This window comes from Perna viridis, chromosome 7, assembly GCF_037379345.1.
Source record: "Perna viridis isolate PV_CMFRI_1.1 ecotype Kerala chromosome 7, ASM3737934v1, whole genome shotgun sequence".
Classification (NCBI taxonomy): domain Eukaryota; kingdom Metazoa; phylum Mollusca; class Bivalvia; order Mytilida; family Mytilidae; genus Perna; species Perna viridis.
This window is the reverse complement of record NC_142451.1, coordinates 21,199,223-21,404,554: the sequence shown is the minus strand read 5'-3', so window position 1 is coordinate 21,404,554 and position 205,332 is coordinate 21,199,223. Positions and strand designations below refer to the sequence as shown.

General features: G+C 32.5%; 5 protein-coding genes and 2 long non-coding RNA genes across 17 annotated transcripts; 2 read left to right on the top strand and 5 right to left on the bottom strand.

The window, feature by feature from the left end:
* Nucleotides 1-29,516: 29,516 nt before the first annotated feature.
* LOC148611774 (thrombospondin-2-like) lies at nucleotides 29,517-45,632 on the bottom strand. Of its 4 annotated transcripts, none has more exons than XM_088592656.1 (4): nucleotides 45,431-45,632; nucleotides 30,831-31,040; nucleotides 30,203-30,376; nucleotides 29,517-30,027 (listed from the first exon to the last, which is right to left on the bottom strand). In XM_088592656.1, exons 2-4 carry the CDS (start codon nucleotides 30,994-30,996, stop codon nucleotides 29,777-29,779), a joined length of 591 nt encoding a protein of 196 aa, XP_088448782.1. In that variant the 5' UTR covers nucleotides 30,997-31,040; nucleotides 45,431-45,632; the 3' UTR covers nucleotides 29,517-29,776. The 4 variants fall into 4 exon arrangements, with proteins under 4 accessions (XP_088448782.1, XP_088448785.1, XP_088448784.1 ...); XM_088592659.1 differs by lacking the exon at nucleotides 45,431-45,632 and adding an exon at nucleotides 44,582-44,659; XM_088592658.1 differs by lacking the exon at nucleotides 45,431-45,632 and adding an exon at nucleotides 44,499-44,567.
* On the top strand, nucleotides 45,583-55,299 carry LOC148611773 (uncharacterized). The gene is made up of 3 exons (XR_015924207.1): nucleotides 45,583-45,937; nucleotides 52,595-52,623; nucleotides 53,125-55,299. It is a non-coding gene; the product is annotated as an uncharacterized LOC148611773 (long non-coding RNA).
* A 2,049-nt stretch (nucleotides 55,300-57,348) lies between these two features.
* LOC148611772 (uncharacterized) lies at nucleotides 57,349-125,731 on the bottom strand. Of its 4 annotated transcripts, none has more exons than XM_088592636.1 (44): nucleotides 125,501-125,731; nucleotides 106,636-112,685; nucleotides 105,973-106,094; nucleotides 104,518-104,829; nucleotides 103,674-103,881; nucleotides 102,179-102,438; nucleotides 101,531-101,744; nucleotides 100,646-100,891; nucleotides 99,619-99,753; nucleotides 98,386-98,589; nucleotides 97,146-97,403; nucleotides 95,213-95,420; nucleotides 93,979-94,145; nucleotides 93,059-93,223; nucleotides 92,548-92,673; nucleotides 91,710-91,835; nucleotides 90,936-91,067; nucleotides 89,936-90,052; nucleotides 89,337-89,603; nucleotides 88,934-89,065; nucleotides 87,764-87,889; nucleotides 87,379-87,504; nucleotides 84,984-85,115; nucleotides 84,347-84,604; nucleotides 83,922-84,035; nucleotides 83,521-83,649; nucleotides 82,805-82,939; nucleotides 82,246-82,365; nucleotides 80,684-80,935; nucleotides 79,993-80,259; nucleotides 79,132-79,395; nucleotides 78,700-78,825; nucleotides 71,126-71,320; nucleotides 70,738-70,755; nucleotides 69,418-69,453; nucleotides 68,202-68,317; nucleotides 67,646-67,716; nucleotides 67,181-67,356; nucleotides 63,594-63,702; nucleotides 62,584-62,736; nucleotides 61,811-61,974; nucleotides 61,144-61,220; nucleotides 60,535-60,585; nucleotides 57,349-60,107 (listed from the first exon to the last, which is right to left on the bottom strand). In XM_088592636.1, exons 2-44 carry the CDS (start codon nucleotides 112,646-112,648, stop codon nucleotides 60,081-60,083), a joined length of 12,654 nt encoding a protein of 4,217 aa, XP_088448762.1. In that variant the 5' UTR covers nucleotides 112,649-112,685; nucleotides 125,501-125,731; the 3' UTR covers nucleotides 57,349-60,080. The 4 variants fall into 4 exon arrangements, with proteins under 4 accessions (XP_088448762.1, XP_088448763.1, XP_088448761.1 ...); XM_088592637.1 differs by lacking the exon at nucleotides 125,501-125,731 and adding an exon at nucleotides 119,248-119,320; XM_088592635.1 differs by lacking the exon at nucleotides 125,501-125,731 and adding an exon at nucleotides 117,672-117,980.
* On the top strand, nucleotides 113,692-136,942 carry LOC148611771 (uncharacterized). Its single transcript, XR_015924208.1, has 2 exons — nucleotides 113,692-113,885; nucleotides 135,960-136,942. It is a non-coding gene; the product is annotated as an uncharacterized LOC148611771 (long non-coding RNA).
* Nucleotides 135,573-151,698, bottom strand: LOC148611770 (protein mesh-like). Its single transcript, XM_088592654.1, has 15 exons — nucleotides 149,864-151,698; nucleotides 149,282-149,578; nucleotides 148,565-148,699; nucleotides 147,725-147,887; nucleotides 146,245-146,502; nucleotides 145,690-145,838; nucleotides 145,016-145,164; nucleotides 144,447-144,707; nucleotides 143,952-144,235; nucleotides 142,472-142,609; nucleotides 141,816-141,965; nucleotides 141,314-141,463; nucleotides 140,577-140,702; nucleotides 137,364-137,603; nucleotides 135,573-136,280 (listed from the first exon to the last, which is right to left on the bottom strand). The coding sequence occupies exons 4-15, from the start codon at nucleotides 147,804-147,806 to the stop codon at nucleotides 135,682-135,684; spliced, it is 2,586 nt and encodes an 861-aa protein (XP_088448780.1). The 5' UTR covers nucleotides 147,807-147,887; nucleotides 148,565-148,699; nucleotides 149,282-149,578; nucleotides 149,864-151,698; the 3' UTR covers nucleotides 135,573-135,681.
* A 136-nt stretch (nucleotides 151,699-151,834) lies between these two features.
* Nucleotides 151,835-162,490, bottom strand: LOC148611769 (protein mesh-like). Its single transcript, XM_088592653.1, is given in 15 exon segments — nucleotides 151,835-152,948; nucleotides 153,645-153,890; nucleotides 154,578-154,703; nucleotides 155,427-155,576; nucleotides 155,987-156,136; nucleotides 156,524-156,661; nucleotides 156,873-157,156; nucleotides 157,705-157,965; nucleotides 158,929-159,074; nucleotides 159,337-159,482; nucleotides 159,735-159,992; nucleotides 160,329-160,491; nucleotides 161,177-161,311; nucleotides 161,553-161,849; nucleotides 162,201-162,490. Coding segments are annotated over 15 exon segments (3,573 nt in total). The 5' UTR covers nucleotides 162,417-162,490; the 3' UTR covers nucleotides 151,835-152,091.
* Nucleotides 162,491-165,632: 3,142 nt separating this feature from the next.
* On the bottom strand, nucleotides 165,633-188,416 carry LOC148611768 (uncharacterized). Of its 5 annotated transcripts, none has more exons than XM_088592645.1 (31): nucleotides 188,149-188,407; nucleotides 187,417-187,713; nucleotides 187,093-187,227; nucleotides 186,466-186,628; nucleotides 185,380-185,637; nucleotides 184,874-185,016; nucleotides 184,525-184,673; nucleotides 184,083-184,343; nucleotides 181,875-182,158; nucleotides 181,487-181,624; nucleotides 181,073-181,222; nucleotides 180,667-180,816; nucleotides 179,890-180,015; nucleotides 179,467-179,712; nucleotides 178,961-179,091; nucleotides 178,312-178,338; nucleotides 177,615-177,770; nucleotides 176,109-176,405; nucleotides 175,752-175,886; nucleotides 175,215-175,377; nucleotides 174,298-174,555; nucleotides 173,792-173,934; nucleotides 173,446-173,594; nucleotides 172,986-173,246; nucleotides 171,084-171,367; nucleotides 170,703-170,840; nucleotides 170,277-170,426; nucleotides 169,547-169,696; nucleotides 168,614-168,739; nucleotides 167,178-167,426; nucleotides 165,633-166,840 (listed from the first exon to the last, which is right to left on the bottom strand). In XM_088592645.1, exons 1-31 carry the CDS (start codon nucleotides 188,374-188,376, stop codon nucleotides 165,924-165,926), a joined length of 6,462 nt encoding a protein of 2,153 aa, XP_088448771.1. In that variant the 5' UTR covers nucleotides 188,377-188,407; the 3' UTR covers nucleotides 165,633-165,923. The 5 variants fall into 5 exon arrangements, with proteins under 5 accessions (XP_088448771.1, XP_088448773.1, XP_088448772.1 ...); XM_088592647.1 differs by having other exon boundaries at nucleotides 170,304-170,426; XM_088592646.1 differs by lacking the exon at nucleotides 178,312-178,338.
* Nucleotides 188,417-205,332: the final 16,916 nt, after the last annotated feature.

The following is a 205,332-nucleotide window of genomic DNA, read 5'->3' as shown; positions in this document are numbered from 1 at the left end:
AATTTTCTCCTCCAAATTGAGGAATTGGGTTGTCACATGTTCTGTTTCTACTTCGTGTTCCACTACCACAAGACACAGAGCATGACGACCAGTCAGACCAATCCGACCAATTTCCATTTACTGAAACAAATATAATTATTTTATTGTTAAATGTTCAATTCAATTATAGAAACCCTCTCTACCAGCAATTAAAACAACTTTATCAAAAGCATAAGTATGGAAAAAGACACACATCTCTTTGTTTTATTCAAAGTGACCACGAATTCCATGTTGCACAACCTAAACGATCTGTACCTGAACAATATCCTTGGTTACAAGTCTCAACTTCTGTGTTTTCTCCAGTGCAGTTTTCTCCACCAAATTGAGGATTTGGGTTGTCACATGTCCTGTTCCTACTATGCGTTCCATTACCACCACAAGACACAGAACATGACGACCAGTCTGACCAATCCGACCAATTTCCATTTACTGAAACACATATGCATATTTAGCTTAAGAAACGCAAAAATTACATTTACCAAAAACTATCAACGATTAAATTAAATCAACGAAATAAAAGATTAATCAAAGGAACCAAGATTCTAGCGGAAATCAAAAGAATGTATCCAGAAACACAAACACACACACACAACACCAAATATAAATAACCAAAGGAATACATACAGAGAAACCAATATCAATTTATTCAAATTAAATTACCTCCATTATGTGCTTGCAAATGAATAAGAATTGACCAATCAAATAAGTTTGCTTTTGATGAAATTAGACAGACTGCTCAATTTCATTACAGGAAAGACTATTATTGAAAATTCTAATGTATCTTAGCTTATTCAAAAACATACGTATTTCAACAACAAAAATAAAATAAAATAAAAACACTGATACATTAAAGTGACCACACGTTTCGGATAATCAAATGTTTTAATTGTGATTGTGATATTTTCTTTGTATTATGTTTGTTAAGGTAATCTATATGTTCAATCTATTCATGACGTCATAGGTTGTCATGTAATTCTCGTACTTTTAGCATCTTGATTGGTATATATTATTATTGTGAAAAATTGTTCTATTGGAAACTCCATTCTAAATGCGTGTTATTGTTTGTTCCAGGCTTTTGGTCAAGTCCGAATCAACAGAATACTTTTTCACGCATGAATTTCATTAATTAATGATCCATCAACCAAATAACGAACAACAGCCACGACCTTGCGATCGATTTCCAACAACTAATAAAGAACAAGTACTTGAACAATTTCCTTGGTTGCAGGTCTCAACTTCTGAATTTTCTCCAGTGCAATTTTCTCCTCCAAATTGAGGAATTGGGTTGTCACATGTTCTGTTTCTACTTCGTGTTCCACTACCACAAGACACAGAGCATGACGACCAGTCAGACCAATCCGACCAATTTCCATTTACTGAAACAAATATAATTATTTTATTGTTAAATGTTCAATTCAATTATAGAAACCCTCTCTACCAGCAATTAAAACAACTTTATCAAAAGCATAAGTATGGAAAAAGACACACATCTCTTTGTTTTATTCAAAGTGACCACGAATTCCATGTTGCACAACCTAAACGATCTGTACCTGAACAATATCCTTGGTTACAAGTCTCAACTTCTGTGTTTTCTCCAGTGCAGTTTTCTCCACCAAATTGAGGATTTGGGTTGTCACATGTCCTGTTCCTACTATGCGTTCCATTACCACCACAAGACACAGAACATGACGACCAGTCTGACCAATCCGACCAATTTCCATTTACTGAAACACATATGCATATTTAGCTTAAGAAACGCAAAAATTACATTTACCAAAAACTATCAACGATTAAATTAAATCAACGAAATAAAAGATTAATCAAAGGAACCAAGATTCTAGCGGAAATCAAAAGAATGTATCCAGAAACACAAACACACACACACAACACCAAATATAAATAACCAAAGGAATACATACAGAGAAACCAATATCAATTTATTCAAATTAAATTACCTCCATTATGTGCTTGCAAATGAATAAGAATTGACCAATCAAATAAGTTTGCTTTTGATGAAATTAGACAGACTGCTCAATTTCATTACAGGAAAGACTATTATTGAAAATTCTAATGTATCTTAGCTTATTCAAAAACATACGTATTTCAACAACAAAAATAAAATAAAATAAAAACACTGATACATTAAAGTGACCACACGTTTCGGATAATCAAATGTTTTAATTGTGATTGTGATATTTTCTTTGTATTATGTTTGTTAAGGTAATCTATATGTTCAATCTATTCATGACGTCATAGGTTGTCATGTAATTCTCGTACTTTTAGCATCTTGATTGGTATATATTATTATTGTGAAAAATTGTTCTATTGGAAACTCCATTCTAAATGCGTGTTATTGTTTGTTCCAGGCTTTTGGTCAAGTCCGAATCAACAGAATACTTTTTCACGCATGAATTTCATTAATTAATGATCCATCAACCAAATAACGAACAACAGCCACGACCTTGCGATCGATTTCCAACAACTAATAAAGAACAAGTACTTGAACAATTTCCTTGGTTGCAGGTCTCAACTTCTGAATTTTCTCCAGTGCAATTTTCTCCTCCAAATTGAGGAATTGGGTTGTCACATGTTCTGTTTCTACTTCGTGTTCCACTACCACAAGACACAGAGCATGACGACCAGTCAGACCAATCCGACCAATTTCCATTTACTGAAACAAATATAATTATTTTATTGTTAAATGTTCAATTCAATTATAGAAACCCTCTCTACCAGCAATTAAAACAACTTTATCAAAAGCATAAGTATGGAAAAAGACACACATCTCTTTGTTTTATTCAAAGTGACCACGAATTCCATGTTGCACAACCTAAACGATCTGTACCTGAACAATATCCTTGGTTACAAGTCTCAACTTCTGTGTTTTCTCCAGTGCAGTTTTCTCCACCAAATTGAGGATTTGGGTTGTCACATGTCCTGTTCCTACTATGCGTTCCATTACCACCACAAGACACAGAACATGACGACCAGTCTGACCAATCCGACCAATTTCCATTTACTGAAACACATATGCATATTTAGCTTAAGAAACGCAAAAATTACATTTACCAAAAACTATCAACGATTAAATTAAATCAACGAAATAAAAGATTAATCAAAGGAACCAAGATTCTAGCGGAAATCAAAAGAATGTATCCAGAAACACAAACACACACACACAACACCAAATATAAATAACCAAAGGAATACATACAGAGAAACCAATATCAATTTATTCAAATTAAATTACCTCCATTATGTGCTTGCAAATGAATAAGAATTGACCAATCAAATAAGTTTGCTTTTGATGAAATTAGACAGACTGCTCAATTTCATTACAGGAAAGACTATTATTGAAAATTCTAATGTATCTTAGCTTATTCAAAAACATACGTATTTCAACAACAAAAATAAAATAAAATAAAAACACTGATACATTAAAGTGACCACACGTTTCGGATAATCAAATGTTTTAATTGTGATTGTGATATTTTCTTTGTATTATGTTTGTTAAGGTAATCTATATGTTCAATCTATTCATGACGTCATAGGTTGTCATGTAATTCTCGTACTTTTAGCATCTTGATTGGTATATATTATTATTGTGAAAAATTGTTCTATTGGAAACTCCATTCTAAATGCGTGTTATTGTTTGTTCCAGGCTTTTGGTCAAGTCCGAATCAACAGAATACTTTTTCACGCATGAATTTCATTAATTAATGATCCATCAACCAAATAACGAACAACAGCCACGACCTTGCGATCGATTTCCAACAACTAATAAAGAACAAGTACTTGAACAATTTCCTTGGTTGCAGGTCTCAACTTCTGAATTTTCTCCAGTGCAATTTTCTCCTCGAAATTGAGGAATTGGGTTGTCACATGTTCTGTTTCTACTTCGTGTTCCACTACCACAAGACACAGAGCATGACGACCAGTCAGACCAATCCGACCAATTTCCATTTACTGAAACAAATATAATTATTTTATTGTTAAATGTTCAATTCAATTATAGAAACCCTCTCTACCAGCAATTAAAACAACTTTATCAAAAGCATAAGTATGGAAAAAGACACACATCTCTTTGTTTTATTCAAAGTGACCACGAATTCCATGTTGCACAACCTAAACGATATGTACCTGAACAATATCCTTGGTTACAAGTCTCAACTTCTGTGTTTTCTCCAGTGCAGTTTTCTCCACCAAATTGAGAATTTGGGTTGTCACATGTCCTGTTCCTACTACGCGTTCCATTACCACCACAAGACACAGAACATGACGACCAGTCTGACCAATTCGACCAATTTCCATTTACTGAAACACATATGCATATTTAGTTTAAAAAACGCAAAAATTACATTTACTATAATGCATACAACGATTAAATTAAATCAAAGAAATAGAAGATTAATCAAAGGAACCAAGATTCTAGCGGGAATCAAAAGAATGTATCCAGAAACACAAACACACACACACAACACCAAATATAAATAACCAAAGGAATACATACAGAGAAACCAATATCAATTTATTCAAATTAAATTACCTCCATTATGTGCTTGCAAATGAATAAGAATTGACCAATCAAATAAGTTTGCTTTTGATGAAATTAGACAGACTGCTCAATTTCATTACAGGAAAGACTATTATTGAAAATTCTAATGTATCTTAGCTTATTCAAAAACATACGTATTTCAACAACAAAATTAAATAAAATAAAAACACTGATACATTAAAGTGACCACACGTTTCGAATAATCAAATGTTTTAATTGTGATATTTTCTTTGTATTATGTTTGTTAAGGTAATCTATATGTTCAATCTATTCATGACGTCATAGGTTGTCATGTAATTCTCGTACTTTTAGCATCTTGATTGGTATATATTATTATTGTGAAAAATTGTTCTATTGGAAACTCCATTCTAAATGTGTGTTATTGTTTGTTCCAGGCTTTTGGTCATATCATAATCAACAGAATACTTTTTCACGCATAAATTTTGTTAATTAATGATCCATCAACCAAATAACGAACAACAACCACGACCTTGCGATCGATTTCCAACAACTAATACAGAACAAGTACTTGAACAATTTCCTTGGTTGCAGGTCTCAACTTCTGAATTTTCTCCAGTGCAATTTTCTCCTCCAAATTGAGGAATTGGGTTGTCACATGTTCTGTTTCTACTTCGTGTTCCACTACCACAAGACACAGAGCATGACGACCAGTCAGACCAATCCGACCAATTTCCATTTACTGAAACAAATATAATTATTTTATTGTTAAATGTTCACTTCAATTATAGAAAACCTCCTCTACCAGCAATTAAAACAGCTTTTTCAAAAGCATAAGTATGGAAAAAGGCACACATCTCTTTTTTTTATTCAAAGTGACCACGAATTCCATGTTGCACAACCTAAACGATATGTACCTGAACAATATCCTTGGTAACACGTCTCAACTTCTGTGTTTTCTCCAGTGCAGTTTTCTCCACCAAATTGAGGATTTGGGTTGTCACATGTCCTGTTCCTACTACGCGTTCCATTACCACCACAAGACACAGAACATGACGACCAGTCTGACCAATCTGACCAATTTCCATTTACTGAAACATTTATAATTATGTTATTGTCAAATGTGCAAACCAATTATAGAAATAATACTCTACCAACAAGTTAAAGAACTTTATTAAAAGCATAAGTATGAAAAAAGACACACATCTCCTTGTTTTATTCAAAGTGACCGAGAATAATATCCTGACAAGCCTAAAAGATCTGTACCTGAACAATATCCTTGATCACAAGTCTCAACTTCTGTGTTTTCTCCAGTGCAGTTTTCACCACCAAATTGAGGATTTGGGTTGTCACATGTCCTGTTCCTACTACGTGTTCCATTTCCACCACAAGACACAGAACATGACGACCAGTCTGACCAATCTGACCAATTTCCATTTACTGAAAAACATATTCATATTTAGTTGAAGAAACGCAAAATTCCATTTACTTTATTATATTCAGCGATTTAACTCAATCAAAGAAATACAAAATTACTCAAAGGAACCAAGATTCTAGCGGGAATCAAAAGAATGTATCAAAGAACAAAGACTAAACATGGAAAGCAGACACACACAACACTGAATATAAATAACCAAAATAATACATACAAAGTAACTATAATCATTTCATTCCAATTAATGTTACCTCCATTATGTGCTTGCAAATGAAAAGGAGATAACCAAGCCAAGAAGTTTGCGTTAGAGGAAATTAATGAGACTGCTCAATTCATTATAGGAAAGCCTATTATTGAAAATTTTCTAATGTACCTCAGCATATTCAGAAACATTCGTATTTCGACAAAACAAAATTCAAAAGAAACATTGATATATTAAAGCGACCACATCTTTCAACTTATCAAATGATTTAATTTTGATATTTTCTTTGTATTATGTGTTTTTATGTTAATCTATATGTTCAATCTGTTTTTGACGTCATAGTGTGTCACTGTAATTCCTGTTCTTTTCTCACCTTGTTTGGTATATATTATTATTGTGAAAATTTGAAATGTTAGAAATTTTCTACCGAATGTGTTTTTTTTTCTTTTTTGTATGTATGTTTGTTTGTTTGTTTGTTTTTGTTTTGTTTCTCCTTTAAGGCTTTTGGTCATGTCAGAATAAATGAAATACCTTTTCACGTTTGAATTTTGTTATTTAATGACCCATCAACCATATTATGAACAATGGACACAACCTTGCCATTTGCAACAAATAATAGAAATGCAAAGTACCTGAACAATTTCCTTGGTTACAGATCTCAACCTCTGAAGTTTCTCCAGTGCAGTTTTCTCCTCCAAATTGAGGAATTGGGTTGTCACATGTTCTGTTTCTACTTCGTGTTCCATTACCACCACAAGACACAGAACATGACGACCAGTCAGACCAATCCGACCAATTTCCGTTTACTGAAACATATATAATTATGTTATTGTCAAATGTGCAAACCAGTTATAGAAATAATACTCTACCAACAAGTAAACGAACTTTATTAAAAGCATAAGTATGAAAAAAGACACACATCTCCTTGTTTTATTCAAAGTGACCGAGAATAATATCCTGACAAGCCTAAAAGATCTGTACCTGAACAATATCCTTGATCACAAGTCTCAACTTCTGTGTTTTCTCCAGTGCAGTTTTCTCCACCAAATTGAGGATTTGGGTTGTCACATGTCCTGTTCCTACTACGTGTTCCATTTCCACCACAAGACACAGAACATGACGACCAGTCTGACCAATCTGACCAATTTCCATTTACTGAAAAACATATTCATATTTAGTTGAAGAAACGCAAAATTCCATTTACTTTATTATATTCAGCGATTTAACTCAATCAAAGAAATACAAAATTACTCAAAGGAACCAAGATTCTAGCGGGAATCAAAAGAATGTATCAAAGAACAAAGACTAGACATGGAAAGCAGACACACACAACACCGAATATAAATAACCAAAATAATACATACAAAGTAACTATAATCATTTCATTCCAATTAATGTTACCTCCATTATGTGCTTGCAAATGAAAAGGAGATAACCAATCCAAGAAGTTTGCGTTAGAGGAAATTAATGAGACTGCTCAATTCATTATAAGAAAGCCTATTATTGAAAATTTTCTAATGTACCTCAGCATATTCAGAAACATTCGTATTTCAACAAAACAAAATTCAAAAGAAACATTGATATATTAAAGCGACCACATCTTTCAACTTATCAAATGATTTAATTTTGATATTTTCTTTGTATTATGTGTTTTTATGTTAATCTATATGTTCAATCTGTTTTTGACGTCATAGTGTGTCACTGTAATTCCTGTTCTTTTCTCACCTTGTTTGGTATATATTATTATTGTGAAAATTTGAAATGTTAGAAATTTTCTACCGAATGTGTTTTTTTTTCTTTTTTGTATGTATGTTTGTTTGTTTGTTTGTTTCTGTTTTGTTTCTTCTTTAAGGCTTTTGGTCATGTCAGAATAAATGAAATACTTTTTCACGTTTGAATTTTGTTATTTAATGACCCATCAACCATATTATGAACAATGGACACAACCTTGCCATTTGCAACAAATAATAGAAATGCAAAGTACCTGAACAATTTCCTTGGTTACAGATCTCAACCTCTGAAGTTTCTCCAGTGCAGTTTTCTCCTCCAAATTGAGGAATTGGGTTGTCACATGTTCTGTTTCTACTTCGTGTTCCATTACCACCACAAGACACAGAACATGACGACCAGTCAGACCAATCCGACCAATTTCCGTTTACTGAAACATATATAATTATGTTATCGTCAAATGTGCAAACCAGTTATAGAAATAATACTCTACCAACAAGTAAAAGAACTTTATTAAAAGCATAAGTATGAAAAAAGACACACATCTCCTTGTTTTATTCAAAGTGACCGAGAATAATATCCTGACAAGCCTAAAAGATCTGTACCTGAACAATATCCTTGATCACAAGTCTCAACTTCTGTGTTTTCTCCAGTGCAGTTTTCTCCACCAAATTGAGGATTTGGGTTGTCACATGTCCTGTTCCTACTACGTGTTCCATTTCCACCACAAGACACAGAACATGACGACCAGTCTGACCAATCTGACCAATTTCCATTTACTGAAAAACATATTCATATTTAGTTGAAGAAACGCAAAATTCCATTTACTTTATTATATTCAGCGATTTAACTCAATCAAAGAAATACAAAATTACTCAAAGGAACCAAGATTCTAGCGGGAATCAAAAGAATGTATCAAAGAACAAAGACTAGACATGGAAAGCAGACACACACAACACCGAATATAAATAACCAAAATAATACATACAAAGTAACTATAATCATTTCATTCCAATTAATGTTACCTCCATTATGTGCTTGCAAATGAAAAGGAGATAACCAATCCAAGAAGTTTGCGTTAGAGGAAATTAATGAGACTGCTCAATTCATTATAAGAAAGCCTATTATTGAAAATTTTCTAATGTACCTCAGCATATTCAGAAACATTCGTATTTCAACAAAACAAAATTCAAAAGAAACATTGATATATTAAAGCGACCACATCTTTCAACTTATCAAATGATTTAATTTTGATATTTTCTTTGTATTATGTGTTTTTATGTTAATCTATATGTTCAATCTGTTTTTGACGTCATAGTGTGTCACTGTAATTCCTGTTCTTTTCTCACCTTGTTTGGTATATATTATTATTGTGAAAATTTGAAATGTTAGAAATTTTCTACCGAATGTGTTTTTTTTTTCTTTTTTGTATGTATGTTTGTTTGTTTGTTTGTTTCTGTTTTGTTTCTTCTTTAAGGCTTTTGGTCATGTCAGAATAAATGAAATACTTTTTCACGTTTGAATTTTGTTATTTAATGACCCATCAACCATATTATGAACAATGGACACAACCTTGCCATTTGCAACAAATAATAGAAATGCAAAGTACCTGAACAATTTCCTTGGTTACAGATCTCAACCTCTGAAGTTTCTCCAGTGCAGTTTTCTCCTCCAAATTGAGGAATTGGGTTGTCACATGTTCTGTTTCTACTTCGTGTTCCATTACCACCACAAGACACAGAACATGACGACCAGTCAGACCAATCCGACCAATTTCCGTTTACTGAAACATATATAATTATGTTATTGTCAAATGTGCAAACCAGTTATAGAAATAATACTCTACCAACAAGTAAAAGAACTTTATTAATAGCATAAGTATGAAAAAAGACACACATCTCCTTGTTTTATTCAAAGTGACCGAGAATAATATCCTGACAAGCCTAAAAGATCTGTACCTGAACAATATCCTTGATCACAAGTCTCAACTTCTGTGTTTTCTCCAGTGCAGTTTTCTCCACCAAATTGAGGATTTGGGTTGTCACATGTCCTGTTCCTACTACGTGTTCCATTTCCACCACAAGACACAGAACATGACGACCAGTCTGACCAATCTGACCAATTTCCATTTACTGAAAAACATATTCATATTTAGTTGAAGAAACGCAAAATTCCATTTACTTTATTATATTCAGCGATTTAACTCAATCAAAGAAATACAAAAGTACTCAAAGGAACCAAGATTCTAGCGGGAATCAAAAGAATGTATCAAAGAACAAAGACTAAACATGGAAAGCAGACACACACAACACCGAATATAAATAACCAAAATAATACATACAAAGTAACTATAATCATTTCATTCCAATTAATGTTACCTCCATTATGTGCTTGCAAATGAAAAGGAGATAACCAATCCAAGAAGTTTGCGTTAGAGGAAATTAATGAGACTGCTCAATTCATTATAAGAAAGCCTATTATTGAAAATTTTCTAATGTACCTCAGCATATTCAGAAACATTCGTATTTCAACAAAACAAAATTCAAAAGAAACATTGATATATTAAAGCGACCACATCTTTCAACTTATCAAATGATTTAATTTTGATATTTTCTTTGTATTATGTGTTTTTATGTTAATCTATATGTTCAATCTGTTTTTGACGTCATAGTGTGTCACTGTAATTCTTGTTCTTTTCTCACCTTGTTTGGTATATATTATTATTGTGAAAATTTGAAATGTTAGAAATTTTCTTCCGAATGTGTTTTTTTTTCTTTTTTGTATGTATGTTTGTTTGTTTGTTTGTTTCTGTTTTGTTTCTTCTTTAAGGCTTTTGGTCATGTCAGAATAAATGAAATACTTTTTCACGTTTGAATTTTGTTATTTAATGACCCATCAACCATATTATGAACAATGGACACAACCTTGCCATTTGCAACAAATAATAGAAATGCAAAGTACCTGAACAATTTCCTTGGTTACAGATCTCAACCTCTGAAGTTTCTCCAGTGCAGTTTTCTCCTCCAAATTGAGGAATTGGGTTGTCACATGTTCTGTTTCTACTTCGTGTTCCATTACCACCACAAAACACAGAACATGACGACCAGTCAGACCAATTCGACCAATTTCCGTTTACTGAAACATATATAATTATGTTATTGTCAAATGTGCAAACCAATTATAGAAATAATACTCTACCAACAAGTAAACGAACTTTATTAAAAGCATAAGTATGAAAAAAGACACACATCTCCTTGTTTTATTCAAAGTGACCGAGAATAATATCCTGACAAGCCTAAAAGATCTGTACCTGAACAATATCCTTGATCACAAGTCTCAACTTCTGTGTTTTCTCCAGTGCAGTTTTCTCCACCAAATTGAGGATTTGGGTTGTCACATGTCCTGTTCCTACTACGTGTTCCATTTCCACCACAAGACACAGAACATGACGACCAGTCTGACCAATCTGACCAATTTCCATTTACTGAAAAACATATTCATATTTAGTTGAAGAAACGCAAAATTCCATTTACTTTATTATATTCAGCGATTTAACTCAATCAAAGAAATACAAAATTACTCAAAGGAACCAAGATTCTAGCGGGAATCAAAAGAATGTATCAAAGAACAAAGACTAGACATGGAAAGCAGACACACACAACACCGAATATAAATAACCAAAATAATACATACAAAGTAACTACTATCATTTCATTCCAATTAATGTTACCTCCATTATGTGCTTGCAAATGAAAAGGAGATAACCAATCCAAGAAGTTTGCGTTAGAGGATATTAATGAGACTGCTCAATTCATTATAGGAAAGCCTATTATTGAAAATTTTCTAATGTACCTCAGCATATTCAGAAACATTCGTATTTCAACAAAACAAAATTCAAAAGAAACATTGATATATTAAAGCGACCACATCTTTCAACTTATCAAATGATTTAATTTTGATATTTTCTTTGTATTATGTGTTTTTATGTTAATCTATATGTTCAATCTGTTTTTGACGTCATAGTGTGTCACTGTAATTCCTGTTCTTTTCTCACCTTGTTTGGTATATATTATTATTGTGAAAATTTGAAATGTTAGAAATTTTCTTCCGAATGTGTTTGTTTTTTCTTTTTTGTATGCATGTTTGTTTGTTTGTTTGTTTGTTTGTTTGTTTCTGTTTTGTTTCTTCTTTAAGGCTTTTGGTCATGTCAGAATAAATGAAATACTTTTTCACGTTTGAATTTTGTTATTTAATGACCCATCAACCATATTATGAACAATGGACACAACCTTGCCATTTGCAACAAATAATAGAAATGCAAAGTACCTGAACAATTTCCTTGGTTACAGATCTCAACCTCTGAAGTTTCTCCAGTGCAGTTTTCTCCTCCAAATTGAGGAATTGGGTTGTCACATGTTCTGTTTCTACTTCGTGTTCCATTACCACCACAAGACACAGAACATGACGACCAGTCAGACCAATCCGACCAATTTCCGTTTACTGAAACATATATAATTATGTTATTGTCAAATGTGCAAACCAATTATAGAAATAATACTCTACCAACAAGTAAACGAACTTTATTAAAAGCATAAGTATGAAAAAAGACACACATCTCCTTGTTTTATTCAAAGTGACCGAGAATAATATCCTGACAAGCCTAAAAGATCTGTACCTGAACAATATCCTTGATCACAAGTCTCAACTTCTGTGTTTTCTCCAGTGCAGTTTTCTCCACCAAATTGAGGATTTGGGTTGTCACATGTCCTGTTCCTACTACGTGTTCCATTTCCACCACAAGACACAGAACATGACGACCAGTCTGACCAATCTGACCAATTTCCATTTACTGAAAAACATATTCATATTTAGTTGAAGAAACGCAAAATTCCATTTACTTTATTATATTCAGCGATTTAACTCAATCAAAGAAATACAAAATTACTCAAAGGAACCAAGATTCTAGCGGGAATCATAAGAATGTATCAAAGAACAAAGACTAGACATGGAAAGCAGACACACACAACACCGAATATAAATAACCAAAATAATACATACAAAGTAACTACTATCATTTCATTCCAATTAATGTTACCTCCATTATGTGCTTGCAAATGAAAAGGAGATAACCAATCCAAGAAGTTTGCGTTAGAGGATATTAATGAGACTGCTCAATTCATTATAGGAAAGCCTATTATTGAAAATTTTCTAATGTACCTCAGCATATTCAGAAACATTCGTATTTCAACAAAACAAAATTCAAAAGAAACATTGATATATTAAAGCGACCACATCTTTCAACTTATCAAATGATTTAATTTTGATATTTTCTTTGTATTATGTGTTTTTATGTTAATCTATATGTTCAATCTGTTTTTGACGTCATAGTGTGTCACTGTAATTCCTGTTCTTTTCTCACCTGGTTTGGTATATATTATTATTGTGAACATTTGAAATGTTAGAAATTTTCTTCCGAATGTGTTTTTTTTCTTTTTTGTATGTTTGTGTGTTTGTTTGTTTGTTTGTTTGTTTCTGTTTTGTTTCTTCTTTAAGGATTTTGGTCATGTCAGAATAAATGAAATACTTTTTCACGTTTGAATTTTGTTATTTAATGACCCATCAACCATATTATGAACAATGGACACAACCTTGCCATTTGCAACAAATAATAGAAATGCAAAGTACCTGAACAATTTCCTTGGTTACAGATCTCAACCTCTGAAGTTTCTCCAGTGCAGTTTTCTCCTCCAAATTGAGGAATTGGGTTGTCACATGTTCTGTTTCTACTTCGTGTTCCATTACCATCACAAGACACAGAACATGACGACCAGTCAGACCAATCCGACCAATTTCCGTTTACTGAAACATATATAATTATGTTATTGTCAAATGTGCAAACCAATTATAGAAATAATACTCTACCAACAAGTAAACGAACTTTATTAAAAGCATAAGTATGAAAAAAGACACACATCTCCTTGTTTTATTCAAAGTGACCGAGAATAATATCCTGACAAGCCTAAAAGATCTGTACCTGAACAATATCCTTGATCACAAGTCTCAACTTCTGTGTTTTCTCCAGTGCAGTTTTCTCCACCAAATTGAGGATTTGGGTTGTCACATGTCCTGTTCCTACTACGTGTTCCATTTCCACCACAAGACACAGAACATGACGACCAGTCTGACCAATCTGACCAATTTCCATTTACTGAAAAACATATTCATATTTAGTTGAAGAAACGCAAAATTCCATTTACTTTATTATATTCAGCGATTTAACTCAATCAAAGAAATACAAAATTACTCAAAGGAACCAAGATTCTAGCGGGAATCAAAAGAATGTATCAAAGAACAAAGACTAGACATGGAAAGCAGACACACACAACACCGAATATAAATAACCAAAATAATACATACAAAGTAACTATAATCATTTCATTCCAATTAATGTTACCTCCATTATGTGCTTGCAAATAAAAAGGAGATAACCAATCCAAGAAGTTTGCGTTAGAGGAAATTAATGAGACTGCTCAATTCATTATAAGAAAGCCTATTATTGAAAATTTTCTAATGTACCTCAGCATATTCAGAAACATTCGTATTTCAACAAAACAAAATTCAAAAGAAACATTGATATATTAAAGCGACCACATCTTTCAACTTATCAAATGATTTAATTTTGATATTTTCTTTGTATTATGTGTTTTTATGTTAATCTATATGTTCAATCTGTTTTTGACGTCATAGTGTGTCACTGTAATTCCTGTTCTTTTCTCACCTTGTTTGGTATATATTATTATTGTGAAAATTTGAAATGTTAGAAATTTTCTACCGAATGTGTTTTTTTTTCTTTTTTGTATGTATGTTTGTTTGTTTGTTTGTTTCTGTTTTGTTTCTTCTTTAAGGCTTTTGGTCATGTCAGAATAAATGAAATACTTTTTCACGTTTGAATTTTGTTATTTAATGACCCATCAACCATATTATGAACAATGGACACAACCTTGCCATTTGCAACAAATAATAGAAATGCAAAGTACCTGAACAATTTCCTTGGTTACAGATCTCAACCTCTGAAGTTTCTCCAGTGCAGTTTTCTCCTCCAAATTGAGGAATTGGGTTGTCACATGTTCTGTTTCTACTTCGTGTTCCATTACCACCACAAGACACAGAACATGACGACCAGTCAGACCAATCCGACCAATTTCCGTTTACTGAAACATATATAATTATGTTATTGTCAAATGTGCAAACCAGTTATAGAAATAATACTCTACCAACAAGTAAAAGAACTTTATTAATAGCATAAGTATGAAAAAAGACACACATCTCCTTGTTTTATTCAAAGTGACCGAGAATAATATCCTGACAAGCCTAAAAGATCTGTACCTGAACAATATCCTTGATCACAAGTCTCAACTTCTGTGTTTTCTCCAGTGCAGTTTTCTCCACCAAATTGAGGATTTGGGTTGTCACATGTCCTGTTCCTACTACGTGTTCCATTTCCACCACAAGACACAGAACATGACGACCAGTCTGACCAATCTGACCAATTTCCATTTACTGAAAAACATATTCATATTTAGTTGAAGAAACGCAAAATTCCATTTACTTTATTATATTCAGCGATTTAACTCAATCAAAGAAATACAAAAGTACTCAAAGGAACCAAGATTCTAGCGGGAATCAAAAGAATGTATCAAAGAACAAAGACTAGACATGGAAAGCAGACACACACAACACCGAATATAAATAACCAAAATAATACATACAAAGTAACTATAATCATTTCATTCCAATTAATGTTACCTCCATTATGTGCTTGCAAATAAAAAGGAGATAACCAATCCAAGAAGTTTGCGTTAGAGGAAATTAATGAGACTGCTCAATTCATTATAAGAAAGCCTATTATTGAAAATTTTCTAATGTACCTCAGCATATTCAGAAACATTCGTATTTCAACAAAACAAAATTCAAAAGAAACATTGATATATTAAAGCGACCACATCTTTCAACTTATCAAATGATTTAATTTTGATATTTTCTTTGTATTATGTGTTTTTATGTTAATCTATATGTTCAATCTGTTTTTGACGTCATAGTGTGTCACTGTAATTCCTGTTCTTTTCTCACCTTGTTTGGTATATATTATTATTGTGAAAATTTGAAATGTTAGAAATTTTCTACCGAATGTGTTTTTTTTTCTTTTTTGTATGTATGTTTGTTTGTTTGTTTGTTTCTGTTTTGTTTCTTCTTTAAGGCTTTTGGTCATGTCAGAATAAATGAAATACTTTTTCACGTTTGAATTTTGTTATTTAATGACCCATCAACCATATTATGAACAATGGACACAACCTTGCCATTTGCAACAAATAATAGAAATGCAAAGTACCTGAACAATTTCCTTGGTTACAGATCTCAACCTCTGAAGTTTCTCCAGTGCAGTTTTCTCCTCCAAATTGAGGAATTGGGTTGTCACATGTTCTGTTTCTACTTCGTGTTCCATTACCACCACAAGACACAGAACATGACGACCAGTCAGACCAATCCGACCAATTTCCGTTTACTGAAACATATATAATTATGTTATTGTCAAATGTGCAAACCAGTTATAGAAATAATACTCTACCAACAAGTAAAAGAACTTTATTAATAGCATAAGTATGAAAAAAGACACACATCTCCTTGTTTTATTCAAAGTGACCGAGAATAATATCCTGACAAGCCTAAAAGATCTGTACCTGAACAATATCCTTGATCACAAGTCTCAACTTCTGTGTTTTCTCCAGTGCAGTTTTCTCCACCAAATTGAGGATTTGGGTTGTCACATGTCCTGTTCCTACTACGTGTTCCATTTCCACCACAAGACACAGAACATGACGACCAGTCTGACCAATCTGACCAATTTCCATTTACTGAAAAACATATTCATATTTAGTTGAAGAAACGCAAAATTCCATTTACTTTATTATATTCAGCGATTTAACTCAATCAAAGAAATACAAAAGTACTCAAAGGAACCAAGATTCTAGCGGGAATCAAAAGAATGTATCAAAGAACAAAGACTAGACATGGAAAGCAGACACACACAACACCGAATATAAATAACCAAAATAATACATACAAAGTAACTATAATCATTTCATTCCAATTAATGTTACCTCCATTATGTGCTTGCAAATGAAAAGGAGATAACCAATCCAAGAAGTTTGCGTTAGAGGAAATTAATGAGACTGCTCAATTCATTATAAGAAAGCCTATTATTGAAAATTTTCTAATGTACCTCAGCATATTCAGAAACATTCGTATTTCAACAAAACAAAATTCAAAAGAAACATTGATATATTAAAGCGACCACATCTTTCAACTTATCAAATGATTTAATTTTGATATTTTCTTTGTATTATGTGTTTTTATGTTAATCTATATGTTCAATCTGTTTTTGACGTCATAGTGTGTCACTGTAATTCCTGTTCTTTTCTCACCTTGTTTGGTATATATTATTATTGTGAAAATTTGAAATGTTAGAAATTTTCTACCGAATGTGTTTTTTTTTCTTTTTTGTATGTATGTTTGTTTGTTTGTTTGTTTCTGTTTTGTTTCTTCTTTAAGGCTTTTGGTCATGTCAGAATAAATGAAATACTTTTTCACGTTTGAATTTTGTTATTTAATGACCCATCAACCATATTATGAACAATGGACACAACCTTGCCATTTGCAACAAATAATAGAAATGCAAAGTACCTGAACAATTTCCTTGGTTACAGATCTCAACCTCTGAAGTTTCTCCAGTGCAGTTTTCTCCTCCAAATTGAGGAATTGGGTTGTCACATGTTCTGTTTCTACTTCGTGTTCCATTACCACCACAAAACACAGAACATGACGACCAGTCAGACCAATTCGACCAATTTCCGTTTACTGAAACATATATAATTATGTTATTGTCAAATGTGCAAACCAATTATAGAAATAATACTCTACCAACAAGTAAACGAACTTTATTAAAAGCATAAGTATGAAAAAAGACACACATCTCCTTGTTTTATTCAAAGTGACCGAGAATAATATCCTGACAAGCCTAAAAGATCTGTACCTGAACAATATCCTTGATCACAAGTCTCAACTTCTGTGTTTTCTCCAGTGCAGTTTTCTCCACCAAATTGAGGATTTGGGTTGTCACATGTCCTGTTCCTACTACGTGTTCCATTTCCACCACAAGACACAGAACATGACGACCAGTCTGACCAATCTGACCAATTTCCATTTACTGAAAAACATATTCATATTTAGTTGAAGAAACGCAAAATTCCATTTACTTTATTATATTCAGCGATTTAACTCAATCAAAGAAATACAAAATTACTCAAAGGAACCAAGATTCTAGCGGGAATCAAAAGAATGTATCAAAGAACAAAGACTAGACATGGAAAGCAGACACACACAACACCGAATATAAATAACCAAAATAATACATACAAAGTAACTACTATCATTTCATTCCAATTAATGTTACCTCCATTATGTGCTTGCAAATGAAAAGGAGATAACCAATCCAAGAAGTTTGCGTTAGAGGAAATTAATGAGACTGCTCAATTCATTATAGGAAAGCCTATTATTGAAAATTTTCTAATGTACCTCAGCATATTCAGAAACATTCGTATTTCGACAAAACAGAATTCAAAAGAAACATTGATATATTAAAGCGACCACATCTTTCAACTTATCAAATGATTTAATTTTGATATTTTCTTTGTATTATGTGTTTTTATGTTAATCTATATGTTCAATCTGTTTTTGACGTCATAGTGTGTCACTGTAATTCCTGTTCTTTTCTCACCTTGTTTGGTATATATTATTATTGTGAAAATTTGAAATGTTAGAAATTTTCTTCCGAATGTGTTTTTTTTTTCTTTTTTGTATGTATGTTTGTTTGTTTGTTTCTTTGTTTGTTTGTTTCTGTTTTGTTTCTCCTTTAAGGCTTTTGGTCATGTCAGAATAAATGAAATACTTTTTCACGTTTGAATTTTGTTATTTAATGACCCATCAACCATATTATGAACAATTGACACAACCTTGCCATTTGCAACAAATAATAGAAATGCAAAGTACCTGAACAATTTCCTTGGTTACAGATCTCAACCTCTGAAGTTTCTCCAGTGCAGTTTTCTCCTCCAAATTGAGGAATTGGGTTGTCACATGTTCTGTTTCTACTTCGTGTTCCATTACCACCACAAGACACAGAACATGACGACCAGTCAGACCAATCCGACCAATTTCCGTTTACTGAAACATATATAATTATGTTATTGTCAAATGTGCAAACCAATTATAGAAATAATACTCTACCAACAAGTAAACGAACTTTATTAAAAGCATAAGTATGAAAAAAGACACACATCTCCTTGTTTTATTCAAAGTGACCGAGAATAATATCCTGACAAGCCTAAAAGATCTGTACCTGAACAATATCCTTGATCACAAGTCTCAACTTCTGTGTTTTCTCCAGTGCAGTTTTCTCCACCAAATTGAGGATTTGGGTTGTCACATGTCCTGTTCCTACTACGTGTTCCATTTCCACCACAAGACACAGAACATGACGACCAGTCTGACCAATCTGACCAATTTCCATTTACTGAAAAACATATTCATATTTAGTTGAAGAAACGCAAAATTCCATTTACTTTATTATATTCAGCGATTTAACTCAATCAAAGAAATACAAAATTACTCAAAGGAACCAAGATTCTAGCGGGAATCAAAAGAATGTATCAAAGAACAAAGACTAGACATGGAAAGCAGACACACACAACACCGAATATACATAACCAAAATAATACATACAAAGTAACTACTATCATTTCATTCCAATTAATGTTACCTCCATTATGTGCTTGCAAATGAAAAGGAGATAACCAATCCAAGAAGTTTGCGTTAGAGGATATTAATGAGACTGCTCAATTCATTATAGGAAAGCCTATTATTGAAAATTTTCTAATGTACCTCAGCATATTCAGAAACATTCGTATTTCAACAAAACAAAATTCAAAAAAAAAAATTGATATATTAAAGCGACCACATCTTTCAACTTATCAAATGATTTAATTTTGATATTTTCTTTGTATTATGTGTTTTTATGTTAATCTATATGTTCAATCTGTTTTTGACGTCATAGTGTGTCACTGTAATTCCTGTTCTTTTCTCACCTTGTTTGGTATATATTATTATTGTGAAAATTTGAAATGTTAGAAATTTTCTTCCGAATGTGTTTTTTTTTTTTTTTTGTATGTATGTTTGTTTGTTTGTTTGTTTGTTTGTTTCTGTTTTGTTTCTTCTTTAAGGCTTTTGGTCATGTCAGAATAAATGAAATACTTTTTCACGTTTGAATTTTGTTATTTAATGACCCATCAACCATATTATGAACAATGGACACAACCTTGCCATTTGCAACAAATAATAGAAATGCAAAGTACCTGAACAATTTCCTTGGTTACAGATCTCAACCTCTGAAGTTTCTCCAGTGCAGTTTTCTCCTCCAAATTGAGGAATTGGGTTGTCACATGTTCTGTTTCTACTTCGTGTTCCATTACCATCACAAGACACAGAACATGACGACCAGTCAGACCAATCCGACCAATTTCCGTTTACTGAAACATATATAATTATGTTATTGTCAAATGTGCAAACCAATTATAGAAATAATACTCTACCAACAAGTAAAAGAACTTTATTAAAAGCATAAGTATGAAAAAAGACACACATCTCCTTGTTTTATTCAAAGTGACCGAGAATAATATCCTGACAAGCCTAAAAGATCTGTACCTGAACAATATCCTTGATCACAAGTCTCAACTTCTGTGTTTTCTCCAGTGCAGTTTTCTCCACCAAATTGAGGATTTGGGTTGTCACATGTCCTGTTCCTACTACGTGTTCCATTTCCACCACAAGACACAGAACATGACGACCAGTCTGACCAATCTGACCAATTTCCATTTACTGAAAAACATATTCATATTTAGTTGAAGAAACGCAAAATTCCATTTACTTTATTATATTCAGCGATTTAACTCAATCAAAGAAATACAAAATTACTCAAAGGAACCAAGATTCTAGCGGGAATCAAAAGAATGTATCAAAGAACAAAGACTAGACATGGAAAGCAGACACACACAACACCGAATATACATAACCAAAATAATACATACAAAGTAACTACTATCATTTCATTCCAATTAATGTTACCTCCATTATGTGCTTGCAAATGAAAAGGAGATAACCAATCCAAGAAGTTTGCGTTAGAGGATATTAATGAGACTGCTCAATTCATTATAGGAAAGCCTATTATTGAAAATTTTCTAATGTACCTCAGCATATTCAGAAACATTCGTATTTCAACAAAACAAAATTCAAAAAAAAACATTGATATATTAAAGCGACCACATCTTTCAACTTATCAAATGATTTAATTTTGATATTTTCTTTGTATTATGTGTTTTTATGTTAATCTATATGTTCAATCTGTTTTTGACGTCATAGTGTGTCACTGTAATTCCTGTTCTTTTCTCACCTTGTTTGGTATATATTATTATTGTGAAAATTTGAAATGTTAGAAATTTTCTTCCGAATGTGTTTTTTTTTTTTTTTTTGTATGTATGTTTGTTTGTTTGTTTGTTTGTTTGTTTCTGTTTTGTTTCTTCTTTAAGGCTTTTGGTCATGTCAGAATAAATGAAATACTTTTTCACGTTTGAATTTTGTTATTTAATGACCCATCAACCATATTATGAACAATGGACACAACCTTGCCATTTGCAACAAATAATAGAAATGCAAAGTACCTGAACAATTTCCTTGGTTACAGATCTCAACCTCTGAAGTTTCTCCAGTGCAGTTTTCTCCTCCAAATTGAGGAATTGGGTTGTCACATGTTCTGTTTCTACTTCGTGTTCCATTACCATCACAAGACACAGAACATGACGACCAGTCAGACCAATCCGACCAATTTCCGTTTACTGAAACATATATAATTATGTTATTGTCAAATGTGCAAACCAATTATAGAAATAATACTCTACCAACAAGTAAAAGAACTTTATTAAAAGCATAAGTATGAAAAAAGACACACATCTCCTTGTTTTATTCAAAGTGACCGAGAATAATATCCTGACAAGCCTAAAAGATCTGTACCTGAACAATATCCTTGATCACAAGTCTCAACTTCTGTGTTTTCTCCAGTGCAGTTTTCTCCACCAAATTGAGGATTTGGGTTGTCACATGTCCTGTTCCTACTACGTGTTCCATTTCCACCACAAGACACAGAACATGACGACCAGTCTGACCAATCTGACCAATTTCCATTTACTGAAAAACATATTCATATTTAGTTGAAGAAACGCAAAATTCCATTTACTTTATTATATTCAGCGATTTAACTCAATCAAAGAAATACAAAATTACTCAAAGGAACCAAGATTCTAGCGGGAATCAAAAGAATGTATCAAAGAACAAAGACTAGACATGGAAAGCAGACACACACAACACCGAATATAAATAACCAAAATAATACATACAAAGTAACTATTATCATTTCATTCCAATTAATGTTACCTCCATTATGTGCTTGCAAATGAAAAGGAGATAACCAATCCAAGAAGTTTGCGTTAGAGGAAATTAATGAGACTGCTCAATTCATTATAGGAAAGCCTATTATTGAAAATTTTCTAATGTACCTCAGCATATTCAGAAACATTCGTTTTTCGACAAAACAAAATTCAAAAGAAACATTGATATATTAAAGCGACCACATCTTTCAACTTATCAAATGATTTAATTTTGATATTTTCTTTGTATTATGTGTTTTTATGTTAATCTATATGTTCAATCTGTTTTTGACGTCATAGTGTGTCACTGTAATTCCTGTTCTTTTCTCACCTGGTTTGGTATATATTATTATTGTGAACATTTGAAATGTTAGAAATTTTCTTCCGAATGTGTTTTTTTTCTTTTTTGTATGTATGTTTGTTTGTTTGTTTGTTTCTGTTTTGTTTCTTCTTTAAGGATTTTGGTCATGTCAGAATAAATGAAATACTTTTTCACGTTTGAATTTTGTTATTTAATGACCCATCAACCATATTATGAACAATGGACACAACCTTGCCATTTGCAACAAATAATAGAAATGCAAAGTACCTGAACAATTTCCTTGGTTACAGATCTCAACCTCTGAAGTTTCTCCAGTGCAGTTTTCTCCTCCAAATTGAGGAATTGGGTTGTCACATGTTCTGTTTCTACTTCGTGTTCCATTACCACCACAAGACACAGAACATGACGACCAGTCAGACCAATCCGACCAATTTCCGTTTACTGAAACATATATAATTATGTTATTGTCAAATGTGCAAACCAATTATAGAAATAATACTCTACCAACAAGTAAACGAACTTTATTAAAAGCATAAGTATGAAAAAAGACACACATCTCCTTGTTTTATTCAAAGTGACCGAGAATAATATCCTGACAAGCCTAAAAGATCTGTACCTGAACAATATCCTTGATCACAAGTCTCAACTTCTGTGTTTTCTCCAGTGCAGTTTTCTCCACCAAATTGAGGATTTGGGTTGTCACATGTCCTGTTCCTACTACGTGTTCCATTTCCACCACAAGACACAGAACATGACGACCAGTCTGACCAATCTGACCAATTTCCATTTACTGAAAAACATATTCATATTTAGTTGAAGAAACGCAAAATTCCATTTACTTTATTATATTCAGCGATTTAACTCAATCAAAGAAATACAAAATTATTCAAAGGAACCAAGAATCTAGCGGGAATCAAAAGAATGTATCAAAGAACAAAGACTAAACATGGAAAGCAGACACACACAACACCGAATATAAATAACCAAAATAATACATACGAAGTAACTATTATCATTTCATTCCAATTAATGTTACCTCCATTATGTGCTTGCAAATGAAAAGGAGATAACCAATCCAAGAAGTTTGCGTTAGAGGAAATTAATGAGACTGCTCAATTCATTATAGGAAAGCCTATTATTGAAAATTTTCTAATGTACCTCAGCATATTCAGAAACATTCGTATTTCGACAAAACAAAATTCAAAAGAAACATTGATATATTAAAGCGACCACATCTTTCAACTTATCAAATGATTTAATTTTGATATTTTCTTTGTATTATGTGTTTTTATGTTAATCTATATGTTCAATCTGTTTTTGACGTCATAGTGTGTCACTGTAATTCCTGTTCTTTTCTCACCTTGTTTGGTATATATTATTATTGTGAAAATTTGAAATGTTAGAAATTTTCTTCCGAATGTGTTTTTTTTCTTTTTTGTATGTATGTTTGTTTGTTTGTTTGTTTCTGTTTTGTTTCTTCTTTAAGGATTTTGGTCATGTCAGAATAAATGAAATACTTTTTCACGTTTGAATTTTGTTATTTAATGACCCATCAACCATATTATGAACAATGGACACAACCTTGCCATTTGCAACAAATAATAGAAATGCAAAGTACCTGAACAATTTCCTTGGTTACAGATCTCAACCTCTGAAGTTTCTCCAGTGCAGTTTTCTCCTCCAAATTGAGGAATTGGGTTGTCACATGTTCTGTTTCTACTTCGTGTTCCATTACCACCACAAGACACAGAACATGACGACCAGTCAGACCAATCCGACCAATTTCCGTTTACTGAAACATATATAATTATGTTATTGTCAAATGTGCAAACCAATTATAGAAATAATACTCTACCAACAAGTAAACGAACTTTATTAAAAGCATAAGTATGAAAAAAGACACACATCTCCTTGTTTTATTCAAAGTGACCGAGAATAATATCCTGACAAGCCTAAAAGATCTGTACCTGAACAATATCCTTGATCACAAGTCTCAACTTCTGTGTTTTCTCCAGTGCAGTTTTCTCCACCAAATTGAGGATTTGGGTTGTCACATGTCCTGTTCCTACTACGTGTTCCATTTCCACCACAAGACACAGAACATGACGACCAGTCTGACCAATCTGACCAATTTCCATTTACTGAAAAACATATTCATATTTAGTTGAAGAAACGCAAAATTCCATTTACTTTATTATATTCAGCGATTTAACTCAATCAAAGAAATAAAACATTATTCAAAGGAACCAAGAATCTAGCGGGAATCAAAAGAATGTATCAAAGAACAAAGACTAGACATGGAAAGCAGACACACACAACACCGAATATAAATAACCAAAATAATACATACAAAGTAACTATTATCATTTCATTCCAATTAATGTTACCTCCATTATGTGCTTGCAAATGAAAAGGAGATAACCAATCCAAGAAGTTTGCGTTAGAGGAAATTAATGAGACTGCTCAATTCATTATAGGAAAGCCTATTATTGAAAATTTTCTAATGTACCTCAGCATATTCAGAAACATTCGTATTTCGACAAAACAAAATTCAAAAGAAACATTGATATATTAAAGCGACCACATCTTTCAACTTATCAAATGATTTAATTTTGATATTTTCTTTGTATTATGTGTTTTTATGTTAATCTATATGTTCAATCTGTTTTTGACGTCATAGTGTGTCACTGCAATTCCTGTTCTTTTCTCACCTTGTTTGGTATATATTATTATTGTGAAAATTTGAAATGTTAGAAATTTTCTTCCGAATGTGTTTTTTTCTTTTTTGTATGCATGTTTGTTTGTTTGTTTGTTTCTGTTTTGTTTCTTCTTTAAGGATTTTGGTCATGTCAGAATAAATGAAATACTTTTTCACGTTTGAATTTTGTTATTTAATGACCCATCAACCATATTATGAACAATGGACACAACCTTGCCATTTGCAACAAATAATAGAAATGCAAAGTACCTGAACAATTTCCTTGGTTACAGATCTCAACCTCTGAAGTTTCTCCAGTGCAGTTTTCTCCTCCAAATTGAGGAATTGGGTTGTCACATGTTCTGTTTCTACTTCGTGTTCCATTACCACCACAAGACACAGAACATGACGACCAGTCAGACCAATCCGACCAATTTCCGTTTACTGAAACATATATAATTATGTTATTGTCAAATGTGCAAACCAATTATAGAAATAATACTCTACCAACAAGTAAACGAACTTTATTAAAAGCATAAGTATGAAAAAAGACACACATCTCCTTGTTTTATTCAAAGTGACCGAGAATAATATCCTGACAAGCCTAAAAGATCTGTACCTGAACAATATCCTTGATCACAAGTCTCAACTTCTGTGTTTTCTCCAGTGCAGTTTTCTCCACCAAATTGAGGATTTGGGTTGTCACATGTCCTGTTCCTACTACGTGTTCCATTTCCACCACAAGACACAGAACATGACGACCAGTCTGACCAATCTGACCAATTTCCATTTACTGAAAAACATATTCATATTTAGTTGAAGAAACGCAAAATTCCATTTACTTTATTATATTCAGCGATTTAACTCAAAGAAATAAAAAATTATTCAAAGGAACTAAGAATCTAGCGGGAATCAAAAGAATGTATCAAAGAACAAAAACTAGACATGGAAAGCAGACACACACAACACCGAATATAATAACCAAAATAATACATACGAAGTAACTATTATCATTTCATTCCAATTAATGTTACCTCCATTATGTGCTTGCAAATGAAAAGGAGATAACCAATCCAAGAAGTTTGCGTTAGAGGAAATTAATGAGACTGCTCAATTCATTATAGGAAAGCCTATTATTGAAAATTTTCTAATGTACCTCAGCATATTCAGAAACATTCGTATTTCGACAAAACAAAATTCAAAAGAAACATTGATATATTAAAGCGACCACATCTTTCAACTTATCAAATGATTTAATTTTGATATTTTCTTTGTATTATGTGTTTTTATGTTAATCTATATGTTCAATCTGTTTTTGACGTCATAGTGTGTCACTGTAATTCGTGTTCTTTTCTCACCTTGTTTGGTATATATTATTATTGTGAAAATTTGAAATGTTAGAAATTTTCTTCCGAATGTGTTTTTTTTCTTTTTTGTATGTATGTTTGTTTGTTTGTTTGTTTCTGTTTTGTTTCTTCTTTAAGGATTTTGGTCATGTCAGAATAAATGAAATACTTTTTCACGTTTGAATTTTGTTATTTAATGACCCATCAACCATATTATGAACAATGGACACAACCTTGCCATTTGCAACAAATAATAGAAATGCAAAGTACCTGAACAATTTCCTTGGTTACAGATCTCAACCTCTGAAGTTTCTCCAGTGCAGTTTTCTCCTCCAAATTGAGGAATTGGGTTGTCACATGTTCTGTTTCTACTTCGTGTTCCATTACCACCACAAGACACAGAACATGACGACCAGTCAGACCAATCCGACCAATTTCCGTTTACTGAAACATATATAATTATGTTATTGTCAAATGTGCAAACCAATTATAGAAATAATACTCTACCAACAAGTAAACGAACTTTATTAAAAGCATAAGTATGAAAAAAGACACACATCTCCTTGTTTTATTCAAAGTGACCGAGAATAATATCCTGACAAGCCTAAAAGATCTGTACCTGAACAATATCCTTGATCACAAGTCTCAACTTCTGTGTTTTCTCCAGTGCAGTTTTCTCCACCAAATTGAGGATTTGGGTTGTCACATGTCCTGTTCCTACTACGTGTTCCATTTCCACCACAAGACACAGAACATGACGACCAGTCTGACCAATCTGACCAATTTCCATTTACTGAATAACATATTCATATTTAGTTGAAGAAACGCAAAATTCCATTTACTTTATTATATTCAGCGATTTAACTCAATCAAAGAAATAAAAAATTATTCAAAGGAACCAAGAATCTAGCGGGAATCAAAAGAATGTATCAAAGAACAAAGACTAGACATGGAAAGCAGACACACACAACACCGAATATAAATAACCAAAATAATACATACGAAGTAACTATTATCTTTCATTCCAATTAATGTTACCTCCATTATGTGCTTGCAAATGAAAAGGAAATAACCAATCCAAGAAGTTTGCGTTAGAGGAAATTAATGAGACTGCTCAATTCATTATAGGAAAGCCTATTATTGAAAATTTTCTAATGTACCTCAGCATATTCAGAAACATTCGTATTTCAACAAAACAAAATTCAAAAGAAACATTGATATATTAAAGCGACCACATCTTTCAACTTACCAAATGATTTAATTTTGATATTTTCTTTGTATTATGTGTTTTTATGTTAATCTATATGTTCAATCTGTTTTTGACGTCATAGTGTGTCACTGTAATTCGTGTTCTTTTCTCACCTTGTTTGGTATATATTATTATTGTGAAAATTTGAAATGTTAGAAATTTTCTTCCGAATGTGTTTTTTTTCTTTTTTGTATGTATGTTTGTTTGTTTGTTTGTTTCTGTTTTGTTTCTTCTTTAAGGATTTTGGTCATGTCAGAATAAATGAAATACTTTTTCACGTTTGAATTTTGTTATTTAATGACCCATCAACCATATTATGAACAATGGACACAACCTTGCCATTTGCAACAAATAATAGAAATGCAAAGTACCTGAACAATTTCCTTGGTTACAGATCTCAACCTCTGAAGTTTCTCCAGTGCAGTTTTCTCCTCCAAATTGAGGAATTGGGTTGTCACATGTTCTGTTTCTACTTCGTGTTCCATTACCACCACAAGACACAGAACATGACGACCAGTCAGACCAATCCGACCAATTTCCGTTTACTGAAACATATATAATTATGTTATTGTCAAATGTGCAAACCAATTATAGAAATAATACTCTACCAACAAGTAAACGAACTTTATTAAAAGCATAAGTATGAAAAAAGACACACATCTCCTTGTTTTATTCAAAGTGACCGAGAATAATATCCTGACAAGCCTAAAAGATCTGTACCTGAACAATATCCTTGATCACAAGTCTCAACTTCTGTGTTTTCTCCAGTGCAGTTTTCTCCACCAAATTGAGGATTTGGGTTGTCACATGTCCTGTTCCTACTACGTGTTCCATTTCCACCACAAGACACAGAACATGACGACCAGTCTGACCAATCTGACCAATTTCCATTTACTGAAAAACATATTCATATTTAGTTGAAGAAACGCAAAATTCCATTTACTTTATTATATTCAGCGATTTAACTCAATCAAAGAAATAAAAAATTATTCAAAGGAACCAAGAATCTAGCGGGAATCAAAAGAATGTATCAAAGAACAAAGACTAGACATGGAAAGCAGACACACACAACACCGAATATAAATAACCAAAATAATACATACGAAGTAACTATTATCTTTCATTCCAATTAATGTTACCTCCATTATGTGCTTGCAAATGAAAAGGAAATAACCAATCCAAGAAGTTTGCGTTAGAGGAAATTAATGAGACTGCTCAATTCATTATAGGAAAGCCTATTATTGAAAATTTTCTAATGTACCTCAGCATATTCAGAAACATTCGTATTTCAACAAAACAAAATTCAAAAGAAACATTGATATATTAAAGCGACCACATCTTTCAACTTATCAAATGATTTAATTTTGATATTTTCTTTGTATTATGTGTTTTTATGTTAATCTATATGTTCAATCTGTTTTTGACGTCATAGTGTGTCACTGTAATTCCTGTTCTTTTCTCACCTTGTTTGGTATATATTATTATTGTGAAAATTTGAAATGTTAGAAATTTTCTTCCGAATGTGTTTTTTTTTCTTTTTTGTATGTATGTTTGTTTGTTTGTTTGTTTGTTTGTTTCTGTTTTGTTTCTTCTTTAAGGATTTTGGTCATGTCAGAATAAATGAAATACTTTTTTACGTTTGAATTTTGTTATTTAATGACCCATCAACCATATTATGAACAATGGACACAACCTTGCCATTTGCAACAAATAATAGAAATGCAAAGTACCTGAACAATTTCCTTGGTTACAGATCTCAACCTCTGAAGTTTCTCCAGTGCAGTTTTCTCCTCCAAATTGAGGAATTGGGTTGTCACATGTTCTGTTTCTACTTCGTGTTCCATTACCACCACAAGACACAGAACATGACGACCAGTCAGACCAATCCGACCAATTTCCGTTTACTGAAACATATATGATTATGTTATCGTCAAATATGCAAACCAATTATAGAAATAATACTCTACCAACAAGTAAAAGAACTTTATTAAAAGCATAAGTATGAAAAAAGACACACATCTCCTTGTTTTATTCAAAGTGACCGAGAATAATATCCTGACAAGCCTACAAAATCTGTACCTGAACAATATCCTTGATCACAAGTCTCAACTTCTGTGTTATCTCCAGTGCAGTTTTCTCCACCAAATTGGGGATTTGGGTTGTCACATGTCCTGTTCCTACTACGTGTTCCATTTACACCACAAGACACAGAGCATGACGACCAGTCTGACCAATTAGACCAATTTCCATCAACTGAAAGGTATAAATATATAATTATTTTTACAAAATGTGAACCATTGATACAGAATTGTTGTTATTGGCTCCAGATCACAAGCTTTTAGAAACGTCGGCACTATAGACAATGAATATGAAATATTTCTGGAAAGGCATTAAAGTTTTAGATGGAATGTTAAAGATTATATGCATTAATTTTAATTTGGAGTTCAAAATGTTTTTTTGTTTTTTTGTTTTTTTGTTTTTTTGTTTTTTGTTTTTGTTTTTTTTTATGTTAATACTTTGTTTCATGTTGCTAGAAAGGCCATTTCAGTATACCCCTCTGGAACTTACTGATAATTCATTTTTTTTGCTTGTATATTAAAGCTTTTGTTGGTGTCACGCATATTGTAGATTTCATTGCAAGTGAACAGCAGCATGTTGATTACTTTTGTTTAACCGTATAACCAGTTCTACTGCAACCCTGCTTTACCTGTTGAATCTGTAGTTGTTGTTATCGTTGTGTCAGTAGATGTTGAAGTTGAACCTGTAGTTGTTGTTATCGTTGAGTCAGTAGATGTTGAAGTTGAACTGTGCACAAATGAGGTTCGAAACATCAAAACTAAAACTGATGTTTTAAACAGGAGTGTCAAATTCATATTTAGTTTTGACTAGATTCCAACATGAATATATTTTGTGTTCCCTGCAAAAAAAAACAACTAAATTCCGACATGCATTGATTTTGTGCTCCTCGCTCTCCTTATCATATAATATCAAGGTTCTGTTCTTGTTATATGGGATATTATCTTGAAAGGGATATTTTTGAAATAAGTCTTTCGATATCAAGTATGAAAATGTAAATATGGTTGAATATGATTATCAGGAGTATATCAGATAATTGTTTTTTTTTTCAATTTGCACTCTAGAATAATTAAGGTTAACAATTCAATTATTCAAATTATTGTTTTAGATAAAGGATTGGTTAAACAAATTACATAAAATAAATGTCCATTTGAAAATATTCAAACAACTAAATCATTTTCATTTTATTACAGTTTATTACAAAAAGTTGCCAATTCCGGTACCCACTTATATAATTACCGAACTTGACAATATTTGCACTACTTCCTTCATTATGTTTTGTGTGTGGTATTATTTGAGATTTGCAAGACGCCCCACCACAAAATCTTCTACCTGCTGTTAAGTTTTGTGCAATTTTTTTTCTTCTATTTATTTTCTTGTTTTTTGAAGGGTGATTTTATAATGTTCCTACCAATGGAATACCTACTTAGCAAGACAGAACGGTCGACATTTTACGCTTTTTTATCCAGAGTATGGTTAGAAAACATATCATTTTTGTACCAAGCATGATTTACCGAGAGGCTAACTTTAGCCATTATAGATCATTCTCATGTGATCAGTACAGGACATTTAGTCATTACTTTATGGTTAGCTGGCTATTTACACGTGTGACATAGTCAAAGAGGCGGTTATTGACATCTAGGAAAAAGAGTTTTATACTACTGCAAGATATGAAAAAATCAATTTCATGTAAATATTTGATAAAAAAAAACTATTGTACAGCTGGTAGATACGGAAAATACATTCCTATTCTCGACCAATGTCTCAAATGGGTATATTTATATCAATGTGTATGTATAATTAAAAAATATATTTCAATTTTTTACGATTCATGCTAAAGTTTTTCATATTAAGAAAAAATGTTGGCGAAATCTGGCTGGCTAGGGGTCATAATCTACATAGATGTACGTCAGTTTGTCTCTGGTAAGACTATCATCTGTAAACCAGAAGTGGTCGGTTAAAATTGGTACCAATTTTACAGTATCAGTTTAAATCATGTACACTGTATTAAATGTCGTTAATGCACGCGTGTGTGTGTGTGCGTAATAGTGTATGTAAGTGTATTTGTTTTAAACTCATTGCAACTTATCCATAGGGTCAAGAACATGTGGCACGACTCAATGAAAAGCTTGATTTCGTTTTCTTCGCTATTCGCTATGAGGAACTTTCGCATCATATGATGCCAAAAGTGTGTGGATTTCACCTACTTTTAAAACTGATATTTCTTTTACCCTGCCAGATATAACCAATTTAAGAACTTTTTTCAAAGATAAATATCAACTTTTATTCAGACTGAAGAAGTGAATATTGGTTTAATGCGATTCAGAACGCTCGGGATTGTGACGCAAAAAACTTATGCATCAAATCTTCATATAGCTAAATTGATAAGAAATGAAACATTTTTGATCATTTTGTTATAACTTACAATAAATTAATGAACTGTTCAGATGTTTGTGTTTAATGATTTACATTAAACATGTTGTATTTATCCGTTAAAAGAGGAAACAAATATTAGATATTTCATATCTGTGTAAAAAATATTTATCCTGGTTATACATATATGTTATTTTTTTAATTGTAAAAAAATAAAAATTCGAAATTGAATATTTGGTGAACATTGCATAAAAATCGAAAAAAAATTAATAAAACTGGATGTTAAATTCTTAAGTTATCAAAGGATTTGAATTATATTAGTTTATATATTTGTCAGAAACAATTACACTATGTTGAAGATATGAATTTATCGCAAAAATTTACATGAAATAAATTATGAAATATCTTATTTTATACCATAATGTGTGTATATGGAGTGTATTTTGCGTTTCAGGATCATTGTTAGGAAATAATCATAATTAGTGACATTACAAATAAACTAAACTTTTCCATTTCAAAATTATAAAAATATAAAAATTGCCTATTTTCAAGATCTGTGGCCACAAATAGTTTTAACGGAAATAAGGCACATGTTGGCCTTTCAAATTTTTACCTTAATACATTAGTATAGTTCAAGTTTGTCCAGTTTAAGCGTATGTTAGCTAAGTTAATTAAAATGTTTTGTCCCTATCGGACTATTTTTAAGAGGGGAATTAAGATTTTGATTTTTGTTTCATTTTTTTTTTATCAAGAAGTAGGCTTTATTTTGTATCCTTATAGTTAAGAAGAATTTATTTTTATAATCAAACGTATATGTTTTTCGTGGGTGAAAGCAGAATATATGAAAGCCAAATACTTAGAAAATACCTCGCGGGCTACTTTTTATCCTGGTTTATATGACAAAGTTGCACTTCTTTTTGACAACCAGGCGGATTTGTGTTCCAGTGTAAATGTTTATCCACCTATAAAGGTCTGCAAATAGGGTTTCCTTTTATGGCCCATGTGCTATTGAGTGTGGCAACTAATTCAACATTCATGAATTATAGTCTATTAATTGAATGAAGACCAGGAAGTCGGAGGACATACCTACTGATAATGAAATATAATTTTTTGCTGCTTATTAAAGATGTAAAATCGCTGATTTAAATATTCAAATTAAAGGTCAGGTTTTTTTTTTTAAAAGACCGTTATATCGCAAACGCCTAATTCTGTCAGGTTGATTGACGATTTTTATAGCATTGTTTTTCATTGATCTTGCATCTGTCAAGTTAGATTAAATCATTCATATGACCATTGTTAACCTATTCTATTTGTCCAGTAATAATTTTCAATTTATTATCTTAGGCTTATCTAGCTTTGTGATTCAGTGAGTGTTTTCCCTTGTTTATGTGTGAAGTTTTCTTTGTATTTTAAACTGAGATTACACATGACATATTTATCAAATGCGATTGTTATTGCATAACATTTGGTAATATTAGAGGGATACCTTCTGATTAAACATTTTTAATTGACACGATATTCATTTATATGGAAAATAATATACGGCACACCCTTCTCACATGTTGAATCTTCACGAGACACTGATACCAAGGTGTAGTATGATACTGTATTTGTCATGTCAAATTTGTTTCTAAACACTGACTTGCAATATGTTTGCATTTCGTTCTGATGTCATATTTTCAAGTCATCATTACAGAAGTTTTATGGTCGTCATCATGAACTCGTGGATCGTTATGGTGTAACCATCTACACCATGAAAACTGATTTATTCAACGGATGATAGTTTTCCTTTCCTCGTTTGTCTACCCCCGGATTTAACTTTTTATGAGCAACTCGGCGGGTGTTTCTAGAAAAGCAGAGGACGCTTACCCTACCGGTGCACCTGGTCCATGCTCCCAGTCTTAGTGGAGTCCGAATTGGTCATTTGCTTGTGTTACTTTGTATTATGGTTTTAGTTACTTTATGTTCTTTGTTGTGTATGTCTAGTTTCTATGTCTGGTCTTTGTCCCTGGATTACATTCTTTTGATTACCGCTATAACCTTGTTTCCCTTGATTACTTTTTTACTAATACAGATATAAGTGCAAATCCATATAAAATTTAGACACCGAGTGGTAGAACAGATTATTGGTACATAAAAAACCAAACAAACGGATCTGCATACGCCATATATTTACGTTTATAGCTCTTGCTGTATACAGAACTGTACTTTAGAGAAAACCATCCTTTCATATCCTACTTAAATCAAACAAATCAGGCACGAAAATTCCTGCAAAGTGCCAATATCCTACACAATCTATATGTTTTGTTTTATCTTCAAAAAATCAACAACCGAAAGTAACGACCGAAACTAAGACTTTGAACACGTGGACTGTAACTGCTTCTGAATAAAAAATGAAAGGGCTTCGTTTTAACAAAAATTCATGAATCACATCCTTTCTGATTTGCAAAGACTGGTACTTAACAAAATACAAAGACTATCGTCTTTGAAATTAAGGAAATTAAATGAAACTACCAACTTGTCGATAAATGACATGATGTATACACTGAAAACAACTAACATTAGATGAAGTTATTTTCTTGTTTTACAGATTACAGTCTTCGATTGACTTTGTGAAAGAAGAGTTAATGAAGGTTCCTCAAATCTGCGATTATACTATAACTTTAAGCTTTGGAAAATTAGTTTCATGCTCTTTTTCAAACATAACATTTGCAGTTGCCAACGTAATGTGGTACCCCAGGGCTATTCGTAATGAATATTTCCAATAATAATGGCGGATATCTGTTATTCTAAATTTTGATTTCAATTTCAACATCTTTTTAACAATCTTGACATAAAACATTTCGAAAACCTTGATCAAAGATAAGAGCGACCAGTTGACAGAAGTGATTGTAAGATACTTTACCAAATATATTAAGTTCTTGACTATGGTAAAAATATATGATAAATGACCATATAGTACTCTCGATATAATTTGGTTAGTTTTTTATGTCGAAAGTTCATAATATTTATTTTTTCGAAAAATTCTTTGCATGTCTGTGTCAAAGAGGGCACAATCTAATGTTAGATGTCTACTAAAAACTGTGATTGGTGCTTATTGTAAAACAATGCAAACAGATTGAATAAAGCAAAGGCTTAGAAGACCAGATACTGTTAATAATGAACCTACGCGTTGTCCCCTGATGTCATATTTAATTTGATAGCTTACTGTCATTTGTATGCTATACTCTGATATAAAATAACAACAGTAAACATATTACGAGTTACTTATGACTCAAAATATTTCTCCGTTAACATTTGCAGTATATATAATCTGACATTTTAATGTTAAAAAAATAACGTGAATCTAGAATGTAAGCCATATAAAATTGATCTTTAATTTCAGATTTCTAAGTTTTTTTTTACTTTTATAATCATAATTCATGTTTATCACATGTGACACCCGAGTCTGTTATATCATATATATTTGTAAGTTAATATTTTGTTGAATAAAGTCTGACTTCTCAATGTTTACATTTGATTCTATATTTAGACGTATAGTTATTTCGTGTTATTGACATATCATTGTATCTGTATTTTAAAGATATGAATAAGTTATACATGCATGTATGGAGGTTAAATTAGGAATTACATAATTCACATCGTAAAAACAGGCGTGTACAATTTATCTGTCTGTCCACAATTATGTTCTTGTTGTACATTTAAATTTATGTCAGTTTTGAGAAGATATGTATATATATTTAAAATAACTAAACTAAGTGATGTTTATTAAGGATGCATGTACGCTTCAAAATATGTATGTGAAAATAATGTGCTACTTAGATTAAACATGGTGAAAATGACTGTCAGATTACTAATATGTTTTATCATATAAAATGCAGTTTAATCAAATAAATGTATATTGCGTTGATCTGGTCAATATCTTGGATGTCTTAATTGATTAGTAATTTATTTATTTATTTTTTTTTTTTTTTTTGGTTTTGTTGATATATGGAGACTGTTTCCTTTGATTTGCATTTAATAGATTGATTTGTCATCATAAACGGTGAGTGTGTTTTTTCATAAAATTTAGAGAATGGTCAATTACACGGGCGTCATCTTGGTTTTCCCACTTTTAATTGAATGTTCAAATAAACATAGGGGTTGTGTTGTTTTAACAATTAAAGTTTGTTTCTGAAATGTAGGTATAATTTTATTTGCAAATTTATGATCAACTATTAAATTAAGAGCAATATGCATTTTTTTGCAAGAAATCTTTCCTCCTCATCAGCAATTCTTTATAGCCCTTAGATAGAGGTTACAAATACAAACTCGGTGTAGGATTAAACAATGATGATAGAAAAAAACAAATATAAATGAATAAATAAAAAATAGAAAAACATGATAATAACAAATGTGCATTATATATACACTATCTTACTATGCAGTACTAAGCAGTAAGAGAGAAAAATAAAATATATAGCACCATGTCTTGCTAACATCATTAAATGCAAGCAGTTGATGTAACCTAAACGTATTTCAGCATTAAATTTTATTCAGCTGCAGCACGTATAACATGTATATAATGAAATCAAAATCATCAAAGATTCATAGAAGGTCTCCTCCCAGCAAGAATAAAATATAGCAAGTTTGTATCAAAATAACTTAGTTCAACATACATATGTAAAGGGAAGTCATATGAAAAAAAGTCACACGCAAAATGTCGCGGAAAATAAAGTCACAGTGTTTTACATAAGTGGAGTCTTTATGAAAAATATCAATTGTAAAATATAAATTTGTACTTAATAATTCATTTTGTATTATTTTATACTGTACCTAAATATCTTTATTATTATATAGGCATATTGATGTCTGATAAGTTTGATTTTCAAATTAAAAATAATTAAATAAAAATACTTCCTGAAATATGAAGCCATTTATATATAAAATATATTTTGAAAATCTAAATGAATGTCATCTTAACGGAGGAGAGTTGATTCATTTTATTATACTTTATGTCAGTTTGCTGAATTTTGATTTGTGCAATATTTTTTTTTTGTCTATTAACGTCTCGTGAAGAGCTAAACTGGTTCAAGGAAATATAAGGTACCAGTATTAGTCAGTTTTGCGTTTGATGTAACCAATATGTGCTACGTCGATCCAAATTAATAAGATCATTACATGAAATTCAACAGATGTTTTTTGTAGTTATGATGCTTATTTCAACTACTGTGATATGTACCCAAACATTTCTTATTGCATTGTCAAATTAAAAAGAGAAAGAGATTGGAACTGGACAAGAAAATGTTCTGATGAGTAAAGCAAATGATTAGGAATCGGAATTAGAACGAGGACGGGGTAGTTTTTTTTTTTTTTTTTATCAAAAACTAGAAATAGATTAAATGTGGAAAACAATAAAGAAAATTCAAATTATAGTAGTACAGCGTATTGATGTATAGCATAGTTCTGTACCAGCTTTAGACCAGGATCTTACAATTAATCATTTTCTCTCGTGAATTCCATCCGGAGAAATTGCTTGTAATTTTTTTTCTTTCACTAGCTTTCCCCAGACAATTTTCATTTTTTGACCAGTTATTATAATGATCTATGATTGTTACAACAATGTTGTGGAGATCCTCTTGATGGTGTTCGGCAGATCTTAGATGGCGACTTAGAGGGAGGTTTGGTTTACATTTGTAGTCACTGCGATAATCATTCATTCGACTATTGAAAGATTGCTCTCTCTCGCCAACGTAATGCATACCACATCCGCACTGGAGAAGGTATAAGGTGTTTTCGGTTTTGCAAGACACGTTGGAAAAAAATGGTGTATTCCTTTCCAGTGCAGTAGCTTTTAAACGTTTGGGTATGCAGTATCTGGATACAGGTCTTACATCTTTTATCTCCACATGATTGACACTGGCCTGTTGTATTTTGTTTGGGCGATTATGAAATCTCTGCTCTTTAAGGGCATCTCTTAGACTCCTAGGTCTGTCTACGGAATGCAAGAACATGTGCTTCAGTAAAGACTTTTGAGAGCTGAGGTAGTTTTTGAATGGCTTCTCAATTTGAAGGAAGTAGCTGGTGAAGAGTTTCCCAAAGACTGAATGGTAAGTCAACACAAAAGGAATCCTTTTGTTCTTTTTCTTGGGTTTGTAGTCGACGAGATCTATTCGGCTAATGCTGTTAGCACGTTCAAACCCCCTGATCTACATCTTTTGATTTGTAGCCATGCGATAACAAATTACCATGAAGTTCATTTAGATGTTTGTTAGTGGTATCGTCAGATGAGCAAATGCCCCGAATTAGGCTTTATGGCATGCTTTTAGCACAATGTTTTAAATGGGGTTGCTATCAAGATCCATTGACATTTCACCGTCTCTTACAGACGTAGTAGTGTCCAAAAATGTCAGAAATTTCATTGGTGAATTTGATTGATGGATGAGCGTTGTTGGCATGTACAATATTTTTTCTACGTCGGCATTATCGATAAATCGAAACCTAAAAGGGAGTTTCGATAAAGATGTTGAAATTATTTGATTTCCCAATTTACCCATGAAGATGTTTGCATATGAAGGAGTTGTTTTCGTTCCCACAGCTGTACCAATGATTTGGATGTAGTGTTTGTTGTTGAAAGTAAAAAACTAAAGAGTAGATTTACTTGGTAGTCAGTAGGTGATCCAACATATCTTGTGAGTCCCACGCTTCTCTACAACCTTCTATACCGTCATCGAATGGGATATTAGTATAGAGGAAAGTGACATCAAGGGAGACTAGAAGTGTTTCAGGAGGGAGAGGATTCATTGATTACATTTTTTCTTAATTAATCCGTGGTGTCTTTTAAATATGACGGGAGCTTTTGAACAATGAGTATGATATGGGAATCAACAAATTAGGATATTTTATTCGGTTGGATGACTTTAGAAGAAACTATGGACAGTCCAGGAATATCTTTTTGTGAATTTAAGGCAGAAGGTTAAAACATCCGGGTCTTGGATCCTTTGCTTTCAGGTATTCTAACTGATCTACAATTATGCTTCCATCCTTGCACATTTTGTTCAATTCTGAAGTCATTTTTACTAAAAGATTTAGTTGGGTCGCTGGGTAGCGTTTATAAAATCTTTGATCCGAAAGTTGATGCACTGCCTCTTAAATGTAGTTAGTTTTATCCATGACTACTAAGACACTGCCCTTATCTGCTTGTTTTATAACGATATCGTCGCGGTTTTTCAACGATTGTACCGCTTTTTTCCCTTCGTGGAAGAAAGGTGGTATGTAGTCGTTGGATAATTGCTTGACATCTGATTTTATTTTGTCAATAACATTTTCTAGCGTGGCACATCTTTTCGGTTTAGAAGCCCATGGATTTTTCTTTTTGAATTTTCGAGGGTATTGATCACTTTCTTCCTGGTCGGTGTCAGAACTATTAGGGTCTACATCCTGGTCTTCCTTTTTATTAGCAAAGTGTTCTGAGGGATCTAGCAAATTTGTCTAGGCCTCCTTCAAGTTGAACTTGAAAAAATTCAAACCTTTAGATAAAACTGTGGTTACAGTTTCAGACTGAGTAATAGATGAGAGTTTGACATAAGATATGTGCACACCATCTCGTGTGAAGTTGTTCACTTTTTAACTTTTCGGATTTCGCGTCATCGTCTCTGAATGTCACCAAGTTCAAGATCCCGTGGTAATAGATGAAGCCTTCAGTACAAGGCCTTGTGGAATAATTCCATGGCGTTAAATATGTTTCTAAATTTGATATATAATGTTCGGCTTTACAGTTTCAGAGCTCGAAATTTCTTGAAATAAAAGTTGGAATTGCAAAGAATGATTGGATCGTGTCGCATAATACGATACAGACCAACAAGTTAAAAAAATAATCGTCTGAATAAATGTTAGCAATCACTCTCATGGGGTGATGGACGATGCGGAACATACCAAAAAATTAAATAAATATCTTAATATATTCTTAATCACCAAATGATGGTAAAATTTACATTGAATATTGCAGATAACCAATATCCTTCTTTAGCATCAAACTAACAGAGTTCAAGATCAAAATAAAGGTTTAAATGTATAAAACAATTAAGAAAGGTAAAAAAAATACAATTTAAATAAATAGTAAAACTATCTGAAGCCCACCAAACTGGGACGTCCGTTCGAGACCCGACATGGTAGTCAAGGACGTGAAAAAACCCTTTGTTAGAAAAGTCAAATTATAGTAGTTCAGCGTATTGATATATATCATAGTGATGTACCAGCTTTAGATCAGAACATAACAATTACTTATGCGACTTTTTCAGCTCTCCGCCTTTTAGTCGTCATTGATTAATTTGTTCCCAAATCAATAAAGTAATTAGTTGAACTTAATTACTTTATTATGGTAAAAAAAATCAATATTTTGAAGTAGTAATGATAGTAATCAAGGGAATCAAGGTTATAGCGTTAATCAAAAGAATGTAATCAGTGGACAAAGACCAGACATGGAAAACAGACATGCACAACAAGGAACAAAGTAACTAAAATCATACATACAAAGTAACAAAAGCAAAACTAGGACTCCACTAAAAACTGGGAACATGGACCAGGTGCCTCGGTATGGTACGCGTCCACTGCTTTTCTAGGAACAACCGCCGATTTGCTCATAAAAAGTCAAGTCCGGGGTAGAAGGCAGAGGAAAGGAAAACTATATACAACTCCCAGAAGACCTCAATTTGTACAGCTGTTTACAAGATAAGAACACGACTAAACATTTTAGGGAGTTCTTGCCATAAAAGGAGTTGATCATAAATGCGAATGACAAATAAGATACATGTGACACTATTTACGTCTCAGAATGGGACGACTCTATTCGTCACACTGTTCCATCTGATACAGAAAAATAACATTAGCATAGAAGGGTCACTTTTGGTCGAGACTTATAGGACACAAATATATACTCTGCATATTACATGAGTGAAATTTAAAATAAATTGGCAATTACAAATTGTCTTAATTACGTCACATTATATATAAGATATTTCAGACAACAATAAATGAACAGCGTTTCAATATCCCCTGCTGCGTTCTATGAATATTTATAAACATAAGGGCGTGATGGATTACCATGTCGCTCGAATGAAAAAAATTAAGTAGGATTTTTTCCGAGTACAAGGACATTAAATGTTGGTCAGCTTCTTCCTCACTTATCCAATGTATTGGTAATAACTCCTTTAGCATAATCTTATTTAAAATCATAAAGAAACAGAAGCACGAGAGCGCTTTAAATGTCATACGGTCGGAAATAAGTGAGATTTTTCTATGTTTGAAGGACAATTAAGCTTTTAAAATCGATCGACAAGTTTTGATATTGTCCGAGTTACTAGTGGTTAAAACCTTTATATTTTTTTTTATAAAACATTGGTCAGTATTTAGGCGTCGTCAGAGCTGTCACAATGTTCACACAGACGAACGGACTGTTGTCTGCCATTTGTATGTCCCTGCTTTGTATTGCGATGAGAGCAGTAATAATTATATGTTTTATATACTTTCAGACAAATGATGATGAATGTGCTTTTTAAAAATCAAACGATATCGGTAAGCATTTAATGATCTTAGAGAAGACCCAATAATAAGGAATAATTTTACCTGCCATTAAATTGTGGAATGCATCCATTTAACGAACAAACATACGGTGTACAATGATGAAACGTGACTCTTATGTAGAAGATATGGGGCTCTTTAAATTTAGATTAAAAACAGATAACCTTTGGTAAAAGATACTACATCTTCTTTAGGTATCATTAAACACTAAATAGAAAAGTATTTCCCAACAAACATAATATTTCTTTGCTTACGTGTTACAGACAAAAAAAAACAGTTTAAATGCAATTGAAAAACGAGACAACGTGTAAGGATGTAGAAAAAATGATTATTGCACATGTATATACAGGATCGATAGGTTCTTTTAATCATTCTGTTTTATATTATTTTATCTTTACTTTCCTAAATCAATTGACACAGAAAACAACAAAAAAAGGATTAAATGATATTCATCACCTAATTTCTGATTGAAAATAATTGACATGATATGCATTCTATTTCTTCAATTTCTGTCTACTTTTGCACAAAGAGTATGTAGTCATAGCTTTGGTCAATAGAAACTAACTATTGATGGTAAAATATCGGATACTACAGGAAGTTTACAGATGGATTTGGAATGTTCTGCATTCCATATTCCACATTTGCAAAAAATACCTATGTATTGAATAAAAAAGAGTTATAATTTTGACAGAGGAATACACTTTGGACATATATAAAAAAAGTTCTTGAGTTTACCTTAGCTTGAAATGCACTGTGGCTGGTTAAGGAAACTGTGTCAAAAATCAAGTTTCCAGTTTACACAGAAAAATATGCACTGAGACTGGTAAATGGGATCATAAGAAAATTTCAAGAGGCAATTGTTCAGTTTATACAGGCTAAACACTGAAACCTGTTCGGCCAATGTTTTTTAATATATAGTGTTCGGTTTAAAACATGTTTTATAGTTTACAAAATAGAACAAGACAAAGACAATGATATTATAAAATAGAAAGTGCATCAAGGATCAGAAATTGTAATCTAATTACAATATTATACTTCATTAGAAGAACTATTGCATGCTGTATACAATATACCAATATCTTATTCAAACTGTATCAAAAGGGCCTTTACAGTCGTGTAGTACATGTTAACATCAGATGATACTATTTTTCAATGTGAACATTTGAGGTGATATGTGTCCACACTTTTAATAGAAATAAGATTCTATATAAATGTTTTTTTGCAAAAACATCAAGAGTAAGATACATTTTACCATTTACGAGGACCATGTTTTAATAATTCATAAGGAATCATCACTACAGAGGAAGACTCACTTAGGTGTTTTAATGTAACAATAGAATTTCAGTTAGTTGCTGACGAAAGTCTTACATATGATGATATGATGAAAACACAAATGTGTTTGCGTGTGCATCACTTTATCAAACAAACTAAAAGGTTTGAATAATATGATATGTGTATATAAAATGACGATCTCTCCCTCTCCCCCGTCATTTTTGCAAGATCCCCCCTTTATTCTATTTCCTTGTTCTAGTTTCATATCGTTCATGTTAATTTGCATTGCCTTTTCCTATTTTCTTGGACGCTTACCCTAAAGGTGCACCTGGTCCATGCTCCCAGTTTTTAGTGGAGACAGAGTTGCTCATTTGCCTTTGTTACTTTGTATGTATGATTTTAGTTACTTTATGTTCTTTGTTGTGTATGTCTGTTTTCATGTCTGGTCTTTGTCTCTGGATTACTTTCTTTTGATGAATGCTATAACCTTGGTTCCCTTGATTACTCTTTGATTACCGCTATAGCCTTGGTTCCCTGGATTACTCTTCGATTACCGATATAACCTTGGTTCCCTTGATTACTCTTTGATTACCGCTATAGCCTTGGTTCCCTGGATTACTCTTTGATTACCGCTATAACCTTGGTTCCCTTGATTACTCTTTGATTACCGCTATAGCCTTGGTTCCCTGGATTTCTCTTCGATTACCGCTATAACCTTGGTTCCCTTGATTACTCTTTGATTACCGCTATAGCTTTGGTTCCCTTGATTACTCTTTCTATTATTGTTACTTTTAGTTGTATTTAATTGCTGTCATTATGATTATTACAATTTTTTGTAATCATTGTTTATATTGGAGTGGACCTCCATAATGTTGTTATAACTTCAGTCGAAAACCCTTTCTTGTATTCTCGAGCAAATAAATATGATTACACTTATAGAAAGGCTCATTGTCTTATATTATGTAAAATCTACGTCTTTATTTTCACCATTGAAACGTTGTTGCATTTTGGAACATTTTACCTAACAACGCGCAACACATAAGCATGATTTTGTTTTCTTTTTTAAAAAAAACCTATCGCATTAGCTATCATTTACCTTGAATGATTTAATCAGAAAGATCTTCATCCTATTATATCAAACATGAATGAACACAAGGTAGGAATGAGTTTTAAAAATACCTTTGTTTATTATTGACAAATCCATAGAAATACACCCAGGTCTAACTTATGCCATTTAGACCCTTAATCATGAAGAGAATATTTAAAAACAACATGTTTTCCGTGCATATATAATACACTGATATTGATTTTATTCTGCAATGAAGAAGGTTAAAATTGATTTTAAATAGACCGTATAAGTAAGGTTAATTATGATCTAGCAATATTGAGCCTCTTGAAGTTGATAGTATGTTTCAGGCAAGGTAACGCATTAAACATAAGGTATGGTGGAATCCCGAGCTTCATAGCATGGATAAAAATGCAGACAAATATGTACATGTACACACAATAAAGCATAGTTTTATTTAGCATATTATAGTCGTCGCGTATTAAGGCAATGATAGCAGGATGAGCATATATTTGATATGAGATATTAGGGTTTTAGGGTATTTGACGGCAAGTAGTGGGCATCTGTTTACCGCCATAGCGTGACTATTTAATGTTTATGCGCATTTCGATATGATCTCATTTATGCATATAGCATTTGTTTTATGAACGCAATGCTCGTGGTCACGTATATTTTGTGATTGCTAATCGCAAGTGCCTCTATACCCCCTTTTCTAATCTACTCATATATCCATTGCCCAAAATTGCTTAAGTCTTACTAAAACATGCAGTAAAATATTGTGAACATCCAAAATATTTTTAAGGAATAATTAAATAAGCCTTCCTCGTATTCTTAGTACACAAATCCGACTGGTGTACTGGTGATATAAACTTTTTCTTTTAAAATTGATCAAGAAAGTAGTTTCTTTTTCAAATATATAAGCAAATAGTTGATTTAAAAGCTAATGAAATATATCTACATACCCTGTAATTACGAAAATAAGGAAGTATTCCAAACCATTGCATTACCAAACATAATATATGGGAAGTCATGCACAAATTCAAAAAATTTTGGGTTCCGTTTACGGTTTATTGTTTATGTAATCTAAGAAGCCTTTTTAAAGTCGTCACAAAAGTGTCGGCGGATAAGTCTGATTTGCCTTATCTAAAGATACAGAAATGTGAAGAACTGCGCAAATACTGCGTATAGATGTACAGCAGTTATTGGATAACTGTGATAAAAATGTGATAAAACTGCAAAAACAGACGCTATTGACAGTAAATAAGGCTTTTAAAAAGGGTCAAAAGAATATACTTTTTCCAAAACTTAAAATATTTGTGTCAAGATGGTGCTAGAATGAGAAAATAAATACATATAACCCAACGGGAAATTCAAATTGAAGTTGTTTATAAATTCAAATGTGTTTAGTTATTTAGATTTTCACTTGACTGGAAGGACGTATGGATATACAAGAGAAGATTTAAAGATAAGTATGTTTTGTACTTTACTTTTCTAACTTAATTATATGCGTGCATGGTATAAAAATAATGAAGATGCTACATTTTTTTCTGTACTGCTTTGGGAATAAAACATAGTTTGAATAATACAAACTTAAAAAGATTCATTATCACATATTTTGACGTTTTTGCTAGACGTTATATAACGCCGGAACTTGAAAGCCAGTATATCAGCAATGGTTTCATAATGACTGAAAGTTGAATATCACAATTAGTTTTTTTTTATTTGTGATAAAATATATATATATGATGAAATTGCATTGTTCCCCAAATTAACAAATGTAAACGAACAATCCCGATTCGATAAAGGAAACAAAAACTGGGAGCGTGGACAAGGTGCACCGGTAGAGAAAGGGTCCTTGTCTTTCTGAACTTTTAACTTCTATACTCAGAGCTCTCAAAGAGGGTCTCCAGTCCTACCACGGCACTTTTTACTCTCGTAGTGGTATTAAGTCAATGTGGATTCTGAAAAATTCGAAAAATCTTCTGGAAAATCTTTGTTCAAGATTGTCATCAGAATATTAAAATCTATGATTTTTCAACTCTTTATACTTCTATTCCCCATACTCAGTTAAAATCCCAACTCAAAAGCATTGTACATCGTTGTTACTATAAAAACAACGGCACACCTAGATGCAAATATGTAGTTCTTGGTAGATTTTCTTCTTACGTTGTAAAAATAAATCCAAATCAGCTTCCAAATATACCGATGATGCTTTCAAAATGCCGACAGTTTTTATCGACGACATATTTGTCAACAATTAGTCAGCATTCCAATTGTGCAACTCTACTTGCTGACCTATTCCATTACTCTAATGAGGTTGACTTTACTGCTGATCTAATCCAAAGCAAGGAACATCGTTTAGCTACATCCTTTAATCCTAGTGTCCGCAATATAGATGTAGTAATATCGCCAAACAATCCTAGTTTCGGGGATTTGATACATTGTATCTACTCTAAAGAAATTGAGATAAAGGATACTACAGGCACTGTAAAGTTAGCCTCTTATCTTGACCTAAATTCAGAGATCGATGGTAATGAAAACTATTGACCAAAGTACACGACAAACGTGATGACTTTTCATTCAGAATTGTCAACCTTCCTTTCATCTGTGGCAACATTCTTTTGGTACCTGCATATGGAGTTTTCATATCACAGCTCATACATTATGCCTGCAGAGCTCACCGTAACTACGCAGACTTTTTGTATCGTGCTAGACTTCTTACAATAAATCTCCTGGAACACGGTTATGTTGCTACAAGATTGAAGTCATCACTACAGTTTCATTGTCATTACATTGAACTCCGTTCGTTACGGTGTATCTTTCTGCACCATGAAAACTGAATTATAATTATGTTTACATGTTCATGTTGCTAATTGATTTTTTTTTCATATGCTACAATGTTAGTTTTTCATAACGCTATGCAAAATGCTAGATTATAGTGAAAAATTCCCTTGTTATCTCTTTAATCAGTTTAAAAGTTTATTTACTTTAGTAATGAACATCAAGCTTTTTAAATCCCATTGTCAACCTATGCTGAATGTTCCTTTATACTTGAAACTTTTTTTATGTTTAACTACATTTGAGATTATACTTAAAAATTGAGCAACTATTGCAAAATTTGTAAAACTATTGGCAATTTATAAGTATCTTCCATGCAAATTTAGATATATCTACCCGATTAGTCTTGTGAAGTAAAACAACACCAAACCCAAAGAACATGTGAACATTAAATCCATATCATTTCGCTCAATCATTATAGTTGTTTTCCTTTGGTGCTATCGTATGTTCATGAGCAAAAAACATAATTTATTATAAGGTCAGTTTGAGTAATCCTGAAGGATCATCAAGTAATGGACCAATGTAATTCTAGTCATGTGCCACAAAACTGGCCAAATAGTCGCAGGAATATAAGAATTATAATTGGTAAGTGTAAATTCTTGTTTATATACAACCAACTGTTGTAAGTTAGTGTCCAAATTGAACATATTTGTTGTCTTTGCCAGTCACTTTTACTAATTTCTAGTACTATGCGATTCTTCATTTTAACTTGGAACTTTCTTTTCAATTGAGCTTTCTGATTTTCTAAAAATTTTCTCTGGTTGTTAAAGAGTTACAGCCAGTTGATATACACAGGGTTATGATAAGCGTCAAGTTTTTCTCTTTTTATAAACTTCTATGTTTTGCTTTTTAGCAGCAGTTGTTCCTCTTCTGTTATGGAGATCTGTTTAGTAGATTTTACCTAACTTACACGTACGTTATTGTCACTTTGTCTTTGATTTTAAACTTTGTTTTGTCAATTTTAAATAAATAGGGGAATAAAGTCATTCTTCATCTATAAGGTACTGGAGGACGAGTTTTTCCTCATCCAAAGAAAAAAATATTTTCTGTAAGAAATCAGTTAATTGTTTTTGATTTATACGAAGAAGTAAATCATGGACTGTTGACCTGAATTAGCCTATGTGCAGATATCGGGGTTCATTTTCTTAGAAGATCATCAGGTTCAAGGTTTATCTAGATGTGTTAGACATTTTACTTTTTTTTAAAATTATCTGTCCTTTATTTTCAGGAAAGGAGTTTGGTTCTTTGCAGTTTGGTTCTTTGTAATTGTTAACCAGACTGTTGTTGACATCAGAATTATAATTTACCGATCAATGTCTTATCAATATCTTGAACACCTGTTTATGACCTTTTTTTCGTGTAAGGTCACATTGAGAGTGGTTTTTAGCCTTCATATGTTGTCTTGGTTATCTTCAGTAATTTTCATATGTCATATTTTTGCTGCTGTTTCATATTTATATAAATTCAGTTCTTAGTCCTATGGTATTTCAGTTATTTTTCTTTTGGACTACATTGTTAGTCTTATTTTAAAAACCTGGTACAAATTGCACTTTCATCATTTGTTTTAACTCAGCTTTGAATTGAATAATGAGACATCAATAAAGTATATTTATTTATTAGTTGTAGTAACAATCATGCAAATTCTGTAAAATGTGATACACCGAAAAAAGGCTACATATTTTTATTTTTGTTATTAAGTTGCTTTATAGGTCTATATAATGAAATGTATAATTATTTATTCCAACTTGTCTGCTCTTAGCAGATAATCCACATTGAAAATCAAACAGCTTCTATTGTATTTTACTGTCATTTACAGAGTTATCTCCAATAAGTTGAAATTGTACAGTATATGCTACATGATTTTTATTTCCTAACAGCACAGATTATATATGAAAAACCACATATTAGTTTATGTTTATTATTACAATTTAAACAAAACATCAAATATAAAAATATGTAGGCTTTCCAACCATGAATCACATTTTGCATGATTCTTATATGGGGTACTACTTAAATTAATTAAATACGAAACAGTAAATGCAATATTAACACAGAGAAGTTTAAAAAAATAAATACTAAACTTATCAGTTGATTTAAAGTCAAAATTCAAAATTGAAAATGTAACAAGACATACCGATATTCAACTACAAACGAAGTTTTAAAATATGGTCTGCCTGAAAAATACTCTTATGGAAAGTTTATCGAATAATATCGTCATAAGAAACTTCTGTAAACTTTCTTTCCATAATTTGAAACGAAAGTCTACAGCAATATAATTTGAAAATGTAATATCTCTGAGTTGATATTTTACGTCACTATTTAAGAGGTTAAGGGAGCTGATGTATATAAAAGAAAAATACTAAACAAAAAAAAATAGCTGTGATATTGAAAGCATATGTGTTGAATCAGACACACGATATACTCTGCTACCAATAATGTGCGCGTAGATCGTCTGTTTTTCCCGTTTTCTGTTTCCCAGTTTCTGAGATGTCCTCCTGTTTTAAAGCTTAAGAATTTTTGCCGATTTATGAAATCAGTCTATATAAGATGTAACACTTCATACTTTAAAAAAACCGTTCAATCATACAAAAAACGCAGTTTACCAATGATATGTATTATCAATGCATTTTAGGGGGTATTTCGAATACTCACATAAATTGACTTGTTATTTTAAATGACAATCAATTTACTCCACGACTATTCTGTATGTTTGAAAACTGTTTATATTTTCATGTACCATATTTTACGTGGATACTATATGAACTATATGAACATTAAAACATACATTGTATTAATATTATAGTTCTTCTAGAGTTAATTATTAATTTACCAAGCTTTCTGTAACTATAATAAAATCAAGCAATAGAAATTCATTTTTTTTTAATTTTGACTTATTTTGATTGGTATTGCCAGAAAGTGTTATTTTTTTCAAACTCAATTCAAACACTTTGGAAAAAATCTATCAAAGACAATAATGCAATTCTATAACATAGGCAAAGAGAAGCATGCCGTGCTGCTCCTTGAAGATTAAGTACGATTAAAAGGAAAGACAGCCATGACAACCATTTCCGAGGTCATCTTTTCAAACATGACTTCCATAAACATATTGTATTGGCAATATATTTGTGTCCTTATTTCAAGATTAAAATCGAGATACGAGAATCAAATGTCACTGTATCTGTGGTGTCCTTTGCAAATATATTTCGAGCTCTTTTATGAGAACAGAGATGAAGATATTATTCTTTAGATAAAAGAACTGTGTGTTGAAGTAAGTTTTGGATGGGTGTAGTCCGGCTATTCGGAGAATAGGATTAACTTCTTTGAAATGTTAATAATATTGTATTTAATCTGAAATTGATTTTGGTAATAGAAATGACAAAGTGCTTGTGATTCGATTTTCAATACCATTATCTCAACAAAAAATGAACCATAACTATCGTATTAGTTCACATATAGAAAGAGTAATCAAGGGGATCAAGTTTCTAGCGGAAATCGGAAGAATATAATCCAGGGACAAAGACCAGGCATGGAAAACATCCACACTCAACAAAGAACATAAAATTACCAAAATAATACATACAAACTTACAACAGTAAATAGGCAACTCGGACTCCACTAAATACTTGTATTATGGACTAGCTGCATGGGTTAGGATAAGCGTTAAGTGCTTTTCTAAATACATCCTCCGGGTTGCTCATAAAAAGCAACGGGAAAGTCCGGGAAAGACAAAAGAGGAAAAAAACTATGACACGTTGAACAAATCGATTTTTGTGGTGCAGATCCACGACTTCATAATAATGACCATAAAACTTCTGTATTGATGATTTAAATCTTAAAGCAACAAAACCCTTATTTTAATAAGTCTAGGGCCATACAAAGTCTTCGTAGTTCTGGCATAACGTATGCACATGATATGAAAAATTCATACGCAAATGCTGAAGGGATGTTGCCACAGATGAAAGGAAGGTCAAGGTATGAGGCTGACTTCACAGTTTCTGTAGTACCCATTATCTCAAGTAGGTAGATGCGATGTATCAAATGCCCGCAACTAGGATTGTTTAACGATAATTAGTCATCTATATAGCGGAAATTCAGATTAAAGGATCTAGCTAAACGATGTTCCTTCTTTTGGATCGGATCAGCTATAAGTTAGCCTAATAAGAGTAAAGGAATAGGTTAGCAAGTAGAGGAACACACTTTGTTACCAATGGAATGTCGACCGTTGTAAAACGCGTCCACCACACTGAACAAATCTTTTGTCGATCGAAAATTTCAGCATTTTGAAAACATCTTCTTCAGTATATTTCGAGGATGATTGAATCTTTTTTTTACAAAATATGGAGAATCTTTGCCAAGAACTACATATTTGTATTTAGATGGACTGACGATGCGTTATGTTTTTGACTGAGTACGGGTAATAGAAGTATAAAGAGTTGACAAATCATAGGTTTCTAATACTATTGTATTCTGATAATAATCTTCAAAGAAGAACTTTCGAATCGAATTTTTCAGGAACCACGTTGAATTAATATCAATACGTGAGTTACAAATGTCGTTGTAGGGCTGGTGAATCTCAGCTGTGAGTATAGAAGTTAAAAGTTTTGAAAGCGGTTTGGTGGTACATTTGTCAAATCCAGCAATGTAGTGTTGTTTGTTTGGATTCTTGTTGAGTTAATGAATACTGTACATAGACGGTATAAATCACAATCATCGTCTTTAGTACCCGAATTTCTCAATTTAAGCAAATTTAAAACTGATAACGTATATTATATGTGTCAGTGCATGTAAGAACTTTCTATACCAGTTGACTATGACCATACCGAACCGTCTCTTTTTATCAAAATTTAGTTGTTATTTTTATATTATCATAGATTTCTCTCAAAATGAATATGTCATTCCTTCGGTTTCAGAGACATGCATTGACAAAACTTCTTTGGATAAATTTATGAGTAGATGTTGAATAAAATATTGAATCCAAAACTACATCAAAATGTCAAAGAAGTTATGCTTTTGACGACTTCACTGCTTAGTCATAATCTTTTCCTAATAAGGTTAAGAAGCAGCCACTTTTTACATAAATTAGATTTGCTTTTGTAGACCTTGAAAGTACAGCTTCTTAACTATTTTAAATACTTAAGAATCAAAAAGGAGTACTTGAATTTTTATTAGAATTCTGCATGGTGATTACCTCAATTTACTCCAATATTGATAAAATGTTTGGGCTGAACTTGATCTCTGAAGAAATCTGTTTATGTATTGTGAGAATTTCAACATTATTTTTTTTTCAGCGGTATTGAAACATGCATTGAGTAAACAGGTAGGGGCATAACTTATGTCGGGTTTTATTTTTAAAAGTAACACTATAGACTTGTATTTAATAAGGTCTATGGTAACACCATCTGACTTCTATTGTATAAGCAAAAGAATTTAACCACAATTGGGGCGTCGACTCAAACTTTGACTAGATATGCAATAGATTTCTTTTTTCGGTGCGTAGTGTCAGGGACCATTTTGTCGTCTTGAATATTTTCACACTCACTTACGCGAATGTTGTACTGAATTTACCAGAGTATCTCATATCAATGTACGTTTTCAATTTATACTTTCTCGATCTGTTATATTTCCTTAAAAAATGTGTTTTTTTAATGTTACTCGATGTATCCGCCGTAAAGGAAAGGGGCGAATATGTGTGAACTCTTTTTTTTTTTCTATACTTGATTACTTTTGACGTTAATATCGACAAAAATATAGAGGCATCAAAACAGAATAAAAATTCCGACATAAGTTCCTGAAGAGTAAGCATATCCTACATTTTCAGCGGCACCCGTCACATTACAAGGGAGTGAAATTTGGTGGGTTGTCCATACGGTAAGACGTAAATTCCAACCGAAAATATCTTGTCTCATCTGTAATATTGGAAATCTTATCGGTCTATTAAATTATGATGGAGACCATATAACTTCTTCAATACTGAAGGAAATAAAAGAAGAATTTACTCTTGTCTTATTGGACAGAACCCACGCTCTACTTTGAAAGTAAGTTTTCAAATCATATGCAAGACAGAAATTAAAAGAATCCATTGTTATACTGGATATTGGTAAATGTTCACTTATAAGAAAGTGGGCATTTTCAATTGGAAAACTAGAAAATAAAAATAATCACGTTTTTCATAGATTGGTTTTTACATCCTGATTCGTTTATGTAAGTGTTAAAGACTAGATATATTGTAAACTGTTAAAATATTAGATGTTTGCCTTTCAAGGGTAAAAACTCTAACAAGGAGTGGTTTAAAAACTTTGATCTCCACACCTTTGTAGGCCTTATTATATGGTTCATTTCAGCAATTGAAAGTTTCATTCTATCTATCATAGTTTTTACTATTAACTGAACACTAAAACAAAACGTCATTTTTCACCTTTCAAGGGCAATAACTCTTACATGGAGTCATCAGACTTTGATCCCTTGGAGACTTTTGTGGGCCTAATGATAAGGACCATTGTAGCAATATAATTTAGCTAAAATTAACGGTTTTGGAGATGTGCACATGTATGAGAAAAACTTCTGACAGACCCCTTTGTTCTATTTTTAGTAACAGCAGCTATGTTTTTGACGGAGCAAAAATACCCCCATATCAGCTCTATGTAGGATACTCAAGGAACATTCAAGTAGTGTCAGAGGAGAAGATTTTTGAAAGCAAAACATTAAAAAAAAACAAGAACAAATCATCGAAAAAGGGCACTATCTCCAACATGGCTTCACAGATGAAAACGAAAATTTCACCACACATAGATATTGTCATACTGAACACTTTAATCCACGTCTGAAATTGGCTAAATCTAACAGCTTTGGAGATATATGCGAAAAACTACTGTCTGACCCCTATGTTATATTTAAGGAAACGTAAGTCCTACATCAAATGATGAATTGTTTTGAAAATTTCGGCTATAAGGTCCGTCTTATAATGCTGAACAATATTACTCTGCCAGAACTTTGCTAAAGGCAACAACTTTTAAGATATTTTGCACAAAACTGCCTTCTGACCCCTATGTTCTAATTTTAGAAACAGGGGCCATGCTATTTCATGGATCAAAAATCAAAACGGTCATTTTGTGCCAACTTTTATTGAATTCTATAAGATGTCTTTTGAGAAATATATATTCAAACTTGTAAATATGAAAAATGCCCAAAAAAACTGTTTCAGGGGCACAACTCCTACATCGGTTGACAAATCATTTTACAAACTTCAGCACAGGTCCCTCTCCTAATGCTGAACAATTTTATTTTGCCAGAATTTGCTAAAGGCAACGCTTTTTGAGTTGTTTGCAAAAACGCCTTCAGAAAAAAGTTCTATTTTTAGTAACAGGGCCATGTTTTTATCACGGATCATAAATCCCAACGGTCATTTGTGGACAATACTATAAGGAATAATCATGCCAAGTTTACATCCTATCAGAGGAGAAGATTTTCGAAAATTTGTCCACGACGACGACGAACGTCACCGACGGACGCTAAGTCATGTCATAAGCTCACTTTGCCTTTCGACAGGTAGGCTAAAATAAAATTTGACCTTCAGGTCAAAATTCAAAGTCGTAAGCAACCATCTATGGTACCTGACACATCACCTTCAAATGATCTACCCACATGCCCAATATTAAGACAAAAAAAGTTACGCCGAACAGGAGTTTGACCCGGAAAAACAAGAATTTGACCTTGAGGTCAAAGTTCAAGGTCATTGGCCTCTTTACATGTTATGTAACACACCGTTCTTAGGTGATCTTCCAACAAGCAATATACTAATAGCCTAAATCGAAAGACAAAGACGTTACAACCTGAACACAGTAAGCAACGACTGGAATCACGGACAGAGTGATAAAAGATTATGTAGCACTTAAATTTCACATTTTGTAGTTTTTCTTTTAGACATGGATTTTAGTAGTCATGATTTTGATATCCTGATATGCTAGAAATATTAGGAATGCTATAATGTTTACTTGAAATTTGAAAAAAAATGAGGCTCAAGACAGCTTGAAAAGCTCACATTATTAACTTGAAGAACTTAAGGAATGAGACAGACTACAATTAACTGAATCGTCAAATTAAGGAAATGTTTTAATATCATTATGACCTGAACCATTTCAATCACAATGCACTAAAGAATCAATATGCTTATTTTTCATTAAATGATCTAAGTTTGTTTTAGAGAAGAAGATTATCAAATTTGTACATGTGGAAAAAAAAACAAAACACAACAAAAATATTCAGGGGTATAACACCTACATCGGTTGACGAATTGTTTTGAACATTTCAGTATAAATCAATAAATGTTAAATAACATAAATTTTGCTAAGGACAACGATTCTTGAGTTATTTGCAAAAAAACTAGTAACTGTGGCCATGTTACTAAAAACCCCTAGTCAATTTGTGTAGGATAGCCTAAGGTACAAATATGCAAACTTTCATAGAATTCTGAACAATAGTTTTTGAGAGGTTTCGGGCCGCAACTCCTATATCAAATGATGAATTATTTTGAAAATTTCGGCATAGGTCCGTCTCATAATGTTGAACAATATTTCCCTGCCAGGACTTTGCTAAAGGCAACAGTTTGTGAGTTATTTATAAAAAAACTGCCTTCTTACCCCTATGTTCTACTTTTAGTAACAGGGGCAATATTTTTCATGGATCAAAAATCCTAAAGGACATTTTGTATTGGAACATATATGCCAACTTTCATTGAATTCTGCAAAATGGTTTTTGAGGAGATTTTGAAACTTGTACAAGCGAAAAATTTGGAAAAAACTGTTTCAGGGGCCATTACTAATACACCAGTTGACAAATTGTTTTCAAAATTTTAGCAAGGGTTTGTCTCCTGATAATGAACAATATTACCCTATGCAAGAATTTTGCTAAAGGCAACGGATTTTGAAATATTTGCAACAAATGTCTTCAGACCCATGTTCTATTTTAGTATTGGCGGCCATGTGTTTTCACGGATCATTAATCCAAACATTCATTTTTTTGGCAAAATACTTAAAGGAATAATCGTGCCAAGTTAACATCCTGTTAGTCTAATAGTTTCAGAGATGTTCGTAAATTTGTCCACGACACATTTAGACATATTTTACCATATCTGATAAAAAATCTAATTAATTAATTAATAAATTCATGTGAGGAATACTTAAAGTTTATAATTTACTATTCTGTGCTTTATAATCTTTAGAAATACATTTTTTTCAAAATCCGTTTTATTTTACTCAAATTAATACAAATCTCCAAAAACATACTTTCAATTAATTATCTGGACTTCACTCTAAATGGCTCTTTTTTGTTTATCAGTGATAGAATCAGAATCAGAAGAGGGGTCAATTTCACAAGAAGTCGTAAGCGTAAAGTTGATCATAAGTAATGACGTCACAACCAAAAATAGCATTATGACGTCATAATTTATGATCAATTTCACACTTACGACTTCTTGTGAAATTGACACCTGAATCTAAAACATGCCGTATTTGTTATGTGTGACCACAAATTTGGCTAAAGGCTGTGTGTAAAACTTAGCAATGTTAACAAAGCTATTTAGGATTTAAGATGAATTAGGCATTTTTAATTTCACATAATTGCCTCATTGCAAGAACAAAAAGACGGGAGAATGAAAATGTTAATATCTATTTCAGTACTGGCTGACAAAACATTACAGGCATAGGACCCCCCCACCCCCCGAAGTTGTTGATTTATACAGTATGAATTATGCAGAGTGCACACCAAACTTTAAAGTGAAATGTTTTATAAATCTTATTACTTGCATTAATACAATGCTTAAAACAGCATAAAAATACACTTGCCTTATAAATTATCTAATTTAGAAAGAACAGTTATTTACTGAATGAAGGCACACCGTTCCTTTTATGAACTAGATTTGTAAATATCTAAGCAGAAAGAAAAAGAACACCTTCCTAAAAAATTCGTTTCGGAGTAAAAAAAAAATACCGTTTTATAGATTTAATGTGGAAAATTAATGTTCTCCCTATTTTTCTAATTTTTCTAATACAAAATACCTACACATAGATGAATATTATTTATTGTATAAAATATATGCTTTTATAAATATTATTTTGATTCTTCATTTAAATGCTTTAATAATATAATATATATTCTTACATCACACCTGAAAAAATTTCTGAATTGAAATATTCTTCATACACAATTAAAACTCAAGTTATAAATTTGCACTCAAAATACAAATCATCTCTTATTTAAAAATGCAATATTCATGACTTTCTTAATAATATTTTAACAACAAAAATAGGAAAAAATTGCCTTTTTTATTGTTTCGGGAGATTAAAATGTAGACATATTTTTTTTTAAAATTATAACTGTCAAAAAGAACTTGACAGCAGGTTCATTAAAAGTGTTGAAGCTTTATTAATATATATTTCTGAACAATAATATAAAAACTAAATCTGCATATAAACGCTATGCATTTAAGCAGGTTTTGGTGTGCTAAAAAGTGTTCAAAAAGCAAACGTTACATTAAAAAAATGCTGTTAGTGCAAAAATGATCTTATTAAAATCTATGTGCTTTTATTTCCAAGTTAGAAAATGTCAGATATCCAAAACCATCAAGAAATAAATATTGCACTTCAATATGGAAACAATACATTTAAACAGACAATAAAAAATAAAACAGAGACAAAGAAATACAGTACAAAACTAGGCATGAACTATGATAAAAATTTATCATTACATGTATGATTCTCTTTAAAGTTTTAAGACTTCAAAACCATTTAAAAACAGTTGATTTGGAAAATATACTAAAATTATAAATGAAACCGAGATAAAAATAACTTTTGAAAAATATCTCTTGAAAATCAAATTTATAAAAAAAAAAATACTGCCTCGGACAGAAAAATATCAAAATGAATATTTGAATTTAAATAAGATGAAAGCACTGAAATGTAAATACATGATTTTTTTTTCTACATCCCTGAGTTAAAACCATGCACAATCACGTGATCCTTTAATACTGAAGACACAATGACAGCAAAATGAAGACTGATTATGCATTTTTGTTCAAACAAATCTTTTTCCCAAATGCATATTTTGAGTAACATTTAAAGCTTTTTAAATACAAAAATCAGAGCTAGAAATTCTGCTTGAATAGCAATTTGTTTAAAGTGTAAATAAATTTTATTTGTACCTAAAACATACACCACAATTTTGCTGGGACTATATTAGAGTAGTGTAATATCAAATTCTTATCATTTCCTAAAAAATAATGTTAATATACTTAACTACATAATAATCTTTAAATATTTAACTATAAATATTGAAACAAATACATATAGCACCAATACATAAAAAATAATCATTGATTTATATCCCAAAAAAAGGAAACCAGATTTAAGCCACCATTAAACCAATATGTCAAGACAGAATTTGTGAATTAGGAATTAAATGAAATCATTTAAATTTTCAAAAATAATTTTCCACATATCTGTTTTTTTGGGGACATGTTTGTGCACTTGAAAAGAGCTTAAATAAGTAGGTAATAATTATCATACAACATATTTGTCTAGGGCTTGCCCAATGATATATTAATGTCACACCCAAAATATGTACATGACCCTCCATTCACACCGTCACACACACACATAAAATATACAATTTCACTTATTTTTGCTACAAATTTCCAGCACACATTTCAGTTTACTTCATTTAACAAAAAAATCATGTATCAGTCTCTTGCATTCATAATTTTACAAAACTATACTAGATATGAAAATTATATTCAAACATACACACGAGTACAAAATCTCTATACATGAAAAAAATCTTCTTTCTTCAGAAAAAAAAACCCTGCATATAGATTTATATATACAAAATAGTCATATTTGGCATGAATGAGTTGCAAACCGTGTCAAAATTTTACCTTTGACACTTCTATTATTCCAATAAATCTAAATTTGATTGCTCACCATTGCTTTCACAAGCAAGGATTTTCTTATAGCTGATTGTCAAAAATTACCACCAAAAGTTAAATGCAAAATTACACATGTTACAAGAACAGTGAAATTTGAAATTTGCTCTTCAGAAAAAAAATGATAAATGAACTGACCAACATTTGCCATTTATCAGAGAAATAAAATGTCACAACATGGGAGGTAATTACACTTCAAAATAATATTTAAGTAGTAGTCTTTATAAAAATCAGATAGGTGATGCATATCAAAAATCCTAAAAATTTACTATTCTAATTCAGAAACAGTTATATACCACATAATCAGTCTAGGTTTGTCATTCATACATTGAATTTATTAGATCAAATTACAGATTGTGTATGATCTCGAAATTGGCACTTTGAAAGAGATCATTCTTAATTTGGTTGATTTATGTAGAAAATGAAAGCATTGTTCTCTTCAAAATACAGACCTGTATGCTGCAGAAAAGACCACAGTTAAGTATTAAAATATGATAAATGTAGACCAATAAAGCATTGTTTATTTAGTGGGTTATTCTGTACCATGAATCACCTCTACCATTGGCAGTGTCTGAATTTTATATAGATTAGCACACAAATGGGAAAAATAATGAAATCACTATCAGTTACCCATAACCCTTATCAATTATAACAGCAACATAAACTTAACAAAAGTCAATAAAAACAAATATTCTGCCACTCTATGTAAAGATCTTCACTACTTCCTGCTAAAATTGGCACATTAGGAGGTTTTGGAAGCCCTCTATGAGGAAATTGTTAACTAATCCTACATCATTCTATTATGCATTTGTTGAGGGACCTTTTTTCTGAAAATAAAAAAAAATATATAAATCCAACCACCAGGTAAAATCTAAAAATAGATGAGCAAACATAAAATTTTAGTTCCATAGAGTTCTAAAATGATTTTAAAGATTTTTTTGTGAAAAGGATAATTCAGTGATCCCATAGACTTTATAAAATCAATATTTTTAAAAACATGTCAACAATGTCTTATGGGAGACAAAGGGTCATAACTCTGAAATGCAAGCGAAATACAAAAAAAAATCAAACTGGGCCTGTTGTTTCGTAAGTGGTCAAGAAAAACCTAACACAATTATCTGGAAACTCAAAAAGTGATAGGCAAATAGACACAAGGAGGACTTAATATTCACAACTCTCCCTCTGATGTGTGTAAAAACAGCTGGAGCTGCACTACTGTTTTGATTGTTATCAAAATTCCTTCTATATACTTACTGAGAACACTGGGTTGGGTTGACTTTCAGTTTCTGGTCTCTTTATACGATACTGCAAAAAAGTATTACTGTTAGGCAAGACTTGACTTTGTACAAGACCTTTTTTCTTTTGGTATATACAGACATCTTTCTACATTTTGTAAAAAGTATTATAAAACAATATTGACATTAATTAAAAAATAAATTCATGAGATTTCAGTAATCTACAGGTATAATCCAAAAGTGTTTATAAATATTGGCAATCAATGTTGGACTCAAACATAAAACACTGGAATGTTATTAAAATTACACAAGCATATATTGTTCACATAAAATTCATATATTGAGCCTCCCATCTAATTCACATAAACTTAACGAGATATTTGTGTGACTTCAATGTGAAATTCATATGAATTGATTTTCCCATGAAATTCACAAAAACTTAATGAGATTTTTGTGTGATTTTCATGTCAAATTTATATTACATAAATATCATGTAAAAAGTTCAATTTCAAGTGAAGGATCCATCAATAAATTTGAACTCAGTTCAGGTGAAAGTCATGAGCACATGTTTTACCTGTGTATATGTTATTTGCTAGATGACATACTGGTAGTTGATGGTATTACTTACTTGACCTGTAGCAGGTAAACTTTGGAATATAAAATCCCATGAGAAGTGAGATTTTCCTCCTTTATTATTATCATATACTGTAATGGAAATAAAAATAATCTTATGATTGTACTATCATGGCAACACACTAAGCACCTAATTTAAAGATTTTTTCCACCTTATAATTTATTGCAAAAAATGTAAAACTAAATTCAAAGTTTTTTTTACCATATAATTCATGTAATACATGAAGGTCTAAATTCAAAGTCATTTTTACCATATAAGTCATTGCAATATATATGTAGATCTCAATTCAGTCTTTTTTACCATATAAGTCATTGCAATATATATGTAAATCTCAATTCAGTCTTTTTTACCATATAATTCATTGCAATATATATGTAAATCTCAATTCAGTCTTTTTTACCCTATAACTCATGGCAATACTTGTAAAACTTAACTCAAGCATTTCTAAATACACAATTATAAGTTGGCATTATTTAATATTATCAGGTACTTGTTTTCCCAGAAAACTTTTTAATAAAAACAATTTTTTTCTCACTTATGAATTGATAGAGATAATAGAAAATAGAATTGCTCATAAAGCCTAAACAGAGTGGACAGTTGTTTCTGTAATAATTTGCCTGTCAACTGCTCAAATCTAAATAACAGCAATTATGCGACATACCATATGGATCTTTAGATCTAAACATTTCATTGTCATAAGCACCTCTATCTGATTCAACAGACTCGTCATCCCAATGACCATTAAAATACTGAGATGGCCGATTCCAGCTATTGAATCTGCCTGGTATAGCACCAGTAAAGAATCCTTGATCAGGAGGCATTGTTCTGTAACATAGATAACACAAAATACAGAATGATTTTGTTCAGACCAACTTAAATGTAAAGTTCTTTGTTCTCGGACCCTTTCCATCTCTATGGGTGCTCTGATTTTGATCCTAATATCAATAAAATAAAAACAAAATAGCAACTACTTTAATTTTTTTAAATGACCATTTAAACAATGTATAAAGAATCTCATCATTTCTTGTAGCAAATAGATAACACTGAGATGAAATCCATCTCTGGAGGGCCCTGCTGTAGTACAAATGCTGTACATTAATTTGACCTTGAGGTCAAGTTCAAGGTCAAATGTCACAAACCATGGTACACAACACATCATCATGAACTGTTCTACCCTTATAATATAAAAATCCTGTACCAAAAGACAAAATATATGTCATCTGTTTCCATGAAAAATTTCTAGATAAACCTAATCAGTTTTATAGAATTATTTTATTTTTTTAATTTCTATCTGAATTATTAGATTTTTAGATTAAGTAAAATCAATATTTTCGTCTCTTAAATTTGTAGTTTATCAAACTTGTATTGAATTTGAATGAAAATATTTGTAATACAACTTAATTGGTAACTTGACATTTAATATAATCTAATTACCTATCTAGATCATCCTCATCTACATATTGATTCTTCTTTCTCCTTCTATTATATATACAAAGCACCACAATTAATGCCACTACTATGAAAAACAATGGTATACCAACTCCTAAACCAATTATCAATGGGAAGTTATCTGTACTTGGCAGAGGTCTGAAAACATAAATATGACTGTTTTGTAGAAAAACTTACTTGCAATTAAATCATGTTAAAATACACAAATTACAATAAATTTGTTCACCATTTGCAGTATGTTTTGACTCAATAATGGATTAAACTGGTCAAACCTACCAAACTAGACCACTAAGGGGGTTTATACATTTTTTGGGACAATCAAGAAATTGTATCATTGTGATATAAATCACAAAATAAACCTTAACTAAATTCTACTACAAAGCAGACTCTTTGTAAGATACATATATAGATAATCTAAAATTCATTTTCATTAATAGAAGTGGTTAAAGTGTGATGTCAATGTAACTTTAGGGGGTAGACCTAGGGTAAAGGACACAACTCTTACAGATCATTGGAACGTTTGTATTTAGGACTTTACATCAATCTTATGTAAGCATCAAAGTAACTTGGATTGATTCCATACTGTTTCAAATGAAATCTTGATAGGCTTTGGTGAAATTGAATATGATACAAACATATCACTGATTTCATGAGTTATTTCCCTTACCCTAGATCTACCTCCTTAACCTTAATGAAAGCAAGTTTTACACTTTAACCAGAATTGAGAGAAATCTTGGACACCAAAGGTCCTCTAATGAGGCTCTGAGATTTCAGACTGCTGCATTTTATTGCAGACTGTTGGAATTTTTTTCTCACTTTTACGATAGATTTTAATATTAGTATGCCAATTAAAAACGTTGTGCATGCCAATAAATTTCCTTTGAATTTACAATTTTGTAGTGCTTTATATCTCACTCATGGGTGAAAAAAGGAAATCTCACATGGCTGAAAACAGAAATATTCTTGTCTCATTTAGTGAGAAAACTTCTACTTACGAACAATAAGGTAACTCGTTGGTGCTATTTATAGCACATCCTTGGTTGATAGGACAAGAGTTCACTTTGTTGAACGCATCACAGGTTGATGAAGTTTGAGTCATAGTAACTGAAAATATAAGGATAATACAATATAGAAAATACAGAAATTATAACAAATATATAGATCATTCTACATGTTTTCATTATCTTTTTAAAATTTCACTTCAGCATTCTTGTGCAAAGCTTTCAAATGTATCAGAAATTCCTTATTAGGTTGCTCCCTTCCCATACACATGGTAAAGCATGCTGTAAAAATTTAGTAGTAACAAGTGGAAGAGTAATCAAGGGAACCAAGGTTATAGCGGTAATCAAAAGAATGTAATCCAGGGACAAAGACCAGACATGGAAGACAGACATACACAACAAAGAACATAAAGTAACTAAAATCATACATACAAAGTAACAAAAGTAAATGAGCAACTCGGACTCCACTAAAAACTGGGAGCATGGACCAGGTGCACTGGTAGGGTAAGTGTCCTCTGCATTTCTAGAAACACCCGCCGAGTTGCTCATAAAAAGTATATCATATGTCAATGGAAAGATTAATCAATGTAGTTTTTGAATATCATTCTTTTCTAACTGAAAAGTGGTAAAGTTTTCTGCTATTTTGCATTAATTAGAGGAGGGGGTCAAAGATCAATCGACCCCAATAGACTTTGATAAGTAATTAAAGTTAAATTGTTCATTGTGGGTATCGAAAAACAAGTAACATGTAAAGAATGTAAAAAAAAACTTTTTCCAACAAAAGTTGACTATTTTATCACTGAACAAAAATGCCCCTAAAATTGGTTGCATTTCAGTGCATTTTCAATGATTATGAGATAATAAGACACTGTAGAATATTACAATGTATATCTAAATATTTTTTACTGAATAACAAATAAAATAAACACAACGTTCTCAATTCGATCTACGAGATGGGCTTTGCAAAATGAGTTTGAAGTTGCAAATTTTCACATATTTAAACTATTAATTGTACTAAAATTGTATTACACGGAATCATGTCTGGACATTTTTTCTAGTTCCGAACTGTTTTATGAACAGAGACACATGTAAAGTATCGTGTCTACCTTACATTTTGATGAAAATACTTAAGGTTTTGAGATTTATTTTTGTACATATAAAAATCTTACAAATTTTTGGCATTTTTTTTTTTTGCATTTGTCTTTATATGTTTGGACTCAAACGTTAAAGATTTAACCACGAATCAGGCATTCTCAAACAAAATATGTGACATGGGGGTTCATGAAAAGGCTGGATTTCATAATAAATTTGACAGTACATAAACTGTGAAGTTTGAACTTTGCATGGAAGCATGTACATGTATGTTGTCACAAATTTTATGTCTTATGATGTTTAACTGTGCACCAGGCTGATGCTTGCAATGCAATATCCTCTGCCAGAGCGGATCCACTCTGTGAAAAGGAGGGTGCCACCCAGGGTTCCTCAAAAAGGGGGTGGGTGGGGGATGCTAGGGCATCATTTACCATTTTTGGCCAATTTTACACATGAAAATGACAAATTTTCCGATAAAAATGCCAACTCCCTGCACCCCCTCAGGATCTGCCGCTGCTCTGAATGAAATATATTAAGTGAGTTGATAAAAACAAACCAGGTTCCTTGTAAAAATTCTAACACAAAAAAAGAAAAAAGTTTAGATGCAATAAAAACTGCTAAGAATTGTTTACCTCTCCAAAAAGACTCCAGTTTTAGTAGCCATATGAAAGGACACAATGGTTATATAGTTGTTATAGAATATTAGATCATTGTCCAGGGCAGGGGTGGATCAAGAATATAAGAAAAAGAGAGGGGCTCTGATCACGAAGTTTAACAGGGGATACAATCTATCATTTGCTATTTACTGTCTATAAGTTGTTATAAACTCACTTTTTTTGCGGCGTAAACATACTTGTACAGAGCAGTTGTAGTAAATGGTTTGTGCATTGAATTGTGCCTTACTTCTGCTGTCATATTTGACAAGGTAGAAAAGTTGTTCTGAACATTTGCAATGTCATAATTTTAATTTTCGGGCAGCCAATTACGTCAGTCTGCTTCACATAAAGAATGAATAAGTGAGCCACTTTATGGTTCACTTCTCAAACTCTGATTTGTTATAATCTAAATGCCAATAAAAATTGAACTGAATCTGGAATTTATCACAACTGTAAAAGAATATTTGCTAGCCAAGGGTTACGGTTTTGCTCCCAACCTTCACACAATGGGAGGGGCAGGACTGCAACCTTTGCCTAGCGAAGATGCTGTAAAAGCTAAGAATCGTAAATAAGCCACTCGAAATTTGGAAATTTTTCATCAGTCTATATGACAGTAAAGGCCGATTTTATTTGAAATCATCCATTTACAAAAAATCTTTGTAACATTCTCTTTTTCACTGTCACAATTACTACATGACTTTTAAGCAATGCCAGAGTTTCCCTCCTTCGTTTAAATCCGAAATGACATCATTTATATAAGAACAGATCAACAGATGCTTGAGGGCAAACAGAGAAAAGGCGTTAAAACTAAAATCCTACCAATGAACATGGTCCAAACCCTCAGTTTTTTTTATCAATCCTGGGTTGCTAATTAATTCTTTGAATTTAAAAATGTTATTCTTATGACTATTTTTGTATTTTTTGCTGCTTTGTCTTAACTATGGATATCCCGTTCTTCATTCAAATTTCCTTCAAAACATTGGTGAGGGCTCAATTATTGAACAACAGAAAAATATGTCAAACTTTAATCTAATATCTGCTTAAAAAGCACTTAAATTATTGATCATGTCATAACATACATTACTTTGGATAATATTCATGCTTTTCTGTTGTAGTAACAGTTCAGAAACAGAACAGGTTGTCCAGAAGTTGATTTCATACTTTACGATTTTAGTACAATTAGTAGTTAAAATATGTGAAAATTTGCAACTTCAAACTCATTTTGTAAAGCTCATGTTGCAGATCGAATTAAGAATGATGTGTTTATTTATTTGTTATTCAGTAAAAGATATTTAGATATACATTGTAGTATTCTACAGTGTCTTATTATCTCATAATCTTTGAAAATGCACTAAAATGCAACCATTTTCAGAGGTAATTTTGTTCTGTGATTAAACAGTCAACTTTTTTCAGAAAAGGTTCCTTTTTCACATTTCTAAAATTCCATACATGTGATTTTTACATGCTACTTGTTTCCCAATACCTACAATAAATGATATAACTTAAATTACTTATCAAAGTAAATTGGGCTCGAATGAACCCTGACTCCTCCTCTGATTAATGCAAAATAGCAGAAAAATTAACTGTTTTTCACTTTGATAAGTACGATATTCAAAAATAACATTGATTTATCTTTCCATTGACATATGATAAAGCCGTATACCCTCTAGGCTCATTAAATTTGAAAACTAAAGAACTTCTTGATACCGGTCTAGAGCACTATAAGTAAAAAAATAAAAATATCAACTAAAACCTGTATGTTAATTCTCATGATTTGTGAAGGTACAATTAATACCCTCCATTAATATGTTAATTGTTATTAACAAAACAAACCAGTTTGTCCTTTAGAATTGGTTAGTTTAGACTGTGTAGCTGCAGCATCTGTTCCACCAATATTTACAGTTCCACTTCCCTTGAGGAGATTATTCTGTGCAGCTATCACATTATTCTGGCTATTACCACTATTTGCTTTCATCACAACATCATGTTTTGCAACCAAACTTCCCTTGCTGTAAACAATATTTTAAATTTCATGGCCTTTAATTTCATTCATATGGTTATTACACTTGCAATTTTTTAGGATAAAGCACTACCAGTTTTCCAGAATTTATTGATTTTTAAAATTGAAAAACTCACTCACAAAAATAGATATAGTGGCTATGTTTTTTTTTAATATATAAAAAAACAAATGAATTTTTTGTGCTGGATCATGACCGAAGGAGCATTCCAGCCAACTTTCATTTAAATCTGTGGAGTAGTTTAAGAGAAGATGGTTCTTCTTTCATAGTTTCAACTTACCTAATTTCGTATAAAACAATTTTAACATATCCATCTTTAGTGGCTACATTTGACCTGTAATAACTGTCCAGCTAAAAATAAAGTTTTAAAGTATATGTATGTATCTTCTTACGTAGTCATGAAGGGATTATCAGTTTCTCCAATATAATAGTTAAATGACTGCATTATTTTTAACACAAGCTTTTGAACATTTTGAGTGTATATATGATGATTATTATTATACACAATGTTTATATTTAGTAACAACACATTTCACAGAATGCCTTTTAAATTTTAAGACAAATTAATATTTGGTAATTGCTAGTCATGTCCACTTTCTAAATTTAATGGAATTAGAAAGAAAATACTTCTGTTAAGATTTCCTATCTTTATTTTCAGGGATATAGTTCTGAGTCAGAGAATTCAGTAGTTACATCTTAACATACTGAAGCCAAATAAAGATTTCAAATGTATATAGCGCTCAGTAAAACTAAGTTTTCATTACAAAAAGTGGTTTATGTAAACAATAAAATTCAATTAATTTCAGTGAAACTGAATTATAAAATGAAATACTTACACCAGCTTCTGTGTAATTAAACAAATCTTTGTAATATTGTGTATTTTTATTGGTCAAATCATCATTACTAGCAACTGTATATTTAAGTACCAAGGTGATTTGAACTTTTTCTTCACCTAATAAATGAAATCAGAAGCATTAAAATTAAACAACGCTCAATTTTCATTTTGGAATTTAAGTAAAGCTGTTGAAAAACAATCGCTTTTCCATTCATTTGTAAAAAGTTTATTTCCCAGATAGTCTTAAAAACCAAAGGGTATATCTGTAATTAATATTTAAGTACTTCTCCATCTAAGAATCAAGCAATATGTGTATAAGGTGTGGCACATGAAGGGAAAAAACACAGAGTTTATTGCATTAACCAAGTATTTATACTTGATAACCTCCAAAAATAACCATCAAAGTGTTTGTACAATTTGCCTTTTTAAGATATTGATAGGTCAAATTTAGTTAAAACGCACTTTGGAAAAATGGCGGGAAAATTTTCCTGCAGTTTTTCCTTATATGAGCAGTCAAAAAATATCTACATCACAGATGCTTCAGGATAAATTTAAATAGCTTTTCAGTTGTTTTCTAGATGTATTGAATATATTTGTGGCAAAAAGAACCAAATAGAGAAATATGACGTGCCACCCATTGCTTGATTTTTACACAGAATGGTACTTAAAGATAAAAATCATTCCAAATTTCAATTTTTGTCTTAGGTAATAATAGAATTAAGTCTTTATCCAACACATCCTGTTACATATGGGAAAGAGCATCCCTGTACAGCTCCAACAAACTACCATTACAGGAAGTAGCATTGATACATTGATATATCACCCCTGTTAAAGATAATCCAAGTAATATTACTGATAGGATTATGTTTTGATAATCAGGGAAAGATAACTGTTGATTCAATTTCCAATTTCATCAAAAATCAAAGCTTTTTTTTCACGAAGTATTCTTAAGTACTAACCATTTTATAAGTAAGGGAGGCCTGGGATGTAAATGAAACCATTCCAAATTTTACCCCCAAAATATTTGTACTCAGCCATTGACAGAAAACAGAAAAAAAAATTCTACCATTATTTTTTCAAATCAAATTTTTAATCTTTGACTGCTGCTGAAAAAAGAAATCATTTCCGTGCTCATATGCACCCACACCCCCCCCCCCCAACCCCAAAAAAAAATAAATGGTCTGTGTCTTATATATGCCTATATAATTGCTACTCACCTTGTGTTGGTGCATAGGTAGTAGTTGGTGCAGAAGCTGAAACAACAAATGAGAATAAAACATCATTGCCAGGTTAAGCTATCTTTACCAATAATGACACAAGATAAAAATTCATTTACATAAGACTCTTTTCCATGGTAAACTGCTAGGTAAATAGCTAAATCAAACCATGTCAGTAGCTCCTACAGAAACATACTGTTCAATGTCATTTATGAGACACATTTTAATGAAGATCAAAATATTCGCCATTTTAATGAATGCCAAAGTAAAATTATGGAGAGAGAGATAGGCTTTGACTTTAGTTTCATGGAGATCAAAGCAAATTTTATTGTAATATTTGAATTTTTACATGAAAACCAATCTTTACAGAGGTCTATCATTATATATTGACACAAGATGATTTTACTTGAAAATCAAACATCACAGAAACAAACTTCATTGTCAGGGGGTATAATAAATGGTTAATAAACAGCTGTACATTTGCTAACTACATAATATTCTTACCACCCTACCCACCTACATACAAATCCAATGACTTTAACATAATTTGATATTCAAAATGATAATGGAAGAAGCTTCCTTCCCAATGACTAAAATAGTAATGAAATATTTTACTCATTTACTAATTATTCTCTCATATAAAAATGAAAGCTACAAAATGTATTATATTGAGCATCATAAGAACTATAAATATAACTACAATACAGTTTTATTGCTGGTAAAGAATTGTATATTGCATGTGTGATATGGTTCTACTGTGTGATTATATGTACAAGATGGTGGAAAGTTTATATGATTTAATGTGACTAGGGAGGAAAGTAGAATAAAAAACCTGTAAAAATAAAGGCAATTAAGTGGTTACAGCACAGGCATAAAAAAATTATGACAAATACAATATTTAGAAATTAAAAAAATTAGAAAACAAGCAGGTTTGTTATCTGAAACATAGGAATCATCACCAAGTTGATTATTCAGAAAAAATTAATTTCACATTAAATAAGTCATCTGACGGAAATTTATAAAAAACATGAAAGAAAAAATATAACAAGTTGTGAAGTTATTACATGTACAGAAAGTGTAAATACATAACAGCTGATGAAATTCATAGTCCAGATATAATTAAATAGCAATATTGTTATAAAAATGCTAAAAAGAAAATACTTCAACTTAGTTATCAATTCATGTTGCTACTATATGTACAATGATTTCATCGTTGATATGATATTCTGGTTTTAGACATCTAGACTATAAATTCATCTCACAGTTAGAGCTTGATAGTGGCAGAGGAGAAGGCAGAGGTCTATATAATATTACCGGTACCTGTAGTTTGAGTTGCAGCTACAAATTTTACAGTACATTGATGAAATACAGTCATAAAATATCATCTTTAAATTAATATCAACAATCTAAACCACTCACTCAATACATACATAATACAATACATAATGGTTCCACTGTCTATTTAACATGTAGACAGAATATTGAAGTACATACATTTCCCTATTCATTCATATTCATTGATTTATATTTTATCATTTATATCCATGGTTACAGATCTAGATAGTCAATGGTCAATTTAAACATATTTAGAAAAATTAAATTATTTGTTGGTTTCATTTTTGTAAATCAAATTAACAACTTATAAAATAACATAGTATAAATTACTGCTGAAACTTGGATAAGGAGGATTGTAACATTTCACCAGTACCTGTAGATGCTGCACCAGCAGTGGTTTGTGAGGATCCTTGTGTGGTAACAACACCTCCTTGAGTTGTTACAACAGCACCAGTGGTTGTCTGAGGCACTCCTTGTGTTGTGACCACACCCTGAGTTGTGACCACAGTCTGAGTTGTGTCTTGGGCTCCTTGTGTTGTAGTCACTGCATCACTTGTTGTTTGAACTTCTGAATTCATGAAAATTTGTGATGAAATCAAAAACAGACTATCAAAATATGTCAATGTATTTTCATGCACAAACATGAATGCATAAATTGCAGTGTTATCTAAAACATGTCCATGAATATCCAAAATGTGATCAAATCTAAATTTTAGTGTGTCTTTCATACCATGCATTACTAGGGATAATATATAATTAAAGAGCAACATACATAACACATGGAAAAAAATGTCAAACTAAATGTTTATTCATATGGAATAATTCATTCTTAAACTACCAGTCTGTACAACACATCACAATTTGTTTGTTTGTTTGTTTGTTTGTTGGGGTTTAACGCCCAAGCAGCAATATTTCAGCTATATTCAGGCGATGAACATGAAAGGGATGATAAAATGAACATGAAATGATGATGAAATGAAAAATGGGATGGGACACAAGGATAATGGGGTTGACAAATTTTGATTGCCACTGGAAACAGGGAGAGGTGGGTAGGGTCGGGCAATTTAGCCTCCTGTGGCAGAGCCCTACGGTTCCTACTCCGAGAGAATACCACAGTAGGGTTTTTTAACGTGCGAGGACGTGCATCTTTCCCAACATGGTGCACCACTATGATTTGCGGTCAGGTTTTCCATATTATAGCCTGACAACCCCAGCATGTAACATACCAGGGGTACCCCATTCCACCACCAGGGGCACACAACCCAGTTGCTCTGTGGGCTAAGGTTCTGAGCACTATTTAGTCGCCTTTTACAACAAGCTTAGTGCTGCCGCAGACCTATTCTTTTGACACCCGGACCTGCACAGGTCCATCACAATTAGACGAATCCTGTTCTGAAATTCTGATAGAATTGGCACAGTAAGCACATTGATGTCATTTCATTCTTGTACATTGCAAAAGAGGTTGTAAAAAATTCAGAGAGAAATTTATTTGTATATTCATGTAAGTTCTATATATATATATATATATATATATATACCCACAACAACAAAAAACAAAATGATCTCAAATTAACACAAAATCAAACACATGGAAGACATAGACACCAGGATACAATTAGAAATGTTTAAAGGAAATAAAGGTTAATTAATGAGGTTAAAGGGAAACTCATCCAAAACAATAAGGATTTCTCAAACCATATATAGGAAGAGGTTTCCATTCGATGGCAATGTAGTTAACAGGACCACATGTTGATTTATTTGGACACCATTGAAAAGTGAAGATATGTACGTAACTGACTCAATTATTTTATTCAAACACACTAGATACTGATTAAATAATTGTTGAAGTCAATCACGAGCCATATTTATATGAGGATTATCATGTATTAATTGAGAGGTTATCTACACATACAACATTCCATCAATCCAAAGAAGGTAAATTATCATTATACAGACAGAAATGGATTTTTTATTCTTATGAGTCATGACTGAGACATCAATTATTGTATCCAGGGAATTTTTTATAAAATAAATTTGAGACAGAAGTACAGTGAAAAGTGATAACAATTTAAGTAGTGTCTTTGTAAGAATCATGCAAAATCTGAAAAATGTGATGCATCCCAAAAAAGGCTACATATTTTTATTTTTGTAATTAAGTTGTTTTATGGGTCTACACTATGAAATGTTTAATTATTCATTCAAATCTGCCTGTTCTTAAGAGATAATTGACATTGAAAATACAGTAGATTCTATTGTATTTGAGTGCCATTTACAGAGTTATCTCCCTTAATTTTGAAATCTACAGTGCATTCGATACAATTTTTATCTCCTAAGAGCATGGGTTATATGAAAAACCATGTTTATTTCTGTTTACTATGACATTTCAAACAAAATATCAAAAATACAAATATGTAGGCTTTTTACCCATCAATCACATTTTGCATGATCCTTAGCTGGAGTGCTACTTAAGGAGTGATGTGGAATCAATTCTTCATTTTCAATAGAAAGATTATAACTGCTACCTTGAAAAGACACTTAGCTAGAATAATAGTAGTGACTTAATTTCATTTTTATTTAGGTATCAAATACTTTAGTCAAATTTTATTATTTCACTGAATAATTTTAATTATCAATTTCAAATCATAACAAATGAACATAACAGAGTATGTTTCATTCAATTTATTTTCTAATGTAAAGTACATGTGAACTTCATATAAAATCTAGAATAAAAAAAGTCAATGTACAAAATCAATGAACAAGATTTAAAAAAAAAAAGCACTGAAAGCAGAAGAAGCTGACTCCAATTCAGAAAGATATTGTGAGTTAAGGTGGCCTAGTATGGACTAAGGAGAGTGTTGGGACTGGTGGACCAATTTTTACCTGTTGTTTGGGCTGCAGTAACAGTAACTACAAAATGATACAGAATAACAAAATGTGGATACAAATCAAATTAAGTAAACAAAACCACAAAATGACAACTTAAATACATTTAAATATCTTTAATTCTGAATAAAACAAAGAACAAAGCAAAAATTAAACAATACAGAACATGAAATTGATTATTGAAAAAATATTGAAAGTAATTCTAGATAACAAAAGAAACATTTAAAAATTGATATAATACTTAAAAGAAATTAAAAATTAAACAAAAGACCACCACAACAGAACAATGAAATAATACCTGTTGTGTCGACAACTGTTGTTATGGGTATAGCTTCTGTTGTGGAACTTTCAACAGTAGTGGTCTGTGCAGCCCCTAAAGTTGTTTGGGCAGCACCCTGTGTTGTTGTACCCACATCAGTTGTAGTTTGGGCAGCACCCTGGGTTGTGACGCCATTGGTTGTGGTCTGAGCAGCCCCTTTGGTCGTTGTGACTGCATTAGTTGTGGTCTGGACAGCCCCTTGGGTTGTTGTTACTGCATTGGTTGTTGTCTGAGCAGCATCCTGGGTTGTCCTGCCTGCATCAGTTGTTGTCTGAACAGCACTCTGGGTTGTTATGTCTGCATTAGTTGTGGTCTGAGCAGCACTTTGTTCTGTCGTGCCTGCATCAGTTGTGGTCTGAAAAGCACTCTGGGTTGTTGAACCTGCATTGGTTGTGGTCTGAGCACTTCCTTGGGTTGTTGTGCCTGCATTGGTTGTGGTTCTGACAGTCCCTTGGGTTGTTGTGCTTGCATCAGTTGTAGTCTGAGCAGCACTCTGGGTTGTAGTGCCTTCATTAGCTGTGGTTTTGTCAGCCCCTTGGCTTGAAGTGGCTGCATCAGTAGTAGTTTGGGCAGCCCCTTGGGTTGAAGTGCCTGCATAAGCTGTAGTCTGAGCTCCACCTTGGGTTGTAGTGCCTACATTGGTTGTGGTCTGAACTCCACCTTGGGTTGTAGTGCCTACATTGGTTGAGGTCTGAACTCCACCTTGGGTTGTAGTGCCTACATTGGTTGTGGTCTGAACTCCACCTTGGGTTGTAGTGCCTGCACTAGTTGTAAGCATGGATGTTGTATCTGTATCAGTTGTTTTCTGTGTAAAACTTTGGGTTGTAATTAGTGTTTCAGTTGTTGTTTCATCTGATGTTAGTATTGTAGTTTCCTTTCCTGTAGTTCCTTGGGTTGTTTCAATACCTACATTTAAATTTTCAGTTACAACAGATACCTATATACTTCACAATGTTATAACTATTACTATTATGCCAATATGCCAGGTACAAATTAAATGTGCATGATACACAGTTTTATAACAAAAGCAAAATATATCGTCCTGAAAACAAACAATGAAATATTATATGAGGTAGTTTACAATATTTACAAAATGCATCAACTATGGGTGAAAAGTGTTTGCTGTAAAAAAAAAACATAACAACAAGATATCTTAAAATAAGACTAAAACATAATTCATAACATTTTGTTTTTTTCTGATTTTTAAACTCACAATTTATTATTTTATTTAGTTCTAGTCTTTAGTAACTTGGACAAATAAACTTCTTTGATTCATTCTGAACTGCAGTAAATTATTGTCTGTCATCAGAGAAACCATGGAGATCAAGAAGTCAAGGAACCTTAAGCTTAATTGTATCATTCAAATACCACAATAGGAATGAACTGTTCTCAAGTTCCACAATAGGTGTAATTATAATGTGTACATCAAAATGGAAAATTTAGACACTCAAAAGGAATATTATGCACCAAGGCTAATCAGCAGTAACCTAATTTCTTGAATTATTAAAGTGAATATTTTGTCATAAATATATAACGTTTTTTTCACCTTATTTGAAAAGCAAAATCTGCTGTAAAAATCAGCAGGTCAACATAACAGTATAATCAAAAATGCTTTTAATAGGGCATCAATCAGTATGTATATAGGCACCAATAATATATTTCACTCTCACATTTAATTAATAGTGAAGAGGCAAAAAAAGTGTGGGTAAGAACAAAATGTGAAAATTGTGAATTAACTGATCAGGAGGAAGTGACGAAAGGAACTTATAATTCAGTCTGTGCTTGAGGCCTTGTATCAAGTGCCAACTTATTATCCATGAAAAGTAAATTTAATATGAGACCGAACTAAGGACAATTAAATAAAACTGTATCTGAACATTGAATACAATGGGGGAATATAATTGCTCAGACTACAGAAGGTAGTAAGCAAAGTTACGGTAAATTAGGTTGATACACAGGAACCAGTAAAATGGCAAAATTAAAACATAAAAAATATAGTTATTTTTCTTTTTTACTCCACTTTTTACCTTTGTAAAATTGTATTTCATTACTTATCTGGGCATAAATAAAATATTTAGTCATTACTAAAAATAGCTCATCAAATCAGGCAGAAGAAATAAACTTCTCCAAAAGACATTGTATTAGTAACAGTGCAACAATCCTGCCAGGGTAGAAATGGAAGGGACATATCATTACCTGTAGTACTGAACAAATCTATAAATCAATACACAAATATACATTACACTCTTATAAATCATACACAACAGAATAACAACATTGACATGAAAATATAATCACAATTTATCACAAATAAATAAAAAAAAATCACTGCTACAGGTTTCAAAACCAACATATTTCAATTTATTTATATAACAATACATGTAACCATGCACATCTGCATCGAAGTCCTTATTTGTTTTTAAACTTGAGAGACCTTTAAAATTTTTAAAACACTTTTTTATTCTGTATAAGACTAAACAATAATTCAAATATTATCAAGTTACAAAGAAGACCAATATTTGTCAATAATATTTAAATAGAATACAAAATTAGAAAGAAAATCCAATTGTACCTGTTTTAGCAGTTGATAAGGGGTTATCTTGTGTTGTAAATTTGTTAAATGTGGTTTGGACATCATCTTGCGATGTAACTTCTGCTTCAGAAGTGGTTTGTAATACACTGGGTGTTGTGAAAACTGCACCAGTTGTGATTTCTGAGACATCCTGTGTTGTGGCAATAGAACCAGTGGTGATTTGTGGAAGGGCATCAGTTGTGGTTTGTGTGGCATCTTGTGATGTGACAGCTGCACCAGTTGTGGTTTGTGGAACACTTTGTGATGTGATAGCTGTCTCAGTTGTGGTTTGTGGGACACTTTGTGATATGATTGCTGCACCAGTTGTGGTCTGTGCGACACCTTGTGATGTGACAGCTGTCTCATTTGTGGTTTGTGGAACACTTTGTGATGTGATAGCTGTCTCAGTTGTGGTTTGTGGGACACTTTGTGATATGATTGCTGCACCAGATGTGGTTTGTGTGGCATATTGTGATGTAACAGTTGCATCAGTTGTGGTTTGTGGGGCACTTTGTGATGTGACAGTTGCATCAGTTGTGGTTTGTGTGGCATCTTGTGATGTGACAGCTGCACCAGTTGTGGTTTGTGGGACACTTTGTGATGTGACAGCTGTCTCAGTTGTGGTTTGTGGGACACCTGGCGATGTGACAGCTGCACCAGTTGTGGTTTGTGGGACACCTTGTGATGTGACAGCTGCACCAGATGTGGTTTGTGTGGCATCTTGTGATGTAACAGTTGCATCAGTTGTGGTTTGTGTGGCATCTTGTGATGTGACAGCTGCACCAGTTGTGGTTTGTGGGACACTTTGTGATGTGACAGCTGTCTCAGTTGTGGTTTGTGGGACACTTTGTGACGTGACTGCTGCACCAGTTGTGGTCTGTGCGACACCTTGTGATGTGATAGCTGCACCAGTTGTGGTTTGTGGGACACCTTGTGATGTGACAATTGCTCCAGTTGTAGTTTGTGGGACACCTTGTGATGTGACAGCTGCACCAGATGTTGTTTGTTGGACACCTTGTGATGTGACAGCTGTCTCAGTTGTGGTTTGTGGGACACCTTGTGATGTGATAGCTGCTCCAGCTGTAGTTTGTGGGACACCTTGTGATGTGACAGCTGCACCAGATGTTGTTTGTTGAACACCTTGTGATCTGGCAGCTGTCTCAGTTGTGGTTTGTGGGACACTTTGTGATGCAACAGCTGCCTCAGTTGTGGATTGGTGGACACCCTGTGACGTAACAGATTCTTTGATTGTGGTTTGTGGAAGACCTTGTGTTGTGACTATTGCATCAGCTGAGGAAACTGATACATTGTTTGTTGTGGCAGATGCCATTTGTGAAGTAACTGTTGTTGAAACCACATATCCAGTAGATTGAGCATTACCTTGGGTTGTAAGACCTAAATCAGTTGTTGTTGAATCAGAAACTGTTGTTATTCTTTGGGTTGCTTCATCTGTTGTTACAGCCTCAGAAGTTATTACTATAGAGTACAGTGAGACATACAAATGACGACAAATTACAATGACATTGTTAATATATTTAAACATATTTTTCTCTACACTATTCAATATGACAAAAGCAAAATATTTCTATTGCAATATATTATACATCTACCTCATTTTAAAAGAATAATCATATAAAATAGAATCTACCAATATTCTCATTCTTGAGAAATAAAGATTGCTCTTAATATACACAGTGAATATTTTTCAAAATATTGAGTTTGTATCATGAGGAAAACCATGAGAAAAGGAAATAAAATATGTATCTGCCAAAAGTATGAAAATGTGAGATATTTAAAAAAAAATGAACTTAAATAAAAAACAAGTTTCTACATAGTTGAAATTCTATGTTTCAGTATTCTGTTCCAGAATGGCAATTTTTCGCATACATTATAATAAAAAATTAAAAAGCAAGAGTCAAATTGTAAGAACTAATAGCATATCAATTAAAAAAAGCCATAAGTCTCTTTTAAAGAAAAAGAAAAATCAATAAATACATGCAATAATTATGCAAGATCAGATATTTTGCTACAAAGTTAACTGTTTTGAAAAAGAAGTTCATGCTAAGAGTTTCCTTTAAGCTGGAAGTTAAGAATGTGTAAAAATCATTGCATTAAAAAAGCTCTAGTTAAAAAATTAGCTTTATTACTAGTTGTGTAATAATACAAGACTTACCAGTGCAGGAGGTATTTCCAAGTCCTTCGAACCCTGAGTCACAGATACAGTAGTAGCTACCATCTGTATCCATACAAGTTGCATTCTGAACACAGTTGTTGGCATTGGTAGTACATTCGTTGATGTCTGAAACAGTGAAAAAACATTACCAAAGTACAAACATATAATTTAAACAATGTTGTTGTATTTTGCATTTATAGATGTCATTGTTGAAAGACTTTCAAAGGTGGATTTTTTCATCAATTCAAATGATCAATAATTGACCATCATTAAAGTGTTTATATAATCTTCACAAACTTAACACCATCATCCTCCTCATACACACCCTACCCCTAAAAAAATTTCTCCCTCAAAATAATCCCTGACAAAATGCATAAATTACCAAGATGTTCAACCATTGAAACAGAAAAAAATCGCTAAAATAAAACTTACTTTCACAAAGATTTGATGCATTTTTAGTGTATCCTGAATCACATACACAATCATAACCACCATTATTATTTTGACAGGATGAATTGGGAACACTGTCACAAATTGTCAGATCAAGGCATTCATTGATGTCTTCATCACAGTTTGTTCCATTCCAGCCAGATTTACATGTACAAGATCCATTAACATTGTTACAATTAACTGTATTGGCTGCAACACATGTACAAGGCTGACTACAGCTGTCCCCAAAGGTATTACTGGTACATTCTGAAGAGTACAAAATAAAATTCAAAATTAAAAGTTAATGTCTTACAAAACTTATTGTGCATAAAGGAATATCATTAAAATGGATGAATTTTAATCAACCAACCAATAAGAAAAATGTAATGGACTAACAGATTAAATAACATAATGACTACTCTATACTATCTCACTTTCCAAGCAGGTAATATGCATAAACTACATACAGAATTATAATAACTCTTTTCTACTACATCAATAGATTGACTGAACCTTCAAAACTTGTTTATGTACCTTGAAGAAGTCAATAAACCAAACTGTTATTATTTGTGACTCTCCTTCTTCATATGATAACATGCAGAATCATATGAATCATATAAAATATACAACATATAACTGTTAACACATAGTATTCCCAAAGTGTTGTAACAATAAGAATACCCAAATAAATGGTTACTAAATGAAATTAAAGGTATGCAGAACCAATAATAATCACCCCTTCTCCCATTCCACACAAAAATAATGGGAATAATACACAATATCATAAACCTTACAGAACTCCTTATAAAAAGAAATTATTTCAAGCTTAAAAATTAAAACTTCTTATAAAATCTGACATATTACCTTCACAAGTACCATCAGCCTTCTTCTGGTATCCAGTATCACAGCTACATACAAAGCTGCCATTAGTGTTCTGACAATCAGAATTAGGGGTACCAGCACAGATTGTTGTGTTGAGAGTACATTCATCAATATCATCAGTACATGTAGCCCCTTCCCATCCATTGTTACATGTACAGTTTCCATCCACATTGTTACATGACTGAGTGTTGGCTGATTCACACTGACAGGTCTGTGCACAGTTTGTTCCCCAGGTGTTAGAGGCACAAGCTTAAAAAATAGAGATAAATATAAACAATGTCACTCACTAAGTTTCCCACAGAAAGTAAAAAAGAAAATAAAAACACACACACACACAAATATATATTAAAAAAAAATAATCTCACTAAATGAACCAGTTATGACAAAAAGACTGATGCTCTACTTAAATAATTATACTTGGATCATAGCTCTCCAGTTTGGCAGTATGATTAATTTGTTGCGGACTTGGAAACAAAAGGAGAATTGTTATATTGCATTATAGTGAAAAAAAAACCTGCAGCAGTATATTAGAATTTTGAGATTACACCACAGGCAACCAGAAATAACATATTAATGAAATTCCAAATGTACCTACATGAGAAATAAAGTATCAAAGAATCATCTGATATGTAAAACAAATTTAATAACAAAATACAAACTATTTGAGACTTACCAATGCAGACATCATTTGAGTTGATGTATCCAGGATCACAGACACAGACATAAGATCCATTAGTATTCTGACACTGTGAGTTGGCCTGACATGGGTTAGTATTACATTCATTGACATCTTGTCCACAGTTATCTCCCTCCCAGCCAGTCTTACATTCACATGTTCCATTACTCTTATGGCAGGTCTTTGTATTGGCCTCTACACAGGTACAGTTCTCAGCACAGTTCTGTCCCCAGTAACCACTGTCACAAGCTGAAAAATAGATAGAATATGTACAAAATACATTTCACTTTCATATTTATTGACAACATTATTTTTTTTTCCTTCCTTCAATATTGTCTGATATTCTTTACCTCTGGTTACTGCTAGAAAAAAATGAGCTTTTTCAAACAACAGTTTTTAAAACTGACTGTGTAACTAAGGTTGTTTGGAAGGTCTTGACAAAAACGATTTGCCAGATGATGATACTGGTAACGCTTTCTGTCTTAATTTCATAACTGCCATCATTTATAAAAGACCCCAATGTGATTAACACTCACAAGATGCCAACACAGCAAACCCATTTTTGGCTTGTGTTTAAACCTTTGCCTAAGACAAAAAGATCCAAGTATTTATCAACAGATGTCTGAAAAGAATACAGCAAAGCAAATGTTCTGGCAAAATTACATTACCAACTATTATCTCTGGCAGAATACAAACAACTTTTACTTCCAATGCAGAATCAGAAAGAAAATGGACCAAGAAGCAGACCCAAAACTCCTGGAGAAGGTCAACAACAGTGGAGATGATGAAGGCAGGAATAATTGGCATGAGATTGTTTGTCATGCCCAGAATAGAATAAGACAGAGGATGATTGTAGGTGGCCTATGCTCCTCTCAAAAGTAAACAAGCTTAAGTCATAGTCATTTTTAGATATACTTCTAAAGTCAAGTACTTTCACTTTCAGTGGTCATTGAAGTTTCAGAAATCTGTAATTAAGTATCAGCTCATATTAAATTCAGACACTATCTAATATAGAGGTGATACATGGCGTAGAAAAAACACTGAACAAATGACAGGTTTTTGGTCTGCATATAATAAACCATTGAGAACCAATAGTCATTTCTGTATTCAGATCTGTACTTTTTTGAAAAGAATACACTGATCTCCCACTAAAATCAACCAAATCAAACCAAATCAAGAACTGTAACTCTTGGAAAATGTCCATTTCATACACCTATATAATTTTTATCTCAAAGGTGCAAGAACCAAATGACAAAATTAAAACAGTTTTGTGGTCTGTTACCATTACTGAGTTAGAAATATTTGTGAAATCAGTGGGTTTTTGACAGGCATGACCCACATCCTGTCTGGTTTTTTATAAAGACTTCCACTTAAATCGACAAAAGTAAAGAGTTTCATTACTGAATGTACAATTTTTTATTTTTATTACTTTAAGGTGTAGTTCAGATTGAGATGATTGGCAGTAATATAGTCTTGTAAGAATGTCTTGATACATCTGGAATGCAAACAGCTTATTTCATTTGAAGTATTATGCATCACAGCCATGATTATTAACTCACCAGTACAAGTTTTTTGGTCAGCAGCCAGTGTTGTTCCATTGGTTGTACAGGAACATACATATCCTGGTGTTTTATCAGTACAGTTGTCATCACAGGGGTTACTGTCACATTCATTGATATCTGAAAAAATAAAATTAATTGTAGTAAGACATCATTGTAATAGGCCCAATTTTACAATTTAAAAAAAAAATAAACAAATAAAAGTGGATACTGGTAAAATCTAAAGTAAACATGCAGAGAGACCCCTTCTTTCAGAGTTTTGAATTTGATTAAAAGGTCAGATACTAGCAATGAAACATCCCTTCTAATTACCACAAAGCAGACAAGCTGCAATTCACATAGATACATGTCTATTTTGTTGTCCTAGTAAAAATATATAATTTATTGTACTGATTTTAAATGTGTGCAATAAATTAGTATTGTAAAATGCAAAATTCTAGTGTTTTTCTGAAAGATATGTTTACTGATGTTATTAACATGTACTTTTTGTATAGGTACATAATTTCCATAAAACATGTCAATCACATTTAACTTCACAGGGTATTAATGTTACACTTACTTTCACAAAGACCAGTTGTATTATCTGTCATTGTCAAATTGTACCCAGTTGGACATGTACAGTACTCTTCTCCATTAGCTCTCACAGCACAGGAACCAGGTGATGTACAGTTGAAATTGGAACATTCTGTCTTTACTTCAAGTAGATACAACTACATTTATTACCTCCATATATAAATATATTTCAATAATCCATTCAAAGAACTTGTAAGTATAATGGCTGTGATTTTATACCAAAAATTGCCTACTTGTCTGTGGAAAAAAAAATCTCTTTCACACAACAAAGTGAATGACTTCTTAAATTGTGATATGCTGTCCAAGCTATTTAAAGTCAGAGGTAAAAACTACGGAAATTTATTGGTAGACTATCTTATATCACCTAATTGGTGAAGTCAACATCTTTATTAAGTTTTAAAAAATTGGTAGCTATGGTTTTAGAGAAGTTGATCTTTGAAAATTGACAAACCAGGACGTGAGAGTCTCTGATCATCTTGTTTGATCAAATACAACCAAAAGTAGACTGTTTGTAGAGGTTTATTCATATATCTTTCCTGCAAAGTCTGATCAAAACCAATTCAGGGGTTTTCATGTAATTGAGAAATTGGACAACAGATAACAGACAACTAACACAAAGTCATGGCATTAACTAAATTGGACCAAACCTACTTGATATTAATGCACATTACTAAAACATCACAATATCTACCACCAACATACCATTACAAGTTCTCTGATCTGACTGACTAAGTATGTAACCATCATTACAGGAACATTTATAACTTCCCACAGTATTGAGACAGTTCTGGGAACACAGGTTTAGTGTACCAGAGTCACATTCGTTGATATCTGAAAGAGATATTGTTAGAATATAAAACACAATAATTTGTAATTTAGACATTTCTTACATGCAAACTATCTTGTTAAGATTTTCAAGCATTAAATTTTGAAGTGCAAAAGCAGACATACCACATTTTCTGGTTTTAGAAACTGAAATAACATAATTTGTACAATTTAAAAGCTTAATATAGATACCGGTATTTATAATTTATATTTTCCCCTAGCTTTAAAGATCATATCAATACATTGTACAAAAATTTTCAAAATAATATTGCACTCACCTTGACATTTCTGATTGGCATCTAATAGGAATCCATTTCTGCAGCTACAGGTATAACTCCCTGGGTCATTGGTACACTCCTGCTCACATGGGTTTGTCAGACACTCATTGATATCTGTAATATGAATATTTCAAACAAAAAATAGGAAACCAAATTTTCAAAAAAGAAGAACTATCCAGGTTTTCCTCTTAAAAGTATGTGAACTAGGATATAATACAAAATTGTATATGCACAAATTACTTCCACATTGTTGTGTTCAATCTTAAGAATACCTATCCTGAATTGGAACAGAATTCTGGACAATCAACTTGACTGTAATATCTTTTAAATGGATTAAAATAAGTAATAGGGTCTTTATGACAAAGGACTGATTTATTTTTATTGTGAAAGCTTGACACGGGCATGAACCTGATCTGTAAACTCACCTTGACAGGTACCAGAAACATTTTGGTAACCAGTTACACACTGGCACACATAAGAACCAGGTGTGTTGACACACTGTTCATTGGCTGCTGTATCACAAGGATTGTTCACATTGTTACATTCATTTATATCAGCATCACATTTGGTTCCTTGCCAACCAGATTTACAGACACAGCCTGTCACCGGGTCACATCTCTCTGCTCCAGGACCACAGCCACACTCATTAGCACAGTCAGCACCCCAATGGAACTGGTCACAAACTAAAAATAAAAAACAAAAACAAAAATAAGTTTCTTCCTTTTCAAATGAAAACCCTACTGATATCTAAATACATTCATGTCTATCATAACAAATAAGATATCTAACATATAACTCTAACAATAATTAGATTATCTCTATTAAAATATTACTCGAATTTCTTAACCAAGTTACAATATCTCATGAAGGAATGTGTCATATCTAAACATGAATTTTAACAGAATTAAAACTGCAAAACAATAAAATAATCAAGAATAGGTTAACTGCATGAATTACAGTAGTCATAAAAGATAACCCATCTTTTTATTTCATGGAATAATAGCAGCCAAATAAAACAGTCCAATAAAAAGATCTTCAAAGCAAACTCAATGACATTATCACCTGTGCAAGTTCTTTGATCGTTTTCTAAGAACTTTCCTGCAGGACATCTACACTGGAAACTACCAGCATTATTTGTACATGTCGATTTGTCAGAGCAGAGATTAGTACTGTCATCTGAACATTCATCAATATCTGAAATGAAGGAGTTAAGATAACAAAAGCAGAACATGGGAAAATATGGTATAGTATACCACCAGTACATGACACTTACCAAAAAAATAAACCTACCAGTACTTTTTTCTATATTTGTTATAAATCACAAACTTATTTGGAGTTTGTCTTGTCTGTTTGGTACAATTTCTAGTCATTTTGTGTTGTTGTTTTAATTGTGCAGTAAGTTTTGTAAAGTTGAAAATGCTTTTGTATAAGATCTGATTGAAGCCTGAGAGTCTCAAGCAAAGGTCCAGAAATTTTGACAGGCCATGCCGGACATTTTATCAAACTTCAGCAGATGTTTTTGTCCGTCTTTTACATGCTCAGATAAAAAATAAACTTAAAAAAAAACATTTGTACGTAGTTATTTTAAGATAAATATTGGAAAGTGTGTTATTTTATAACATACTCAGTTTTTTACAAACTATCAGAACGAGTGAACGGGTTGAGTTTCAACCACACGTGGACGTTCCAGCAAGTAAACAAAACATGATATCTCTCTGACTTTTTCATCACATAGGCAAACAGCCAAATGCTTCCGAGTGATGAAAAATGCTGATTATTTATAAAAGAAAATCATGAACACATTGTGTATAGTATTTTAAATGGTCTGTTGACTTCTGTGTTAAAACAATTCAATCAATGAATTAATAATTACAAACTACATGTACGACTGATTCATAGTTTCAGTTCCATTTGCTTTCGTTACCTCCGAAAGATCAGCGGGAAAATGGTGGACTTGTCAAACTTTTTTCTTAATTAATAAATGTATGAAGATTCTCCGAGTTACTTCAATTAATTCATATATGCAATGGGGCTGCACGTGTATCGTTAATTCAATTATGCAATCAACTAATCAGTTACAGGTAAATCACAGTCACAGGTGGCTGCACATCGGCAAAAATTGACACATGCCTGTCAATTGATTTCCAATAAACAATTAGGAGACGTGTAGACAGAATGTTTATACACTAATAAAACCACGCAGACTAATTTATAAGGGTTGACAATTTTTTTTATGTCCGATATTGGAAAACTGTCATCGGTCATTTGCAAAATTTGTTGATCAATGACCGGCATTTTTTACCGTTTCTTGATCCATGGTTGAAAGTCAATGCAGAGCTTCTGCCATCTATTTAAGAGGGTGTCCACACAAAAACCAGGCAGTGGGTGGCACATGACAAATTTGGTTGTAAATTTTTTTTTATTGCTATTTCATATCCCAAATGCATTCTTTCTCGACGTTGAATGTTGGTTTTTGATTAACAGCAACAGTCAAAGAGAAATAAATAAGACAGGAAGAACTGAAATTCATTAAAAAGGGAGATAACTCTTTCATTTTATGCAAAATTTTGTTACTTTTTTTGTGAACTGTAAAATTGTTTTCTAACCCTCCACTGTTCATTGAAATATCTAGGTACTATTGGACATACATATAATATAAACATTAAACTGGAACAAAATATTCCATGGATATAAAGTTTACCATTTGCCATCCATATCATAAGAACTGCCTGGTTTCTAAATGGACAGTCTTTTATAATATATTTAATGTACAAGTAGTTTTACCCACATATCTTTGTTTTATTCTGATTTACAGTCAAACCTCAAACCTCGGTAGCTCGAACTCCAAGGGACCATTGAAATGTGTTCCAGTTATCGACTTTATTGTAAGAAATTGCTTACTTCCTGAAGATTTGTTAGTTCCAGGATATTTTTCATTCAATTTCAGAAGGTTATGTTGATTTGTTTACATTAAAAATGCTGTGTTTGCTTATAAAAAAACCTTCAGAGCTTGAGTGCTTGGACAATAATTTGTTGACATTATATTTTCTTTCATGCTTTCATCATGCCGACTTTGGAATCAGTACAATGTTGGATTACTACTATCTAATTAGTGATGACTTAAATATTACCTATAATTAACTTAAAAGACACTTTAATTAATGATAGGGTTTCAGTTTTTCACAGATTTTATTACCCAAGCTGACAAGCTGACGAGTTTGATTTGGTGAGGTTTATTCTCTACGATTTATTACTGAACGGACAGACTAGTCAGTTTGAGTTTCCGAGAAATTGAAGTTCCAAAATCCAAGGTTATTTATGTGGATTGTATAGGAGAAAAGTTTGAAACTTTGAATTGTTTTCAATAAATCCCGGGTGTTAGAGCCATCCGAGTTCAAGCGAGTGAAGTTCAACAGTACTTCAAATCAAGCCAAATATAAAACAATATTAATGTTACCTGTACAAGTTTGTTTATCTCCCTGGAGCTGGTATCCTGCCTCACAATAACACTCAGCAGAATTACCATTGAGTTTACAAGCATAACTACAGGTCAAATTACCAAAACTGGCACAAGGGTTAGAAACTGCAAGGAACATAACAATAAGTATGAAAGAAAAAAAATATAATACATCAATAAACAGTTTATGTGATTGAAAGTTGAAGTTATTGCATATTTTTCTATTTTTTAAGAAAAAAATAATAATGTCCTTCTTTGTATACAAGTTTTTTTTTGTACATTTTCAATTGCAACAACATTGAGATTAAAGTAAAGGCAATATATTCATATAACTTTTGATTGCATTTGAAAAAAATCTATAGTTCTCTTTGTTGAAGAACTTTACCTTGAGTACAAGTTTTACGATCAGCATTGAGTTCAAAACCAAAGAAACATCTACAGTTGTAGCTTCCTACTGTATTAAAACACTCCTGTTGACATTCATGAGTTCCAGTTGTACACTCATTCACATCTAAAAAAAAAACAACAGAGTTTTAATTCATTTACCATTTTCTATCTTATCCTTTGTAACAAAACAAAAAACAGATGCCTAATACGCATTGTGTATTGTTTCTTACTGAGTTAGAGAACCAAACAAAATATATTTTAAAACTAGATTTTCTGTCAGACACACATCTCTACAAAATTTTAACAAGAAAAGGGCTCTAGAAAACTTGAGTATTACAAAAATTTGCCTGAATAGTTGTCAGTTAGGAGATGACTGCATTGTATTTGAAAATTTGGAGGCATCAATCGTGACCTTGACCAAGGAAATTGGTTTTACTATATAGTTATCAGATGCTTGTCATCATCAAATCAAGATTTACAATGGTAAGTCTTCAAATCAATACAGTTGTTTTTACTTTAATGGAACTGTCAAATATGTCTATGATAATTACAAATCATTAAAAATAGCAAAATAACTTAAGCAAATGTGTCAAATAATTTCCTGTAAATTGTGGAATTAACTCCTAGAATTTTAAGGTGCTGTAACAACACTGTTGTCCAATGATGTAACTCCATGTTACAACAAATGTTGCATAAAAATTTGAATTTTTATCAAAACTACAGTGCAAGGCTCCAAAAGTCATCTATTTTTTAATAATCTTTACATTTTGTTAATTATGTAGACCTAGGGAAAGGGACATAACTCTTTAAATCAGCGGTATGTTTGTATCATATTCAATTTCACCAAAGCCTTTCAAGCATTCCTTTGAAGCAGAATGAAATCAGTCCAAGTTACTTTGACGCTTACATTAGATTTCTGTAAAATGGTAAATACAATCGTTCCAATGATTTGTAAGAGATGTGTCCTTTACCCCAGTGTCAACCTCCATAAATAATGTACTTTTAAAACCTGAATTTTAATTCGAAGACTTGCAAATCATTTTTTTTACATTTTGACTATACATGTATAAGTATATATAATCTCTAGAAAGAAAGAAAGAAACTTATGCCTATCCAATATTAATTTACATAGGCTACAGGACCTGTTAAGATTATTCCCAGATTTTACCTTCACATTCATAAGTATTTTTCTGTAGGTATCCAGTATTACATGTACATGTATAACCACCCCCAGTGTTGCTACATGTAGATGTAGTTGTAGAACAGTTGTTTGAAGTAGGAGTACTGCATTCATTTATATCTAAAAGAAAGACAGAGAAAAAAAAAACACCAATGGTATTACTCTTATACAAACATGTCAATCATATTACTAAATTCATCTAGACAAACCTTTAAAAATAAAATTCAACCAAATGTAATCAATTTGGAATTAAATAATTATTCCACACTAATGTGGAGCCCAATACTAATGAAGCAAATTGTCTTTTTTAAAAACAAATAAATAAACAAATGTTTAAACCTAAACAAACTCTGTTGTTTTCCATTCAGTTTAATCTTTTTTATTGTATTACCTGAACAATGCACACTATTATCATCCGATACTTTCTCATATCCGGCATTAGTACATGAACATTCATAACCACCATTAGTGTTGGTACAAGTCTTGTCGTTACCACAGATACCAGGTGTGGTAGTACATTCATCAACATCCTGATCACAGTTAGGTCCTGTCCAGGCACTATTACAAACACATCCTCGACTGGGATCACATCGTATGGCACCTGGTCCACAGGAACATATCTGGGCACAATTGTCACCATAGTTTGGAGCTTGACAGGCTAAAGAAAAATTTAAAGGAATAAGTACATTCCGTATTTTCTGACACATAACATGGACTTTCACAAGCTACAAAAGACCCACATGTTTCATCTCTTATATCTTCAAAATAAAGATGCATCATATAGAAAATCCCAACAAACCACCTAAAAGAATTTCACTTTTTACCAAAAACTGCAGCTTCTTTTTATTACTGAGACAAGGTGAAAACAATTTGAAACAGACATGCACTTATCTGAATTTGAAAGATTTTCATAATAGAAGGTTTCAGTAGTTTATTTTTAAGTAAATGTCATTATATAATACAAAAAAACCAATGAATCAGTTCCCATACCTGTACATGTGGTACCATCAGCTGTCAGTTTATACCCAGTAAAACAGGAACATGTATAACTTCCTTCTGAATCAGTACAGTTCTGTGTACATACATTTTGCTCACATTCATTGATATCTGAAATATATGAAATTACAAGTATATAGAAAATTATTTTATTTCAATTCAATCATAAACATTCCTCAGAACAAGGTTGAAAAATGTCTGAAATGTTACAGAATTTTTTATCTTTAATCCATGAAGTGATCCAAATATTCAACAATCAAGTCTACAAATAAATTGATAACAAATTGCTGAAATATGGAAGAACAAGTAAGTTTGTGTTGGAAAAGATTAGATTTTTTATCATTTCATCCATGTTAAGATAAGTCATTCAGAGTAGACAAGCCAATTAAGCAGTTCCATAGAGTTTATAAATGATGGATATTTTCAGAGGATACTTTATCAAAAATATACTGTGACATAAATAAAATACCACAAAAATGATCATTAAACAATATTTCACATTGTAAATGGTCAGCAAATTCCTTGGCCAATCACAACAGAAGTACAGAAAATTACCTTAAAATCCTCATGTGGCAATTCATTATTAATTGACTAATATACAATGTATGACCTATTCTTAGTGTATAAAAAATGTAATATGATGCAACAATTTTCATCCATTACTGTCTGAATATTTGTATGCAATATAAAGCATGTATTTCACTACCTCGGATACTTCAACTTTTCAACTACCACCTTTGATGTCAATAAATAAGAATTTTAACTGACATTTCTTTGATCATCAAAAGCTTTTTTTCACATCATACACCATCCAATAATGGAAGTGAAAATTTGTACAATATTGTTGAGAAAAAGGTAAAATAATTATATAATTGTACAAGAAGTAAACCAGACATAATTTTCTAAAGTGGAAATTGGCTAAATCTGAAGTAAACCATGTCTGGTAAAAACAACACTGATACCACAGAAAGGTCCAAGGCAATGCCATACTTACTGCTACAGTTGCCATCATTTTGAACTTGATAACCCTCCCTACAGATACATTGCCATGTACCATCAGTAGAAGTAGTATTGTCACAGCCGTAAGAACATGTCAAATTCTGTAACTCGCACATGTCAGTTATGGCTAAAAGGTAAAATCAAATATTAATATAACCAAAATGTATGATATCAAAAGTAATTATCATGTTTTAGATTTTGTTTCTGCATTTCATATAAATGCTTGTATGCAAAAAAAAGCGCTGAAAGAGCTCGGTAAATATTTTCAGTATTTACATTAAAAAGGAAAAATGTTTTAAGTACCAGTCCACATAAAATTCAGACACTACCAATGGTAAAGTGATTCATGGTCAAGAAAAACCCACCACACAAACGATGCTTTTTTAGTCTACATATGCTATACTTTCACATAACAACAACCTTGTCTGTCTTCAGATTTGCTCTTTTGAGAAAATCATACATTTATTTCCCACTAAAAGCAACCAAATGAAGCCAAATCAAGAACGATAACTCCTGCAAAGTGCAAATTTCATGTACAATGTATATAATTTTTGTCTCAAAAGCACAAATGAAAAACTAAGACTGGTTACATGATCCTATTTATCAACACGAAATAAAACTAAATTTGGTGGGTTTTTGACTTGCATGAATCACCTTCTGTCTGATTTTTCGAAAGACTGATACTTAAATAGAGTATCATATGTAAATACTTACAGCATCATAAATTTAAGAGTATACTTCATCATAAAGAAATCACTTATCAACTTACTTTGGTTACATGTTTTACCATCAGCCAGTAGTTCAAAACCATATACACAGCTACATGTAAAACTCCCATCAGTGTTGGCACAGTTCTGATCACAGCCACTTGTTCTCTCTGTACATTCATCTATATCTGTAAACAAATCCATGAATCTATATTTACTTTCAATTCACAATGATAACATATCCTCAAGTGGCAAAGGTTTTGTGTCATACTTTCTGAAAAGTTGTCTGTCTGTTCATTTGTTCCCCCCCCCAAACATTTTAAAGATGATAACTTAAAAATGTATCAATGAGTTTTTTTTTTTTTAAACTTTGTATAATCGTTAAATAGTTTGTTTTGAGTTAAGCCATTTTGAAAATTTTGCCATCCCCCTATTTTTACCACTATGAGGCAGGAGATCACTTAATGTTCCATAAATGCCCATTTTTTCCTTAAAAAGTTCAAGATTTCCTACTCTTGAAAGAAAATTTAGGCATCTGACATAATTGTTCCTCAAAGAAATCAATTTAATTCCCTTACATAGCCAAATGCGCCACATATGATAATCATATGGTGCTCGATTCATATGACAATCATATGGTAATCATATGAAAATCATATGATATTTATCATGTGGTAGTCATATGATTATCATATGATTCTCATACAATAACATTGCTTGAAAACATATGATAATCATTTGTTTGTGAAAAACCATACAATTATCATGTTAACTGAAACATATGATTATCATATGGTGCTCGGTTCATATGATGCAAACCATATGATTCTCATGTGTGGCCCATTTTGTGTGAGTACCTTGGCATACTCCAACTTTCTGAAGCCACTTAAATTCCCTTACCTTGGCATATATCTCCAACTTTTCTGAAGCCACTCACACATGAACAGGTATAACTTCCTTCGGTATTACTACAGTTACTATTAGCTGGACAGTTGTTCAAAGTTACATTTGAACACTCATTTATATCTGAAAAAAAATTGTATCAATCATTAAAAAAAAAACAATTCCTTTTAGTTTATCTGATTACAAAAATTCAGACTGCTTATCAGTGATACATATAAATAAACATTTGTAGTTCTAAATTCAAGCAGTATTTTGCAGATATCACATTCCATTTAAAGACCAAAGACGGCAGATTATAATCTTTCCTCGGGAATGTCAAAGACCAAGTGACTGCTATAAGATATTGTTGGAAAAAAAACTGTTACAGAATTAGTTAAATATTAAGACATACAGACAAAGGTAAACAAGTATACCCTGTATCACCCTTTGGAGTAGAGAGTTTTTTTCTTTTCTTATATTTCAAAACATTGACATCCATGTATAAATAACACTTTTTTCATTTTCCTACCTTCGCATTTTTCATCAGAAGTTACACTGTAACCAGGTGGACAGTCAGAACAGTTGTAGGACCTGTTAAACTGAACTTCTTGGTCTGGTGTAAGGTCAGTACAGTTACGTCTTAAAGCACATGGATCATCAGCACATCCATTAAAGTCTCCCTCACAGTCATCACCTAGTGAAATATAAAATAGTACTAATTAATATTACAAAGATTGGTAAAAAATGTGAATGGCAAAATGACATACTGACAAATAAAATCAGTCATGTCCTATTAATCAATGTAATACTCTAAAATGTTTCCTATACATCCTTTTAAATAAAACCATGTCACTTTATCATATGATGACTATGCTGTATTGGAATTGCATGACTGTAACAGCGACACGACCCTAGAAAAATCTACGTTATAACTAATTTGTAATTTACCTTAGTATCCAAAATTAAAATTACTTGACAAGAAACCTGTCAGTCACATAACAACTGACAGAATATCAATTGTTTCAGAAACAAAATAATTCCCAAATGTATCCAAAATAACAGTCACATGACAACTTACCCATGTATCTAACATTACAGTCACATGTCAACTAACCAATGTATCAAGCATAACAGTAACATGTCAACTTACCAATGAATCCAACATAACAGTCACAAGTCAACTTACCAATGAATCCAACATAACAGTCACATGTCAACTTACCAATGAATCCAACATAACAGTCACAAGTCAACTTACCAATGAATCCAACATAACAGTCACAAGTCAACTTACCAATGAATACAACATAACAGTCACATGACAAACTACCTGTATATCAAACATGATTACAATCGCATGAGAATTAACCACTGTATACAACTTCAAATGCAGTCACATGATAATTTACCAATGTATTCAATTTTACATGCAGTTACATGACAACTAACCTGTGTATCCAACATTACAGTCACATGATGCTATCATGAAGTTAGGATTGGTTTCATTCCTCAATACTTCATAGTTACACGTCCCGTTACCATTACATCCACTACACATTTTTATGACAACTTCAATAGATTCGGAAGTGAGTCCTTTGTCATCTTTAGTAGTTACACTAATGTATGAAAGAAATGAAGCACAGGATTAATGAAAGAGAGACACATATTTCATTATTGCTGTAAAAGAAAAAAAAACAATACAGTATAGCATCTTCTAAACTAGTAACAATTTGACCCTTTGATTTAAAGGTTCGACCTTATCTTGGTCAAAATTCATTCAAAGAGGTTGATTTTTGATTCACCAAAAATTTGACTGATAATATAACAGATACTGTTCTTTAATCCGCTGATACAGGTACTCATTTTTGTGGGTTTGGGAAGAAATATAAGTTCGTGGATTTTTTAATTAGTGGTTTGAGGATTTTCAGTATACACATTATTAAAAATTTCTTTTTCATTGGGAATCAAATTTTGTTGTTTTGCCTTCCCACAAAAACTACAAATATTGGTACCCCACGCATAATAATACTTTCACAAAAGTAAGAATTTACATCCTTTTCTTAACATGCTGGCAAGGCAGAGAAAAAATAAGTATTAAAGTTGTTTCTAATTTTTTCATAATTCATTCTACAGAATGAATAAAAGAACAGTGTCCTAAGTTTCTAGGTTTAAATGGCAACAATGATATCAAAATGATCAATCAGTCCCTTTTTCTTGCTTGTCAGAATAATTGGTCATGGAAAACGTTCATATCCAAATGAATTAAAAAAGCATAAAGAAAGGTAGAGAGTGCTAAAAATGTTTTATGGATGGAATAGGCAAGATATTCTCATTTTAAATAACTCAAATAAACTCAATTTTAATTAAAAATGGGTCAGCAACTTGTGTTGAACTTGTCAGAGCTGTTATCAGTAACAACCTTACGAATGATTCTACAGAAAGAAATGTAGGCTGAGAGTGCTCACCATGTTCAGGGGAATGGACACACAGACAGAATGAGGCCCAGTATATCTATGTATCTGCTCTTTGTTGTTGTTGGGGATGAATGCACTTCATATTGTAGGAATTTAAAAATTAACATCTTGAATATCCCTAAAGAAAAAAACTAATGAAGAATATCCCTAAAGAAAAAAACTAATGAAGAATATTCCTAAAGAAAAAAAAAACTAATGTATAAACTTACAGAATACTCTCTGTATTGAGATCAGATGGTGTCCATGTTAGAGTGAGATTTCCTGTGCTATCATTAGCTGTAACTCCTGAGCTTGGTTGATTTATGATATCATACACAAATGTATTGCTATCATCTGATCCAAAATAGTTCAGTGTAACTGGACTTCCGACTACAGCTTCAATGCTTTCATCACCTCCAATAGAAGGAGCTTCATTCTCTGTGAACAAAAGTTAACAGCTTTGCAACTTCGAATCAGTAGTAACTAAGTCTCAAAATCTGACATATTTTGGTGGAATAATATCTTATACAAATGTTTTATTCATCTCCTATAGTAGGTGCTGCATTATAATTATTTGAAAGAAATTAATCATTCTATATAACAATATTTCACTATTAAAATCACCACAAACAAAACAAAACACGAAATTGTACATTTTAACAAAGATTTCTTATGAAATTAAATTTTATTCTTTCATGCCTGATGAAAGTGGAACTGAGTAATTATAAGATAATTAACTGGCAAGCATGAATGACTAAAATAAGATAAAAAGTCCTAAAGAACACGCATGACCCAGATTTAATGGGTGTTTCCCTTTTTCACCAAATAGGAGGCCTTTTGCGTCACAGCTCTTTTGCACCAGTACTCTTTTTGCATCAGTTCACTTTTCAATTTTCATAGTTTAATCGCACAAATAAATCAATGATTCTTTTGCACCAAAATACAGGTAATTTATATTTTATTGGTTATTGTATCCACTTAAAATGTACATCAAAAATCTTATTTACAAGTATTATGCATATTTTTTTTTAATTTATTGTACTTACCTTTGATGAACACTTTTCAATTATACATGTACAATGGCCAATGCTATGAAGTCAATCTAAAACTTACCAGACTAATCCAGATCTGTCTGGTCAGGTTCAGATATTAAACAAATTTTAGATTTTTTTCAAGAATGATAAAATTAAAATGAAAATTAAAAAAATAAATAAATTATTATAATGAATAATTTATATTTTTTATTCCAGATACATTTTTAAATATATATATATGTATTTTTATATGTTTCTTAACTTTAAATTATTCATTTTTAACTTACTTTTTTTTTTATTCTATGATCGTTTTACTTCAGATTTTTACCTTTTTGATATTAAATTTCCTTATTTGTAATTGGCAAAAAAGGTAGTCTTTACCTGGTGGAATAGGACTACACAGAAACATTTGTTTTGAGCAAATCAACTACATTTTTTTAATTCAATTGGCGCAAAAGGAGGATGCCAATTTAATGAGTGTGTGGAATTGTTCTGTGTGCCAGTTAATTCTTCAAGTGTTCTTGGCATTAGTTATTACATTTTGGTTAGTCACCATAGCCAAAGTACTACCCTATTTACTATAAAGAATTTCCTGATATATTTTTTTTGGCTTTTTCTCACATAACTTTTAAAATTTGTGCTTTGCAAATAGATATTCAGATTGCTTTGTTTGGGACTGTGAGAAAGTCTGAGAGTTAATTCCAGAATTTATTTCACATATAAATTATTAAAATTTATTTTACTGAGAACATTCAATAAATTGCTGCTATCTATTTAATAAGTGGTATAAATTATAACTGTTTTACTTCTAGTCTTTAAACAGAACCAAAAACACATGTTTATCCAGATTTTGGCATGCCATAGTAAAAGTTTTGCAAATCATCAATCAATAACCAACAGTGTGAGTGTAACCCATGATCAATCCTGACAGATTACCCAATGGCGTGAGTGTACCCCATGATCAATCCTGACAGATTACACAATGGTGTGAGTGTAACCCATGATAAATCCTCACAGATTAACAAATTTTGAGAGTGTAAACCAGGATCAATCCTGACAAATTACCACTGCTTATTTTCCACGATGTTGACAATTCTTGATGATCTTTTAAATGCTCATAATGACTTACTAAGCTGTTCAGTTTCAGCTTCAGCCTCTGTATTTGTGGACTGAGTGTCTTCAGCAAAGGACTGGTCCCCTGTTGCCAGATAATCAAAAATACATGCTTTGTACTGATCACTACTTCCACCACACACAGAGTAGGCCTGATCTAATGTAGTTTGGTTAAATTCATCAATAAATAATGGAACAAAGTCTGGATGGCTGTAGTCAAACCATGATTTACCATCATCGTAGGTAAACAACGAAGTCTGGTTATTTGTCGACCCTACAATGAAATCAAAGCATTTTCAAGCTAAATGCAACTTCTTACCACTTAAATTTTGCTGAGGCTTTTTTAAGATATGACACCACAATTTTTTCAAGTACTGAAGTACCAAAATTAACTTTGAAACAGAAAGTCATGTGACCTCATCAGGCAAACTATGGTTGCACATTGTAGAAAGGTCACTGCAGATGATATGAGGAAATAAAGCTATAATATAGAATCATTCAAAAAGGCACTTCATACATTTTTTCATTGAGAATATTCATTTTCAAATCCTTACATTATGGAGATCCAAAAAAAATGATGAATATTCTTTTATATTTAGTCGTAAAAATCTGGTACAAATTATGGTAACAAATGAATAAAAAAGAGTTTTTATGACAAGTTTTGGGTGTCTCTACCAGACTGATTGTCCAAAGACAGATTCTGTGAAATATCAAGCAGTTAAAAATTGCCTCAAAAAATATCCATTGCATGGTATTGTGGTAAAATAAACAAAAAAAATTAAGAGAACTATTTTCTACACATTTTCAGGATTTTAACTCTTACAGTTAGTGCTTAATTATGCATTTTTGAGAAAAAGTAAGCTGGTAGAGGAGAGAACCCAATCCAGTTAGGATCTGAAAATTTCCAGATAGCTTATGGCATGCATGCATTTTACACTACACCTCTTTATCTTCACAACTATTGCATCTATTTATATGTATGTATGAATGCTCTACTACCAACAATCAATATTTCCACCCAGTTTTATTTCGAAGTTTTACTAAAATTAGACAAGGTCTACCTTGTGTACGAAACAAGTGCACCCTTATTGTATCGGCATAGTGCAACCTAAAACCTTGAATATAGAACAATTTTGCCGAACTTAACTAGAGCTAGACCAAACTCAATCTAGTTTTTTTTTCATTTGAACTTGAGACAACTAGAAACTGTACTGCCAATAATGAGCTGCTGCACTACAGGAAATTTAAATACTCACATTTTTGACCGAAATTGTTATAAATTTTCCTCTCAGAGTCAACATCACTGTCTGGGAGCTGAGTACCATCAGGTAAAATAAACTCATTTGTTTTGTTATCATCAAAATTTCCCATAAGTCCTTCCACCATTCCTTTAAATGAGGTTGGAATAGAGGCTGACAATGTTAACTGTCTTGTTTTTACCTGGATGGTTAATTGGATGCCTGAAAGTAAAAATTGAGAATACATTCACCTTGTAATTCACAAAGAGATAAAAAATCTATTTGAAATATATAATAAAAATAGCATCACATTTTAGATTGTCAAATTAGTTATGATTCTGTAACAAAGGTAATTTTCAGTTGTTTGTGGTTTGATATCTACTTTACTTTAAGCGTAAAATCATTGTAAAGGTTACCAGTATTGCTGCTACCAGTTATTTTACTTTCAAATTTGAAAAATTCAATGATCATTTTTTGACAATATCGTATCACTTTAAAAGAGGAAATAATTATAAAGTCTTTTTTTGTTTTTTTGTTTTTTTTTGTAAGGAATTATAAAATGTTGGTTTATTAGGCAAATGAACCATAAATACTGATGTTTTTGTTTTTAAGAGGTGTACTCATAACAAAAGATGAGATTTATAGACAACTCTGACTTGAAAATAGACTGCTTAATGAGTGTGAATACAAACATCTCAAACTGATCACTTCCTATCAACTATTGTCCAGGCATGACATCAGGTTTACTTTGCATCATGTAAATTACTTAAAGTGAAGCTGACACCGAGACCTATACATTAACTACCCATGTTTTGGCTACCCCTACTGACCCTATTTTTTTGTGCCTACCCTAAAGTTTTTTGGCCATTTCTTGACAATTTTAAGCATTGAATCTCAAAAACAAAAACAGTCCATAACTTCTGAAAAAATAAAAAGTTTTGCTTACCAACTGACCCTAGTTTTTAGAGCATGTTTTGAGAGATTGATAGTAGAAACAAAGCTATTTTTTTCTTTGCCTGTGCATGACCTCATAGAGTGAAACCTTGCCATCAAGTAAACAAATACACTTTTTACACTGTGCATTACACTAAATTATCTCTCTTTGCAATCAACAAACTCTTATTACCTTCTTTTATGCACATGCACCTACATATTAAATATCCAGCCTTCATATTCATGATCAGAATGCAGGGGATGTGAATATGACTAACAATTATATAAATGACACTGATTCACATAAAACACACTTACCAGAAGCAAATGCAGCTGTAAGAGTAAAATTTTCCTTCCTTTTGAGAACTAAACCACTTAAGTACTCGGTAAAGTTTGTAGATAAGTCATAAAATCTTACAGTGTAGTCTATCCCATTACCAAATACTGACATACCTGCAAAGCATGGAAAATGTGGAAATACATTAATATGAATCAATATTATTGAATTTGAATAGTTCATATTGAAAGATAGTAAATAATAACAATATTTAGAAGGATTTCATCCTGATCATATGAAAACAAGAAGACACTAACTGGGTTTCCAATGATTGGTGACTGTCCAAAGAATATGGTGATTTTTGTCACAAGTTCTATTAAAATAAAAGATCTACTTTCCTGTAAAAAACTGCACCCTTAAGTAATATTTAGTTAATATTCATAAATAGTAAATTATAATGCATGTCTTGGCATCTGACTAATCTGAGCTATCATCAATACTCTAAAAAGCTTGGTAATATCAGGAATGAGAAGGTAGGATCTTATTCGATACCAATAATACACCCAAAAAGAATAGTGGATTCCTAAAGAAAATCCTAATTCCAAAAGTAATGTCCCTCCTCTATTCTATTAGCAAATATAAATAAAGATACTAATCTGAATTCTATGAGAAAGAAAAAAATTCCTTTAGTAAATTTTCAACAACAGTAGAGTAACACATAAAATCACAATGTTCACTGTGAGAGCTTTCAGCCTCTTGGCTCTTCAGACAGTTAATGAATGCCGTTAATGGGAACAAAGTGGTCATTGTAAAAGGTCAAAAATAATATGTGTGTCTCCTATTTACATCTTTGATAAAAAATAGGGTATATATAAAGGGATTATTTTTTATACTATTTTTTTACATTGAGTTAATGGGAGAAACATTTTAACTTTAACAGTGCTTATGGAAAAATAACAAACAAAATTTTAGGATACCTATTTTCAGTTGAAAAAAGAGGGTTGCTTGGGTTAAAGAAACACACATCATCTTTTTGGCCCTATATTATATGTAAAGGTATTGACTTACTTTTTAGATCACTTGTTAATTCTACTTGCAGAGTGGAATTTTCTCCTTCCTTAGCAGCAAATGCACTGAAAACTGTTGCATTAATTATCTTTGTTTCATTACCAGTCACAGAAGTGGCTAAACTTGTCCTGGCCTGAACTTCAAATGTGGCATTGTCTATCTTCATCATTGTGTACTCTCCCCAACCATTAAATGTGTACTGGAAGCCATCCAGGGTATCAATATGTGGATCACCAAATGAAAAGACTGCAAATTTTAAAACAATACAGGATAACATAGTAAATTTTATGCTTTTAAGGTTTGATTTTCACATCTTTGACTAGTGCCAGTAGCGGTGTGAATGAAAAAAAATTGTTTGTCTGTCTGGTCATTGGCCTGTGAATTAATTGTCAGTTTCAAATTAGGGCTATTCCAGAAATATATGGGGGGGGGGAGGGGCAGTCAGAAGGCACTTTTTATTTGACCCCACCATGCATACAATTTAAATTGATATTTCATTTCATTGTTCAGGTTAATTATCTTAAATAACAATCACCCATCAAATCTTAATACAGGTGCCTCCCAATACCCCCTATACAATTAATTCTGACATAGCCCTTAATTGCAAAGGAAGTATACAACAAAAAGGAATATTTTACAAATCACTGATAAGAGCATCAAGAGTATCAAATTCTTGCATTGTACTTTGTATAGGATTATACATCACAAATTTGAATGCAATCATAAATTATATATGAATTTGACATTTGACAATAAATTCTATATTTAAACTATCTTGATTAAAGAAAGTGCATAGTTAATGTCTTGCAATACAAGAATCTGTATTTATTTTGGAAAAGACCATCAAAATTAATTTGAATTCAAAATGAAAATGAGTACACTTACAAATTCCAAATGGTGTTACCACGTAGCATATTCCAGTTGGACGAACACTATAATACAGACTACAACGGTCAGATTTATAACAACAGTTCTCCTTAGGAACAACATTATCACTGTAGTATTTGACAGGATCTGTTCTGGGGTTGGCCGATACCATACTACCAGCAGTAGGCCTACCTCTCATGAAAAATCCATAGAATGGATGGTAACAACATATCTATAGAAGAGAGGGATAATGTCATTTAAAGACCAAGTAGGCCCTATAATATTACATACATGCCGTGTAGATGTACATATGTACATTCTCACATTATCAAAATTTTAGTTTACACTTAAGCACAGGGACAGTTTTCATGAGGTCAACAAACAAAGTGGAAATTGCCAAAATCTGAAGTAAATATAAGATAAAAAAAGGAATTGTAATAGGGTAAAATTTTGTTGAACATATAGAAAATATTGAACTAAAATATGGTCTGGACTACCAGCATGTATTTCCTAATTTTTACCCCTAGGCTACAAAATGAGAGAATTAAATTATCACACATGCCTCTTTATGAGAAAGTAATCAAGGGAACCAAGGTTATAGCGGTAATTAAAAGAATAATGAGGAAAGACAAAAGAAAAAGTTATCAGAAATCAAATGAAACTTACATGACTAGGGATAAGGCCACCGAAATCATTATTAACATAACAGTCTCCATTTCCATCTGTATCTACAGGTTGGAATCTTCCATCAAATGACATCATGAACCTATTACATGGACAAATTGAATTAAAGTTAAATCGTCCATTCCTTAATCTAGTTCTAGTATTATCTGCTATGTTCTTCCAGTACCAACGAAGACATAGAGCTGATGGTGAAGGATTAGGTGATCCTTGGTGTAACGTCATGAAAAATATTCCATTGGCAGCTGAAAAAAATATTGATAAAGGAAGGACTTAGAATTTACAATATTGATGACACTTTCTTATATTCTAATTTTTACTGTAGTGTTAATTTTGCTGTAAAAACATATGACAAGACTGAATAAAATTCAAAATACCTGTACATTAATTTTTTAAGATACCAAACAAAATTTAAATATGATATTGGGTATACTTCAGATTAAAAAAAAATACTTATTGGGTCAAATAAAATTATTAATAAATTCACTTCTCCTCCGACCCTAAAAAAAATGAAAAAAATAAAAATAATTGGGATGGGAATTTCAAAATCAGGACTTTTTTATTTTTTTGTGTTAGTTTCTTGTATTAAGTTACATGTACTATAACACAAAAATTTTTCATTTCTAAGTGAACTGTAGTTTCAAAATGTGGATTTCCCTTTAATTTTGAAATTTTTTGTGCATGATAATTTCTCTTTGGTTAGTAAGGTCTTCAATTAAATGCTATCAATGAAGAAAACTTTTTGTTGATAAAAGTTTTTATTATCATGCTATGCCATGGTAACATTTATGCCGTAAAAGGTACTAACCTGATGCTGAGTGTAGTAAAGTTTTATAATGGTTACTGAAAATTTGGGGAAAAAAGCATGAGTTACTTTTATAGGAAAGCATGATTAAGTTTATGATTTAGGCTAGTACATCGTAGCTGACGAAAGTTTTTAGCATTTGTCATATAGAGTACTGGTTATCAAGAGTTTGACTCATGTATTTACCATACCAGACGCGGCAAACTTTCAATTTGACCAACACAATATTTGGTCAGACATTTAAAAAAAAATTGTGATTGGAACTAAAAGTGTTAGCCCTTTCCTATTTGTGTAGAGACCAGTGCAAGGTATGACGTTAACATTATGTGTAGAGACCAGTGCAAGATATGATGTTAACATTTTATCAATCAAACTAATGAAAACTTTAAATCTAGGTTGTCCATGAGTAAATGCATGTTGAAAAATGAATAAGATTTGGTTCACACAGTCCTGCGAGCAAGTATAAGTTAGCTTTTTCATGACCGAATGATAGTTTCACTTGTCCAGGGCAATAGGACATCCTTCAACATCATACCCTGCAGTGGTCTCAAATCTGCAGGATATTCAGTCACACATCTTGAATACCCTGTCTGTTCAAACAGATATTTTTTTGTCTGGCAGGTCAGACGGTCCAGCACATTTCAAATAGTCTGCTATACCTACAAGAATACTTACAATCAAATGTATTGCCTCGGTATTGTGACATTGCAAATCCGGCATCTAAGAAAGAAAATATGCTAGACTTAGAAGTCCCTTCACCAGCATAACCAATAGCCACCTTTCTTCCTTCTGGGGGAAGAAGAATATTAACATCTTTGTACACTGCATAGGCAAATGTTTTTCCACCATCTGTTGCTAGTACAAATTGAAACTGGACATTGTCCTGAAATATCAAAAATTAAATGATATCAAATGCACCTGATATGAGGGTCAGTCAGTAAAGGAATTCTTTAATCTTAATTAAAAAACCAAATGTGTTTTCAAGTAGCACTCCACCTAAGAATCATGCAAAATGTGATTCATGGGTAAAAAGCCTACATGTATTAATATTTGATATTTTGTTTGAATTCCCATAGTAAACAGAAATCAACATTTAGTTTTTCATGTAACCCGTGCTCTTAGGAGATAAAATTATATAGAATGCACTGTAGATTTCAAAATTAAGGGAGATAACTCTATAAATAACACTCAAATACGATAGAATCTATTGGATTTTAAATGTTGATTATCTCCTGAGAGCAGGCAGATTTGAATGAATAATTACACATTTCATAGTATAGACCCATAAAATAACTTAATTACAAAAATAAAAATATGTAGCCTTTTTTGGGGTATATCACATTTTTCAGAATTTGCATAATTCTTATAAAGACAGCTACTTAAAACTTGTCAAGACACTTGTAGTCAATGCTGTTGTGTCAGATAAGACAAATATGTCTGAAATAGTACTTTCATAATGCAGTGTATAAATGGAAAATGCCATAAAAAACAGTCATGTATAATGTAATAATGTACTTACATTTGTGTCATACAAATCCACATGATCCCAAGTAGCAACATAAACGCATGATGCTTTAAAGTCTTTGGTTTGGCCATAATAATTAACTGTGGTAGAAACTTTGTTGATCATAAACTCTGTCTGAGTATTATTACCATTGCTATCACCCTCGGAGTATACATGGTAATACATGGCTCCATTCCCATACGTAGTTGGATGCAGGTCTGTCCAGTATGGGGCAATTATATTATACCGGCCTGTGTATCTGTCCATCTGCACGGGTGAAAAACTTGAATATGTACACCCTACACAAACCAAGCCATTGGTTGAAATCTGAAATAGAAGAAGGAACTTTCATTACATAAGTTACTTAAATTATAGAACAGATGTTCCAATTGTTTTGTATGTTTTTGTGGTACACATAATGCATGTAATGTACAAATAGACCGAATTATTCTGTTGTTTAGAAAATCATGCATGTTTCATGGTCATTCTACATTCATCTCATACTAATCAGACATTTTTTATTTATTTTCATTTTTTATGCTGTTTTCTAAATGGCAGAATAATTTGGTTTAATGTGCAAAGTATACAGTGATAATATGTGGTATATGAGAAAGACACCAGAGCCCAGTTGTTCAAATATCTGCATGTAGTTTGGGTATAGTTGACAAATTTTATCCAATGGGTAAATTTTTGAACAACTTTGCCCATGTACATCAAGCTTATTTCAAATGATATTTAGTAAGTGATCAAAATGTTAACTAGGACTTTTTTTCAAGCTTAAATACTAACAAGAATGTACATCCTCTTACACTTAGAGTTACAGGACACAGGCCCCCATTTCAGGCAGAGCCTCACGTCGTAAGTCGTATAACTCAGGGGATGAGTCTCTGTCCCAAATAGGGGCCTGTCTTACAGAATCAAGAGACAAGTATGCAGTAAATCTAGACTATAAATGAGGAAAAGGCCTAAAAATGTCTGAAGCACAAGAACTGGATTCAAACAAAATTAAATGGCTTTCTCTTTTATGAAACTCAGACTATAGTATAGTGGAGAAAGAGCCTTGCATGCCTATAGTTACACTGTTGCAGCCGTCGCAGGTGCCATGGTGCTATTGAGTGAAAATGCGACAATCAACTTTAGGATCAGTCGGTCTTTATCAAAGAACCACGACCTCGAGCACACAACAATCGGCATAAAATTAAAAAAAAATGTTTCAGTAACAATCCTTATAATATATAACTTACAATGCGCCCCTGTTTTCCAAACAAAAAATAATCTTTGGCATTATGTGTTGACCAATTGACGTCAAAATCCAAATTCGGAATATTAACAGATTGAAGTCTCCACAATATTCTTTATAAACACTAAAAATCAAACAATTCACATACCTTCCAAGTATTTAAATGTAATTCTGATTTTAACCCATCATATAGGACTAAGTTATCACTTCGAAAAGCCTGTGTAACTTACCGTCAAATAGCTGAATTCACTACCGAGGAATGGAATGGACGAAAAGCATCGAAGATTTCTGGTTGATGTGTCGTCACCAATAAGCCTTGAATCCCCTTCCGTGGTGCCGAATGCAAGTAGCTCTGAAAATTTAGAAATAATTTGTACGTGTGCTGATAAAAATATATTGATGAGAATTAATTAAATTAAAGAGGTAGGTAAGGGACATAACTCATGAAATCCTTGATATGTTTGTATCATATTAAATTTCACCAAAGCCTATCAAGCTTTCAATTGAAACAGAATGAAACCATTCCAAGTTACTTTGATGTTTACATGAGATTGATGTTAAATGCTGAATACAAACGTTATTATGATTTTTAGGGTTGTGTCCCTTACCCTAGGTCTACCTCCTTAAATGAAAAAAAATGTCAATTTAGCTGATAAAGTGATTTTAAAAAGGACAGACACAGTTAAACACCCAACAGGCGATACACAGCACTGACAAAACGGTAAGCATTACTCTTAGACTTGAATTATAAAAAAAAACTTGAGTTTAACCGATGCTACATAATAATGCTTAAGATAATGTGTTTTACATCAAATCACTTTAAAAAAAACAGGTATTAGTAACAATTTAAATTGTATGCATTTAAGATATTGAATCTACTGGACAAGACTTACCTGGCGTTTGTGGTCCTGTTGTTGTTGTTGGTTGTTGTGTAGTTGTCGTTGTGGTCGAACTGGTTGTACTTTCAGTTGTCGAAGGAGTTGTAGTGACGGTCGTCGAAGGGGTTGTAGTTTCAGATGTCGAAGGGCGTGTAGTTTCAGTTGGAGTTGATGTTGTTGTAGGCTCTATTGTAGTAGATGATATTGTAGGAGGGTCAGTTGTTGTAGAACTGGTAGTAGTTACAGTTGTTGTCGTTGAAGGTTCAGTTGGAGTTGACGATGTCGTTGTAGGCTCAGTTGGAGTAGATGATATTGTAGGAGGGTCAGTTGTTGTAGAACTGGTAGTAGTTACAGTTGTTGTCGTTGAAGGTTCTGTTGGAGTTGACGATGTCGTTGTAAGCTCAGCTGGAGTAGATGATATTGTAGGAGGGTCAGTTGTTGTAGAACTGGTTGTAGTTACAGTTGTTGTTGTTGAAGGTTCAGTTGGAGTAGACGACGTCACAGGAGTTTCAGTCGAAGTAGATATTGTTGTAAGAGGTTCACTTTGAGTAGATGATGGCAATGTAGTAGTAGGTTCATTTGTGGTTGATAATGTAGTTGTAGGTTCTGTTTGAGTAGATGACGTTGTCATTGGTCCAGTTGTCACAGACGACATCGTAGAAGGTTCGGTTGAAGTGATCGACGTTGTTGGTGGTTCAGTAGAGATGACAGATTGAGTGGTGACAGTAGTAGTTTCTGTTTCGGTAGAAGTAACTGATGTGGATGGAACGCCTGTTGATGAACCTGACGTAGTTTGCGACTCAGTAAGAGTCGTCGTTTCTGGTGAAGAAGTTATTGTAGTCTGAGTATCAATTGAAGTGCCTGGTGTACTTTGTAAACTAGATGATGTAGCTGAGGTAGTCGACACACTATCGGAAGTGACCATCGTAATCTGGACATCGGTTGTAGTAAATATGGTTTTTGGTAAGACAGTTGTTTGCGTTGATTCTGAAGTAACTACCTCAGTAGTTGTCCCAGCAAAAGATGACGTCTCGGTGGTTAGTGCATTAGATGTAGTCATTGCTGGTGAAGACGTCTCGGTAGTTAATAATTCAGTTGTTGTCATTGCTGGGAATGAAGTTTCGGTAGTCAGTGTTTCGGTTGTTGTCATTGCTTGGGATGACGTCTCAGTTGTCAATGCTTCAGTTGTTGTCATTGCTGGAGACGACGTCTCAGTAGTAAGCATTTCAGTTGTTGTTATTACAGGGGATGACGTCTCAGTTGTAAACGTTTCAGTTGTTGTTATTGCTGGCGACGACGTCTCAGTTGTTGTCATTGCTAGGGAGGACGTCTCAGTTGTTAATGCTTCAGTTGTTGTCATTACAGGGGACGACGTCTCAGTTGTCAATGTTTCAGTTGTTGTCATTGCTGGCGACGACGTCTCAGAGGTAAGCACTTCAGTTGTTGTCATTGCAGGGGACGACGTCTCGGTTGTCAGTGTTTCAGTTGTTGTCATTGCAGGGGACGACGTCTCTGTAGTTAATGCTTCAGTTGTTGTCATTGCTGGGGACGACGTCTCCGTTGTTAATATTTCAGTTGTTGTCATTGCTGGTGACGACATCTCAGTTGTTAATGCTTCAGTTGTTGTAATTGCTGGCGATGACGTCTCAGTTGTTAATATTTCAGTTGTTGTCATTACTGGCGACGACGTCTCAGTTGTTAATGTTTCAATTGTTGTCATTACTGGCGACGACGTCTCAGTTGTTAATGCTTCAGTTGTTGTCATTGCAGGGGACGACGTCTCCGTTGTCAATGTTTCAGTTGTTGTCATTGCTGGGGACGACGTCTCAGTTGTTGTCATTGCTGGGGACGACGTCTCAGAGGTAAGCACTTCAGTTGTTGTCATTGCAGGGGACGACGTCTCAGTTGTCAGTGTTTCAGTTGTTGTCATTGCTGGGGACGACGTCTCTGTAGTTAATGCTTCAGTTGTTGTCATTGCTGGGGACGACGTCTCCGTTGTTAATATTTCAGTTGTTGTCATTGCTGGTGATGACATCTCAGTTATTAATGTTTCAATTGTTGTCATTACTGGCGACGACGTCTCAGTTGTTAATGCATCAGTTGTTGTCATTGCAGGGGACGACGTCTCCGTTGTCAATGTTTCAGTTGTTGTCATTGCTGGGGACGACGTCTCAGTTGTTAATATTTCAGTTGTTGTCATTGCAGGGGACGACGTCTCAGAGGTAAGCACTTCAGTTGTTGTCATTGCAGGGGACGACGTCTCAACTGTCAGTGTTTCAGTTGTTGTCATTGCTGGGGACGACGTCTCTGTAGTTAATGCTTCAGTTGTTGTCATTGCTGGCGACGACGTCTCAGTTGTTGTCATTGCTAGGGAGGACGTCTCAGTTGTTAATGCTTCAGTTGTTGTCATTACAGGGGACGACGTCTCAGTTGTCAATGTTTCAGTTGTTGTCATTGCTGGCGACGACGTCTCAGAGGTAAGCACTTCAGTTGTTGTCATTGCTGGCGACGACGTCTCAGCTGTTGTCATTGCTAGGGAGGACGTCTCAGTTGTTAATGCTTCAGTTGTTGTCATTACAGGGGACGACGTCTCAGTTGTCAATGTTTCAGTTGTTGTCATTGCTGGCGACGACGTCTCAGAGGTAAGCACTTCAGTTGTTGTCATTGCAAGGGACGACGTCTCAGTTGTCAGTGTTTCAGTTGTTGTCATTGCTGGGGACGACGTCTCTGTAGTTAATGCTTCAGTTGTTGTCATTGCTGGGGACGACGTCTCCGTTGTTAATATTTCAGTTGTTGTCATTGCTGGTGACGACATCTCAGTTGTTAATGCTTCAGTTGTTGTAATTGCTGGCGATGACGTCTCAGTTGTTAATATTTCGGTTGTTGTCATTGCAGGGGACGACGTCTCCGTTGTCAATGTTTCAGTTGTTGTCATTGCTGGGGACGACGTCTCAGTTGTTAATATTTCAGTTGTTCTCATTACAGGCGACGACGTCTCAGTTGTTAATGATTCAGTCGTTGTCATTGCTGGGGACGACGTCTCCGTTGTCAATGTTTCAGTTGTTGTCATTGCTGGGGACAACGTCTCCGTTGTCAATGTTTCAGTTGTTGTCATTGCTGGGGACGACGTCTCAGTTGTTAATATTTCAGTTGTTGTCATTACAGGCGACGACGTCTCAGTTGTTAATGATTCAGTCGTTGTCATTGCTGGGGACGACGTCTCCGTTGTCAATGTTTCAGTTGTTGTCATTGCTGGGGACAACGTCTCAGTTGTTGTCATTGCTGGCGACGACGTCTCAGTTGTTAATGCTTCAGTTGTTGTCATTGCAAAGGACAACGTCTCAGTTGTCAATGTTTCAGTTGTTGTCATTTCTGGGGACAACGTCTCTGTAGTTAATGTTTCAGTTGTTGTCATTACTGGGGATGACGTCAGAGTTGTTAATGCTTCAGATGTTGTCATTGGGGACGACGTCTCTGTAGTTAATGTTTCAGTTGTTGTCATTGCCGGGGATGACGTCTCAGTAGTAAGTATTTCTGTTGTTGTTATTGCTGGGGACGACGTCTCAGTAGTAAGCATTTCAGATGTTGTCATTGGGGACGACGTCTCTGTAGTTAATGTTTCAGTTGTTGTCATTGCCGGGGATGACGTCTCAGTAGTAAGTATTTCTGTTGTTGTTATTGCTGGGGACGACGTCTCAGTAGTAAGCATTTCAGCTGTTGTAATTGCTGGCGATGACGTCTCAGTTGTTAATATTTTACTTGTTGTCATTGTTGGTGACGACGTCTCAGTTGTCAATGTTTCAGTTGTAGTCATTGCTGGGGACGACGTCCCAGTTGTTAATATTCCAGTTGTTGTCATTGCAGGGGACGACGTCTCTGTCGTTACACCTGCAGTTGATGCGGCTGTAGGGGTAGTTGCCATGAAAGTTGACCCATCAGTCGACGATGCTGCAAAGGATGACGTCTCTGCTGTTACACCTATAGTTGAAGTCACAGGTTGAGAAGTTGTTATTGTAGTTGAACCGACAGTTGACGATGCTGCTATAGATGACGTCTCTGTTGTTACACCTGCTGTAGAAGTCGCAGCTTGATAAGTCGTAATTGTAGTTGAACCATCAGTTGATGATGCTGCTATGGATGACATCTCTGTCGTTATACCCGCAGTTGACGTCGCTGTAGGGGTAGTTGTCACTAAAGTTGACCCATCAGTCGACGATGCTGCTACGGATGACGTCTCTGTTGTAATACTTGCGGTGGAAGTCGCAGCTTGGGGTGTTGTAATTGTAGTTGAACCATCAGTTGACGATGCTGCTATGGATGACGTCTCTGTCGTTATTCCTGCAGATGACGCCGCTGTAGGGGTAGTTGTCAATAATGTTGACCCATCAGTCGACGATGCTGCCACGGATGACGTCTCTGTTGTAACACTTGCGGTGGAAGTCGCAGTTTGGGAAGTTATTGTAGTTGATCCATCAGTTGATGATGCTGCTATGGATGACGTCCCTGTCGTAATTTCTGCAGAAGACGTCGCTGTAGGGGTAGCTGTCAATAATGTTGACCCATCGGTCGAGGATGCTGCTACGGATGACGTCTCTGTTGTAACACTTGCGGTGGAAGTCGCAGCTTGGGAAGTTGTAATTGTAGTTGAACCATCAGTTGACGATGCTGCTATGGATGACGTCTCTGTCGTTATTCCTGCAGATGACGCCGCTGTAGGGGTAGTTGTCAATAATGTTGACCCATCAGTCGACGATGCTGCCACGGATGACGTCTCTGTTGTAACATCTGCAGTAGAAGTCGCAGTTTGGGAAGTTATTGTAGTTGAACCATCAGTTGATGATGCTGCTATGGATGACGTCCATGTCGTTGTTCCTGCAGATGACGTCGCTGTAGGGGTAGTTGTCAATGAAGTTGAACCGACAGTTGACGATGCTGCTATGGATGACGTCTCTGTCGTTACACCTGCAGTTGATGCGGCTGTAGGGGTAGTTGCCACGAAAGTTGACCCATCAGTCGACGATGCTGCAAAGGATGACGTCTCTGCTGTTACACCTATAGTTGAAGTCACAGGTTGAGAAGTTGTTATTGTAGTTGAACCGACAGTTGACGATGCTGCTATGGATGACGTCTCTGTTGTTACACCTGCTGTAGAAGTCGCAGCTTGATAAGTCGTAATTGTAGTTGAAACATCAGTTGATGATGCTGCTGTGGATGACGTCTCTGTCGTTATACCCGCAGTTGACGTCGCTGTAGGGGTAGTTGTCACTAAAGTTGACCCATCAGTCGACGATGCTGCTATGGATGACGTCTCTGATGTAACACTTGCGGTGGAAGTCGCAGCTTGGGGTGTTGTAATTGTAGTTGAACCATCAGTTGACAATGCTGCTATGGATGACGTCTCTGTCGTTATTCCTGCAGATGACGCCGCTGTAGGGGTAGTTGTCAATAATGTTGACCCATCAGTCGACGATGTTGCCACGGATGACGTCTGTATTGTTACACTTGCAGTAGAAGTCGCAGTTTGAGAAGCTGTAATTGCAGTTGGGCCATAAGTTAATGATGCTGTTTGGGATGACGTCTCAGTCGTTACACCTTCAGTTGATGTTGCAGCTTGGGAAGTTGTAATTGTACTTGAGCCATCAGTTGACAATGCTGCCATAGATGATGTTGTTACGCCTGCAGTTGACGTCTCTGTAGGGTTAGATGCTATTGTAGTTGAAGAATCAGTTGATGCTGCAGCTTGAGTTGATGTTACTGTTGTCAAACCATCAGTTGACGATGCTGCTATTGGTGACGTCTCGGTCGTTACGAGAGCTGTTAGCGTTGGGATATATGTCATTATAGTTGAACTGTCAGTTGAGGTCGTTGATGGTGTCACGGTGGTGACACCTGCAGTTGATGTCATTGATATTGCTGTAGGATCAGTAGACGTTGCTACTGTGATCGTTGAATCTGTAGAACTTTGTGCACATAAACATCTAAGCGTCAAAATAATCACAAATGTCTTTAAAAGAAATGTCCAATCCATATTTACTTTTTATTTGGTCTCGAAATATATTTGTTTCCTGCAAAGAAAAAAAAAGATATCACAGTCAGCATATGAAAAAGATTGGCCATTGGTAAGTCTTGTAGAATTAAAATGCTTTATAAAATTACCTAAATTTCCCACTTATCGTTAATTCCTTTGTGGTCATACGAGTGTTCAATTAAGCAAGTTTATACTAATAACCTATTTTTTTGTTTTTTAGTCTATTTATAAGGCTCATGAGGTAATAGCGAGTTTCCTCTTTCCTATTTCCGACTGCAATGATATGATACTATTAAACCCTTTCGCGTTAATTGTTAGATAGTCGATAAGCATGCTTGACGAATTTTCGCGTGTGTAATAAACATGCCCAACAACTATACCGCAGTTAGCACAAAAGTGTAGTTTGAAAACTGATTCTTACAAAGACTTGTCTATCAATAAAGCCTTAAAACACAGAAGAACACTGAAAGATGGCAACAATAGCAGTTCTTTATGATTTCGTCATCTTACATGTTCTCACATTTAAAAGTCCAAGGTAATTTCAATGAAGTAAAGTTGTTTTCATTTTAGATTATTTTCATTAATTCATATACGAGATATACGAAATATTATGACAAAATTTTGAAATGTTTGCTCAGAGGACATAATTAGAAAGTGGTCAGATACGTTATCTCTTTTAGATGGTAACTCTAAAGTGACATTCCATTGAATTTAATATTAGACATCAATTATCGGCATACGTATCAGAATCTGTTAGCGGGTTGATTACAGGGCTAGTTATATCATAGTTCTTAAACTTTGTATTATGGGAAGATTTTTGCGTTTTTGAACAAAATTATACAAAATTCCAAATGCAAAAATTTTTATAGCCAAATAATTACAAGAGGTTAAGGAAGATCAAGTATATTTGTAGTCCTCTATGATTGGACCATTCGTTTTACCAATAGCAAAAACATTTTGACAGACAAACTTATTTATATAACTTGGAAGCATTTTCAAAATAATAAAAAGAACATGTAACAAATAGTATTTGTTTTGTATGTTATCATGGTTTATCATTATTTCTAATGTTCTTATATAATACTTTAGGTATGGCTGATCTTATTTATTGGATATATATACATATCAAAAACAATGTGAGCATGCTGTATACTTGGGTGGCTTTTGCATACCGGTATAATATCTAATTAACGATATTATATAAGTACTGTGACTTGTGAAAAAGATCAACTGAAAGGTAAGAGGTCAATCGGTAAACAGTGGCGCGTTTGGTACCGATAAGTTTATATATTTATATTTCATCTGTTGTATGTTCTGATAAGTATTAAGAACAATGAAGAAGTTAGTATTTAACTGTTGACAATTCCTCCGACCTTGAATAACAAGGGATTTCTATGACAAAATCTATAATGTATGGATATTTGAATGATATTAAGTTTGGTCTATTGCATAATCTTTTTAAACTAGTAATATCTGATGTATTTTTCTCTTCTAAGACTTTCCTACTTAGAAAAGTTATTTATATTTTGATTTACAATGTAAAAGTAGGCATTTTAAAACTTTTATTGAGATTTACAGCGATTTACAAAGAAGTCATAAACATTTACTATTTATGACTTGATATTACATGTTTTTTTTGTGTGTGTTTGTTTTAAGTGGGGTGGTAACTATACTTGAAATGTCCATGTGTAATGTAACTCTACAACTCTTCTACAAAATACGGTTAATATTATTTCTTTCAGCATGCCAGACCCATGTCTGGGCGGAAAGGAGTCTAAAAACCTAAAGTCTATCGAAAATAAGATTTTTGAAGAGAATTTTTACTGCAACCTCAGAGCCATTCCATTTATGTTAAACAAGTGTTATTATATTTTACAACCAAGCAGAAGTGTATTTATTACCCTTAAAATGTGCATCACGTTCGATTAAAGCGTTTTCACAATCCTTAACATGTCACTTCATACATCAAGATAGTTATGTCTGTGTTCAAATAGAGGATAGTCAATTAAAACCAACTTTAAATATTTTCAATACTAAGTGTCTTTAAATGAATGGGTTATTGTAGTTAAGGTATGTCGTTTCCCATGACCTCACCCCCATTCACCCGACCAAATAAGTGAGTACAGCCATTCCAAACGTGTTTCATTGCCGTACAAATTAATTTAAAACATTTTATCTGCCCGACATGTATACCAGCAATATTTCACACAGGTTAAATTTCTCTATTTAAGAACAAATTTTCGGAACGTCATTACCTTCATTTAAACCGCATTTATCTTGACATGTGTTTCATTAAAGGGTCAAAGGTCTCTCGAAATCTACCCGTCTGAACCCTTCATAAAACCATTGGACCAGATCTAGAGAATGGCATTCTAGGTCACAAAAAAATATTACCGATGAAATTATTTCCTGTATGAAATTTCATTTGAGTCTATACCCAGTAGCCGTATTAAGATCAATATCATGTTTTAACACGATCACCCTTCATTGGCTCTCAACAAGATTGATCACTGATAAAGTAGCATTTAAAATAGTTTAGAAAGAAGATCGGTCAGAAAGTAATGCCTGTCTTTTATTTAAACAGAGGCGATGTGTATTTATATTCAATATCACCACTTTACCATGTCAAACAATGCTTCGTCATGATCGACTCAATTTGTGTCGATCGAGTCGAAAGTTTTGTGAAAGAGAAGCCCAATTCTGCCTGTCCTGCAAACTAGAGACAGTTTTGCAACAAAAGATTGTAGTCTCTTAAAAATCACACAAACGCACGCACAAAATAAATAAAAACACTGACATAACGATAGTTTTTATCCGGGTACGCCTATCTCCGGGGTACGCATATCTCCATGACCGAGACAAATATTATCCTGAGCATTACTGGGAAAGCTAAAGATTAGGAATATCTTAAATTTTACAGATTTTTTTTTCTAAAATTAATGCATGTAATGATACGAAAAGCGGATCAAGTGAAAAGGGAAATTTAATACGTCGCCGCCTTACTCGTGCATTAGTCTGAAGAATTCGTGATTGCTTTGCATTAATATCAGCAAGTATCAATTACGTTCTTTATCTTGTAGGCTAAAAATCACTAATTCCACTTCCCATAGGCTTCTATGCTAATTTCACAATATTCAATGGCTTCTCTGGACTTTACCTTAACTTTAACCTGCAGATGACTATATATCAGCATGATTCTACATATGTCAGCTCACAATCCTCAGAATGGCATGTGGGGTTAGCAGACTTGCAGTGCAGTACTGGTCACCGGAAGTGAAGGGTCTATAAATAGCATGGGAAATCCCAGTGTTTTCACAAGATAGGGGTATATTTAAAAATCATTATGGAGAATAGGCTTCACATCACAAGAAGCAAAATGCACCTATAAAATGTACAGAAATGTTTTTCCTTTCAGAAACTGTTTAAATTTTTAAAATAAGATGAGAACTTTTTTCACAGCACTATGAGGAACAGGGGTAATTTCTGCGTAGGACTATTTTTGCGTACGTTCCAAATGCTCATTGGTTGAATTGGTGGTCTGTAACCTGTATGCCGTGTTAAGTATCGTCCTCCGATTTTTTTTTCAACTAAGTTACTCGAAAGAAGCCAAAATTACGAAATGGCTATATATATACATGTATATCTCTTGGATAAACTATATAATAGCTGATTTTTGTAATATATATGTGATTAAAATGATCACACAAAATGCAATGCCGATAAATCTTGTATCGGTTTAACTGATTTATTCGGACCTTTTTCAAAAGTCGTGTATTGCAAACATTAATTTCTACTGTATGATATATTGAGGACATTTAACTCTTTTGATTGACTTTAAGAGACAACTTTGGGTTGGTATTTCGGAAATGAGATTGGAGTTGTTGAGTCGTCTTGGTAATTTTGTAATATATCTTACAATGGCTGTATAAATTTTAGTAAATTGTCCTTACGTATTTAATAAAAAAAAATAAATGTCAACAATATCTTCACGTGTGCGGTTTAATTATAGAAAATAAAAGAAGCGTTACATGAGAGGGCAAACTTAATGCAGACTATCCTTTACATGACAAAAAAGACGTCTTTCGTTATTTTTAAACCACTTTAGGATAAAGGATTGTAGAAAATTAACAGGTTTTCGTGTCTTTGGTTTATCCCCAGAGTACTGACAGCTTCACACAACGGTATTTAATTCATTTTTAAAAACATAATACTTAACTACTATAGTTCTAATTACAGGGGCCTTTCCTGTTTTCTAATACAATGCCATCTTAATGAGCTAAACATCTACGTTTGTACGATCAAAAAGAGATTAAAAGTGAAAATTAAATGTGTTACTTATAAAAGTCATATTTACGCAATATATAAATACAATATTTACTATATTGTATAGGCTTAGTGGTGAATTTATATTTTTCTTAAATTCAGAAAAGTTTCAAACAGTTTGAATTTTTGTAAAATAAAACAGTTACCAGAAATCTAGCTACACTTTATATTACGTAATCTCCTATCTTTATTCTGTCTTATTTTTCTATCTGTATCAGGATCATAGAGTGCACAGGTTGATACTGCATGCAATATAATTATTATGCACGATCCCCCTTTTCGGGTCTTGTGGAGGATAGTACTTCCTTGTTGCGACTTCAATCATTTGTAATTATATCTTATGTCATTGTATAAATTGCTTAAACTAATTGTTGTCGATTTGTCGAACTGTTACGGAGTCTTGATAAGAATGTTTTATATTGCAAATGCAGACCGAAAGCTGTAATTATTCTTTCATGACAGTTTCGTTGTAATAAATGTAACCTTTTCAATACATGTAAATAAAGAAATGGCAAATACAAATGTTTCCTGATATATTTGCATTTTCTGCTAAAAGGCAATATAGCAAAACTGCTTTGAATATACATATACACGAAGATATGACCAAATCAACAGTCATCAAAAACATATCCATGAGTTCATTAAAATATACGGTATCAAATAGCCGGCACATGTGAAACTTAAAAATAATAAAACTCACCTTTAAGATATATATTCTATATTATCCTATACAAAAAAAATCACTTATATCCAAAATGATAAATGGATGGAATAAAAATATGTAAAATTATATTCCAAACGAAACATTTATTAGAAACATGTTCACTATTCTATTTCACTATTATTCCATTTTTTTATTGACCCACCCAGTAATTCCTTGATGGAACACGCTACGTTCGGGGTCTCTCGTTCCTTTTCGTATGTAATTAATTTCGGGCAGTTTGGGTGTGCTCAGGTATAACGAAAAGGAATATAGTACATTGATAAAGTCCTTTGAATGGTATCAGGGTATTACCGAAACAATTATGTTTGCTGAAGTTTTACATCTTAAAATATTTTAACAATATGTTGGCGAAATGGATTCTCCCTGCTATTGTATTTGACCTATTTAGTACTTGTCAAACAAGTTTTGCATGAAATGAAATTTTTAAATGACCAATGAACTGTTATAGAGGATTTAGACTTCTACACTTCCAGACGGTATTATGATATTGAATTCCTTTTTTAAAACAGTCTTAGATGTGTACTATTACAAATTAACAGCCTTATTTTACAGGATACAAACATATGAACATCGCTAATTCTACCAGCAACATTATTTGTCAAGGAATGCATGCATGGATTTGAAGCATATTTCTTAGAATTATCAATTTTTGTGATATATACAACTCAGTGTTCAAATGAACTACAGGTGAAACAATAGATTTTTATAGAAAATTTGTATAAGGACAAATCAATTAGACAAATAACATGGTTATTCATCATTCAAAGCACGTTGTGAAATAAAAGTAAGGGAGAAATTGCTGGACAACGGAGCACATAGTTGACGTTTACGTTCTAAAGCCCTGGCTTTTGTGGACGGAATCCCTTTAAATTGTATCTATTTATAAGGTACTCCCTGTTGGCGAAAATGCAAGAAATCTTTTTTTGCTGTTTTAAAATTATTTACATCAATTTGCGGAATTACAAACACAATATGGAATACTTGTGGATCGACTGATATGTTACATAGGAAATTGCATGTATTCTGATATAAAATATTTTTTATTAGGGCAAAATAAAGTTTCGACATTTTAATCCATAGGGGTTCCTCCTTTATTCGGATACAATATAGTGAGATCTTGTCTCAAATACATGTGCTCTAAAGTGTAAAAGTCTTCAATGATAAATGTAGTTGAGTTCAAATGTTAAGATGACAGGACAACTTTTTTGTATCAATACATGTACGAAACAAGTTGTATGTCTCACATACGGTATCCCTAGTGGCAAAATACAGAAAAAATGTGCAAATAGTGATCGAGATTAGTCTTGATCTTCTCAAGACCGTAGTTGTAGAATTGGTTTTCGACATTATACAATGTAACTCGCCCGATTTTAACCACCATGACAATCAATTTAATACAATATGACCAATATGCATGCATCTACTTACTAATTTTCCACTGTTTACGATTTCGGTTTAACTGACAACTCTTTCAGTATGCTTGTATCAAGTTTGAAGACGACGAAATAAACATAGGGCCAATATACAAAAAGGATAATATCAGTTTACATACCGGTAGGAGAGAAGGTCAATAAATGTAGAACTTGCACACAATTTTCACACCTTTGATCAGCGTTTCGTTCTCGTAAGCAGCATGCGATAAGACATGTGACTACTGTGACAAATTCAAAATAAAATCCCGGAAGTTTAAACCCTTTTTGGTGCGCATTTTGTAATATTATAAATGTGAAAACAATGAAATGGTAATCAAATTAGCCGTAAAATAAATATTCCAAAGATTATGTCGTTATTCTTTTCCGTAAGTGATCTCGTGGTAGCATGTACTTGCAGCTGACTCTTTGGTGTGTATAAGCAATTTTGACATGTACAAGTGGTTTAACAGGTTCTGGGAACGCGCGTGCAAATGCTGTTAGAAATTTGAAAAACAAATTACATCTGTACTAGCACTAGCTGCCCCGTGCAGGTCCGGGTGTTAAAAGAATAGGCCTGCAGCAGCGCTAAGCTTGTCGTATAAGGCGACTAAATAGTGCTCAGAAACCTAGCCGGGGGCTAGGCGCTCTGCCCACAGAGCAACTGGGATGTTTGCCCCAGGTGGTGGAATGGGGTACCCCTGGCGTGTTACCTGCTGGGGTTGTCAGGCTATAATACGGAAAACCTGACCGCAAACCATAGTGGTGCACCGTGTTGGGAAAGATGCCACGTTCCTCGCACGTTGAAGAACCCTGCTGTGGTATTCGGTAGGAGTAGGAACCTTTGCGCTCCGCCACAGGAGGCTAAATTGCCCTACCTTACCCATCCCCCCTTTTTCCAGTGGCAATCATAATTTGTCGACCCTATTATCCTTGTGACACATCCTTTTTTTTTCATTTTATGTTCATTTTATCGTCCATTTCATGTTCATTGTCTGAATATAGCTGAAATATTGCTGCTCGGACGTTAAACCCCAACAAACAAACAAACAAACAAACTAGCACTAGCTAAAATAAGGAGGTTTCTCTATTAAAAAAAGAAGAAAAAAATGTTTTATTTGTTTTGTTTGCAGTTCATTTATTTCTTTTAAGGCTAAAGTAAACTGTTATTTAATTAAGATACCAAGACCAAAATAAATAAACTGGATAAAACCAAATCAAACATAGAAGCAGACATTCCTTTTAAAAATTTTGGTTTCAAAAATAGAACTGATATCTACAACTGCTAGAGTTTTATTATATTGATTTTTACACAGGCCCTTGAGACCAGGAGTTTTAAAAACTTTAATCACAAAACAAACACCAAATCATGTGTGTGCATGTTTAAAATTTGTAAAAAAAAAAAAGGAATTCTGGTCCAAAGGATTTGTGGATTTATAGTCAATGTGTCCAACACACAAAGTTTCATACACGTACATTGAATATTCAGTTGAAGCGTGATTAGTTGCTTAATTAACTCCTTTTTCTTAATGAAATGGACAATTCTTTTTACCCTGATCGATTGAAGGAATAGAGAAATAGGAAATCGAAACGCAAAAGACCAGGGTCATCTAATGACATCAAAGTAGTCAATTACCTACTTAACTGTAACAGATCAAAACCTGTATTGATTAACCAGAAAAATAGTTCCTTAATTTTTTTGTTATCTTTTGAAACTGGTTTAGTTGAAACAAATGTTTTTCATAGCGTATTTTATCATTTATTTTCCTGCACGTTTTCCAAAAAAAGGAATAAAATAAGTCATCAAACACAAGCAACGAGTAATCAAGGGAACTAAGATTCTAGGGAATCAAAAGAATGTAATCCAGGGACAAAGATCAGATATGGAAAACAGACACACAACAGAGAGCATAAAATAACCAAAATAATACATACAAAGTGACAAAAATTAATGAGCAGTCCGGACTCCATTAAAATTTGGGATAATTTACCAGGTGCCCCGGTAGGACAAGCGTCCTCTGCTTTTCTAGAAACACCCACCGAGTTGATCATAAGAAAGTCAAGTCCAGCGTAGACGAAAGAGGAAAGGAAATCTATGACAGGTTGAATAAAAATATAAGAAATTGCCATTGCAATTTTGAATCTTCGTATTTACCATGTATGTGCTGATTTGTCTCTCATTAGGTCAGAAGCCAATAGATCTTTGGAAGCCAAATTGATAGACAAATGTGATATACATGTACTCCAATTTGTACCTACTCGGCTTTGTAAGGGTCGGTATTTGACACAAGACCTGCTTAAGATTAGAATATTTTAACATTTTTAAACACAAACTGCGTTGGTTTAACCGAAAATGCTAGTCAAACCATTATAACCCTATCTCTAATCGTTTGTTTCAAACGCCCAATTTTTGCTGTAGAAGTAATTTCATAGAAAGTTTAAAATCTACAACTGTCCTTTTTGATAATGTCAATAGAATATTTCGTTGCTTTTAAGTCGACGCTATTGATAAAATACTTTGTTAACTTCCAAGTAATTGAGTAATATCTAAGATGTTAACCTACCTTGCAGTATGAGGAATTTTAATTCATTACCAAAAGTAAATCCGTTTACAACATTGAGAATGATTACCTACATGTATTTCATAAAGTCGCATTTAAAAAAAAAACCTGTTTTTTATCAATCTAACATTTTGATTTATTTCCTGTCAACGCGATGTATAGAATTCTTATTGGGGATTGAAAAAAAGATTGTAGTAATCATCAACTTATTTTGGAATATATGTCCATACTTTATTTTGATATTATTATACCCCTCCCAAGTGTTAGAGTGCTCCATTCGTCCTTACTTAAGTGAATAAGTGAAAGGCGGACTGCTGCCACTTTACATTGACTTTAAGCTGCAATCAGGTCATACAAAATTACCTAACTCGCTAGTCAGAAGCCTTGCAAAACATCAAATGAAAATGCCTATCATGGTGGATATTTTGAAAAATATGTGAATTTTACAATTGGAAAAGATAGAAAAAAATTTAGAAAATAGTATTTGCATACCCACCCAATGACACATATGATTAATTATGTAAGCGGTTTTGATATAAAATTGGAGTCTTATAGACCACAATGTTATCTTGGAGAGTATGCATGTGAATATTTAGACGAACATCCTGGTACAAACAAAACAGAGCAAAAATTGATATCTTGAATGGCAAACCCAGATGTACATATTATGTCGTGGAGTGATAGTTTGCAACCAAAAAGTATCACGCAGTATAAATACATGTACTTTAAAAACATATATGATTTCATTGGTAATGTCATTTATATTGTCGATATGGATACACATGTTCAACCTTTCTTTATAGTGTTATAACACAAAACGTGGGTTTTGTAGTGGTATATTAATTTTTTTTTTTAAATATTCTTGGTTACACACGACAAAATTAAACAGAAAAGATGTGTTTGTTTTGTTTTATAGTTTATCTGACTTCTATATTTATTTAAGGAATGACTGTTATATTTCGGTCTATGAAGAAATAATTCAATCACGCATGTTATTTTCAAGTGTTCGTCACAGACATTGCATGAAGTTATTTCAAATAGACTGAAAAAATACAACAGCCATGCCTTATAATTTAATTCCAATAGCAAAATATTAAAATAAGGTTGATGACGTATACATGTATTACAAATTCTCAGTCATATTACAAAATTTAGTTCATGAGATGATGGACAAAATTATTAAACCAAACAAAAAGCGTGTTTACTTCTGAAATTAAATTAATATCAAGTAAATCGAAAATGTTTATGGTATAAAAAAAAAAACCTGATACTCCAGCTATGTCTAAATATAGAGTCAGTGCACGCGGACGAAACGTTTGAAACGGCTATGAGCTAAATGGGAATACATGTATCTAACTTTGCTCATTTTGGTCTCTTTCAATGAAGCAGAAAACCCACAGAAGAAAAATGACCAAGTTTAACAAAAATTCTTATAGAATCAGTAAACTGTAAATCCAATTTCCGTCGTCACAATATTATCATTTCAAATAATTTTACTATTTCAATTTCACACTAGTTTTAACAATTCAAACACTACAGTGTCAATATTTTCTAAGATAACAACATTTTAGCATATTTCGACATGCTTTTGCCTCAAAATATTTATTCATCTTTTCATGTTAAATTATAGTCCATTTTCTGTTTGGGTTGATCTTGTCCCGATCCGACCAGTTGATACAAACTTTCACTTGATCTTTCAACTTTGGATTCAAGTACAGACGAACATTTTATTTAGCTGTCTGGCAAAAGTTGTTGTATTGCAAGGTTATTTAGTTCTATTTAATATTTATTGTTATTTCAAAAGTTCTATGAACGTCACCGTGGCCTAATGTTTGTTTCATATCCACCAACTGTCATATAAATGCCCTTCCTCCTCAACAAACATGGTCTTCTTCATATGCTTACTTTCCGAGCACCTGCGTTTAACCCCTCTTTAGTTTTTTGTGGGTTTCTGCTATTTTCTGCATGCACTTATGTCGTTTCTTTTGTGTTGTTCGGTCTGTGTTTGTGTTGTTCGGTCTGTGTTTTTTTGTGTGTGTTGTTCGGTCTGTGTTCTTCTTGTATTATAATTTTGTGTTGTGCGATCTGTGTTTTTCTTGTATTATAATTTTGTGTTGTTCGGTCTGTGTTCTTTTAGTATTTGTTCTTTTATTGTTTCTGGTGATCTCCCTGTTCAAGGATTTTTCCTCGTTTACTTCTTGGTATTATTACTTCGTTTCAACAGCCATTATCACTTGATAGAATAGTTGTTAATATTTACACTGAAGGGGTAGCTTTTACTTCGTAAGTACAAAGCAGTTGAAGCAATATCAAAAGTTATATAGCTAAATACATATTATATCATTGTAAAAACGAAGATCAACACAATGACAAAACAACTATACTAGATCTAGTAATTAAAAGCAAAAAATCAAATGGTCAAATGATGAAATTGAGACCTGGCACAAAATATAGCCCCTTGTAAAAGTTATAATCGATTCCATATTGTTGAAGTCGGACTGAGTAGAACCATTCTGTAAAACGTTTCCCGGGTATCCACCATTCGAAAGGAGAGAACGTTTTCGGATCATATTACGTGTAGATTGCACAATTCATTAACATATTTTTTTATTATTTAATTGCAAAAATAATAATAGTTTTAATTGTTTTGAATGCTAAATTATTGTGTCGCATTGTTTGCTACTCATTCTCTTAATACATGTATTCTGTGCTCATGTTTCCATCTTTTTTTATCTTTTTTTTCTAGAGTAGATGGGAAATGAACTCGGTATTAATTTGGCATCCTCATTTTGTTATCCAACATGTTTACAAAACTTACCCTGTCATTAATACTATAACGCCATTGGTAAACGATGTAACTCCAACTTTATGCATTTTATAGGAAGCTCTATGTTTTTAGTAATAATATTAAATGGTATAAGCTTTAATAATGTAATACATCATGATGTCTTTTTAGAACTCAAAAGCGAAAAATCAGTGCCTTTGAAAATTACTGCGCGTGAAACCGCATACTGTCAAATTATCGTCTTAAATGAATTCATGACAAACACTAGGTTTCACCTAGTTACATATAGTAATGATCTAAGGAGACATATTCGTCCTTTAAGTAACGAATGCGATCATTGCTATTTTTTCTACAATAAAAAAGATACAACCACTCTGTCTTGTAATGTTAATTCGTTTGAGAAAGTGGTCGTCAAGAAGAGAAAAAAAAAAACGAAAGCAACAAGCAAATTTCTCGCCATTCTAGGGGAAAACGAGAGCGGAAAGTAAACACTGCATAACATTTTATCGCATGTAGAAAAGGTAACTTTTGATTCTTACATGTACATATATATAGCATGGACTGACCCAGAAATTTAACAAAGAGGGTCTGATCCACAAACTTATAAAAGGGAGTTCACGTTAAGGATATCATTTGCTCACTCATTTTTGTAAGATTTTGTACTAAGTCGATAATATTTTCCAAAATTAAACTAAACCAGAAAATATCATAAACCTATAATTTAAGCACCCTAGAGTCATCGCCTTACAGTGGCTTGCCCAAACAATTAATTCTTAAAAAGGACATTATGTAGAGCTGCACAGAGCACTTCTGGTAGTCAGAATTATGTAGATTCATTTGGCGAAGGGCAGATGGTATACCTATTGTTTGCCAAGAGAGCTAGACCAGCAGATAAAATTTTAAACCTAATTTTTTACAATTTACGCAAGCCGTATTTTGTTATTTAATTGGGATCACTTTATGGTTTCGCCGTTATTGCCCCTTGAAATACGATAGTCGAAAACGACTGTATATAAAATTTACTTTCCTGTAATACACTATTATACTTACTTTAGTTAGATACCGTACCTTTAATACCACTACATCGTCTTAATAACTGAGACATTTAAAATGATTTATGTAAAAGACTTCATTCATGTTTTCTCAATGCCAGAGGCATAGTAGTAGTAAAGCGTATTGATCCAATTTTTCACCATGAATGTTTTTTATCCTTCTTAGCCCACAATCCCATTATCTTAAGAAAGTATTCCAAGTCTAAACCAATCCCCATAAGGAATTGCTTTTAAGCTGCATTTATAAGCAGATTTGTGTATTGTTCTTTGGAATTTTAGTGGTTTTTGAAATTGCGGGCCATTCAGTCAATGAATCACGTGATACCCCCAGCAATGATCTATTTTAACCCGGGTATATAAGACCGTATATCTTCAGTTTAGAAATATTTCAAATGGTAGCGAGTGTATAGAGTTTAAATCGGCGTCATGAAGCGTAAAGGTATTATTGGCAGTATGTTCAATTGTGTTGACTACTTAGTACCAGCATGATAGGGAGGATATGTATTCGGATATACAAATAGCCTCCATTAGGCCAAACAAAAAGTGTTTGCTTTTAAATCTTTATTTGCCAAGGTCATATTTAAAGGTATTGATCTCACTTATTGTAATAGTTATGATACTCGATGAACAAGGAAATGTAACAGGTCAATGTCTACATGTGTCTACATGTTCAACTAATACGGGGCATTGTATGTTTCAAATGAATTCGTTGTTTAAGCAAACATGGCATGTTATAATGTATGGCCTTTTTGTCCGCCATTAAACTTATTTCTATGCATTTTTAAAAAAGATTTTGAACGTGAATTTTGCAGTAATTGGAGTACATTTTGATTGACTCTTATTTGATATAAGTAGCATAGGAAATAATTGTATAGAAACTGGAGAGTAAAAATTAAGGTTAAATTTTGGTTTTATTGCTTTTTATTCTCAATGAGATAAATTGTGTGTTGGTATTGTCGAAATATACACGTATATCTCTTCCTCTGTTTTGTTAAGCGCTGAAGCTTTCAAAGCCACATTTATTTATTTTTTTTACAATTTTCAAACTTTTTTCAAAATTTTTAAAATTATCAATTTTACATCCGCTAAAATACCCTATATACAGTATATATGGTTAGAGAAAACGATAAAGTCTTGTAAAGTGATAGTACGCCATTGCTTCATTTACATTAACAGTCGAAGTATTTGTACTGATGGACAAGATCAATTATAAGAAATTATTAAAGAGTAAACAATACAGGATTGATATATCAAGAAATAAAAAGGCAGGACAGCCCTAAGAAAAAATAAAAAAGGCATGATCCATTATTGTTCTAATAATTTTTGTTTATACTTAAAAAAATCAGCGCTTTGAACATACATGTAAGAAAAAAGGCAGTACCTATTATTTCTCAAAATAAAAAGGCAGGATAAAAATAATTTAGCCCTTGTAAAAATCAAATGGTTGATTCCTTATTGAGACAATAATAGTTTAATCACACTTTTTAAACTATCTAATCTATCCTCTATCCGTTTGCTATAACTCTTTAAGTTAGGTTTCCATTTCTAATTTTATATTGGACCCCGACAACCTTTATTTAGATGCAAAATCCCATAACCAATAATCATTGTGACTGGGCAAATATAATAGGCTAGAGAACCTTATAGTGAAATTGTACTATTTATTTCCTTTTATTGGGTCAACACCCTTCTAGTTTATGTGTATAATCATCAGGTACACAAAATGTAAAATTACTAATGTAACACGACACCTATTTACAGAGAAAAATTACAAATACCTCCGCGATCTTTTGAATTCTTTAACTTGAAACCCAACACGTTTGAAAAGGCTTAGAATTCACGGTTGTCACGACATTGTCTATTGTCCAAATAATTTTTCGTTTTATATCAAATAAGCGATCGAAAATACAGTCTCCAGTACTTTTTTACACAAGCAAGAAGTTGTTTTTCCAGATATGAGTTATTTTTTTCACATAACATAAAAATATTGCATCATCAATCGTGAGGTTTTACCTTCACAATAGTTTGTAAGCTGTGGTTTTAACCGTGTTGCTCAAGCATTCCCAATTCATTTGATTACATGTTAATTTTTTAACTAGAGGCAGGATGAAGATCGCATTTTGCAGACAAAAGCCGTTATTGAACTTAAAAATAGCATAGGAAAAAAAGAAAATCAGAACCTAAGATAAATCTGGAAAACTGAATATCTTGTATTATTAAGATATGATAAATTTAATCTTAAAGTTTTTTCTATTTTTTCGAACCATTATCCATTTATGTTTTAAAAACCACACACGTGTTTTAGTAAGCAAATAGAATCTAATTTGCTGACGTTTTCAGAGTGTAATGTTTCACCTTCATCATATCAATGGGAAGGAAAACTAATGAAAAATATGTCATAAAATGACATCGAGAACAAAATAATATCTAAAGATAGGGTTCTATAATTCACATAATGATCTTGAAATCACGCATACATGTACCATCTACTTAGTCCTTATGCACCAATCTAAATAAGGTATTTTTGATAGTGTAGTTAAGTATCCGTCATGCCCAATGCGTCCATTTATTTCAATTATTCATAGCGTTAATGTAACACCATCCAACAATAAACGATTAACTATCTCACATTGTTTTTTTCTCACTTTTTAAAAAAATATATTTGACCTTAATGATAATCATCACAAAATGTCTGTTATTTTGATACTTTGTAAATGTTGCAATTTACCACTAAAGGGCGAAATCGGTTACACTAGCACAGATGTAACACATAATTTCCTACAATGCTTAAATTCCAACATTTGCATAAATTGTATTAAGTTCATAATGTATGCTTTTAACTATACACACTAAAAAAATCTTTCTTTGTGAATGTAAATTTGAGAAGTGCAAACAACTTTATGTATCGATATGACACAATAAGCAGTAAAGAGTAATCAAGGGAACCAATATTCTAGCGGAAATCAAAAGAATGTAATCCAGGGACAAAGACCAAACATGAAAAACAGATACATTCAACAAAGAACATAAAATAACCAAAATGATACATACAAAGTAACAAAAGTAAATGAGCAACTCGGACTCCACTAAAAACTAGGGGCCTGGAACAGATGCACCGGTAGGAATACTATTACACGTTGAAGAAACGATATACCGTAACGATCCACGAGTTCATGATGACGACCATAAAACTTCTGTAGTGATGATTCCAGTCTTGTAGCAACATAACCCTAATCCAGCAATCTAATTGTTAGAAGTCTAGTGCGATACCAAAAGTCTGCGTAGTTACGGAAAGCTCCGGCATAACGTATAAGTTGTGATATGAAAACTCCATTCGAAGGTGATAAAAGGATGCTGCACAGATGACAGGAAAGTTGACAGTACGCAATTAAAAGTCATCGCGTTTCTCGTACAGTTTGATCAATAGTTTTCCTTTACCATCAATCTCTAAGTGTAGGTCAAGATATGAGGCTGACTTCATAGTGTCCCTAGTTCTTTGGGGTAAATAAAAAAAATCGAACATTTTGAAAACATCGTCTTCGATATATTTGGAAGATGATTTGGAATTGTTTTTTTTTAAAGTATGAGGAATCTCTATCAAGAACTACATATTTGTATATACAATGTAGGTGTTCCGTCTTTTTTTTGGGGGGGGGGGGGTAACAACGATGTCTTAAGTTTTGATTTTAACTGAGTATGGGGAATAGAAGTATAAAGAGTTGAAAAAATCATAGGTTTTAATGCTATTGTATTATGATAATAATCTCGAATGGATAGTATCCAGAAGATCTTCTGATTTTTTCAGGATCCACACTGAATTAATACCACTACGGGTATCCACGGTGTCGTGGTGGGACTGGTTAAGCCATCGGAATGAGGAAATTGATAGTTTTCAAGGACCTCTTAAAACAACATATATAATCAATCTCTTAATTGATCAGTCACTCATAAAACATACGCAAATGCTTACAATTTCGAAAATTAAAAATAAAAATCCGAAGAGGTGTTTTCAAACTCTTATTTTCCTCCAAATCATCGGAGCGATCGTTCTTCACATATTTGAAAAATATCTTTTCAATATCCGAAATCTTCTGTAAGAAAAAATTCATGTTCAAGAAGCGAAATTTGGCAAAATCAATGGTACGGAATTGAACGCGAAGTCGACCAGTAAATGTTTTAGGTTGGCACTTAAATGTAATTAAAGTTATTTTCGCTGTAAAAGCTTTTGACAACGTTTTTTTTTTTTCTATGCAGACATTTCATTCAGTTTTGAGTACTAAGTATCAATGTCTCGAAATCAAGCTAACACCCAAAGTAAACACACGTACTGTATCTACTTTATAAATGTAATCCCGATGAGTGTATTGGGTTTAAACTTTTCAATTTTAGATTTAATTTTACTCAAATAACGTTGATTTAAAAATAAGATCATGATATAAGAGCATGGACGCCTTGATTAATATTTTTTCTAAAACATTTGATACGAAAAAGTACGTAATTTGGTTAAGTTAATGTACTATTCTTATATTCTATGACGCTATTAAGCGCATTTAAAGTATACAGAACTTAAAATTTCGAAGGTTTCCGACTGGTTCTTCTTAAAGCTTACGCCTAGTATCTTGTTTTCGATGTTATGTATTAAGTTATGTTATGATTAAGACACGATTCCTTTTATTATAATGTTATGAAATCTGTGATTGATCTAAAGAAATAAAGATATACATATTTAATTTTGACACATTGAAGGAAAACATTTTTTCAATATGATTGACCTTTTTGAGATAGTGTCGTATTTATCAAAGTCACATTCAGTAAACTTCTAACCGATTTCAAACGTCACCGATGTAGCAATTTATTATTTGTTATAAATGTATTTTTTCATTAACTATTTCTAATTGGATTGACGTTTTTTACGCAAGAAACACACAAACACACACACACAGTCCGTAGTAATAATTGAAAAAACACAACAAACAATCCACAAAAAACAATTATTTAGTACCAAAATATATATATACCATATATATATGGTAGAGGTGATAATCCGGTGCAGAAAAACACGCGACAAACGATGCTTTTTTTCGGTTTACGTATGCTACAATTCTACGAAATGACCGTCCTTTCTGTATACATAAAAAAAGCAACACATACTGGTAACCAAATCAAGAACGATAACTCTTGGAAGGTACCAATTTCATATACAAATTATATAGTGCAACAACTGGATAACAAACTGAAACTGTTTATGTTTCTGAATCTGAAATAAAGGTGGTTTTGATTGATTTGTTTTTACATGCATGAATCACTTCATGAGTAATTCTCGAAGGCTTCTACATAAGTAACCACTGTGAAGTAACATGAAAGCACAACCAATATTGTAGGGACATAAATAAGGGAAATAAAGCAGACAACGGCCTGTATTTCGAAGGAGATACATTAATGTATAAAATTCTGTAAGCTAGAATAGCCACTTCTGTATAATGTGCATTTGACAGTGCCAATCGATTGTTTCCTTTCTATTTTATTTGCGCAGAAACTGAGACCTCGGGGCAGTAATTCAGAAATTCAAACGCAGACAGCGGATTGAGAACTATTTTGTCGGTTGGAAGTTAAGGTTCCGCTATCTAGAGTCAAAATTGTGGACACCACTTATCAAAATATATTAGTCATAATTAATCTTACTTCAATCTTTATAACATATGCATTTTTCATTTGTCAGTAATACTTGCACTTACAACAATTTAAAGACGACAATAAACGTTTAATCACAGAAATTTGAAAGTAGTATACGGATAAACCTTTGGAAATATTATGTAGCGTAAGTGGGAGTTTTTGTAAGCGTCAGGCAAAACGAGGAAAATCAAAAATAAGCATGTCGACAATATAATTTCACTCAGGGATACTTTTTCTATTTGAATAGACCATCATTTGATCTCTGCATCGCTGGATTTGCTCATTAATTTTTTCTGTATGATGTTAAAAAAAAAAGAAGAGATTTTAGACATAATTACTTGCCCCTGAAATGTTCATTTTCAGTGCATTTCAATGAAATTAAGACTCAATTTACCAAAGTGATATGGAAATTATTTTCCCCTGGATTCTGATGGTGCTAATAGTCAAATTAAACTTTTAAAATTGTGTTTTTATACCATGTTTCACACACTACCTTATTTTTACAGAGACTGACACTTAAGTGCAGTCCCACTATCTTATTTTTACGGAGACTTACACTTAAGTGCAGTCCCATTACCTTATTTTTACAGAGACTGACACTTAAGTGCAGTCCCAGATATATACCACTGACTGTAAAAAAAACTACCAGAATTTAATGAAAACATTGATATTTTGTTGTTTTTTCGGGTTTTGGCAATTGTCTGGATTACAGGAAAAAATGTCTTAATTCTCCAAAATATGAAGAAATGACTAACATATTTGTTCTAGCATAATTATCTTTGCTAGCTTGATACAGTTTTGAACAAAATAAATGATCTTAAGACTTTAGTTCTGATTGAAGAAATGTATAGATTTATTGTTAAAGATTTTGTTGTCTATGAAATAACATATTCCCAAAATTTGACATGAATTGTGCATTTATTTTGGATAATAAATTCGGGTTCACTGGACAAGATCTCAAAGCCTCATTTAGTGCATTTTAAAATTCATGAATAAAAACGCATTTTTCACTTCAACGGAAATATCACTTTCATGAGTCTCTTGACTTGATTATATATTCCAATAACATACATAAAGCAGACAAATTTGCAATGCATTTTACGATATACTATTTCAGTGATGGTAATAAAGACACATCTTAAGAAATATTTATTTTTTTATGTACTTCAACTAGTCGTTAAATGTAAATATTTATTAAATTCTGTATGTCTAAACACGGAAAAATGATTGAAAGGGTTATTAAAAAGAAGACATCTGAGTATTACAGTTAACACCCATATTTAAAATTCGATGGTTCTTAAACCAGTCTTAATAATTGCTTATTTTTTTTTTCAATTTAGAGCATTACGATGCATTAAAACTAGCTTGTTTTATACTATCACATTAAGAAAATGCTTATTTTACTTTTCATGATTTCCCGTATCATTAAAGTAATACTACAACAAGAGCTTCAATTTATGATGAAATTAAAACAGTAAAATATTTAAATGGCAATTTTTATAATGTATATTTGTACTGTTATAAATATCTTTCGAAAAGGAAAAAAATGTGTATGCTCATCCAACACCAACAGAAAGAAGAATCAGATTGATGGAATTTCATGGTAAATTGTAAAAATAAAGGAAGAATCTTGGGAACAATATGCCAGTCTATGTCCTTTAAGGTTTATTGGAGTATAATTCTTACAGGTTACCAGGGCTTCGACGTTCGACGGATTTATCCGTTGGATAAAAATCATCCACTGGATAAATCTAATACAATATATACAAGTTATCCAGGGGATAATTTATCCAACGGATAAAGTTTTGAACAACTGGGCCCAGGAGTATAAGTCATCAAAAATTTAATTCTAAGTTAAATGCAAATATTGAATAAGACATGCACGGGTTTAATTCCGACTACATGGGTTTAATACCGATTACCTTCTTCTTATGTTTCCACTTGAATTCCGAAAGCATATAATTGCACGGATATTTAACATAAAAAGGAGAGTGTAATTTATTTGTTTTATACAAATGTTTGTGTTGTTATACTATGGTTTATCTGTACAAACCATCTAACACTGGACAATAGAGACACCACGAAAAGAGGATTAAACCTATATAATTAGATTGTCCACCTTACAAACAGGTGTGGGGTTTCAAGGGTCAAATATCACCTTTCCACAAAGGTAATTACATGTTAGTCATAAGATAACCTTAATTTACCAAATCTGGTGGACAAAATATGAACGTTAAGACGAATACACCGTGGGTGTGGTACGTCGTAGGTGATTAGTACTATGAGTTATGTAATAAAAGTTTCCCTATCGACAAATTAGCACGAATTATATAAACTGTCAATTTTATGGATAAATTGAAAGATTTTGAAGTTTCGGTTTATTTTGTACGAATCAAATTAAATTATATGTTTTAATTACATTCTATTAACTATAGAATATTTGTCGACAATGAAAGAAAGTTTTCATTTGTGTAAAAAATTCAATTTTATGTTAATGGGCGTTTGTCAAGTCGGTTATTTCGTGAGCGTCCGCGATATTTAATAGTTAATGTCACGGACTAGACGGGGAGCTATACGGAGTGCAGCAGACATAATTTGTTGTATTTGAAAGCACCATAATTTTGTTATGGTGTTAAACGATGCTGTACGAAGTACTACATTCGCATGTTTTGGACATTGTAAAACGGACATATTCTGTATCACCACGTCTCAATGCCTCTAATTTAACCAATTATTTCAGTATTTACATAATGTTTTACTTGATGTAATAAATACGAAGGAGTGCAAATAATATTCATGGTAATTTATTTTAATCAATTTGAATTTAACGGTAATTTTGTAAATCGGTTTAAAAAAACCATAAATCAATTTGCAACTTTAAAACATGTAAAGAAGTTATATGATATTAGAAATCAGTAAGCAATCATTTAGTTTGCTACTTAATAAAGTTTGCACACCAAGTTAAATTAACTTCTATACCATACTATTAACACATGAAAGCATTTAATTTTATTGCTTTCTTTAGAGAAAATCCCATTTTTAAACGGTATAAGTTTTGAATTAAGATTTAACCATGTCTACTATTCCAGTCCTTTATATAATAGCTGCCTGTGACATTACAGTCTTTTGATTCAAATTGGAATATTGTTATTTAGAGTAAATAGATTATGTAAATGATTTATGAACTGTAAACGTCTGTGAAGTTTTCAAAGGCGAATAGAGGGAAAATCCCATTATAGAAAGTACATAGATATTGTTAATTTTCGTCAGACACAACGAGCATATGGACAAGAAACTTAAGACAGACTAGGAGCTTTGTTTTTGATTCATAATCATGTTTTATTTGACCATTATAATGCCATTCCCTGTTCATTATTAAGATAAGCCTTTCAAATTTTCCTTTATTTGTTCTACTTTTTAATATAGAATATTGTTTCACTATTATCATACTTTTTCATACTTCCAGTTGCTGCTGACATATTTACATATTTCTTTGTCAATTGTTGCGTCATTTAATGAATACCATAAACTGCATGGATATATATATATATATGTTATAAAAATCACCGAAATTCACACGGAAGTTTAGACACAATTTTATACAAGAATATTGTAAGGGTTGGAATGTTTCACATGTTCACCGATCTGATCATACCATTCAACCATAATCGCTTATAATAGCCATTTAACTCACCATATACTTCTTAGTAAAATAAATAATAACAAACCAACAATAAGACCTGGAGTGTTACATCGGTTAGTGAAATATAATTGTTATACTAATATTGATGTTATGGCTGCTATATCAAAATAGTTTACAAAATGAACTCGGTGAACATTACTGCCTTTATTGAGACTTTTTATTCCTATATCAAACGAAGCGGAATGAACCCCTGACCGATCCGGGGATGTAAAGACCTTTTCATCATTTTACAATAGATATCCAGGCCCCCTTCCCTTCGTCCACATTAAACATGCGTCACGTATGATTGAGCGACACATTTTTTCATTTATTTCAATCACGATAAATGGAATGACCCGATGATATTTCTGTTAACATGATGAGTTTTTGAACTATTAAAAGCACGTTCTACTTCTATAATCCATGAAGTAATTATAGAATGGTATATAAAGGAGAAACTCGTCAAAACGAATGATTCACTGGAAAGAATCACGTACGTAGATCAGTCACGACAAACGTATTTTAAAATGTCTTGTTAGTATCTTAAATATTGGTGTAGAATAACAAATAAATTAATTTAATGTATAGATTTATAAAAATGAACGTACATTTAAGTAACAAAATAACAACAGACCAGTAGCCCTCCGTTATAAAACTAAATTATTATAGGAGGACAAAGCTGCTTTAAACATATAGGGCATAAATATTCATTAGATCATTTTTATACAATTTATGTTATAATTTACATAAAAACAGCATTCATATATAAAAATTGATACAGTAATGAAAAATCCTGTTTGTGTAAGGTTGTATGTTTGTAACGCTTAATCCTTGTTGAAAACTGCTTGATTTATGATCAAATTAGTATTGTCTCCCCCAGATCCGCTGGATAGAGAGAGGTTCTCGAGGTCATTTGTCTTGCTTGTGGCCTTAGTTTTGTTATGGTGTTTGTAAACTTTACCCAGCGTAACGCATACAGTAGTCACTGTAATGACCATACCTACCACAACAACGACACAAGTGATCATGATCGCTATAGTAACGTACGATGAAGAATTCGATAGAATACTATCTGAGGAACTCATTGATGTTTTCATTGTAGGTTGCAATGGGAGTGATGCCGACTTTGTAGATGTTCGGATTTCAACATTTCTTGAACTTGATGTAGGGAGAACAGTAATTGAGCCCGTTTTAGACGTGGAAAGAACTGTTGTTGATGAAGTTTGAATCCGTACTGATTGCGTACTATGAACAGATGAGTTTATACCAATTACACTCGACGATTTATCAGTTGAACGATCCATACTTGGTCTAGCTGATGAAGATGTAACCGTTTTCGGCCGTGTACTGTCTGTTAAAACTTGGGAGCGAGATGTCGAGTGACCTCTGGAATCTACTGGTGGCATGCTAGTAGTATTAGCCCCTAAAACGAAAATGAAATTCTGCTTTAATATTGCCAGAAAACAATATAAATGCCCTCAACTCATCTTACATCCTCAAGTTTGACTGGATTCTGTAAAATTTGTCATACTTATCATTGTAGAATAAGACATTAAGTAGCACTCCAGCTAAGGATCATGCAAAATGTGATTCATGGGTAAAAAGCCTACATATTTTTATTTTTGATATTTTGTTTGAAATGTCATAGTAAACAGATATAAACATGTGGTTTTTCATATAACCCGTGCTTTTAGGAGATACAAATTATATAGAATGCATTGTAGATTTCAAAATTAGGGGAGATAACACTGTAAATGGCGTTCAAATACAATAGAATCTACTGTATTTTCAGTGTCGTTTATCTCCTAAGAGCAGGCAGATTTGAATGAGAAATTACACATTTCATAGTATAGACTCATAAAACAACTTAATTACAAAAATAAAAAATATGTAGCCTTTTTTGGGGTGTATCACTTTTTTTTCAGATTTTGCATGATTTTTACGAAGACAGCTACTTAATCACGAAAAAGAACCTACATCCTGACTTTTTTACTGAAAAAAAAAAACAGATTCTGCATGCATCTATCAAATTGATGAAACTGGCAGTTTCTTACAATAAAAAAATCATTAAATGTAGAAAAAAAATTAGATTGCTTTGACTTTCAGCATTATAAGGTTTTATGAGTTAGTAAAAATGTACACTTAACTATCAAAATACTCTTAACAAACATATTAATTGCATTTGAATTATCATTTATTCAATGACAGATAGATCATATTTAAGAAAAATCAAAGTCACATTGAGATGTTTTACACCAGAGGCGTATCGAAAAAGGTGAGGGGTGGATGTATCCGGGGTTTGGTGACCCCCTTTTGAAAATTGTCGTTAATTGCGTGAAAATTTATGGCAAAAATGAACAATAAGTAGTCTGAAACACCGTGTTCCTTTTTTTCTGAAACGTATCCGTAACCACCCCACCCCTTTTCAAACTTCTGAATCCGCATCTGTTTCTAATTCAAACAAATGCACATTAACTATATGAAGGCATTTTACGCAATTATTTACTTTCAAATGTAGTAGCTAGGGTATCAAACTCTTGAGATGAACTAGCTGACATCTGAGCTAAATCATGATCCTTTGTAATATGGAGATCAAACTGACAATCTCTATTTGAGCCACAAACTTCCTTTATTTCAATGGTGATGACAGGTTCTATAAAACTTGGTACAAAATTTGGATTTTGGAAAGAAGCATAAGAATGTCCGCCCTCGTAAGTGAATAATGTTTCCCTCTCGTGTATTCTCCCTGCAATGAAATAAAAATTTGAAGTGCGCATGCTAATCAACCCGATCTGATGTTACACAAGTTTGCTATTCATTGCACAGTGTCATGTATTACTTTCTGACCTAAAGAAAAAAAACTTCTATTCTGTAAACACGAAGATCTTTTTAAGGAAACTGAAATGGAAACAATAACCCGATGTTCCTGGATGCTGTGGCGTCAAAATCTTTTATTTGATAAGAATGCAACTTTTGCGGTCTAATATATGTCGGTGAAACACAAGAACGATTAAACGAAAGAATGTGCTGTCATCGTTCGGGAATAAATACCACCAAATTCCCGACAGTTTATCAACATTTTAATTTACAAGATCATTCAATCCTCTCTATGAAAGTTCGTATTTTAGAAAAAAAATTACCATCCTACGAACAGTCCCATTCTAAGTAAAAACTATCGTAGGGAAAGAGAGGAGTACTGGATATGCAGACTAGGTACTGCAATACCTTACGGATGCAATGACAACATCAAAAGTATAGGAAACCTTTCAAACCAATGTAACAATAGCATAAATGTGATGAATTTATTTGACAAAACTCCAAGTAGGGAAAGTAGTCATGGCCATCGCTACTATACGTCACCTAAGTTACATGATATCTCAATAGATGGTCTCCTTCCTTTCATACAAAAACCTCTTGGACTTCATCACATTAGAACCAAACTCTAATCTATACCTCTCATCCTACTACAATCCCTTTATAAAACAAGTCTTTACACTCCTGTTTCTGACATTACCTCATCATTATACAGACTTGTTGCCATCATTTTAGATATTGATTTCCACAGACTCTTTAAACCAGTTTGTGTGAAAAGTCAAGATGAAGAAAAACGATTATTTCTTCCACTACCGTTTGTCAACAAAAATATAGATGCAATTAATTTAACTAACATCCCCATCACAAAAACGTTACCAACAAAATTCCCCCATACTTCAAAGACAAATCCATACCAATTATTTCATATTCCTATACTTCACCCATTGCATCCAAAATTTTCAATTAAAAAAGGCTATTGCAGAATCTCGAGATTGAGGACATCAAGGCTAAACCACATGACTGTTCTTGCAAAAACTCTCCATTCAAATATGGTCCTTCCGGTCACGTCGTTACGGGAGATTTGTCCATCATCGGAAACGAATCTGCGTAATATCCTTTCTAAAGGTCCCAAGTACCGTGAACCACGCTCTATAAATTGGAATTATAACTTTAAAGTTCTTATGGACGCGTGGAGGACTACGCAAGAAAATGGATAAAACGAGAACAAGAAGACATTGATTCTCTGTCAGAGTGGTTAAAAGCCGTGATGTCTTAAATTTTGAAACGAATGAAAGTTTCAAGTAGGTCAATGAGTGCCAATGTTACATCACTTTTCAAACACCCCGATGTAGCAAAAACATTGTTTATTATAAATGACAAATATGTTGTCGTACCAGCAGACAAAGCACACAACAACATTGTTTTTGACTGCAAAACGTTTTATATCCAATGTTTATTGTCAGAGGTAGACGAAGAGAAAAATACCAGTGCTAAGATCTATACTGCTACCACACTCTTCAATGAAGAAATTGTGGAAAACCATAAATCTGTGCTATCCTCTTTTGGTTTCTCTACCATTTACGATGACTGTAATTTACCGTCTGTGTACAGGATTCCTAAGCTCCACAAGAATCCATACAAACAACGTTTCATAGTTTTATACATCGTTGTTTTTCCAACAAAAAGATGGTACACCTAGATACAAATGTATAGTTCTTGGTAGGGATTCCTCATACTTAGTAAGAAATAATTCCAAATCATCTTTTAAATATACAGAAGATGATGTTACAAAATGTTGGAATTTTTAATCAACAATATATTTGTCCAATGTGGTGGACGCCTTTTTTTTTAACAAACGGTCGGCATTCCAATGGGAACAAATTGTACTCCTCTACTTGCTGACCTATTCCGTCACTCTTATGAGGCTGACTTTATAGCTGATCTGATCCGAAAGAAAGAATATCGTTTCGCTAGATCCTTTAATCTCAATTTCCGCTATACAGATGACGTATTATCTTTAAACTATGCTAATTTTGGGGATTTGGTACATCGAATCTACCCCAAAAAACTTGAGATAAAGGATACTACAGACACCGTGAAGTCAGCCTCATATCTTGATCTATACTTTGAAATCGATGGTAAAGGAAAACCATTGACCAAATTATGACAAACGTGATGACTTTTCATTCAAAATTGTCAACTTTCCTTTTATCTGTGGCAACAGCTCTTCAGCACCTGCATATGGAGTGTTCATATAACAACTCATACATTATGCCAGAGCTTGCCGAGACTACGCACACTTTTTGTATCGCGCTTTAATTATAACAAATATGCTTCTGGAGCAGGGTTATGTTGCTACAAGATTGAAATCATCACTACAAAAGTTTTCTGGTCGTCATCATGAACTCGTGGATCATTACGGTGTATCTATCTGCATCATGAAAACTGATTTGTTCAACGCGTCATAGTTTACGTTTCCTCTTTCGTCTACCCCGGACTTGACTTTTCATGAGCATATCGACGGGTGTTTCTAGAAAAGCAGAGGACGCTTACCCTACCGGTGTACCTGGTCCATGCTCCCAGTTTTTAGTGGAGTCCGAGTTGCTCATTTGCTTTTGTTACTTTGTATGTATGATTTTAGTTATTTTATGTTCTTTGTTGTGTATTCTGTTTTCCATGTCTGGTCTTAGTCCCTGGATTACATTCTTTTGATTAGCGCTACAAACTTGGTTCCCTTGATTACTCTTTAAAGATATTATAAAATGTAAAAAAGTATCTAGAATGTAGTCATTGTTTAAAAATTTGTGTAACGTATTGTAGCGCAGTTTTGTGTAGCTAGGAGATAACAAAACTAGATATGAATACAGATGTTTTTAACATAGATTCAATTTCTTCAATAACTTACATGATGACCCGAAGTCGTGATGGATACTGGACATGTTTGCATCAATACTCAAAAGAATGTCGTTTTTGGTCCGGAGGTCGTTTGTCACATTACCGTCATTGTCACCAAACAATCCACTCATACGACCTACAAGTATTGAGAGCTTACAATAAGTGATGAAAAAGAAAGATCAAGGAATATATTAAAAAAGGAATTAACAATTACTTACATTAGAAGTTACATAATGTGGTTCCCTGATCAGTATCATAAGCGACCCTAGGACTGCGTAAAATTATCTTTGAGAGAAACTTGTGGAACAAAAATATTACCCAGGATTCCAGGTTATTGAAGTTAAATTGCTAAGGACCAAATTGAAACCAAACTAAAGTTCTTTCTTTCACCACAGTTGTCCTTTTTCATGGTATATGAGATGAGGAATTTAGATCGGTGTTTTTTTTTTGCGAGCCATTTATTTTCGCGCTACATTTGTGAGCTAGAAAAAAAAACGCTAGAAAACATCGCGAGATGAGAGAGATTAAAACGCGAAATTGAATAGTCGTGATGTTGATTTGACGTCCTAACTCACAAAAAAAATATCCGCGAAAATGTATTGGTTTACACTACATTTTTATAGTTTTCCTGTTCATTTTTTCGTTGCTCGTTGCTTTTGTATAGGTTGTTTTGTTTCGACTTTATCCCTTGAATCATTTGGCTTTTACATTGGTGTTCTGAAATAGCCGAATTCAACATTATATTACCACTATGTGATTCAGATGAGGTTAACACAATTAGATTTAATACAGCTGTATTAAGTGTTGTTCCACTGACTGCTTTTACAGAAATGCCCTCCTCCGGAAAACGCAGTTCTACAGTTGGGGGATTATTTGATGTCTTTTCTATCATAGCACCTTAAACGTTTAAAATAAAACTAGAATTGAGTAAATTCGCCTAAAAGCAGTACCATTTTAATTTTCAATTTTTACAACAAACCCCATCATACGTGTTTGAATCACAATATCCAGTATATTTAACTTTTTCATTATACTACATTCAATCTTCAAGTAGTTTTAAACAGTTTAAATAAAAAGAACAACATTTTAAATTTGATGCTTCAATTGTTTTTGGTTGTTCAATAATTTTGAGAAATATGAAAGTTAAAACTTGAAAAAAATATCAGCAATAATAATGCCGACCGTAAAAAGTACTCCTAGAAAAGTATGGTTTATCGCCATTTGTTTGTAATTTTCATAATATCATTACCAGCAACTATGATAACGTCACTTATTGCTGAATCAAAATCTAATAACACTCCATCAACTAACACGTCTATACCACGTATACTGTTCCCTCTTACTTCAATGATTTCTGAATCTGGATGAGGTCTACCGACAAACGATGTCACAGAACTGGCTGGAAACATATCAAAAGTTAAATAGAAGCTTGTGACCTGAAATAACTAAAATAAGTTTTTTTTTGCAGATACTGGAATGATTAGAGCGACTGCTGCCAGGGCGTTCTTCGAGAAGCAGAGGATGCTTATTCTATCGGTGCAATTTACATTGCGCCAGTCCATGTTAAATTATCTTGCAAATGAGTATTTATTCTCCGGTTCAAAATTTTAAAAAAAAGGGTTTTTAACTCTTTATTACTCAAGCAAATGGTTGTTTGTGTTCAACCTGTTTAATATTTTATTTGCTTTTCGTGTTATTTTTAACCTTTGGGTATGAACATGACAAGCAAGTTTCCATTTTTTTACTTTCAGGAACATCAAGTGCAGCAGCATATAATCGGATTAAATAACACAAGTCCCTCACATGAATACAAGATGAGAGCAAAATGATAAAATCACCAGAGAGGATAATACCACAACGAGTCTCTATAAAAATGAATAAACTATTTTTTTAAAAAATTGTTACCTGGTAAATCTCTTATTTGTTCTATTCTGATTTGTAACGTAAAACTACCACTGGAAATGGCGGTAAATTCTCCAACAGGATTGAATGTGTAGTATTGTCCATCAAAAGTTAGAAAATGAGGATCACCTGAAACTCTAGCTGTAATATGTAACATCTTCATTATGTTTTTCAATAGGACATCACATTGTTTGAGAATTTAAAACAAATCTGTCTATTTAAGTACCAGTGCATATTAAATTCAGACACTGCGAATGGTAGAGTTGATTTATGATGTAGAAAACTCCATCGAACAAATAATAGTTTTTTCCCAGATGCCATATTTTTTATGAAACAGAATATATATCATACATTCACCTCACATAACAATCAACCAGGTCAAAGCTAATCAAGAACGAGAAATCCTTCAAAGTGTTAAATCATGAATAATCTCTGTAATTTTCATCTCAAAAGTGCAACAACCTAATGAAAATTCAAACGTGGTTATTTGGTCTGTAACTGATTCTGAATAAGATATAAATTGAAATTGAAATCGGATGGGTTCTTGACATGCATGAATCACCTTCTGTCTGATCTTTATAGACTGCTATTTAAGAAAAAGATTGTAAGTATCAGATTGGATGGGATACAAAAATGTCAAAACGTAACAAACAATCAATTTCAGAAATAGTAACAGATTACTTAGTTTGTCATTCGGTTTTTGCTTGAGACAAAAAATGTATATATTGGACATGAAAATGGCACTTTGCAAAGGTATAAGTCCGATTTAGCTCAATTAAGAAGATGAATGCATGCTTTTCTCCAAAATACAGATCTGTATACAGAAAGTACATGTACTATAGTTACGTAAAGAAATGGTGTATGTAGATCCAAAATGCATCGTTTGAAGTTTTGCGTTTTTCTGCATCTTGTATATCCTCTACCACTGACAGTGTTTGAATTTTATATGGACTGGTACTTAAAAACAAATAAGCCAATTAGGACACATAGTTACACATATCAATATACAAAACGTGGTCAGACATGCTTAATTGCAACTTAAAAGTTTGATGGTAGCCATAATTGTCTCAGAAATAGATACGACTTGAACTCCGAAGAATTACAATCATTTTGATATATGAGGATATTCAAGCATACGCTCTGTGGTACAAAAAATGGTAATCACCATGCTACTTTTCCTTAACATTGAAATCTACGGAGAGACACTGCGAGTTATTGTCAACCATGTGTATAGTGTAAAAGACATTACATGAAATGAATTATTTTTAAGAGGTACTAGCGGTATGTTAAATAAATTAGCTTTTTCAATAAGTCTGTTTCCCTTTCGCCTTTAAATAGTTTATCTATGAATTTCATTTTCGCTACAAATGATGAAGAGACGTTGGTGTTATTTACAAATGAAAGATACTTTTACATGCAATTGATATCACTTTTTTACATCCTTTTGATAAAACTATGTAATACAATGTAGTTCCATTGTTACCTGGACGAGGCGGAACGTAGTTAACACATGAATTAGGTGGTCGTCGATTGAAAAATATCTTGCAGCGCTGGTGAGATGCATGACTATCGTCCGATTTGAACAGACAACAATGTTGATAGGGCAGAATGTCATAGTAAAAGTTTGACAGATGTGGTAGATTTTCAACACGACCACCTTTGTAGTGGTAGCGGTTGATGAAGCCGCTGCCACGACCCAACGGTTCGTCTGGATTTGTTAAAGTTCCATCCTCGTTGTAACAACATTGGTTGTCGTAACCAAACAGTCTGTATGAAAAAAAAAAGTTTGTATATGATATAACGGCTTTTGAACCCCCTTCTAAAAGTTTCATTTGGTAAACCTCTAACAAACATTAAAATTATATGTTTTAAATAGTTTAAATTCTGTATAACTTCACAAAAATGACGTTCAGTTCTTTACTTATTTTTTATTATACACAAAACATTGAAGCCTTATTTCAATACTAAGCTAACTTACGACGCAGTATTTAATTTGAAGCATCGTTTGGCAAAGGGCTGAAATCGACAACTTTGAGGCAAGTTGTTATATCTGCATAAGGGATCTATCGAGTATCTCGAAATGTCAATGTCTGCCACATCGAGATTGCACGGGCATGGAGTAACATCTGCTGAGGAAATGACTGGATGGCGTCTATCGAAGACTTTCCATTCCTCGCATAATGCGTGACTATGATGTACACTAACATTTACGGTAAATACATCCGACCAGAAATAAGGTCTACAATGAAACATGCGTCATAGTATGACAAAAACAAAAAGATGGTGAAACGCAACAACTGCACTTGCGTATAACATAAACACAAAACAGTAAAGACTACCAAGCAATTTGACCAAACATCGATGGGTGTCTCTCCATTTGAATAAGTTACACGTTAAGATTAAGAGTTTATTTTTGCACTAAGGAAAATGATGTATTAAAGTAAGCCATAATACATTGATAATCAGTAACAAACACAGCAGTTTTTGTAAGTTGGCATATATTTCTAAATCGACTTAAAATGTAATACAACCCATGTTTCAACTTACCCTCCATCTTCGGAAGTCGTTAGTCTGATAATAGCTGCCTTCCCAGTAAATTCCAAGTCGAAACTGAATGTTCCAGATGAAATACTCAGAAAGGTGTTTCTGGTTATTTTGGAATGATAGTCAACTGTTATTTGGTGGCTGTTGTTTTGCTGTATATGTTAATTAAAAGTGTTTTGAAAGGTATATGCAGAAAAATATGATTGATCAAGAAATTTAAGCTATCTAGGTTTTCTTCATTAACGATTTTGCTTGATATGGTATGACTATTAAGTATTGTTCTATAATTATATACATGTATTAAATATTATGTAATAAGAGTAATTCATTACAAATTTCAGTATAGACGGAAGGTTCAAAAGAACAACAACATACCTCGCATGGATAAACTAGAAACAAAATGGGTAATGCATTATGCATGTAATCTTTTCTACATAATGACATGTTATTAACTGGTGCAGATACAAACTTCAAAGCTTTGGTAAAATAAGCATTCTAAAGTGTATAACACCAATTGAGAGATGAATATAATCTAAGCCCAACTAGAAAAAAATTCTTACTATGATCTCCTTTATTCAATTATACACTTTTTAAAAGATAACAATTCAGGGTACAGTTTTTGTTTTTGTTTTTGTTTTTTTTGTTTTTTTTGGCCACTTGGTATGAACATCTATTACCTGTAGACTGTACAGTTCTAAATGTAAGTTGGAGTTTCCCCCCAAAACACGTAATAAATCATTGGAATTCCAGTGGATGCTGACTCTAGACAGATGGCTCCAAACTAATGGTGTTCTTTTAATGACATGTTTTGTCAAACAGTGGTTAACTATTCAAAATAAAAAAGAGTTAATTTCTGTAAATTCATTCTATATAAAGATCTTTTAACAATTTATACAAACACATTATGAAACACGTAAACTTAAATTGTTGGTACTAACTAACACTACCTAGCCTGCCGCAGGTGAACTATCTAGTCGCTTGCATGCACGGAAATACATGTACATGGATGCGATTATTTAACATATTTAATAATTAACATTATTACTCGTTCAGTTGAAATTCGGCCATGATCGGGGTAACATAACCAAAAAAATTGTATCCTTTATACTATAAACTCAATGATCCAAATGCAGGTCCTCTGCTGCAGGAACATGCTGTTTTGCTTTTTGTAATCCTAAATCCATTTCACGTTATTTTAAAATGTTTCCGACATATACATTGATGTTACTCACCAATTGAGAGAGAACCATCAAACGATGACTCTGTGTTGTTTTGATGTACAACTTTGAGTAAAACCGTTTCTTTGCCCGTTCTGTACAACAGAGGCGATATACATGACACACTTTTTCTTGTAAACATTTTACATTCCACGGTTTCTCCTTTAGACAGGTGTAAAGTTACTGTTTTAGCCAGTGCAAAACATGGTCCAGAAACTATAAGTTTCGTTCCTCCTAACATCGTTGCTTCTCTCGGAGTTATTGTAAGAGTCCCTAAGTGATTGATTAATGTTATACATTATTTGATTCTGATATTTATGGAATGCAAGCCATTTGTAGCACGTTTTTCAAAGGGACGTAATCCACCAATATTCGACAACCTGGTTGGCGGTCTCATTGGGGAAAGGAAAAACAGTAATGATTTTTCTGAGAAATTTAGACTATTTTCACTTTGGTAAGTTCTTGACTGGTTTGAAATAAGTCATTTAAAAGTATCCAAGAACTGACCGCTGCTTTAATAAATTTATTTTTAAAATTTGAAGTTTACTGCTGTCCACTGATCCAATTTGAGAGTAAACCAGTCTGTCGAATGACAAATATGTAGAAATTTGTTCCCCTTTGCTTAAAATCGAAGCTAAAGTCGGGAATATGAAAAAAAAAACTATTTAAGTAGATTCTTTTTAAATATCTGAAAAGAGTTGACTTGAATTTCAAAAGAATTACTGTTTCTGTTACCCAGAAACAGTCACAGACCACATAACCAGTATATATTTTTTCATTCTGTCGCTGCACTCATGAGATAAAAATCATTAAGGCTGTAAATTGTAACTTTGCAAGAGTATCAATCTTGATTTGTGTTAGAAAAAAACATGTTTGGTTTTCTTACCCTACCGGTGCACCTAGTCCATGCTCCCAGATTTTAGTGGAGTTCGAGTTGCTCATTTGCTTTTGTTACTTTGTATGTATGATTTTAGTTTCTTTATGTTCTTTGTTGTGTGTGCCTGTTTCCATGTCTGGTCTTTGTCCCTTGATTACATTCTTTTGATTACCGCTTTAACCTTGGTTCCCTTGATTACTCTTTCTCCATAAAACAGGTCTGTATGCATAAAGAACTATAGTTACGTAAAGTTATGGGGATTGCAATTTAAAAAAAAGTTTGTTTGATGCATCATGAATCACCTAAACTATTGACAGTGCCTGATTTTTATATGAAATCGTACTTAACTCAACTTTCGCAAATTATGCGCACGCCTTCAATCGGATTTCGCTATCTTTCCGCCTTAACTAGAAGAACATTATTCATATTTCATATAAATAACAATGTCGATATCTTACCGCCATAACTATATGAGAAAGAATCGGGGTATAAACATCGATAGACATAAATGAAATACAACGAAGAAAGTACTGTTCATATAGATTTGTAAAATCAATGGACAAAATGAGCAGAGATGCGTTCTAGACGTTTGTCTAGACAACTCTGTAAACCATTTACCTTCCACGTTGCAGCCTCCAGTCTTAATGGTAGACGAGTCTACCCGAAAAATAAACATTCCAGGTTTATGAATGTTTGACATTCCGGTTACATGTATGATTGACGAGGTTCTCGACGCATCCAACGCAAAATAGTTTAGACCATCTCCAGCATCAAATCCAACCTATGCAGTGATATAAAATCAAAATATATAAATACATAAAATATTAGATATCAGCAAAAAAATTTATATGCTGTGGTCTACAGTCTATGAACAATACCTTGTAGAGAGAAGGTACTTCCAAATAAGCCTTTAAGACAGTGGTATGCTTAATCTTTGTTGATATAATGACTATGATTGACTATTATGAGGTTTCTATCTCACAAATGTGACAGTACATATTCAGTTAGACCGGATTGACAACACACCAAACTTGAGTTCATTGAATTAAATTGAAATATTACGCGGACAAGGATATGCTTACCCTTCACGAGTACCTGATAATACTCCCTGCTTGTTATGCGTGTTTGTATTACAAATGCTTTAGGTTTGTTCGACTGCTGTCAAGTTTTCTTTATCTGTACTCTTATATATGTTTTTATATTTATTATTTATAATTTTGATGTTTCTGAATTATTCCTCTATTTTAATACCTCAGTATTTTTGCCAATATTTATTATTTTTTTATTTATTGGTGTAGATAACTTTGAATGAATCAGTTTTGTTTTGTTTGTTTCATTCAATTCAGCCAACTCATTGACCAGTATTTCCTATTCAACGTGAACGTAATTCCAAATTTACCAAAATTACAATTCTGAATGCAAAACTTTTTTGTAAAGAAGCATTGAAATTCTTCTTACTTGCGCTGGGGTCCCACCAAGTCCAAAAAAATCACCATCACTTGCCGTTCCTGTCGTTCATTCTATTTTGTTGTACATATACTTTGTGAAAGAATGGCGGCCGTTAGTTATCAGTAGACACTGGAATGTGCATCTCTAGGATAAAATAGAATATTTTTCATGAACGTGTAGTTTAAAGAACAAATTAAATCATAGAGCGGATTCAATATAAAGGAACCTCTTTCTAACATAAAAATGATCAAAAATTTTGGGTTGATAAATAGATGTCCGCTTTTAAAAGTCGATTTGATGAGCTGTCGCAATTTTTTTTTCAAGTTCAAACCTAATAAAGATATTAATTTTATCCCATGCATGTTTCGCATACAAAGTTCATTTACACACGATTTCTCCTTTTCTCTTATTTTGATCGTGTTAGCTTGCTAGACCATTAGGAGGTCCTTGTCTGTATATTTGTTTATTAGTCTGTTTTTGTGGCTTATGTCATATTTTTATTGGCAATAATTATTTACACGAGATAAAACTAGCAAACACAAACGTCAGTAATAACCAGATAATAATAACTAAAATAATAGATATTGATAAAAATACTATTTCTATTCAGTGATGCGATCTCCAACGTTCTTAACAATAATTTATGGCAAACAATTTGTAAGGCAAAAGTTTTTTTCAATAATTAGTAATCTTTATAAAACGGAAAAGTTAATTACGTTTTCTTACTTTAGTTCTTTGTGTTGAATTTGTGGCTCCATAAAATGCAACATTATCCCATGTAGCTATAAACATCCAAGTGGCTTGAAAATTGAAATATTCCGGAAACAAATCCCGAATCTCCTCTGATTCTTTTTGTAACATTGCTGCTTTTGTCGACTCTCTATACCAAATGTCTCCTCCATTTCTCGTGTCTATATCTGCCCAATACGGAGCAATAAGTCTACGTCTTGAAACAAGTGGAAATGAGCTTGGGGTATATGTAGACATTGCCCCGAGGAATGATATAACGCCATTTGTGTTAACCTTAAAACATTAACATTTTAATTATTCTTTACCTCCTCTACTATAATGATATATCAAAGGATTATGTTCAGATCAGGCGACAATAAAAAAAACTGAACACCATAATCTTAAAAGTAATGAACCTAATTATAGCCATGATACACAATTTCGTAAGAGTAACCACATTTGGAAATAGTTTCGGGATCCTCCCTCACCAACCGATTTTTGTTACTATATATGTGCTAGAATGGCACGCAAATTGAATACAGTTTTCAATTGGACAATTTTCATTCTTGTTTTACTTACAATAAGTGAGTCGTGCTGGTGGTTGAAAAATGGGAACCGGCTGCTGATTGGGACTGTCGATGTTGACCCATCATCGTTGGTCGGAGCGCGTGTGTCTCCATGGTCAGATCCAAATGAATAAAAGTCGTTGAGGGGTACACTTTTCACAATACGAGGTAGTATTATGAATAAAATAAGCGTTTTCTCAATCGAGCGCATTACTATTCTAACATTGAATGACTGAAATGAAGATATATGTTTTTCATTGTCTTCCTTCTAGATTGTGATTGGATGAAGAATCTTAAATATACAACATCTTTGTAAACATTTTAGTATTAGATTTGTCATTTTTAGCTGGACAATTGCGCAATGTGTCACTTATTAACCGTGTTTTAAAGAAAGAAAATCCGTCAATATTTGTGTTACTATAAACATCAAACGAATGATATAATTTCTGCAAATGTCACATCATCATTTCATTGAATTATATCGTAAAGACATACAACTGTTGCATGCATCAAAAATATTTATAGGGAATAAGCAAACTTCCTTTCGTTTCGATACATTTAAAGCAAATCTACCAACATGATGCAAACAAGATCTTTAATGCACCACTGTTGAGCTGCAAATATACAATTTAACAACAAACAAACAAGAGCATAAAGGCACACTGGAGAATAAGAGTAAACAGGATCGAGCTGGAATGAAAATAGGAACATTGCCAGGTGCATTTGACATTAATAACTATTATTAGGGGAAGAAAAAGGAAAAAAAAGTATTTTCAGAAAATGAAGTAACTACAAAGGAATTAGGTCTTTAAAGTGTAAGTTCGCGAATTTTACAAGTGGGGTTCTATCGATTCATTTATACACTAACAGCAATCGCGCAAATTTATATTACTATACTACGAATCATAATGGAGAAATTGACATGAATTTATATCATTTGATGTACTTGTAAATGTACATGTACTTCACTTTACACGGTAGTTCGTAATGTCTTGCGTTTCATATCGGAAGATATTTTTTGCATGTTGTATATTATGTTTGAAATACTGAACGGCATCGACCGTTTAAGTGAAATTTCCTTTTTATTTTTTCTACATCAAAAACGTCATAGTTCATAACATGCTGCTTTGTTTGATTTACAATCAGGAACACCGTCAAACCATGTGCTCTACATTATTACGATAAAATTTAAAAATCACAGCGAAACGAATGTAGTCGTTGAAATATTCTTACTATCATCTGTTTGATGTTTCATTAAATAGTCAGATACCATTACAATTCATCTTTATTTAAAACAAAAATATATCAAAATATCCGATATCACTGTTAGTGTACATTCCGACGTGTTATTAATAAAATTTGTTTCTTTTCACAACACGCGCAATTTTAAATTAATTAAATAAACAAATCAAACCATAAATATTGTCGACAAATTAATTTTAAAAGCCACACTAATCGTTGTTAACACACACTTCGATCATGGTTTGTAATAAAGCAGTTTTCCGACTAATTAGTTGGCTTCGATACATCAGGGTTAATTAACCTCGAAGTCCCATCGAGGGGACTGATTGATTACCTCGAGTTATCCGAGATTTCGATTCATCCGAGTTCGAGTCATCCGAGGTCAAATTGTATTAGATTAAGGGGAGTTTTGCTGGGACTTTTTAATTAGTTCGATTTATCCGAGATTTCGACTAATCCGAATTCGACATATCGAGGTTCGAGTGTATTGTAAATATGCTTAATTTAGTTTTCATTATAGTTTATATCTTTTTATTTTTTATTTGTAACTTAACCTTATAGTTATGCTTTTTAAATTTTAATATTAGATCTCTTTAACATTTTTCTTTTTTCAAACAGCCTTAAGACACATATATATAATTGCAGTGATTTTTCAGTTATTTTTGTACTAAAGGTTCTGAAAATGCTGCGGCAATGCATAAATGGATTTATTTAAATGCTTGTGTTAATGATAACTTACAAGTGATAAAAATAAATATCTGGTTACTTATGAATTCAATTCATTTCAACTTATTTAATTACACAATCACAAATACATATCGACATTATTGACATAATACAAACAATGAAAATTAACTGATGCACCAAATCACAATATTACTTGATTAAACAAAATAAGACTTATAAGTCGGTCATGCAACTTAAACAAATATAAACCAAAGATACATACTGGCTCTTTTTTAACAAACCGTCTTGCAACTTTATTATAGTCCTGTAAATTTAAGACGTCATCCTGTTTCTTCCATCGCCATACGAATTTGAATTTTTGTATTGGTAAGGTTTAGACTGAGTATCCATCAAATTGACCCAGTCTGGTCGACAAAGCGGCCTTTTAATGTGAATACTAGAAATTCCGCCCGAATCATTTGATTCGGATATAGCTTCGAGATCACTGGATTGGCGTTTAATGGTTCCGTGTCCTTTACGTCTCTGCATTCTTGACATGGTTACAAGGACTACGACGACAATAACTATCACACCAATCACGAGAACAGTTCCACTAACGGTGATTGTTACAGTGGATAATAAGTTCTGATTTGAGGACTTTTCAGCGGAAGAAACTCCGGCAGTTGTTGTCTGCATTGTTCCTGAAGCAGATTTTGTATTGGTTGTCGGTGTTGTTGTCGTCTGTTTCGTCTTCGCATCAGTTTTTAATGTGGTAGAACTTTGATTTGTCTTTGATGGAGTATTTGTTGAAGTTTTTGACTCTTTTGTGGACGATACGGTCAAAGGAGTGGGTGACTTTGTAGACGATTGTGTATTGGTTAAAGTTGTTGTCGGTGTAATAAAATCCGTTGGCGTTAAAGTCTGTGATGTAGAAGTAGACTTGGTCGTCGTTTTATGGGCTGTTGAGAATTTCGTTGTTGGTATTGTGCCGTCCGACTTGTCTGTTTGTTGTGTGGTTATTATTGTAGATGGTGGTGATGAGTTATTTGTTGTTAAAGTTGTTGCTACTGATGACGAGGTCGAAGACACATTACTCAGCGTAATTGTCGATGGTCTTGTGGTTGATTCTAAGGTTGTAATAGATGTGTTCATCGTTGAAGTATAATTCATTGATGAATTTGTAGTGCTATCTACAACATAAAACTTATTAAAACTTCTATTGCTTTACAATGAAATACGGTAGAAAATCAGACTTGTGGGTTTTTCTCAAAAACTAAAGATGTTCATTTATTAGTAATATGTAAGTACAAATAACTGTCCCCTCCCACAAAGTGACAGAGGAACATGATTGTGGTAGGTGTCCGTCCATAAGATTTTGTAATTGTAACACCTCTTAAACCGTTTGCCGGATTGTTTTGATATTTTGTAAGGTGTATTGTTATGAAGTGGATGAAATACTGACTTTAAAGTGGATGACATACTAACGTTTTGTTTCTGTTATTTTTTGTTAGAACTATGGAAATGTTTTCAGCATGTCTAACAATACAAAAATCTAGTAGATGCAACTCCTCAGAAATCGCTAAATGAAGTGAATTTAGTTTGATGTATAGTCATAAAGTGTATAGATATGAATACTACACTGACATTTAGTTTCAGGAAATTTTGTTGTAGTTATAGTACGAATATGTTGTGGACGCAACTCCTCTGAACCTTACACTATAATGTTTAAATCTAAACCATGTACTTCTAAATTTTAGCTTTGTTTTATCCTTTCTATTTTATTAATACGCGTTGTTTATTATAGTTGTATATTATCTTAATCTGTCACGACAGGAAATATATGGCTATGCATTGCTCTTATGTTTTTACTTCAAGTAATTACTTACCGTAGTTTTCAAGAATATCAGCGACATATGAAAAGCTTTGGGACGTTTCTGCAGACATGATTGCAAAGCTACGGTCTCCAGTGACCATAAAATCAAACTGACAATTTTTGTTGTCTCCACATATATCTATGGCATCATCAGTAACATTCGGATCTTGAAACAAAGGTTCAAAGTTTGGATCTTGGTACGAAGAGAATGACCGGCCACCTTCGTAAGTAAACAGTGATTCGCTTTCCACAATTCTCCCTGCAATGTAAATTGATAAGTATGATAGATTCAACCATTAACGTCAGTGAACTTAATCTTATTTAAAAGGAGAATATCCTCAAGTTGTGTTGACATTTAGTTATTTGGTATATTGCTTTTCCATAGTTACTTGTCCCGTGCCTCCCCTTTTCAGGTTTGTCGCTTATCTAATTCTTATTTACTATTAGATTTAGTAATTAGTTATATAATGGAAATTTTCCTCACAGATTTCTCAGCTTTTATTTAGGGAATGCCTTGATATTGCATTCCCTAATGACTCTATACCTCCAATTTCCAGGATCGTCGCTTTCCTAATACCTGTTAATCGTAGATGGTTAGGTTGGTGTATCCTTAGCACGACGTAACTTGTGACATCTTGTTTATATTGAAGCAAGCATAAGTGATTGGGTCTCTTTTGGAAGCATATTTTATTTTGTATACAATAACACTGATTTGGTACACACTCTACAATTCAAGTAATCCAAAACTAAATTACGTTTTAATTTGAAATCAAATCTAAATTCATACTGCATTCGATAGGAAATGAAGTCATAAAGACTTCACAGCAGTTTACGCTAGTTTATAAACTGCTTCGCAATTCATACTGCGTGAACTGTCCTTAAGTCGATATATAACAATTAGTAAAGATTAAAAAAAATTCTTAAGTAGGAAAATTGTATGTATTACATGTTGAACCAAACTCGTGGTGGACACTTGATGTAGAAGCATTTCCATCAACAATTAGGTCTTCCTTAGTCCTGAAATCGTTCGTACTATTTCCATCGTTGTCCCCAAACAAACCACTCATATTACCTAAAACGAAATTACTTTTTAAATATAGAATAAAGTAACAAATCAATGTAATTGTCATGCAATGCACTAAAACAGATCATTTCCGCATCATTTACTTTATCCACTGCATTATACTTTATGAAATTGAATGAGATCATCCAAGTTGAACTGATTTGATAGGATCCCTTTGTGATTCGTGTTGGGAAGCTGCATTATTGTTGGTAGACTATCACCGGATTATATTCACTTCCAATTTAAGGTAGCCACTGACGGAGCACGCCATGCTTAATTTTCAGGAGCACCTAATGTAACTCCTGTTTGTTTAGGGTTTTGTTACTTATTTTGTTTTGTTTTTGTTTTTTTGTTTTTTTGTTTTTTTTTTTGGGGGGGAGGGTTATATTGCTATTTGTTTCTTTTTTTCCTTATCTAAAGTTTTTATATGCTATCTATTTCATTCGTTCCGCCACATTGTATGTATAGATCATCTTTGTTTTCTGTTTCCACATTCGGGTCCATATACTTGGAATTTGACGTATTTGAATTGTCCCATTTTGAACGTTTCGGTATTTTATTACTGATATCACTGTATGCTGACTTGCAACACAGCATGGTCTATGATAAGTAGGAATCATCATACTTAAAATGTTTACATTGAATATTATTAAAATCGTTCAAGACTTCGTTTGTTACCATACTTAACGTATTGGTATATTTTGTGTTCTGAAGAAAGTGCTTAGTGCTTACTTTGTTTGGTTTGTGACGATGAAAAGATTAACAAATTCAATACGGTTCTGTTGGTTGTCGTTCCACTGGTTACCTTTATTGATATGCCCTCCTCAGGAAAACGTAGTTCTACTGTATGAGGATTATCGGAGGTCTTCTCTATCGATGCTCCTATAACAAACTACTTGTTATTCGTACTGTTCATTTTCATCAGGACAACGATAGCAATGATGATTAAATTGAAATGGAAAGTGTGTCAAAGATAAATATTATTTAGACTTATACTATCTTTTTTACAATAATAACCATGTAAAAATAACACTGGAAGGTTTTTTTTCTTTTAAAAAATGGTCTAAAAATTAATATCTTAATTAAGTCTTATTTTTTATGTTGTCTGCAAAAGCCATCGTTGACATTTTTTTCCTACCATCATATTGCCGTCTTGATAAAAGTTACCTGAGTGCAGTCATCAGATCCTTTTCAAATTTCAAGAAATAAACAAAAAGCATGTAAAATAATATAATAATACAATTCAATAAAAGCAACCAGCAGAAAGAACTACAATTTTAGATCAACGTTACCATCGACATGTAGTGCGTCAATTATAGACCAATCTATCTCATCATTTGTCCCGTTGACTATCACATCTATACCACGTATACTGTTCCCTCTAACTTCGATTGGTTCCGACTCTGGACATGGTCTAGCAACAAACGATGTAACAGAACTGGCTAAAAATGAGAAAAAAATGATGAAATGCCATAACTATGGCAGTAATGAAAAATGTTTTTCTCTATTTCACCATAAGACGTGTAATGCGACAATTCATTTGCGAAATATTTGCTTTACAGATTATTTCATACAATTTCAAGATTGAAAGGTTTCGCGAGAGTAGATTGACCATGACCATTACATAAAACACGATATTTTATTTGTTTAAAGTATTCGGTCAAAATACGACTGAATCAAAAAAAGATTAAGATAAAAGACCAAAGCGAGAACAAAAAAGGAAAGTATTTTACTGCATACAATATCGTTATATAGTGAGAATTTTTTTCATGTGAATATCAGAAATTCTATCTATCAAGAGCTGAGGGAATTTTTTAAATGAACATTACCTAATAAATCTCCTACTTGTTCCATTCTCAGTTGTAGGGTAAAGTTGCCACTTGAAATTGCCGTAAATTCGCCAACAGGATTAAAAGTGTATCTTTGTCCATCGAATGTCACGAAGTGAGGATCACCAGACACACCAGCTATAATGTAATAATATTAGATTTATGTGGTAGTTATTTATGAAATTCGTAGCTTCAGAAAAAAAACATCGAAGTGATCGAAAAGGTCTACATTTAATTTTTTTTTAATGAAATAAAACAACTTAAGAAATGCATTTCTCACATTGTGTGAAAAGAACTGAATAGTCAAAAACTTCCAGTTCTAGACATAAGCTACGAAACATCAGCATACCTGGACGCGGTGGAACGTAGTTCAGACACGTGGTTGGTGGCCGCCTTTCAAAAAAAGATAAACAACGCTGACGAGACTCATTGCTTTCATCAGAATTTTAAAAACAACAATGTTGGTAAGGAACAATGTCATGGTAGAAGTTTGACAGATAAGGTATATTTTCGCCTTTGTCGCCTGCCTAATGAAACCGGTTTGCAAAACCACATCCATGTAGGAAAAATCCATTTGGATTCATCAACACTCCGTTATCGTTGTAACAGCATTGACTGTCGTATCCTAGGAATCTACGAATACTGAAAAAGCTAAAACAACTCTGTGTTTCATATGATTCTGGTTATGAGCAACTGATATTGATATACAGTTTGGAATCTGTTGAGATCAAGTATGTTGCCTTGAAAAATGTTCGAATAATAAAGAACATTCCTTTTAAATGAAAGCTGAAAATGATGTTGCACTAAATCTGAACGATGTTCCTTTAAGTACATTGCCATTATCATGAAAATAGCGCTGAACAAATTAACTTACAAGGGACTTACTGCTACAAACAAAGTACTAATATTTATATAATGTAATATAAACATCCCGGACCCACGAAAAAAATGGGACCATGGACCAGCTGCGGATCTTTTACTCTTTTAGATACACCCACTGACCTACTAGACTAAACAAAAAATTTCGGCACATTTCGATGTCGACACAACAAAAACATTGACTTTATCATTATTTGAATTGTCTTTCTCTTGAACTGTGGGTCGCGTCTTTCGAAAATATGTTAAGGGAACAGAGATCTTCAATTGCCATTTTAACACTGTACAACCTAAAACAAGCTTACGATGGTGCATTCAGTTTGAAACATAACAGGGCGTGCGGTTGGAAACTACATCTTTGTTGTCCATCGTTGTTTCTGCACATAGGATCTATAGTATATCTTGAAATATCAATGTTTGCCACTTCAAGCGTGCATGGACATGGGGCGACATCTGATGAAGAGATATCGAGATAAAAGTCGTCTTTCTCCCTCCATTCACTACAAACTGATCGACTGTGTTGTTTGTTTATATTTACAGTAAAGACGTCAGACCAGAAGTAAGGACTGAAATTGACAAATAAGGTAATTGTATTTTCTATTCATCAGTACGTTATTTTCATTTTTATTGCCATAATAGATCTAATATGGCTAAATATGTGAAAATTTAAAAAGTTCTAAATAATATACTAAGTACAATAAAGTTTATCATATTTAATAACTGTAGCAAGAAGAAATGCGTACATTAGACACAGATACCTCTGCCTTCTTCTTTTCTCAAAGGAACATTAGCCAAGGGCTGTATGTGGAAGTGAATTACTGCACAATACACTAGTTTATATTTGTGCATCAGAGCAAATTTCAAAGATTTCCAAAGAAATTTTATTGATCAAATCACATGTGACTGTGAAGAATTGCAAATATTTTTACAAAATAAATACATCAATTAACGAGTTAATGTGCGAAAACCTTACCCTCTGTAATGCACATTCCTATGATTTTACGTTTTGCTCTACAGATGTTTTTTTCATGAAATAATACTAGATTCAGTTATTACCTTCATCTCATCTTACTTAAAGACATTGAGATTAACGATAGTACAGACACGCTAAATTCTTACTCAACTTCTCAAAATTGGCAAAAGATGTATTGCTGGCTACATTTTATATTGTGCATAATATCATTTTACTGATTACTGTATTAAAAGTGTTATGTTGCGCAATATGATGAGGCACAACCTGTTAATCAGTTTAATTTAACCACTTTGTAGTATCCTTACAGTGGCTCTAGTTTATTAAGCTTTTTTTAAGCTTTTATGCCTTTCTTATCATTGATACCAATACGCCAAATTCCAAGAAACAGCTCAGCGACTTACACATTTTTTAGACAAGCATATGTTTATATATGTCCCTTTAATAATTCTTCTGTACTCCCTCATTAAACCAATTCTTAATAGCAATTTGCATAACGCACTTATGACGGATTGCTGAGATCTCAATAACATCATGTGAATAGTATTAATTAACCTACCCTCCATCCATTGATGATATTTTAATGAGACCAGCTTTACCAGTGAAGTTCAGATTGAAGGTATGATTTCCCGACTCCACGTTCAAGGCACCATGATTAGCAATTCTTGAATGGTAGCTCACAGCAACTTGATTGCCATTGCTTTCCTACAAAGAAAAATGTATCAAGAAAAATAAAATATATCAAATCAAGCAGTTTGAGATATTTCTTGCAGATTTTAAGCCTATGAATGATTTACTACAGTTTTCATGTACAAAATATTTTTTTTGCGTTTGTTGTTATTGTTTTATAACGAATTAATTTGTTATGAATTCCAATTCAATATTACAAAAATATTTTCTAACAATAAATTTATCAGTAAGATGGACTTGCTCTATGTTTATTTTTGAAAGCAATATATAGTATTACCTGAATTTGGTACATTTCCAAGCTTAAAGATGCATTTCTTATAAATGTTTGCAAATTATTTGGATTCCAGCTAACAGAGACATCAGTCAGATGATTCCAAATCATTGGGGCTCGTTTGAGTAAATGTTTTGTCAAACCATGATTTACTGTGATCAAAATATTAAATAGAAGATATATTATTGAACAATTGATAAATAATTTCCTCATATATGTTTTTGCCTCACCGATTTTCAGTTGTTATAAATTTCGGTGACGAGTGTTCATTTTATTTCATTCCGCCCATGTTTTAACTTCAGTTTGATTGTCTTCTGGTTTTTAAGAGAAATAAAACAATACATATTTAATATATAAAATTAATGTTAGCAATCGAAAACTTGTTCAAACATTTAAGTACTCACCGAATGAAATGGAACCAACGAACGACAACTCTGTATCGTTTTGTCTAATTATGTTGAGTGTGACTATATCTTTCCCTGTTCTATACACGAGTGGTGAAATGCAGGAGACACTTTGCTTAGTAAACAATATACATGGAACACATTTTCCGTCAGCCAGATACAACATTATATTTTTCGCATGATCAAAACAAGGACCAGAAATTATAAGTCTTGTTCCACCAAGCATTGTCACCTCTCTTGGGGTTATGGTAAGAGTACCTAAACGGAAATATTTCAAAGGTTATCAGCTTTCTTCCAGTCTGTATGTAACATTTTGTGTATATTGTTTAAATGTAGTAATTAGATCACTGTTTCTATATAAATATTTTTAATTTTAGCATTTTGAATTAATTTGTTTTGCCGTCATCCTCATATTAAATCACACTTCAATATTGAACAGCTTTTTTCTATTGTTTTTTTCTATTTTTTTTTCAAGTAAATTATATGAAATGACAATTTAAATTGCGAAACGAAATATACATGTTCATTTGTCCTCTTATGTATGATTAAAAAAAATGGAAACATATCAACCTTTATAATCTATTGAAAAATTACCTTCAACGTTACACCCTCCTCCCTTTATTGTTGTTGAGTCTACACGAAAAATAAATTTTCCATCTTTATCAATGTTTGACATTCGCGTAACATTAATGATTTCTGGGGTTCTCGATGCTTCTAATGCATAAAAATTTATTCCATCCCCTGCATCGAAACCAACCTGAAATATGTTTCATACATTTTTTATTAAATTTTGTTTTGTTTGTTTTCTTTGTCAAACGATTTTAGTTAATGGCGTGAAAATCTGAAAAAAGTTTAGATTGATTTTTTTTGTTACCCTAAATTTGATTTCCACATTCGCTCACAATTCTTAAATTCTAAACGTTATGTTCGAAATATTATTCTATGTCTAAGGCATCGATATCGATGTAAACCAGTCCAGAGATAATCTTCAAATGATAATCACAGTGATGGATAATGACAGGTTTTCCCAGATAAACGTAGACATTTAGTCATGAGACGGTAATAAAATGTCACGTATAATTGTAAAAATCAATAAGGCAAACTCTGGTCCAAATTTCGGATTTACGGTTATTGTCTTGACAAGTAGAAATAGAAGGAGCGATTTCATCACATAATACTTGAAATTGGGTAAAAAGGGTTGTTTCGGGAATGGAAAGTAGAATGGATATTGATCAAATCAGAAGACTTCTTACTTCAATTTTCATCACAAAATATATAATTTAATATACCTGAGGCAAACTAGTTTTCATGATTTAACATGATTTTCTGCTGTAGATTTCATATTGCAACCATGCTCCTTTGAATGAATACCGATATTCAATATGCATCAAAACACATATCTTAATAAATATTAATATTTCTATCATTATTTTATTCCAAACCTGAGCAGGAGTACCACCAAGTCCCCAAAAATCTCCACCGCTAGCTGTTCCTGTTGTCCATTCTATCTTGTTATACATATATGTAGTAAAAGAATGACGACCATTTGTTATCAAGAGGCATTGGAAAGTACATCTCTACAATTTTAAATAATTTCATTTAGTCTTTTTTATATAAAGATACATGTAAAGGAAAATTGCTTGAGCTGATGTCAATAGCAATAAGCATGTATAATGTAGGGTTAATTATACAATACATGAATTAAAATTAGGAACGGCTATTTAGTTATTGAAATTTTATTTCGAACCCATAAATTTATTTCTATACACTCAATAAATTAATTCATTTTGCAAACTTAATCATCAGATTGTAACCTACTTTAGTTCGCTGGGTTGAATTTATAGCTCCATAAAAAGTTACATTATCCCAAGTTGCAATAAATATTCACGTGGCTTGGAAATTGTAATATTCAGGAAACAACTCATGGATCTCATATGATGCTTTTTGTAAAAGTGATTTGTTAGTTGACTCCCTGTACCAAATGTTTCCACCATTGTTTGTGTCAATGTCTGTCCAGTAAGGTGCTATTATTCGACGTTTAGAGACAAGTGGAAATTCGCTTGGAGTGAAGGTGCGCATCGTCCCAAGGAAAGAAATGACTCCATTTGTGTTAACCTATGATATATTAAATATGAATGACAATGATGAAGCCAACACATTAAAAGACAAGACAGACAATCATTCAAAAATGAAATAGCTGTAAATGTATGGTGTGGGCATAGTAGTTTTGGAATAGACTTTTGATATTTGTCTTGAGGTTAGATCAACTCAATATAAATAATTTTATTGTGACAAGTCAAACTATGTCTCATCTGCCACTTTATAGTGTAATGGTCAATACTATTATTAGTCAAACAAATTATCATCTAAACTGTCTAAAATAGACAGAATATTTTGAACCCCACTGTTTTTAGTACTGAAACTGACACAAACTTTTATGAAAAAAATTTACAACAAAGTACTTACAATTAAAGTATCATGCTGGTGGTTGAAAAACGGAAAAAGACTACTGACAGGAATAGGGGAAGTTGATCCATCATCATTGATCGGCGCTAATACATCACCTTGTTCAATTCCATATGGAAAGAACTCATCCAGTGAAATACTACTCACAAAACTTAGGAGATAAAAGGCACACACATGATAAAAGCATATTGCTTGAACACTAGCTAGGAGCTTCATCTCGAATATGGGATTGATTTGGGAATAGTCAAAGCGAATGTTCCTTAAATATGTTTTGCAGTGTCTTCCTTGTAAGTTATGATTGGGCGAGAGAGACTACCTTTAAACTTTACTACACTTCAAATTTTGTTTCATAAATGTTTACCTGACATTGCCAATCCTACAGGGTTAACTGGGAATATTTTATTTCATGGCCATTGTTCATAGTTGCATATTGATTTCGTTTTCTGTCTTTTCAGAATGTTGATTTATTGGTTTGTGGTATCATTTTAGCACTGTTTGTTACTGATTTTATAACGCGTTCGTATTGTTCAATATTTGTACAAAAGGTAAGCACTATTTGAGCTTTCTTTTTCAACAGAATAAATAATTGACATTACTTAGATAAATACACATGTAATAATATTTTTTATATGAAGCTTTCCCATTTTAACTTCATATTTATTGAAGTTAAGAGAAAGAATACTTCTGACAAGCTGTTTTGAGAAAGATGAGGGTAAAAAATGTGAGCAACCACACAAAAAGATATCATACAACACTTTAACTTTAAGATATCTTTGCAATGGCAATAGTCTTCATTTAAGGACACCTATATTTATTATCAAACTTTTTCATTAATCTTAATAAAGATTTTTCGACTGACTTAGTAGGAGTTGCCCCTAAATGATATGAACATGTGAAACATAAGTTGGATAATTGCCCGTGCAGTAACCTGACATTCATCTTCTGTCAGGAACAACTGTATATGACGCTTAACCTTGCAGTAAAGCTACATTTAAATCAGTTGAGCGGTTTCTGGTGATTAAAATAGATTAAAAAGCTAAATGGAAGATGGAAAGAATAACTTTTTATATATCCGTAGACACATATTGGTATTAATTTCGCGCTAGAATTCTAACAAATAGGATCCTGGAAAAGGGTTATGTGGCTACAAGATTGAAGTCATCATTACAGAAGATTTATGGTCGTCAACATGAACTTGTTGATTGTAATAATATATCCATCTCTGCGCCATGAAAACTGATTTATTCAGCGTGTCATTGTTTACTTTCCTCTTTCGTCTACCCCGGACTTGACTTTTTATGAACAAATCGGCGGATGTTTCTAGAAAAGCAGAGGACGCTTACCCTACCGATGCAACTGGTCATGCTCCCAGTTTTTATTGGAGTCCGAATTGTTCATTTGCTTTTGTTACTTTGTATGTTTGATTTTAGTTACTTCATGTTCTTTGTTATGTATGTCTGTTTTCCATGTCTGGTCTTTGTCCCTGGATTACATTCTTTTGATTACCACTATAACTTTGGTTCCCTTGATTATTCTTTCAGTTGTATCATGTAAGGCACTTCATGATTCTTAGGTGTGAAGCACAAATGTTTCTCTACAAGAAAATTGTGTTGGATGTTTTGTTTGTTTGCTTTAGTTTTCGTTTTCTTTCTTGTTCTGTTCTAAACAAATCCTTTTATTATCATTGTTTTGTTTATATTAGGACCAATTAAATTCTCATTAGGGAATAAAGTCTGTGAAAAAAAACAGCTACAGGCAGTCATATGGTATTCAATGATCTTTGAGCAACCCATACTAAAGACTGGGAACATGAGCCAGGTATACTCGTAGGGAAATGACCTCTTGTTTTCTAGAAACAACCAGCGAGTTGCTCATAAAACGTTAAGTACGGAGTAGACGGAAGAAGAACTAAGACACGAAAAACGAATCGTCCACATATATGGATACACCATATTGCTCAAATAGTTCATGGTGACGACCATACAACTTTTGTAGTGATGACTTCAATCTTGTAGTAACTTAACCCTGCCTATTTTTAGAACTTTAGCACGGTACAAAAAGTAGGCGACGTTTAGATACGTAAACATTAACTGAAACATGACTTTGATCGGACAAAAACAAAAAACAAAAAGGAAGACCATAAAACGTAAAATCGTCCGATTCATTGTGTATTATATTGACAAAGTGTTTATAAACCATTTGAAATATTTGTATGTACCAATGAAAGTTGGAATACTCAATTGAATTTAAAATACATGTCATGATAGTATAAACATATTCAATATATTACAAACGTTGAAAACATGTTTAAATTACCACTGCGCAGAAGGAGACATTTTTACGGCTAAGGTTACACGGTTACACCAAAGAAAATCGACATATCAAGAGTGAGAAAACATATTAGAGAACTTGATCTTCAAACAAAAGCATCCAAAATGACATTTTAATGGACCTCCATCTTGAATGTACATCTATGGACACTATTGCTGAGTTGAATATTTGAATGTCTAAGCATGCAACGGAGTTAGCGATGTTTAATGTCCGAGTTCAATTTTAGACGTTCTTATATATTGAAGTAAATATTTTTATGAACCGTGACACGCTAAGTTTTTAATTTTTCTATTCTCAAATTCCTATTTTCAACATTACATTGAAGGGTTATTTTTAGTCTGTATCTTCATATTTATCTTTTTTTTATACTCAGGGAGTAAATGGTACAGTTTTTTCACTGAACACAAAAAAGACGATACTTAAATGGAAAAAGATGATGATGATGATGATGATGATGATCAATCGAAGAAATGTACCTGCAGTCTTTCTTCATCATGGCGCGGTGCAAATTTCGAAAAAAATAACATTTGTTTTATTTCATTTCCTTTTTGTGTTGTTTGGTTTTCTTATTTTTTGTTGTGGTTTTTAGTAATATGAAGCCAGTTGGGCCATCAATTCTAAAAGGGACAAAATCATAACTTTGTCAATACGAATGCAAATTTGGTAGTTTGATTTTGTTTGTTCCCCTTTTGAATTTATTAGTACTTAAGGGTACATATCTTAATTTAGAATAATTTTGCAAGTTATGGGTCCCTGAAATTCAAAATATCTTTAATTTGTTTAATATATAAGAACATAGGATGACATATAAAAAATATGGTAAAAAGAATTTATTCTACATGGAATTTTGTACAACCAGGGCAATATCAATTTTGGGTAGGTTTGATAAAGAATAATTATTTTGGAAACATTTCAAGAGCTGTACAACCTTGTATTCCTCATACAAAACTGCATGTTTTATATCTTACCATAGTACAATTTAAAACTTGTTAACTCCTCTTTTAACATTACCGTTCTGAAACCTTTGCGTTTATTTCTAAGACAACTAGAACGTATACGACGTAACTCGCACATTTTCTACAATACAAGTCTGATATTTGACGGCAGAATATGTTACAAATGTTATTTTCAATACTATTAGACGCATTTTGTATATATTAGGTTTTTTCTTACAGTATGTATCAGTACAACAGAAAACATATAGTCAGTAAAGTCAGAAATCTATAAAAAAAAAAAAAAAAAAAGTAATGCATACATACATACATACATACATACATTCTGTTTCTACTAGCACCGCTAAAATCAGGAAAAAAACCATAAACATTCATCAAAATAGTACAATCATATACAAGATACCAGTGTAAGTGTATTATTCGTCTCTTTTGAAAACATTCAAGCTTGATTGTTCATCCAGTTTCTTTTGTCTGTATACATATAATCTGGCAAATGCTCTTGATATGTTTTATTAAGGTTGCTAGCAGTACTGACCCAGTCACGACGGAACAATGGCCTCTTGATATGGAAATTGAAGCTATCGGCTGAATCACTTGACTGCGAGATTGTTTCATGGTCTTTGTGTGTAGGTTTCTCCATTCTTCGTTGGCGTTTACTGACTCTTCTCATAGTTACAACGACAATGATAACAACAATGATCACACCTATAACAAGAACAGCACCAGCAACTGTGATGGTAACAGTTGTTAGTAAGTCCTGTTTCGATGTTTGAGAATCAAATGAACTCTTGGACTTTGTTGTAGATTTAGTTGCAGTGGACGGTATAGTTGTAGTAGTAGCTTGTGTGGCTGTAATTGTAGTAGTTGGTACAGTTGTAGTTGTAGAAGATGATGCAGTTGAAGTTCTAGAAGTTGATGCAGTTGAAGTTGTAGTAGTTGGTGTAGTTGAAGTTGTAGTTGGTACAGTTGTAGTTGTTGAAGTTGGTGCAGTTGAAATTGTAGTTGTGACAGTTGAAGTTGGTGCAGTTGTAGTTGTAGTAGTTGGTGCAGTTGTAGGTGTAGTAGTTCGTGTAGTTGTAATTGTAGTTGTTGGTGCAGTTGAAGTTGTAGTTGGTACAGTTGTAGGTGTTGAAGTTGGTGCAGTTGTAGTTGTAATAGTTGGCGCAGTTGTAGGTGTAGTAGTAGTTGGTGCAGTTGTAGGTGTAGTAGTTGTTGTTAAAGTTTTATGTGCATTAGCCTGTGTAGGTGCAGTAGTGACTAGTTCAGTTGTAAAAGTAGAAGATATCTCAGGTGAAGAAGTAGTTGTTGATTCAGATGAAGTAGTAATTGTTGCAGTTGAAGACGAAGAAGTTGTAACTGTAAAATAAAAAAAGTTTTATTATCTACTGATGAGTTACACTCGAAGTCTGAAATGTAGCTTTCAGTGAATTCAGAGTCTTGATAATGGTGTGATTATGATCAAATCCGCACGACGTGCAGTTTTGCTCAATTATGAAAGGATGACACTTTAAACATCTTAACTTGCCGTTATCGCAATTTATTTTCAGTTCAACACGAAGACTTGTTTTTAGGTAACCCCTTTTCTTCAAAATTTCCTATGGATATAAGAATATTTTGTTATAAGATGAGATTCAAAACGGACGCTGTGCTGAATGCAAATAAGTTATTTTATTACTTGTGTTTTAACACTTACATTCACTATGTTCTATTGCGTCAGACATCTCCTCAAACACCTGTGAAGAGTTTGACGACATCTCGGCAAACTCACGATCTCCAGTGACATGGAAATCATACATACAATCTTTATTATTGCCACAAGTTTCTATCAGTTCTTCAGTAATAGTTGGTGCATTGAAGTTAGGTTGAAAACCTGTGTTTTGATATGATGAAAAAGATCGTCCTCCTTCGTACGTGAACAATGACTCACTTTCCGGAACCCTCCCTAACATTTAAAAAGATTTGATCTTTAAAGTAGTCAGGAAAGTAATGATTCGTTTTCATTTCTTTTATATCAGACGAATTTTTATTAGTTTCGTTAAGCCTAAGCAGTGCACTTTGAAATTAACGTTAAAATGTAAGATAACACAATGATCATAATCTTCAAAATGTGTGTTTCTATTATAACCCTTATAATCATACAGTCTCTAAGTCAATCGAAATATGTTTTAATGTTACGTCTGTAGTAAGTTTAACTAGATTCACGTAAAAGTAATTATGTTTGCAAAACTATAATAGGATATCAAAATAATGAAATAGATTTGAACAATGGAAGCATGTGATATCTTAAGTGCATTGTTAACAGAGTGTTTGGTCCATGTCAGACGTCTCTAATTTAGTTGATCTGTATTTGAAAAAAAAAGAAAATACTGTCTAGGATAAGTGATCACCTAATCCATGTTAGATGTCTTAAATCAATGTTGTCTTCAATTGTTGGTTGCATTATTGGATATAAACGTCTTAGGGTCGGTCTACCCTGAGTAAACATCTTCAGTGTAAGCCGACACTATGGCAATTATATCAAATAATCGTACAAACAACTGAAAAAAATCTTATATTTTAATTAAAAAAAAACAGAAAACAAAAATGATATAACTGGAAAGTAGTTTTTTTTAAATATGAAAACAACATTTTTAACGTGGATCAATACTGTCAACATCATCAATCTACATGTTGACGAACTCCCATATAATTAGAGTAGGAAAGCGGTCTCTGATCCACGTGGGATCTGGAAGTAGGCCAGGCAGGGCAACGCCATCAAAACCAGTTGGATCTACCGACCACTAACATCGACCATGAGAGGCCTGTATTGGTATTCAAGGTCAAGGTCGTTATCATCCCCAATCATCGTCAATATCATCTGATTGTGCCACTTGTAATTTAAAGAATGATTTTAGTGTATTGGGATACCATGGAAGTGGTTTCATAGTTATGAGGCGTGGCTAAAGTATCAATTTAGGTCATACAAAGTGGAAAATGTTTCTGGATATGTCTGAATTATTTCAGAATTTCTTGAAAAATTAAATATCTTGAAATATTTATATTCAGCTTACCACTGAATTTTTTTATTATATTAAAGAAAAAAAAACGATATCCTACATGGATATAAAAATAATATAACGAAAAACTTACATGTCGAACCAAACTCATTATGTATGCTAAATAAAGATGCATTTCCGTCTATAACAGTGTCATCTGCTGTTTTCAGATCATTTGTACTATTACCATCATTGTCACCAAACAGACCAGTCATATTACCTGAGAAAAATTATAAACCCTTGTATCTCAACACTCTCATTTACGTTGTTTTTTTTTTACATAAGACTAAAATTGATTCAATATTATTTCATGTTTCACAGTTTATGAAGATCAGTGTTTCATATTTCGATGTCATCTTTTAATTTAAATGTGAAATTTCTTAAAATAATGTTGAATTATTGGTCAGAATCACATTAAATTTAAACATCTTGTAATAACTATCACGGAAACACAACTATGTCATCATTTGTTTTGTTTTCTCTATAATAATTGTTCTTATAAAATTACACTGTTAAATCTATAAAATTTCAGAAAGATATACACTCGTTTTTAATTCTAAAACAAGACCATTTTGAGAACAATCACTCAACGAATCCCCATTCAATACTAGGACAAAATTCGATTGGAAAAAAAGCAAATAAACTAATTATTTGATCACCAGTGCCGAAGTATGCACAGATTTAACGAATCAGTGGAACTTTTGTCCGCGCATGAATTCGATTTTCAAGGTTCTTGGTGTCATGTTTAAGTTATTCACGATCATCAATTGATTATCCTATCTATTTTATAGATTTTCTTCATAATTTATGTATATTTTCAACTTTATAATTTCTGATCTGCAGATTGATATCCGTGATGCGACGTATTGGTGGGAAGAAAGTCCGAAAGTGAAATTACAAAATTTAATATACAATTTGAATTCGATAATTTGCTGCTATCTATATGAGAACATAAATATTCATCAAATCATCATTAACATTTTTTTTCTTTTACAATCACCCTATTTTACTGTCTTACAAGGGTTACCTTTGTGATTTTCTGATGAGGTAAATATGAATAAATTCAAGACAGTCCGGTTGCTTGTGCTTCCACTGACTGCTTTTATAGAAATTCCTTCCTCTGGGAAATTTAACACAACTGTTGGTGGTGTCTCTGAGATTTTCTCGATTGTGGTACCTAGTGAAAATTTCCAGTCGTGATAATAATTGAAAAAAATTATGTTAACAACTATACCGTTTCACCGGCATATTTTTATGAAAAAATATTACTAAACCCTGACAAAAAGATGAATAACCTATTTCTGCATTAGTGTGTCAAAATACCGTCACAAAGCATCGTTACATTGCCACTTTCCTCAAGGATTTACGTAATAAAAAGGATTGAAGATAGTTTTTTTACCAGGACTTTACGGCAACATGCTTCAACAAACTTAAAAGTTTATCAAAAATACTTTTATGATTTTATATTTATGCTATGGCCAAAACCTCTTACAAAACAAAATGTAATAAAATCAAGTGCTTTCCCCAGTTTGGAATGATTTCCATATTTTGGCACCATTTTGTACTGAGATTTCCGTGTTGCGTATGAAAAACTGCGCACAAGATTTATTCTAGAAAAGCACTTATAAATACCAAATTTTGTCCACTATTATTAGTGATCTGACCTACTTTTTCAATTTCTATCTCTTAATCTAAGGGTTTTTTTCAACTAGTTAATTGTTAGGTTTAAATAAGATGAGAACATCAAAATATATTACCGTCTACAATTATATTAGTACTTATACTGTCGTCGAAATCCTCCATTGTCCCATTAACTAATACATCTATACCACGAATACTATTTCCTCTGACTTCAATAGGATTAGAGTCGGGATATGGTTTAGCAACAAATGATGTTACGGAACTCGCTAAAAAATATTCCTCATATTCAATCTTTATATTCTTTTGGAAAATGAAATTCCGTTGTCCTTTTTTTTCTTTTTTGATTTTTTGTTTGTTTGTTTTTTGTTTGTTTTGTTTGCTTTTGTTTCAAACACGCACGTTTAATGTGGTCTCAACTTTAGTTCAAACAAAAACTACCCATTTCCTTTTTCGTTAAATCAAAGGTATATTTTATGTAGAACTGTCTTAGTAAAAAAATAGCAAAGGAAGAGTATTTCTTTATTCTTAAAAACAAATCTCACCAGGGCGCTCTTGTATTTGCTCCATGCGCAGTTGCAGAGTAAAATTCCCGCTACTTATTGCTTTGAATTCCCCAACTGGATTAAATGTGTATTTTTGTCCATCAAAGGTGACAAAGTGTGGATCCCCTGATACTCTAGCTAGAAACAAAAAACATGGCTAAACATAAAACTTCACATTTTATTATTTTATTGATGTGCATACCTCAAAACTTTATGAGAAATGCATTTAATCTTCAAAAAGACATTAAAGATTTGATAGAAAAAAAATACACTTATTTTTATTGTTGCATACAGAATGCTTCAGATTTGCATATAGAAAAATGCTAAGGACACATTCTCAACTTCCACTGAAAATACTAGTAATTTAAAATTCTAATCTACCTGGCCTAGGAGGCACGTAATTCCAGCAAGAGTTTCTTGGTCGTCTATTGTAAAATGAGGAGCAACGTCGTCGAGATTCATTGCTTTCATCAGACAGATAAAGGCAGCAATGTTGATAGGGAACGATGTCATGGTAGAAGTTTGATAAAAATGGTACATTAATTGCATTATCCCCTTTGTAGTGGTACCGGTTGGCATAGCCACTACCATGTAGAGGAAAATCATTGTGATTCATCAGATCTCCACGATGGTCATAACAGCATTGATTGTCATATCCTAAGTCGCTACAATAAAAAGAATCTTGTCGAATAATGGAGCTAATATTTTATGCAAAATTTAGCTAAGTATATCATCATAAATATAAATGGAGAACAGATTTCATTTATAGAAAATATGACTTGGTGCTACCTTTGGCATTGGTATTAGTATTCCATATATTCAGGACATATATAGACTGAAGCATATTTTTGTTGAATAATCAATTCAGAAATTTTATACATCGCATCTACCCCAAAGAACTTAAGATAAAGAATACTACAGACACTGTGAAGTTGGCCTCATATCTTGAGACATACTTAGAGGCCGATGTTAAAGGAACACTATTGACCAAACTGTAGGACAAACGCGAGGATTTTTCATTCCGTATCATAAACTCTTTTCATCTGTTGAAACACCCCTTCAGCAATTGTGTATTGAGTATTTGTCTCGACTGGATTACATTCTTTTATTTCGCTGAATCTTGGTTTCCTTAATTACTCTTTCTGAAAATAACAAACACCCTTGGTATTGTTCTATAATGGGTTAAAACAACAATTAAAGGCAAATTACAGGACAAAGAAATATGCATCAGTGAAATTGTGAACGAAAAATAGCAATATTTGCAATGCAAAAGAAACATGCATAATGCATTTGGAGATCATTAGGAATAAATTGAGTAAGTGCACAATGTAGGCAAACAGTTGTTTATTTCTACAAATACCTATTTTTGTTAATTACTGTTAGAGGAAGATATCTATTATTGTATTTCGAAACTGGCTGAATCTACTCAAGATAGACGTAAAAAATTCTTATAGGAGTCTCCTGCATAAGTAATATATAGCCTTCAATAATTACAATTCGAGAAATCAAGATGAATATAGGATACCGATCTCAATGTTACAACTTTATTCACATTTCTTTCTTCCTTCTGCCATTAACTTGTATGTTCGAACGTTCGAAACTTCTCTTCAGTTCATATTTTCAAAAGGACAATCGATACTGCTTTATCAAAACCACTAAAATATTTGGATATTGGAAATAGATTATTGAATGTTGTTCATACGCGTTCAAGACACAAGTGTAGTAATCTTAATGCAAACCTCTTTCAGGTAAATTTGACCATTAATACAAAATGTTTATGCTGATGGGTAATACAGAATTCTATTTACTATTTTTGGAATGCCCACTTTATAATTGTTTAAGATTTAACTTAATTCAAAAGATAAAATTATTTGTACTTAATGAGATAAAAATAGAGACTCTTTTATTAACTAATGATAACATTTGGGATGAATACAATGAACAATTTTCAAATTTGTGCAACAATTTATTGAGATACGAGATAACGTTGATAAGTTGAAATAACTTTTGTCCGATCCCTTTGCTTTTCATGCAATAAGATATGTTCAATTCAATCATACCTGTTATGAATAGAATATTTCCTTTACTTTGATGAACAATAAAGTAGAACAGGAATTTAGGTGATCGAAAGTGGTAACTTAAATATGATGCAAATTTAATTACATATTCTTAAATCTTCAGTGTATATGTATGGTTTACATACCAGTCATATATGATTTGTTTTTGTTTTTTTTTATTATTATTACATAAATTCCTGTGATCACCATTACTGAACAAACTTACGTTGGAGAGTTTTGTTTGAAGCAAACACGTGCAAACTGCTGAAAAGTACATGTTTGTTCGGAGTTGCCGTCTCTACACGTTGGATCAACTGAAAACCTTGAAATATCAATGTTTGCAACTCTAAGTGAGCACGGACAGGGTGAAACATCTGAAGTTGAAATGTCTGGGTGGATTGCATCTTCATTGTCCCAATCTTGGCATATATCATCACTGTGTTGTCTACTTACATCGACGGTGAAGACATCAGACCAGACGTATGGGCTTGATATAAAAAAAACATGATAATAATGTAAAAACGTTTAAATGAAGATGAGGAATTAAAATCAAAATTATGTATTCCAAAACGCAATCTAACAGAAAATATACGAATGACAGTTCATTATTTAAATCTCCTACGCATAAAATGTGCCAAACTTTAAAACAATAAGTTTGTGTTATTATATTGTATCAATTTACTCACCCTCCTTGTTCAATTGACGAAACTTTGATGATAGCAGCTTTACCAGAAAAGTTAAGTTGGAATCCGAAGAAACCAGAATCAATTCTTGGCACATTTGATCCAGTGAGTGTAGAGTGTAGTTGTAACTGAATCCTGTTGGTATTACTTTTCTGTAAAATTTAATAGACTGCTTATAGTCAAAGATTAATATTCAATAAAACAAATAGAGAAAAACATCATCTATATACATATAAATCTTTGAAATATTATTTGTAATTTAATGTAATAATACTTATAAAATTGTATGAAATTAATTATACCTAAAAATTTGTGAATAATGAGACATTGAAATCTTTTGATATTTTACCTGCATATTGAATATCTCCATGCGTAAGCTAGAATTTCCAAGTATTTTTAAATCATTTGGTTTCCAAAGTATGTTTACCATTGATGAATTTTTCCAAATCAAGGGCGAACGTCTTACTACAAGCTTGGTCAATCCGTGGTTGACTATATAGCAAAATATAGAGAAAAGGAGGCACTCTTTAAAACGTGGGATAAAAGCAAGTATTACTATATACACAAAATAGTATCGTATATTATATTATACTATTCCTAGGTTTTAGTTGAAATTCAGTCTCAACCACACTAAATATTACTTCACTAAGATGCCATTAGCTTTGAAAATATAAGTGCATTAAATTCTTATTAATGAATTATCAACATTCAATAGATACCAAGAAACCATGTGATTTATGAAAATATTATGAACTGGTTTCTAAAAGTATTTATAAACATTCCTACGAATATTTAACTACAGCAAAAGATTCATACGACTTTTAACACAAAATGTAAACAGAAGATGGAACGTACCAATGGATAATCCTCCAACAAAAGAAAATGTTTCCCCGCTATGCTGAACGGTATTAAGTGTTACTATATCCTTCCCTGTTCTGTACAGCATGGGAGATATACAAGATACACTGTTTTTGGTGAATGGTTTACAGGTGACGGATGTTCCATCTGCTAACTGTAGAGAAGATGTACTTGTTTGGTTGAAGCAAGGACCGGAGACTATAAGCCTTGTACCTCCTAACATAGTCGCTTGTCTTGGGGTGATTGTTAAGGTACCTTAATACACAAGATAACAAAACGTTTTATTCATTTTGAAAAGTGCGTAATAATACTTCTACATATAATAGAAGTATTAGTCATAAAGCATATAAGCAATATTTACACGTGTTGCAATACGATAGTTTCAATGCATCGTTATGTTTTCAAACTGCGCAAATTATTATGTATAATGCGTAGTAAACATATTTTGCCAGGGTTACTGTTATTACTGGGTAAAGAAGTTACAAAATACTTGTCGTCAACAGCTTTGATACCACTTTGTCGTTAAATTTGATAAATAACATGATAGACAACGACAGTTTAGATTTAAAAATGAGTTATCTAATTGGTAATTGAAATGTCGGAATTATTTTATTTCAAAGTGTCAAAAACGGATGACGATTATGATAAAGCTATATTTGAATATTAATTAATATTGTAACCTATGTATTGCTTGTCAGACTCATTCTTACAGTAGAAAAAGCTAGTGTTAAAATGTGATAAAAACAATCTGTCTAAGGGGTTATAGACCCGAATGTTTATCGGCAGCGATGTAAATTATGAATGTATTCATTTTGTGTACATCGGCAGTGGTCTAAGGCCTAAGTTATAATTCTGAGTTGCAGAATAGAAGCAAAAACTACTTTACTACTTAATTTGATGTTAGATAATAGTACCCTCGACATTGCAGCCACCCGCTTTAATTGTAGTTGAATCGACACGGAAGACGAATTTCCCAGGCCTATCTATGTTTGACATCTGTGTGACATTGATTATGTTAGATGTTCTGGACGCTTCCACAGCAAAGTAGTTCATACCATCTCCTGCATCAAATCCTACCTGTAAATTGATGATACATTTTTAATTGTTCTGATATAATGCTTACATACGAAAAATTACATATGCGGATTAATGTTATTTCAATCAAAGGAATATGTTTAAAACATTCACACATCTCATACATTAAATATAGCCAAAAACGGGTCGGAAAATTTCATTACATCTACATCTACTCAGATATTTTCAAATAATTGATCACCTGAAAGAAAATGTATATAATATATTTTATTTTCTTTCCCAGGAATTTATTCAAAAATTTGTACTCTTACTCGTAAGTTGTGTAGTTTGTTTCAAGTATGCTGATTAACAGTATTGCTTGTTTTCTTTTTTAACACTGTCTATAACACTTCAAATATAAACTATAAAATGCAAACCTGTGCTGGTGTTCCCCCAAGACCCCAAGAATTCCCACCACTTGCTGTTCCTGTGGTCCATTGTATTTTATTATACAAAAACGTGGTAAAGGAATGCCGTCCATTCGTAACCATTACACACTGGAAAGTATTTCTCTGGAAGATAGGGCGATACAAATATGCAGCCTTATCCTTATGTATTTTCTTTAAACATGCAAGCATTTTAATTATCATTCTAAACCAATAAATTTTAATTTCAAACAAAAGTGCATAAAAAATACTTTTATGGGGTTTAAAAAAAAGTAATGCAAGATTTGTCGAAAAACAAAATAACTTTTTTATGTTTTCGAATTTGAAACATAACACAAAATAGCTTACTCGATTCACTCGAGCGGGGTACGAAGCTCCGTAAAATGCAACGTTATCCCATGTTGCAATAAACATCCAAGCGGCTTCAAAATCGTGATATTTAGGAAATAGTTCCTGAATATCTACTGATGCTTTGGCAAGTAACGTCATATTGGTAGTCTCTCTGTAAAACACTTGTCCACCGTTTCTCGTATCTATATCTGTCCAGAAGGGAGCAATAAGTCTTTTCTTCGATGCCAAAGGAAACGGACTTGGTGTGAATGTACTCATGGTCCCAAGAAATGAGATAACTCCATTTGTATTAACCTAAAACAAAATGGGATCAGCAAATAATCAAAAGTACGAATCAACCAGTACTAGTACATTTTTGACAATGTTTCATCCTGACATGGTTTATGAGACTATGTATCTAGATTGTAATTGAACACTATTCGAACTGTTGCTGTTCAAAAACTAAAATTTTGTTTGATAAGTTTATTCGAAAGTTGAAAGATCCACGGAGCTGTATTAAATAATTAAAAAGCTTGCTTTTACTTGAAATCTAATGTTGTTACTACACAAATGATATTGTAAAGGGCTTGGGCCAACTTTCTCAGTATTTTGTTCATTGAAACGTGATGACAAGTAAAGGATATAATCAGGTATTTAGGTACGTCGCAAATGGATGATATATTTGGTTGACTGGGTAGCACCTGGAAAATATGTGACTTTTAACTTAACTTTTAGATATACCAAATTTCCTGTGATGACATATGACTAATCAATTATCGAAAATAAGAAATGGCATTTTTACCAAAAAATTCAATACATAATTTTCTTTTTCCCATGTCAGACTACAACCAAACACCTTCGCATTAATACTTATGCAGAGTGCGACTGTCAAACTAGTTAGGCTAGGACATTACATAATAATATGGTCGTAATAAGCTACATAAGGTTAACCGTTTGAGTGTTTAAATTTTAAGCGATAAAGTTCCTTTTTTACCTAAAAGCACATCAACAATCTTGTGCCTATAGAAAATCTTTCTTTTTTTCTTGAATCACACTACGCAAACATCACTTTGATGGTTGTTAATTGCTTCTATGGCATTCCCGACTCAAAGTATTCCATTCAGACCAAAAATGTCGAAAATGCATTTTCAACGAATTTTGTTGCAAATTTTTATACTTTTCATTTATCCAAATTTTCACAAATTTGCATTTTTGGGACCAATAAGAATTTTTTTTCTAATCACTCAAATGAACATTCGGGAGATGTCCCAACTTATGGTCAGAATTTTATGGGAAATGGCCAAAGTCCTTTTCTTTAACAAGTTAAGTTAAAAAAAATTGGAATCGGATTAAACAATTTCTTCTCAGATGTTTGTAATTACACAACGCAAAACTTTTTTTCTCTTGAGCATTCCACAATGAAAAGGAGTTTAAATAAACGCCGATGAAAAATTTTCTCATTGGTATATTCTTTATTTGTTATATCCGAAGTCGAATATTTCCGCTAAAAACATCAATACTTACAATTAGTCTATTATGTTGATGATTAAAAAAAGGAAACAGGCTGCTGACCGTAATGAAAGGAGTTGATCCATCATCATTTCTTGGAGCTTCACTATCCCCATTTTGGATACCATATGGGTAAAATTCTTCTATAGGTATGCCATTACCAGACATTGCCTGTAATTCAGAAATAAATAAAATACCAGGCTAGACACAAGACACTACGATTTAATTTCTGTATCTTTTAAGTTTGAAAATATATTTTATAAATATGTTGAATATGTAGATCTAGTCATAGACTTCGGCAAAAGTAAAAGTATAACATTTGCATTCAAAATTTTAATTTACTGAGATATTACTTAGATTTCATTTGGGAATGAAAATTTGCATAATTTCATTACTTCGTTTCAATTTTGTTTGTATGTCACTGCTTAATTTATCTATGTACATGCTTAATTCGTTTATTATAGGTATAAATCTATTAAATTTGTTTATTTTTGTTTCCGCGACTTTGGTGGGAAGGCATACTGTTACCAACTATCTGTTCGTTAAACTATTTTATGCCCAACTAATCGGAAACTACTACAAAGAATTTCATGAAAGGTATTGAGAATACGATATTTTGTTGGGCACATTACCAGGAATCATTGATCTATTAAGTATTGCGGGAATAATAAATAAAATGCCTTTTTGAATTATGAAATTGTTTTAAACATACCTTTAAAGCAGTTTCTATGGGCAACTCCTTGAAAAGAGCTAAACCACATTTCATGATATGTTACATGTAGTTGGGACATGACATGTTGATATGGAAAAAAAATTAGAAATTTTTTATCATTTTTTTTAACAGAAGCAGCATAGCAAATTATTTGAAATTACTCAATCGAATTGCATTCAACTTATATCAATGAAAAGTATCTTTGGTTTGGTTATAGCTCTTGGTGTTTCGCAAATAACTAAGGTTTTCATTGTTACTTAATGCGGTTCAATTTTAATATTATCTAAATAGATTTTTCATCTCGTTCCTATATTTCATGGAACAAGGAACACACAGTTTTTGTAGACGAAACAAACTTCTACTCAAGGTATGTTTGAAACATAACTACTCAAAAATAGCAAGATAAAGCGGATGAGTTTTAGAACGGTGAATTGTTAAGTCTTGATATGGTAAAGCTTTTGTACTTAATGAAAACTGTACTATAATTGTCCACAGTATTGATAGAAATATGGACACATAATATCCATAAAGCGGATTGTTGTTTCTCATGTGCTAGGTGATTTCTCCAACATTACAGTAATTCAAACTCACTCCGTACCCCGTTCTAATGTTAAATTGAAGACGAAATTAATACAAGATTGGTTTGTACCTGTGAAGTTGCGGTAGTTGATACAGTAGTAGTAGTCGTTGTAGTTGGTGCAGTTGTAATCGTAGTAGCTGTTGCACTTGTTGAAGTTGTTGAAGTTGAAATAGTTACAGATGGTGAAGTTGTATTAACAACTGTGAAATAAAGGTTTTATTAGTTGAGGATACAATGATAAGAAATTAAGCGTTCCTCGAAGAATGAAATATTCAATGATTTAAAAATTAAAAATAAATAGGTCAGTAATTTTTTTATCATAAATCACGATGTCATTCGCTCGTGCAACTGTTCTCAGATACCATTGAAAGTATTTTAATATTTTAATTATTATTACTACAACATTTTATGTTAAGTCCAATACTAATATTCATTTTCAAACACCCCGCCTTTCTTCAAAAATTTCTTGTATGAATTAAACTTTTCGTTACAAGGTAAGATTAAAACAGACGTATATTCTATTACAATGTAAATATAATATAAAGTTGTTTTTCACATGTGACATTAATGCATACTTGTTTCTTCTATGACGACAGAAAGCTCCTCGAACACTTCTGAAGAGTTTGACGACATCTCAGCAAATGTCCGATCTCCAGTAACATGAAAATCATACATGCAGTCTGTATTATTACCACAGGTTTCTACTAGTTCTTCAGTAATAACCAGTGGATCCAAGTTAGGCTGAAACGCTGTGTTTTGATATGATGAAAAGGATCGTCCTCCCTCGTATGTGAACAAAGACTCACTTTCAGGGACCCGCCCTAACAAAAAAATCCGCAAAATTAAGTCAGGAAAATATTATGTCTTTCTCATTGCTTTTATATCAGACTATTTCTTATTTGTATTTGTTAAGCATAAGCAGAGGACTTTGAACTCAATTTTAAATGCGGCTGGATGCAATGATGAACACCTTAATAAAAATGATAATAAGAACTTACATGACGAACCAAAGTCATAATGTATACTGGATAAAGATGCATTCCCATCTATAACAGTGTCATCTGCGGTTTTAAGATCATTCGTTGTATTCCCATCATTGTCGCCAAACAGACCAGTCATATTACCTTATGAAAAGTTTAAAAAAATTATTTTACAATTATCTGAATATGGCTGAATGAAACGGAATTATTTAGTATTAAATACGTCAATTAATACGTTTGAAAACCTAAACATGTTTCTGTAACCCAAACTTTTACGACACCTTGTTTCTGTTACTGTAAAGAAACGGTGAGATAACTATGTTGAATCATGTGTTAGAAAGAGTAATGAATGGAACCAACGTTATAGAGGTAATCAAAAGAATGTAATTAAAGAAAAAAAAGATAACTTAATTATGATTGGTGGTAATATATATAATATGGTATTTAATTCTAGTCATGAACTACTTTAGTCAATTTTATTATGTTTTAAGCATTAAATATGAGTGCATCAAAGAAGATTCAAACATATTATTCATTTTACAGTGTCATAAAAACAAGAAATATGTGGAAAGCAAAACGTATTATTTTGGTTTCGTGATTAGTTTTTAGTGGAGTCCGATTCGCTCGTTTTTACCTTTGTTACTTTGTATGTATCATTTTAGTTATTTTATGTTCTTTGTTGTGTATGTCTGTTTTCCATGTTTGTTCTTTGTCCCTGGATTACATTCTTTTGATTTCCACTAAAATCTTGGTTCCCTTGATTACTCTTTCATGGAAACTTCAAACGATACTAACCTTTGTGATTTTCCGATGAGGTAAAAATGAACAAGTTCAACACAGTCCTGTTGCTTGTGCTACCACTGACTGCTTTTATGGAAATTCCTTCCTCTGGGAAATTTAATACAACTGTTGCTGGAGATTCTGATGTTTTCTCGATTGTGGCACCTAGTTAGGAAATTTAACCTAACTTAAGCACATAAGAACATAAATCACACTAGATTGGTGTCGCAAGTGACGACATTGTCACGTGCATTTGTACTTACAAATAGAGCTTACACTAATAATGCTGATTCACTTCAATTATTTCCGAAGTGCAATACATTGTAGTTCAACTGTTACATATTATATTCATCAAAATTGAATCGAATTGATTTTTCATACTGTTAAGGTTTTAGTAGTAGAAAACATAAAGATATACTACCGTCTACAACAACAATAGTACTGATACTGTCATCTAAATCCTCCATTGTCCCATTAACTAATACATCTATACCACGAATACTATTTCCTCTGACTTCAATAGGATTAGAGTCGGGATATGGTTTTGCAACAAATGATGTTACGGAGCTGGCTAAAATATTTTTTCATATTTAATTTATATATTCTTTTAGAAAACTAAATTCTGTTGGTGGTTTCTTTTTTCCTTTTTCCTTTTTGTTTGTTTTGTTTTGTTTTGTTTTGTTTCAAACACGTAAGTTTAATATTGTCTCATCATTGGTTAAACAAAAAGTACCCATTTCCTTTTTCGTTAAATCAAAGGTATATTTTATATAGAACTGATTTGTAAAATAATAGCAAAAGAATAGTAATTCCTTATTCTTAAAACAAAACTCACCAGAGCGCTCTTGTATTTGCTCCATGCGCAGTTGTAGAGTAAAATTGCCGCTACTTATTGCTTTAAATTCTCCAACTGGATTAAATGTGTATTTTTGTCCATCAAAGGTGACAAAATGTGGATCCCCCGATACTCTAGCTGGAAACAGAAAAAAAATTGTCTGAATATGAAACTACACATTTGATTATTTCAATGATATGCATACCTCAAAACTTTTTGAGAAATGCATTCGAGTATTCGTTTTAATCTTCGAAAAGATATTTAACATGTGATAGAAATAAAAATACATTTCTTTTAATTGCTGCATACATAATGCTTCAGGTTACAATATTGAAAAATGCTAAGGACACATTCTCAACTTCCACTGGAATTTGAAATAATAATTTACCTGGCCTTGGAGGCACGTAGTTCCAGCATGAGTTTTTTGGTCGTCTATTGTAAAATGAGGAGCAACGTCGTCGAGAGTCATTGTTTTCGTTAGATTGATAAAGGCAGCAATGTTGGTAGGGCACGATGTCATGGTAGAAGTTTGATAAAAATGGTACATTAATCGCATTATCCCCTTTATAATGGTACCGGTTGGCATAGCCACTACCATGTAGAGGAAAATCATTCTGATTCATCAGATCCCCACTGTGGTCATAACAGCATTGATTGTCATATCCTAGGTCGCTACAATAAAAAAGAATCATGTCGGAAAATACAGCTGATATTTTATGCAAAATTTAGTTAAGTATACATAAAACTGGAGAACAAATGTTCTATGAAATGAAGCTTATTTTCGTTAAACAATCAAGGTTTCGGGAACTTCATACATCGCATTAACCCCCAAAGAACTTGAAATGAAGAATATAACAGACAATGCTAAGTCGGCCTCATATCTTGACACATACTTAGAGATCGATAGTAAAAGAAAACTATCGACCAAACTATAAGACAAACGCGATGATTTCCGTATCGTCAACTTTCCTTTCATCTGTGGCAACATCCCTTCGGCACCTGCATATGCAGTTGTTTTCATATCACAACTCATACGTTATGCCATAGCTTGTCGTAACTACGCAGGCTTTTTGCATCGCCTAGACTTCTGACAATTAGGCATCTGGAATAGAGTTATGTTGCTACAAAATTGAAATTTTATGGTCGTTATCATGACCTACTGGGTCGTAACGTTGTATCCATCTGCAACATGACAACTGCTTTGTTCAACGTGTCATAGTCTCCTCTTCCTCTTTAGTCTACCCTGGACTTGACTTTTTATGAACAACTCGGCGGGTCTTTTTGAAAAGCAGAGGACGTTTACCCTACCGCTGGACCTGGTCCATGTTCCCAGATTTTAGTGGAGTTCGAATTTATCATTAACGTTTGGTACTTTGTATGTATTATTTTGGTTATTTCGTGTTCTTAGTTGTGTGTGTGTGACTGTTTTCCATGTCTGGTATTTGAACATCCCCCCGGACTACATTCTTTTGATTTCCGCTGAATATTGGTTCTTTCGATTACTCTTCCTAAAAATAACAAACACATTTGGCACTGCTCTATAATGGTTTAAAAACCACAATCAAGAAGAAACTGGTTGAATCTTTGCCAGATAAACGTAAAAACAGAACACTTATCGTGATGAATATAGGATACCGATTTCAAGGTTACAACTTATTCACATTCCTTTTTCCATCTAACATTAACTTGTGGAATAAATTGGATGTTCGAACGTTCGAAACTCCTCTTCAGTTCATATTTGCAAAATGACAATCAATACTGCTTTATCAAAACCACCAAAATATTAGGATATTGGAAACAAATTATTGAATGCTGTTCATACGCGTTCAAGACACAAGTTTAGTAATCTTAATGCAAACCTCTTTCAGGTAAATTTGACTAATAATCCAAAATGCTCATGCATTCCAAAAAATAGTGATCAAAATTCTATTCACTATTTTTTTTTTTTTTTTTTTTGAATGCCTATTTTATAATCGTTTAAGACTTCATTCAAAAGATAGTTTGTCTTTCCTTAATGAGATGAAAATAGAAACTCTTTTATTAACCTTGGGTATGAATACAATGAACAAATTCTCAAATCTGTGCAACAATTTATTAGGCAAACTAGGTGTTTCAATGAACTATTATATTATATTATCTATATATTCATGTTTAATTTTCCTGGATAACCTATATTATATGTAGGCGCATATGTACATTATGTTTGTATATATTGTTCGTTTTGTTTCGTCGTACATTGTGTAGTTATAATTGTTGATGCATGCAAAATATTGATGTAGTTACTTATTGATGTAATATGGGAGAGGACGTTTATAAGTTGAAATAAATTTTGTCCGATCTCATTGCTTTTCATGCAATAAGATATATTCAATTCATTCATATCTATTATGAATAGAATATTTCCTTTACTTTGATGAACGATAAAGTAAAACAGCAATTTCGGTTGTCGAAAGTGGTAACTTAAATATGATACAAATTTAATTACATATTCTTAAATCATGAATGTATTTGTATGGTTTGCATACCAGTCATATATGATTTGTGATTTTTTTTTATCACATAAATTCTTGTGATCACCATTACTGTAAAAACTTACGTTGGAGAGTTTTGTTTGAAGCAAACACGTGCAAATTGCTGAAAAGTACATGTTTGTTCGGAGTTGCCGCCTCTACATGTTGGATCAACTGAAAACCTTGAAATATCAATGTTTGCAACTCTAAGTGAACACGGACAGGGTGAAACATCTGAAGTTGAAATATCTGGGTGGATTGCATCTTCATTGTTCCAATTTTGGCATATATCATCACTGTGTTGTCTACTTACATCGACGGTGAAGACATCAGACCAGACGTATGGGCTTGATATTGAAGAAATAATAATGATATAAAAATGTTTCAATGAAGATGAAGAACTAAAATTAAAATAATAGAAAAAATACGAATGACAAATGATTATTTTAATCGTCTACGCATAAAATGTGCCAAACTTTATTAAAATTCGTTTGTGTTAGACTTACAATATTTTATCTATTTACTTACCCTCCTTGTTCAATTGACGATACTTTGATGATAGCAGCTTTACCAGAAAAATTTAGTTGGAATCTGAAGAAACCAGAATCAATTCTTGGCACATTTGATCCAGTGAGTGTAGAGTGTAGTTGTAACTGAATCCTGTTGGTATTACTTTTCTGTAGAATTTAATAGACTGCTTATAGTCAAAGAGTTATATTCAATAAAACAAATAGAGAAAAAAACATCATCTATATACATATAAATCTTTGAAATATTATTTGTAATTTAATGTAGTTATACTTATAAAATTGTATAAAATTAATTATACCTAAAACATTTGTAAATAATGAGACATTGACTTCTTTTGATAGTTTACCTGCATATTGTATATCTCCATGCGTAATCTAGAATTTCCTAGTATCTTTAAATCATTTGGTTTCCAAAGTATGTTTACCATTGATGAATTTTTCCAAATCAAGGGCGAACGTCTTACTACAAGCTTGGTCAATCCGTGGTTGACTATATAGCAAAATATAGAGAAAAGGAGGCACTCTTTAAAACGTGGAGATAAAAGCAAGTACTGCTATATATACAAAATATTATCATTTTATACTATACTACGTCCTGGTTTTTAGTTGAAATTCAACCTCAACCAGACTTAATATTACTTCATTACGATGTCATTAGCTTTGAAAATATAAGTGCATTAAATTCCTATTAATGAATTATCAATATTCAATAGATACCAAGAAACCATGTGACTTATCAAAATATTGTAAACTGGTTTCCAATAGTATTTCTAAACATTCATTCTAATGTTTAATACAGCAAAGTATTCTTACGACTTTTTAACACAAAAGGTAAACAGGAGATGGAACGTACCAATGGATAATGCTCCAACAAAAGAAAATGTTTCCCCGCTATGCTGAACGGTATTAAGTAATACTATATCCTTCCCTGTTCTGTACAGCATGGGAGATATACAGGATACACTGTTTTTGGTGAATAGTTTACAGGTGACGGATGTTCCATCTGCTAACTGTAGAGAAGATGTACTTGTTTGGTTGAAGCAAGGACCGGAGACTATAAGCCTTGTACCTCCTAACATAGTCGCTTGTCTTGGGGTGATTGTTAAGGTACCTCAATACACAAGATAAAAAAACGGTTTCTTGCAAGTTCATTTTGATACCAGAGTCAAGCGTGCAATGTCGACACATAACCACAAAGCATTAAATAACTGTTTAAACGTTTTGCTAATCGACACTTACACTGTAGTGTATACAGGTTCAGTGGTATCGTAATGATTCCACAAGCTTATAGTATTATGAATATTCAGTTCGAATGCGATAATAAACTGTAGTAAGCGAAGTAAAAAGAAATACTCAAATAAAACTGGGACGGTATGAGACCACTGTTGTAGTAAAAAATAAACAACGAAAGCCTAGATTTACAATACTATTTGATTTTTATTAGTTATTATTTCGTTAAAAAAATCGTCGAAATTGCTCTTTATTAATCAGCGACTTAACATAATTTCACTCCTTCTAACGTGTGCATTACCATGAAATGAGCATTTATGCCAAATTACTTTTTCCCGAGCAATGATGACAGGTATACTATGCCATAAATAAGCGGCCCGAACTTAAATGTCAAAAATTGATTTCAGCTTTGATAAGGCAACACTTTGAAATTGTTTTACATTGCAAACTATGTATTAGTCGTCAGACCCGTTTGCTGTTAAAAGAAACAAATCTTCTGTTAAGCCCTTAAAAATTGAACATAAACCTATCTTTCTACGACGGTGTAGATCTGGCCGTTTAGTAACAGCGACGTAAATCATAAATGTATTCCTTTTTCACACCTGCAGAGGTCTAAAGCTGAAAAGGAACATCATATCATAATTTTCAGTAAAATGGCAAAAGCGAAAACATACATTATATATGTTTATATTAGAATTGAAAAAAATACCTTCAAAATTGCATCCACCCGCTTTAATTGTAGTTGAGTCAACACGAAAAACGAACTTCCCAGGCATATCTATGTTTGACATCTGGGTGACATTGATTATACTAGGTGTTCTGGAAGCTTTCACAGCAAAGAAGTTCATACCATCCCCGGCATCAAACCCTACCTTTAAATTGATTATACTGTTAAAAAACTGGTCGCATATTTGAATTGATCTCCATTGTTACGTTATGCTTTGCGTTCTATACAAATGATGTGCTTTAAAATTGTAGATGCAGTTAAATATTATTTCAGTCAAATGTATTTAAGACGTTTCTACAATATTATTATATAAATGATATTGTCAAAAAGAGGTAGGAACATTTCAATTCATTAAAAGCTACTCAGAAATTTTCGATTAATTGCAAAACGTAATTGTTGTAAAGATGAAAATATCCTACTTTCTCTAAAATCAAAACAAAGATTCAAAGATCCTTACTGTCATTTGAGCCTCGTAATATGATTCAATAGAAGTTGTTTGAAAGACCTTTAATCTATTATTGTTTTTTATTTTTTTTGTTTTTTTTTGTTTTTGTAAAACAGTTGTATGTAGCATTTTATATAGCATAAATGTGAAACAAAAGAGCAAACCTGTGCTGGTGTTCCCCCAAGACCCCAAAAATTCCCACTGCTTGCTGTTCCTGTTGTCCATTCCGTTCTATTGTACAAAAACGTGGTGAAGGAGTGTCGTCCATTTGTAACCATGACACACTGGAAAGTATTTGTCTGGAATAACGGGAAATACTAAAATGAAACATTGTCGTAACAGTATGTATTTTAACGTTTCCTTGTCATTCTAAACCACTGATTTTATTTCTTAACTAAAATATGTAAAGACATATAATGTGTGATTTTTATTAAATAATCACTATTTTTGTACTTTTAATGTCTATGCCTGTAGTGAAAAAAACTTACCAGATCCCTTTGTGTATCATTGTGTGCTCCATAGAATGCGACTTCACTCCATGTTGCAATAAACATCCACGCGGCTTGAAAATCGTGATATTTAGGAAATAGCTCGTGTATATCTTCTGAAGCTCTGTTAAGCAATGTTCGATTCGTAGTCTCTCTGTACCACACGTTTCCACCGTTTCTTGTATCTATATCTGTCCAGAAAGGAGCGATAACTCTTCTCTTTGATACCAAAGGAAACGGACTTGGTGTGTATGTTCTCATGGTCCCAAGAAATGAAATTACTCCATTTGTATTTACCTATAACAAAGATATTTTGAATATAATAAAAGCAATTTGACAATTCATAATAGTGTATTTTTTAAATGTTTTTTTTTCAATCACATGAAATGGAAAGGCCTATGGGACTTCTCCAATAAGCAAGTAGGAACTACTCGGACCTTTTCTTTACACTGCAAATAAAAAAAAAATATTATTTTACTAATAAAATTTATTTACATCGGAAGATATGTATAACCAATAGTTCCTCGATAACAAATTAAACAATCCAGGTTTGTCAATGTGCAAAAGGGTTTTTCAGTAGCTAATGGTTAAAATCATTGCCAGACAATGTCATTTAATCAGTTTATTATATTTTTGAACGTTGTATTTTTGATTTTGCAACATTAGCATAAACCTACCTAAGTAAGTATTTTTTTCATTAAAAATACCGATTCTAATAATATTAATACTTACAATCAGGGAATCATGTTGATGATTAAAGAAAGGAAACAGACTGCTGACCGGAATAGGAGGGGTCGACCCATCATCATTTGTTGGAGCTCTTTTATCACCATGCTCGTGACCATATGGATAAAATTCGTCTAAAGGTACACCACTACCAGATACTACTTGTAATCCAGATAAAATACTTAGTAAGACAATGACAACGCACATTGTTTTAGTTATGCGTCTTGTTATCATTTTTTTCAGATATTGATAGATTTGTCGGTAGATGAAGGCATATGTCTTTTATATTGGGAGTTTCTGAGTGAGAATGCACTATAAACCTTCCTAGTGTAAGCTGATTGGCTGATGTAATTTCTGGACCTCCTGCTTTTTTACGAGAAAATCACCTTAATAATTGCTTATCATGCCTGTTGCAAGTTTGAAAATACCATATAAAGATATTAAATCTAATCTAAGAATAGGGCAAACAAATAAAATTTGCTTTTGAATTTTTAATGTGCCTTTGTTTTAAATTCTATTTGCATTTTGAATTTTATTAAGTCCTTAAATTAAATTGGACATTCTTAAACCATTTTAGCAAATCACAGAATGTAATATAGTTGGCTTCATGACGAATTAATGGAGTGAAGATATATTCTTTTTTGTACTGTCCGCCTGTCTTTCCTTTACACTTTTGTAAGTACAGGTCCTCGGGAACTTCGAATTCTGAAAATTCGTAGATTTGTTGTAACTTGGACTTCAAATTCTCATTCATTAGAAGGAAATATTCTTATGAATGTGGTTTAACATGCTAAATCATTCATTTAACATTCTAAACAACAGACAAAAAACTTCTCCATATCAAATTTCTTAGTCATGCACAGGGGGGGGGGGCAAATGTTGGTCCATTCGTGCCTTGTCCTTTCCAAAAATATTCAACTGTGGAAGCTTGTCATCGCAACTTCTCTGATAGTACTCGACCGAATCTTATGAAATTTTGTAGGTAACACAGTATCGAAAAGTTCCCGTGGCCTTGCTATAGCACTTTGTGTTTTACGGATTAACAGTTTTTAATTGTTACTTATTTAGGTTCATTATTGAGAATTTTAACAATAGTTCATTAGAATTTTAATTATCTGTTCTTCGTTTTGGGGAACGAGGGAGATGTTTTTGAAGGAAAAAAATAAACTTCTTATTATTCTTCTCAATGTATCATGAATGTATCATGAAAACTAATAATGAATTAAGTTTAACTAATTATTAATTAAAATTGATGAAACTACGTTTCGCGATAGTACAAGGAAACTTTCTAACCGAAAAACTTTTGGGATATAAAATTTGATTGGTTTGCCAAATACATTTAAATTGATATAAAGACTCTTCAAAGTGCTTGTTTAGACACAGTTTTCGAAAATTTGAGAGTCGGTTTCGACAGGTTTCACTGTATAACATTAAGTGTTAAGTGTTAGTCTATGTATGAATAGGGTATGTAAGTCTCGTCACGTTACTCCGTGATTTTATGAGAATGGATCCTCGTCTACCATTCAAATGCATTGAGATTCGTATTAACACATCAATGGGTTCAATATTAAAAGCAAAATTTTTTGTGTGCATACATACTGATAAAAAATGACAAATATCTAGTTCTACATAACAAAAATGTTAAGAAAAGCATAACAGAAGATTTTGCATTGTGATTACAGCGTTTCGATTTCCCCGGAAGTAAACAATAAAATGCAGATCGGTCTTCGGATTTCAATACGTTCAACATCAGAAATTCCGGAAGGGAAACTGAAATCAGAACGAAACTTACAAAACCTATCACGCAACAGGTGAACTATGGTATGAAAAAACCATCATTTTGAATATTTGCACCATTAAAATCAAGGAAAAAGGAGAATATTTTCATGTTAGTGCACTGAGATAATTCTATTGAAATGCGCTGCAAATGGACATTTCAAGGGGAGATAACTCTGTAAAAACCTCATTTTTTTCTAACATTCTATTAATTTGTTAATGAATCTATTGATGCAGAGATCAAATAATGGTCTTTTTCAAATAGCGAAAGCATCCTTGAGTGATATTCAATTGTCAGATCGTTTCGGTTTTGTCATGCATGCTTTTTTTTTAATTTTCCCTGATTCTTACAATCACTTACACTTAAAGCTAAATGTTTACTTTTTATTATTAATACTTTTGAGATAGCACCTATTGGTTGACATTGACTAAGATATTGCAAGAAAACAGAAATAATAAAAGTAGCAGTCTTTATTTCTTACCAAGGAAAGTAACAAAATTCGAACATATTTAAAAATAAAAGAGTAATACAAAAATATTTCAGGGTATGTTACAAAATGGACAAGAAATTATAATGAAAAACTACAGGGCTACTCCTGTGAAAATGCAAAGAAAAATTGGATCAGAGGGAATTTTTGTCAAAGGAACATGACCTGAATGGCTCATATCATAGAAACTTATAATGTCGTGAGAACGGAACAACATGCCAATGCAATAAAGAATACTTGAATGTAGACAGAAACAGAATGTCGACATGGAGGTCGGTTTTTCCCTACTCGCTACGTGATTTTTCCAACATTATAGTAATTCGAATTTCCCCCATACCCCGTATATTTATCGTTTTAATGTAACTAGGAAGAAGAATAATCTAATTCCACAAAGTTTCTACCATTACATTGTCAGTATTGTTGACATGTTTATCGATAAAAAAAGATAAAACTGATAAAAAATGTATATATCTTTTCTAAAACACGGAAGAATCATTTTAAAATTGTGTCAATAATGTTTATCGAATATTTATATATACAGGAGTGTAAACAATTTTAAAGCAATACTTATTTGATTACGTTCTTTTTTACATAATTGATGTGAACAGGTTGACAAGGCATAAACATGACGTAGACGATTTTGGTCTGATGAGAAAAGAACATAATCCACTTCAAATTTCCTTCGATCAAAACATTAAAACATTTGTTTTGACAATATAACACCATCCTTCCTAGCAACTATTAGTATACAGAAATAAGATAATTCAACAAAGTTAAATGTACTTTTATTTATACTGTTCCCATGTATTCCCAATTATGAAAGCAAATATGGTCTTTTTCTGATACATTGCTTTTTGCTTTACGAAAACTGTTCGAATTTAATTCTACTGCGACTCTTGATAGTAAAACAATGAGAAAGGTATTTTGCTACAAGCGCATTCTGACTTCCTTACATTTCAAATGTACAGCATAAACATCAAAATTAGTTAAATATCGGCTGTGGCCAAAATGTGAAAACACGCAACATAGACGATCTGCATGCAAAATTTTACAAACAGACTTGATGTACTTGCTGATCTACAAATGTTTTTTTATTGCATTGGTTGAAAGAAGTCGCTTAAAAGATCAACCCCGGTTTGAAATTATTCTTTTCCAAAAAACATTATAGTTGGAAAAACTTGTAAAATAAATTTGTATTTCTAGTCCTTCAATTAATACAGAAGATCTGTCTTAATGATAAGCAAATATGTGTGTACATGAAAAGGATTGTTGAATGGATTATAAATTTTAACGTTAAATAAAACTTTGACACAAACAATGTGTTGCCAGGGCTGTGTATAGAAAGTTCTATTAACAGTAAACTCCATATCAGACACTGAGAAGTATAAATGAAATTATGAATATGGAGACTATATTGATTCAGATATCTTAAAAGATATATATGTATTATGCCTTTTACAGTTTTGCGTCAACTGAGGTTTATGTTTAATCCTCGTAAAAGATACGACATTAGTAATGATTCTTACTCGGTATTGCAGGTTAAACTGGCAGACTGAACTTTTGGGCTCTCAATACTTCCAAGGCCAACTGCGTGTATCTACACTGGCATTACTGTTGCCTATTTTTACTCATACCTCCTATGTTTTATTAGAAGTTGCACAATCAGTACTCCATTATTTTAAGACGTTGGACCATCTGGAATAAACCTTTTGTACCACTTAAAGTAATGAAAAGTTTGACAGGAGTCAATTAGCTTTGGTCCTTTAATTTGACATAATTGGTCTTTTGACATTGTTAATTAGGTTGTTTTTACAACTGAGTTTGAATCAATATTGTAAAGAAAATAATATATGGAATATATTTTTTGTTTGTAGGGCATTTGTATGACTTTGTATATTAAGCCAACTAAAATAGTTACTTGGTTCGCAAGTCCTTACCTATTTGTAAGTTTATTCGCAAGAAACAAATTACAACATATCAATGTGCCTTCATAATTGTTTATGAGTAGTGTAAAACAAAAATACCGGTATCTATCTAACAATGCAGAATTAAATTTGCAGATTTCCATTCCTTACCATCCCATCATTGCTCATTTGCATTTGTTACTTTGTATGTATGATTTTAGTTACTTTATGTTCTTTGTTGTGTATGTCTGTTTTCCATGTCTGGTCTTTGTCCCTGGATTACATTCTTTTGATTACCGATATAACCTTGGTTCCCTTGATTACTCTTTTAGAAGGTATATATTGTTTTATGTAGTTTGCACAAAATTGTTTTAATTTTGTTGGATTTTCAATTAAATTCAATTGAAAAATAGAACCATTTCACACACACCCACTTTTTTCAACGTAAGTGGATGTAAACCTAAAAATCAAATTTAGTAAGGCCTTATAAGTTTGAAGTGGTAACAATTGTCATAGTTGGAAATATTTCATATATCCATTTTGAAACCGTACAATGAGTAACAGTAATGCTATGTGATTCTTTGTTATTCCCGAACTGCATGTTTTTGTTTTTATAGCAAATCCATTGATACATCTAATGCCAAAATATAGCACAGAGATAGCTTTCATAAACATGCTTCAATTTTCCATAGAACATATATCTATAGGTTACTTTAAATACTTGGTACGTGTAAGACATGTTCTCCATTTGTTATCCAATGAAGAGACATTCGTCATAAACCCTTTACAGGATGATCTTGACATTCTCATGCTATTAATTCGTGCATTACATGAAAAGAGAAAAACATTGGCAAATATAGATGCACAGTTTGTACCTATCGAGATACCTTTTGTCTGTTAAACCCAACAGGACAGGCCAATTCACATTCGAACAAAAGAAGATTAACATAGTGATAATTTGATCTTCTGTATACTGTTTTTTCTATAACAACAGCAAGGTTCTGTATTTTACGTTTTCTTAATCAAAAGTTGATTTAGATATTCAAGTTCTAGAAGACGTTGGGGATGTGTGATATAAACTAGACATGCAAAAATCTGTGTCCTTCAGTACATCATTTATTCATCATAAATGTAACATTCGCTGACTTTATCTTTGCATATGCTTAATTTTTTTAGTACAACAGAAAGGAATAACGCATATGTCACAATATATTAATTTTTATATGGGTAAAATGATTAAAAAAATCTACTCTTAAATCAAGCAACGTTAACAAATTGAATAAATAAGTATAAACATAAAAAACTTGAAATACCATGGAACTGACTGAAATAAGAATCAGAAACTACTGGACACTATTTTATAAAGAGTAATCAATGGAACCAAGATTCTAGCAAAAATAAAAAGAATGTAATCCAGTGACAAAGACCAGACACGGAAAACAGACAAACACAATAAAGAACATAAAGTAACTAAAATAATACATACAAAGTAATAAAAATAAATGAGCAACTTCTATTCCATTAAAAACCGGGAGCATGAACCAGGTGCACCGGTAGACTAAACACCTTTCGAGTAGCTAAAACTACGTCCAATGGTTTCGGGAAGATTTTTGCTGTTCATGTTATACGTGTTTTAATTCTGTCAAAAAAGGTAACGATGAGGAGGGTTTTTGTCATAGTTGCACTGATAAAAAAATAAGTAATTCAATGTGTGTTACTAGGAAGAAGAAATCAAACCCACAATCCTGCTTCGTGCCATAACAATGTCAGATCTTTGCATTGAATGAACCTATTTATAAATGTCTTGTCAAAACACTGCATATTGCTTTTTTTATTTTTTGTATTTGTAATTGCTTTAACAATGTTTAACGAATACTTATATATTTTAGGAGTGTAAACAATATCGAAACAATTCTTATTTGAAATACGTGTTTAAGGTCTTCAAATAATTTAAACAGTTTACAATTTTGACGATTTTTTATTTGTGAAATAAATAACCCATTTAATAAATTTCATTTGAGCAAGGCATTAAAACATTATAATAACCCCCGCTTGAAAAGAATGAGGTATATAGCGATGATGGTGTCAGTCCTATTGTCAAGTCAGTTCATCAGTCCCCAGTTCAGGACATCGTTTCACAAAGCTTAAGTACGACTTACGTGTATATTAGTCCCTTTGGTTTGTTAAGGATTTACAGGTACGTTGCTTTATGCAACCATCCCCAGATCCGCAACTCCTCTGATGCCGCTAAACGGAATTTGGTAAAACTTTCACAGATTCTTAATTGGAATGTATCACCGTGCACCTTGTTTTCCATCTGAATGCATCTGAAGGTTCCACTATATAGATAGGTCACTGCAGATAACTTTATGACAATTTGTGCAAATAAAGCTATATTGAGACACTTAAACAAGCAAATCCAGCATTTTTTTTTCTGAAAAGTATATTTTTTCAAAATTATGGAGATCCATGAAAAAAGATAGATATTCTTTTCTATTTTGTTATAAAAATCTGTAGCCATGGTAACATAATAAAAATTTTCATCAGTTTTTTAACAAATTATGGATACCTTTCCAAAATTAATTGTCAAAAAACAGGTTTTTTTTATAAAATATATATGTCAGGCACTGTAAAATGCCAGAAAAAAGTAAGTTGGCATTGTAGTATTGTAAAAATGAACAAATAAAAAGTGTACCTTTCTCTCCTCATTTGTTCATGATTTTAATTCTTAAAATTGGTGCGAAATTTTGCAATAATTTTGAAAAACAGCCAGTTGTTTCAGGGAAGAGAAACCAAAACGGTAAGGACATGAATCTCTCTGGATAGCTTAAAGCATGCATTTTACACCTTTTTACCTTTACAAGTATAGCATCTATTTATGTACGAATGCTCGACTACCCACAATCAATATTTACACCAAATTTTACCTTTTATTTTTAAGTTTCACAAAATTAGACCGGGTCAGTTTTGTGAACGAAACAGTGCTCCTCAATCCCATTTGTACAGTGCAACTCTACACATTCGTAGTATTTACGTACTTCTCAGTCTAAAAATCAGGCAAAATGTCTATAAGGTGTGGCACATGAAAAAAACACAGAGATTTAAAGATATTGATCGGTCAAATTTAGCTGAAATGTATCATAAGAAAATGGCGGGAAAATTTTCCCGCACATTTTCCTTATGTAAGCAGTAAAAAATATCTTCGCCACAGATGATTCAGTATGAAGTTAAATAGCTTTTCAGTATTGAATATTTTTGAGGCACCCAGTGCATAATTCTTACACAAAATGGTACTTAAAATGCTTAAACATCATGACAATTCTTAAAGTTTCTTTTCTGAAACATTGATCTTAAAACATTCAAACGCGGGTTATTGATATTGCTTTTCCAAATTACTTAAAAGAGGAACAAAATTCTATACGATGGATATGCATTTCTGCGTTGAATGAAAAACGCCTTCCACAAAGACGAAAGTACTGTCTTGATCCTTATAATTTGCTGTCAAGCTCTTTATTCGTGTACATGTATGAAAGATTCGGTGGATGGAACAGATATCTTAAATAAAACGAACCTTAACGCAGACAACGTGTTGCCAGGTCTATGTATATAAAGAGCTCTTAACAGTATTCACCATGTCACATTAATGAGAAGTTTAAAAAATGATAACTCTTAATGAAACACATAGTTTTAGAAATTAAAATGCAGTGTATGCATTAGGCTCTTAAAACGTTCTATATATATTTGAAGATCGTTAAAAAGATAAACATGACATTAAAACTGTATAAATTGAAAGAATAACGTAAACGATCCAATAAATATGCATTTAATGTTCTTAAAACATACTTTATATTGTGTAAACCAGATTGTTTGGGACATTGCGCGACCTTGTACGGGACCGTTTTTCTCGAATACAGATTTAGGATCCAATTTGACTCTTGTATATTTTTAAACTGTGACATCATCCTACTGTTAGAAAGATCTTAGGCCTCATGCAAACTACTACACCAAATCTTGACCTTTATGCATTTAAAGTTTGAATAATGCTATAGATCTATTCATTATTACCTCTACCATAGAAATAGAGATATTTTGTTTTCCAGTCGGGTATTAATAAATTACATAATACGTTCTTTTATGAACTTAAAATTTATTATTTGCAAATGAATCAATCTATCATCTTAGCAAAAATGAGGAAACTCGACAACAATAACATGACCTTGTAATGTCAGCATCTTGTTCATATTTTAGTAAAGAACCTATAAATAACATTAGAACAAAAAACTTTTTTTTAAATATAAGAAAATAGAACAGATAGGATAATTAAAATAGTTTTGAACATATTTAGATGATACTTGAAACAACATAGAATCCTACAACTCATTAACAGACAACTAAAGTTAATAAGGACATAGTTTGATATCCCAAAGTAAATTTTCTATAGAATTAAATTGATTGAAGGAAAATATTTATAACAAAACATGTCTATCACGTTAATCAAATTTATAAAGCAAGTCTCAATATAAATTAAATATATCAAACATAATTTGAAAAAGATATGTTTTGTTTAATACTCGAATGTGACTATGGTAAATGTAAACAATGGTATTCACCATTATATTTGAAATATACTATAATTTTGTCATCTGACATTCTAGCTTTTTTCAATTCGATATTTTTTTTCTTAGCTACGAAATTCAAATTGCAAGTGTAGAATTATAATTGTAGTAAGTTATCTAGCAAGATAATTTGAACTTAGAAAATTATCGTTTAAAAGTAATATTTTGAAGTATCATTACATTTAGATTTATATATTTACCACCTAATTTGTCAAATACATTACAAATTATGACAAATTATATGGCAAATGTATTTATGAATGAAAAAGGGGAAAGTTATGTATAAAGCTGAAATTCAATTGTTTATTCATGTGAGTTTAATAAATCATTAAGTACCTTCTGTCTATAAATATGTTTCAGTAGTAAGTAATCAAAACAAGTGCTCTTGTATGCACACTCAATATTGATACACAATTACTTGAAGTTAATTGAAGTAAATGTTTTAGATATGACTTCTTGGTAAAAGGTCCTTGTGATAAACTGAAATCAGACTCACCCAGTTATCTTTAATGATGTAAAATGACAAAGTGGGAAAACAGAGGACATTTACAAAGAAAACTAACAGAACACTGATAAAACAAGACAAATTTACAGAAAATGAAGCTCCCTAAACTGATTAGTAAGAAATGATATGTCAATTATAAAAATATGAAATATAACAGAGGTGATAAAGTTAAAGAAATTTCCTAAAAAGAACAATCACAATGTAAATCAAGGGAAACAAATTGACACCAAAACAACATTATCTAGTATAATGACAAAGACAACAAAAAGACGCTGAAACAACTATTGAGACATCGAAATGATACGAAATTGGCATCTCAAACTTTAAAGGACATATACATGTGTCTGATTTTTCGGCTGAATACAGTTTTCTTCTTTCTCACCCATCTGCAAAGAGACTCTTGTAGTAGTAGTATCTTACAGTTTAAATAATAGAAACTGTGAATTAAGCTTGTTAAAGAATACCTTTCACTCACCAGTGCAGTTAGCATATGTTCAAAATAAACAAAGTCTTCAAAAGAAAGCTGATTTTGCTTCAGTCTGAAATCGAATTCAGAGGATATGGCATACCATATAAAGATGCCTAAAATATGAGTTTCACAGTGTCGATATGCTGTGAATGAAAATTATGTTTGATACTGGGATCAGGTTTCTCGGGGTAGGAGTAATATTTTAAACATTTTTTGAAAATTCTTTCTTGAAAATTAGGTTTGGTGGTTTATTAATGTAGAAAATTAAATTTAGTTACGCAATAACTTGTAGAGTCGAATTTATGCAAATTTTCGTGGGAGTCGAAATTCCCATGTTTTTGGAATTAAAAAAATATATTCTGACTACGAAAATCGCCACAAGTCCCAGGTGTATCAGTTGTGATAATATTGAACGTAAATAACAGATAAGCTATTTTTTACTTTAGAATAAACACTCTAGGGTGACTGGATAGACTACCCCAATGTATTTCGTTCAGCATTTTTCTAATCGGCGTTGTGACGTCTATTTTGCCTTTTACGGACTGATTTGAAGTTTACAACGGATCGAAAAGTTCCGGGGTCACACGTCATCATGAAATTTTGTCCACATCTCGTAAAGAAGAAACCACATCACGTAAAAAAAGAAAATGCACATAAAGTATTTAGAGATCGACATAACGTAAAGATGAAACGAATTCGCGTTATAAGAAAACCACTGCACGTAAAGATAAATCCACACAACGTAAATATATGTTGACATAACGTAATCATAACACGACAGAACGTAGAGACAAAATTACATGACGTAAAGACGAAATGACAGAACGTAAAGACGAAATGGCAGAACGTAAAGACAAAACGACATAATGTAAAGATTTTCCTACATAACGTAAATACAAAATGATCACATGTAATTATAAAACCACAGCAAGTAATATAAAATTCACAACGCATAAACAAATGTGTATCTCATCAGACAGTTTAGGTGTTCCATAGATTTCGTTTTAATTATGAGTACTCGTTCGATGAAAAAGACATGCACTTTTTATAAAAGTCAGATATAGTTTTTCTCCTTTTAATTAGGATAATCATATAGAAATATTAGGTTTTTTCCTAAATATACCGATGGTATACATTGTACTCGTTTATTAAATACTTCGGTTGTGTTGTACTTAAGTATAATGATATTTTTAATATTTTTGATTCTAATTCTTCTCGTAATCTGTGCAATGCATCTAATCTAGATATTTAACTATTCATATGGTTGTATTTGCTTATAATGACAATGATTGCATGTCTGGTATAGATATTGATCAAACATATGCCCACGCTTCGACACTTTATCCGTTCTTAGTATTCAACATTTGTATTAAAACAGTTATTCCATCAGCAGTTTCATATATGTTTTAAAAATCACGGCATCAATAGTTGACCTTGTAATGTCACCTCTAAGGCTTTATTCATATTACATATCATTACCAAAAGATATGAAAAATATGCGCATCACATTAATGGGTACTCTTTACCTTTTATGAATGACAAGACATTAAGTAAGTGCAGAAATGAAATAGTTTTAAAACATTCAGCTTTTTTAAGATGTGTTCTGGCATGCTTTGGTAAAATAACGTTATTGCTCATTTACTCCATTCTGCAATGCTTGAGCTGGGCGGTCAAGAATTTTTAAGACTAAAAAATTGTTCTTAGGTTGCAGAGCATGGTTAGTTGAAAAGTTTCATGGGTACATTTGTAAAACAGTTCATTTTTCTCGATAGACCAAGATAAGTAATGTTTTCAGAATTTACTATTTTAGAACAGTGACAGGTCTTCGGAAAGCTTTATTTACACCTTTATTTTCATAACAAAAATGGGAGAAAGTTCATATGATATCTGGTTTTTGTTTTAAGATGGAAATAGTTGGGGTCCACATTCCCTCATGTTCCAGCTTACACTACAATGTTATAGTCATTAATGATATTCAATTACTAGTCAATGGTTAAAAATATGCATTTGTTGCGAAATAGGATTATAAAATGTATGCAAAAATCTGTAATTGATCAAATACAGTGAAACCTGCCGAAACCTAATCCTGAATATTTTTTTAAACTGTCTTAACCAGATACTTTTTAAGCCCCTTTGTATCAACTTAAATGTAATTTGAACCTGGTTACACCGAACAAAATTATAGTCCAAAAGAGTTTGGTTTAGATGTTTCAACACACTTTGTCCACACACTGCAGCCAGAAGTACTATCTTAAATAAGGTACATCTTCAACTTAAATTATGATAGAATTATATAAGATCAATATGAAACCCAAATGTACTTTTTTCCAGATTTTGTATAGTATATTTTTAGAACAAAAGCTTTGTCCCAGAACATCAAGTTGCTTCTGGATTTGAATTGGCAACATCTTTTGTAAATATTATATATACATATGTGTTTAATATCAATATTCAAATACAACCTACTTCGAAGCTCTTTCGATCACAGCACGGTAAACAATTGATAAACATATGACCAAAGTCATAGACTATATCTCTTCAACAATGTAAAGAAACTAGTCCTACTAGAATCGAAATAAAGCACGGATACTCCAATGTATCAATATTGTTTTACCAGGAGCTGGCCATTTAAAAAATGTACATGTACTGTCGCTCGGGGTAAAATAATGCGACATAAATGGCCAGCCCGTACCAAACAATGGTAAAATGAAGTTTCCGTGATTCATTTTTTTAATTCTGTTTTGTATATGTATAATGTATGTAAACCACTTTCTGTTTTAGACCTTTTTTTAAGTGCAGATTATTTTGCAGATTTCCTTGTACACAAACTTGTTTTATCTGTAGATGCAATATTACGCTCTTGGATTTTTTATTTAAGAATTGGCAATAATAAAATATTTTATCTTTAAACATGAGAAAAGTAGCTCTGAATTTAACTGAATTGGGGCGTGTCACCATTTTTTTATCCATTGAGATATAACAAAATTATTTTAACCAATCAGATTACAGTATTTATCTCAAATTAATTTATTATAATTTGTTGAAAGACCCTTCTGTCTCCGAATGCTTGTTTGAGAAGTACATTTTGTACCATTAAAACGTTTGTTATGCATCAGAAAGATATCAGACTTGTACTATTGTCAAAATTTATTTTAATTTCTCCATTCTTCACAGTGGATATGGTGGTGGTGGTGTGAGTAGACTCATAGTGTCACCACCCAACACAATGGTGCCACCTTTTGAAAAAAAATATGCTAGTACATGTAATTTAATTTCTCTGCTAACATGATAAAATATCTTTAATGAATTTTTGAAAAAAAAATAATTCAGAAGTATATATTGATTTTTTTTTTACGCACATTCAACAGTAATCTCACGCCAGTGCTTTTGTATGGGTCAGAATGTTGGCGCATCATTCAGAGGGACTTACAGAAATTGGAAGTTTTCCAAAACAAATGCCTAAGAAGAATCCAGGGTATATTTTGGCCAGAGAAGATAACAAACGAAGACCTCTTAAGAATGTGTAAATGCCATTCCATTGCAACAGACCTAAAAAAGAGATGCTTCAGATGGCTAGGCCACGTGTTCACAATGCTAAATGACCGCCTGCCAAAAATTGCCCTACCATGGACACCACCTAAGAAGAGGAAACTGGGCGGACCTCGCACCACCTGGAGGAGAACAGTGCTGGCAGAGCTAGAAGAACTTGGTTACAGCCTTGGCGAAGCTCAACACCTGGCCCAGGACAGAGACAAATGGCGGGATCTTGTTATGGCCTTATGTCCCACCGGGGATGAAGAGGATAGGTGAGGTCAGGTGATATATTGAAATGATGCAATTTTATCTCAGTTTATACTTTGAAGACTGGTTGGTCACAGTTACAGAAAATATTGAAAAAATTGTGAAGAATGGAGAAATTAAAATGTAGATTGATGGTAGTGTACATTCTGTACACAAAAATATATTTGTTAGACACCAGAAAGATATCATGTTGACAGGGAATGTTTGTAATATGAAAGACGAGTTTGTTTCACTACAATAATTCTACAAATTGTAACATTCTTCCATACCAGTTAATACTGATTACCTTGTTTGAACACGTATGCCCTTCATAAACCAGTGAAGGTTGCTCAATGGGTGCCTTAAACCTGACCTGCCATGAATGTCAGGAATATTGCGATGGTTTCTAACTTTCCATTTTTCTCTTTATATTGCCATCTGTAATACAGACTTTCCTCTTAACTATTGCCTAGATTTTATCAGTTTGGTAATTTTGTTATAATCCTTCATGGTACTGAGCTGACTGGGTCACAATCATAGTATTAAATTAGAACCCTCAATATATAATTGTATATTTTCCTGTTACAGTGTTGACTTTATCTTGATGATCATATCTGAAATACACATGTAATACACATGTACAGTTGTACATGTATTAGCACAAACTATTAGGATATGCAACAACACTTAGGGAATTAAGAAAATTTGGTTTATTCTTTTCAAATATAATTATCATTTAGACTTATAAATGGTATTTTTAAATATACATGTAATATGTAATAAAAATCAAACCATATATCTATAATGTAAATTGTGCATAAATATTGAACAACCAAATTAAACAGATCAAATTTTGATATGTGATAAATATAAATATATAACTTAACCCATATAAAATGTATAATATTAAATAATTGATAAACTAAAAAAAGCTCTTTGATATCATGAAATACCCACTTTTTCAACATGTACATTCTGTACATATTCATGTAATTAATACACAAAGTATTACAAAGAATATAATTTTGTTAACCTAGGATTGAAAATAGTTCTGCAAAAATTTCAGCACTATTTTTTTTCTAAATATACCACTGACCATGTTAACATACTTCTTTTCTTGTTTGTTTCTGTCCATTTATGATTTGTCTTAAGCGAACATGAAAGATATAATGAACAAATTTCAATATTGCTCAAAACTAGCACATACCTTTTAATAATGAAAAAAATCCTAGCACTTCATCATTAAATGAGGGAATTTTTCAAATTCCGAAATTTAAAGCAGGGCAAATTGTATCCAATTAGAACATCCAACAGTTGTAGAAATAAAATTTCTACTATAACCAAAACAAAAATAATCATTTTATGAACAGCTTTTTTCTATGCAGAAAGACCTATATCAAAACATAAAAATATGCTTCTAGCATGACATGTAGCAAGATAAATATAACTACACTGTAAGTGAAAAGGATTGATTGATTGATTGATTATTGGAGTTGAACACCCGGTAAGTGAAAAGAAATTTAAATTACATTGACAAGAAAACTAGGATTGTGTGAGTCATTACATGCCAGAACCATTAATTAATCATCATATAATCTATTTTTGCATCCAGCAAATATTTCATTATGACATTGGGCCTTTTGATTTTAAATGTCAAACTTATCTAGTCAATTTTCATTAACCTTAGCAGTGATACTAAACTTTTAATTATAGCAAAAACTAAAAATTAATTTCTTATAAAGTAACATATGTGCACAACTGATATATAATGTACATGTATATCTTTATTTTTGGCACTATTTCCACACAATACATGTATGTATAAATATAACTTGCCATGTAAGACAAAACAGAGTAAAAAAACTAAACCAAAAGATAATTCACATTTCAAATCAATTTGTCATGGACGTGCTTTTTCCACAAGAAAACAAAAATTCACTTTTCTAAATGTTGTTCAAACAAATTGTACAATAAATCTGGTGCCAAAGATCTAAAGTTTAAAATTTACCATACAACCAACTCAATAAATACGTGCAAACAACCTACATGTACATGTAATAGCTGCCTAAATAATCAATCATGATAGATCTCCTTAAAAAAATAATAAAAATGTACATGTAATAGAGAACATATAAATATTCTAAAGTACATGTATATATGTATACAATGGACCTCAACAGTTATTAATATAAAAATCTCAAGTAACAAAAAACTACCCCCAAAAAATGAGCATTGCTGATCATTCTTGTTCTCTTAAACCTAAACTTTATGTTTTAAATCCACAATTCAATTTAGGAATATGAATTATTTAAGCATGATACGAACTTGACATATGTATACATGAAAAATAATATTTACATGTCTGTATATCTCAAACGGATGGCATTTTTGTCATTAAATCTAAGCATGACTTAGTAAAGACCATCCTTCAGCATCAGAAAATGCATATAATGTCATGTTAAATATCAAAATGATTCAAGCTCCAGTGCATTATCAGTGGAATTCATCTTACATTTTATAATAAAATGAAGTTGCACACTATTTCCCATGACAGAGAAATTAGATGTTTCAGTGTATAAGTTGACCATCTGGAATAATATGAGCAGCATTACACAACCCTCTACAGTAATAACATTCAAGCAAATAAAAAGTCTACATCTTAGAATAACACTTGCCAACCATATGTACATGTAAGCACATTATACAGTTCACAGGATTGATGTACCACTATTCATTTCAAATGTCAGGCAAAAGCTACAGATATAGTGTACATCTACATGTACTGTATAATATGAAAATTCCAATAAAATATTTAATACATACAAGTACAAAAAATCTGTCTTGATGTTCACATTCAATGATGTTTTAAATCTCAAAAAGGAAGTGATTTGTACCCAATACAGTCTTAATGAAACTGCAGATGGCACCAGAAAAATTCTCTGCATCTACCATTTTTGTACATATGTACAGGTATGTCTACATTCATGACATATGCAAAGATACCTTCATCAGCAATTCCTCTTTAAAGTACATGTACATGTATTTATCATGTCCATATGGCCAGAAAGTCTCAAGGCAAATGGTCCTGTACATAAAAACACTAAATACAATGATTATGAAAATATCAATTATTAATAACATAACATATAATTCACAACCATACATGAATTCACGTTAAAAATGTCAACAAAAATATTTCAACTTACTAAATTTATTTCATAACTTTTTGTAAGAACATGACGGACAGATGTAAATGTAAAAGGACCTGTGATTTACATGTACATGCAAACGTGTAATAAGTATAGATGAAATAGTCTGACTTGAACAGACCATATAATCCATGGTCAATAGGTTTCAATTTACATATAATAAGTTCTACGTTAACAAAATACAAGTACATAATATTTGTAAAGATGAAGTATATAACCTTGCATGCCGTTTGTATATTGAAGCCTTCACATATCCATGCAAATGTAAATGATACAAATCAATAACCTCCTTTCACATTCAGCAATTAAATAAAAAAATTATTATGTTATCACAGATTATATTTCATGACCTAAAGTAAAATGATTTGGTGTGGCTTTCCATTGTAGATGCAAGGTTTTTCTGGGGTATATGTATCAAATAGAATATTCCTTAAAAAAAAGTC

Bases quoted from the DNA above. Each gene is read 5' to 3' on its own strand.
- LOC148611774 (XM_088592656.1), bottom strand. From the start codon at position 30,996: ATGAATTTGACACTCCTGTTTAAAACATCAGTTTTAGTTTTGATGTTT. The intron at 30,377-30,830 runs GTAAAGCAGGGT...TATACCTTTCAG, and splicing joins AACAACTACAGATTCAACAG to TTGATGGAAATTGGTCTAAT. The intron at 30,028-30,202 runs GTACAGATTTTG...TATATGTTTCAG, and splicing joins TGATCAAGGATATTGTTCAG to TAAACGGAAATTGGTCGGAT.
- LOC148611772 (XM_088592636.1), bottom strand. From the start codon at position 112,648: ATGGATTGGACATTTCTTTTAAAGACATTTGTGATTATTTTGACGCTT. The intron at 80,260-80,683 runs GTAAGTCTCAAA...CTATTTTTTAAG, and splicing joins CTCAAATGATGTCTGCATTG to CTTGTGCCTCTAACACCTGG. The intron at 60,108-60,534 runs GTAAGTATATAG...TTTTATTTTCAG, and splicing joins AACCCAACCCAGTGTTCTCA to AAAAAAGGTCCCTCAACAAA.
- LOC148611770 (XM_088592654.1), bottom strand. From the start codon at position 147,806: ATGTCAAACATTCATAAACCTGGAATGTTTATTTTTCGGGTAGACTCG. The intron at 145,839-146,244 runs GTGAGTAACATC...TATTTTGAATAG, and splicing joins TGATGGTTCTCTCTCAATTG to TTAACCACTGTTTGACAAAA. The intron at 144,708-145,015 runs GTAAGTTGAAAC...GTTTCATTGTAG, and splicing joins ACGACTTCCGAAGATGGAGG to ACCTTATTTCTGGTCGGATG.
- LOC148611768 (XM_088592645.1), bottom strand. From the start codon at position 188,376: ATGATAACAAGACGCATAACTAAAACAATGTGCGTTGTCATTGTCTTA. The intron at 178,339-178,960 runs GTACAAACCAAT...GCTCTTTTCAAG, and splicing joins CAACTACCGCAACTTCACAG to GAGTTGCCCATAGAAACTGC. The intron at 171,368-172,985 runs GTAAGTTTGTTC...TTTTTATTGTAG, and splicing joins TTCAAACAAAACTCTCCAAC to CGACTTAGGATATGACAATC.